General features: G+C 38.9%; 33 protein-coding genes and 1 long non-coding RNA gene across 62 annotated transcripts; 19 read left to right on the top strand and 15 right to left on the bottom strand.

Moving 5' to 3' along the window:
* The first annotated feature begins 22370 nt into the window (after positions 1–22370).
* LOC132783937 (glutamate-gated chloride channel) lies at positions 22371–72116 on the top strand. 15 transcript variants are annotated; one of them, XM_060789264.1, is made up of 13 exons: positions 22371–23016; positions 49674–49831; positions 50882–50994; positions 56100–56170; positions 59259–59328; positions 59412–59648; positions 60431–60565; positions 63764–63916; positions 64149–64313; positions 65693–65799; positions 66887–67011; positions 68067–68171; positions 68384–72116. In XM_060789264.1, the coding sequence occupies exons 2-13, from the start codon at positions 49770–49772 to the stop codon at positions 68391–68393; spliced, it is 1353 nt and encodes a 450-aa protein (XP_060645247.1). In that variant the 5' UTR covers positions 22371–23016; positions 49674–49769; the 3' UTR covers positions 68394–72116. The 15 variants fall into 15 exon arrangements, with proteins under 15 accessions (XP_060645247.1, XP_060645243.1, XP_060645241.1 ...); XM_060789260.1 differs by having other exon boundaries at positions 68055–68171; XM_060789258.1 differs by having other exon boundaries at positions 64149–64328.
* Positions 37332–41574, bottom strand: LOC132783936 (luciferin 4-monooxygenase-like). 3 transcript variants are annotated; one of them, XM_060789251.1, is made up of 3 exons: positions 40865–41568; positions 38371–38516; positions 37332–38313 (listed from the first exon to the last, which is right to left on the bottom strand). In XM_060789251.1, the coding sequence occupies exons 1-3, from the start codon at positions 41551–41553 to the stop codon at positions 37550–37552; spliced, it is 1599 nt and encodes a 532-aa protein (XP_060645234.1). In that variant the 5' UTR covers positions 41554–41568; the 3' UTR covers positions 37332–37549. The 3 variants fall into 3 exon arrangements, 2 of the variants coding, with proteins under 2 accessions (XP_060645234.1, XP_060645235.1); XR_009632222.1 differs by adding an exon at positions 38573–40808 and having other exon boundaries at positions 38221–38516; positions 40865–41574; XM_060789252.1 differs by lacking the exon at positions 40865–41568 and adding an exon at positions 38573–39572 and having other exon boundaries at positions 37347–38516.
* On the bottom strand, positions 43298–44069 carry LOC132785144 (8-demethylnovobiocic acid synthase-like). Its single transcript, XM_060791136.1, has 2 exons — positions 43678–44069; positions 43298–43616 (listed from the first exon to the last, which is right to left on the bottom strand). The coding sequence occupies exons 1-2, from the start codon at positions 43887–43889 to the stop codon at positions 43298–43300; spliced, it is 531 nt and encodes a 176-aa protein (XP_060647119.1). The 5' UTR covers positions 43890–44069.
* Positions 72117–72992: 876 nt separating the features above from the next.
* LOC132787127 (uncharacterized) lies at positions 72993–75424 on the top strand. The gene is made up of 2 exons (XM_060794028.1): positions 72993–73990; positions 74055–75424. The coding sequence occupies exons 1-2, from the start codon at positions 73323–73325 to the stop codon at positions 75013–75015; spliced, it is 1629 nt and encodes a 542-aa protein (XP_060650011.1). The 5' UTR covers positions 72993–73322; the 3' UTR covers positions 75016–75424.
* Positions 75425–75657: 233 nt separating this feature from the next.
* LOC132785849 (uncharacterized) lies at positions 75658–77501 on the top strand. The gene is made up of 3 exons (XM_060792139.1): positions 75658–75832; positions 75885–76396; positions 76448–77501. The coding sequence occupies exons 1-3, from the start codon at positions 75689–75691 to the stop codon at positions 77400–77402; spliced, it is 1611 nt and encodes a 536-aa protein (XP_060648122.1). The 5' UTR covers positions 75658–75688; the 3' UTR covers positions 77403–77501.
* Positions 77502–78066: 565 nt separating this feature from the next.
* LOC132786716 (uncharacterized) lies at positions 78067–80558 on the top strand. Its single transcript, XM_060793335.1, has 3 exons — positions 78067–78664; positions 78717–79228; positions 79285–80558. Exons 1-3 carry the CDS (start codon positions 78521–78523, stop codon positions 80237–80239), a joined length of 1611 nt encoding a protein of 536 aa, XP_060649318.1. The 5' UTR covers positions 78067–78520; the 3' UTR covers positions 80240–80558.
* Positions 80559–81589: 1031 nt separating this feature from the next.
* LOC132786214 (uncharacterized) lies at positions 81590–85947 on the bottom strand. 3 transcript variants are annotated; one of them, XM_060792678.1, is made up of 4 exons: positions 85669–85947; positions 84289–84574; positions 82488–82526; positions 81590–82160 (listed from the first exon to the last, which is right to left on the bottom strand). In XM_060792678.1, exons 3-4 carry the CDS (start codon positions 82498–82500, stop codon positions 81889–81891), a joined length of 285 nt encoding a protein of 94 aa, XP_060648661.1. In that variant the 5' UTR covers positions 82501–82526; positions 84289–84574; positions 85669–85947; the 3' UTR covers positions 81590–81888. The 3 variants fall into 3 exon arrangements, with proteins under 3 accessions (XP_060648661.1, XP_060648660.1, XP_060648662.1); XM_060792677.1 differs by lacking the exon at positions 84289–84574 and having other exon boundaries at positions 85669–85946; XM_060792679.1 differs by lacking the exons at positions 84289–84574; positions 85669–85947 and adding an exon at positions 85153–85175.
* A 1706-nt stretch (positions 85948–87653) lies between these two features.
* Positions 87654–89390, top strand: LOC132785560 (uncharacterized). Its single transcript, XM_060791710.1, has 3 exons — positions 87654–87863; positions 87930–88379; positions 88435–89390. The coding sequence occupies exons 1-3, from the start codon at positions 87814–87816 to the stop codon at positions 88868–88870; spliced, it is 936 nt and encodes a 311-aa protein (XP_060647693.1). The 5' UTR covers positions 87654–87813; the 3' UTR covers positions 88871–89390.
* A 242-nt stretch (positions 89391–89632) lies between these two features.
* LOC132785561 (ER membrane protein complex subunit 2) lies at positions 89633–91261 on the bottom strand. The gene is made up of 4 exons (XM_060791712.1): positions 91146–91261; positions 90557–90965; positions 90335–90491; positions 89633–90271 (listed from the first exon to the last, which is right to left on the bottom strand). The coding sequence occupies exons 1-4, from the start codon at positions 91177–91179 to the stop codon at positions 89990–89992; spliced, it is 882 nt and encodes a 293-aa protein (XP_060647695.1). The 5' UTR covers positions 91180–91261; the 3' UTR covers positions 89633–89989.
* A 558-nt stretch (positions 91262–91819) lies between these two features.
* LOC132784868 (xylulose kinase) lies at positions 91820–95251 on the top strand. 2 transcript variants are annotated; one of them, XM_060790751.1, is made up of 6 exons: positions 91820–92091; positions 93341–93462; positions 93520–94347; positions 94404–94625; positions 94690–94879; positions 94938–95251. In XM_060790751.1, the coding sequence occupies exons 1-6, from the start codon at positions 92029–92031 to the stop codon at positions 95160–95162; spliced, it is 1650 nt and encodes a 549-aa protein (XP_060646734.1). In that variant the 5' UTR covers positions 91820–92028; the 3' UTR covers positions 95163–95251. The 2 variants fall into 2 exon arrangements, with proteins under 2 accessions (XP_060646734.1, XP_060646733.1); XM_060790750.1 differs by lacking the exon at positions 91820–92091 and adding an exon at positions 92985–93272.
* An 87-nt stretch (positions 95252–95338) lies between these two features.
* On the bottom strand, positions 95339–98362 carry LOC132784866 (splicing factor 3A subunit 1). Of its 3 annotated transcripts, none has more exons than XM_060790748.1 (8): positions 98309–98362; positions 98114–98224; positions 97862–98026; positions 97621–97792; positions 96073–97565; positions 95837–96015; positions 95603–95773; positions 95339–95542 (listed from the first exon to the last, which is right to left on the bottom strand). In XM_060790748.1, exons 2-8 carry the CDS (start codon positions 98220–98222, stop codon positions 95441–95443), a joined length of 2391 nt encoding a protein of 796 aa, XP_060646731.1. In that variant the 5' UTR covers positions 98223–98224; positions 98309–98362; the 3' UTR covers positions 95339–95440. The 3 variants fall into 3 exon arrangements, with proteins under 3 accessions (XP_060646731.1, XP_060646732.1, XP_060646730.1); XM_060790749.1 differs by having other exon boundaries at positions 98114–98237; positions 98309–98331; XM_060790747.1 differs by lacking the exon at positions 98309–98362 and having other exon boundaries at positions 98114–98280.
* Positions 98363–99590: 1228 nt separating this feature from the next.
* On the top strand, positions 99591–103447 carry LOC132785289 (peroxidase). The gene is made up of 11 exons (XM_060791308.1): positions 99591–99872; positions 100354–100462; positions 100536–100866; positions 100930–101119; positions 101181–101359; positions 101414–101979; positions 102034–102181; positions 102253–102420; positions 102491–102608; positions 102678–102840; positions 103128–103447. Exons 1-11 carry the CDS (start codon positions 99779–99781, stop codon positions 103159–103161), a joined length of 2100 nt encoding a protein of 699 aa, XP_060647291.1. The 5' UTR covers positions 99591–99778; the 3' UTR covers positions 103162–103447.
* A 1245-nt stretch (positions 103448–104692) lies between these two features.
* Positions 104693–108980, top strand: LOC132785288 (epidermal growth factor receptor kinase substrate 8-like protein 2). 4 transcript variants are annotated; one of them, XM_060791307.1, is made up of 7 exons: positions 104693–104822; positions 106344–106722; positions 106780–107018; positions 107072–107759; positions 107830–108217; positions 108280–108620; positions 108698–108980. In XM_060791307.1, the coding sequence occupies exons 2-7, from the start codon at positions 106345–106347 to the stop codon at positions 108791–108793; spliced, it is 2130 nt and encodes a 709-aa protein (XP_060647290.1). In that variant the 5' UTR covers positions 104693–104822; position 106344; the 3' UTR covers positions 108794–108980. The 4 variants fall into 4 exon arrangements, with proteins under 4 accessions (XP_060647290.1, XP_060647289.1, XP_060647288.1 ...); XM_060791306.1 differs by having other exon boundaries at positions 104714–104822; positions 106341–106722; XM_060791305.1 differs by lacking the exon at positions 104693–104822 and adding an exon at positions 105549–105656.
* A 1997-nt stretch (positions 108981–110977) lies between these two features.
* On the top strand, positions 110978–122978 carry LOC132786299 (peroxidase). The gene is made up of 9 exons (XM_060792795.1): positions 110978–111360; positions 120302–120486; positions 120555–120755; positions 120813–121024; positions 121093–121837; positions 121899–122055; positions 122121–122490; positions 122554–122659; positions 122714–122978. Exons 1-9 carry the CDS (start codon positions 111358–111360, stop codon positions 122820–122822), a joined length of 2088 nt encoding a protein of 695 aa, XP_060648778.1. The 5' UTR covers positions 110978–111357; the 3' UTR covers positions 122823–122978.
* Positions 122979–125759: 2781 nt separating this feature from the next.
* On the bottom strand, positions 125760–128266 carry LOC132785799 (peroxidase). The gene is made up of 5 exons (XM_060792076.1): positions 126877–128266; positions 126479–126818; positions 126214–126412; positions 126048–126153; positions 125760–125986 (listed from the first exon to the last, which is right to left on the bottom strand). The coding sequence occupies exons 1-5, from the start codon at positions 128223–128225 to the stop codon at positions 125905–125907; spliced, it is 2076 nt and encodes a 691-aa protein (XP_060648059.1). The 5' UTR covers positions 128226–128266; the 3' UTR covers positions 125760–125904.
* Positions 128267–128812: 546 nt separating this feature from the next.
* LOC132785798 (uncharacterized) lies at positions 128813–132724 on the bottom strand. The gene is made up of 12 exons (XM_060792075.1): positions 132426–132724; positions 132119–132368; positions 131901–132060; positions 131801–131839; positions 131604–131739; positions 131206–131550; positions 130331–131143; positions 130080–130269; positions 129856–130027; positions 129456–129581; positions 129243–129393; positions 128813–129182 (listed from the first exon to the last, which is right to left on the bottom strand). The coding sequence occupies exons 1-12, from the start codon at positions 132512–132514 to the stop codon at positions 128960–128962; spliced, it is 2694 nt and encodes an 897-aa protein (XP_060648058.1). The 5' UTR covers positions 132515–132724; the 3' UTR covers positions 128813–128959.
* Positions 132725–132819: 95 nt separating this feature from the next.
* Positions 132820–134163, top strand: LOC132785801 (uncharacterized). Its single transcript, XM_060792077.1, is given in 4 exon segments — positions 132820–133280; positions 133282–133308; positions 133366–133437; positions 133439–134163. Coding segments are annotated over 4 exon segments (972 nt in total). The 5' UTR covers positions 132820–132914; the 3' UTR covers positions 133946–134163.
* A 510-nt stretch (positions 134164–134673) lies between these two features.
* On the top strand, positions 134674–140158 carry LOC132785005 (protein PAT1 homolog 1). Its single transcript, XM_060790956.1, has 5 exons — positions 134674–134820; positions 135033–135825; positions 136365–137944; positions 138009–138254; positions 138323–140158. Exons 1-5 carry the CDS (start codon positions 134776–134778, stop codon positions 138599–138601), a joined length of 2943 nt encoding a protein of 980 aa, XP_060646939.1. The 5' UTR covers positions 134674–134775; the 3' UTR covers positions 138602–140158.
* Positions 140159–140294: 136 nt separating this feature from the next.
* Positions 140295–142462, bottom strand: LOC132784848 (uncharacterized). The gene is made up of 3 exons (XR_009632287.1): positions 141566–142462; positions 141372–141434; positions 140295–141193 (listed from the first exon to the last, which is right to left on the bottom strand). It is a non-coding gene; the product is annotated as an uncharacterized LOC132784848 (long non-coding RNA).
* A 3290-nt stretch (positions 142463–145752) lies between these two features.
* Positions 145753–162884, top strand: LOC132784847 (mothers against decapentaplegic homolog 6). 2 transcript variants are annotated; one of them, XM_060790725.1, is made up of 8 exons: positions 145753–146071; positions 147327–147480; positions 150029–151533; positions 155713–155766; positions 155843–156016; positions 160761–160973; positions 161039–161192; positions 161280–162884. In XM_060790725.1, the coding sequence occupies exons 3-8, from the start codon at positions 150420–150422 to the stop codon at positions 161446–161448; spliced, it is 1878 nt and encodes a 625-aa protein (XP_060646708.1). In that variant the 5' UTR covers positions 145753–146071; positions 147327–147480; positions 150029–150419; the 3' UTR covers positions 161449–162884. The 2 variants fall into 2 exon arrangements, with proteins under 2 accessions (XP_060646708.1, XP_060646707.1); XM_060790724.1 differs by having other exon boundaries at positions 155822–156016.
* Positions 162885–162975: 91 nt separating this feature from the next.
* LOC132784787 (guanine nucleotide-binding protein-like 3 homolog) lies at positions 162976–165117 on the bottom strand. The gene is made up of 5 exons (XM_060790642.1): positions 165019–165117; positions 164076–164958; positions 163751–164013; positions 163284–163688; positions 162976–163226 (listed from the first exon to the last, which is right to left on the bottom strand). The coding sequence occupies exons 1-5, from the start codon at positions 165038–165040 to the stop codon at positions 163051–163053; spliced, it is 1749 nt and encodes a 582-aa protein (XP_060646625.1). The 5' UTR covers positions 165041–165117; the 3' UTR covers positions 162976–163050.
* A 60-nt stretch (positions 165118–165177) lies between these two features.
* Positions 165178–166373, top strand: LOC132784789 (small ribosomal subunit protein uS11m). The gene is made up of 5 exons (XM_060790643.1): positions 165178–165466; positions 165527–165657; positions 165711–165811; positions 165878–165943; positions 166007–166373. The coding sequence occupies exons 1-5, from the start codon at positions 165261–165263 to the stop codon at positions 166112–166114; spliced, it is 612 nt and encodes a 203-aa protein (XP_060646626.1). The 5' UTR covers positions 165178–165260; the 3' UTR covers positions 166115–166373.
* Positions 166324–172963, bottom strand: LOC132784786 (kelch-like ECH-associated protein 1B). Of its 4 annotated transcripts, none has more exons than XM_060790638.1 (6): positions 172875–172963; positions 169100–169416; positions 168756–169013; positions 168007–168689; positions 167737–167942; positions 166324–167672 (listed from the first exon to the last, which is right to left on the bottom strand). In XM_060790638.1, exons 2-6 carry the CDS (start codon positions 169406–169408, stop codon positions 166861–166863), a joined length of 2268 nt encoding a protein of 755 aa, XP_060646621.1. In that variant the 5' UTR covers positions 169409–169416; positions 172875–172963; the 3' UTR covers positions 166324–166860. The 4 variants fall into 4 exon arrangements, with proteins under 4 accessions (XP_060646621.1, XP_060646623.1, XP_060646622.1 ...); XM_060790640.1 differs by lacking the exon at positions 172875–172963 and adding an exon at positions 172612–172838; XM_060790639.1 differs by lacking the exon at positions 172875–172963 and adding an exon at positions 171235–171338.
* A 242-nt stretch (positions 172964–173205) lies between these two features.
* On the top strand, positions 173206–174019 carry LOC132786354 (lysophospholipase-like protein 1). The gene has a single exon (XM_060792865.1). It carries the CDS (start codon positions 173305–173307, stop codon positions 173995–173997), a length of 693 nt encoding a protein of 230 aa, XP_060648848.1. The 5' UTR covers positions 173206–173304; the 3' UTR covers positions 173998–174019.
* A 249-nt stretch (positions 174020–174268) lies between these two features.
* Positions 174269–174970, top strand: LOC132786355 (lysophospholipase-like protein 1). The gene has a single exon (XM_060792866.1). It carries the CDS (start codon positions 174269–174271, stop codon positions 174941–174943), a length of 675 nt encoding a protein of 224 aa, XP_060648849.1. The 3' UTR covers positions 174944–174970.
* LOC132786352 (probable histone-lysine N-methyltransferase set-23) lies at positions 174846–175967 on the bottom strand. Its single transcript, XM_060792864.1, has 3 exons — positions 175203–175967; positions 174993–175143; positions 174846–174935 (listed from the first exon to the last, which is right to left on the bottom strand). The coding sequence occupies exons 1-2, from the start codon at positions 175876–175878 to the stop codon at positions 174995–174997; spliced, it is 825 nt and encodes a 274-aa protein (XP_060648847.1). The 5' UTR covers positions 175879–175967; the 3' UTR covers positions 174846–174935; positions 174993–174994.
* Positions 175968–176281: 314 nt separating this feature from the next.
* On the top strand, positions 176282–178642 carry LOC132787732 (eukaryotic translation initiation factor 3 subunit D-1). The gene is made up of 4 exons (XM_060795015.1): positions 176282–176628; positions 176757–177392; positions 177519–177811; positions 177875–178642. Exons 1-4 carry the CDS (start codon positions 176430–176432, stop codon positions 178436–178438), a joined length of 1692 nt encoding a protein of 563 aa, XP_060650998.1. The 5' UTR covers positions 176282–176429; the 3' UTR covers positions 178439–178642.
* Positions 178643–178822: 180 nt separating this feature from the next.
* Positions 178823–180556, top strand: LOC132787733 (spaetzle-processing enzyme-like). The gene is made up of 3 exons (XM_060795016.1): positions 178823–178968; positions 179144–179557; positions 179616–180556. Exons 1-3 carry the CDS (start codon positions 178824–178826, stop codon positions 180347–180349), a joined length of 1293 nt encoding a protein of 430 aa, XP_060650999.1. The 5' UTR covers position 178823; the 3' UTR covers positions 180350–180556.
* Positions 180557–180839: 283 nt separating this feature from the next.
* LOC132785142 ((E3-independent) E2 ubiquitin-conjugating enzyme UBE2O) lies at positions 180840–186385 on the bottom strand. Its single transcript, XM_060791135.1, has 11 exons — positions 186139–186385; positions 185564–186013; positions 185027–185289; positions 184747–184951; positions 184430–184682; positions 184070–184371; positions 183597–183904; positions 182593–183535; positions 181601–182534; positions 181324–181542; positions 180840–181260 (listed from the first exon to the last, which is right to left on the bottom strand). The coding sequence occupies exons 1-11, from the start codon at positions 186139–186141 to the stop codon at positions 181061–181063; spliced, it is 4080 nt and encodes a 1359-aa protein (XP_060647118.1). The 5' UTR covers positions 186142–186385; the 3' UTR covers positions 180840–181060.
* Positions 186386–187365: 980 nt separating this feature from the next.
* Positions 187366–188351, bottom strand: LOC132786153 (ciliary microtubule associated protein 1B-like). Its single transcript, XM_060792597.1, has 3 exons — positions 188195–188351; positions 187741–188137; positions 187366–187677 (listed from the first exon to the last, which is right to left on the bottom strand). Exons 1-3 carry the CDS (start codon positions 188208–188210, stop codon positions 187413–187415), a joined length of 678 nt encoding a protein of 225 aa, XP_060648580.1. The 5' UTR covers positions 188211–188351; the 3' UTR covers positions 187366–187412.
* Positions 188352–188578: 227 nt separating this feature from the next.
* On the bottom strand, positions 188579–189646 carry LOC132786152 (ciliary microtubule associated protein 1B). Its single transcript, XM_060792595.1, has 4 exons — positions 189491–189646; positions 189212–189430; positions 188975–189161; positions 188579–188914 (listed from the first exon to the last, which is right to left on the bottom strand). Exons 1-4 carry the CDS (start codon positions 189507–189509, stop codon positions 188650–188652), a joined length of 690 nt encoding a protein of 229 aa, XP_060648578.1. The 5' UTR covers positions 189510–189646; the 3' UTR covers positions 188579–188649.
* A 98-nt stretch (positions 189647–189744) lies between these two features.
* On the bottom strand, positions 189745–192068 carry LOC132786151 (synaptic vesicular amine transporter). Its single transcript, XM_060792594.1, has 6 exons — positions 191688–192068; positions 191084–191632; positions 190403–191007; positions 190133–190349; positions 189949–190073; positions 189745–189889 (listed from the first exon to the last, which is right to left on the bottom strand). Exons 1-6 carry the CDS (start codon positions 191851–191853, stop codon positions 189797–189799), a joined length of 1755 nt encoding a protein of 584 aa, XP_060648577.1. The 5' UTR covers positions 191854–192068; the 3' UTR covers positions 189745–189796.
* Positions 192069–193319: 1251 nt separating this feature from the next.
* LOC132786886 (lysosomal acid glucosylceramidase) lies at positions 193320–195332 on the top strand. Its single transcript, XM_060793597.1, has 4 exons — positions 193320–193406; positions 193478–194508; positions 194565–194907; positions 194967–195332. The coding sequence occupies exons 1-4, from the start codon at positions 193349–193351 to the stop codon at positions 195230–195232; spliced, it is 1698 nt and encodes a 565-aa protein (XP_060649580.1). The 5' UTR covers positions 193320–193348; the 3' UTR covers positions 195233–195332.
* A 759-nt stretch (positions 195333–196091) lies between these two features.
* Positions 196092–198760, top strand: LOC132786941 (lysosomal acid glucosylceramidase). Its single transcript, XM_060793720.1, has 9 exons — positions 196092–196248; positions 196321–196463; positions 196526–196685; positions 196739–196886; positions 196945–197265; positions 197331–197460; positions 197526–197639; positions 197701–198221; positions 198351–198760. Exons 1-9 carry the CDS (start codon positions 196191–196193, stop codon positions 198448–198450), a joined length of 1695 nt encoding a protein of 564 aa, XP_060649703.1. The 5' UTR covers positions 196092–196190; the 3' UTR covers positions 198451–198760.
* Positions 198761–202297: the final 3537 nt, after the last annotated feature.

The following is a 202297-nucleotide window of genomic DNA, read 5'->3' as shown; positions in this document are numbered from 1 at the left end:
GTTTTTGTTGCCGTTGCTGCTGCTGCTGTTGATGTTGATGTTTGTCATAACCAATTTGGCAACAAATATGCAACGTTTGTGGTCGAAAACTTTTCCTAGAACGTTCCACGCGACGAATACGTACTCGGTATGTGTTTTTTTCTGTTTATGTTTCTATTTCTGTTTTATGCTGTTGTAGTTGCTGTAGTCTGTGTTTTGTATGTATTGGGGCTTGTTATGCGGCTGCTGCGGAAATGCAGCAGGAAGTTGTCATGCCCCTGCCACACAGACAATGCTTTGCTGTTGCTCCCGCTATGTACATACATATATTTCTATCTCTATCTCTATCTCATTTTGTCTTGTTCTGCCTGTTAATTTTAATGCAGTCAAATGAGTTTGTCCTGGCAGCACGCAAGATATGAAGTTTTTGGGCTTAACAACACACAGCCTACATCCCGTAACCTTCTTTCGTCTCCACTTTGCCTTTAGATATGAGCATTTGTGCAGCAAGTGATTATGAGGTTTTCATATTTCATATGTGTGTCATCTAGCTGCTCTTTGATATGAGTGCTTTCCTGTGTATGTGTGTGGCAATAAAATGCTTTACTGATTTGCAAAGTTTTGTCATTAAGCACACTTGCTGCTTATCCAAGCGTTGTGACGTGCCATCCCCAAAAACCGACCCAGCATCCTGTCTGTCTGTCTGGCTGTCCGTCTGTCTCCGATTTACTTAGATTATAGTTTAGAATTTCGTAAATATTTGCCAAAAGGTTTAATTTGCTGCTGCTGCTGTTGTTGTTAGTTTGGAAATGGATGCGTCAAATTTGTCGACCAATAACAGAAACCGATAATGCATTTAAAATTAAACTTGAAGCTACTTAAGCTATCTAAACAATTTATTACCAAAAATACATTTACAACACAACATTCTAAAGATTACTGCTCTAACAATTGTGTCGCAATGTTGGCTTAATAAAATTAATTATGTAAGAGCACTGATTTCGAGCGCCAAGTTTATAAGAATCTCAGGCAATAATGTGCGTGGTACTTTAATTCAAAACTCGACCATTGTTGGCTTAATGAAGCAACAGCAACAGCAACAAATAAGCTCAAGCCTCAGCTGCGCACCCGTAGGACATCATTATTCAATGTGGAGTTTCTTTTCCAGTTTTCTGCTGAAGCAGCAACAGCAGCAGGCGCCACGACCCGCCATGCCCCGCACCTTAGATCCACATCTTAGGCGTTATCCATGCTGCCATCATAAGCCATAAAATGGAGCATAAATAGCGTAAAGTGTGCGTGCTTGTGTTTCAATCGTCTAAATAAGTTTGGCCCGCACTCAAAAATTGCCCTCGATGGCGCCCATAAATAGGCAACAAATCGCACCCCGGGGCCACATGCGTCGTATACGTGATATTTTTTAATTACATTACACAGCTAACAAGAGCAACAAAAAACACTGTGTATGTGTGTGTGTGCTTAAAAAATTGTATTTTAATTGGCGCCTCCATAACCGCATTTCAAACGTTGAAACTAACACAAGAAAATATGAGCGAAATATGAGATTGAAACCGAAAATGAGAATTTAATTAAAGCTCTCACAGCAAAGGAGAAAGAAAATCGTATAAGCAAAACCAAAGCCGAAGCATTCGAAGTGAATCGCTTAGTGAACGAGTCGAAAAAGTAAAATATGGGAGAAAATTCCAAACGAATTTTGGCAAATATTTTGTAGTTGCAGCAAAAGTTTTCCCACTAAGGAGCAGGATGTCGTTGGGGTTGTTGACTGCATAGTCGAACAAGTATATATATGTATATGTATGTTTAAGTCGAGTTGAGTCGAGTCGAGTCGAGGAGTTGAACATGCCGCTTAAGTGTCGCAGTGGAATCATTAGCCAAAGCGGCAAAAGATGTTACCAAAAGACTTTTTTGAGGGGAAACTTTTTTGGTTTTGCCGCTAATCAAAAGCAAATATGCAAATGCTAAATGCTAAATGTTAAATGTTAAAATGTTAAACGCTAAATGTTAGATGTTAGATGCCAACAAATGGGAGGATGGCAAATGGGGTTCAAGGGTCAACCCACCACACACTATTCAATTTAATGTGTAGCAAAATTTTGTGGCATTTAAGCGTAAATGAAATGAAATTAGCGACGATGCTGCGGCAGCATCTGCTGTGCCTCGTTTCGGGAGACAAATGAAAAGGCATTTAAAATGTCAACACGACCACAAAACATCGTGTGCAAAATGGTCGAAAAAGGTGTACACACAGAGTGAGTATGTGTGTGAGTGTGAGTGTTGGCTGTACAGACGACGACTTTTGCGGTTACACAAAGTAGACCAAGCGAGAGGGTCGAGGTTGAGGTTGAGGTTACGGCCAGAGTTGAAGCTTAAATGCTTGACCACGAAAAGGCCATTAGAAAATGGCCAATGTATGAAAGTGTATTCTGTGTGTATGTGTGAGTGTGTGTGTGCAGGTAGGTTTGTTGGCTTCTACGTTAAGTTGCAAGGGCTGCTGTCCATAGTTGAAATTAAGCAAAACATCCACACACACACACACTTACACGGAAAAAAATCATTCTTGCGACATCCTTGACAAAATGTGACCACAAAACGTTTGCCGACACGTGTAAACTTTTTGAATTTTTGCATGTGTGAGTGACATTGTGAGTGTGCAAAAGTCTGTGTAACCGTGAGTATGTGCAAATGTGTGTGTATGTACATCACAATGTCGATCAGCTTCAGCAGCAGTAATTACTTCGCAGTCAAAACTGCAGTGAAAACCAAAAGCTACAGTCGAGTGTAATCGACTGTGTGATACCCGTTATCCAGTTTGAGTAAAAGTAAAACATTGCGGTATTATTCATTATATATACCAATTTAATATATCGCAATTATACTGAAATATACTAAAGGCTATATTCGGTATATTTATATAGGACCATATTAAAATAAACCAGATTGTCAGCCAACACAATTCAGTCCCGTAGTATGACGGACATAAGGCTATGGCTGTATTTTCTCGGCTGTTGATGCTGGTCAAGAATATTATGTTATAGGCTAGGAGATGTCTCCTTCTGCTTATTACATTCATTTCCTACAAACACAAAGTAATAATTCACTTCTACACTATGGATAACGGGTATTTAAATCGCATACAAATTATATCAAATAATAAGGTATAATATATGTTAAATGTTAAATTTTAATTAAGCTGTTAAGCTGTTTAAATACTAAAAGAGCTTATAAATATCAATATATAATTTTAATGATTTGATATCCTTTTATATCTTGCTATGTTCTATTAATGTGCTGATTAAATCTGATTAAGCTCTCATTACTAAAGAAAATGGTCAAAGGATAAAGCATGAAAAAATTCCATAAAAAAGTTGCAATACTTTCATTTGAATAAGTTAACTAGTTGTGCGTATATTAATAAATAGAGCTGGATATAGTGATTACATAAAATGCAAGCTTAATTATAAAATGAGCTGTGAAAAGATGCTTGCTATGCATGTATTTAAATTGAGTTTAAGACTGTGATTACGATCGTCCATGGCGGCGCAAGTCACGCATCGCTGCCCAGAGACAAAGCCATAAACACACACGCAGAGAGTACCGAAAGAGTAAATGAGAGAGATAATGTATGCCATACATAGATGTGTGTATGTTTGTGTGTGCGAGGTATTTGTGTAATCTTTGTCGCATTGCCGTGAAATGTGCAATAAAGCCTCATGACTTTGGCTTTGGGCTTTTACGTTTCGTGTTAAGAGTTGGCCGCACACACACACACACACACACACACAGTTGCACCTTAAACCAACAATGGCCGTGACCATCCGCAGAGCCAAACAAAACACTGACTCTACCATCACGATGATGAGGATGATGATGATGATGACGACAAGCAAGTAAGCAGCAGCGTGCTGCGACGAGGGCAACAATGTGCAGCAATTAAATGTCAAACAGGCGCTTTTGATGGACGCTTAAAATCACTGCAACTGTCAGCTGATGTTACCTCCGTGTTGTTGGCCAAGCGGCAAAGTACAGAACCAGGTAGCTGCTGTTGTTAGTAGTCACGGAACGGTCAAACTCAAATACACACACACACACACATGCTGACACACACATATAGCGTTTAAAATGTACACCCATAAACAAAAGTGCAAACAAAGCCATAAACAAGCTGAAAGAACCGAGAACCATCTGGTCTCGTCCCCCCCTCTCTCTTTCTCTTTTCTCATTCTTTGTCAGTTTGTTTGGTTTGGCTGGCAACCTGGTTGCAGGACACGCTGATGTCACCCCGCTGTCGCTGTCGTTGGCGTTGTCGTTGTCGTTGTCGTTGTTGCTGGCGTTTTCGTTGTCGTTGCCGTTGTTAGTTTTGCCTGCTGCATTGTGGCAACAAACATAAAGCGCTAGCAACGAGCAACTAGCAACGAACAGTGAACAGTGAACAGCGAGCAACAGCAACAGCAACAGCATTTCGCCATTCAATGGTCGGGTGAGGCTTCATTCCGGTCGCCGGCGTTCAGTTCAGTTCAGTTCAGTTTGTTAGCTTTGCTTTGTGTCCTGGCTTTTATGGGGAGTCGCAGCCAGCCTTTGCTGTCAGCGTTTTTCTGCGCTTTGTTTTTAATACATGTACGTGGCGCATCATTTATTATTTTTGCCACATTCCAGCAGCATCAGCAGCATCAGCAGTAGCAGCAGCAGCAGCAGCTGAAGCCAAAGCATTGACTACGTTGCGTATACGCAATGTGACGCATATTATGGCATTGGGATGAGCATTGGCCCAAGTGGGACCATGTCACGCACACATTAGAAGGTAAGCACGCGTCTGCCACACGTTGCATAAACATTTGGACATTCAACCGGATACAGTGGGCGTGGCCACCCACTGATGATGGTCCATGGTCATGCGTGTGTGCCTCGGATTAGGAACTAAATTAAATTTTTTACATCAACATTTGCGCTTCATTAGAGGTAAGGGCCAAAGCTTGTGTTGCCCACAAACAATGCTCCAAGTGTTGCTCCAATGTTGAGAGGCCACTCGAGTGGTCGCCTGTGGGACACACACACACTCACGCATACATCGACACACTTCTTCACACTCTCATACACACACATTGATAAAGCAGCAACGTCCCAGATAAATGAGTTGAGTGTTATGGTGGGAAATGGCAGGCGAGCCCAGTAAATTACCCAAGTCGAGGTGTTGTAAAGGGATGAGCTGCCCCATGCCCAGATGATGATAACCAGAAGCAGAAGCATACCACATATATACATATATATGTATATTACATTTATTTCCCCACAAAGAGCAACAAATAGGCGAAAAAAATGTAGTTGGAGAGCCGGTTAATTAGATATTGTTGAAAGTGATAAATAAACCAGGCAATAAGCCTTTAGCATGCTTAAAGAGGATGCCCATTAAAGCTAATCTTAAATGCAAATGAAAGGACAAACAAATAAGGTATGTGAAACAATGCTGGGGACTTGAAAAATGACAAGACATTAACTCTCTTTCTTATATGCAAGAAACTTACAAGAATTTCCCTAATACACTTCTTTAATATTCTTAAGAGCTTCAAACTGTAACTGTAAATTCTATTTCTATTAATTTTTAAATTCTTTTTCGTATAAACGACAAACAAAACTGAATATCTTATAAAAAAATTCTTAAAAATTCAGAAAAGCCTTAAACTTTGTCTAAAATTTTAAAATTTATTTATTTAGCATATGCAACAAACATATCTACAAATATTATTTATATTTACTAAATATTTTCTAGAGCATTCAGCTTTAACTTCAACTTTAAATTTATTTCTATTTCATACAAGCCACAAAATTTAATTTACATAGTAAATTTCTTAAAAATTCTCAAACAGAAACTCTAGATTTGTTTTTATTCGTTCTTATTTCTATTTTGTATAAGCCAGGAACTTATTGGGTTCTTAATAAATTTCTTAAATATTCTTAGGAACTTTAAACTGCAACTCTAAATTTATTCACCAATCGTTTTGTAATTTCTTCAATTTATTTCTAGCTTCTGTTGCAGTTACTCTGTTTTCTAAATTATGTATTTAGTTTACTAAGAAACTAAATTAATTTACAGTGATCGATCTCAATTGCTCAGGCTGTCCGTCAAATTTGCAATGAAATGTTACTTAAAACGAAGCACAAACTTGGCAGCCAAAGACAACGCCAACGCTTGAAATGAAGTTTTGGCTTTTATTGCACATGTACAACCAATAACTGATAGCTTCGCTTCCATTTGCAGCTGCAGCCAAACAATTTTCGCCCAAAAAAAAAGCAGAGGGAAAACCAACGATATATAAAAGAGAAGTAGATGAAACCGCTGCAACTTTCAAGCAACAGAGCATCTGACAGCTGGCACCAACTTATAACTCAGAGGGACGAAGAGACGGAAGAGAAGAAAGAGAAGGAACTGAGACTGTGCATATGACTCGGACTGGGACCATGGTGCGCTGTGTCTGTGCCCTAAGGGCAACTGCTTTACCAAGAAAACACACACACACACACATGCAAACACATACACAGAGCAGCGGCACAACCCAAAAGATACAAAACTTGCAAAGCTAGCAGCAGCAACAGCAGCAAAAAATAATAATAAAAAAAAAGAGAGAAAGAAAAGTTTCAGTTACGTGCTGTTGCTTTTAATTGAATTTTTTTCCAGTTGCTGCTGCTGTGGCTGTTGCTGCTAACTGGTCGCTGCGGTGAACCAATGCTCGGCCAGCACATCCGCATCCGTCTAGCGCTTCCGCCGCGTCTCATTCAGAGCAGCAGACACAAGCAACACCAACAACAGCACAACGATGACAACAACAAGAACAAACATTGGGTGGCAGCCTAGACTTGCGACTTGTGTCCGAGTGCTACACTAACTGGAGGCAGTTTTCTTGTTATTTTGAAAGCGCCAAGTCGCAAGTCCTTAAGCGGTTTATTTTGCTTCACACTGATTTGCAGCTTGCAAGGTGTCCACTGCCAGTCCTAATGTCCCTCTCTCTCTCTCTCTCTCTCTCCTTCTGCCCCTTTTTTACTTTTTATGCTGCAACTTTTTAATTAAGAAGTTTCAATTTAATACGCCCTGAGACTGCACTCTACGATCATATTATTATAATAATTTACTTACCTAATTAACTTGACTCAGTTCTTTTTATAAACTCCGCTTGCTTTCAGTTACCATTTGCCATTCAGAACTTCCGGTTTGATTGAAAAATTGAGTAAATTGAAGTAGAAATATGATTATTCAATGCTTAAATAATTTACAAATGCAATCCACATTTTATTGTTGTTTTCTTTAAGTCATGCAGAACTTCATACAAATTATTTAGTTAAATACTTAATGCAATGGAATTTTTTCGATAAATACATTTTTAAGAGAAATTTTATAAATATTCATAGCTATTCAGAATAAATAAAAAAAAAAACAAATAGTTGTCTAACATTTAATAATGTAAATGGTGTTATTAATGATTTCTGAAAATTTGTATGCGATTAGATAAAACTTTTAAATTTTATTTAAGAAATACTTTTATATGGGTAAAAATGCCTAAGTAACTAAGTACTTTGACTGATTTTCATTTATCTTTTGCACTATGTGGTATATTTTGAAAGTAGTACTATATAGCAATATAACAAATAAAGCAAATTTTTATTATTTTTGTGAAATATTTTAAAATGAATACCTCGCTGTTTTATTTTTACCATATACTCAATGGGTAGTGGGTAACTCACAGTCGAGCACACTCGACTGTAACTTTCATACTTCTTTATAATTTGTTTTATTTTACAGAGAAATACAAATAGTAGAATCAAAATTAAATAGTTAACTAATTGAATTATTTATATTTGCATTCACATACAATATTATGGAAATAATTTTCAAAACTAGATTTTCAATAGAAATTTGATGAAAATTAAAATACTTGAGCACACTTGGCAACAGTTAAGCAACAGCATGAGTCCTTCTGAGTACTTAGCATCGACCCCATTTGCCGCATTGCACTTTTCTGTACACACACAGAGCTGTGTGTGTGTGTGTACGCAAAAGGGAAGAGGTTTTTGGGGCAAATGACGTCACTGAAATCAGGTCAACACCAGGCAGAAGCTGAGCGCAAAGTTCATGAGTTTTGGGCGCAGTAAAAACAGCAACTCACCGGCTAATGCTTTCACATACATACGTAAAAGTATATAAATTTTTTGCTCTCTCTCTTATTTAGCTGCTATTTTTTTTTTCTTTGCTATTTTTTTTGATGAAGGCGCAGCCTCTTTTCTAGCTGGTAGGCTGTCTCACCTCGACTAGGGTCTTGGTCATTAATAGCTGAGTCTTGGCATTTTTTTGCAGCTCTATTTTTTTTTTGTTTATTTATTTATTTTTTGTGCTTCGTTTAGGTCTAAGGCCACCCGCTGGTCGGCAAGGTTCATTTTTGTTTTGCTTGCGTTTTTGACATTTTCAATTTTTGCTGCGTTGGGTAAATTACTTGTAAATTCGCATTAGAAGGCTGTCGGTGCAAAAAGAGAAGAGAGAGAGAGAGGCATATTTTCCTTGAAGAGGGTGAGAGAATAAGCGTAGCTCTTAACTAGATTGGGACTGGGACACAAGTGACTGGCATTTGTTTTCCATATATTGATTGCTTTTTAATGGATTTTTCGTGGACTCTGGCCATAAGGTGGCATTCCCTCTCCCTCTCACTCTTACACCCGCTCTTTCTTTCTCTCTTTTTGTACTTTCTCTAGTTGTGTGTGTGTGCCACGCCTCTGGTCGTCGTATTAATTTTATTTACATAGTTAAATGGTTCAATTGTTTGACTGTTGATTTAGTGCTGGAATTTCAGACAGCAAAATTAATTGTTTGATTTGTGGCGGCCATTTCAGCTCTCAGCTGAGTTCTGAGTTCTGAGTTGAGCTCAGGCAACTGCTGGCTGACTGGCTGGTTGTGTTGTGTTATGTAGGTCAACTGCGTGGGCTTTGCGATTCGCTTTGGTGATTTACAGTTTTATTTGCACAGTTTATAAATAAAACTGACATGCGATGTGATTGCTGCTGGCAGCTGCCATTCGATTGTTGGATTCTCAGGATCTCAGTTCCCAGTTCCCAGTTCTCTCACACTCTTTAAACCTATCAAGCGTTTGTGCATTTGTTTAGTCAGTTGAGTTCAGTTCAGTTCAGTCACTCAGCCAGTCAGCCAGTCAGTCAGTCAATCAGTTGTGCCTGTCAATCAGCAGGTAACTAACTGTAGTCTGTGGCATGTCGCACAACAAAACAATAACAATGCAATGCTCGTACATTCGCTCGTATCTCTACAACTAAAAATATTCACCACGCTTTGCTCAACTCTTTTTTGCTACAGCTGTCTGTTGATGCTGTTTATGTTGTATTCAGTCCTGTTCAGTTCTGTTGTGTTGTGCTGTGCTGTGCTGTGTTGTATTGCTTGCTGCCATTGCCACTGCCACTGCCACTGTCTCTCACTCACTCTCGCTCTTTCGCTGTCTCTTCCTCTCTCAGTTTTTTGGGCTAGAGAGCAGAGCAGAGACTCTCACGCATCGCAATAGACATGGCAACAGCCACAGCAACAGCAGCTTTCATCTTTCCTTCTTTTTTTTAGCACACGCGCCTGACTTGCTGCTGCTGCTGCTGCTGCTTTTGCTGCTACTGCTGTTGGCCTCCTCTCGTCTCCTCGTCTCGTTGTCAGTTGCCACCCGTCGTGTTGGTCGCCTGTCGACTGTCAAATCAATTTGTCAGAAATCACTGACAGCTGCTTACAGACAAAACACACAAACATGGCCAGGCCATGCCAAGCCAGAGCCCTCAGCTCTCGGCTCTCAGACCCGCAGCAGCCTCTGAAGAGTTGTCATGGCATACCCAAAAGAAAAAATTACAAAAAAACAACAACAACAACAACAGCAACAACGCACACAAAACAAAATACAGAAATAAAACTGAAAAAAGCAGTTGTAGAAGACGAAGACAACAACAACAAGCAAAGTGTAGCGGCAATGGGATCCAAAGTAAAAATTGCCCTGGAGTGTAAATTATTGCGCATATTTCCATTTCTTTTTTCAAATTGCTTTGCAGATTGCCGCCATTTGAAAATTGTCTACGGCATATCAAGCACTTTCGACATTTACAACTCATTTCTGTGAAATCTCTACGCCAAAGTTTTCAAGTTCGAACTGACAGACAAGCGTCTTTTGTTTGCATGCCACACTCACACACACACTCGCACACGCACATCCAGAGTAATACACACAGATCAACAAACAGGCACGATGCTGTGCGCTGCCAGGCGTATACGTAATTTCGCAGACAATGGCTGGCTAAAATAAAAAAAAAGGAAAAAAAAACCTAAACGAAGAAAAGGAGAAAAGAATATATATATGTATAAGAAAAGGTCTTTGACTGAGCATTTTTGATGCCCTAGCCGAACCGTGGAGCATGCTATTTTAGGCAATCTGCCGAGCGATGCCGCTTATAAGGGTAATTATAACCAGCACCAGCAGCAGCATATGAAATGCGATATTCCGGAAATACCATTTGTTTTTATAATTAAATAAATTGTTGTTTTTCGACTTTTCTTTACAGCTGGGAGATGTCTATGTTTAGCCAAATTTAAATATTTTCATTCAACATGTTTATTTAAGCCATGCTTCAGATATGCAGAAGAATATATTAATTTGAAAGTATAATTATATTTTGAATATTTATATTTTATTTGATATTTTATCTTATGTAATAAACATTGATTTCAAAGTACAATTATATTTGGAATATATTTATTTCTTTCAATAAACGTATACTTAATTATTATCTTTAATTTAATTTTTAATAATTTCATATACATTATTTTTAAAGTATAATTATCTTTTGAAAATTTATATTTTTCTCATTTAATGCTCATTCATGTACTATTTAATATTTAATTTTATTTAATATACTTTGTTTTCAAATGAATTGTTATTGTTTGACATTGAATCATTCAATACGTATACTTAATTATTCTTTTGCATTTTCATTTTTAATATTTAATTCGATTTATTCATAATGATGCAACGTTTTTCGAAAATAAATTGATTTGTAAATTAAAAGCTGTCATTCAGTCTCCGAAAAGTGATTTTCATCACTTTCAGTGGAGAGTATTAAATCTTCGAACAGCCTATAACCTGTTTGGCTGATGTTCCTTTACTCTTTTCTTTTTTTTTTTTTGGCCACACCAGAAGCAGCAGCAGAAAAACGACAACAACAACAAAAACAGTAACAATAGCACTAAATACAACAATAACGAAAGCAACAACGAAAATCAGTAGCATGTTTGCTGCTGTTGCTTTTTATTTATTTTTCGTTTGTAATCTCTACCCCTTTTCCTTTTGCTACTGCTGGTGTTGATGTTGATGTTGTTGTTGTTGTTCTTATTGCTGTCCTTGTTGTTGTTGTTGTTGCGGCCTCTACTTTTGCCGCTGCTGCTGTGGCGTTTTTTGTTTGACCAACTACAACATACAAGCTCATAAATAAGTAGGCAAAGGCCTGGTCCCCACAGCTCGTCCCCGGGTTCGCTTCAGTGTCTCAGCCAGCACGGCACAGTGCCACGCCCAGAGGCTGGCCATCTTTGCTTTTGGCTGAAAATGAAAAATGGATTTCTGTGTCAGTTGGTTTCCATAATTTCAGCTCGTTTCTGGCTTTGGCTTCAACGCAACGCAACTCAACTTAACTCGTCTCGACTCACTTTGCACTCGTTCGTTGCTTTCGTCCTTCCTCGAATCCTTCAGTCCTTCAGTCCGTTTCACACACAGCTCGCCGCCGCTTTGATGCGCATTCATCATTTGGCATTCAGTGTTTTGTTTTTTTTTGCGTTCATCTGTTTTTTGCTTTTGTTGGTTGACTCGGCTCATTCTTCGCTATTTGTTTGGCATGTCGCCCGTTTATTTAATTAATTATTTTAAAGATTTTCACCCTTTTTCGCTTTTAATTAATTTATCAAAAGTGCAAATAAAAATTGTGCTTTGTGAAGGGTCCTCGATGTCGTACCGCGTCCCTTGGCGAATATATATATATACAAACTTTTTTTTTTTTAAATATTTTATTTTAAATAAAACAAACTTTAAATTAGCCCGCCGACCCCTCTTATTCGGTCATCTGCAGCTAAGTGAGGTTAAGCTGCGCAAAGGGTTAAGCCAATGCCAAAGTTCTGACAGCAAAAACTTTTTTTCCTCGTTGCTTTTGACATTTATATATATATATATAAGTAGAGATATGTATATGTTGAATATATATATTCTATATATCTAGGGAAGGTGTATTTTGTTGCCGTTGTCCAACGCTGATAGGTCTAATAACTCCCTGGGATGCTGTAATCCTTTGGGCCACGTTGCCATCCTGTTTTACCGCCGTCGCTGTTGCCGCTCCTCCTGTTCCTGTTGCTGCGGCCTAATGGACATGGCAAGTCACGTAAATGACGCTGATGATAATGTTGATGCCGCTGATGATGATGTTTATGCCAGCTACGTGTTCATTGCTGTCACAGCGGGCTCAAACTTTTTCCTTTCGCTTTTCACTTGCTGCCTGCTTTTTTTTTGTGCTGTTGTGCTGTTGTCTCCTGCAGACTGGCCAGTGCTGCGTATGCGTAATATTCAATGAGTAGTTGGCAACAGCAGTTGAAACTCTGTGTCTGGTTGCATTAAATATTAATTTGTGCAACGTTTGTGCCAACACCAATCCCATGTGGCACCCCTCGACAAAACCCAGTCAGCCAGCCAGAGTCAGGCTGTCCGACACAGTCTCCCCTCCCCACCCGACGTTTTCCCTTCTCTTTCCCATCATTTGCTCTTTGCATACATATGCGCACACATCCGTTTGCCAAATTGCCAAAAACGGAAATTAGTTACAGAAGTTATAATTAAATTCCTTCGAGTAACGGACAGGACACAGGAGCTACATGTACCAAAGTATGCCTCTGTCTATGTCTGTGTGTGTGTGAGTGAGTGTTAAAGTGTGTATGAATGTGTGTGTGTGTGTGCAACAAACTGTGCATGTAACTGCGTCCGGACAGCAGCGTCGATGACGTCGTCGCCATAGACAACACTTCACTGCGCACAGGAGGCAAGAGGCTATTTTGAAGAGGCCGCCACCCAAAACAGTCAGACCCACAGTCTTAATTAGAAACAATTTGAGGCTGACTGATTGCCGGTGGTATGAATGTTCATATGTGTGTGTGACTATGTTCGACTGTGCGTGTGTGTGTGTGTGTTGGATAGAATTCTGCCAAAGCATAGAGTCATATGTCGGGGTTCAAATGAACGCTACGCGCTGCTGATTTTCAGTCATTAGGCGAAACATTTTATGCTCGTTGGTAAACTTTAAATTCCACCCCCTCCGCCACTAAGCAGTCAACATAAATATTTACTTATACTTGAAATTTTCTATAATTAGGATAATATATCAGTGTCTGCCATTGAATTATTTGCACAAACATCAGAGACAAATGCGTTGTGATGATTTGTGGTTGAAGTGAGAAATGCAATCATTACAGATGAGTAGATAATGACTGAACAGAAAAATGCTAGACATAACTCATTGATTTAGAAGAGTAAAATTTGCTTTAAAGCAGACTTCATTTACCTATATCAAGATATAACTTAATTCATTTATTTAAAGCAGACTTCAATTGCCTTTCTTCAATATAAAACTGAATTCACTTATTCGAAATATATCATTAATATCAATTTGAATGCTTTGAAAATGAATGCATACACATAATGATAAAAATAGAAACAATCAAATTAAAATATATATTAATAGCAACAGTTGTCTAATAATATAACAAATCGTATTAATAGACAAATGGGATAAATAAAATGTAGTGTTTATTTTAAAGCCTGTCTTCAAGATAAAACGAAATGTTTATATTCAAAATATATCATTAATTTCAGTATGATTGAATAAATAAATGTATGCATTCAATGATAATCAAATATTAAAATAATAATAGCAACAGCTGTCCGAAAATATAACAAATCGATTGCATACTCATCTATATGTATAAGTGCCACAAGTGTGGCGGGACGACACTACCTGCCACATGCTATTAAGGCCAATGGCAGAGGCGCAGCCCTCCACTTTTCACACTTGCTCAGCTCCAGGCTGAGATACAGACAACAACGACAACGACAACAACGACAACGACACACAGACAGACACAGATACAGATAGGCTGAACACACGCACACATATTTGATCTATTCGGTTCGACGCCCTCTTCAAGTTGCGTGCGTCGATTATTGTAATTGATTTGCACAATTGAATGGCAGGCGAGGACGCGCATAAATCACACACATCCAACACATGTGCATCAATTATTGAATCCTGTCAGCAATGCTGTGCATCCACCAAAAAGGAGAACAAAAAAAAACAATACAAAAAATAAGAGAAGAAATAATAGAAACCCCCCTCCAAAAAAATGAGGGACACATGAGAGACGAGAGTGACGAGAGAGACTTGTCAGTTAGGGGCCGTGTCACGCACTGAAGTTTTATTGTTTAGCAAATGCTGAAATCGAATGCCTCGCAGCCGATTACAATTCTCGTTTGCGATTCGCGCATCGTTGCCGATCAATTATGCAAATGGGCACGGCGACATATTCAATAATAAAGTGCCACCAACAACAACAACAACAACAACAGCAGCAGCAGAAACAGCAGCAGCAACGATAACTTCGCACGCATGCCACGGCATTTATTAAAAGCACTCACATTTTGCGTATTACGTATACGCAATGAACGCCAATCCGCAAAATATAAAAAAATAAAACTGCGAGCAAAGCGTATGTGCATCACGAATATATGTATGTGTGTGTGTGAACAGCTGTTGGAAACACGAGCTGCTGGCCATATGAAATTGTAAGTTGTGAGTAATGAAATTGGTTTGAAAATTGTCGCTCAAACTATGCGGATATGCTTGACAAAATGTCACGAGGCTGTTCAAGTGAAATGATTCTAGTCAATAAAATATGCTTTTAGAAATCTGTCGAAGAAATCACTTTGTGCTGACCAATCATGAATTAAGAGGCTTAAATATTCAGAGCATGACTACGGAATTTTATCAATTTATATGTATAATCTATATTGTATTAATTTTATGATTTAATTCAATTTTATTATTCCACATAAAGAATTATATAAATTTTAATTGTTATAAGCAAAACTTATAAATAACAAGTTCTAAAATTAAGATCATTGTCTTAGTATTACGAATTTGAATCAAAAAATTGTGTTAAGAAGACAAAAAAATAGGGAAACTCTTCTTCATTTGTAGAGCATTTCATAAGAGACAAAGTCCATATAAATAAGAGCAAAAGATCTTCCCTTTCTAAGGCCACATACCAGTTCAACTAAGTGAGTTAGAAAAAACAACTCTAATAACCAGATTAAAATTGTCAAGCAAGATTTGATAGTTTCAAGAATTTTAATTCTTATTGTAAGAACTTGGCTGATTAATATTCTTGTATCTAGTAATTTGTCCTAAACTGAACTCATTTCAAGATGAATATTCTCGATTGTAGAAACTGTTCTTTCCCTCGTCTTTTCAGAGTACCATTTACTATGCATCATATTGAACTGTGCGAAATCTAAATAAATTATTATGTTAGCTAGAATCTGTTGAACTCAAGCATTAACATTAGGTCAGTGCTCACAAATTGTATCGGTATCTATCATTTTGCTTAAATGATACACTGTGTTCTGTTCTGGTTTCACTTGCGTCTTTCTTCACTCCATTAAATTCAATCGCTCTATTTTCCAACTCATTATTGTGCATTTATCGATGGCCATAACCATTGGGGAGCACCGCAATTTTTTAGCCATTGTTGGTTTATCTTGGGTCCATTACCCACACTCTCTTCACGCCACTCTCCACTGCCGTATTTATACTATATTTATATATATATATTTATTTACCTAACTGGAAGTCATTTAGCCACAATTACGAACGCATCCAATTGTAATCAGTCGTCTCTTGACGCGCGGCGGCAGCATCGACATCGGCGTCGCTGGCTCCCCAGAGTAAAGAGCGTCAATTACTTGAAGTTTTTGTGTTTATTACCCATGGATAGATGCCTGCAGCTGCTACAAGTCAAATAAAACATATTACAAATGCCTCAACCACTCTCAGTCTCGGTCTCGGTCTCGTTCTCTCTCTATCTGTCTGTCTCTCTCTAACTAGGGCTTCCTTACGGCATCTTCGTCTGGCGCTATTATTCAGACTTAAGCGCCTCGAGATGTGCCAGCAATCTGACAAATTTCGCACAAATTATGCGGCGACCACAAATGATGACGATGACGACAACTAGGACGATGGCGATACCTTCTATCCGCACTCCCCCCGCTCCCCCGCACCACGTTTCGCTCTTCAACAGCTTGTCCTCTGCCAACAAAAGGCGACGAAATTATTATTGCATTAAGTGGAATTATTAAATTTCATCGGTAGCGACTGTGGCGATGGCCGCAAACGGAAACGAAACGACGCGACGGCTCAGCACAAATAAAAATAAATAAATCTAATCAAAAATAAGCACACAAATAAAATCCTCGAATGATAAAAAAAAAAAAACGACAACAATAAGAGCAGCAGCAGCAGAAAAATAAGGCAAAATAAATCAATAAAAAAAAGAGACAATGAGACAAAATACGATGCGCTGAGCTACCAATCCTAATACCAATACGAAATCTCCTGAATCCCAGTTCCAGTTTCAGTTCAGTTCAGTTCAGTTCAGTTTGAGAGTGGCCCGTTTCAGTTTCAGTTCTGCGGATCGAGGCAAACTTTTCGGCGCGCCACTCAAATCAACATAAAGTTTGATATATTGTGCCGCATTGGCATCGCCCTGTCCCTGTCCCTGTCCCTGACTCTGTTCTGTCCTGTCCTGCCATGTCCTGCGTTGATTTAATGGTCACCACCCCTAAGGCTATGTTGTGTAAGGCAAGGGAAGCGAGGGGGAAGGGAAGGGAAACAGCGACAGCAACACTACCACTACTTATTACGGCCGCTGCTTGTCGCCATTGTTGTCAATTTGGTCGTGTCTTTGACAGCGGACTCTCTCACTGTGTTGGCATGCCAGAGACCCAGAACAGAACAGAGAGGGGCGGGCGAGGGGTGTATACATATTGAGGGCAGAGGGCATTCAAATTGTAGTCGCATCATCATCTTTATGGCTATTGTGATTTCGGAATTAATTGCTGCCGCTGTGACACACAATCGGGGACGCGCCCGCTAGGTGGCGCCACAGTGCTTAAAAGGATTTGTACATATTTGGCCCCGCAACAGTTTTGACCGCTCGGGGTTGAGTGCACGATGTGCCAACGTGGAATGTAACATAGGATCGTGGACAGAGGGGGCGCATGTGTAGCATAAAGTGGTGAAGGAGGGGAGTATGGGAATGGGAATGGGAAGCGTGGGCGGCAGCGGCTGCTTCTTCGGTTACTTGATTGCCCTCAAAAGTATGCAATGCTAATAAATTCAGTTTTATGTGTGCGGGGGCCCCAAATAGCGCTCAATTTTCAGTTGCTGCCTTGGGGTTGTCTCTCTTTCACTCTCCCGGCCACTTTTATGACAGATCATTAAAATTTCTTCGGGTTTTTTTTTGTCGGCTCCTCGCTTGTTGTTTTGGTTTTTTTTTTAGGGGTTTAAGTTTAAGTAGCCTGTTTGTCTTATATTTATGGCGCCTGATTTGGGGTCTGGCTGTTGCTGTTGCTGCTGTGTCAAAGGGTGCATTAATATTGAACTTTATTGTCTCTCTGGTTCAGTTCCAGTTACGCAGGCTCAATTCGGTTGACTGCCGCAGCTAAAGTGTTAATAGCCAACTGCTTACAAAGGTCAACAGTATCTGCTTTTCTCTCCATTCTTTTTTTTTTTGTTGGGTAGCAACATTAATCTGATTATGATGCAAAAGGAAATGGAGATGGATTTTAGGTAAGAGTTACTCTTTTCTTTATTATAATGATTGCTTTTTATGGCACTTGTATCTTATTTTACTGGCTAATTTGTATGAATAGTTTTGCAGCCATTTACTAAAACTTGCCTGCAAAGCAAAAGTTGCACAAACAAAAGTTAAAGGGGCAAAGCCGAGAAGTTGCTGAATTTATCAGCTTCCTTTGGTGAACGCTTCATGAATTGCATGAAAATGAAATTGTAATTTTAAGTCTATCAATGTTATCGGTTAGTTACAGTTGTAAATGTCAGAAGTACTTGGCAAAGTAACTCAATTTGTTTCACTTGAAGTCAGACAGGACAAAGAGGAGCAGGAGGCGAGGGCAATGTAAGAATATTTTAGCTTTTTAGCATTCCAATGACAGCTTGGCCTATTTGCGGTGGCTGCTGAACTTTTTAGACATTCTTCTTAACGCACCTGACAAACTCGCTTTAATGTATGTCAAACCTCAGCACTTTGGAAACAAAAACAACGGCAACACGAACAAGAACAACAATAAACAGCGGCCTCTTTTTGACATTTGAGTGACATTATTTGTGTCAACAATAAAACACTCAAAATACATGTCACCCAGAGAGAGAGAGAGAGAGAGAGAGAGAGGAAGAGAATAAGAGAACTGCTGGAGAACTAGTCTAGCAGAGAAGCTGAGAGCGAGATAGTGTGTTTGGCAGCAGAGAAAAGTTTAGCAATAGAAACAGCAACTGAAATGGAAACTGAAACTGAAACGGAACCGGAGCCATGAACCAGAAACACACAAAAACGGAATCAGGCGGGGACAGTGTACAATTTAAAATTCAATAAAACTTCAATCAGCGTTCTTAAATGTGTGTGTATGTATATGTGCGTGTGTGTGGGTGGGTTGTACGTGTGTACACATTGGCACACCCAGCAACGACAGCGCCCAGCAATTTAAACAAATTGAAAGCAAGCGCAAATAAAAAACAGTTTGTTGCCACTTTTCACATCAATTACGCACTTCAGCCAAAATAGTCGACGACGACGACGCTGGTAACGATGACGATGACGACGACGACGACGAAGATGTTGAAAGCCGAAGCAGAAGCAACGGCATCAACGGCTGTTGTTGGCCCGTAAGGACGAGACGCCGAGAGATGTCCTCGTTGGTGGCTGCTTCTAGCACAAAAATAACACTTGAAACTAAACGCGCATTCAGGCGACGACGTCGCTGTCGGCATCGCTGTTGTCGTTGCGTTGCCATTGCCGTTGCCGTTGCTGGGCGTGCCACACCCCATACCGACAACAACAATTTTCGCCTGCGTACACGGCGTTTTTTATGCGCCAACTGGCAGCCCCTGGGTTCTACCTACAACTGCTGCTGCTGCCTTTGCCCTTTCTCCTTATCCATACACACAAAACCCAAACCTTAGCAATTTGAATACGTGTGCTTTGTGCGCCTATGTGTGCGTGTGTGTGTGTGTGTTTGCCTATGTTTTCGTTTGCGAAAAGCGAAAGTAAATGTTTGAAAATCGTAAGGAAGGAAAAATCAAGTAAGCATCAAAAAGAAAAAAAAAACACGAGCAGCAAAGCAAAGCAAAAAAAAAAGGATATTTATCTTTGACGAAGATTATATGCCCTCGAAGAAGGGAAGTCTATTAAAATGATTGAGCATTTGCCGAATGCCACGATGGATATTAATGACTTCACATTAAGCAAAGATAAGATTATGCATAATAAAAATATATATTTTATTTCTGTTTATGATTTTAAAATATTTCCCCATAATTCATTACATAAATAACACGGCGCAAACATCATTTGTATAAATTTATCTGTGATCTGGGCGCTGATTTCCACTTTCGCATTAATTTTATTTAAATTTGACTTTGCTGTGGCCGAAGAGTCATTTGTGTGCTCTAAGCTTTAAGTAAATGAATAATATTATTTTAATTAGAATTATATGTATAATATTTCTTCAAGTTTTTTACAATTCGAAAATGTTAATATTTGTATTCTTTTTATGTTTTGAATTTATAACTCGGCATAAACTATCACCTTTCATGTTTTCTAATATTTGAAGCGTAAAACTTCTACGCCAAAAATCTCTTGTAAAAAAACTAGTTGACACTCCTGAAAAAAGTCAAGAGTTGTACATCTGCTTCAGTGTCACTTACGTTGACATATTACCAGCTTCAAGTAAAATTCACAGTATCCTTTAGGAGAGTATAGACAAAAAAAAAAAAACGAAGAAAAATTCCAACTTGGTTTTTATTGCGCGTGATAACAAGCGGGGAGTTGTGGAATGGGAATGGGAAGTGGAAAGTGGGAATGGAAATGGGAGAAAGGAGGAGAGAACGGGAGCTGCTGAGACTAGAACTGAGACTCGATAGAACGTGGGCACTGTTTGCTATGGGCTGGTCTGGACAGCGCTGTTTGATGTTATTATAGATGACGATGATGGCGATGACGACAGCGTGTGGCATCTACACAGAATACGAGTGTAGTCAATGATGATTTTTGCCTTCTCGCTGTCGCTGTCGTTGCTGTCGCTGTTGCTGTTGCTGATGCTGAGGACTGCCAATCAGAGACGACAGCGGCAAATGTCTTGTTCTTTGGTATGTTTCAGGTTGTCAAGGCTGCCTCAAGTACAAGCACGAGTATATTGTGTATGTGTGTGTGTGTGTGTGTGTGTGTGTGTGCTTGTCTCTTTGTGTGCCGGTCATTACTTTGTTGCCTAGGCATTGCTATTGACAATAATTCTAGGTAACTTAACTTGACGCTGTCTATTTCAGCTCTTCAATCTCAACAACGTCTGTGCACAACGCACTCTGCATCATTTGCCATTAATATATATAAAAATCAAAGGAATCAGAACGTAAATGTACATAATATAATTAATAAGAAAAGATGGCATAAAACCAAAAACCATTTAATAAACATTCGTTTTAATGGCAAAGCAATCGTACTCTCGAGTCTGACTCGTGTTTTTGTTAAGTATACGACAGGTTGGAGTGCATTTTAACGACCTCAACTTATTTAGTTATATTTTAGTGATGTCTTCTTCTAGCGTTTTTGTTTTTTATACCTGTTCTTTTTCGCTTCTGTTTGGATGTTTGCCGCCTTTGTTTAGCCGCAGCCCAAAGCACAGAGAGAGAAAGCTGACAACGTTCTGGCTTTGACTAAGGTTGCGGCTGTTGCTGTCGCTGCTGCTTCTGCTTCTGCTGCTGGCACTGAACAATATGCAATAATAACAATTTACATATTCATGAGACGCTTACGCACACAAACACGCTGAAAAACAGGCAGCAGCCAAAACCAAAACAACGACAACAACTAGCAAACGGAGGCGGCAGTTTGCATAAAGAGCAGCCTCCGCTTAAAAAGTACAACAACAAGAGCGGAGAAAAAAAAAACAAACACACACACAAGCAGAGAGAACGAACTCCCTTTAGAGCACAATCGCTAACCTGGGCACAACCCCAAACCCAATCACAATCACAATGCCCCCAAACCCCAAATTGCCTTAAACCCAACACCAAATTTCTATCTATCCATGAGAGGCAGCCCTTTTGTTAAGACCTAAGAACGAGGTTGAGGGTAACAGTAGCTGACCAAATATTTATATATGGGCCAAGCTCATTTATTTATTTTCATATTTTTATGATATTTATTTTAGGCTTGTCTTTTGTTAACGCCATCTGACTTAAAAAAAAAAAACTGTGTTGTGTACAAATTGTTTATGCCTGTTTTCATATTTCTTTGATATTGATTGAGATTTAGATTGGCGAGTGAAGCTACAAGTAAGTATGAACGTAACGTGAACGTAAGAAAATCGTGGCGCTTGTTTTATTTATAGTTGTCAACATGAGTTACCAGCCAAGTTCCTTGGGGGAGTTTCTGGGTCAGCGCCGATGGCTATGAATTGCAAATGAAAGGCAATTCTCAAAATAGCCGTAGTTATGCGAATTTTGAGGCTGTGGCTCGGCTGCCTCGGCTGCTGCTGATGTTGTTGTTGCCAGCCATTGCCACTGTCACTGCTGCTGTCGATGGTTGCTATGGTTGCTCTTAGCTTTTGCTCTTTAGCAATCTCAGCAGAACCTACCACAAAAATAAATCAAAACAAAGCAGCGACAGCGACAACGACGATGATGAGGACAACGACGACGACGACGACGACAAAGCCGACAGCGACTGAGGCGTTATACCAGGCCAAAACGAAGAGCAAACCGAAGATGTTGTCTCTGCTTATGCTGCTGCTGCTAAGCTTTACTCTTTGCCAACGTTGTTGCTGCTGTTGTTGTTGCTGGCGCTTTACAGCATCCACATAACGACAGCGTCGGCGCTGGCATCGATTTTCGCTCTCTGTGGCAGCGACAGCGCGTCGCTCGCCTCGCGTTTTGGACTCTGGACTCTAGAGCGCCACTGCCTCAGTCAGTCAGGTGCAGACAGTTGACGTGTACGGTTTGTGAAGCGGAAATGCGCTAAACGTTTCGAATAACCCAATAGAGAAATTGAGTTGCCTGCAAAACAGAAAGAACCACAACAACAACGTCGACGACAACGACAACGACAACACACACATCAATGCAAACAAATACATAGAAAGCAAAAAGAAGAGAAAAGCATGTACGCCGCGTATTATTATTAAAATGTGAAATGCAAACAAAACAGCAGTAAAATATAAACACACACAAAACTACACACATCTAACAACAGAGGAAAAAGGAAAGCAGCAGCAACAGCAAACAATAATTGCAATAACAACACGTCGTTGACCACGTCAAAAGTCTCGCGCGCGTGGCTCAGTGTGAGTGTGTGCCCGAGAGTAGTGAGCGAGTGTGCGTGTGTGCGAGAGTGTGTGCGACAGTGTGAGAGTGTGTGTGTGCGTGTGTGTGAGTGCTGCGTGTCACATATCAGGAGAAGAAAAAAAATAAAGAAAAAGAAGAAGGTTCAGTGGAAAAAACAGCGCAGCGCAGCAGCAGCAGCAGAAGCAGGCAGCAACGGAGAAATTTTTGTTCAACAGCAGAAGGCAAAACCAACAGCGACAGCGACAGAGGCAGCGACAGCAGCAACAGCGACGCCAACAGAAGGTAGGGCAAAACCATTATATTTACAGTAAGAGCATAGAGCAACGCCAGCAGCATACTCACCACACCCTGATCCTGCAGGAGACGTAGCAGCAGCAGCAGCGACAGCAGCACTGAAAGCAGCAGCAGCAGCAGCAGCAACAGCAACAGCAGCAGCAACAACAACAGGCAGCAGCTGCGCAAAGAGCAACGCTCTGCTCTCTCGCATCTATGCTTTCACTCTACTCTCACTCTCTTGCGTGATTGCGCTCTCTCTCTCTTTTTGTCTCTCTCTCTCTCAGCTGCTTCACGTGGAGTCTGTGCAAAGCAATTGGCATCCATCTCGCATCAAAGTTATAAAAGTTTTGGTCCAGTTGTCTTTTGTAATTTTTCGTAGCATACTTTTATGCTGCCAGCACAGCGTTTTTTCTTCTTCATTTTTTCCACGTTTTTATTGCCTCAGCAATTTCTTGATTCCACTACTGCTGGTACTGCTGCTGCTCTTCTAGTTGTTGTTATTGCGACTATTGTCCCAGCATGCGTATGTGTGTGTGTGTGTGTGTGCTAATTGTGTTGGCCAATTTTTGAACGTTTGCCGCTGGGCGAAAGCGTGCACGAAAATTGATACAATGTGTAAACAAAACTAAACAATTACGTGAAATGAAATTGAATTTGGGATCAAGCTGCTTCTCGCTTGCTGGCTGGGTTTTTGCTGACCTTGTGCAGAGCCCGAGATAACGATAACAGCTGAATCCAAGCACAATTAGAGCAAATGCAAGCAATGGGCGTCTTGAATGCTTCTTCGCATCTCGCAATAGCAAAGCCAATAAAAATGTAGGATACTGTGTCAGTCTCTCACACACACACACATACAACGAACACGCAATCACACACACTCACAATACTTAGGCATTGGCATGCCATGTGCGGCTTGTGTACGTGTAAATGACCGGAAACTGTGCTCAAGTGCTCCACATTCCCCCCGAACAACAACAACAACAACAACAACAATAACAGCAACAATGAGCTAAACAACAACTGCCTCATAGACCTCATAGCCAAATGCGAGATGAGGCTACTTGCCATAAAGAAGTCCTCCTCGCTTCTCTGTGGTTCTTCTTTATATTTTCTTCTTTTTTTTGCCTTACTGGGAAGCACTTCAATTGTCAAATTGTTCTTGTTTATTGTTGCAATAGTTTTGTTGATGGACAGGTTTGCCTTTCAGTCTACGACTCAGTCTCAGTCTCAGTCGCAGTCTCAGTCGCCGCTCCTTGTTGGTCCTGGGTCTCCTTTCACTTGTTTTTAAAGTGATTTTCGCAGACGTAGTCGCTTTTTATGGCGTTTCTCGTTGTCGTTGTCGTTGCCGTTGTCGTTGACGTTGACGTCTCGCACAAGCAAAACAAAACAATCAACACGGAAGTCTTTTTTCGTTGTTTGCTTGTTGTTATTTTTTTCCTTCTTTATTGTTGTTCTCAGCGTGTGTGCTTCTGTTTCTCTCTGTATGTGTGACTCACTACATCTATAAGTTTCTCTGTGTGTGTAAATCAACGTGGCCTAGTGCGCTGCTTGAGGTTGACGTGCGCGGGCTTTTGTGTTTCCACAGTTGCGAGTTTTATGCACAAGTTGATTGTGAAGTGTTTTAGCTTTAGCGAGTTGACATTTAAGTTTTTTTGCTTGCTACCAGAGTTTTCACAAGGAGTCAGCAAGCAAACAGGCAAGCAACTGACATCACGGCAAGCCAGAAAACTATGTGGCAAAGTTTTATAGTGGGCGATCCAGCCAAGATTTTCCATAAAAACTGTTTTTTAAAATAAATTGACTCTATGAATTTATAAAAACAGCTGCAGGATACAACAATTTCAATTCATTATTAATATACAATATAGAATTCATTCGTGTACTATTTATTTTCAAGCCTTTTTAGACCACACACCAAGCGAATTCCATTAAAAGAGATTCGCTGCGTTAAATTTAATCCTTTGTACAAATTTTCGTTTCACAGAAAATACCTTTGTGAAATATTTGCGCAATCTGCACTGAAATTATTTTGATGTAATAACTAAAACAATTCAATGTTGAATGTTACTTTTTATTTTCACTGCCTTAATGCACATTACAATCATTTGATGATTACTTGATTAATTTAGCTGAGGTTTCCCTAATTGTTTTGCTATTCATGCCAACTCATATTATGCTCGTAATGATTTATTGTTAAATAATTAAATAATTCCATTGCTTTGAGCAATGTCTGCGAGAAAATCAAGTGCTGTCAAAATGATTTAAGAAATTCACTTTAAAATTGAAATGCACATGAAATTGACAAGTGGCATAAATTGCATTGCTGGCCAAAGTAAATTAAAAAAAAGCAGCAGAAGACTCTAGTTTTCTTCACTCTTGCGATGGGTGTGAATGTGGAGGGGGGAAAAGACTGGCAACACAACAAGTGAGGCCAATGGGAACAGCAATGATACTGCTGAAAATGTTGAGATACTTCAGGAGTGTCAGCATCAGCTACAGATACTCAGCCCAGAGATACATACAAACAAACATACGTACATAGAAACGAGATACTTAGCGTTGGACCAGACAAAGGCGAAAGGCAATTATAGAAATACAGACGAGCAGCAACAAATAATAAAAGCAAGTTGCCATGGACAATCACAACAACAATAAAGGCTACGACGACGACAAGTAGCTGCAAAAGTTCTGCAACGTTTTTCGCATATTAAACAAAGTTGAAGTTGCCGACGTCAACCGAGACTGAGACTGAAACAGAGACTGAGGCTGCGAGGCAGCAGCTTCGCGGCAGCCTCATTATTTATTTGATTGCCCGCACAGCCAATGCTCAAATTACCCCCAGGGAGAGCGGGCGAAATAACGACTGAATAGCTATGCCCAGTCTCCGTCTCCGTCTACGTCTCCATCTCGCAGTCGTAGTTGTAGTTGAGTTGAGTTTAGGGGATAGAACACAACATAGCACAAAAAAACAGAATCTGAATAGTCGGGGAGGCAATGGCATAAATGTAATTAATAAGGCAAATTAATGCAAACAATAATACAAATTCATTTTCATGCACAAATGAAACTAAATTACAACAACGTGAGCTAACAACAACCACAACAACAACAACAATGTGCCAGAGACAAAGAGTAAACCAACCGAATCTTAAATAGTCTTACAGATTACAGAGGGATTTATATTATGTGAATATTCAGTTTGTGGCTATAGCAAAACGATGCTAAAAAGAATTTCAAGAGAATATACAAAAGCGAGAATTTTATGATGCTTAGATTATTGTAGTTGAAAAATTGAATTTAACATTTGAAATTATATTTAGCTATGCATATAAAATACTTAGGAATTTCAAGAATTAAATAATATTTGAATGCTATTATTCGTGAAAAAAGCAAAAATAGAATTTATATTTAACATTTGAAATTATATTTAGCCATACACATAATGTACTTTAGAATGGCATAAATTCAATGGTATTTAAAAAAAAAAAATAAGAATATTTGTAATTATTAAAGGATTTACATTTTTCAAGTGCAACACAAACAAAAATATTTAATATCTATCTATTGCAAAACTCAAAAATATTTTATTTCTGCTTACGAATTTTTTGAATTGAAAAGAATTTCAAAGAATTACAAATATTGTGTTTATTAAAGCAAACTAAGCAAAAATATTTTATATGTGTCTACTGCAATAATGAAAAATATTTTAGTTGTACTTAGGAATTTTGTAGTATTTGAGAGAAATGCGATTGTGATTATTTTAGAAAAATATTTTAGTAGACATTAAACAAATATATTTTATATTTGTCTCAAAAATCATAAACATTTTATTTGCACTTGGGAATTTAATGAATAACGAAAAATATATTAGTATTCCTTAAAGAAATATCTTTTATTTTTTTCTATTGCCCAATTGAAAAGTATTTGATATTGAGTTGTGTATTGAAAATAATTTATATTTACTTAAATTCAATTTATTAACCGTGACATTTTTGTGTTACAAACTTGTTGAAGAATGTTGATAGGCCCCACCAGGTGAGAGGATAATAAATGTAGACTAATAAGCACAGGGCAAGCACACAAAAAAAGAAAAACACACACAAACACATCGACAACTAAACAGTTCGTTGAGCAGAAAAACGAGGAAATCTACTTAATCACGTTTAATTAAGGTGAGTTTATAAGTAGCCGTGTGTGTATTAGTGCTCTGTGCACTGTGTATGTTTCGATGTAGCTACAATTTTTTTGTGAATTGCTTTTATTGCTTGCCATAGTAGTGTAATAGAAGTATGATGCGAGGCAGAGCAGAGGCAAAGCAGAGGCAAAGACACAAAGAGCGAGCTCACCAGGTAATCGCAGCAGCATGGCCCCCCATAAACCAAACAGCTTCCATGTGCACATAAATGCAAATTAGGGTTAAATGTTGATGTTGACTGTGCGAGTGTGTGTCCGTGTGTGTGTGTGTGTGTGTGTGTGTGTGTGTGTGTGGGAGTGTATGGCTATGTATTAGTGTGCGCACCATAGCGGATTATAATAATAAGCAAGTGCTTAACATAAATGGATTTATTGGCTGCACATTCATCAAGAGTCAAATGTTGGCACTTAGTTTGCATTAGTCGGTTAGTTGAGCATTCCACGAGCTCCACGCTGCCCTTATACTCTTGATTACATGCATCAGATTATTGTTACTTGGGCACTGGCATTACAGCATTATTATATTCTCCACAGGATTGCTTGTTTTTTTCCGATCCGGTTCAGCTTTAACGTGTATCTCGCGCTGTGGACTCTTCATATATATCTTTCGCTTATCACTTTCAATTCTCCAATTGCTATGCAATATGAATTCCTGCAGAGCATTGCCCTCAATGCGATTAATGTCTGTTAGATCCGTCTCTGGAAAAATCTTGATTAATTCCGGTTCATCAGACATTTTTAGCTGTAATCTTTATTTCCTAAAAATGAATTCGAAAATTTAAATAATTTAACAATTTGACAGACCGATTTCTGTAGTCTCAAAAGAAAATGTCCGACACATAAAGACAAAAGCATCTGTTGTCGATTAATTATCTTTGCAGAGCATTTGACACTTGTCGATTGCCGCCTTTATTGGCAATTACCCGAATTTATAGTGTTGAAAAGTGTCGCAAAAAATGGAAAGGCTTAAAAAATTTTTGCGTTGTAAAAAATATGGTTGCGACAACCAATTTTTATGGCGCATTTTTATTAAACAGTCGTTAATCAAGAGAACTCCCCGCCAACTGCGAGAATACACATTTGTATTACTTTGTTGAAATATTAACGGAAGAATTAAATAGGAAATACGAAAAAGCGGATAATTTAAAAAGGCAATTTCATCGAATGAATTGAAATTGGAGACATAATTTATAGAGTTGTTCTGCTATTAACCTATTTAATACTACCAATGCAAAATGTCGAGAATAGAGTTGTTAACATTCCAATGCTCATTTGGAGTAGCTTAAGTACTAATTCACAATTGTAGCGTATTATATGCTTTTTCTTTTTTCCACCAAGTGAGACGTTTATCATTGCTGGAATTGTCACATGTGTTTGTCATCTCGCTTTGTCTCTCGTCACCGATAAGAAGAGCTTTGAAATACAGCATACAGAGAGAATCTTTCTACACATTTGGTTAATTGAAAAATCACGATGGTCCTCATCATTAGCAAAAGCTTCGAGACTTATGTCGTTCCACAGCTGTCACTCGCTCTTGCCCCTCCGGCACCCCCCGCTGGTTTTCCCATTTATGTAATCGATGCATGTCAAACAGCAAACAACAACTGAATGGCGTGTGTGTGACATGTGCTGCACAAAAAAACAAAAAAAAACACGAAACGAAAAGCACACAGAAATGAAACGAACCGAAAAGTGAGGAAAGCGAAGGGAGGAGGACGAGTGTAAGAGAAACTAAAGCGGGACACAAAAACCTATCAAGTTGTAAGCTCGTTGATTTCAATTTGTGAATGTGAAATGCAGTCGCATTTGCATATTGCACATACGCCATGTGGGCCAGCCAAGCCCTGGCCCCGGCACGTACTTACAACAAGAGCGAAATAGAAACGACACGAAAAACAAAAAAAAAACACAAAAAAAAATGTTTTCTAATTAAGCGCCAGCAGAAATTAAAAACATAAAATGCCAGACTACATGGAATCGCATATGTATGTGTGCACATATGTAAATGTATGGGATTCGGGCTTTGCTAGGGACTATCCTATTCTATAAATTTTGTGCTTTGCAGACGACGCTTTGCTTTTTATTGTATAAACAAAATGCTAGGGTTTTAGTTTTGCTTTTGCTTTTGCTTTAGCTGTTTCTGTTGCTGTGGCCGTTGTCGTTGGCTAAAAAGTACATAAATTTCAAATAAGTCACGTTTCCGGCATTGTCTCCTCCCTTTGCCAAAGTCACACACACACTCGAATATATTGCCTAAAAATGTGCTTTGTTGTGGCGTCTGCGGGCAGCGAAAAACACAAAAATAGTCAACGAAGCCACGGACTATAGAAAACAAAATGCCAAAATGAATGTTAAATAAATGCGAGCAAAACAGAATGCTTGATGTGAAAGTTACGCGACGGCCGACAGTTAGATGAGAGTTGGGGTTAGGGGCAGAGGGATGGACGGATGGAGGGGTGCATGGCGAAGAACAGCGGGGATGCTGCGGGGTATTCAGAAAGTTTTTGATTTGTAAAGTTGTACGGTTCAAGTTGTACGGTAGAACTTTGATATTTTCACCGTACCTTTTAAGCTGATTTGCAGATTATTATCAACAAGCAGCAGCAGCGGCAGCAACAACAATGCCTTGCCTCCCCTACGCCCCCCGCAAACCAAGCGCGAGACAACAGGAGTTCAAGTCTAGTCCAACAATAATATACTACTCAAAAATATGGTCTACTCCTGCCGCACAAAGAAACGAGAAATTGTTAAAGAGATGCCATTCATTGTGTATGTGTGGCTTTAAGATAAAACAAAAATGCTGCAAAGAAAATCTACAACAATGCCTTTTGGAATTTTATTTTCTTCACTAATGTTATTAAAGAATAGTCAGGCTTACCCCATATACCCTAGCAATTAACTTATTTATACATATGTACGTCTGTGCACCTGGCCATTCACCCACTAGCAACAACGATAGCAGACAACTGACAGCTTATTTTTATTCACCGCATTTTTACTCTCCCATTTCACAGACTTTATTATGCTGCATATACTGCTCCAGCTCCTGCTCCAACACTATTTCCCATCCCACCGTGGGGATTTATTATACACACTTTATGTGCATATTTTTATACCCTAACCGACAGCGCAAGAGAGTGAGCAGGAAGCCAGAGACATGCTGAGTTGTTATATAGCCATGTCCAACAATTCATCGCTGTAGCCAACCAGTTTTCTCAGCTCCTCAGATTTTAAGATGTCTTCATAAAACTTTCGGTACAGTTGCCTTCCGGCTATTGGAATATTTTCTATGGTTCAAAGTCGGTCAGTCAGAAAATAGAGTTTATCTATGCGAAGCATTTTTTTTTGTTGTTGTTATTTTTCTCGAAAGTTTTTAGGGTATTTGGTAAACGGCACTTGGAAGATAGTAAAAAATATCTCGTAGTTTATAGCATTTGCTGCTCGCCATTTGCTTTGCATTTTTACGACTCAAATTTGTCGTCTATTTGTTGCTGTTTGCCTGCCTGAAGTTTAATTGAATAAGTTTTAAGCGGATTTTACTGCAAGCCGTGCAGGCAGCCAGCATCAGGCTGCTGGCAGCTGAAGTTGGCATCTAGCAGCTGTTGCTCCTGCTGCTCCTGCCGCTGTGGCACATGGCGTATGTGTGATGTTTAATTGAAATATGCAAACGGCGGCTATGTCCAACGATTTTTGAATAACAAATGCGGCAGTATTTTGCGGGGCAAACACACACATAGGTGTTGCAATTTGATTGCATCTGTAAGCGAGATTTGCATTCATAATGCGAATCTCATAAAAGGGTTATGAGACTGAGAAGCGGGGAGCTTAGCATAATTTAAGCAGCAGCAATCGGATTACGGTATACACTAAATAAATATTTAACTTTGCCTTAAATTAGGTGGCATTGTGTTATCTCTACTATTTACATAAAGTGTCACCCAGCGTCACAGTGCGAAAAGCGCATATTATTTGATATCGTTTTAACATTCTCTTTTCTGTTTAATCTACTCTATAAATACACTCGCACACACATGGAAATTGAAATTTGGTATGCAAATGCCTATGGTTATAGCATAGTATGTGACATATGCAGATGAAGTTGGAGAAAGAGAGAGAGAGAAAACTTTTTCTTACATTTTAAGCATATTCATCGAGTAAATACTTTATGTTATATTAAATTGTTGAGGGGAAAAATGCTGAGAAAGTTTTTAATGAATTCCACACATTTGAGATTCTCTGTTTGAAATATTTTGCACTTTATTTGTATGTGAAGCTTCTCAATGGAGTGACCATTTCCTGTGCACTTTACTGTCGCATCGCATCAAGCAGATCCTGATAATTGCAGTGTGAGCAATGCCAATTGCAATGATGTTCACAGGAAGATGGCCATTTCCATTTCCTGCCAGTTTGTGGCAGCACTTGGATGGGTGCCTTCTTCTTTTTTTCGTCGTTTTTTTCGTTCATTTTTAGTGAACATAAAAAATCAAGCAACGTTTGCCTTTGTGCGTTGCCTACCTTTGGGCGTTGCACGTGCCGCTAGCGCCCTCAAGTACACCTACACATACACAAAGTGGAAGAGAGAGAGCGAGAGAGAGTGAGCGAGTGAGTTGTACGCACGTCGAAATGTAATTTCATGGCACACAAGTTTTTAATTAAATTTCATGGCAGACGATGCAGCCGAGGCAGAAGCAGCCTTTTAACATGCAATCAACAAACCACTCTGGCATGCATATAGGGCAGTTATACAAGTGCATATACACATAGCATATATATATACATATATATATAGTGACTACTATAAGTTTATGTATGTGTACATATAGAGTAGTATGACTACAACTATATATATACATACAAATGGCACACAAAACTGCAGCCTTAATGCGTTTTTCAAGTGGCAGCCAAGCATCAGGAGCAGCTACAAACACGAGCAGCAGCAACGGAAGCAGCTGGCAAGGCGGCCATTTTGCAGTCAGGCAACGATCCACATCCGCAACCGGACAAGCCAATGGCTTCAGCTACCTCGCTGTCTCCCTTTCTCCATCTCCCTCTCTCGCTCACTCTCTGCATCTCTCTTCAGTTTCTCTTAGCGCACTCCAACGGCAATCATCGTCACATAATTTTATTAAGCTCTTAGCCAGACAGCGTCCATAAACCGAACAGGTCCTCAGTTTGTTGCCAGCGTCTGTCTGTTTGCGGTTCGTTGCCTGTTGCAACATGTTGTTTAATAACATTGAAGTGGTCCGAACCACTTAGGCGCAATGCTTGTAACGTTACAAAATATTTTATAGATATTCTGCATACACGTAGCCTTAATGATCAAAGCATATGCTGACTTCATATTATTTTACCTTCAATGTAACATATGTTTGCCAAATTAAATCAAGAATATTCATGTCAATTACAATTTCTAGTTGTTATGCTGATTTCAATTTCTGCAGCACCTGCTTCAATACTTTTCGTATTTTTACTTAAAAGTATCAAATTATTTTACTTTTAATTTAATATTTGTTTGCCAAATTAAATCAAGCATATTGCAATTGCGATTTCTTGTTTTTATTGGAACGTTCAGTATTTCTTACGATTTATTATGATACATATTATTTTATTTTCAATTTCACATTTGTTTACCAAATTAAATCAAGAATATTCATTTCAATTACAAATTTCTAGTTGTTATCTCTATTAAATCTTAATGCCCATGAGATGTTGTGCGTATTCAATTATTTTACATATTTATTGTATTTTATTTTCGAAATATCATATATCATTGTTGTAAGAGTATTTGCTACGTCTGATTTTCTTGGTTTAATTATGCACTTGGGCGAATGGCAGTTGACTTTCAAGCTTACTACCGGTCAGCCAAATTGCATTTAAAGCAGTCACCAGATCATCTCATTGCCCTGGGGGTGTTAAACAACATAGCAGTAAATTTGGTGAGGGATGAAGGGAAAAGGAGAAGAAGAGAAGAAGAGAAGAGGAACAGAGGAGGTTCCATCTCTGATATTTATTTCATTAGCCAACGTTATTGTTGCTTGTGTATTTGCTGGCAAATCAAACAAAAATGCCTGTCAAGCTGCTTGCCAAAGACACTTTGACTTTGTTTATGGTAAACAGACAAGCGATGTGGCCTCGGGGTCTGCTATGTATTGGCGTGGGCGTGGCATGCATACACATACACACACAGGCATACACATGTACGCACACATATTGCTAATGCAATTCGCTGCTGGCCTTGTGTTTGCAGCGCTGTTGTTGTCGTTGCTCAACGTTGTTGGCTGTAGTTCTTAGACAGACGACAGCCACTGTCTATATCGTCTCTCTGTCCCGATGTCTGTCTGCGGCGAACTCACACACACACACTCAGACAGAGAGAGCAACACACATACGTGCATGGCATGGCATGGCGTAGCTGAATTTAGCGGGCGGTCGAAGTGCGGCTGCTGAGGCGCAACAAGTTATGCAGCCGCAATTAGTTGGCTCGTCCCTCCGCAAAATTTCTTGGCACTAATGCCAAAACCAAGCCACACACGCGACGACAACAACAACTACAACAATGACAAGAACAACAACAGGAGGAACGTCGTAGCAATGCTTGAAATCAGCGACGCTGTCGGCAGATTTGTGTGTACGCTGCGGCATACACGGCGTATGCGTTATGCAATTTCATGGAGGCCACAGGCAAACACATGCGAATTGAATACCTATAGATATGTAGATGTTGAGTGGCAATAGGCCACCTGCTTTCAGCTAATTTGGGGAATGTAGTTGAATTGAATGCTTCGCATATTTAATATAATTGCAGCTACATCCATGAACAGCAAATTAATTGAATATTGACTTGGCTTGCAATGATTTGAATAAAGTATTTTAAATGAAACCAAATTTTGGGCATACTAATAAATATATATTTTATATATATTTTATATATATATTTTATTATATCCCAAACATTTCAAATAAAATATGATACAAATCTCTGTCTACTCTCGTCGTCAAATATTTATAATCATTAGAGACGACCTTTAGAAGTGCCCACATTATTGTGTGTGGCTAAATTTGATTGCATTCATTATGCAAATGCGCAAATTTTAAGCAACTTGTGTGGATGTCACTTTATAAAAGTAATCATACATATGTATGTATATATGTAGTGAGGGAATTCTTCTCATTTTTTGTAGTTAAATTTTTGTTTATGTGTCCGGCAAATTTATGTGGCAATTAACAACACTCTCAGGGCACACACTCGACCCAAAATATTCATTAAAATTTTCCATTGTTTGCCAACAGATTTTTGTGGCTTATCGCAAGTGCAATGTGTCTTCAGTTTTCTGTGTAAAGTCTCTTGTGTAAATTTAGAAATTTATAGTTATTTAAAAATTCAAAGACAGACGGACGCATACGCATACGTACACATGCAAGTGACTGGGCAAGCGTGTGTGTGTGTGTGTGTGTGTGTGCATTGTGTGGCACTTTTGTAGCCAAATATGAATAAATTATCGAGCCATTGTTTGCTGCTTGAAACGTAACCAAATTGCCAGTGCCCAGCTAGTAGAGAGAAGTTTGTGCCAAGACTCCGGCCATAAGCAACACGGATATATGTATTCATATATGCACCAGTCGTCGAAGTGGTGGAACTGGGGAAGTGGAAGTGGAACTGGAACCAGGAATAGGGCATTGTCTTAACACCCCCTCGCAACTCAACAGCATCCACAACGCTAGTTGAATGTGCCAAATGTACCGCCGCCCAACCCTTACAGATGCTGTTGACATGGCTTTTGTCATTTTCTGGTTACGGGCAAGCGAACAAAGCCAAAACTCGAAAGGAAGCATTCGCCCAAGGGTGGAAGGGCGACACAGACAGAGACAGAAAGAGAGAGAGAGAGAGAGAGAGAGAGAGAGAGAGAGAGAGAGCGAGAGACAGCTACATGTGAACATGGGACGTGAGCAAACTTTGACTACTGTTGGCGCCGTGTTGTTTATGGTGTATCAAATTTAAAGCAAAGATAGTGATAAATAGAAACACATAGAAGGGAGAGAAAGATAGAAAGAGAGAGAGGATGAGAAGTGGTAGAAAGTCAAATGAAATATTTCCACTTTTGCTGTATAATTGAATTGTACATTTAATACAGCAAAAGCCGCACAAACATTTTTCCATCAATTATAATTTGTATTTATTCCACAAAAAATGACACAAAATCCCATTTAAGCAAAAGTGTTTCAATTGTTTGCAATTACAAAATAATCAAGAGCCTTTAATTATTTAGAAACTTATACGATTAAAGTTAGGTTTGCATATACGAGTATTTTGATTAATTACAGCAAAGCACTCAACTCTCAAATGTGCTTTGTAGTGCAAATTTATTTATTTATTATTATTTCAATTTATATTCTCTCTTTTATTAATCGTGCACACGTTTTGTGAATCAATTATGACGATGGCCAGTGAGAATTATGTGGAACAACTTGAAGTACAACTAAAGCCGAAACTTCGGCACTTGAATTGGGACCAACACTCGTGCCGTTTTGGCAGTAGCCGTAGTAGTAGCTCTACAAAAGTTGTCGAAAACAAATGCAGCATTTCAATTAAGTAACTTGGCAGGCAACTCGGAAGATTGAACGCTCCATCGGGATGCGGCAGGGAAAGTTTCGCTTCAGAAAAATGCTTCAAATGGATGAGTGTGCGGAGTACCGAGATCGACATCGACATCAACATTCGTTCTATGGCCCCAAGTTGCTCCAACAAAGTTGAGTAACAGCAACGGCAACAGCTCAGCAGCGACAGCTAACCAAATGGCCTGGCATTGCTCATACGCCCCCCGTGCCGAGGGCGAGCAAAGTACACAGTGCCCAGGGCCCGTGGCGAGGCCAAAAGGTGGCGCATGAAAGTGCTCAAGTAAAATGGGCAAATCGTTAACGTTGAGCCAACTTCCACTCACTGTACGGATTTTACGAGTACGACTATGTCTTGCTCTTCCTCTTGCCAAACCAAAGCTGACTGAAATGGTTGACTGACTGAAGACTTGACTGTTCCGGGTCGGGTCTAGTCAACAGTCGACAGCCGTCAGGGTGATCGCATCGTATGTCATTTCGCATTTCGGTTTCATTGTCAATTGACACTTTTCCAGCTGCACTCACACAATGGTCAAATCGGGCGGCTGCTGCCACACAATGGTAAGGGGCGCCCCTTAGTGAACGACTCGAGTCGAGACCGTGCCACGTTTGTTTTATGGCCCAGTGGCAGCTGCTTATTGCTTTCGTTTTGCTTCAATGTGGCAACGTGCACGGTTACCACTTTGTTTGCAACACCAACTTTTAGCGTTTCTCGCTTGTTGCAGGCACTGCAAATTGAAATTGTTGCAACTTTGCTGGATTTATGCTGTTGCCACTCCCATCAGAGCAGCACATAGCAACAACTCTCTACCTCCACAGTGAAAGAGCTAAAGGCGGTTGGGAGCTCTGCTGCTTGCACTTCCGCTAATTAATTGGCATAGGAAATTAATATCAACTTAAATGTATTTAGCCTTGATTAATGAATAATTGATGGACAGCTGCACTGAATGACGACCTGACGGACGGCCAGTTGACTGACTGACACACCGAAAGACCGAAAGACAGGCAGCCTCCCAGCCAGTTTGTGGCATGGTGGCAGCAAAACAAGGAGTGGCAGCTTATGGTGGCTCATAAGCAAACTTCAACTCACCTCGGCAAATGGGCAAAAAGTTGACATTTTTAGCTTCATTAATCATTTAAGCGGGTCGCACAGGTTGACACGACAAAAACACCGCATGGACCAGAGCATAAAGGCACAAGGGCGGGACGGGGCGGCGGGCAACGGATGGTGGTGCGAAAGGCCAAGAAGTGGCAGGCGGCACCAAACATCCGTGGGCAGGCTGTTATTAATTACACAAATGGAATGAAACTCCAACAAGCTGGGTAAATATGCAAGTCAATATCCAAGCAAAAATAAATACAAATAATCGTACAAAAAATGGATATTGCATTAATAACTCCATGGAATATAAAAGAAGAATACAATTCAACTCGTTCAAATTGCAATGTGAACAAACAGCTATTTAATTGATTTTTACACGTCATGCTTTTCATTTTCCAATCATTTTATTTTCTTGTGAAAGGTTCTCATTCTCATATGTCAATTCGGAATACATGAATTTAAAGAAAAACTGGTGTCATAGTGAATGACAAAACAGATCTGCATTTAAATGAAGTCAACTAATTTTAAAATGTATCATAGTTTTGCAAATTTAAGTAAAAAGAAAATATCAAATTTTTGACTATTTAAAATAAACCATTTACTGTGCAACTGCATCAAAGAAAATTTATATCATTTAGATTTATCCTGCGATGCCTTGAGAAATTCCTCTTTTACGGCCTGCCGTTTTACCTTCCCATTAGAATTCTTAGCCAGGTTTGGGACGATCTGAACTCCTGCATGCAGCTGCTTATAGTTCTCGCTGATGTTTTCCGCAACAAAGTCCAACACTTGATTGGCTGTTAATTGACAACCTGCTTTAGTTACCACCGAAGCAGCTGCTGCATCGCCGTCGATCTCATTCCAAATGCCAAAGACACAAACTTCAGCCACTTCCGGCATTTGAGCTATGACTTCCTCGATCTCACGTGGATAATACATTTTCGTTCTAAACTTAAGGAAATCCCTTTTACGACCCACAATATAAAGATAGTTATCATCATCAAAGTATCCCAGATCACCAGTGTGAATCCATCCTTCGGAGTCCTGTATCTCTCTCGTTGCTGGAATATTTTCATAGTATCCTCCCCAATGTTGTCCAAGATGACAGTGGATTTCTCCCCGTTCGTTGGGTCCTAAAGCTTCACCACTTTCGCTTACAATACGCATTTGAACCTTAGATTGAAGTGTTCCCACCGATGCCAGTTTTGATTGAGGTCCAAAATTCCAGGTAACCACGCTGCCCATTTCTGTCACACCATAGCCTTGATGAAGAATTCCCTCAAATTGCAAATATAATTGCATCTTTTTCAATGTCTCAGATAGGCATCGATCTCCCCCGAACAAGATATACCGTAGAGTACGTAGCTGCTTTGCATTGATCTCCGGACTATGTGCTAACGTAGAAATGTAAGAAGAAGGCACCAAAGTCCAAGTGATTTTATATTCCTCACATATTGTCAAGAAAGAAGCAACACTAAAAACTTCTTTGGAAATAACTCGTAGAGTTCCATACACTCCCGCTGACGTCAAAACCAACAAACCAGACACCCAGTCTAGTGAACTTGGCGAATATTGAATGTCACTTTCACTTAGATAGCTGCAAAATTAAATAACTTTAATGATTCAATTTGCTGTCATAAATTAAGCTTTTACCTATAAAATTCAAATATCTTTCGACTGTTCGAAAAGGTAACTGCCTTTGGGGTGCCAGTTGTTCCAGAGGAACAGAGTATAGCCAATGTTCGATCTATGCCATTTTTAAAGCTTTCGGGTTTGTAATCCAATTGCAATTGTATTTGAAATATATCAAGGATGTTTGTAACACCTTCAACAATTCCGTCGATGATTACAATCTTCGTTTCAAATTCCTTATTTTCACTATTCATCTTATCAGCCACATATTTCAATTTATTGAAGATTTCGGCACAACAAAAAATGATTCTCGGCTTTGTTATATTTAGCAAATGGCAAATTGTGTTGTCAATCGTGTCAGGATGAACTGTATGAAATGGAGTTCCATTGAACATGCAACCATAAGCCAACGAAGCAACATGAGTTGTATTCTTTGCGAGAATGGCCACAATATCGGTTTCTTCAATGAATCCTTCTTGACGCAAATATGCACCTACTTTAGACGCATTTTGCAATATTTGGGAGCGAGTAAGAGTCGTTTTCTCGCTATGAGAAATCTGAAAGATTCTTTCGGGATCCTTTTGCAATTGTTCAAAAATAATCTCACCAATTGTTAGATCATTGCTGTAGGAACTTGGTTCACTGGCTCCTGACCAGATTTTGAGCTCCGGATTGTAGCTGGTTGACTGGCGTCTAGTTAGGTCTAACATTATTTTGTTACTGATATCTCTTTTGGTGTTCGGAAAGTTTTTTGAGCTTTTTTCATATTCTTATCAAAAAAAATTTCCACAAACATACAACAAATTTGTTACAATTTCATAATAGCTTTGACCGATAAGTCTTTAAAAACGAAATTATTTCTTGAGCTGATAGAATAGAATTAAAGTTTATCAGCTGGCAGCACAACTGTGAGTACAAAGATTTTTATACGCGCTGGTCATAATCTAAAAGTGTACTATAAATTTATGCATACTGAAGATATATAAGAGATAGGGCTTCGACAACACTTGTTATTTTTCCACGATTCAAATTTTTGCAAGCCCGCTTTCGCCTCATTAATCAAACAAAATGGAATACCAAGAGAAATTTTGAAGCTGGTGCTTGTACATACATATATAACACACAACAACATTTTTTATGATTCCTAAAAATTTGCGTTGAAGCTTTATAAAATCGTCAATTCGTAATAATTACATATAGTGAAAAAACACAACAAAGGAAAATATTGAAACCGCAGGTATTCCAGTTAAGCTTCACCATCAACTGAGCATCAAAATTACGCGTGAATTATATCACTCAAATTTGTCCTGTTGCCTTGAGAAATTCCTCTTTTACGGCCTGCCGTTTTACCTTTCCGTTAGGGTTCTTAGCCAAATTTGCAACAATCTGAACTCCTGCATGCAGCTGCTTATAGTTCTCGCTGATATTTTCCGCAACAAAGTCCAGCACTTGGTTGGCTGTTAATTGACATCCTGGTTTAGCTACCACCGAAGCGGCTGCTGCATCGCCGTCGATCTCATTCCAAATGCCAAAGACACAAACTTCAGCCACTTCCGGCATTCGAGCTATGACTTCCTCGATCTCAAGTGGATAATACATTTTCATTGTAAACCTAAGGAAATCCTTTTTACGACCAGCAATATAGAGATAGTTATCATTATCAAAGTAGCCCAAATCACCCGTGTGAATCCATCCTTTGGAGTCGTGAATCTCTCTCGTTGCTGGAATATTGTCATAGTATCCTCCCCAATGTTGTCCAAGATGACAGTGGAGCTCTCCCCGTTCGTTGGGTCCTAAGGCTTCACCACTTTCGCTTACAATACGCATACGAATATTAGGTTGGATTAGACCCGCCGATGTCAATTTTGATTTAGGTCCTAAATTACAGGTGGCTCCGCAGCCCATCTCTGTCAGCCCATAGACTTGATGAAGAATTCCCTCAAATTGCAGATATGATTGCATCTTTTCCAATGTCTCAGATAATGATCGATCTCCCCCGAACAAGATGTACCGTATAGTACGTAATTGCTTGGCATTGATCTCAGGGCTACTTATTAGCTTTGAAATATAAGGGGAAGACATCAAAGTCCAAGTGATTTTATATTCCTCACATAATGCCAAAAAAGAAGTGACACTAAAAGCTTCTTTAGAAATAATTCGTAATGTTCTATACACTCCTGTCGTAATCAAAACCAATAAACCAGTTACCCAGTCTAGTGAGCTTGGTGAATATTGAATATCACTTTCACCGAGATATCTGCAAAATAAAATAATGCTAATGATTCAATTTGCTGTCATAAATTAAGCTTTTACCTGTAAAATTCAAATATCTTTCGACTGTTTGAAATGGTAACTGCCTTTGGGGTGCCAGTTGTGCCAGAGGAACAGAGTATAGCCAATGTTCGATCTATGCCATTTTTAAAGCTTTCGGGTTTGTAATCCGATTGCAATTGCATTTGAAATATATCAAGGATGTTTGTAACGCCTTCAACAACTCCGTCGATGATTACAATCTTCGTTTCCAATTGCTTATTTTCACTATTCATTTTATCAACCACATATTTCAATTTATTGAAGACTTCGGCACCACAAAAAATGATTCGTGGCTTTGTTATATTTAGCAAATGGCAAATTGTGGTCTCAATAGTGTCAGGATGCACTGTATGAAATGGAGTTCCATTGAACATGCAACCATAAGCCAACGAAGCAACATGAGTTGTATTCTTTGCGAGAATGGCCACAATATCGGTTTCTTCAATGAATCCTTCTTGGCGCAAATATGCACCTACTTTAGACGCATTTTCTAATAATTGGGAGCGAGTTAGACTCGTTTTCTCGCTATGAGAAATTTGACAGATTTTCTCGGGTTCCTTTTGCAATTGTTCAAATATAATCTCACCAATTGTTAGATCATTGCTGTAGGAACTTGGTTCACTGGCTCCTGACCAGATTTTTAGCTCCGGATTGTAGCTGGTTGTCAGGCGTCTAGTTAGGTCTAACATTATTTCGTTACTGATATCTCTTTTGATTAGTAGCACCGAATTATTTTTTGTGCTATCTATGTACTCTTGGTTATCAAACTGATATGGTACCATTTAAAGTTATATAACAACTTAGATTAGTTCTTAAATACAAATTTTATTGCTCGAGTTGATATCATATCATAGAAAAGAAATTAAGATATCTACTTTCGATTGTGCTCTTCTGAGAAATAACCACTACTATCTACAGTTAAATGCGCAATAGACAAGGACTGCGCTGGTATTACTGATAGCTTGCACCTACTTTAGACGCATTTTGCAATAATTGGGAGCGAGTAAGAGTCGTTTTCTCGCTATGCGATATTTGACAGATTCTCTAGGGTTCCTTTTGCAATTGTTTAAATATAATCTCACCAATTGTTAGATCATTGCTCTAGGTACTTGGTTCACTGGCTCCTGCCCAGATTTTGAGCTCCGCATTGTAGGATGTTGTCAGGTGTTTACTTAGGTCCAACATTATTTTGTTACTGATCTCTCTTTTAGTGTCTGGCTTGCATGAAAGTTTTTTGAGCTTTCTTCAGACTCTTATCAAATAAAAATTTGCAACAAACAAACAACAAATTTGCAACAATGTTATAATAGCTTTGACCGATAAGTGTCTGAAAAAGAAATTTGTATTGCTCGAGTTGATAGCATAGAAGCAAAGTTTATCAGCTGGCAGCTCAACTGTGAGTATAAAGATTTTTATATACGCTGTCCATAGTGCAAAAGTGTACTATAAATTTGTGCATACTGGAGGTACATAAGAGATAGGGCTTCGACAACACTTGTTATTTTTCCACCTTTCAATTTTTTTGCCAAACCCGCTTTCGCCTCATTAATCGAAAAAATATCAAATACCAAGAGAAAATTTGAAGCTGGTGCTAGTACACATAAAACACATAACATAATGACATTTTTTATGATTCCTGAAAATTTGCGTTGAAGCTTTATGAAATAGTTAATTCGTAATAATTACATATAGTGAAAAAAACACAACAAAGGAAAATATTGAAACCGCGGGTATTCCAAGTAAGCTTCACCATCAACTGAGCATCAAAATTAAACAAGAATTATATCATTCAAATTTGTCCTGTTGCCTTGAGAAATTCCTCTTTTACGGCCTGCCGATTTACCTTGCCGTTAAGATTCTTAGCCAAATTCGGGACGATCTGAACTCCTGCATGCAGCTGCTTATAGTCTTCGCTGATGTTTTCCGCAACAAAGTCCAGCACTTGGTTGGCTGTTAATTGACATCCTGGTTTAGCTACCACCGAAGCAGCTGCTGCATCGCCGTCGATCTCATTCCAAATGCCAAAAAACACAAACTTCAGAGACTTCTGACATTTGAGCTATGACTTCCTCGATCTCACGTGGATAATACATTTCCATCGCAAATCTAAGGAAATCGCTTTTTCGACCCACAATATAAAGGTAGTTATCATCATCAAAGTAACCCAAATCTCCCGTATGAATCCATCCATCCGAGTCCTGTACCTCCGACCTGGCTAGTGCATTTCCGAAGTATCCTCCCCAATGTTGTCCAAGATGACAGTGGATTTCTCCCCGTTCGTTCGGTCCTAAAGCTTGACCACTTTCGCTTACAATACGCATGCGAATATTAGGCTGGATTAGACCCACCGATGACAGTTTTGATTGAGGACCAAAGTTATAGGTTGCCCCGCAACCTAACTCTGTCATTCCATAGACTTGATGAAGAATTCCTTCACATTGCAAATACGATTGCATTTTTTTGCAATGTCCCAGTTAGAGATCGATCTCCTGCGTACAGTATATACTGTAGACTACTTAGTTGCTTGGCATTCACCTCCTTGCTATTCGCTATCATAGCAATGTAAGGGGTAGCCACCACAGTCCAAGTGATTTTATATTCTCCACACAAGGTCAAGAATGAAGTGGCACTAAAAGCTTCTTTGGAAATAATTCGTAACGTTCCGTACACTCCAGACGTAATCAAAGCCACCAAGCCAGACACCCAGTTTAGGGGAGTTGCCGCATATTGTACATCATTTTGACAGAGATATCTACAATATAAATACAAATTTAAATGATAGATCTGGCTGTCATTAAATAAATTCTTCTTACCTGTATGGATCAAATATCTTTCGACTGCTCGAAATGGTAACTGCCTTTGGTATGCCAGTTGTGCCGGAAGTATTCAATATGGCCAACATTCGATCTATGCCATTTTTAAAGCTTTCGGGCTTATAATCAGGTTGCAATTGTGTTTGAAATATATCAAGTATATTTGTAATACCTTCTACATTTCCATCAAAGATTATGAACTTGGTTACCATTTGATTATTTATCGTATCAGCCAATTTTTTTTAATTTAGCGTAGTCTTGGGCACAACAGAACATTATTCGGGGCTTGGTTGCAATAAGAGAATGGTAAATTATAGAATCACTCATGTCAGGATAAAGTGCATGAAATGGCGTTCCATTGAACATGCAGCCAAAGGCCAACGAAGCTTCATGCGTTGTATCCCTCCCAAATATGGCAACAATATCTTTTTTTCTTCAATGAATCCTTCTTGACGCAAATATGCACCTACTTTGGACGCATTTTCTAATAATTGGGAGCGAGTTAAACTTGTTTTCTCGTTATGAGAAATTTGACAGATTCTCTCGGGTTCCTTTTGCAATTGTTCAAATATAATCTCACCAATTGTTAAATCATTGCTGTAGGAACTTGGTTCACTGGCTCCTGACCAGATTTTTAGCTCTGGGTTGTAGCTGGACGTCTGGCGTGTACTTTTGTCCAACATTTTTTTGCAACTGCCGTGTTTTTTTGTGGTGTCATTTATATACAAGAATAAAAAAACATTCACCTGCATCTTCAAGAGCTTTAGTACCTTCATAAATTATAAACTACCGTCATATCGATTTAATCTTCAGGCAAAACCACCTTAAGATTTTAAAATTTATTCAACTCTTGCTTATCATGAGTTTAACAGGAGGTCCGGTTTCTCGATGAGTGAGTCTGAAACTAGGTCTTTCTGATAAGTAATGACGACTTACCATGAATGCGAGATATGTTTGAGACAAAATAATCTCGAAAAAACTTTCTACGCTATCTCATTGCATTATATGATAAGATTAACAATTTAAACTATGAGTTCTTAGAATTTTATTGCCCTAATTGCTTTGCATAGAAGTAATGTTGAATTGAATACAACACTTTAAATTTGAACATGTCATGCTGCGAGTTTATCGACGAGCAGCACAATTTTCAGCTATTACAACAATATCGATTATATTGTGTACAACAGAATGCACTTTTCCAGCTCCGTTAACAGAACGCCCAGCAAAGTAATGGCATTAGCCACCTCTATGTAAACCATGGCCACACAATTTTAGTCAATTATTTATTTTGCAGGCAGTGCGAGAAGGAGGAGATGAGAGGCAGGCGGGCAGGCGACCAGGACGAAGCTTATCTTGACAGCCATTAAATGGCCGCCAAGCGTTAGAATGTGTGATTTATCTACGGACAGTCCGCATATAAACACACACACTCACACACAGCATGTGAATATGGTATGTGAAAGTATATAGTACTTGTATACGTGTGTGTATGTAGGTGCGTGTGCATTTTTAGCACGCACTGTGGCAATTTCAGCCAATAAGAGAAGCGGGGCCAGGTCGGTGGGACGTATGTACACATAAGCGACTGACTGCTTATCGCGCTTATCACGCGACGCTTTCGCTTTGCTGGTGTCATGTTGTATAGAATGTGTATAATTTTTATCGCATGATACTAGCTAACTGGCATTGCTTGGTTTAGTTTATTGACCCACAACTAGGTAAAGTAACAGGCCGGCAATTTGTTAGCGGCTTCGATGGGTTCATCCGGCGTAACAGCCATAAATTTTCGCCAATCTACCCGGTATATTTTTTTGGGCTTCTTTTTTGGCTGGGGGGGAGAAAGCCAAAGGAAGGGACAACATTTTCATGCGAGCTAATTTTGAGTTAAGGTTGCGTTTGAGACTCGCTTGGGTTCGCTTGGCAGCCTCTAAAAATAGAAAGCACACGCCCTCCGCCTATGACATGCGCCATGATAGATGATTTTGCTCTTTGGGGCTAATAATAGCTCTGGGAGAGCCTATAGACATGCTCCATCTCTCCTGCTCCTGCTCTCCCCATGACTGGGGCCCGAAGCATCTCTGCTCCTTTTGCCCCTTTGTAGCATCACTTTCATTAAAAGTTGCGTCTGGGCGCGAACAATGTATTGACATTTCAATTAATTAACAGCCTGAAAGCGTTGGTCGATGCAAGCTTTGACCTTTGGCTGAATGATGTTTCAACGATGCCTGACAATTTACGAGAGGGGGCTGAAGTATTTCTGCTAAACACACTTAAAGTAAAATATATTCATTGATATTTAATGAAGCAATTGTAGTTAAGATTAATACTGATATCTCTGTAACTTAAACAAACAGGTATTAATATATTTTTATTCGATTGCTTTCGATGACTTCTCGAATACACCTCGCTTTTGGGCGCTGCACTTTAACCTTTGCCTTCAAACAAAATCTCTATTGCCCCCCTGCCCCCAACATCCCTGCAAGTTCACGGAACAGCCCGGAAAATGAGGCAATGTTTTCATTGTGGAGGCAAATTTGAAAATTTTATCAAATGGCTGCAAAAATAAATGTTAAAGTTAAGTCTCTGGCTGAGGTGGGCTTTATGCAAATCCTTACGCCACAAAATGTCAGACACACACACTCACATACGCAGATAGACACCAATACACACACACGAGTACTTGCACGAAACTCTCGCAAGAACGTCTAAACGGCGAAATGCTACTAAGCCCACTTACTTACAATTTAGCGAAAAACAAAAAAAAATATAACGAAACCGAGAGAATAATAATAAAAAAAAACAACAACAACATACTGCGAAAACGAGAGTGTAAAAAAATTTTGCATACATAAAACGAGAAGAGAAGCGTGCGAAGCAAAAAAAAAAAAAAATGAATCCAGCTTTATGGCACGCATACAAGTACAGTTGCATACGCACACACAGACACAGACACACATACACGGAATACTTGACTTTATTCCATTGCTTGCAGCGCAAGTGCCTTAATAGTGTGCGTAAGCGAGCGCCTGTGTGTGTGTGTGTAACTGTATGTGTACTACTTTCTCGCCGTTATACAAGCGGGCGGCACAAAATCCAATCAACATAACGAGCTACAAGCGCCGCTGAGCGGCATAAAATGCAAAAAAAAAAAATTATATATATGTACAGATATATGTTGTGGGTGTCTGTCTCTGTGTGTGAGTGTGTGTGTGTGTTGGTGTGGGTGTGTGTCGAGATTGCACACACAGCATGCTCAGCACGCTCAGCACGCTCAACACGCTATTTGGCAGAGAACACTGCGCGAAATCAAGTTGCCGGGGTGACTGACGCCTTAAGCCAAGTAGAGCGCCATAAGCCCAAGACACCGAACCGGAAAAGGGTTAGACCAAGCAGAATGGAATGGAATTCCGTATTTCAGAAATCATTGCTCGTCGTCTGTCTGAAAGCCCTAAGCCATCGCCTACTCGCATAAAGTCCATTGCTCTAGGAATCGTTGTCATCTCCCGCATAACAAGCGGAAATGCTTTATTTAAATAAAGTTTGGATGGTTCAAATAATTATTATTTTAAACAGATCCCACACTTGAATTTTTTACTGAGTTTTCAAGCAAATGTATGCTCTGAATTTCGTAGTTGAAAACTTCTTTTTGAACACAAATCGAGCTGATTTAACTTATTTTTAGTTTATTATTGCATTCGTATGCGATGTGAAACAAGAATAAACCGTAGCTTAAACTTTGCATACAACTTTCGTATTTTTATAATAAATGATAAATGCACTAAAATTGCAATTAAAATTATTCTAAATGTGGTGAAACAAATTAGAAATACAGTTGATCAAATTTCACATGCAAATCAATCATAATCCTTAAAAAAAAGTGAAGCATACTTTTAGGAATGTTTGAAATGCAAACGCAACAATTTTAATTATATTTAATGTTATGTAATTGCACACTGCTAAGCCAACCGCAGGCAAATCAAATTAAAATAAAAAATAAAACAATTTAATTTATAAATAATGTGGCAAATGGCAAACCAGCTGCGTGCCTCAAGCCCCCCAAAATAATCCTCTGCGAAACTCGAACTCTGCGTATATTTTCTCCCGGCTTCCCATTAATATTGTCCACAAGAGTCTTTTGTACGCGCGTTCATTCAACTTATAGCCAGCAAGTGCAACAACAACAACAAGCAGTGTGACAAGCGACATGCAAAATAAAAAAATACAGAAACGCACATACACAAACAAACAAATGGCCTGAAACTGAAACTGAGACTTGGAGCTCTGGCCAAAAGGCCGAGAGGTAGACAAAAGTGTAGTAAAAATTGTGCACAGCTCAAAAGTGTGTCGACTTGGCAGCAGTAGCAGCAACAGCAACAACAAACAAATGAAATAAAAGTAAACCCATTTACACCACACAGCCAGAAGAAAGATGCGCCAACAAACTTGTGGGTGGCGCTGGGCGGCGCTCGATGCGCAATGCTCGACGACTGCTTGGCAAGCTGCAAATGTGGGGCATTTGGCAGTCGCAGACGCAGTTGCAGTTGCAGTTGCTGTTGCTGTTGCAATTGCAGTCGCATTGTTAACTTTCTTTGACAGCGGGCCAAAAATGGAGACCGCCCGTGGTTGCTCTCGGCATCGCTCTCTCTCTCTCTCTCTCTCGCTCTCTCTTGCTTTCTGTGTGTGTGTGTGTGTGTGAATGTGAGTTGTCATTGTAGCTGCGGCTGTTTCAGTATCAGCTGCAAAACAGTCAACAATGCTGACGTGGCCTGAACAGGCCGTTGGGCGGAGAGGATAGCAACTACCAAGTAGACAATGCTCAACACCAACAGCGGCCACAACAACAACAACAACAACAATACCAAAAGCAGCAATAGCAACGAGAGCAACAGCAACTTTGTTTATTTATGGCACGAAATTGCGGGCACAGCAGCAAATTAACACAGCACGAATCCTGGGCAGCCTGTTGCCATTCTCATTCCCATTCCCATTCCCATATCGTTAAATTGATTATTTGGTTACACACACTCACACACTCACAGAGAATGAGAGAGAGAGAGACCCATATACACGGTTCCACACGACTCGGTCATGGCCATTAGCAACACCCAGAACACTCACGGACACAGGACACAATTGTTGTGTGTGCTTGGGCCACAGTGTCCAATGTCCTGTTGTCCTTCCAGCTGGCCGTTGCAACTGATATGCATAAAAGCCGCATTCAATGCTGGGCGTGGCAACCGCACGCACTTATCAGCATTCACAGCACGTTGCCGTCAACGACATCGACGTCAACAGCAACAGCGACAGCAACACCAATAGCAACAGCAACAGCAGCAGCAACGTCAGCGTTAGCGTTAACAGCAGCGTCGACGTCGCCCACTGAAGTGCACAAAAATGCTTATAAAGGATTAATTCGATTGCAATATTCACATTCGCATGGCCCTCGTTGTCGGCCTTTGCATCTGGCCAGTGTCATTTGCCGATATGTCGCTTCCCATTGCCAGTCATCAGCATTGTTTTAATTGTCCCAACCGTAATGATATTTTATGGCTTTTACGACCAATTCAGTATTTTAATCCACCTTGCTATATAGTAGCTTTACATTTACCAATAAGTTCTTGACTTCTTAAATTATCACTGAAATATTTATCTCTCCTTTAACAGAAATCTAACCCAGACATTTCCTCGAGTTTATTTGAAATCACACCTATCATTTCATATTAACAATTTCACACCACAAACGAGCACTTTAAATGGCTTGAGTATTGAGTATCGAAGTTTAGTTTAATTTATGACACGAAATTGAGACAAACATCTACACTGATTGCTGTGCATTGCTTTGCTGTGGCATCTTTGCCACTGACATGTTAATTGGACTAATTTAATAATTACGAACTTTGCACAACAGATTCTCACACAAGATTTGTGTGTCGAATGGTGCAATTAAAACATGCTAATAATTATGTGCTAAATCGTAATATATCGTTTCATTGCAGATACTTAACTCACACCTGGAGAGATACTGAGAGTCGAAGTGTTGGAACTTTAGTTCCATCAACTAATTGAATAATTGGAACAGTTTGCGCCTCGCCATGGGCACCGGACACTACTTCTGGGCGATCTTCTATTTTACCAGCCTGTGTAGCGCCTCACTGTAAGTTCAATTCGATATCTTCCATCCACCTCTGTAACATCCTACTACTAATAATACTACTACTACTTACAACAATAGTTGCAATAAAGTACTACTCGTATTGCCAGTTTTTGTATTATTTTGTCAACATACTTTAATTTACTTCACATGGCGCACTCGGTTGAATGCCGCTTCAAAAAGGCGATTTGCATACAATTGCCGTTCATTTTTGCTGGGGCGTTGAATGGTGTGCCACGCCCACCACATGAACATCCCCTCAAAAAAAAAAACAGGCACATACGAATTACGTACTCTCGTATATTGAGTGTCTGTCGTATACATAATATTTCAAGTAGTGCTGTAGTCAGCTGTAGTTTTGCTTTTGCGTTTGTTGTTTTTCCAGCCACGCCTTCGTCTCTCCGTCTCTCTTTTAGTTTTTGCTTTTCCCCGTTCCAAGAGCGCCTCAGTTGAACATACTCGTAATCATTTCCATAACATGTTTTTATGCATTTTAACAGTTTCACTTCACAACATCATTAAAATGTAATTAATTTTCATGTAATTTTTGTCGGAGCATAAATTTTGGAATTATTTACGCTCAAGCCGAGGACAGAGCCAACAGCAATTGTGGCTTTGCCTGGGCTTCTGATATGTGCGACAGTGTATAATGAAGATCTCTTCAGAGTCCACACACCCAATTACACTTCCACCCAATTTGTATATAAAGCATAATTTTACGAAAATAAAAAGACAACACAAATCCGTAAAAAAATTCAAAATTTTTTAAACTTTTTTGAAATTCACACATCTAAATCTCTTGCTGTAAATGTATGCAAAAACTTTTCTTTTCTTATTGCAATTCTCGCTAAAAAAAACCAAAAAAAAATAAAAAGAAACACAAAAAAATAAAAAAATAATAATTATATTAAATTTCAATCAGCAAAAAGCATTTTTTCCAAACTACTTCCAATATTATCTCGTACACAAAAACAAAAATACAAAACAAATAAAATAAAATGAAACTCCAAAATTAAAATTATACGTGCGTACCTATCCATATCCTGATTTCAGAGCAAATAATGCCAAAATAAATTTCCGAGAAAAGGAGAAAAAAGTCTTAGATCAAATTTTAGGTGCAGGCAAATACGATGCCAGAATTCGACCATCGGGAATAAATGGCACAGGTGAGCATGTCTTTTTGTTGTACATTTTATTAAAATACTATATTATAGTTAATTACAAAAATATATATCTATCTATTTAACTACTAATATCCAACTTAAACTTGTTAACTTTAAACATTTATGATTTATGTTTGTATTTTTGTTTGCTGTTTGTTTGATTATTGATTTCATTGGACAAAATTATCAAAAAACAAAAACGAAATAAATATGCTATAACAACAATTGGTGATACACTCGAATACTTAATACTTATCTATCTTTCTATGTCTTCATCTAAGTATAATATAAAATTAATTTAACAAACAAGCCCGTTTAATTAGTTTAGGCAAAGAAGCGTCTAAATTGATTGCGTTGCTTAGCTAGTTAGTTAGATCAGCAAATAAGTTACATACTTGCAAGACTATGTTAACTCACAATTTAAACCCAAACTCTATGCCAGATGGTCCCGCCATAGTCAGAATCAATCTATTCGTACGCAGTATTATGACGATTAGTGATATTAAAATGGTAAGTCCCCCACAACAGAGTGAGCCTCCTTCAAAATAAATAAAAAAAAAACTATACACTCAAAAACCTGTTCTAATTCAAATAAAATTTTCAATTGCTTGGCCTCAATTTACTCAAAATTCGATAGACCCAAAGACCCGCCCCAAAGCCTGCCACTCGCTCGCTCTTATCATCTGAACAGCACCCCATATATAAGACATGCATAAGATATACACGATATTAACTTTATACCCCGGTTTTCCTCAACATGTTCTTGGTAGTGCTCAGTTACTTACATGCAACTTAACTTAACTATCTACTCAATGCTACTTACTATACTCATACATATATACTACATAAGAGCAGTACGAATATGCACTGCTGCATAAACTAAACAGTAACTCGAAAAAAAGAAACTAAGAATTTTAAACTGTTTGTTTGTTTGTTTTATGTGTTGAAGTTGAGTTTCAATCTATTTTTTCCTTTTAGTACTCCACTCCTCAACACCTCTACACCTCTCACTCTCTCTCTCTCTATCTCTCTCTGGTTCTGTCTTTCCTTACGTTCTCTCTTTGAATCTATAACTATATTCCCCACATATCTAACTTTGTTGCTGTTGCGTTCCTTGCGTTTGTTTCGTGTTTCCTTTTTGCAAAGCAAAGCCACAATTGTGGCACATGTATTTGTATACTCTCGTGTATTATCTTTCAGTTTGGTTTTACGCAAATTTTAGAGACATTGTTCATTGCATTTGCCACAGTTTTTTTATTTTCGTTTTTTGCGTCTTCAGTTATCAGTTACTGAGAGAAAAAATGTTTCAACTTTCTCTATAGACAAAGCTTATACTCACATATATTCTGATATATATCAACTTTAGCGGTGTTCGTATTTTGAGTTTCATACATTTTATTTCGTTTTGGATTTGTAATAGATTATCTCTCTCACATACCATTTACAGACACTTGTGCAGCAGTAAGTGCAGAAAACCCTTAGAGGATTAAACAGATGTGCTAGCAAATCGATAAAACATCAATTTCAACCAAATTTCACGCATAAAACCTTCGTCTGCAGTTGAAGTAAAACTGTTGCCTAGTTTCAGGCGCAACTCACAAATCATTTCTGATTTGCTGGCAAAAAGAGCCTGTCACTTACAATACACACACACAGACACACACAGAGAGAGACAAAGACATATGTATTTGAGTATTAGTATATCGTAACAAAAATGATTGAATATGGATGGATACTCGAGCAGCAGCAGCCAATAAATCATTTGCTTTATTTAAAGAACACATTAACATGAGCGAACTGCAAAAAAAAAAACAGAATGTTCTACAATTGAGTCTTCCGTATTACATTAATTTACAACATGGATTTTCCATTTAACAACGGAAATCGCACATGTATTGAACAATAATATGGCATTTAATGTGATTTATACCACCATTTGGCTAAAACACTTTGTGTTTCTCAATAACTATTTAAATGTTATTCTGAGTATGTTTTACTATTTTCAATTCTCTGTGTATCTCAACACCCAAGTACAACTGTGTATGTGTCAGTCGCTATTAGTGCCCCTGTCTGCCACCTCTTAGTCATAATATGATTTCCACTTTGATTACAATCAAGCATTGATTTAATTTACAATTAACTTTTTTCCTGTATTTCTCTCTGTCTCTGTCTGTGTGTCTGTGTGCGTGTGTGTGTGGTTGGCTATGGTTGGTATACGTTATTTCTGCCATGTTGACTTTACCCACAGCACTGAACATCATTAAAAATTCAGAAGTATCATCAATATATGTATGTAAATCGACCCACACCTGAGCCATGTGCAACTGGCCACAAAGTATAGTCAACTGCAAACATCAATAATTATAAAAGCAAAAGGAAAAAAAAAACCAAAATAACAATAATGCCAAAAACAATAAAATGTCCATCAATTATCGCAAATAAACAGCATACTTGTATTATTTTCACACAACGTTTTTATATATTATGCCCTATAATTTACATTAATATATTAAACACATTATTAACTCATATAATACACAACTACTAACTACTACTTACTACTAGTAAATACTATCAAAATTTTAACCTTAGATTACGTATACGTGTGTACATATTTATATAGTTTATGCTTGTAAACAAACTGTCGACGAGAAATCTTAGCTTAGCTCTGTAAGTTCTTCGAAATGGATGCGCACTTATTCTAAGAGTAAGCAGGTCATAGAAATAAAATAAAACTTTATTACAGCCAAAAAAAAAAAGAGCATAAAACATAAGGCGAAATGGGAGGCCACGTTTTGCAGTGTGTTGTGTGTTGTGTCCACAAGTAGCCGGATACGACTATCTTCTGGGTAGCATTTGGTCATTTTAAGTATTTTATATGCTAAGTTTTAGTGTGAATTGGTATGAAGATGAAGATGAAGATGCTGACGCCGTAGCCAGTCCATTTGTTTGGCCAGTTGTTAAATTTGTTTATTACTATGCACATTGTACAAAACGGTCTATCTATATGTATTATCCTCCAGATGGTCCCGCCGTTGTGCGCGTCAACATATTCGTTAGAAGTATATCGAAAATCGATGATGTAACCATGGTAAGTGCGCGCAACAAAAACTTCAAAAAAAAAACCTTCTCCTCAACCACCCCATAACCTCTATAAAAAAAAAAATAGAAAAAACTATATAGATAAGAACAACACTCTCAGCCTCAACGTAGACCATGCGTGTAAGGATATTTGCTTGTGTGTGTGTGTGTGTGCAATTCAAACCATATGCGTGCCAATGAACTTCAAAATATTCACTCGCCTCTTGCCCCTCCGTCTCTTTCTCTCTGTCTGACTCTCCACTCATCTCGCAGTCAATGTTTTATGTCAGGGTGTTTCCATATAACGTTATGTATCTGCTGTTAGTTTTATGTCTAATCTATACCCAGGCGTTGACCATCAAAAATATATATAAAAAAAAAAATACCACACTATTTTTGCCTATACAAAAACCATATGAATTATAATGATAACTAACTATGCTATGTATACATACAAAATATATATACTATATCGGACATTGGTATTAACTACATGCGTTTAATTGTTTAACTATCGATGTGTTTTCTCTTTTATTTTTCAAACTATTCATTTCAAATTATAGTTTTCGAAATTATCTAATGAAAATGTCTGTCTTTTTGTTACACATAAGGAAATAATTGGCTAAGATTTATGATGCATTATATTATTAGTCTTTGTGATATGTTATTTAAGTTACACATCTGCATTCGATAACTGGTTATTATTTTTTATTATTGTCTGTCAAACAAAAATGTAAAATAACAACTCTGTTTTGTAGTAAAAATAAACAAAACATAAGGAAAATGTCTTTTTGGATCTCTTTCCTATGCAACACTCTTTCAATCTCTCATTCACTAACCCTCTACAACTCTATTACTCTTTCTCTACTAGATCTCTTAACTCTTAAGTTCGACCAATGATATATAGTTTCATTATCATCTCTCTGTAACTATATCTCTCTTTCTCTTGCCTCTATCGATCTATTATACTCTACCTATATCGCTCTCTCTCTCTCTCTCTCTTTCTCTAATCAATTACAAATCTCTATATCGCTCTGTCTCTCAATGTTAATTATGCCTACATACAATAATTAACTTATTATCTCATATCAAATTAATACTAATTGTGATGACGACTGCAATGGTCGACAAAAATATTTCAGTATGCCAGAAATTAATATTCCAAACCTGAAATTATTACATACTTTATATTATGTGGTATAATTATTGTATTGTTTTACATATATTTTCAATTTGTTCAACAATTTCCTTTTGATTAATACTAATCTATATACTTATTAACAACAACTACAATAATAATTATTGCCTATAATAATTGAAAATGTGACCAAAATGTGTTATTTAATTTTTGTGTGCTTTGTACGTGTGTTGATTGGTTGTCTATCCTCTTGTATCCACCTCAAATCACAGCTCGCCCCATTTAATTTGCCCCTCACTTCCAAAAACAGAAATCATTGAATTCGCCAAACTAAGTTTTGTTTTGTTTGTTTTCGTTTTACACCTCAAAGCAAGAGAAATTATATTTACATAAAGTGCAAACAGCAAACAGCAAAATATTAAAAGAGAAGCTTTCTAGCTGCTAACTAAATGAAAATGTGTGGCATGTGTTCTTCTTAAAGAAAGTGCAAAAGCTGCAATAAACATTTTCAAAATCGATTGATTAGATGATTGTGATAGTTAATTGTGTTTTTTATTGTTTAACTTAAATTGTATTCTTCAATGAGATCCATGCAGACATTTCTCTGTATGAATTTGAAATAACAAAATTAAATCAATTATAAATTTAATCCTTTTGTTCTTAATTAATTTCTTTTTGATTTCGAAACTGACATACATTTGAATCACACATAAAATTCATCAAATTCAAAAACTAAGTTAATGCTCTAAGTTAGTCTTAAGTTTAAAATAAGCGTTTATCTTATAAGGATGATATCAATGGTCGAAATCTACATATAAATTCTGATATAAAGAAGAAAAAAACAGTCTAAAATAAAATGCTCCTCGATTCTGATATGAACATTTTTTAGCGAATTTAGCAACAAGAGTCAAGGTCAACATGTTTCTACGCTCCATTTCGAAAATCGATGATTACAAAATGGTGAGTTTCTGCTCCAGTTTGGCAAAGAGCACCCAACACGAATATAGTATGAATATGAATATGAATATGAACATGAATATATGAATTTGAATACGAACAAGTACAATCCCAAGCGCTTTATAATATTTGCTCTAAATATTTCAAAACACACTCGTATGTCTAATTTAACTTTGTATATGGAATGTGTGTGTATATCCGTGTGTCTGTGATTTAACGTACGTGTGTGCGTGTGTGTGTGCGATTGTGAGTGTAAAATATCAATGAAAAGAAACACCAAAGCTTCGCTTTTTCCGTACTAAATAAAATGTACTCGTATGTATATTGTAAATGAAATATGTATATTTAGAAAAATAATCTATGTATAAACAAATGTTATAAATAAAATTGAAAAGTACAAAACCTAAAATATTAAACTCAATTGGCTGTATAAAAACAACAAAACATTTTAGTTCATTTTAAACAATCTGCAATTTCTCAATCTGTCTTGCAAAACGCTCAAAATTAATTGAATTTCACAAATTTCTTACTGAATGTACAAAAGTAAACTTCAAGAAATGCAACAACACAAAAACCTGTAAGAATTTTGTGCAATAATATACAATTTATACACTCATTTCTTTTCTTTTGCAACTCTGTGTACATTCAACAGTGTATGTGATATATGAATTCAATTATTATTCTTTCACATGACCTCTATTCTTCTGTGTAAAATAATCTTTCCGTTGCATTTCTGTTTATTTCAACTTTAACACAGACTCTTTACGAGCAATATTTTTTACCCACAATCCTTACTGAAACTAAATTTTGTTTAGAATTTAAGATACTTTTAAAAATACTAACTGATTATATCAGGTGTAAGTTCTCATAGTTTATACAACCATGTAACTAGCTAGACCTATGTTAATTTAAGTCAAATCAGTGGAAAAGCCAATAAGAACAAGACTATTATTCAAACTCACAATCAGCCACAAATGCATTGATCAGTTTCATTTACCTCATCTGTCCTCATTGTCAAATTACATCGATTCTAATGAATATTAATTTTATATGCTTTCAATTGCATATTCAAGCTCATAAGCTGCTGTGTTTATCCTTTTGATTTGTCATTCACAAACGTGAGAGGGACATTAAAACTAATAATTGAAAAAGTACAACTATAACAGCAACAGCGGCACCTACATACAACAACAAAATATCAACGAGTATCAAAACAAATATACATTAAATATTTATTAAAACAAATGTCAAGTCTAACTGTAAGTACGTACAAATAGTTAACAACCATTTCATTCAGAACATGTGTGAATGCTTGTGTTCACGGGTCACCCATTTGTCAGCCCACATTTCCGTTGGGATAACATCATAAAAAGCAAAAAACATATTACAAAAATGCCCCTGGACACATGACAACTACATAAAAAAAAAGAAATACTAAATAAAAACCCAGCTCTCTGACAGCTTTGTCCACATACAAAAAACTGGCATCAATTTATATACATTTAAACAAGCCATAAATAACAACCAATTATTTGTTATAATTTTTCAAATTTATTTCATTTCGCATTGCTTAAAAACGATAAAAGAAACAATGTCGTTTGTCATTTCTCTTTTGGAGAAAGAAAATTGCTGTCATAAATTCTACTCAGATAGTTTCCGACTTCATTACGAAAAGCTTGCCAGGTTAATAGGATTATTACTCGATTATAAATTTTCGTTCAAATCTAATTATTTCTTTCCGTTTAATGATTCAACACAGATCCCAGCTTTCATTTGAACTCTTCTTTAATGCATGATTCCAAAGATGATGTGGATGTTACACATTGTCATTCCAAACATTCATTTGTGGATTAATTTTATAATATATGACTTTATAAATAACTTCAACTCTTTCAGCTTTACATATGCATAACTTTTGTTATTCTTGTTATTACTAGAGTTTTATTCAAATGAAATAATGTATTATTAATAATAATATTCTAGGTTTTCGAACATTCTGCATGAGTTGTATGTTAAGGTATTTTAAGCTCATACATGTAGTTATATAATATCGAACTTTTCTTTAGATTCGAATGTCTAAGAGTGTGTTATAAATATATAGTTACAAAGTAAGATGGCCCATGCTCATTTTCTTTTTGCTTTGTGTTCTGTGCTTGCTTTGCTTGACACTCTGTTCAATAGCTGTTGCTCTGTCAATTTCCTTTTTTTGCATTTTTGGCACGTTGCGCGCATTCTTTTTTTGCTTTCTGCCTGATTTTGTATTTTGTATGCAACACGTTGCAATATTGCATTCGACAATGCATTCGATAATGATGCCCGATGCTGAATGCTGAATGCTGAATGCTGCTGTATTGCATGTGATGCTCAACAGCGAGAGAGCAAATTGCATTTTGCATTTCAAATTCGAATTCGAATATAATATACTTATGTTATATGCATGCCATGACATGAATACCTAACACCCAAGACAACTAAACTAAACAAAATACCAAAAATTAAAAAACCATGCCGAGAATTGGCAACTAGCAGAAACATATATTCGCCTCAAGGAAAATGCTTTAAGCTTTACGACAAAATACTCAACAAACCAACCAAATACATATAGCCACTATATACTAACCTCCAAACCAAACTATCAACTAACTTAAACTTACTCGAAAAAAGTTCGACACGCCTCGCCACGCCTTGCTCGCTCTCGTTCTCTCTCATATTACTTACTACAATTTACCTACTATCTTCTCCATACCACAAACAAATTGTCTACTATATATGTAAAGCTAAAGCTCTCCTACCCTTCACACCCGTTGCAAAAGCAATTTGCAAGCCACCCAATTGATAAGCCCCACCACGAAAAAAGAAATAAATAAATTATATATGTGAAAACACAGTCACCAAAGAAAAAAAAAATGCTCGTGAAATTCCCTTATAATTCGACAAAGCGAAATTTGCATTGTAGTTCATATTGAATTGCATTGAAGATGAAATTGAAAATTGAACAATGAAAGAACGCTTGACTTCCCACACTAACAAAGTTTTCCGTTTTTTTCGCGTTCGCTATTCTACCACCAACAATGATGATGACAAATCACAGGAGTACAGCGTCCAGCTGACATTCAGAGAACAGTGGACGGATGAGCGCCTCAAGTTCGATGACATACAGGGTGAGTGAAAGTCCCTCAATAACTACTATGTATATTCTATGGTATAGTTCACTTAATTGGCTCAAATCTCTGTATGCTTATAGGACGCTTGAAATATCTCACATTGACGGAGGCTAATCGCGTCTGGATGCCGGATTTGTTCTTCTCGAATGAGAAGGAGGGACATTTTCACAACATCATTATGCCGAACGTGTATATACGCATCTTTCCCAATGGCTCCGTGCTCTACAGTATACGAATCTCATTAACATTGGCATGTCCAATGAATCTCAAACTGTATCCATTGGATAGACAAATCTGCTCGCTTCGCATGGCAAGCTGTAAGTGGGATATGAGGCAATTGTAAATTGTTTTACCCGCTACCCATAGGGTAGAAGGGTATTATAACTTTGTGCCGGCAGGAAATGTTTGTAACAGGTAGAAGGAGGCATCTCCGACCCTATAAAGTATATATATTCTTGATCAGCGTCAACAGCCGAGACGATATAGCCATGTCCGTCTGTCCGTCTGTCCGTCTGTGTGTCTGTCCGTCCGTCCGTATAAACACCTAGATCTCAGAGACTATAAGAGATAGAGCTATAATTTTTTTTCGACAACATTTGTTATGTTTGCACGCAGATCAAGTTTGTTTCAAATTTTTGCCACGCCCACTTCCGCCCCCGCAAAACAAAAAAATCGAATAACAAGCGTAATTTTAAAGCTAGAGTTCCGAATTTTGGTATATATAATAACTACTATAGTATTTGGTTGCGATCAGATAAAAATTGTCGAAGTTATAAAAGAAATATTTTTGTATGGGCAAAAACGCCTACTTACTAGGGGTCTTAGTTGCTTTGGCTGACAATCTGGTATATTGTGCCGTCTATGGTATACTTTGAATGCGGTACTTTATCGATATACCAAATATACCATTTGGTATATTTTTAGTATTTTTGTAGTATAAACGGGTTATTTTGAGAAAAATACCGCAAAATATATTTCTTTTATTCAAAATGGGTAGCGGGTATCTCACAGTCGAGTACGCTCGACTGTAGCTTTCTTACTTGTTTTTTTTCAACATAACACATAACACATAATTTTTATTCTTTTCATGGCATGATAGATGGCTGGACGACCAATGATTTAGTGTTCCTTTGGAAGGAGGGTGATCCTGTGCAAGTGGTTAAGAACTTACACCTACCTCGCTTCACATTGGAGAAGTTTTTGACTGATTACTGTAACAGTAAAACCAACACGGGTACGTTTTGTGTGTGTGTTCACAAGTTGTGTTGATTGTGTTGAGCTCTCTCTCTCTCTCTCTATCTATCTATTCTCTATTATCTATCTCTATATATATATATATACTTTATTAATATATCTATATTTTGAACTTAAACTTTTGAAATGTTCAACAACTTGCTATACATAACATAATATATATAATATAAGCGTAGCAGACTTTAGTTGTTCATATATTTATCGTTTTGTGCTGCTTGTTTTTCATTTAGACCAACTTAGTTTTTGGCTTAAAGTTTTGTGACTTTATTAAATTTCCCTCTGGACAATTCGATAGGCGCTGCATGCGGCATTCAGGCAGATCCCACAACAACAAAAAAGTTTAAACACCTACAGACTATACTTTATATATACATAGTTTATTTTTTCAATATAGTTCTTGTGGCTCGAATATAATATAAACGGCATCATAAGCACTTCATAGCCAAAACCCAAACACAGGTACACAATATCATCATGTACACTCGCACACACACACACGCACACACACGTGTAATGATGCCGTTTACACATGAACATCGCGTTGGGCCGTTATCAATACCCGAATCGCATAAAAAGCAACTTTTTACGATGTAATTCACACACACTCACCGCACACTTCACCACACACACACACACACACATACACTCACTCATACACAGACGAATGCACACACCACCAACATCCACATCCAGCTCACCAGCAGAAGCATTTTAGTGCAGTTTGACATACCGTGTCGCTTGCCTTTGCCGCTCTGAGTTTTTATGAGCACTTTGAAATCAGTTCGCGCTTTAAGTAAATGTTTACCTTGGCTACCAAGAACTACTTATCTGAGAGCTGACGACGACTGCGACTGCGACTGCGACTGCGAAAGCGACTGCGACAGGCAAATGCGAAACGGAAAATGCTAAGAAAATGGCAAAGGCGCACGGAAAGTAAATTAATCGAGGAAATTGTTTGCGACGTAGTTGCTTAAACTTGCACAAAGGACATCGCCAATGTTCATGATGATGACGACGGTGATGATAATGATAAAGACGATGACGATATACTCGTATATATGCATGTGTATGTCAATAAGAATATACATATGTATGTGTGTGTATACTTGTAGCTGAAGGCGCCAAGATGAGGAGCAAACAAATACGCAAAAGTTTTTCACAAAACTTGGGCAAATTGTGTGTCAGCATCTTAGGTGGATAATTTACGAGTATATCCAGGAGATGCTACAGATTTGTGTGTTTGGCTTTAGATGTTGCAAACGTCACTTAGAAATTACTTATGCTGCAGTTTAGCGATTAACCCAATTAACTTTTCATACTAAAACCTGTTTAAGTTAGAGACACAAGAGTATCCATTCTGTGCACAAAGAAGAGCACAAAAAGTGCTCAGGTGGAGAGGACAATAATAAAGTTCTCTGTCGTCTCAATGAATATGAATATAATATCCTTTAATTTCCTTCTTTAACTTTATAGCCGTTACATATAGTTGTTACCTTGAAATCATACTAGACAAACCTAATAAGATTCATAACGCATTCAGTCAATCAAATATGTCAATATCATTCATTTCCACCCATTTTGCTTAGCTCATCCTGACATTAAAAACGTTGCATGAGCCTGATGTCATTCCCTTCAAAAACAAATATTCAAATCGGAAAATTCAAGTCATACTATATCGAGAATATCTAAGTATTTTTATACACATAATTTTGACCCTTTTAGTCGTTGCGTAGTTGTTGCATTTAGCTCGCCTTGAACTTAGTTGCTCACATAAAGTTTATTAATTTTATATCTTCTATGAGCGTTTAATGGATTAAACTGGGCGATACTTTAAAGTAAATACGATAAAAAAAAATACTAAACAAAATAAAACATTACTAAAGTCATTGCAAATGCGAATGCAGTGCGAGAATGCGAAATACATTTGCAAACAGAGTGCACGCGTTTTGATTGATGGCACCGAGCAAATAACGTCTAAGCCAATCCAAAAGCAAAGCATTTGCGCCAGATGTGAATACGAAATAGGATGAATACGCTGAAGTATCCAATATCCAGCACCCAGTAACAGGCGGCCCCAAAGAGCCAGGCAAATAAACCACACGCAGCAGCTAAATGCAAACATGAGAAGCAAAGAAAATTTAATGAGCAAACTGAATGAAAAAAAATATCAAATGAAAATGAATACGAAAACGAAAACGAATATGAAAATGAAAATATGAGAATGTAAAATAATAAACAACTTTGTCTTGAAGAGTATGGAACGCACTGCCAACAAATTAACGGAAATGAAGCACAAGCAGGGGGCGTGGGCAATCATGTGGGGGCGTTTACAGCGGAAGCTGATACAGCATCAGCAGCAACAGCAGCAGCAACAGGAGCGACAACAACAACAACAAGAACAAAAACAATAGCACACAAAGCCTACGAACTTCATTTCCGTTAAGAGTTTTGTTGCAAAAGTCAGAAAATTGAATTGATGTTGATACATTTTGCCTATGATGCCATTTTATAATTTTCAACTCTCATTCTAAGTGTCTCTCTGTCTCTGTCTATAACTCTCTCTCTCTCTCTATCTCACTCTCTGTCTGTCAGTCTCTTTAACTGTATCTCCTGGTTTACATTTTATTTGACTTATATTTTTCTTTTCGTTTTTTCGTTTTTTTGTGTAAATACATTACGTATACACCTAACCCAAAATGCCCCCCGTTCCCCTCGGTCTGTGCATAATATTATTTGAAGCCAAACCTATTTCCTGTACATAAAAATGCAAAACGCAAAAAAAAAAGAAAATGAAAATGTAAAAAATGTATAATTTTCTATCATTCTTTTATTCTGCCAAAATTTCGAAAAGCAAGTGAATTTATTTGTATCGTTTACTTTTATTTTTATTTTTGTGCGTTTATTGGATGACAATTTTTTTATGTACTTATTATAAATATTGGAAATGTGTGTATGTTCTTCAGTGTCTAACTCATTTTATTTTTACAACAAGCTCAATGTATATATATATATCTGAGTGTGTGCGTATGTGAGCTACTACTACTCTGCGTGTATCTGTGTGAATGGAGAAATTGAAAAATGAAAAATGAAAAGAAAAACAAAAAAACGCCTCTTTCGAGTACATATCCTCCCGTACATTTTGAGTTTGACACAATTTATATACCTTGTATACTCATAGGTGAATACAGTTGCCTCAAAGTCGATCTACTATTCAAGCGAGAATTCTCATATTACTTAATACAAATTTATATACCATGCTGTATGTTGGTCATTGTCTCATGGGTATCATTCTGGCTGGATCAAGGCGCAGTGCCAGCTCGAGTATCGTTAGGTAAGTGCTACAACTAAATATGGCTCCAACTTGCAGCTAACGAATAAAAATACTGTATGAACTTTGATGTCGTATGTCTGGTAACTTTCGTATATTCTAATATTTCACATATTTTGTATAACCGTATAATACTCAAATGTCATTCTCATAACGTTTTGTTTGTCAAATGAAATTGTATTGTTCATATTAATTAATATATTGATAATAATGTTATGAAATCGAACCATTTCAGGTGTTACCACATTGCTAACAATGGCCACACAAACATCGGGCATCAATGCCTCACTGCCTCCAGTTTCCTATACAAAGGCAATTGATGTATGGACCGGCGTCTGTTTGACGTTTGTCTTTGGGGCACTGCTCGAATTTGCCCTGGTGAACTATGCCTCCCGCTCAGGTTTGAATAAAGCTAGTAATTGAGATTTGATATGCTTCTTAACAAACTTATAAATGTTATTAATCGATGGTGTTTATCTATTTTTACTACTGTTCCTTTTTTTGTAATACTTATTTTTGTATCGATAACAACGATGCATACGTACAACATCCTTGTAACGTATGCTCTCGTCGTATATTGTGTACCTGTATATATTTCTATACAACGACTAACAACTGAATGTACTAAGTAACAGGACTGTTATACACACACACACACACTCGAATACATATACACACTCAGATACAGCTTGCTACGCCCACCGACAATGGCGAAAAGATACAGCTACAATTACAGATACAGATACACACTCACATAGCTAGGCGAGCTCAACTACTACTACTACAACTACAACTACTACTCTACACCTTCGGCGTGGCACACAATTTTTGGGCAATATACAAGCTGATTTTTGGTCTATAAATACTAACCAATTTTTTTAGTAATACGATTACGATAAAACCCAACGATTTTAGCTTTAGCCAGTAGCATTTATTTACCTATCATTTCTCGTATTTTGTGTTTTCATTCACATAAATATTGTATCTACCGAAATGATTTCTACGTATATATTTCTACTAATCCATGTTTTCTGTTTCGTTTTACTCTCTTATTTCATTGTGCCCTCACACTCATCGACGTCACACACACACACATACACTCACAACCACTCTAACGCATACTCAACCAAACCAACCACAAAACAACTAAACAACGCGTTTGAAAAAAAAAAACACAACTAAAACTAAAACAAATTGGACAAATGTTTCAACAAATTTTTCGACAAATTTCCCATTTTATGTTTGATTGTATTTACCATTTCCTTTTTTCTTTGCTGTTGTCTCTGCTTGTATCTAATCTGAACATTTCTTTTTTGTTTTTTGGTTATAATTCTATTTTCAAAACACACATAAACTTTTAATTTTATTATGATTTATCCCAAAACAATACTCAACGCAAACCGAACTTATACTCAAACAAAAAAAAATAAACTCTTGCAACCGATTAAATATTTTTGATTTCGAAAACACTTTAAACAATTTAATGTTTCTGTATGTGTGACTATCTATCTCTGTCTCTCTTTCTTTCTCTCACTCGCTGTCTCTGTCGCTATCTAACTGTATAACTGTATAAATATGTGCTATGCATCTTAACTAAACAAATCTGAACAAAAAAAAAACAATACAAATACAAATTTAATTAAAATTCAACTGTAAAAACCAAATCCAAACCAAACAAAAATATGCAATGTCTATCGAAAATATCAAAATTTTTGTGGAACAAATAAATTCTTGTCAAAAATCTTCTACCACATGCAACATATACGGATCGGGCCGCAGACATGCATAAGGAGAATATGAAAAAGAAACGTCGCGATTTGGAGCAGGCCAGTTTAGATGCCGCTTCAGATTTGCTCGATACAGATAGCAATGCAACATTCGCAATGGTACTTACCTTTCAATTATCAATATTCTTTAACTATAACCTTAAAACAGAGCCAATTATAATTGCGGGGGGATTAGAGCTTATATCGGGAATTCAAAACAGGAAGGGATTTGGAATTTTTGAGTTTGTAAAAGTATATAGAAGCAAGCAGAATATGAAATGAATATATCTCAATAGCCCTAATTGTCTTGACAAAACTTATATTTTTTCCTCATTATTTTTTACATAATTAAGATGTATAAGAAGTCAAAGAGTAAAGCTAAGGCAGTTAAGTATAAGTTACTTAGAATATATTTCTATTTTCAATATCAGTAACAATAATTAGGAAGAAAAAAATTAGAGATTAATCGGAGAATGAGGAAGTTTAATGTTTAATAGTTAAATAGATAAGTTTCCAGCATTTTAACATTCGTCTTTAGTCTGCCGTCGCTTAAATTAAAGTCATAAAAGAAACAAATGCAACTTTATCTATTTTCGTTTTAATATCGAATCAAATTGGCTACTGCAAAATGTTTATGATAAAACTATTAAAACAACTATTTCCTTTATATTTGCCTCTTTTTATTAACAACAAAAAATCACACAAACGCACAACCACACACACACACACACACAAACACACATCACGTTGAACAAAAATCGTGCAACTTTTTTTCAAACGTGTAAAACCACAAAAAACTAACCAAAATCAAACCACATATAAACCAACTCAATCTCAACCTGATACACATCCAACATTCAACTCGAACTCCAACTCGCAACTCGCAACTCTCGAAAACCATCAACGAAACATTTGCTGCTGGCACTCAACCTACCCAATCGATTCAACCAACCGGAATTAAATGAAAAATTGCAACGAAATTAAATGAAATTACGCACATGCCATTGCCATCGCCATCGACATCACCATCGCCATCGCCATTGCGAACGCTATCACCATTTTGCCCCTTTCACCATTCTGTAATCGTGCCATGGCGCTATTGTTGCCTACGCCAAAAACCCACCCCACCACCCCGTTCATTGCATCAACTACAATCAAAATTCCATGTCAAACGGCATCGCAATATTCGCGCGGTGGCGGTCTACAGAAACCGCTGGTGCGCCATCCCGGTGATCCGTTGGCGCTGGAGAAGCTGCGCCAATGCGAGGTGCATATGCAGCCACCGAAACGTCCAAGCTGCTGTAAGACTTGGCTCTCCAAGTTCCCCACCAGGTAACTGTGCCACACCATTTGGCTTTACTCTATCCAATCTAGTTGTTTATCGTAGTAGTTGATGGATTTCCTTTTTGATGTTGTGAATATGTATATCTCTCTATCTCTCTATTACTGTCTCTCTCTCTCTAAACATATCTAAACTCTTGTTGAATTTTTTGCCACTAACTAACTAACTAACAGTAAATGAAAATCCTCTAATTGAATCTCTCGTACTTGTTATTAAAGACAACCCGATTCAGTTGCCTCTGCTTTGCTGCTTGCCATCGTTTTTGCTCGCTGTCTTTTGTTTCAAATGCTTGCCAAATGATTTGCATCTGGCCCGAGAGTCCAGTCAAGTAAACGTGAAAATTTCATTTAATTAATGCTTTTTGCTAATTACACTGTGCAACTACTGACTCAAAACTCAAATATGCTTTACAAAAAATTTAAATGTAAAATGTTTAATTTCTTAATTGCGAAATTATTTACCAAGATCGCTTAAAAAATAAAGCATACTTTTGGGCGACATTTTAAAATTAAATTCACCTTAGTTCGGGAAGCTCGCTATATTCACCTTGTACCCAATTGATAATAATATCAAACTTATAGTTCAAATAATAAAAAAACATATTTGAGATTTTGTAGAACTGTGTTGCTACAGCTTAAAGTGAAAGGTTCTTTTAAGTGCTTTGCTTTCTGTTGATTTGTTTGTTTTAAAGAACTTTTGCGTTGTAGACTTTGAACAATGACAATAATCCTTATAGTTCCCACCGCATCCCGTGTCCATAATTCCCCATAGATTACCAATTTATCTTTGTTCTTAGTACAATTTTTGAATCCATAAATTTCACGTTTTTTAAGTTTCTCGCACGTAGCTGAAATCAGTTTAATTTAAAACAAACAAAAAGAAATGAAAACCAAAGTAAACAAAATATTAAAAGGCCACACACGAATAAAAAAAAAAAAATAAAATGAAAACAAACAAAACAAATCACAAATCAAAAAGCCAATCTCTAGATGATCAATTAATGTGTTTCGTACTTGTTGAATATTTATCCAAGACAATGTTCTAGATCGAAGAGAATCGATGTTATATCACGCATCACATTCCCGCTGGTCTTTGCGCTCTTCAATCTGGTCTACTGGAGCACATATCTCTTCAGGGAGGAGGATGATGAGTAAATGCCGTTACCTATTTACAAATTACTTTATATAGAAAATCGTTTGCACTACGATACCAAAGAATGTACTAACCTATTCTCTTTCATTTCTACTTTCATTTACAAACTTCGTTCTTACTTTCGAAATTGTGTTTGCATATCGATTTGGTTGGCTTGATTTTTGCGTATGATTTTTAATTCGATTCGTTTGACTACCTACCAATAAAAAGGACCTTCTAAAGCGCGTCTCTGATAACCAAAGGCTATGTAGAATCCAACATGAAAATAACAATATGCATTAGCGCACAAACACAGACACACACGCATATACATACACATACATACAATCGAGTATGTATTTATGTATATCGGTGCAGTATACGCTTTGCTTGATCAAATGGGGATACAGATTCAAGGCGTCAAGGCATTTCCACTATACGAAATTCGGTTTAAAAAGAAGACAAGAAAAAACCAAAAAACCAAAAAACAAAAACAAGACAAATGGAAAAGATATTAACTAACTGTAAGTTAAATTGATCGAGTATGACTGCATAGTAGATAACAACAATTTCAAAAACCAAAAGCAAAAAGTTAAATTCGAAAAACCCAAAACTAAAAAACCAAAAAAAAAAAACAAAAGCAAAAAAAATGCTGTATTTTAAAATGAAATTATTAAGGCGATTTGATAACGATTTAAAAACGCTTGCTCGTTCAATTTGTTCGATTTGTTTTTAATTCCCAATACTTGTTATAATATTAATAATAAAATTAAATGAATTATTTTAGAATTTAATCAAGACACGTTTTGTTCATATTAGTTTAGTTTTCAAAAAACAAATTAATATTAATTTGTACTTAAAAATTCGATAAGTTAGCTGTAAAAAAAAAGTCGCAGATACCACACGACGTTTGTAAATATGTCATACAATAAGTTTTAAGCCAAACTAGTTTATATACAATTGAAATTCTAAAATGACAAAGGAAAGGGTGTAGATAAATTTAAGTTTAGTCATACTAATTAAGCAACAAACAACAGCAACAACAACAACAACAACAACAACTACAAACTAACAAATCCTAGGCAAATTCAATTATGTTCACAATCGAATTAAAAAATAAAACTAAATGCAGAACATGTTTTGATGTTTTGTTAATTGAATTCACATTTCAAGCACACACATAAGCACACACACACACAGCACACGACAAAGTGAGTTTTCTACTTTTGATACCCCTGCAGTGACACTACACTAAATACTATTCACACGTCTGATTCGTCCGATTACGATTTGCAAAACTTATCAGAAACTATTCTGAATATAATTCATTTATTATCTTGCCACATTTCCCCCTAAAAACTAATATTAAGAAACAAACAATGTGTGAACATCTTCATGGGTATTCAGGCTTCGGTTCACTGAAGATAGCTCTTCCAGCTTCATATTTTTTTGATTTAAGATACTATTTTTAAAATCGTTATCGGCATAAGCAAAAAGATATGCACACTATAAATGAGATTTATTTAACTGGAACTGGTGGGTACTGCAAGTTTTTTCCTATTGACATGCCTAGTCTAATACTTTATGCTTGTTTTCAATTTTAGTATATTCAATTAGTGGCAAATTTAATTCATGTAGTTACTAGATACATTTTAATGAATATTGTGCGGTTGATAAAACCGATGCGACTATTCATTTTACTATTTTGCTTTAATTTTATTATATATACATACTTAGTATTATATGAATACATTTATATAGTATTAAATTTTATTTAATTATTTGCGGAAATGCAGCATAGGAGAAACACACAAGTCGAAACCAAAGATAAATTTTTTTATAAATTCACAATAGCTTGTGCAATCCTATGCTCTCATTTCCCAATTACCTAGTTAGATATTTTGTTTAAGAACTTGTAGTTTTATTATTAATGAACAAAACAAAAAAAAAAAACAAAAACGAAAAACGAAAAACCTAAAACCAATTAACAGACAATACAAATAGAATATCAATATCATCAAATAGTCCACAAGTGAATAATAATAAAAAGCAGTGAAGCACAGCCATCACAATTAGTCGAATCCTTATATGCTTTTGTTATTAAGTGCCTTTTTGTATGAGGAGTGAGTCCTGCAGTTAACAAGAGTTGTTTGTCTGCCCTTCCATCCCCCCACCCCCCTCGTGACTACAGCTCGTAATTCCCAATTTCAGCAAACAAATTTTCGACATCCTAATCGTAATAGAATATGCCAACTTCATATCTAAGCACAAATCGTACCCGGTTTCCGGTCTAGATCAACAATGAAATACTGAATTCTACATAGCAAAAAACCACAGTATATACAACTAACAAACGACAAAGACAAAATTTATAATAATATATAACTCATCATTTACAAAAAAAAAAAGAAACAAAACCAAAAAAAAAAAATACAGATAATATTTTGTAGTTCTACTATAATACTTAATTTTGTTATCTTCAGCTTGTTTCTGCCTCTTTTATTTGATCCAATTTATTAAATATTTTTCAATGATATGCTTTAAATCATATTTTCGCTTTTATTTCTAAAATATAATAAAGGTAAGCTAACAAAATGAATATAAAAGTAATGAAACAAACAAAACAAAACAAATCAAAATCAATGAAAACACGCACCCACATAATTATTGTCAGTAAGCAAACCTCAAGAGGAAATGAGATAAATGTTGTAAAATTCGTGCCAAGCAAGAAAATAAATTTCTAAATAAACAAAAAAATGAGATGAGAAAACTAAATAGCTAATAATAATTACGAGTGTATAAGTACGAGAATATAAAAAAAAAAGAAAAGAAAAACAAAATACAAAATTGGGCGCAAAACTAGTTGTATTGTATATGAAGCTATAGCTATTGAACATACAGGGTTTTAAATGTGAGCAAATAAGTAGCAGATGTCTGGGCGATCAATGAAGGCCTCGTAGCAACCAAAATGTTGGGTATGTTGTTTGATATGTGTTAATTAATGTTGATTGTAAACGTATCTACGTATCTACCAAACCAAAAAATGGATAAACCAAAAGAATACCAAACAAAAAAGAAACACACGTAGTATAGGACATCATCAACTAGCAAATGAGGATGAAAACAAAATGAATGGAAAACGATAACGATAACGATAACGAAAATGAGGAAGTAGAAGAATAACACGAGTTGCAACGATGTGCGATCTGAGTCTCTATAAGTTGACCCCAATCATTGTTCAGTTCGTTGCGAAATATCTTAGAACTAGATCAATACTTGGCATAGGTTGTGTGCTGCCTTCAGTTTGCCGTTCATCAATTTGGTCAATTATCATTTAGGCAAAAAGTTGTTTAGCAGCGTCAGTCCAAAAACAAACAAACGAACGTTTTCAATGTAAATAGTTTATATATATATATATATATATGGATATACGTATCTCATACGGTAATTAGGTATAACAAAGTGCACAACTTCTAGATGCGTTCCAAAAAGACTTACAAGTTTTGAGTAAACGAACTAACAGAAATTTAATATTTAAACTTTAACATTTAAACGTGAAAATGTAGCACATAAGTTAACATTATGTGTAGTTAAGTTAAGCCACAACAAACACAACAACAAAACCAACAACAACTAACAATAACAACATGAACAAAAGGGTGTTACATCACATTGCATTCAGATAGAATAGTCAAATACATTACTAATATTAAATACTATTTACTAAACGCCTCAAAAGAAAAACAAAAAAAACCAAAGTCACAATCCACATTTTACATTCACACAATCACAATCCGCTACTCACTTTACACAATCACAATCTAAGTCACCATTTAGTGTTTCAGTCACAATAAACTTATTCTAAAGACAAAAATTAACTTGCACAAATTTGAGAAGAACAAAATGAATGAAAGAAGAGCGAACGTATATGAGAGTAAATAAATTCAAATGGGAAAATGAAATTTATAAATCATAACACATATCTTCAAGCAAAAAAAAGTCGGGACGTTAACTCGGCCCATTTCTAACAATCAAAACTCCAATTATCATTTCTAGTAGAGAACACACATATTGAAATGTAAATAAAGATCAGCAAAACAAACACCGTGAATCCCCTTACTTTATAGAGCTAAGTGGACACACCGACATACACAATCACATCCGACAACAAACAAAATAAATACAAATTTAGAAGAGAATAAATTGAATCATCACACAAAATACAATAATAAGATCATGCGTTTAAACAAAACAAAAAGGTAACAATAATAATAAACAAGAGTAACCACACCAAAACAAACATATAGTATACAAAATGAACAATTTGCTGTAGAGCAACCCAAAAGAGAACGCCAACTAAGAACAACTCAAAAACAAAAATAAAAATAAAAATAAAACAACAACAAAAACATTTTAATGCATAAGTGAAAATTTAGTAAAATAAATATACAAAATAGTTGAGATAATTGTTGTATTGCCATCACCCGAAATATAATGAAAAATAAAAACTAAAATAAAACGAAACAAAAATCAAATGTGTAAAACCCCAGAATAAAAATGTTTGTGAAATGTTTATAAATGAAAATAATAAAAAAAAAAAACATAAAGAAAAGAAAAATGAGAAAATACACAACATGGCATGTTTAAATAAAAACCCAAAAATTTAAAATGTAATTTGTAATCAAACGAGTTTTTTTTCAACCTTAAACTCGGCAGGGGATCTCTCTATCTCTCTTTCTCTCTCTCTCTCTCTCTCTCTCTCTCTATCTCTCTGCTTTAGAAATCCATTTATAGTTAGTCAACAGTAGTGCGAGCAGTAGTATATGAGTATTCATATCAATTTGATAAACTTGTTTACCAAGATTCTCTTCACACTACAGTAAACAGCTTAAACTGCTGTATCATGCATGATAACAACTATAAATGGGGGAGGGGAGATTTGCTATACCGCAAACACTTTAACCTAACAAATTGCCGGCTAATTTTTGGTGTGCCGCTTGATCGTTCCGATAATCGGGGGGCTCGATCGCGTGTCTCATGCAGCGCTTTTATACCTATTTCGCTTCCATTGTCATTTATGAGTTGCAGTTACGTCAAGAACAACGGGAAGTAATTTCGCTGACCTTTAAATAGAGCTCGACCGGCAACGAGATGCAACAGTTGCAGCACAATGCTAGATCTAAATGGAAATCCCACCACGAGTTACGATGCCAGGCTTAAGATCTGGTCCGGTGCCAAGGAGCAAAGCTATTACAACGATGATCTGACTATTGGTCAGATTATATTCAGGCAGCTGCAAAGTGAGCCTCAGCGTATCTTTCAGATTTCTCACAGTGAAAATACGCGTTTGACCCGCTCCCAGATGCTCGTGAATGCGGCCAAGGTAAGCGTGTATCTGCGACAACAAGGATTCAGCAAGGAGACACATATTGTGGGTATCCTGGCAAGGAATACAACCCATCTGGCTGCTCTAGGATACGGTTGCATGTTCAACGGCACCACTTTTCATGCCGTCAATCCCAATTTGGACGAGCGGACCATCTGCATGCTTTTTGATATAACTAAGCCGCAACTCCTTTGCTGCGATGCCCAGGACTATGATAAGATGAGAAATGTGGCCAAGGTATTGGGCGCAAAGCTGTTGACAATTGATGGCAGTATTGCAGGAGTAAAAAGCATCTTGGAGGTGTTCAAAACAACATTGCCAGAGGACTACAAACCGGAGAGCTTTGAGCGAGGCATAGATCGCACTTTGGCTATACTCTGTTCTTCGGGCACAACGGGAACGCCAAAAGCTGTTACTCTTTCGAATAGTCGCAAGATATTTGAAGCTCACAGGTAGCGCAACATAGCACTAAATTCCGAAAGATAAACAAACTAAATCTCTTTTGTTTTTCTACAGCTATCTCAGCTTGAATGACGTGCAGTATGCACCAAGTACGTTGGATTGGTTGACGGGTCTCATCAGTCTCATTACGGCGGGTGTCTTCGGCACTTTGCGGCTGATTTCAAAGGAGCCATTCAGTCCAGCGCATTTCTTAACTATGTGTGAACAACACAGCATTAGCTGGGCTATAGTGGCTGCCTCACATATCGCCATGCTGGCGAATAATCCCGATGTGAATGCCAAGCAATTGCGCAGTCTACGACACCTGCTCTTTGCTGGCGGTCACACGCTTGTGGCGACTCTCGAGAAGATGCGCTCGTATCTGCGAGGCGACGGTATTCTACGGAATGCCTATGGCATGACGGAGCTGGGCACATGTGTGTCCTGCAATTACAGCACTCACACAAAGCCATCGTCGGTAGGTCGCCTTATGCCAAACGTTCGCATGCGTGTGGTAAGCGAGACGGGGGAATCGATGGGTCCCAATGCGGTAGGCGAACTCTACTGCGAGCATGGACAACACTGGAGTGGCTACTTTGGGAATGCAGTGGCAACTAGCGAAATGAGGGACACTGAGGGTTGGTTCCACACTGGTGATTTGGGCTACTTCGATGAGGATAACTATCTGCATATTGTAGAGCGCAAAAAGGATATGCTCAAGTTTGTGGGCATGATGTACTATCCACATGAGATCGAGGAAGTGATTGCCCAGATGCCACAAGTGGCGGAAGTTTGTGTTTTTGGTATTTGGAATGAGATCGAAGGCGATGCTGCTGCTGCTTCAGTGGTCGCTAAAGCAGGATGTCAAGTGAATGCGCGCAACGTGCAAGACTTTGTGGCCCAAAAGATCAGTGTCAACTATAAGCACCTGCATGGCGGCGTCCAGATCGTGCCTGTTTTGGCCAAAAGTGCCAACGGCAAAGTTAATCGACATGCCGTAAAAGCAGCCTATCTAAAGTCAGTTGAACACAACTGATTCAGAGGGCTTCCCTACAATTTTTATTGATTAAAATATTTAACTGTTTATTAGTAGTAGATAGATAACCTGTTGTTAATGTGTTTAGCTAGTGTTTAGTAATCTATTCGAATACATTACTTCATATCACTTAAGCTCTTACTTTATTGCTATGCAACTGAAAGTTCGTTGAACTAACATATCTCTATCGCTAAAGTGAGATATGATAATAGCATTACAACTTTTAATGACCAGAATTTCAACTCAGCAATTATTCTGCAAGATAACCATGGAAATTTTGCACAGTTTGTAATGATCATAAGTCAAGGTAAATTACTCTACATGATAAGCATGGAACTTTTGCACAGTTTGTAACGATTATAAGTCAAGGCAAGATATAATAAAAATGACTTAGACATTTAACCATCTTCTACATCATGAGACAAGAAATCATGTGATCTTCAAAGCCTACGGGAAATTTCATTATGCCACCTGCAGATTAAAGAATATAATAATCATAAGTGATGCTATTCTTAATTTTGCAACTGTATGTACCTCAACAAAATTTTTGGAAGTCAAGACGTTTATCGTTATCTAAGATGCTTAACTACATAACGCGGGGGATATAAAAGACCTGTTGCACCGATTACGTACTAGCATTTGATGAAATAACTCGCAACTTGTCGCATTCAGAATGGGCTTCAAGCAAGAAAATTACTACAACTCAGAGGAAAGGATTTGGTATGGCAAGCCTGAACGTACATATTTCTCAAAGGACCAATCTATCGGCGAAATTATTTTTCGCGAAATGAAACGTCATCCCAAACTTATAGCTCAAGTAAGTGATTAAACAGTATGGAGATTGAATTTAACAATTAATTCCCCAAAAGATTTCAGATACCGAAAATACAATTTTAACGCGTCAGGAACTTTTGTTGAACTCAATGCGAGTGGGCAGTTTTATGAGGAAAATGGGTATGGTTCAGACGGATATTGTGGGAATAATAGCGAGAAATACAACGCATATATTTGCCGTAGCTTACGGTTGCTTCTTCAATGGAATTGCCTTTCATTCGCTTAACATTAACTACGATGAGTCGACGATTAAGAAACTCTATGATATTACGAAACCACGTGTGATATTCTGCGATGGCGATGATTATGAGAAAGTTAAAGCAGCTACGGTACATCAAAATGTGATAATTGTAACAATGAGAAATCATCACAAAGACTCTATAAGCATCGACGAAGTGCTGGCCACAACTATCGAAGATGAATTCAAGCCAGCTCGCTTGGAACAAGGCATTAATCAGACCCTAGCCATACTCTGTTCTTCAGGTACGACGGGAACACCAAAAGCAGTGACAATTAACAATAGTCACAAGATTTTCAGCTACTGCCCGTAAGTTAAGTTTCATAAATCCCAAAAAAAATCTAATTTTTTGATCTACAGTTTGACCATTGATGATGTTCAGTACACCCCCAGTAGCCTGGACTGGGTCACTGGACTCTTGACAACTGTCACCTCAGGAGTTTACAGCACATTGAGAGTTATTACCGATAATCTGTTTGATCCTGCACGTATGTTGCGTATGATTGAAAAATATAAGATCACCTGGTTACTTCAGCCGCCCCCTCATTTGGCAATGATAGCCAATTGTAAGGAATTTGATGATGCCAATTTGCAGAGTATCCGATGCTATATGTACGGAGGTAGTCGGACTTCCATTGAAGCACAAAATTCTATTAGAAGTCGCTTACAAACCGACTGCATGACAATGGTATATGGTATGACGGAAGTGGGAATTATGGCTGCCATAAATCAGAATTTCGATAAGAAACCCAACTCGGCAGGTCGCGTAGTAGATGGCATGAAGATAAAGATTCTCAATGAACAGAACGAGACACTTGGTCCGAATGAAGTGGGAGAGATTTGTGTAAACAATGGTCAACATTGGTCAGGATATTATGGCAATCCAGAGGAGTCAATAAAAATTAAAGATTCTGAGGGATGGTTTCACAGTGGCGATTTAGGCTATATGGACGACGATGGTTACCTTTATATTATTGAACGCAAGAAGGATATGCTCAAGTACCACAACATTATGTATTACCCCACCGAGATCGAACAAATTATTTCCCAAATGCCCGATGTGGCCGAAGTTTGTGTCTTTGGTATCTGGAATCAATTCAACGGGGATGAGGCGGCAGCTGCTGTGGTAAAGAAACCTGGCTCACAAATACAGGCTCAGGATGTGGTGGACTTTGTGCAAAGTCACACCGATGTGATATATAAGCAATTAAATGGCGGCGCTATCATTATGGATGAGTTGGTGCACAGTGCCAATGGTAAAACAAATCGTGTAGGCACAAAGGCCTATTTTCTCGATATTAAAGATAGAAACTAAGAAGATAAGAAGCCGATTTTGATGACAGTTGACACTGATTATTTAGTTAATTTCTTTCTTTTTTTGTTGTGGCTTTTTCTTATATGTACTATATTGAAATAAATGTACAATATGTAAATAAATAGAAAAATATCATCAGTCAAGATCACATACTGATCTTAGCTTCTTGATTTAATAGAATTTTAAAAATAATTTTTTCTATTTTTAAAATCATCTTCAATCAAAATATAAATTTTACAAATTGAATTATTTGCGGTTTTTATTATTTAAATTTAATAAGGGGGTAGAAGGTGCCTGCCGTAAAAATTTATGTAAAGGCCAGAAAAAGGTATTCCCCACCACAAAAAGTATATTTTGATTAACTGTTTCATCTTTTGGGTACTTTTTACTGGTATACATCAATATGAAATTATATTTAAAAAAAAAAAATTGAAAATATATTTAATTTATTGTTTTGGTCAGTTTTGGCTATACACGCCTACTTCTGTATTTATTAGATTTTTTGTTTTGCTTTTAATAATACAAATCTAATCATGACAATTATTTTCATTATATAAACAAATTAATAATTGATAAAAGCTGTTGTTAGCGCAGAATGTCATACTTCATTATCATGCTGAAAAGAGAGAGGAACTTGGGTGGTTGCTGATAACAATTACTGAATAGTTTAGTTTGAAACACACAGAATTGTTGATGCAGGTCTGGTGGGTACAACTAAACCAACCAGCAGTACTGAATGACCAGTTAATAAAGTCAATTATATTATAGCTTTCCATCCATTCAATATGCATTTATAATGATATATAAGCATATTATGCAATCAACTCAATTGCCATTCACGTGTGTCTCTATTGACCCCTCCAAACACTTTTAAATAATGGCGACTCACAATGTACTCAGCTAGAATTGGAAGCTAGTAGATAGCGCTCTCTGCTCCCAATTAGTTGAATGTATATATTACATATGCGAGTATAAACAAGTTTTTTTTTGCAAGTCAAGACGGAGAGTTTTTCGTTATCTCAGATGTTTAACTTTGTTACGCTGCGGGTATAAAAGACGCCTTGAATCGATTGCGTGTAATCATTTGATGAAATAACTCGCAACTTGTCGCATTCAGAATGGGCTTCAAGCAAGAAAATTACTACAATTCAGAGGAAAGGATTTGGTATGGCAAGCCTGAACGTACATATTTCTCAAAGGACCAATCTATCGGCGAAATTATTTTTCGCGAGATGAAACGTCATCCCAAACTCATAGCTCAGGTAAGTGATTAACAAGTATGGAGATTGAATTTAACAATTAATTCCCCAACAGATTTCAGATACCGAAAATACAATTTTAACGCGTCAGGAACTTTTGTTGAACTCAATGCGAGTGGCCAGTTTTATGAGGAAAATGGGCATGGTTCAGACGGATATTGTGGGAGTTATAGCGAGAAATACAACGCATATGTTTGCCGTAGCTTACGGTTGCTTTTTCAATGGTATTGCCTTCCATTCGCTTAACATAAGTTACGAGGAATCAACAATTGGGAAACTTTTTGATATCACAAAACCACGTCTGATATTCTGTGATGGTGATGATTACCAAAAAGTAAAGGCAGCTACGGCACATCAGAATGTGATGATTGTAACAATGAGAAATCATCACAAAGACTCTATAAGCATCGACGAAGTTCTGGCCACAACAGTCGAAGATGACTTCAAGCCAGCTCGCTTGGAACAAGGCATTAATCAGACCCTAGCCATACTTTGTTCTTCGGGTACGACGGGAACACCAAAAGCAGTGACTATTAACAACAGTCACAAGATTTTTAACTATAACCCGTAAGTTGAATCAATCTCGTAATTTTCCAAAGTGGTACTAACTTTATGCTCTACAGTTTGACCACTGATGATGTTCAGTACACTCACAGTACCTTGGACTGGGTCACTGGACTCTTGACAACAGTTACTTCAGGAGTATACAGCACAACGAGAGTTATTGCTGACAATCCCTTTGATCCTGCACGTCTGTTGCGGGCCATTGAAAAATATCAGATCACCTGGTTACTTCAGCCGCCCTCTCAGATTGCAATGATAGCCAATTGTAAGGAATTTGATGAAGCCAATTTGCAGAGTATTCGATGCTATATGTATGGAGGTGGTCGGACTTCTATTGAATCACAAAATTCTATTAGAAGTCGCCTACAAACTGACTGCATGAACATGGCATATGGTTTTACGGAATTAGGAACTATGGTTTGCATGAATAACAATTTCGATCAGAAACCTAACTCAGCAGGTCACGTAGTGGAAGGCTTTAAGCTAAAGATTCTCAACGAGCAGAACGAGACACTCGGTCCGAATGAGGTGGGAGAGATTTGTGTAAACAATGGTCAACATTGGTCAGGATATTATGGCAATCCAGAGGAGTCAATGAAAATTAAAGATTCTGAGGGATGGTTTCACAGTGGCGACTTGGGATATGTGGACGACGATGGTTACCTCTATGTTATTGAACGCAAGAAGGATATGCTCAAGTACCAGAACATCATGTATTACCCCAACGAGATCGAACAAATTATTTCCCAAATGCCCGACGTAGCCGATGTTTGTGTGTTTGGTGTCTGGAATCAATTCAACGGAGACGAGGCGGCAGCTGCTGTGGTAAAGAAGCCTGGCTCCCAAATACACGCTCAGGATGTGGTGGATTTTGTACAACGCCACACAGATGCCAAGTACAAGCAATTGAACGGTGGTGCTGTCATTGTGGATGAGTTGGTGCGCAGTGCCAATGGCAAAACAAATCGACTAGGCACAAAGGCCTATTTCCTTGATATTAAGGATAGAAACTAAGATGTTAAGTAACACACATAACAAATTGCCACAGAAACTAATAGTACACCAAACGAGGGGCAATATTTACAATATAAACTCACCTTAATAGTGTACATGCTAAGTTACGCCGCTTACTTGCAGCGGCCATTAGTAGAACTAACGCGTCAAAGAACTTCTTGCCAACTGCTTGATTGCACTACTTGCAAAAATCTTCAATATTCATTCTCCTCACATATGAATATTTTTTAATTTCTCATTTAACAAGAAGCAGTTTTCGAATTAAAATTGTTATTTAGTTAATTACTGTAAGAATATAAAATAATAAATAAAGCTAAATATTGATCATCTTAATAATGCCTATTTCAAACTGCTTGCACCTACTGAACTGCTTGATTTTACTATATCATCCAGCAATTGGTCACTGGCACCAAACAATTAGCTTTCTGTTGTGTTCAAAATGCTATTGACTCTTTTATTGATAAAAAACGGTAAGTTGAAAAAAATACACGTCAAAATCAAAATACAGATTACTATATCAACAAAATATATGATGATATCATCAATAAATCAAGATAAGCTGATAATTCCACCTCCAATACCTGTCCGTTAAAATACTATTGACATTTCACATTGTTTAATTTAATACAGCATTTCATAACTCATTCAGGAGTAAGTAAGCAACATAATATTAATTGGTGTTTGTCACTTACAGCTTTATTACTCTTTGATTATCTTTGTCTCTTTCCCTCGCACCGTTGAATCTGCGCTAGCGAAATGAAGAGAGATTGAAGAAGCATTGAAAATAACGGCACTTGCGAAAAATAGCGCTACACGCGGGTTTTTTAACTTTTTTCATAAATAAGACAATTATTTAACCGTAAATTAGCAAGAACAATAATAAATCACACTTTTCAATAGAACTGGCCATTTAACTCGAACGATCAAAGGCAAATACATGCGCATGCGAGCTGGGGTTTGGAAATGCACTCACTTGAGGTTATGTATCACACAATGCACACAGGACAAAAAAAACCAAAGAAAACATTGATTTATCGAACGAGCGATCGAAGGAATTAATATTTAGCTCATTAATTGTAATTCGCACTACAATTAACATGTTTTTACACCGAAATTTCGTATAAAAGCGCAGATTTGACGCACGACTTCTGCACTGCTCCTTCGATGGAAACAAACTGACCGTTTTGTGTCCTGTAAGCTTTTGCAGTCACACTCTTTAATCATTTGAATCTTATACGCCGTATAAGATAGACTAATGCAAGTCTGCTTAGTCTTATATTCCTCTTGTGAAGGGTTTAATTACTTGCTAAATAAAGGCTGCAAAGTCAAGAAGAATAAATCTAAATCAAATTAGGCAAGTTGTCTGTTTATTCACTTAAATATCTTTGTGATCATCGATTAAATCATTTGCTTACAAACAGTCAGTATGCATCTGCATTAAAAAGCCTTAGACTTACATAGGTCTATCACAAAATATGGTATATGTTATAATATGCACTACTCGTATTTACATTAAAATTTACACATCGTATTTAGTACTTACATATAACTATCGCATGCTTGTCTCTATATACATAAGCCTACTTAATACCTTCAATTGACGTAAGTTCTACTACTATGTACTATGCACAATCTGCATGATATTGCTTTCACAGCGAACCGACCTTCTCCATAAGGTACCAGGGCAGGAATACGGATGCTGCCACAACGGCTACGCATGTGGCACAGAGAGCAACTGTGGTTGATAGGTTTGTAATCGAGAAGTGATCGTCTGTGTGATCAAGCTCTTCGTTGGGATGCTTTTCGAATTCCAGCACTTCAACGTCAAATCGAAAACGAACCTTTGACGATGGCGACTCCTTGCGCCAGACCAAATGTCCAGAAGATTCTCGCCTCTCCAAGCTCCATTTCGGATCGTGAACTGCAAACAAACAAAAAAATACATATATTAAAAATCATATTTATTACAAAATTTAAAAATACATTTACTTCATAGAATCAAGCAAGAAAATTATAGGCAAATTTGTGTTGCATACTTTTTGGCTGTACCTTAAAATTCTAAAATGTTTCTTCCAAGCAAATGAAGTTCTTATAAATAGAAAAGGTGGAGAAGTACATCCTTCTCCAATAAAAATAAATACATATATACATTTAAATAATTTAAATACATATAAGCTACCACTTTCCATAGAATTCAAATCAAATAAATAAGTAGAACACATTATTATATTCTATACTGTATATTTACCTGATCCAGTCATTGCGCTACTATTGAATTGACAACAATCTGAAACGAAAATAAATGCAATCGATTAATATAATCAGTAGGCATGTAAACAAACAACTTGTAATTGTAATTCAACAAGTGTTCGGTGCGTTGACCTTCATTGCATTTGTGCCCATGGAAATTAAAGCTGACGCCTCAACTTCTCACACGTTCTACTCGAGCTTCGACTATCTAATTAACATTCTCGACCAGTAGTTAATTAGACACAAAAATACATGACAAACGTGTTAATGATCAATGTATATACGAAATCGAATCTCCAATCGAAGGCGATAACTTGCCCCATTTTGCAATATTCCAGTTGGTGTCGCGTAATACCTATTTTTATTTAATTGCTGATATACTACAAAGAAAGTCTCTACATATTCATATTGTATGTAAAGAGGCCAGAACAGACCGAGTATTCAATCAATTGTCGGCATTGACAACATCACCTGACTCTTTGTTTAACCTATCAATCGTCGTGTCTGCTTTCCACTGCAACCACAATGAATTTCATTTCACGTGACCAGACAACCTTTTCTCCCTACATTTTCCTATTTCTATATTTCAGCATTGATTTTTGGTCGAACATTAGGAATGGTGGATGTTTCAGTCAAGGTCTAAGCAACCGTGGAATATCGACAGGTGTGTAGCAAATTTCTTTGCGACGTGCTGTAAAACCTCGCTTTGAACTATTCAGCAATATTATATTCTAATATTCAATGCACAATTTGACGTATGAGTAATTTTATATAACTCATACGCAGTCATCAATCAGATTAATCTACACTTTGAGTGGTTAACGAACAACAATTTTCGCATACTATATCGTAAAATGGAGTCTAATTATAGAATACCATAATGCCGTAAAAGAAACACTTAGCAACTCTATATAATAAATTATAATTCACACTGACTTGTGACATTGTATACACAAATATTATATATTATTCATTGTTCCTTGAGTACCATAAATATTCATTTAAATTTAAACTAATGTATTTTCCATTTCAAGATAAGCAGAATTGTAAAAGGCAATAAATAATGAAAGTAATTTGCATTTGATTTTGTTTTTGTTTAAGGAATCTAAAGGCACGCGTATTCAGCAAATCGCTTCACTCACAGATGTTCTTGAATTGATTTTTAGTCCATAAAAATGGTTAATGGTAATATTATAGTATACACATATGGATATTTGTGTGCATAAAAAGTTAGAGAACAACTCATTGAAACAGATGCGGATGCTGCATTAGCCAAAAAAGACTCAATGAATGTGAATGACGTAAGACGAGCACACAATTGTGGAAGCGAAACCTCTTTGCATATTTCACTGTAATGTGTGTGCACACACACTATCAAGTGGATGGGTCACAGTGTCACAGAATATATTTAAAAAGGGTATACTTAATTATAGTACGATATGTTTAGCGAACACACTCCGTTCGAGGAATGTTAAATAAACTAAACGTGGCGTTAATCTTTAGTCGAAAGTACGAGTATATTTGTTTATTTTGCTTTGTTTAGTTGATGTCAGCATATGTATATATGTATGTACGTATAAAGTCGAAATGTATACCTGCGGCTCATCAAGTAGCCTGAAAATAAAAGCACTCGTATCTAAGTCAATAAAAATGACCACATTTTCCCTAATTGTGAAATGGAGATAACCCATGACTAAGACAAGCAATTGTTTATTAAAGACGTGCGTAGGTCTAAAATAGATTTAGTGCTTTGCATATAAAGTATTTTTTATTAAAACTGAAGATTGCATTTTTTTTACCTGTTTTCAAATACTTAAGCAATTAACAGGCCTTCAGCTCTAAATTTTTGTTGCGAGTTTTTGGTTTTTTTGTTGTGTTGTTTTTTAGCACTGCGCAATGCCGGTTTTTGCAAAGTGTTATTGTTGTTGCTGTTTGGAGCACAACTCGGCACGAGAAACTTTGGCCGATGAGTAGCCAACGAATCACACTCGTATCATATGAGTGAGTGTCTCACTCAGCTAACGAATTTTGTCCACGAGCCCAGCGAAATGTCTTCGGACTTTGAGCCAACTGTCGTCCACAGCTCTTAAACAATTGCATTTAAAATGTACATATGAGAATACGAACATATGATCATAAATACATATGTATGTATGTGTGTAAATTTTGTTCATATAACAAATATATGCGAGTAAATCAATCATATCATATTGAAGCCGAGCTATCGCCATTGTTTTTGTTCATTCCATTTAAAATATACTATAACATTTCACACACATGTGTGTGTGTGTGCGTGTGTAATCTTATTTTAAATTGGCTCTTTCCTATTGTTGTTGCCTGCTTGCCACTGTCGCTGCCGTTTGTGTGTGATAAGATTCACAAAGAAAGAAAACGGCAACGTCAGCTGGACTTTTATTTTAATCAATGAACTCGCTCAGTCCACCCTCTTCGTTTTTTTATCAGCTGATTTCGCGTCATTCGCCAAGTTCCCACAACACAACGTACCACTACAGTGAAGCCACGCAAAGACAGTTAAACTCTCTCAAAAACATAAAAGAGTTTTATATACATTTTTCATAAGATGTTCACTAACCAAGTTAAGAATATAACATACATTTTTGCAAACGTTCAAATTTAAATATTTTTAGTTAGCGAGCACTCACTGTATCAATTAAGTGGAACATTCCAAGCTTTAACTCTTAAGCACACACAGACACGCGAATATCTTTGCATATTGTACGTACGTGGGCGCATATTCGTTGTACGCTTGCTTCACTGTAGACGAAATGCCAAGGTGGAATAGTTCAAAAAAGCGCAAAAAATAAAAGCTGACAAATCAACAGTAAAAACTCACTGGAACTAAACACGCGCCATACCCAGCAAGTAATGATAAGCGTGTAAATCACTCTTTAAGCTAATTGATGTACATACATATAACATACATCAGTACATACGTGGCACATATAAATGTACATACAAACATACATACAAATGTGCGTAGAAAAGTGGCGCGACCATCAAATTATGTTAATCACTGTCACTCACAATATTATTTGTTATTGTTTTTCTGTTTTCGTTATTGTTACAAAATGCATATTTCTGATTATTTATACATACAAACACACACACATGTAACATGCACAATGAATGTAAAGTACGTGTGACTTGACGTGTTTTACCGTTTAGAATTGCAAGACGACGACAGCGACGGCGACGGAGGCCAAAGCTGCGCTCATTAATTTGTCAACAGCTGATGCACACACACACGCACACAGTCGCGCACACCAGAAATGCAACTGAACTGTTTAAGTCGATCTTGGGTTTCGTAAATATGTGTGTGTGTCTCAGTGTGAATGAGTGAGCGAGATTGAGCGAGCGTTGATGTTAGCTCGAACTACACGACGACGCGCCCAACTATCGAGGTCTAAGCATAGACACAGACTGGCGCTGGTTCGCTCGATAGTATCTATAGGAACCCCCATAGGCTAGAGCAGCCGCACCGCTGCTGTAGCCTCTGCTGCTGCCCCAGCGCTAACCGTTTGCGTTGCGTTGCGTTGTTTTGAGTTTGCGAGCGTGCGAGCGAGCGAAAAGAGCGAGAGACCCAAAAAACTGGCTGTGTGCTTGGAGGCTCGGCTCCATGGTATAGTATACAGTAGTAGACGGAGTAACAGAGGCAGAAATGTAGTACTTTTTCGATATCTAGCAGAACACACACATACATACATACATCCACTTAATATTTAGGTATGTGCTGGTATGTCTTAGAACAGTGGTCGCTTTGGTAGCGTCGTCAATGTCAACACAAATTTGGAAAAGTGTAGATTTTGTTGTTTATTAATTATTTCCCAATATGCGCTGCTTTTAATACGATCATAAGAGAGTAACAAATATTGCGCTGATAACGAATTTATTTATTAACAGAAATGAATCATTAAAAAAATGGAAAATCTATATTTATTATATATAAATAAATAATAAACACAATGAGTATGCACGCTTCCTAATAATATTTTATTATTGGTCAGTAAATAAATACTAACTATCCTCAATAACTTTTGCAGCTCACGATTTCTTCAAGAATCATTTAATACTCTAATTAATTCGAAAACTAATTTAAATACGAATTCCTAATCACATAAAATATGTTTATTTATGTACCTTTAATAAATAATACTTCACTCTGTAGAAGATATGTACGTAATACCCAAAATTATACCTTCTTTCTAGTCGATGGCCTTAGTTGCTAGCACTCCCTTCTTTTAGTTATTATATTATTTTGTATAATAATTAACATGTAAATAATAATAATGATATATGTACCTTCTTACTATTATGTTTTCGCTACTCCAAATTTGTACATACACTTGAAATTATAGCGCTTCTAAAGATTATTGGTAACATGTCATAGGTCAAGCACTCTCTTCAGATAGTCGGTTTTAAAAAAGAGGAAAGTCACGTACAATGTATGTGAAGGCAGAAAATATAAAAAAGATAAAATTTAAATTTAAAATTTGCTACTTATGCACAAATTTAGTTTTTCTACTATTCTTAAAATACAATATTTATTTATGTACCTCCATTTTAAGTATAATTAGTGAAATTTTTCATAACACTTCGACTCTGCTTTTTGTTTGATGTAAAAAATTAATCGATTATGCTAATAACATCTGTAGTTGCAAAATTAAAGTTTATATTACTAACTATTTTCTATTCTTTGTTTAAAGCTATATGTTTTTCTTGGGAGAAAATGATGTTTTGTGAGTACAGGGTATTCGCGATGCTAGGTTGATATACTTCCCTTTATAACGATGTTTCCACGACATCTAAAAATAGCCAAGCTCGGTTGGTTGCCCTTTTCGTTTGAAATTAAGCGAGACTCTGGGCATCCAGTTTAGTCAAATAGTATTATAGCACTGTGACAGATAGTAGTATAAGTAGAGTATAAACAAAGACAAAACACTGGCATCCAGGCGGTACGGTCTTCCTATTGTTGTTCTTGTTTTTTGTTTGTATTCAGTATGTAATATAGATATGTATTTGTGTGCACGCCTTGCGACGACTACTGCGATTGCACACACACACACACACATACACATACACATACACAGATAAGTACATAGTACAAATACATTTGTCCGAGTGTTAAAGACTCAAAATCTTGACTGTTGTCACTTGCTCTGTTCTTCTCGTTGGGTGAGGAGTGACTTCGGATTGTGTTCTCCGTGTGGACCTAAACTCAGGCAGCTTGCAGTGAATTTGGGAGCACACCACAGTCATCAGCGTAATAAGCAATTCATTCTTTGGAATAATGACTTGCAACCGTTATGTCTGAAGCATCAACATCTGGACGATCACACTCGGAAGACCTTTCTAGGTATCTAATCTCACTTATTTGGCGCGTTAACGTTGACTCTTCATTAAAAGATCGTTGTATTCACAGCAACAACTGTCGTCTGCAAGAGGTGCTGAAAACGTGTGCCAACATTCAGTCACTGGAATCGCTTTATCCGTGTCCGCAACCCGATAGCGACTTTAACGACGTGTACTTCACTACGCCGACTGTGGAGGACAAGATGATCTCACCCAATCCGTATTCACTGAGTGGATTCATATCCAACAGCAGCTGTGCGACCAGCGAAGATGCCTTCACCGACATTGTGCTGGAGGATGACAATCGCATCTCGTTGGCCTATGAGAATCTATGTACAATTCCAAGACGATTGGCGGACAAGTTTGCAGCACAGACCAAGTTCCTTGACTTGAGTCACAACAATTTTCAGAACCTCAAGTTTCTTTCTTTCTTTGAGGATCTGCATACGCTCATCTTGGATCGCAATGGTAATTTAGATGTGAACACACTTCCCTACCTGCCCAACCTCAAAATATTGTGGTAAGTTATCATTGAAGTGGTGTCTGAATTGGTTTTCAATAAACTTCAACTGTAGGATAAACAATTGTGATATTTGCAACATCACCGATTGGATACATCGCATAGAGCGACGCTGTCCGGCACTGGAGCAGCTTTCCTGCATGGGCAATCCGGGTATTCAAACCGTATTCAAAAATCACGGACCCGCCACAGCTGAAACCTATGCTCGCGACTATATACTCCAAGTGCTGCCAAATCTCAAGTATCTGGACGGTGTACCGCGTTATGGTTACGGCGAGCAAGATCACACCATGGAAAATGGACGTCGAACTGCCGCCTCATCCTCATGTGCGTCCATGGCTGGACACGGACAAGAGTCCACGAGCACCTCGGAGAAGCCACACAGAGGCAGCAAAGGTGCATCGCCCACGCTCAGCTTTAAGGAATTCTTTCGAGTGAAGCCGGCAAAGAAGTTGCACACTCGCAATGGCAATGGTTCGTCCACCAACTAAAGATTCGAGCGTATCTCAAACTCAAGAACTTTCCATTGAGTTGAAACACACCACACAACACAAAGATTGTTGCATTGGGCTGCTGATGTTTTATTTTTAGTCCAAGCAATGATGAGGCCTTATCACTTCAGGCCTTTGCGATGCCCTAGCTGTTGTCCAGTCCATTGCACTCGATTACACCTACAGAGAGACTCTCATATGTTCATTGTAAATATGTACAATCTGTATGTGTACATGTGTGTATGCGAACAAAACAATGATGATTACAAATTCAATTCAATGTGGACTGCGAGAAGATTCCACTAACCCCATTTACAATAATAATACACAATAGCAAACAGTACGGTATCTATTAGAGCTTAAAAAATAAGTAACATATGACAGTAAGCAAACACCTGGAGTTTTCTTGACTATCTATATTATACTCCTTAAATTTGCCAATAAGTAAAATTGATTTAAGTTCTTATACGCTAACTATTCAAAATACCCAATCAATTGTGTTCTAAATCCAAAAATCGAACTTGTTTGTTTTATTTCAAATATTAGCTATAAATCTCGTACAAAGTTTGTTTGTTCAATTCTGGTTGATATAATCAACACATGTGCCAGATCTATAATTAATTTTGCCATATTTAAACAGCTTATATTTGACCAGAAATATGCGAAATGCTACGTCAAATGCCAAAGATTAAAGATTAAACACAATATGAAATAAATTTCAATTAAGCAAAAATCCACAAAAAGTAATTAATAATCGATATATTGAATTCAGCTCTTTATTAATGCTAATACACAAAATTGGCCAATTGTTTGATACATCATTTATAAGATCGGGCGCAAAGTGCATTAAATGAGTTGTATATATTGTATTTAGGATTTTAGCTAGACTTATTAATGCACTCTTGCTTTGTAAGATTGATCGAGGCTGGGGACAAACACCATAACAAAACTATAAGATGAATATAATATACACGAATTTGGCTGATCAGCTCACGTTGCATTCGTGTTCTTGAAACATATAGTAAGACTATTTGTAGATGGTATTTTAAGCATATTTGGAATTGTTTACGTTTTGTCGGGTATTGCACCTATGCTAACAACATCATCGTTAGTTATGGGTCAATTCGACTTGATCTCCAAACCACCGAAAGCAGAATCCAGCGATGCTATTAATTTCTCATTGTTCTTGATCGTTGTGTGGTTGGCAGTATGAATCGAAGCCTGCTCCAAGGCCCATTGAGCGAGCTTCTGAGACTCCTTGCGCTTCGAACTCACTGCCTTTGAGTTGGCCAAATAACTGCAGCACAAAAAGAGACCATAGAGTGCACGTAAATTGTGTGGATTGAGTTTGATGGCCTGCGAGTAATAAGTGCGAGCGATTTCAATGTTTTCCAAGCCACCCTGCAAAAGCAACGGAAATGATTTAAATTACTTTTAATTGACAAAATATAAATGCCACTTTACCATAGTGTAACGGATCTCGGCCAGACGTTGATGTATCAGATGACTGTGGGGATTGTGTAGCAGCACTTCCTCCATGCAGAATGCTGCCTTGCCATATTCACCCTCGCCCATGTACAAGTTGCACAGTTCCTGCCACGCCTCCTGGTCCGACATAAATCTGTAAAGGAATGTTTACAATTAGTACAGATCTCAACCAGCAAAATGAAGGGGCGATGACATTACTTTTTCAAATAGGCATTCAGTTCTTTGATGGCATCCAAGCGCAATCCTCGCGCCTTCATTATAGCAATCTTTCGTTTGCGTGGCGCTGCATTTGTCTCATCCTTCTCAATGATGGCATCCAGCACTTCGATGGCTGAATCGTACTGTTCGAGTGCCTCCAATCGCATTGCCTTGAACTTCATCACACGTAGGCTGCCGGGAAACTCTTCGTTCAGTTGCTTTGTGCACTTTGTGGCAATGTCGAAGCGTGCAGTGTCCAAGGCAGCCACAATGACTTGCTCTAGTATCAAATGCCGTTCATTACCGGTCTTTTGGACTTTGTCCTCCAGTACTGCCACCCACAACTGAACCACCTCATCGCTGTGTCGTCCAGACTCCTCGCGCCATTTCCTGAACTGATCCCGCACATCTGGAAAACAAATTAAATGTAAATCTCATCATTAAACTCTATTGGTTAACTAGCTGCATATGTGTGCATGTGTGTCTGTGTAAGTACACATCAGTTTGCCGCAACTAAGTGGGGCATTTATTATTATTCAATTAAAACAACTGTTCAATGGAAGTGTCAATGCTCTATTTTGATATTTACCTGACCAACTCATTTCTTCGTAGTTTAACGACATTCTTATTTAAAGTATTTAAAAAAAAATATGAATTTGCAATTTGAAGTCTTATTTTCCTTCACACACACACTAGTAAACTGAATGAACTGTCAGAGAGCAATAGCTGTTTAGCTGCCCTGGGAAACAGCTGTTGTGCAGTACAACCCTGGTTCTGTGCGTGCTTTTAATCATTTTTAGCATAAAGTTGAAAAAAAGCTGTTAAGCAAAATGCTGCAGAAAATTAAATTTTTTTAAGAAAACCAATAAAAAAATATAATAAATTTTTCCCTCATTATGCAATTATAATAATTAAAAAAATGCGATATTAACAGACTATTTAAAATTACGCGCCATTTTAAAGGAACTGCTGTAGTTTGTATGTTATCTCTAAACAAGTGAAACCAGCTGTGGTTGCTAGGGGTTTCTTTATTTTGGTATATTTATTCAAATGCAGTTAAATAAGCGTGTTTTATAAATAAAAAAAAAGTTTAAGGAAGACTGAATTCATGTACAAAGGATAATTATAATAATAATTCAAAAATAAATGTTTATTATGTGCCTACAAAAAAAATAATTTACCATAAAAAATCGATGCTATAAATAAATCGATAACGTCATCGATATTTATGAATATCGCATACTTGATGAATGAATGCCTACGCTTTCGACGCCAACAGAGATTACACTGACTGGGGCGGTTGTCGCTCTGAAAGCATCGTTGGTAGTTTATTATCAAAACCAACGGGCTCGAAAGTGGATGCTACGCTTGGGATTATTACAAAGAAGCTATTTCTTGCATAGAAGACGCCAATTGGTCAAGACTTTCCAACACGGAGCAGAAACAAAACAAAGAGCACAACGTAAACAAACATGCCTCAACAGGAGCAGGGCTCACAACAAACATTCCTCGGCTTTGACTTGAGCACGCAAAAGGTAACTAAACTACTACGAGTAAATATGCATATAATTATTAATTAAACTAGAAGTAGCTATAGTGATTTGCCATGAGCGCCTCCAGTTCCGCTTTAGTTGCTTACGCGGCACATATCTATGCAGATGAGTCGTTCTCATTGAAAAGTTCGCAATGTTATTGGAAAAGGTTAAATGCGAAATTCTAATCTCAAAGGCAACACTTTGCTTATCAATTTCGGGCCATAGCCTCGAACCTAATTATTTTCATGTATTTGTTCATTAATATGTATGTGTTTACTCATGGTGCTACAATTCAATTTTAGCCAAGTCGTGCCATAACTTTATAGCCAGTTTGTTTGATCGGTTTTATTCGACACCCACTTGTAGCTGTAGCAAACTCAAGAATCATAAACACATGTCAATAATGAAGTACACACATCTGCAAATCTTCGTGTATGTATGTGTATCCGTGTTTGTGTGTGTATAGAGTAAGCCGTGACGTAAACATTGACTCTCAATCGCCCTTTAGGCGGTTGTCCGTTTAACTGTGGTTGCTGATGTTTGATCGTTACTTTTAAGGTGTGTCTGTCTCTTAAGGACTGCCGCACTGACAACGTCCCATGACACGCCCAAGGACATTTTGCCCGTTTGTCAAATTAAAATGACATTTTCCGCAAATTCTCCTGGCAATTAAAATGAACTCAGCTTTTGACTTCGGAATACTTTTCCCCTTTATTTCTCCCATTTCGTGAGCATTAAAAGAGTCAGTCAATTAACTTTTACGATTTTCATTGCTTCAGTTGTTCTAAGATTTAAAATGTTCTCATAACAAATGCTTGAAGCTAGCTTTGCCTTTGACTTTACGTTTAAAGTTTGGGAAAACTGTAGCTCTTAGTTTCCTCAATTTCGTTAGGATTCTTTACATAAATTTTAAACAAGCAATTATCATTAAGTTGATTGACTCTAAAGTATGTTTTGCATGGCTTAATTTCTTTTTAAATTTATAATTTCCTCGAAATTAATGTTTGTCAGAATTTCGATTTAAATTCATAATGATACCTTTTAGTCGAAAAGTACTTAATAAGGTGCTTTTCAAAGCCAACTTAACTACAGAACGGCAATATTGTATGTGCAATAGTAAGTTTGTGCCAGAAACTAACGTAGAACAGAACTATTTAGGCTTTGACTTGAGTACTCAAAAGGTAAGGCCAGCGAGGTTATCTTAAAGAATGAAATATTCTATTCCCCATATAATCAACAATCTTTTCAGCTTAAAGCTATTCTATTGGGCTCGGATCTAAGTGTGGTTGCTTCGGCAGAAGTAAAGTTCGACAGTGATTTGCCCGAGTTCCGTACCACAGGAGGCGCCAATGCAGGTCCCAATAAATTCGAGTAAGTTTTCCACATAATTATACACTCATTGTATCCTAATTTCTGAATGCTCTCCAGGTTCTTTGTGCAGCCCGTCATGTGGGTCAAGGCAATGGACATCGTCTTGGATCGCTTGGTAATGCAGGAAGTTGATTTGGGCACAGTGGTTGCCATCTCTGGCTCTGCACAACAACACGGTTCTGTTTACTGGTCAAAACACGGCATTGCGGCTCTACAAAATCTCGATTCCAATAAGTTTCTGCATGCACAAGTTGATGATTCGGCTTTTGTGGTGAATCGCACTCCCATCTGGATGGATGCATCCACATCCAAGCAGTGTTTGGAAATGGAAACGGCCATTGGTGGCATGTCCAAAATGGTTGAGCTGACAGGCTCGAAATGCTATGAACGCTTCACGGGACCACAAATACGAAAGATCTATCAACAACGCACGCATGCTTATGAGGATGCCAAACGAATCTCTTTGGTTAGCAGTTTCTTAGCTTCGCTATTTCTGGGCAAAGTGGCGCCAATTGATTATGCCGATGGATCAGGCATGAATCTGTTGGATATACGCAAAAAGACCTGGTCCAAGGCTTGCCTCAATGCCTGTGCTCCTGACCTAGAGGAACGCCTGTGCGAACCAGTCAGTGGCTTCACAATTCTTGGCAAGGTGTCCGACTATTTTGTGCAACGTTTTTGCTTCTCTGAAAATTGTCAAGTTGTCGCCTGTACTGGAGATAATCCATCGGCGCTGGCCGGTATGATTGTCGATCAGAATTGGCTCAGTGTCTCCCTCGGCACCAGCGATACACTAATGATGAGTCTGATAGAGCCACCAAATTTGGAGCAGGGCCATGTGCTGTGTCATCCAACCGAAATACAGCAATATATGGGTCTGTTATGGTAGGTGTTAAATAATCCTATTAATTGTGGCAATAACTGATAAATTTGCCATTTAGTTTTAGAAATGGTTCTTTGGTGCGCGAAGCGATGAACAAATCGGAGACTAACGGCAATTGGGAGAAGTTTAATGAGTTGCTGGAGTCGACACCTCGTGGCAATTTTGGCAACATGGCAATTCACTTCGATGAAATGGAAATTATACCGAAGGCAAAAGGAACGCTGCGCTGGAACAAAGACATTGACATCAATTCCGCAGATGCCAAAAAGGGTGTACTCAAGTAAGTGCATATAAATAATCAAAATGTAATGTTTACTAATTTTGTGCATATTTGAATTTTATAGATTCAGCTCGCCTCAAATCGAAATACGTGCGCTAATTGAGGGACAGATGCTGCATCATCGCGCCATTGCCGAGGATATGGGCTTTCTTTTTGGCAGCGAATCCAAAATTCTTGCCACAGGCGGTGCGTCGGTCAACAAATCTATACTGCAAGTCATTGCTGACGTCTTCAATGCACCCGTTTATCAACAGGTGAATTGTTTGGTTTTTCTGTGTCTCGCTATAATTAGTAAATGTGTATTTCTTTCAGACTGAGAGTGAGGCTGCACTCGTGGGAGCTGCTTATCGCGCTGCGTATGCCTGCTATATTAATGCTAATGACACGAAAGATATTAAAAGCTATCGCGACTATATTCTAAGTCTTACGCCAAACCTCCTAAAACTTGTCTGCGAACCAAACAAGGACAGTGAGTCCATATATGTGCCTATGCTGCAGCGATATCGGGACATGGCTTCAATCTTAGAGAGCCAATAATATCGTAACAACCCTCCGTAATATTTAAACGAAAATTTAGCATTCCACACTACTACTAACTAGTATCGACTATCATGCGATTCCAGACACCACAAACACATACATTCCACACTCATATATTTTTATACACTGATTATTAATGTATAACTCTGAAAGTGCAATTAACAAACAAAAAATTATGCTGTGATTGACAATTTTTTTATTACGATTGCAAAAGCATTCACAAAAAAATAAACATTTACAAATGAAATGCTAATGTTACGTTATTGATACTACTTTTACTTCTTGCGACCACCACGCTCCTTGACTTGGAGATGGACGGTGGTGCCGCTGAGCAAATTATAGAATGCCATGGTATTGTTGTCTTTAAAGAACATGCCCTGAAAAAATAAATTAAAATTCTGCATTAAAACGTTTAAGGCATTAACGAACTGATTTACCTCGTAGAATATCTTTTGCTTGGCGGGTGGCATGCCCGTTTCGTCCTGTAGCTTTGCCTTGAGGTTGGCAATGGGATCAGTTAGCGCCAACGTGACGGCAATCATTTGACCATTCAGCTTCCATTCCGATTTGTCCGTGTTCGGCACTTGCACTTGAATAGTTACAGGACTCTGTAAATAGTTTAAAGCGTTATTTAAAGCACTTTCATGGTGTATTCTATTAATAAACCTGACCTTGTGCAAGGAAATAAATTCTGCCTCGGGTATGAGATTATCTTCGGAACGTATCTTCTTAGTGGGCGGCTCATCTTCCATGGGCATAATCTCGACTGGCGGCGCCGGTGAAATCTGCGGTGGACCACCACCAGATGGCATATTCATGTAGCCACCAGGACCTCCACCATAAGGTGTAGCTAAATAAAAAACAAAATCAATAATGCATTGAAATAATTAAAGAATGCTCAACTTACGCATCATGGGAGGTCGCTGCATCATCATCACCGGATTGCCAGCAGGTGGCATGTTGTGTGGCGGCGGCTGCTGCTGATGCTGTTGATGTTGATGCATCGATGATGGCGGTGGATGCGACTGATGATGATGATGGGGTGGCGGATGGTGATGACCGCCACCTCCACCACCACCTTGGTGATGCTGTGGCTGGCTGTGCGGATGATTGCTGTGCTGATTCTTCGAAGAGGATGGCTGCGGTGGCGCCGATAGAGTTGCCTTGTTACCCACTGGCTTGGGTCCAATTTTCTCTTTCTCCTCGTCGTGAAGCAGACCCTTGACCTTGTGTATTTGATGGATTTGATCTTCGAGCGTAATATTGGCACGAGCTGCACGCGTTGCTGCCTCCACACTGGATGTATGACCATCCCAGGTGACACGATCATCCTTTTTGGTCTCTTCCTCGCCCAGTTTCTTGCCAATAACAGTTTCTTCATCGCCCACACCAAAGATATCTGTACGTCGCTCGGCCAACTGCTTCAAACTTGCCTCGATAGCAGTGCCAGCAGCAAATACATTGTCCTGATTGATCTTTTCAACCGTGTGCTTGTCACGCTGCTCCACCCAGCGTGGATCGAGCAAACCAATGCGCATATGCTCCGATACCTTGGAAGCTGGAATCTTCTCTCCAGTAATTGGCGATATAAGATATTCGTCAGTTGCCACTGGCGCTGGCTTGGGCTGCGTTGCCTTGGGATCGTATTTCTTGACCACGACCTTATCATGCGTTGGCGGCAACATGGGTGCCACAGATGGCTGCATCTTTGTGGTTGGTGTATCCTCATCACTGGATGCTTCGTCCATATCTTGTACCTGTGTGTTGTCACGCTTGGCATTCGCCGGTTGTCCATAAGCGGTGGCATTCTTCATCTGGATGCCCACACGATTCTCCATTTGTGACAACTTGACGCCACTGTCCAGGTGACTGGCCAATGGCGTGTCATCCTCATCGTCGGATTCAATTTGCATTTCAATGTCACCTTCCTCCTCCAATAGACGCTCCTCCATGAGCACACGAGCGCCAACTTCATCAGGATTGGTTGGTGGCGGAAAGTTGCCGCTCTCAAACGGTTGATAATCCACCGTTTCCACAACGACAAAGTCATGCCAATCAATCTGTGCATAGGCAACACGTTCACGTTCTATTTTCTCCTCTTCCCGGCGGCGTTGGGCCTCCTGATGCCGTTGCCAATTGGCGCGGTATTTGACCTGTTCAAGCACTTTAACCTGACTGGCACGGCCCGGAGAGCTTTCGAAACGTAGCTTGGTCAGCAAATCCTTTGGCGGTATCAGCACTTTGGTGTACTGTTCCAGCAGTTTCGTAAAGTATTGAAACAGCGAATGCTGCGGCCTCAGAAAATCAAATTGGAAATTCCTTTGTTCGCGACTCATCAAATTGGTAAGAAATTGTCGACCATTTCGGGCCACAAATTGAGCGGTTAACTTTACAATATCCCTGCAAAAAGCAAAATCGAAGTAACTATTGCAATAAAGCTAAGAGATTCACTTACAAATCCATAGCTGCAATTGAGGGCGGATCGGCAATGAATTCAAACTCCGCTGGAGGCTCTTTGGGCACAAACTGCTGCTCGACCACCTGCTTTAATATCTCCTGCTGCCGCTGCTGAGCTGCACTGCTCACAGCCAGTTGCTTAAGACCCGCGACTGCCGTTAAGCCAGCATCTATGTGGAATACAAAGTTAATCAACTGTAGTTGAATTTGTTAATGCTTCACACAAATTAAATACTTGCCATTGCCTTCCCGAAACTCATTGACCTTGTGTCTATAGTATGCGTGATAGGGATCACCTCCATTTAAAAAGTTAAACTTTGGGTTTCCTAATTCGTTTTGCCGGATGCGAGCTTCAAACTCGGGTCCATTACGGGCCACAAAACTAGCGGTTTTGTCGACAATATCTAGTTAGTTATAAAATTGAGTAATATGGCAAACCTTACGCTGTGTATAAATATATATTATGATTTTTTTCTTTTAAAAAAGGATACTTCTAACTTCCGGGGGCGGGTAAATAATGCCCACGATTGGACCAGACATTGGTTTGGATTGCTCATTATTGAATTGCTCGTTGGAGACATCTGCATCTAGTGAGGGCATTGCTATTGGGAATTTCTTTACGATTATATTCAACTTTTAACACGTATTAATTGTATTTTATTAATATTAAAAGTTGCTGTACACACCAAAAACACGATAATTCGGCAAAACGCAGACACAGTGTGACCGCTCTGCTACATTTGCAAAACACCCCGTTTTAGTACTTTTCTGCACAGCCCCTTAACATTGGCATTATCATTAACATTAGTCGATAACAGAAAATTTGAAAATAGTGTTAAAGGAGCTGTAAATGTTACCAATTAGGATAAACTTATGAATTAATATTATAAATAATAACGACCTTTCAGCTTAAGACCTTTGTTTATTGTTGTATAAAAATACAAAAACATTCCAAGTTTTCATTAAAATTAAATAATTCAAATAATTTCAAACAGAGCTCATCAAGCTCTTAAAAATACACATATAAACAATCAAAAAATATTGATTTTTTGATAAAATAAATGTTATAAGACCAAAATACAAAAACGAGTACCTTTTTCAGTTAAAATATAAACTTTTATTTAACATATAAACCCAATTTTATAGTCCAGAATAAAGCCTTTTTGGATTGATTTAATTTACAGGTATGCGTCAATATTGCCTTGTATATGAAATGTTTTAAAAGAATCGTACTTGTTTGTAAAAATTCGTATTTTTGGAGTCAGTGATGTCAGCCTAAGTTTGGAACAGAATATATATTTCCCACCTATGGAGTATCCCTGTTCTGCTTACAAAGAGCAGCTTGTGATGCTAATTTGGCTCGTATATGTATGTATGTACGTTTGCCTTTGTCCAAGCACGTAATACACACACGTATGTATGTACATACGAAAGTAGATGACGAACTGTTTATATACAAACGCTTATGGACATAAATACTTTTATACTCCCACAACAAAGAAAAACATCATGTGCGTATTAAGACCAGATTCCCTTTTTCCGCTTTGACATTTAAATACTCTTTAAAATATATGTTGTATTACAAATTTCATAGTGGGACAAAATAAGGAATATATATGTATTGTGGCATTATAATCATATGAATATTGATTTTTCTGAATTTAAGCTGATTATAATTTTTTCCCATCTTTTGGGATTTTTTCAAGACAAAAACGCAAATTTCAAAAGATGATTCTGATTTCCATAGAACACTATCAGTTGCAAATATTAAAATAATAATATATGTATGTAGGCATATTGTAAGAGTATTTATAAGCCTCACAACTCGATTGATCGCTCTCTAGCGCTCTCTGGAGAACAAACGCCTCTGCCCGGCTTTAAGAGCGCTCATGCCTCTGATAATAGCAGAGCCGAAGCTCAGCCGTGCATTTTGATGAGATTTACATAGAATTCAGTTGTATTTGAACCGCCCGATCGGAGGCATCGAGCGGCTTTGGCTTACGATAACAAGATTTAACAACAAGTACCAGTCAATCTCTTATCAATTGTGAACGGTCAAAGAATTGACACCGAGTCCCTATACAACATTTATGTTTGTGCTAATAGATTGATTATTGATTTAGAATATTCTTTGTGAATCACATCAAACACTCATAATGTGGCAAAGTGTTTACCTTTTGCTGACCGCTGTCGTAATAGTGGCGTCAGCACCTGATCGTAATAATGCGCTAAAGTTCGACATTTCGCAATGTAAGTAGTATTATTTTTGTTTGTTAAATGATTTGTTGTGATGCAATTAGATAAAGTAAGCTTGTTATTATTGGGTAACTATGCAAATTGTGAACTCTATGCACTTATTGATTAAACGTGCAGTTCAAATTTGGTTAATTTACTTTATAAAGTTTTCCACTGCAATAAGCGAATATACATATTAACTATTCGTGCTCATCAGAGAATTAAGAGTAATCTTCCTTAAACTACGGGTGAGCAAATTTTATTAGGTTAATTCAAGTGTTGACAGCTATTCATTAGCGGAATATTCCCAAACTATGCAGTTGCATATGAGTAAGTAGAAGAAGAATCAATTGTGATGTGTAAACGACAAAATTCTTAAGATTGATTAATGATCTGACCCTGCACTCACCTCTCTTGTTTCTTAGAAAATAGTAACAATTTTCTAGACGATCTTAAATAAAATACCTAAATCTAAAGATTCCTCTTCCTATTATAGCACATATAACAGTTATCAATGATGTCAAATCAAGCCTGAATGACATTACACCTGCTCAATGGAAGGGCTTTGTGACATCTGGAGTCGATTCAATTAATAGACAAAAAAGGTAATTCTAAAACATTGCAATCTAAATGTTTATTCATAATGCTTGTTTACTAATTATCTGTGGTGCGCTTTAGGCTGGAAGATAATCTTTTAAGCTCTGCCATTACGGTGCAGAATGGCAGCTTGTCACATGCTCAACTACTCGACACGTTGCCCAATGAAAAGTCCAAGCTGGACAGCGATATTGCGCTAAAAATGCTCAAGGCAAGTCTCTACATCTACAACAGCAAGTGTGATCCCGAGGCTATCAGTGGCGATCAATGTCGCACCTATTTGGAGTCGAAGCCGCTGCCAGAGGGCAGCACTCTAAGGTCGGAGTGCGAGAGGTTGTTGAACACCCAACGAGATGGACATCACGCTTTCAGGCGCCTGTTGCCGCAGGACTATAAGGATGGTTTCCTTCAGGCAAGTAATGAAGATCTTTTTATAGTATATTTTAAACAATTAATAAACTAAACCATTTTAAAGCTGTACAATGAGCGTGATCAGCCCAACGCTTGGGACATTAGCATGGCGCTCTACGATCGTGAAAATGAGGCCGCCGAGAAGACGCGCTCAAGAAGCCGCAGCGATGACAGTCGCAACTTGAACTTGGTGTTGGTGCAGTTTGCACAGTTCGTTGAACACGATCTCAGCAAAACAGTTTCACAGTCGATGAGTAAGTGAAGTTTATAAAAGACTTAAAATTTCATAACTAATTGATACTTCTCAATTAACAGGCAGTGGTTCGCCTATTGAGTGCTGCAATCGCGATCAGCACAAGTTGCAGCCACGCTTCCATCATCCGTTCTGTGCTCCAATCACGTCACAGGATAAATACGGTTTCCACAACTGCTTGAACTATGTGCGCAGCGCACTTGCTGTAGGCGAAAGCTGCAACTTTGGCGGTGCCGAGCAGGTAAATTAGTTCCCAATTCAGATTTAAACTATAACTTTAATACTTTATTTACAGCTTAATCAAGCCACTGGCGTCCTGGATCTCTCTCAGCTTTATGGCTTTACCGATGCTGCTCAAAGCAAAATGCGTACGCTGTCAAAGGGCACTTTAAAGTCCAGTTCCAATGGCAATCTGTTGCCTCGCACCTCGGACAATGATGAGCACACCTTCTGTGCTTGGGGCGACAATGCAAATGCCACCAATTGTTTTGTTGCCGGCGACTCACGAGTCAATAGCAATCCTCTCTCCATTCTTGTCTACACCATCTTTTTGCGCAATCACAATCGCATTGCCGCTGAGCTTTTGTCGCGCCACAAGAATTGGAACGATGAACAATTGTTCCAGGCTGCGAAGACCATCAATGTGGATATCTATCGTCGTGTGATCATGAATGAATGGCTGCCCGAGGTGCTGGGTGCCAACAATGCAGCTCAGGTGCTAAACACGCCAGCAGCAACAGCGGGACAACCTTTGCCTGAGGTCTCGAATGAATTTGGAGTTGCTGCCATTCGATTCTACTTCTCAATGCTGCCCAATGTGCTGCACAATTTGGCCAATACTAATGATGTTGCCTCAAATAAGTGAGTAAATGCAATACATTGTTAAAACCAAAACTAATCAGTTGTTTTCTAAAGTAATGTCCTGCCACTGACCAATCTGTTTGAGCTCAAAAATGAAATTTACACACCCCAAATTCAATACACACCCCAGAAACTGAATGAGATCCTGCAGAGTTTACTTCATGAGCGTGCCATGAAGATGGATGCTTCCTATGTTGGTGCCGTAAGTAGCAGAAAGGCCTTCACCTTAGCCATTTAAATGTCAACTCTTTCGCTTTTATTGATTCGTGGCAGATTGTGTGGCATGAACGCACGAAGCCAACTCATGCCGATGTCTTGGCATTTGACATACAAAGAGGACGCGACCATGGACTTCAGCCATACTACAAATACTTGGAGGCTTGCAGCAATACGAAGAAGGTTACTGGTTGGGCCGACTTTGAGCCCTATATCCCCAGGGAGGTAAGTAAAAGGAATAATCATAAATTGACTTCAGCTTGAACTTATATGTATGTATATCTCTGCTTTACAGATCTTGGATAAGCTGAAGAACCTCTACAGAGAATGCAAGGATGTGGATCTTATAATTGGAGGCATTTCCGAGCGCATTGTCAATGGCACTGTGGGACCCACCTTTAGCTGCATTTTGTGTAAGATTGGGTGTATTATATGGTATATAAAATCTTATCGCTAATTAAATACTATAAAATGTTGTTTAGCCGAGCAATTCTCCAGAATCCATCAGCGTCATCAGCTGCAACAGACGTCAACCCACAGCACTTTATTGGATGCCTATAGAAGCATGAACGGAAGCAAGCTTTTATGTCTGAACTCGAATGTGCGCGCTGTGCCCGAGAATATATTCAGATTGCAGTCGAACAGGTGAGTGAGTGGCAAGGTGGTTGAGGTGCTTGGAACGTGCCTGCTGCACAATTATTATGAATTTTATTGGAAACTCCTGTGCTCACATGTCCAACGCCGTTCGGTTGGTTGATATCTCAAAAGCAATGTCGGCACACTGAGTCACAATGCAGTATGAAAGTTTGATTTAATTTTGATATAAACTTATGGTTCCATGTGATAAGCAAGTTCAGTAATAACAACAAAAAAAAAACTAATTATACATTGAACTTATACAACAATGATTGATTTGCCATTTTCATTTGCAGCAATCGACTGGTTGATTGTAACAATGTGGCATAATTCGGCAATGGAAGATTGTGGACAGTGCAACTTGGAGCGTAACGAAAAACCCCCAATTAATGGCAAGACGAATTTATAGTAGACGATGTTCCTAATCTCCATTTACTCAGCCACCTGTGGAATGCAGGTTGCACATCCAATGAAAGAAAAAGTGAACAAACTTCAACCTTAAGTAACATTTACTATACTCTATAAGCACATATTTGTATCTATACTTGCGAATCCAAATACAGAGTTGCAAATATATGTAAAATGTATATAAATCCATTAAGTACAACTTGCTTAAGTCATTGTCAGTCTGTTTATTTGGCTTGGGCGTCTTTTTTTAATGACCCTGTTTTAAAGCTGCGTATTTAAGTGTGGGCGTTTAAGGCCATCGAACTTAGCACGCTGATGACCCACTTTGTGAGAAGCAGAGCAACAAATGCAATATAAATTATTTAGCATCGAATCTTTAGTAAAATGTAATCCAACATAAAGCGGATGACGAAGTAAAGTTTACTTCTTTACCTAATAAAGAACTACATGAACATGAAACATGAAGTGAATTCATTTGCTTCATCTAACATATTCTTTTCAGCTGTCATGTTGATCAGGAAGTTGTCATGTTTTCACAGACGTGCTGCGAATCAATTATTTTCTTTCCCAGTTGCAGTGTCACTTTAATACTCATAATCATAAACAGAAACAAGTTTCACTTGCAACGGTTTTTACAACAAATCCATACAAGTCTAAAACATTTGTAATCCCTTTTATGTTTGTAAATCTTTTTTTCTATACATTAAAAATAAACTAAAGTAAAGAAAATTGGATAATTATTTACTCGTTTTGCAAAGAATAACAAAGCGTAATAGTTGATTGACGGATTGCAAATTAAGATTGATTTCTTTGTCTAAATTAAGATTGTTTATAAATTATATGTGTATGATAGCCACAAATTATATGTGTGTGTGTGTGTGACAACCCGTTTAAAAATTAGATGTGAACGATAGTTAATTTATAATAATAGCTATAACATTACTGAGGCTGGTTTTGCAGACCAATTTCCGACAGATAATTTGACATACTTATTTATGCGGCGTTTTTGATGAATTAAAGAAAATTGTATATGTTCAGTTTTAAGTAGATATGTTTTTTTTTACAGTGACATATTTTTATTTATTTTTATTAATTTAATATCCAAATTGAGCTCCGGATGCGTCGCTGTCGGCGGTTGGAATGTTTTACGAATGAAATTTAGTAGTGCGTTTTAAGAATGTGGTAATAAAATGTGGCACAAGTTCATTCTTTAATACTTATTACACAGGTGTTTGTGTACTTTTGATAACAGTATACGAAAAAAAGGAAGCAGTTCAAACAGAAACAGAAATAATACTCGAAATGAAAACAAACGCAAAACGTAGATAAAACAACAAAAAACGAAACCTTTTGCGTACGAAGCTCCCGCCGATAAGATTCAAAGCGAAACAATTTCGAGCAATCAATTAATAGTCGGTTGTTGTTGGAGAACCAAGCTGATAGCTGATAGCTGATATCTGATACCGCTCCGCTGAAGCCCATTGCCATTGGCAGTTAGTTCAAATCTGATTCGCGGCGGGTCGAGAGTGGAAGTTTTCGCTAGAGCAAGCAGCCTAGAGCAGTGGGTGAATATCTCGTCTAAGGTAACAACAGCAGCAGCAGATTGCTCATCATTTTCGTGTGTTCGTGTATTTTAGAATTAGCCACCATAAGCCTTTCGTTTGATATAAGAAATAAATCAAGATCAGTGAAAAGATAGCGACCGCGACTATACATGGAGCATATAAGGAGTATATATCACATACTATAATATTATCGCTCGCATATGTATTCTAGTGATAATGGCAATGATAACTGATTATGATGTCATGCTATCAATAAGAATCTATGAACAAGAAAACGCAAGCAAAAGCAAAAGCAAAAACACCAACTCAACTCGTCTGCAATCACGGACTAAAAATATGCTGATTGACCTTTAATTGGAGTTTATGTAACAGCGCTTTAAAAGTGATTGCTTCATTTGCAAAGAATTTCCTACCAACAACTGCTGTGTGTGGCATTGACAGTGTAGTGTAAGGTGCAAACCCAAAGGCAGGCGCTATATTTGGGCCTTATCTAATCAGCGCCACTCTTACACTCGCACACACACACACGCACACACAATTCTAATTGCACAGGTGTATTGAGTAAACTTTACTCTTCCGTTGTGTACATAATGAAGAGAATATATATTTATCGATATACTATATAGTATTTACTTAGTAATACATCATCATCTTCATTCATATTTCTAAGCTGACAATACATTTTCGCAATTTGAAATTACTTTCATTTATAATTTCGTCGCGCAAACATTCAGTCCAAACACTCTAAATATAGTTAGTTTGTTAGTTGCACTGCAATTGTAAACGCGTTAACATGGTCAAGCCAGGCAACAGGACTATCAAATACTTTCGACCCGTTTTGGTTACGCGTAGGTGAATATTTTTCAAAATGCCATTTGGCTTCTATGGATATCTAAGATCGTGACCGCATATGGAGCTATAATTAATTAACAATTTTGTCGAATACTCTATTGGATATTGAGAGTGTGTGTTTTCATTTTTTTGGAAGTCGCATGAAATACATAGAATTCTTGAAGTACTATCTAAGTGATTAACAATAGTTTGATTTCCGATTAAAAATATACACGTGTAATGATGAACAAAGTTCTTGGTGCACTATCTAAGTGATTTACAATAGCTTTGATTTAAGTTTAAAAATTAATAATTGTTAAGATGATTTAACGAACTATTTTAGATATTGAGAATGTGAAAAATATTTGATTTTAATTATACTATAACATCAGTGAGAATTATATGAGAAAAGGACACTTGAAATTCTATAAATATACTATATAAATTAACTAAAACCATCCATGACAATTATCATAAAACAGAAAAGAATAATTTACTACAATTTTCAAAGTGGTACAGTGTTTAGTGAACTTCGAAAATTCTTTACTTCGGTGCCCTTAAGTTTTGTGTGAATATCGTTTTTCAGCCAACTATCATCAGATTATTTGAATGTCATTCTTAATTTCCAATTGTTTGCATACACACTCACATACAAAACAGAGATACTCGAATACTTTATCTATAAACTTTGTTCAATTCTTACAGTAGTATGCTACGAAACGGGTATGAGAATGGAGCTCACTCCAGTGATAATGATGATAATAAGCCAACATATGCGTTGGATCACCTGGCCACGTTCAAATTGAAAAATGAGGTCGAATCGAAACAGCCAAAGGAAAAAATGAAATTGCTCATCGAGCTTGATAAGACGGGGGGCATTTGGCCACATAAGATGTATATGTGCTTCAATGGCCAATGGCTTGTCATGCTTGATAAGGATATGAAGGAAATTGAAAACTTTCCGGGCAGCTTGATAACAGAGCCAACGGCTTTTATCAGCGATGATCCACTGGAGACCTACAACAATATCTTGATATTCACGGTGCCAGGCATCTCTCTAGGCAACACAGAAATGCACATCTTTCAAGTTAGTAAATCGTTTATCCTAAATTCAAATAGATAGATAATTTGCATACTTCATTAGGTTACGGATGTGAATGCAGTGCATTTGGTTGAGGATCTGCGACAACTGGCCAGTGGCACTCCAGTGACTGTGGATCGTAATAAGACGCCCATCAAGCTGCCAAAGCCCGAGCGTCCTGGCAATCAACAGGCCAAGGATCAATTTGGCATTGCAGCAGCTGTGGCTGGGATCGCTGCCGAGAAGAATGCTCAGGATCGCGAGCAAACCGATAAAGATGTGCAGGTGATAAATCACTGCTTGTAAGTATGCATCCCGTATGTAGTTCGTCACCTCACTAATCTCTACATTTTAGCGAGGATATTGAACGCTTTATTGCCCGTCTGCACTATGCTTCCGAGGCTTTGTTGGAGTTGCAATCCCGCAAGAATGAACACAATCCCCATGGCGAAGGTTTGCTGGTGTTGCGCTCACGTCCACCTATTGAAAGCGAATTCGCTGACATTCTGTCCAAAATCAAATTGGCACTCAACTTCTCGGTGAAACTGCAGAATCACTTCAGCAAGGGCATTAATCCCGCGCACAATGTGTTCGTCTCGCTGCAGTCGATTGTCAATGTCTGCAATGACATCTACGATGGCGCCCATTTGCCCGAGAGCATTGTGCATCCGTTGCTGCGCAGAGAAACAGTTACATTTCTGAATGGCACACTCGACTCCAATGAGAAGGACCTCTGGTTGAGCTTGGGACCGAACTGGACTGTGCCCAAGGATCAGTTTCAAGATCAAAAGGAATCCTACCATCCCATATTCTATGACGAATGGTCGCCCGATTGGTGTGTCGATGAGCCGGTGCCTTATTTAGCTCCCGCCATCAAGAAGCCACAAACTCCGTTGGCCAGCCCAGTACCCTTGAGTCCGGGCACCAATCGCACTTGGCTGGGTCGCTTGCAGACCCGCAATGTGGATATTGCCGAGGTGGCCTACAACAAGCAGGCGACAAATGATAAGGAACTGAATGTGACAAAGGGCGAATACTTAGAGGTAAGCTGACATCATCGATCGAGTGTCTGATTTATGGCCTTAGCATATCGACAATTTGACTTGAGCACAGATAATTGATGACTCCCGCAACTGGTGGAAGGCACGCAATTCCGTTGGCAACGTTGGCTACGTGCCACACACTGTGCTCATACCCTACAACTTTGATCCCGCCAGCAATCGCAAGGCACGCGACACGGACTCATTGGCTTCGGAGAATGGCGATGCTAATGGCGAAGCCAACAATCCACTCTATCGCAACACAATGGCCATGTATGTGCCGCCAGCAGATCGAGAGTCCCAACAGCCGGTGGGTGCGAACAAGATGATGCCGCGCTCCTACTCTATGCCTGCCTCCGTGCCGGTGCCACCGCCAATGCCGCCAAGCGAGAGCGGAACCCCAACTGAAACGCCCAGTGGCACACTCAAACGCAACATGGCCAACGTTGGTGCCATGGCAGGTGAGTTACGATTAACTACAAATTTTAAGAGAAAATAGATCTATAACATATTTGTTCATTAGCTATGCGTGCCCGCAACGATTGCGATGCCGATGATGTGACATATTTGATGCAGGATGGTGTCAACGATGAGCTGCGCGTCATGCTGCAGCAGAGGCAGCATCGCAAGGATCTGGAGATCCTCAAGACGCCTGAGATATACATCAATCAAAACTCGAAGCCCAAAGAGGTGGAGGAATGGCTGCGTGGCAAGGGCTTCTCCGATACCATTATCAAGCGTCTGCACACGCTCAGCGGAGAGGAGATGTTTGCCTTGTCGCCACACACCATCGAAAGCTATTTTGGCCAGCGCGAGAGTCGTCGGCTCATTTCACAGATTGTGCTGCAGAAGAACTTCTGTGAGGTATTATATTGTATTACACACAGTTGTGATAACGAATATTATATATGTACGTATGTGTTATCTCAAATCTTTTGCAGTACAAAACCATTCGTTCGTCGGAGCTGTCGGCGAAGTTGGCTCGTGCCAGGCAAAAGGCCGATCAATCAAATGGCGATCCGAACGAGGTCTTCTAAGAGATACTATTTCAATGCTCCCTGTATTCGTTTTGGTTTAAGCATTGCTTTGAATATTAACAGCACATGTAAATCATGTAAAGCAACACAATTTTTTAAGTTTTTGGCATTTACCTATTTATATTGCTTCCTTCATTTAACTCTTAAACATATTTGTATATGTGTAAATAAACATTTAAAAAAAAGACAAAAACAAACTGTGAATTTATTTGCTACTTCTAATCTAAAGACTAGACTATACTTTTAAATTTAATACTGCTTTCAAAATGAGGCTCAATAGTTCCATAATACATGCTTTAACTATGCTGCAGTTACACAGTTAATGTGTTCCATGACAAAAAACATTAGAATTCCAAATACGATGGCATTGTTTCGATAAAATGTAATCTGTTTTCGAATTACTTGTTTTTTTTTCGTTTTTCGTTTTGCTTTATCTTTTGTGCACAAGTTGCTACTGTTAAGGCAACTGAGAAAATCAAATAATTTATTAAGTTAACGCACAAAAAAATACTTGTAATGTGAAAAACTTGTTACGTGTCGATTAAAATGCTATGAACTATTTTCTTTTGGTAATTTACAGCGGACCAGTTAAGAGAGATTTTCGATTAGAGTAAATTGCGTTAAACAAAAAATTGCTAAATTCTCTAAACAAGCTGTTGGCGAAATGCGTATTCTATGTTTGGCAAAAGATGAGTTAAATAGTTAGCTAAATACTTGGTTTAAATAAATTAAGTATGCAGTCAATTGGAACAGGGTTTATTACAATGCATTTAGCTGCCATTAAGCTTGCCATTTAGTAATAATGTGTTAAAATATTATTACGAATGCGAAATGGGCGTAATATTAACACCCCAAAGTCATGTTTTAATGAAGACTTCAACAGGCAATGAGGTGTAGTCATATCATTAGGTAAATATATGTAGCTTGAGCTAATTATAGTAAGCAAATTTCGCAGACAACATTAATTTCATGTCTAAGAACAACTACAGTTTTTAAGTAATAATAAAAGTAAACATTTAATTGGGGGTAAAGGAAAAAAAGGGTATTAAGCATAACCGAGCGGAACGAATAGTTTTTTTTTTGTTGATTAATATCTTTCTTTGAGGAAGCTTTGATATATAAGTACATATGTAGAGTATCTTGTTGTTTTTAGAAATGATCAAAGTTAATTGAAATTGCAATTAAGTGCACACAACACTGTGGTTCCAAATGAATTCTAATGATGCAAATGGTCGAAACTTGAAAACATTTCGCGGACATTCAAGGCTAGATCACAAAACTTTTCAAAAAGCATGTGACAAGACAGTTTCAAGTCGAGTCTGCCTTTCTGTACGAACGTGCATGGAATTCTTCAGAGTGGATAGTTAGTGGTCATTATTTGATATTTTTATGTGTTACACACACACACAATCTGGTTAATAGTGATCCAAACAAGCACACGCATAACTCGTATATTATGTATGCTCATACATATGTATGTATACAGATTTACTTTGTATGTCCAACTCTTTAATTAATGAAAACGAAAACAACAATTACTCAGTACAACAACGTCACGCAGGGGCAGCTACAGACAGACAGACATATAGATAGATACGAATATGTTGTAAGATTTTCGAAAGAAAAGCTTTCTAGGTCACAGATGTCGCATTACAAAAGCTGCACTCAACAATAGGTCAACTGAGGTCGCCGCATGTGTCGTCTATAAGTTTACCTTAATGTTAAGCAGATAGCAAAGCCATTTGGCATAGTTTTACTTTACGGGTCCTAGCCAAAAATGACAATCGACCAACTGCAGCACTGTGTGTGAGCATAAAAAGCAGCGACTAAGCGTATTCAATAGCTCCAGTTAACTACTTATGTGTATCCCCCCGCTCAGATGTTGCATCGCCACCACATAAATTAGAGCAGAGCGTAAAAAAATAAGCAAACTTCTTTGATTTACACGCTTGCAGTCGGCGCTAGCTAGCGCCTGTACTTCGTCTCCATTTGCGTCCCGTCTTCGTCTTCGTCTACGTTTACGTCCTCGTCTTTGCCTGCACTCGCGTTGGAGCTCGCACTGAACTGGCTTTTGGACAGACGCAAGCGCAAAGCCGAATCGCTGCCGTTGCTGTTGCCGTTTGCTGTTGTCGATTCGTTATAAAAGCACCAAATTCAGCGGCAGGCAAGTTAGTTTGCCGCCGTCAGTACCTTGGGGGCCTTAGCTCAAAGAGGTTTACCAAACAAATCCGCTACGCTTCGATCCGAGCCGATTCGATCCGATCAGATACGATCGGTGATCAGCGAACCATCAACATTCGCAGGTGTCGAGTTGTGAATGAGTGTGGCTCATAAAGCGCAGCAGCAAATTAATAAGCCTACAATTTATTAATATAATTTGCTCAACTTTGCATGGAATTCGCGATTTCGCGATTGGCTAATTCTCGCATTGTTGTTCGGATGGGCAGTGTGCCAATTGCCAATTGCAAATAAATAAGTGAAAGATTTACAAATACCAAACTATAATAATAATAAAAAAGTATTCGAAAGTGCCAGATTCCCCAGCGAAAGGACAATTCAACAAAATGGTAAGCAAACATTTGCACACATATTTGACAAGCTGCTATTTTAATGTCATATGGTAATGTGAGAATTTGAAATACGATCTGACATGTTATTAAATTCTGCTAAAAAGTGAAAGGAATTCGAATCGTTTCTGGATATCAAGAATTTATGCGAAATATCATTAAACTACTTTATAAATATTTGCAAGCCAATTAAGCAAGATATTTTAAATGCTCGCTTAAGCTCGCAATTAAAGTTGATTTGTTCCATGCTCATTAAAAAGCTAACGAATTTAGCTAATCAGACGTGAAAGAACTTAAATGTGTCTTTAATCTGATCTAAGCAAAATTAAAGTGATTAGCAAACAGGATAATGCATTTAACATTCATAGTGTGCACATTTCTGAAGACCATAAAAATTGCAATTTAAAACTCTTGAAAGTGCTTTTAATTTCGCTTCGCATTTACATAATTAAACGTTTATTGTTAATTTGTGTCCTCAGCCCCAGTAATCTAACTAATTTACCTATTTAAACCAGTTTCTGTTGACTACTGTTAATTGCATATTTAACAACAAATTACAGACCCATTGTAATACTTGAGACCTACTCTAAACTAACTGTAAAGCCACACAACACACAGACATGTGTGTGTGTGTGCGAAAGTGTGTGTGTGTGTGGCACAATAATTGTGTTGAAAATTACATTTGTGTTTTTGTTTTCATTAAAAGTAAGGTAATTATTTTAAGATACCAAGCAAATGACCTTCATAGTTGAATTCGTTTTTATTATTTATTTCGGTTTCTGTTTCTGTTTTGTTTTTAGTCTCTATCACGACTTCGACCAAAAAACTGTAAAACCCTTCGAATTAGCCTCAGCGCATGATCAACAGTTTAAGACAAACTAATTTGACACGCCCCCACGTCCAAAATCAGTTCACTTCAGTTCAGTACAGTTCACTTCAGTCCAGCCTCTAAGCAAACATTGTTGGCTGAAATTAATCAGCGAGCCGCCAGTCAATAAAGCTCTCGAAAATGCAAACATAATTTATAGATGTTTGTACTCCGATCTGTCTATACAACAATCCATATCCATATATGCATTGTGTGAGCTTGTCGATTGTGTTACATTGTAGGCGATTTTGTTGGTAATGTTTTTCGAGTTGGTCCATTTGCGTGGCATTCAATAGAACACAACGATTTAAAACCGGACTTTGAAAGTTCAAGCTTACTATGTATGCACACTTTTTATAATCACATGCAGAGTGTGTTGCATGTTTTAATGGGATTATGTATACTATAATACATGTATTGCAGTTGAAAAGTCAAGACTTTTTGGGTTTTTATGCCCATGCCTACTTTCTCTCTCTCTCTCGCCTTTATGTTTGGCCGTCTCTGTCTCTCTGAACTGGGCTGGCATCTTAAGACTATTACGCAATTTACTTAATCATGAGGTATTTATGTACCAACTGGATTATGCCCCAGAGTACAAGAGAGTGAGAGTGAGAGTGAGAGTGTGAGTAAGAGTGAGACTATAAGCAACCACAATTTGACGACTTGTTCGCCATTCACTCCATCCATCCAGTCAGTCAGTGATTACATTCATTTCAGTTATGGCCGTTTTCAAAACCCAAACCCAGAAGTCAAATATGCAAATAGCTGTTATACTCGAACTACATAGATTATTAACAGGTACAACACCAGGAACTAGGAATTCATTATTGAGCTACAGCATTATGTACAAATCTCTGTGGAACTCGTTCAATGCAAGTTGTCTCTGCAAAATATGTAATATTAATACAATTATGTCTTAATTTTCAAGTCACGTCAACGTCAGCTTCAGACAATGGCATACCTTTTGTTTTACAATTCCATCCGAAAGATCACAATGATCTCAAATAACCAATTTTTTTTTGTTTTCTTAGAGCAGCGAGATTTGAATATTTATACATTGTACTTGGTATATTGTATTTCTGGTTTTCAATCATTTCGAAATCTCATTATGCTCAGTAATAAGTATAGTATGTAATTATGGGAACTGTTATATAATGGCATATTTGACAGCCAAATTGAGCGTTAAAGTTAATAACTAACAATATTCTGCTTGGCACCCGCTACTTAGCTTCCAACTAATACCATATTGTTAAACCGATTTGGCTCACTTCTTGTGTTTCTGTCTTGCTTGCTCCAGGCCAATTATAACTTTAAATGCTCTATATACGAACCACGATCAACGGCAAGAGCCCAAGTACGCGATGTAGTATGGTAGTAATAATAACGTTGTTAACATTTCTCATTTTTATACACACAGTGGCCGAATTGGGAAAACTTGTGGTTATCGTACATGGCTCTCGTGTTGGCCAAATCCAAATACGAACCAAATAAAAAAAAAACATCTAAGCCAAAAGGCGTTTCGACAAATTGCAATCGTATGCTCTGGGGAGCTTTGGGAGTTCGAGAACCCAACGCGATGCACCGAACGCAGAGGTAGCTAATTAATGTAAAAGCTTAAACAAATACAACTAATTACGCCATTAATTAGCTAAGCGTTACGTGGAATGCGGTCTTGACGGCTGCAACCACCGCTCCAAAAATTCCAATCAATGTAACAAGAATTTAAATCGGTAGGGGAATACTTGAAATAGCCAAGAATTAACGCAAATCAATTAAATACTGGCTATATATAGGGCGGGACCTAATACATATTTGCCAATACATTGAAATTTAATTCGATTGTGGAACTCAATCGCAAAGTCTTTATAACGCCTTTTTCATAACATCATTACCAACCTCAATTATCAACCAATAAATGCAATAAGAATTTATTATCAATAAAGAAATATCTATAAAAAAAAAGAATTTATTTCATTTATAATCTATTTCGTGCCACCTTCCGAAATTATATAAATCTTATCTATTTAATGATAGCAATTTTATCAAATTGCCATTTATATTGACAACTTAAATAGATATAAAAATTTTAATTTGACTTTCTTTTGTCTTCCCAGCTGAGCAAATTAAAGCAAACAAAAGGTGCCTCCAATAAAAAATTAATTAGCAAACACAGATCGTAAAGATTCAAGCATTTTGCATAAAATAGTAGACATCCAAAGCGATAATTGAATTTCACGTTCAATCTCAATTGCAGTGAGTGACCCCTAAAAAACAATAACATAAACAAAAACAAGTCGAAGTGGCAACCAAAGAAAGCAGCCGACTCGTCTAGAGATCAACTGGTTTCATTTTTTGGGGTCTGGGTACGCTTTCAGTTTCAGTTTCCATTGATGCAACTGCTGCGCCAACAACTGGTACACGAATTCAAAGTCAAGGTCTCCCGCCACAATTGCAGCAGCAGCAGCAGACAGACAGACAAGAGTTTGTTGTCTGCGGCAGACGGCAACGCAACGGGGCTAGCCCCAAGCAGCAGCAGCATCTGGCCATAATTTGAGTCGATTACAACTTCATCTGGCCAAAGAGATGGCGGCGGAGGAGACGAAGTCGCAGCTCGGCTTGTTAACGGTAGATGAATGGGGCGACTTTGTAACAAGCAGCAAGCACACGAATCGCACATTTGAATGGAGCTCTGAAGAAATTCGCATGAAGTTGAATGAATGGTGAATACAATTGTCGCACAAGAGTGCAATAACTGTTTATGATCTCGCCGTTACAAAAAAAAGCCAACTGACTTTGCAATACATAAAAAAAAGCAATAGAAATAAAATTGGTCACAACAGCTAATAAAAAAAATAACATCTGTCATAGATAAAAAGAGTATCCGTAAATTAAAAAAATTACACTTACCATTAATTAGTCAACTTTATATAGAGTGCCATATTATGTAGTAACTTCCGAAATAACTGCGATACGCACTTATCCATGGATTTGTAATCATCGCATCGCAAGTCTAATTGTTTTTCTCGCGTGTTTCTCTGTCGTCGTCTTGTCTGCATTGTCAGACAATGTTTTTTTTTTTTTGTCTTTGGACGCTTCCGTTATTCGCGTCTTAAAAGACAATGCCATTTTGGATCTGCTCTGGTTGGCATTGTCAGTGCCGATGACGATGTAGTTGTGGGGCCGGAACCGAAACAGAAAACCGCAAACGAAACCGAAACGAAACGGGCCGGACGCGGCAATTGCGCTAAGAGCATCGTAATTACTTTAATTTTAATTGCGCGATGAAACATGTCAACATATGACGTTCACACTCCACAAAAAAACGACCCTTTGAGAAAATCAGACATTGAATAGGTGCATTATTTATAACGACCCAGACACCCACACAAGCTTCATCACTTTATCATATCTCTTTTAAGCAATGACATATCTTTGCATCGCCTTCATTATTTATATTTTCACTAATTTCGCATAGAGACAAACACAAACACACGCACATGTGTAATTGTAATTCGCACTGGGATTACTCGCAAAAAAAAAAATGCGACGCCATTTTAAACATGTTGCACGAATCTCACGATCAACAGGAAAATAAAACACTTTTTTATGCAGACACTCAACACATTCAATATGCTTTCAACTGTTGAAGGTTGTAAATAATTTCCAAATCACTATTGCGCAAGAAAAAACACACAAAAAAAGATTATCACACGTAATTTCCAATTGCAACGGAAAGCAATCCCAATCAATGACTGACTGTCTATGTGTCGATCCGGCAACACTAGATAAAGTAGATTTTAGTGCAATTATGCTGCTGGTGTGTACACACTTTATTTTTGAAGTTCACTAAAAGTAACAGTTGTTTGGCAGCCCTGGTGTCGGTCAGGATATTTGTTTTCTTACTGCGTAATTCCAATTAAAATTAATTATGGTCAAGTGTTTCAAATATGTATATAAAGCACAAAATAATATACGCAATTATTATAAAGTGCATAAATAATTATTCTCATACACCTGTGAATGCAAAAGTAATTCGATCTCTAACAAGTCATACGTTGCCTGCATCATAAAAGATTTATGTTGGCTTATACAAATGTCTATAAAAACAGGTACGCACAAAATCAAAGCAAATAAATAGTGAATAGTGCACACTCGTATTGTGCTCGTAAGCACCCTGGAGTTTTATAGCTGCAGGTCGTCCGCTGGCAGCCTGCAATTTGTTGTTGTGATTGTTGTTGTTAAGCACCGAGCTTGCTATGACGTAGTGTTGTGTAATTAAAAGTAATGCAACGACAACAAACAAAAACTCCACGGAGTTAGTTGCATTTTGGAGTCGTGATATGTCAGATTTGTGTCGGAAAATGGCGAAAGGCAGTTAGTTGCAATTACCTTGGACTCGGACTAAGAACGACGTCGTCAATTCCAAAACTACAAAACTCCTGTGTCAGTTGTTGCCGCTGGCTTTAAGGTCTCCCCAAAAAGGTGTTGGATAAGACAAAATAAAGACAATAAACAAACTGGGTGTAACATTCTCTTCTGCACAAATTGGCAAGAAACTGACCTTTGTCTTTTCTTGACTTCCAACACAATAACATTTATTATTGACTTGAATTGTCACCAATTTCAGTTACAGACAAAAAGTAAAGGGAAATAATAGTTTAAAACGAATTAAGTATGACGAAATTGTCAAATGCTGAGCTTGCGCAATCGCACGCATTAAACAACAACACGAAAAATAATCAAAACAAACTCATTGGCTTGACAACTTGTTAAGTTGTGGATAATTTTGGTATTTCATTCATTAATCCATGACTAGGTTAATTTGTCTACAAAGTGCTAAAGCGTATTTTGCACTTCCCCTGAAACCAGTTCCATTGCGTTTATTTTGGTTCAACTTTAAATTCGGTTCGAAACAGTTAAGAATCAATTAGTATGGATCATCTAAATTTACGACCGTAAAAAGGCGACTGCAAATTGCATTCGCAATTAGAAAATACCAGTCACAAGTCTCCGTCTCTGTCTCTGTCTCTCAACTCTGTTTTTTGTTTGCAATAAATTCGCTTCACCCAATTGCCGACCAGTCCTGCCCAACAAGTTCATAAAGCAAGCAAAATCACATTTGATCATTCAACTGCGTGAATGAGTATTTTTCGAGTGCTGTTCGGTCATGTGACTTTTGACTAGTAGGTGCATTTGATGCTGGAGCTAAAGCTGTGCTACATTTGATCACCTGACTTTTTGGGCACGAGTGTTGTAGCCTCTCATGTGTGTGAGTGTGTGGGAGGGGGACAAGACAGCCTACTTATTGGCATCAATTATGCTCCGTAGTGTACAAAGCTGTCAACTTTTTGATTATATTTCTATTGCTCTTGCGGTGATGTTTGTCAAGAGTTGCTTACATGTTACATATTTTGTATAATTATCGCACTAATCTCAGCACGATCTTGCACAACACGATTAAGACCACGTTCAAATACCAGAGCAATAAAAAAAACTAAAGCTAGTCCAGCTGCATCCCAATTTGCACTTTAAGGTGCTGAGCACCTCTCTATATTTGGTAGTCGCGACTTGGGACACTTTCATTTTAAATGGCAATTTCAATTAGTGCCTGTTCCCCAATCTGAAATGTCTTTTGATTTCTGTGCACACCACGTCGACATCGTCGCAATTTTAACATGCCTTCTACAGCTCCATATTCCTGTCACAAGTCCCGGATTGCAACAAAGATCTAGACAGATATGTACATCTGTATCTGTGTACTTTATATACGCTGCTGCTCTGCTCCATATAAGGCACGCTGGCAATCCATCAATAAATCAATCATTTTCTGTGTGCTCAATTTCTTTGGTGCACGTAGCTATTTTACACTTTAATGATCAGCAAATGTCTTTGGCGATATGAATTCGATTTTAATTAGAAGCCGTTAAAGTCGTAAAAAATTTGCTCGCTTTTTCTCAATTTGGCCATGATTGGCTGCAGATTGCTGTGCCCCAAAAATATTGCACCACTTTGGTGGAGTGGCTGTTCAGCTTGATCTGCTTCAACTATATCAGATTTGTGCTTTTGTTGACAACATTATAACTGAACCTATATATAATACTTACCAAGAACTCAATTGTATGATATTATAGTAATACTTGAATTATGTAAATCTTTTATTATAATATCTTTAACTGGCATTAATCATATGTAATTCCTTGACTGTCAACAGCTTTGTCTTTACTTGGTTCCCAGGCGAGGATAACTCCGGAATCTTGTCACTGTTGCATTGTTGCGGTCACGAACTAGAACAAAACTAGATTTCATTGTAGATACTGTTTAATCGGCACGCTAAACGTTCTTAATTATTGAAAAAGTACAATGCAGATGTCGACCCTGAACGTTGGCAGTTGGCCTTGTCCAAAGTCAGATTTGTTTATTCTTTCGAGACAATAATCGCGCAGTCGCAACTACATCAAAATAAACAAATATGTCTTGATCTATGGTCAAGATGAATACAAAAGTCCGTCAAGATCAATAGATCATAAATTAAAATTGAAAGTAAAATTTAATACTAAACTTGTATTGACATGTTATCCATTCTAATTGTACCCTATAAAACTACAATTGTCGACTTTAAGCTAAATTGTGGAAAGGGAGTTTAGTAAACTAGGAAGCCCAAAACGAATAGATCGAACTGATCCGACAGCATTGTCTCTTGGGGCCAACTGTGGGGGCCATTGTTCTTTGGTCTCTCATGCAATTAAAACAGACACAATTTGTGTTCGTTTCTGTCACGGCAGCTGCTGCTGTTGCTGCATCGGATTGGCCGCCAATGGCCAATGAGCATTTGAAATTTGCATTTTGCAAATTTTTATTTTTCTATTTTGCGTTTTTTTGCATGCAGCTGGCATTTTGCACAAAGGTCTGACTTCATTTGGGAGTCGTGGCGGTTGCGATGCTGAATCTGGTCTAGGTCTAAGCCCGAGGCCAATGCTCGCGAGACAAATTCATTATGTAAAACCTCAGACAGACACTTTATAGTAACGTTTTTCTGTTTTTTTTTTCCTTTGACTGTTGTCGATTCAGTCTGTTTACATAAGTAGTCTGCAAATTGATCAAATTGAATGCGAATACTCAGTGTTATTAACAATTATGAGACTTTTCACGCTTGCCCAGTTCCCATTGGCATGGCCAGAGAGTACATAAATAAAAATCCATTGCACGGATGTAGCTTAGTTTTTGGGCTTTAAAACACCGGCAGCAAATTGTTTGCCTGCGCACATGAACATGTTTCTCGTCGCAATGTCGCAATGCAAATGAATAATAATGAATACATTCCAAATACAAAAACAGAGGTGATGAAACCAGTTGTGTCCATAACTTCAGAGGAGCCTGTGTCTCGCTGGCTGTCTACAACTCCGGCTTAGACTCTGACTCTGACTCAGATCGATTGTTGATTGTTGCAACTAACTGTTCCCTAACTGGTCCAATGTGCGATTCATGCAAAAATGGCCCACTTGCAGCTTTCGTGTTCGCTGTCAGTTAACATGAAACGTGTCCACAAATTTCACGTTAACTGCCAGCCGGCAACATTTTTGTACTGTAGCTCAAATCTTAAGCGCTTTTAATATTGCCATCAATTTCAGATTTTGTGGGTCTGTAGGGGATGTCATTGAAATAACGCTGCAAAGATATTACGGCTTTATAAAAATGTGATATTTCCACAGAGATATTCACCTAAGGCAATTCATTTTGCGCTGATTATATTTATTTATTTATATATTACGGTCGTATTAAGTTTTTATTTGTAGGATTTTATATTTATCATTTCTTAAGTCATTAAACAAAAGTCTAAAAAAGTTTGATTGAGCTATATAAATGTGTTGCAAAACCAACTGAGAAAACCATAAAATTGCAAATTGAATTTTTGTCCAGATAATTTTCAATATTAGCAGTTAAAATATCAGCATATCGTAATAAAATCTCTAGTCAATTATTGTTGCTTCAGTTTCCTTTACAACGTCCCACACTAAAATTTGTATCTACCTTAAAAGTTATGTCTATTAAAATTAATACCAATTTTCATTGCAGATGTCAAATCGTCGAGACATGCTGCTCCTCAGCATGCTGGGTCTTGTTTCGTGTGCCTTAGGGCTGAAAGTATCGACTGGCTACCACATTGTGCATAATGAGCAGCCGCAATCCCACGCTCAACTGGGATCAAGCTATCATGGCTTCAGGTATCTGCAAGGCGCAGCAGCTCCATATTTAGTCGGGTAAGTCAACATTAGATAGCTGCGATTGCCTTGCCACTTATGCACTGTTTACTTTATGATTACTTTAGAAACGCTTTGCCTTTGACGGTGGACACATCGCCGGCGCCACAAAATCCCTTCCTATCGTCTATATCGAGTCCACGCGCTCCGATGCCGGGACGAGTTCCCTGTGCAAGTCCTCCAGCTATTTGCGAAAAGACAGCCTATCGCAGCATGGATGGTTCCTGTAATCATCTTGAGCAACCTGGACTAGGAGTGCCCAATACCAAGTAATAAATTTGTGGGCAGTTGTTTTCAGTTCAATATTAACAACAACTTCTTCGTAGATATGGACGTCTTTTATCACCCAAGTATGCTGATGGCATCTCAGCTCCTACTCGCTCTGTGACTGGTGATGAGCTGCCCAGCGCTCGTCTGGTATCCCTGGTGGTATTCGGTGAACAGGATGTGCCTGATCCAGAGTATACGCTGCACAACATGCAGTGGGGACAGATAATGACGCACGATATGAGCATGCAGGCGGGAGGCACTCAATCGAGTATGAATTACTTACCTAACAACCTTGTTACCTAACTGTTGACTAATCACTTTCCAATCCTCGTTTAGAGAAACATCCAACACGTTGTTGCACCGACGACGGACGTTTAATTGGTTTAGATACCGCCCATCGAACCTGTTTCGCCATCATTGTGCCACCCCATGATCCAGCTTACTCTCAAGTCGGTACCGAGTGCCTTAACTTTGTGCGCACGCTGACGGATCGCGACTCCAATTGCCAGTATACGGGTGGACCAGCAGAACAGCTGACTGTAGTCACATCTTACTTGGATCTTTCTCTAGTTTACGGCAACTCAATGCAACAGAATAGCGAAATTCGTGAATTCCAGGGAGGACGCATGATTGTTGAGGAGCGCAACGGTGCCAAGTGGTTGCCATTGTCGCGCAACGTGACCGGCGATTGTGATGCTGTCGATCCCAACGAGGTCTGCTACAGAGCCGGCGATGTGCGTGTTAATCAGAACCCTGGATTGGCCATCTTGCAGACGATATTGCTGCGCGAACACAATCGCATTGCCGATGCTCTTTCCGCACTCAATCCTCACTTTGATGATCGTACGCTCTTCCAGGAGGCACGCAAGATTAACATTGCACAGTATCAGCACATCAGCTACTACGAGTGGTTGCCAATTTTCTTGGGTGGCGAGAATATGTTGAAGAATCGTTTGATCTACAAGACTCATGGTGATAGCTATGTGAATGATTATGATCCTAAAATCGATCCAAGTGTACTGAACGAACACGCAACTGCTGCATTCAGATATTTCCATTCCCAAATCGAGGGTAGACTAGAGTAAGTTTGGCAGTCTATAATATATGTGATTTATTTTTTAATTATACTTTGCCTTTTTTAGTTTGCTGTCCGAACTGCGCGCTGTGCTTGGCTCTCTGACCCTTAGCGACTGGTTCAATCGTCCTGGCATTATTGAGGTCGGCGATAACTTTGATTCCCTTACCAGAGGTCACGCCACTCAACCGGAAGAGTTGACGGACATTAACTTTGACAAGCAGGTTTGCACGAGATTGGACAATTACAGCAAGCAGTTTTGCATTAATTTGCATTTGATATTCTGCAGATCAAACATTTCCTGTTTAGACGTAATATGCCATTCGGTTCGGATCTGCGCTCATTGGATATTCAGCGTAATCGTGATCATGGTCTTGCCACCTATAATGACATGCGAGAATTCTGCAGTCTCAGTCGCGCTCATTCGTGGGAAGGCTATGGCGATTTAATTAGTCCACAAACTCTTGCCAAGCTCAAGTCACTTTACGATAGCCACGAGGATGTGGATCTAACTGTGGGTGCTTCATTGGAGGATCATGTTGCTGGCGCCTTGGCTGGTCCCACATTCCTGTGCATTCTTACGGAACAGTTTTATAGGACTCGTGTCGGTGATCGTTTCTTCTTTGAGAATGGCGATAAGCTTACTGGTTTTACACCAGGTAACTCACCTGATCTTGCAAAGTATTCATATTGATAGTAATAACTCTTTTATTTCAAATCAGATCAATTGGCGGAGCTGCGTAAAGCAAGCATGGCTCGTCTTCTTTGCGATAATGGCAACAATATTGCTTCCATGCAACCTGCTGCTTTCAGAGTGGTCTCGGGATCGTAAGTTCCTTTAGATGACATACTTTTTACAATTTAATAATGTGTAATTCTTAGGAATCCTGTTGTGCCATGCTCCCACATTCCGCAAGTTGACCTCACCAAGTGGATTGATCAAGTTCATCAAGCTCCTGCTGATCATTCCATTCTTTTTGGCAAGAAATGATCAATTTTAATATAAGTGTACACATGCGGATTTGTCATTAACTAGTTCAAAATATAATAACATTTAGTTTAATCAGCTTAACAAATGTCAAATAGAATTCCATGTATTATACTGCCCATTTTGATGTACATAAAATCACAATCAGTTTATAAGAAAGCGACAATGTGTATTATTTGGGATTTTATTGGCGAGTCGTGTGGCACGATCTTCGATGATTTCTAATAATTCCTTTCAGTTTTTAATTCGGTCGATTACTGCATATTTTCCTTTCAGCTTTCAGTTTGTCTCTTTGTATAATAAACTTTTATGTTCACAAACATAAATGAAAGCCGCCAATAAAAGAGAGTGAACACAGAAAAAACAAACAGAATAAAACTATTGAAATGTGCCCATTTGCATATGCATAGAATGAATAGATGAATTGATTTGCTTTTTATATTAAATTGTTAAAAAACTGAAATGAGAAAAAACAATATGACAGAATTAAGAGGCAGCTCAACATCAAATATTCGTCCATTCATGTCCAATTCTTTGTAAATCTTGTCATTTTTTAACACCTTTACACCTAATCAAACGTTTGATAAAGTGAGAGTATTATATTTGTTTGCATATTCATGACACAAACAGTAGGAGGCATCTTTGATATTTTCTTACTAACAGTCTCAACAAAAAATAAACATTAATAGTGAAACAAGTATTAATCTTCATTTTGTTGGATATCTCAAAGTCTTTGTCTAGACAACCTATCAATGCGTCAGATCTATTTAAACTGTTCGGAAAATATAAAAAATTTCCGAAAATTAAAATTATTTTTATAAACACATTTGTAAATTTGTTTTTTTTTTCTTTTTTAATCACATCAGCTCTTTTATTTTTGGTTCTTCTTTAAGGAATATATATGAAATGGATGATGTTGAGTGCTTATTGCCAATATAATAGGCTTTTTTGCTGCTACGTCCCTCAACAATATTATCTTCATACATGTTGTCTTCATTTGTTTCCGACATGGATGTTTGATCCTCAACACTGTTATCGCTGTCAACTGCATTGCTTGTCTCCGAGTTATCTTCGTTACTTGAGTTCTCATTTTCGGACAAATTGTCTCCCAACTCATTCTCGTCAAATACAGTTTCAGTTATATAAGACATCATGGGACCAGTTACTTCATTATGGTCGAGCATATTTTGTTCACTGTAAGCATTATTGTCAAGTTCATCGGAGTGTCCCATCTCATCCCGTTTATGGTCTTGCTGAGCATAATATTCACTATAATGGTCAGCTCTATATGGAACATCGTGTTGTCCTGGAGAGTTATTGTTTCCTGGAGGGTTATGATGTCCTGGTGGGTGATGATATCCTGGTGGGTGATGATGTCCTGGATGGTGGTGGCCGGGATGGTGATGTCCTGGATGGTGATGATGGTCTGGATGATGTGGATAATGAGGATGATGTGGATAATGGGGATGATGTGGGGGACCTGGTTGCGGAGGATATCCTGGATTGTTATTTCCTGGGTAGCCAGGATATCCTGGATAGCCCGGATAACCTGGTTGTCCTGGGTATCCTGGATATCCAGGACTTCCAGAACCTCCCTTATGACCCTTATGATGATGGCCCTTCTTTGTTGATGGCACAGGAACTGGTATTATTATTGGCGGTGGCTGTGGATAAATAGGTGGTGGAGGCATAGGCCAAGGTCCTTTGTGTCCATGATGTCCAGGAGGTCCAGGTGGCCCTACTGGACCCCCATGACCAGGCAATCCTGGTGGTCCAAAGTGGCCTCTATCTCCCTTGTCGCCCTTATCACCTTTGTGCCCGGGATGTCCCGGCTTGCCCGAAGGTCCTGAAATAATTTGTAATCATTAAAGGCTGTCAAACATCACTTTAGAAAGATAACTCACCAGCTGGACCTGGCGGACCTGGAGGTCCTGGTGGACCTGGCGGAGCCGGCGGGCAAAAGCATTGTTGGGGTGGCGGTGGAGGCGGCGGGTGATGAGGATATGGATATGGCGATGGCAATTTGTAAACTACACTTGGTGGAGCTGGAGCTGGTGCTGGAATTGGCGATTGTATAGTTGCCACAAATCTTCCAGTTTCCTCGCCCTTCTTTCCGCTCCCGCAGTCCACATGGCTAACAATGGTTAAACCTAAAGAAAAAAAGCAAATTAAAGCAACTAATCTATGTTAACATAGGATGATAGTATTACTTACCAAAGCAAATGATCGCTATGATCGGTTTCATGGTGAAAGAGCATATGGCATCTTTTGCCAATGAATCCATCGCTTTTATAGCAAATGCATTTTTTACATATGAAAACCAAATTTTTCGCTCACTTAATGTATTCAAAATATTTACTTTCATTAATCTAGATTCTACAGAACCGTTATGAAGCACATTCATTCATATGATCAATCCATCTTTTATCTTGGGTCTTTATATCTTTATATATTTTATTGAAATTATTGAATGTTTGCATAAAATTCTCATTGGTTTTGCATAATAAAAGTAGTGACAATATACGTCGCATTCGATTTCGCTCTTTCGTCACGTTCTCTTACATCTCTGTTGGGAGTAAAACTGTTTAAACAATCAAATTGACGCGCGTCAGAATTTCATTAGCCCAAAAGGCCGAAAGAGGTTTTAAGAATACAACTTAGAAATCGCAAGGTCAGAGCGAAAGTGTAAAGGTTAATTGTTTTCGTTAGTGGTCAATCGCGTGTTGCGTCATAAGATAATTTAATTCTAAGTAGATTCCAGAATAATATTTACATATGCATGTTGTAGTATTTTGAGAACCAGTTTAAACAGAGAGTTCTACGCGGGTCACGTGACGATGTGGCAACATCGACTGTACGAAAAGGATACACACTTTTTTTCATTTGAACTTCCCCACGAGTAAGAGTTAAATGGTTTAATGTGTTTTTGTGTTACAAAAATTATTATTTATTTGCTAATATTTATACAAAAATGAAAACTTTTGGATTACTTAAAACTATAGTTTTTTTGTTAAACCATTTAAATTGTCGCTTGGACGTTTAACAAAATAAAATGTAACTGTTTGGCAGCTGCTGTGGTGGCAAATTAATTGACCAGTTGGGGAGTTAGATCCTGCCACTTGCTGATATCAACTTGGGGAATATCGTTACAGCTCAGCAGAACGTTGCTATTTAAATTGAAAATATTTAGTAAATTGCAAATGAAATGAGTAGTGTGTAATTACTTACCGAGAATTGGGGAAGACGAAAACATTTGGCTGAAGTTCGTACAAACCCTGCACATTCAAGCAGAAGAGAGAAGCGGCGCTCACCTTTCGAATCTCAGCCAATTGGGCTAAAGAGAAGATGCGAAGTTATAAAATAAAGAGTTGAAATAATTATAATTTATACATACAGCGTGAGAAACCACTGAGATGATTCTCGTGCTCAAAGAAGAAGCGATCGCCACGTCGTGTGTTGAGGAACTGCTTGGCAATGATGCATTGCATGGTGGGGCCAAAAATCGACTCGGGCAGATGGAATTCCACAGTACCACCCACATTCAACTCCACATCATCAGGTGAGGCGTACAGCTTGCGCAACAAGGCAATTTTCTATATAAGACAAGCCAAATATTAACTTAGAACTGTCTCGCGGGTCAAACATAAAGATTGTCATACCTCGTTGGGAATTTCGCTGGACAACTCATCCCAATAGTTGGCGCGACGCAGTCCACAAAGTTCGCGAGCATCATTGTATGAAGGTAGACCAAAGTCGCGACCACGCTGAATATCGAAAGCCTTAAGATCTGAACCGAAATCCTCAAACTCCTTGCGATCAAAGAAATGCTTAATCTCTGGATCAATATTGGCGTCCGATTGTTTCTGCAACTGAGTAATCATGCCGCGCACAAGATCGGCTAGATTGTCATTTGAGGAAAGCAGACGCATATTTTCCGGACGATCAAAGAAATTGCTAAGCCTCAACGTTTGATTGGAGTAACGATTGGGAGCCACCATGCTGTAAGAAGCAATATGTTAAGCACTCTTAACTCTAGATTTATAAGAGGATTACTTACGAGAACCAGCCGGGAACCTGTGTGTGTGAGTAACGGAAAGCAGCCTGTGAGAACTCAGCATATGGTCCTGGATTCACGCTCTCATCGTAATCATTCACATAATCATTGCCATAATCCGTATACGGAAAAGTGAGACCATTATGGTGGGTGTAAGAACTGCCCAAAGCAGTCACCAGCCACTCGTAGTACGAGATCTTCTGGTACTGTGCAATGTTGATCTTGCGAGCCTCCTGATACAAACGCTCGTCGTTGTAGTGAGGATTGAGCAGCGCCAACTGCTCGGCCAGACGATTGTGTTCACGCAACAACACAGTCTGCATCACAATGATGGTGGGCTGGAAGCTATTACGCTGATCAGGCACCACATAACACTCTTGGTGATTGCCGCACTCGCCCTCCTCATTCTGGCTCACTGGCAGCCAATGCTGGCCATGGGCGGTGCTGGTGCGCAGCAGGCCACCCTTGAAGAGACGCACCTTTCGGTTCTGCTCAATGGAATTGCCGTAGAGCGATGACAGATCCAAATACGACGTGACCACACTCAATTTCTCCGGATATGGGCCGCTCTTGGGGCAAATGGCTTGTGCCTCGGAAACACTGCGTGCAAAGCTCTGGCAGGATTTGCCGGTATTGTGAGCGATTGGTCCGCCTGGAGCCAATTTGATGTTCATGCACTGAGGATTTTGTGGCTCAGCGCAGCAATCCTTGGGCGCACCCTTCGTTGTCATCTGACTGATGTCGTGTGCAACAAATTGACCCCATTGCATGGCAGCAACTGTGCGGAATTTGTCCATACGGGTCTCTTCGCCATACAATGACAACGAGAGCAGACGGGCGTTGGGCACTATTTTTCCGTACTCATTAAAGGTGGGACGCAAGAGACGTCGGTATTTGGAGACAGCAATGCCAAAGTCCGGATACAGTAGATTATTGCAAGCACCATCAATGGTGCGATAGTGCAAGTTCTGAGTGTTATTCAAACAGTTGGCCGGTGGAATGCCGCACTTGACTGGCTCCGTGTCGCGTTTCTCTTCGCCCAACCAGCCGCTGCTGCTACTGATGCCTTCCGGGTTGTTGCCCGAGTATTTAGGCAAAAAGTTCTTGATGAGAGCGTCCAGATTCTGATCACTTACAACGGATGCGCCGACGCCAGGTCGAACATCATAGGGATGGCTATGTCTCTTCTGTCTAACATTCGATTCCAGGTGCGCATGAGCATTGTCCAACTCGAAACTGGAGTGGCCATAAGGGCAACCGGATGGCAGGGATAACGAGGCATGCTTATCCGCAGACGTTGCACTGTTCGCCAGCAGAAAAAATCCAAGAAATGCAGTAGTAAATGCTCTCATAGTTCCACACACTGAGACTGAGATACGATTATGATGCTCACTCTGGTTGCACGCTGTGCATAAATACCATTTCTTGGGGTATGTTTGGAGTTTTTGCACGAACTGCGGGCGCTATCATTCGTGACTTCAGTCAATGAGACCTTCCGTATTGTGGGTCACGCATTTGTATTGCTAAATTCTTAGTAAGATTGCAAAGATTAAGAACGTATTATCAAAATGAAACACAAACGCGTGAATTAAACTATCATAAGCACTTTCACTTCGTGTCGTTGTCATTGCAACTTGCAACCGCATTCACGTGCTTGCATAGCACATCATCTAGAAATAAGCTAGCTTTTGTTTATACTCATTTACACACGTTTACTAAGCTTCGTAAGCTATTTTATTTATCGTTACCATTTCTGAGCTTAACCTAGTCCATTAAGGAATTTACAGAATTTATAGAGTAATTTATATGTATGTATATGGTTTGTTGAACTTTCCAACAAGAAATTTGATTAGTTTTTGATTTGTAACTTAAATACTTGAAAATACTTTCATTATTGTATACATAAGCATTCAGTTGCTGTTTAAATTTAGTTCACTTTTAAATGATAATAAAGTTAACTTTAATTAAGGAAACTATTAATAAACAAAAACAAAACTAAATAATATTTCTCTGGTTATTCAATTAACGCATTTCTCAAATTCATTTTATTGATATTCCTAAGCATTCAATATTCAGCGGAATTTCATTAGGATAGATTCAAATAATCTTTCAATGCCTTAGGCATAAGAGTAAGATAACTAACAATCCTCTTCCAATTGTAATAGAGTGCATAGTTATCTAAAATCATGTTATAATTCTCTGCATCATCAATGGATGGATCCAAATGCTTCTCCTGATTCTTCAGTGTATGCAAAATGATGACCAATAATTGGTTAAGCGGCTCTTTATTAATAACTGAGGAAGGAGATCTGCAGATAACAAATTTAAAATGAATTCCGAATAGTTTATTATTTTGAATTTGAACTTACAGATTCGCAAAATAGCTTTTAAGAATATTTTTCACCATTTTAAATATTAATGCAGCGAAGTCCTTTTTGAAGCAATCTGTATTATCGCCGTAATACGAGTAGTAAGAGCAATGCAATGCGATAATAACATCAGTAGCTTGTTTCAAAAACCCTACAAATTTGTAAAATAATAAAGTTAAAACTAAAATACCAAGCAATTAATAAATGACTAACCATTCTTTGTTAGAAATTCAACAAAACTGAGTATGCCAATTAAACGCAACTCATGATACTCTGAAAAGTGCATTGTAATATAGTTGTTGTATGTTCCATATAAGATAGCCAGATCCCGTTGAGTAACTATAAGACAGAGAATAAAATATTAAAAAAAAAAAATAATAATAATAAAATTTGTGGCTAACTCAGACATAAACGCTGGTGCAATTAAGTTCAACAACATTTCACAATTTCTTGGCCAGTTTATAATAAAACAACACTCCATATTTGTTGCTTTAATAATTAATTCTGGGTTATTAAAGCTGTTGGATTTTTGAGGTATTATTATTTAAATTGTTATTCTTTTTAGTATAGTCATTCGAATTCAGGTTTTTTAATTTACAAAATAAATACATACTGTTTGGATCTAATTCCTTAACTTCCATCTGCCTTAGAACGTGTGATATAAATATTTTCATCTGTTGCAATTGTTCATTATAATCGGCATGACACTGAATACATTTGCCTGGCAATTGCGTGATTATATTGTCCTGATCACAGAACGTACACAAAATGCCACTACGCATATTCTAGAAATAAATTAAATTAATAGCAAATAATGTTTATAATGGAATATATTACAACTGGTTCGATGTACGCTGGCAGAGAGCAAAGGTCACAGCTGCAAATGATTCCACTCTTCTGAAGAATATCGTGACGTTCCTTGCGATTTTGCTTCAATATCTCAACAGAATTAAAGCAAACAGTCAGCTCTGTACCAGATTTCAAATCCATGGCTGCTTTGGCCAAATATTTACCGTCACTTAGAGATCTAGAAACACGTCAATAAATTTTCAAAGTTGTGTATAAAGTATAGAAGAACTGGATAATACCTAAGTTCGACATTTGGAACACAAGAATGTTGCAAATGTCTTAGTTTTGGACAAAGCGACCATTTTTCTTGACGTGTAGCTCCACACAAAGAAAAGTAATCAAAGACAAACTTGTGGTAGTTATTGAATATGTCTGACAATAGACGACAACGCTTTGAGGAACTCAATGGCATTAAATGTTCCTCAATAAGCTCAGATGTGGTGGGTTTAACATGCATCAGATCCTCAAGTTTGTTTATCTCTATATTGTTAATGAGCGAACCAAAGAGTTTACATATAAACTTTGACATAGGGTTACAGTGTGGAGTGTTCGGCATTGGATCCTTAGCGACATGCTTAATTGAGTTCTGCGTCAACTCTTGAAGGTTCTGAAAGCAATCAACAAAGTCTGAATGCGCATTGATATCATAGTACTCAAAGACATTCGCATCCATGCGAGACAAATTCTCCGGTTTATATGCTGGATAAGCCGAGCTGTTAAATTTACGTGATATAAATTGCAGCTCATCTCGTTGTGAATTCAGCATAATGTGCACGCTTAAACGCATTAATATTGCTCCAATCAGTTTAATACTCTCGTCTTTGCACAATTCAAGTTGATCAAAAAATATCGCTTGAATTATGGTATCGTTGTGCACAAAAACGGCCAGACAAAAAGAGTTGGTTATCAACTGTCGCCACTTGTCGGTCGACAACAACTTGCAGTTCGGCTGTCTAGACAAGAATTCAACTACAATCGTTTTTTGATGTCTGTCAGACAGTGAACAGTGCTTTACTATAAAGTGCCAAGCGGTTGTTGCATCACGTATTGGTCTGCGAATAGTAAACATATCAATTATTTTTAAAAATTCTTTTAAAATTCTTGAAAAACGCACCCATTCTTACGCCTAAATTTGTTGAATGCTGGCGATAAAAATTGAGCAGCTTGCACAAAGCATCGAAATAGAATTGTCGTCTCCAACATTGGTATTAGACCAATTTTATAACCATAGCATTCATATATATGGGCCGCCCCATCCGATTTCATGCACGTCATTGAACAGTAGCTTCTATAGCGACAATCACGGCAAGTATAAAGATGTTCTTGATAAACCCCGCAAACTTCGCAATTCGTAAACGATGCAAGAAATTGAAAGAAATGCGGCTGCTCCACAATAACAACTTGACCCTTGGCTATATCATTGCATGCCAACGCTCCAGCATTATTTAGTTGTGTGGATCTAATAAATAGATTAGGTAGATTAGTAATTACAGCAAAATAAAATTAACTTACCTAAATTCGCAATCACTATTGATATAAGATTCTATTGATGGTTTCTTTTTGATTTGAAACTGTATGCGAGCATTGGTTGTAAATTCTCTGATTTCCGCTTTAAATTTACTCAAATCTCCCAAAATGGTTTGCACTCCTAAAAGGGAATCAATTTTATTTATATTATAGAAGATCATTGTATGTATGTTATGCCTTACTACTGCTTTCAGGCAACAGTTTTTTTGCCGTGAATTGATCTGTAAAATAAATGTATACAGTTATTTATAAAATATAGACAGACAAAGATATTAAATAAACCTAAAAGTTCTTCCGTTTGATCTAAATAAATGCGAGCCTCTCGCATTTCTCTCATGAAGTAATTACTCATATACATAAATGTTTCCACATCTACTAATTGCTGGGCCGTCATATGATTGGATTCAAAACTCTTTAGGTATAGAATATCTCTTTTTGCCATCTGAAACCAATACAAAGTATTTAATGTTGCACAACGAAATTAACTTCAAAATACTAACGGAAAATTTTTCATTACGAAAAAAGTAAGCAATGCGAAAGAAAAGTGCCTCCATAAATACAACACTGTTTGTTGGCGTCCGGTATATGATTTGGTTCAAAAAAGATATTTCTTGTTTTAATGACTTATTTTTATCCCGTTTCCTTATGAGTCGGTTTGTGTCATTTAATACGTTTTCAGAATACTCAACGATGGAATTGAAAAACTCATTTGCACTTCTCTTCAGAAAGTGCAGCAATAATTCTGTTTCACTGTAGGAGAAAGTCTCATTCTTAATATATATATTTATATGATTACTTAATACATACATTACATTACGTGGAGTCATTGCAGCACATATGGCTGCAAAGTCGTCGTCTAGCTGCTCCGGCAAGAAGCTTAAATGTATTCCATTCATCGTCGTGTATGTAAAACGCGCTCTTAACGTGTTACAAATTCAAGAATTTAGCGGGACAGATTGATTTAACAGTGTGACCGAAAGGCGCTTTGCAAATATTACCATGTTGAATGCATGAAACTAACGGCTTTCGATTACATATTGAGAATGTCTCCCATACGTAAAATAATTTCTTAAAACTCCAAATAATTAATACAAACTATGTTCATTGGAAATTATAATATGGTTGTATGTAAACTGTCTACAATAAATTGAACGCGCACCGGTCAAGTTTCCATTAGAGCTCTGGTCACACAATATTGCGAATTTACCAACACTGCAGATATTATTAACATAAAAAAAAGGAAAACACATATTCCGCACGGTGTTGAATTCCATCAATAATTAAACAACAAACAAAATGAAGAGAAAAACAAGCGAAATCTGGTATTTCTTTCGAGCCGTCGACGACACATTTGCGCTATGCAATATCTGCAAGGCGAAACTGTCGTACAAAACGACGACAACAAATCTAAGTAAACATATGAACCGAATGCATCCCAATGCAAATGTCTCAGTGGCGTCGCCACAAACTGCCAAATACAAAATTGAGCATCAAGTTGATCGTCATCGAGGTAAACCACGGAATCCAGCACAAGAAATCTTACTGCTCAACTTTATCAAGAAGCACCCAGGATTACTGAAAAATCCATCGTGGGAGAATCGCAATGCATTTGAGGCACTTTGGGATCAACTTGTGTCCGAATTAAACGAAAATGGACCACCACAAAAAAGATGTAGCGACGTGGAAGAAGGTAAGTCATTTATTGTTTAGTAATATTATACAGCATTAATATACAATGTGCTTTCAGGCTTTGAAAGACTGGAAACGATTCATAATCAAGAAAGTGGAGAAAAATGAAATGCACAATATCCCCCTTGGCAACGGGATTAAGTTCGGCTGAGGAAACGATTGCCAGCTTATGCCGTTTAAACGATGATGATGTCAATCAAATCATAATAAACCAATCGGACGATGACCTACAAGACACATCAAATGCAACCTTCGATATGGACGATGTGGAAGATGTTGTGCCCGAGGAAGAGGATCACAGTGCCCTACAAGATGCTTCAGGCTTTGCATATGAAGCGGACGATTGCAAAGAAGATCTGGACATTGATCCATTGTTTCTGCAAAGTGGCAAAAGATCCTCAACAGGCAAAGAGAGAGGCATTGAAAAGGAATTCGAAACGATAAGTAAAACAATCAGTTCGGTCAACGATACAACAAGTAACACGCAATTGGCGCTTAAAGAATTTTGTGCGCTTTATAAACAGAAATTGAGTGAGGATCGAAGGCACCATTTGGCCGTGGAACAGTTGATGGCCGAGAAGATTGAGTTGAAGAAGAAACTATTAGAAATTGAACAAAGAAAACTTTTGATGAAATGACGAGATATAGCAATTTTCTTTATTTAACTTAATTTTGTTAGCATGTAATTAGCAAAAACTAAGCTATTTGTATTATGGCGCCTTTTCGTGTCTAGCTGATTATTTAATATGTTATGTCTCCGAAATAAGTCAATTTAGTAAAGTTAAAAGTTAAATCAAATGTAAGCTTCTGAATTCTTAATATTTACTTCAGATTGTAATAAAAAAAACTACATGTAGATGGCTCCACTGTATCAATCAGCTGTTCCTTCTGTTGTGTTATTGCTATGCGTGGTAGAATTTTAACAGTTGTATCGATATGTGTGATAGCTTTTTTTTTACCCAAATAAATAAATAAGAAATATTATTGTTGTAATAATTATTTTTTGTAATATCCTTTTTTTTAATATATTAAAAACAAAAGAGGCAAGACAAATTCTTATTTGAAAAGTATCACGTTGTTGTGCACTAGCAAAATGCAATGAAACGAGCATTTTGGTGGATGTAGTATTTTTTCTCAAAATCAAACAGTATGTTTTGGAACTTTATCGTCCAATAAGAAATATTGTTTATAATTTTATTGTATAAAACTTCACGTTTTTTTAATTGGCAACGTCGAGGATTATTTTATTTTGGTTTCACAATAATTTTTAAAATGAAAAGGTTCGTTATTGACAACAATAATCGAATTTGTCGTAAATCAAGCAAACTATCGATTAATATCGATTTGAAATCGAGTCGGTTCCAGCTCTACTGTGGATGATGTGGAGGCCAATTGACTTCTTCTTCTCAACCATTCATGGTGACTGACAAGTCATGATAATTTTTTATAAAACAAATAGTTTTTCGCAATGGACGATTCATTTTTCGGATTCGATACAACAACAGGCATACCGGTAAGCAATTAAACCCATTATCCGTGACCCAAACTGCATAAACAAACGACAGCAAGAAAAACAAATGCGTACTCGCAACAATGGAAAAAAAAGAAAGCATTTTACCTAAAAGTTTTTGCCACCATGCTTTTTGCACCGCACCAAAAATTGAATGTTGTTGTGTTGTTGCTGCGATTGATTTGACTAATTCCAAACTGTGTGACATTTTCTAGGATGACGATGGGCAAATCGCAGAGCCGCCGGAAGAAGAGTATGACGCCCTGAACGATGAAACATTCGGCTCGGCGATAAACGGCGACTGGGAGGAAGCCCACGAAACGCTAGTGCGTCTCGGCGGCAATGGCGAAAAAGTACTACGCAAAGCTGGCGATTATACCGACAATGGCGGATTCTTTCACGACCATCACCAGCAACACCACCACCAACAACAACAGCAGCAACAACTTCATCATCACCATCAACACCTTCAGTCGTTGCATCAACGTGGCATCGATGATTCGGACTTGGAGTTGAATTTGTCGTCGATGAAATTGGACGATGTGGACTTGAGTTCGTTTGGCGATGCCAGCAGCGATGCCAGCAATCGCATCAATTTGGATTCAGCTGTTTGGGCTTCACAGCCGCCGCCCCCATCGATGCCAATGCTAAATAATCAGCAGCTTTTTCGAGATAACTTTCGCAGCGCATTCAAACCGCAGCCACCAAGTGGTACCGCCATCGTTGGTCCACCCCTAAGACCATTACAGGAGTCGAATGCCAATTTTGGTTTGCCGCCAATGCCACCGGCAGCGTCGGCCAAGATCTCGACGCTCGAGGACATTGAACGCAATTTAATAATTCAGCAGGCAATACCCAAACAGCAGCAACAACAACTACAGCAGGGACAATCTCTGCATCAACAGGATTTTAATTTGGCTAATCGGCAGCATTCTGTAACAACACCAATACCCCAACAACAACACCAGCAGCAGCTGCTGCAAAAGCAGCAACCGCAACAGCATAAAGGTAAGATTGGGGTTATCTGATGCCTAAGTTAGTTAATCATAGCAGGAGAGCAAAGTCCATTTATGGACACTATAATTTAATGCTTGCATTCCAATCAATAAATTAACTAGGAATCAGTTGACAATTAGCTGGAATATTGCCTAGAAGATACTTGAGTGGCAACAATAAGCAAACAATTGCAAGCTTTTTTCATTAGAAATTGTTTGTTTTTATTAATAACAAGCCAGCTTGATTCGCAGCTATGCTCTATGCGTTGAATTTTGAAATTGTGGTTCGTATCTTCGTTAAGCACTGGTTGCATCTTAACTTAATTTAACGAGAATTTGATACACTGAATGCTTTGTTAACAGACTAATTTGATTTTATAATTTTAAACTGATTTGGAATTTTAAGAAATGCTTCTAATTTACTATAAAACTATGATAGGGTTCAGTGTCCTAGCTTTTACCGGTTAGATTGCAGGTGTATAGTTTAGGTGTATAGTTATAGTATCGAATTATATTTGTAGACAACAATGTTAAATCAAGTTACAATTGCAGCTCCGCCTGGATTTATGGGTACACCGCAAACACCGCCCCCCAGGCCTAATCTACCATTTCATGGGCCACATCCGATGGCCGGAGCTGGCGGGCCCTTACCAGGATTGATGCCAACACCGCAGCCACAGCCACCCCAGCAGCAGCAGCAAGCACAACAACAACATCAACAGCAATTAAACGGATTGAGTGGGAATCGTGTGCCGCCTGGTTTCATCTATCCAACCGGCATGGGACCCAATTTGCCGCCGCAACATCCTTTGATGCAGCAGCACGGCGGCTTGCTGCCCAATTTTCCTCGACCACTGCCAAATCCACATTTGCCCACGGCGCTGAACAACTTTGCCATGCATCCAAGCTTTAATGCGATGCGCGTTGGCATGCATCCGGCGGCGTTTATGCAACCAGTGCCGCCGCCACGCCTGCCGCCACACAACCTGCTCAATCCGCAACCCAATTCCATGTACAACATGTTCAATATGCGTCTGGTGCAGGAAATACAACAGAATCATCCGTTGCTTCAAAACGCAGCTGTGGTGCGTCAACAACAACAACAGCAGCAGCAACAAGGTCGCATTGCTGGCGATCGCCAGAAGCAACAGCAGCAACAACAACTACAGCAGTCGCAACAACAACAACAACAGCTTAATCGTCACGGCGGCAATTTGCCGCACGAAGAGTTCGACGAGTATGCGAATTTGATGAGCACACGTGACAAGCACTGGCTGATTGGTATCCAGCTGTCGCAGCTGAACACGGATACGCCGTACATCGATGACTACTACTATACGGTGCACAAGGAGCGTAAGAATGGTCAGGTGCGTCACAGTCAGGCGCACAAGGACAACCAGTTGAATCATCCCTTGACGCAGCCGCGTGGCCATGCTCAGCTCATTCTGGTGCAGTTGGGCAACAAGAATGGCACACGCAACGGAGGGCAGCAGCATCGCGAGCGTCGCAATTCGGAGAACACGAACAACAGCAACAATACTGGCAGCGGTTCCACAAATAGTGGCAACAACACCAACCAATTGCCCGGATACATTTTCTCGCCGTTGAAATTTGAGAACTCGCTGGGCAAACTGCAGTATGGTAGCGTAACTGCGCCGCGCAAAATTATCGATGCCGATATCATGGGCAGTGATGCGAGTCCAGCTGATAATGTCACATCGACCTCGGCGAGCGGAGCACAAGCAGCTGATAAGAGCAATGAGGGGGCAAATGAAGTGGTGGTGCTTGCACCGAGCAATATGCGTAAATCACGACACATTCTGCTGCATATCGAGACGCTATATCGTTATCTGCTCAAACTGGAGGATCTGGAGAGTCCAGAGGTGATGTCAACCATCCTCTTGAAGAAGAAAAAGGAGAGCGAACGCATTGCCGCCGTCGAGCAGTTGGAGATGGCCAACAAAACGCCGGAAGAACGTGCAGCTGAGGCAAATAATCCGCAAACTATGAATCCAGCGCTCAAGAACAAATTCAACTATGAGATTGAGTCGCGTCCAGCATTGGTGGCCAAGCTGAAGTCGGGACTCACATTCAACAAGGTCGTCTCCATGATGAGTGTGCGCAAGGGCAAGGTATAAACTTGAAATTATTTCCTTATTTTATCGCTAATCTCATATGTGTGCCCTTTCACTTTAGATACTTTTACGCCGGATTATGCCCTTCATTGCGGATCAGAACGTGCGCTGGATCGTTTGGAGTGGCGTCTTTAGTTCCCTGCAGACTGTCGTTAAAAAGGATCGTGACGATGTGGAGGGCGTGCTGTACGCTCTTTATCCAGAATTCAAGAAGCACATTCACGAGGCAAACTTTGAGACAATTATTAACATTTCAGCGGCATTCTCGCTGACGGACAAAAAGATGACGGGCATCTTCTGCAGTCGTGTAAGTAACACGCAATAGAATTGTACTTTGATAAACTTTAAGACTCATTTTATTTTGTACTCTTGCAGTTTGGTATTCTATCGCTTGTCGGTTTGATATTGCGTTCAGAAGCAATTTACATGTCGAACAATGATGCGACGCTAAGCGAGGATAACCGCGAGAAATGGCGTGAGTTTTTAGCACAGGTCGCCTCCTGCCTTAATCGCACCATACAGAATCAAACCATCTCGGCGGCAATTGAGTCAGATGCTATACAGCCGATGATGAATCATTTTGCCCGTTTCAAAGACCTCAAACTGGATGCACTTTTGGCTTTGATCACACAGGCCAAACATCAAATCAATTAAAACTAAACTAAACGGAGGCGTCACTATTATTCATCAGTTCAATTATGTTTTGTAATTGGAACGCCACATAGCCCATTGTGTATTTGATTTACTGACGATTGTCATTGTCATGTTGGGGCTCCATCAGCGCAGTAAATATTATGTATGTTCTGTATATTTACGTACATCTGTGTTGTAGTTGTGTTTAAACATATATTTACATATTACATATTTAACACGCGCACAATTTGTAAAAGATATCCATGCATACAGACAACACACACACACATATACATACATATACAATATATATAAACTTACGCGAAACAAATATATAAAGTACTCATAAGCAGATTAAAACATAAACAGATGCAGGAAACCTTTCATTTTAACCATAGTAATGTGCACTTGCGAAAAATGTTAACTCCTTTTTTTAATTATATCAATTTGTTATGGCATTGGAATATTTGCTCATTGTATATATGCCATAATGTATTTGATAAGGCAGTCTATATATATATATATATATATTGTCAAACAACAAAATAACTAACTTCTAGAATTGTGCTGTTTTCACTTGATTTTAATATGTTCTATTGCTTCATCAGCCTTTTAAACCGGGCGTTATTAAGTATGCTTGTCAGTCAATAAACAATTAATTAGAATTGATCGCAAATCTCTATTATATATTTTGCGTCAATAATATAGGAACTTACCTATAATATAATTTCGATAGTTTGTAAATAGATCTGGCCTATGTAATTGCTAGGGCTATGTGGGATTATTGTTTTATAAAAATCTATGTAAAAGCCGATAAAAACAATGAATAATGTTAACATGTAAGCAAAAACCCGTAAGCAAGACATTTGATAAATATGAACATCTGCATTGACGTCTATAATACAAAGAAAATATTCAAAATTGTGATACATTTTGTGTATTTTAAACAAAAACCGAATAGTAACAAAAAAAAGTGCACATGAAATGGCAACAAAAAAAAGAAAAAATAAGACCTATAAACTCATTTCGGTTTTAAATAGATTAAAAACAAAAAAAAAACTAAAAGCAACGGATAAATATTTGTTTTCAATATCCGTGGTCTTTGTAATTGGGAATTTTTTTTAAGAATCGATATCTGTTTTGTATCTATTTAATCGTGAATATTCTTAATTTGTCTGTTGTTTTTTTAATCGTGTTAAGCTTCACATTTATTTTATGCTATATTCGCAACCTCACAACCAACATAGATAACATATATTTTGCAAACAAAAAAATGAAAAACAAAACAAAAAAAACATGAAAAGTCAAGTTTTATACACAATCAAATAATAGTTAAAATAGGGATAGTCTTTTAAGCGAAGAGATTGCATATACTACAACAAAACAATTATGGTATATGTTGTGTATATGTACTTATATTTATAGCACTTCAATTTTTTTCTATAATGCAACATTTTTGTTTAGTGTTTATAGAAGCAAAAAACAAACCAAGCAAAACTTGGCAGCATAATAATAATAATAATAATAATAAAAAGCAACCATTTCACAGGCGACACATAATAAAATCTTATTTCTATCAAACCTAAATGACTTTTCTTTTTTATTTTGATTTTTGTTCAGAGATGAAATAAGATATTAAAATTCAATAGATCTGTTAACTCTTTTTTTATTTAATAGGACTTTTATGTTTTATTAAACTTTAAATAGAGGGTATTTACTTTGGGTTTTTTTTTTTTTTTAAATTTTGCTCAATCTACGCTATGTGCGATAATTTGAAATAGTGAAAAATCCCTGTTTATTAACCCATTGACAAGTTTATACTACCATGAATTCTTTAGATCCTTTAGCACATCATTGTATGCTTTGACTGCTTCTAATTAGCATAGATTTCAACTAATGTTAAAAGGACGGACCCGCATAAAAATGTTGGCACTTGCCGTCTGTATCATCATCAAAATGCCAGCGGAAGTTTAAACATAACTCGTCACCATCATCGACGCGACGACTATTTCAGCTTCTAATTGGGAGAACAGCGGCATTTGGTCGCGACAATGGCAGCAATAATGGCGCCCAATTCGCGAGAGCACGTTGCCCGACTGTCTCTGTGTTTCTCAGTTTGCAAATCAAAGTTGTGCGTCGTATTCAACGTTTTAAACGAGTGTCCGCATCCGTTTTGTCCTGCATGCTTACAAGTTAGATTATGTGTGTGTGTGTGTGTGTGTGTGTGTGTGTGTGAGTGTGCGTGTGTTTACTGGCTGGCTGTAGGTCGTGCCATTTTCACACTCACTGTCGCGACGTGAGGGCAATGCGACGGGGGGATTCGTCGCCACAATTGCTAGCCGCCTCATCCAGCTGTGGCTGCTGCATACTGGGTGTCGTCGCTTCAATGTTTGCGTGTATTGTGTGAGTTTCGGGGGACGTTCACTTCATTGAGAAGTAAAATGATGCCGACAAGTTGTCGTCGTGCTGGTCGTCGCCGACGATGCTTGGCGTCCTCTGTCTGTTGTGTTTTCGTCGTGGTCGCCGCCGTCGTCGCCGTCGTTGATACTGAATAAACCGAAACAACTTCCGATGCTGCCGCCACTTGTTACGCATTTTGGCGCCTTCTTCTATCTGCGTGTAAGCGTTATGTTGATTAGCGAACAATTGACGAATATACAACTTTTACATACATATGTACATATGTATGTCCGTCAATTTTTTACAGGTTTATATTGTGTGAAATGGTCGTTACATACTAGTGTTGGTTAATGTCAGGAGTAATTACATATGTATACACTGATCCACCCACCTTCCAATTTACGTGAGTACACACTGTCTAAGATCAACCGCCAATTCTTACATTCGGGTTGTGCTGCATAAAAAATGTAATATTCAATTAATAATACGTTTTTAATTCACGCCTGTCTGCCTGGCCTGTTTATGTGATCGGTTATTGTTTTCAAATTGGCCAGCAAAAAAATGAAATAAAAAAACGAATCATACCATGATTAAGTCTTTGACGCGGCGACATTTTTCTTTGTGGTGTCTCGCCAAAATGCTCCGACGGCGGCACAGTGACATCAATCGCATTGGTATGGTATGTATTTCTTAAAAAATTATTTTTTACTTGATTCTTGATTATAAGAAAATAATTTGACACCTGCTTGGCATATACTGCAACGTCCGCTTTGTTAATCTAAACAGAATCTTTTGTCTTTGGGGTAATGCATCTTTGATGTAATACGTACAGTGGCTCACACCTTATTTGTTTAATAGATAAACTTGAGTTTGTATCTAATATAATTGTACATACATATATATGTGTATGTAATTACTGTACATGAAGTAATTTATATGTTAATAGGTATTTTGTTATTTCCAAATTCCTTAATATTCCTTGTGCATTTTATATTGCATTTGTCTCACTGTATTGGGACCAGAGAAGGCTGCTCGAAGGGCTCCTTTGGCAGTGCGTCGTCGCCAAGGATGGACGCGGTTATTTCGCCGGTGGGGGCTGTGTCGTTATGACTGTTATTGTTGCTGTTGCTGCTGGTGTTATTGCTTTTGTTGTTGTTATGGCTGCTGTTGGTTGTTTAGTTGACTTCGGCCGCCAGTCGCCGTCGCCGTCTGCGTTACCGTCGCCATCGCGGTTGCCGCCAGTGTTGCTGGAGCCGCTGCCGCCGGCTGGAGCTCTGTTGCCCGGCAGACCGGCAGCCAACAAATTCGACAAACGAAACGAGAACTGCGCGCAAATAGAAAGATATGTGCGACGAATTGGTTTTAAGATTCAAACACCCATGGGGGACTGACTAGAGAACTAGCGTAGCTAGAGAAGCCAAGTGTCGCCAACTACAAATTTATTTACTATGTATTACTTTCAGTTCGGTTCAGTTTTTTACGTTCGTTCATTTTTATAGTATTCTCGTAGTGTTTTGTCTTCCAATTCCAATTCTCGCCACTGTCGCCGCCCTGACTACTTTACTTTTTATGGCTGTTAATTGGGTGAATTTCAAAATACATTAACATGTCAAACTACATATGTATATTATAGTATACTTTATAGTGTGCTCGAACATTGGGTTGATGCACAAATTAACTGCTCTATTTAGTAATCCTTTCATGCAATGCAAGCACGTGCTACTCACAAATATACAGACACTGAGCTTATTGTTTTGTTACTCGCATGTTGTCTTGTAGTATGTTGTGATGACAAGTGACAATGAGTCAGAAATCAGGACATTTGGCGACGGCGGCGGCGGCGACGCTGTGATGCCGCCGTCTGCTGCTGCTTTAGAATGCTTTGCGCAGTGGACAGTGGTGCGCAATGCGCGCTGATGCTTACAAAGCCATATAAAAGGATAGTCGCGTACTTGGCTGGCCTTTAGTTGATATGAAATCATGCCGCAGGACACAGCAGTCCTCCGTACAAACAGATAACGGATAGCAACGAAATCGAATTTGAAATTCACGTCAAAGTTGAGACGGAAACAAAGCGCGAAAACTTGAACAATATTTTTTGAAACTGGTGGTACAAAGACAAATGAACAAAGATTCAGATTAGTGTCGAAATTGTTTCACAACAGTGATAATCAACGACAAAATAAAAAGTCTTTGGAATTCGATTAACTCGGTAAGTGTAGAAAGTTAAAACGAGGATCAAAATATTTTCTCAATACCATTCAATCATTTGACTGATAATATTTGAACATTTTCTTGTATACCTGTGGATTGCCACCCATAATTCTTTAATATAATCTATTTATATTGTTGCTGAAATCTAAAGATTAATAACGAATTTTAATAATAATTCAATTCAAATTTAATGATATTTACTCGGAATCGTTTTGATTTATTTAAACTCATTTCTAATCTCTATTTATGGCGTCAATTGTAATCCTACAATTATAATCCTACCTACCTATTTTGTATAAATTCTGAAGAAGAGTTACAAAAAATTATACAGAGCTGACAATATCTAAGTAAATTTCTCCGCCATAGAATTTCATCCTCAATAAATAATCATCAGAATCCAATAAACAAAATCTCAATGCGCAATAAATTCGCGTTAAGTTCATTATTTTAACCTTTTCAAGTCAGTAAATTTTCTTTTAGACAACAGAATTTTGCATGTCACATATGAATATGATCTTGTCTGATGAATATTACCAATTGCCCAAACGTTTCGTTTTCATTGTACTTGGGTAATTAGCCTTATATTGAGTTACAGTCAGCAGTAAAGTCACTGACTAGTGCCGAAAAGAACATGAGCATTATCATCCGCCGACATGCGGGTCTCGCATGCAACCGCAAATGCTCGAGAAACGAGGATGATGATGATGAAGTTCGTGCGACGGAGGAATATAACTGGTTTCTGGTTTCCGACTGCGCCACTTTGTAGCTCTGCCCTGGCACTTTAATGGATTTTTAACAAGTTGGCTTTAGCTGAAAATGCTGCGATGATATCTTATTAGTTTTTAGTCTCCTAATTGCGCTCATCGCAACGTCTCCTTCTTCCGCGACAGTGAGAGAGAAGCGGTGAATTGTGCATCATGCATTCGTCACCGACCACCCAAGATATAATTCACTCGTTGCATTCACTTCGCATCTGGGGTTGTCCATGTCAAACAGAAGCAGCCATCACTCGACATGCTCTAGGGACAAAGCCAGCGTCCAGTCTATTAACATCCGTTGCGAATGCTTCGCTTTAGCTCCACGTGTCTCGCAATAAAAGGATCACCGTCTTCATTTCTGAGAACTTATCGAAAAACAAATAACAAGCCCCAAGACCCATAATCTGAGAGGAATTCGACTGTGTGTGCCGGTAAATTAACTGGTCCAGCCAAAAACAAAAAAATATATGAGGAAACCTGATACGCTGGCATTTGTATACTCTGTCTCGCTTCCAAGAGACGACGGGATGAAGATGCTCGTTTGTGGGGATGCTACCTGCCTACAAGCATACTAACTAAATCTCCTTGCTGTATGTTTGTATATTCTTGGGTCATCTGTCAAACATAAGGTTTAGATTCCCATGCATTCGCCCGGCAACAATAAATATTGTATAATTTTTTCTTACATTTAGACATCATAAGATCAACATCATAGTTAATTACACAAAGTTACATGAGCATTTACATTCACAAAGAAGAAACTTTATAGTTTATTGTGTCATCTTGATTTACATTGAAACATCGTAAGATCAAAATCATTGTATATTACACAAAGTTACAAATGCATTCTGAAAAAAAACTTTCATAATTTATGCAAACTTCAGCGGCAATTTCCTGTCGTGAGGTGAGTCAGTCCTTAGTCTTTAGTTTTTTTCGTCTTTCGTCTTCAGACTTCATTCAGTCTGCAGTCTCCGGTGTTCGGTCCCCAGTCAGCAGGCAGCCCACAGTCGAGGCGACTCGACGTCATCATCGCAACGGCCTGCGGTCCCGACCTGTTATTATCGTAATGACAGCAGCCTATTTGCTTTTATGTTTTCAAGTCGTCCAAACCAGAGACAATTATCTCTGCTGGAGCTGGACACCAGACTGCCCGATGAGTCTTTGATCTCTCTTGTCCGCCAAGCAAGTATGTGTGTCTTTATGTGTGTGAATGCGAAAGTGTGTGTGTAAGGGGCGCCACTGGTTCTTGAGGCCTGAGTAAAGAAACTGCAACTGATATGCCCTTGATCGCAGCTATTTATCATGTGCCAATGTTGAACGTTTCAAATGGGTTTGCTTCACGTACAAATTTTCTGCATTTCTATATTTTCCTGGTCATACTTATGTGTACCACAATTTTAGTATATTCATAGGTTTGAGTCTATTAAATTGATTTTTTAAGTATCTTTGCTAAGGTTTACTAGTCAACATTTAAATTGTAGTTAAAACTGAATTATCGGTTACCTACGTGAGCTCGCAGCAAACTTCACGTGAGTTCAACAATTGCGCGCAGCCAACTTCACGCGAGTTAAAAATTGCGCAGCGGGTCGTCTCATTGCTTGAGAGAGCCACAGGTCTTTTGCCTCTCACTGCGCACATTTTCTCACTGTGCGCTTGCCTTTGTATGCGTGCGGCGCGTTTCGATGTGTACGTGCGCCAGAGAGAGAGCGATAAAGAGAGGGCGCCAGCAAAAATTCACCACACGTCACATCCGACAGATACAAAAACACACATATTGTAGCTCTCACAAAACGTACGAAACTGTCGTGGTGAACGGACGTGGATTTTTCGGTTGCCCATATATAATACACGAACAATTTTTTGTTGCAAACGCGGGCGTAACCAACAAAATAAATGAATGCAACAACGACAAACGGAGACGACGAGCCATGTACAACGTCCGCGTTTCTATACTGATTTTTAACATTTTGTTTTTCCCGACAAAATAATTCCTCTTAGTTTGTTTGTTGCTTTCATCGAGTGTTGTGCAAGTGAAAAAAGGTGAAGTGAGCGTTAAATGACGAGCAAATGACCAATTTCTTCGGCCCCCGTCGCTGCCGTCAACGATCATATTATTGATGTAAGCCCAATTGTGAATTATAAATTGAAGTATAATAACCGACCGCACAATCAACGGTTCCAATAAACAAAAAGCGAAGTGTACGCAACTTAAAATGAACACACATATACAGGCATTTATATATAGTACATATATACTGAGATGTATAAATAAGCGTGTGTGTTCTCTTACATTTTCGATAAAGCGCGACCAAGCAAACGACTCCCTCGCGACGTCAACTAACATACAAACATAGTTCGATTGATCAATGATATATACACACACAAACATACGAACATACATGCTGAACGCTCATACATATGCATAGAATACAATAGCAGGCAACATCAAACATTTATTCATTAGTTTCATTCAATATTCGCCAAGAGGAATCGCGCAACTTTTGCTGTTGTATCTATTGCAATTCCTTTAGTCTGTTATAGCTAAATAATAATTATGTTGTAGCTTTTTAAAGTAGTCATTATCGTAATATATTCGAAATCCATCTATCTAATCGTATCCCATCAGAAAATCCGTATTCAGAATTAATTTTCGAAAACCACAACGCGACTAGATAGTAAATAAACATATTAAAAACAGCAAAAAAAAAACTGACTACAACGGAAATTAGCATAAAAACAATATGAAATGCGTGCAATCTTTAAATATCGTGAGATATCGTTAAGATAAACAAATGGTCGATAAATTCTATTATGTCCATTTATCGAACCACACCACACGAATGCCCGACACCTGACAACGTTGCCCCCACACACACTCACTCACTCACACAGTCGCAATCCCACTCACACCGATGCGCGCACACACGCAAACACACACGCGCTCGCACTCACACAGTCATGTGGCTGAACTTCTTCTTTAGCATTAAAATTCTTATTATTTTTTTTTGTTTTTCTGTTTAGCAGCGACAACTAACTCGGTCGCAATTTGCCAAATGCGGATTATAATTCTACAGTTACCCACACAATTTTATTTTTTTCGTTCACGCACACACACACACACTTATTTATAAGCGTATGCATGTACTGTATATGTATGTATGTGTTCATAAGTCAAGTACTTAGTTGACCAGAAAATAGTGCTGACTAGTGAATTAATTAATACAAAATTGACGATCTGTCAGCGCCCACTAAAATAATAAATCAATCTCGACGACGCGTGCAAATTAATTCGAATCGAAGTGAAAAATTTCTGTGCACTAAATAAAAAAGAAAAATATTTTATTTTTAATCGCCAAAATCTATTCTATCCATAGCAATGTGAATTTCAAAACAAAATTGTGAACTTAAAAGCAACATATACATATCAACAAAATTGCAATACAATAACATAATCAACCCAAGATTTTTATGTATTTTTGTATACAAAACGGATAACAAGGATACTATGGATAAATCCGCTTAAAAACAGTAAGTATTTGTACCAATCATTTTCTAGTTTATGATAGATAAAAGTAAAGAGAATAAGTTTCCTTAAAACAGTCGATTAATCCTTATATACACCTAATTAATATTAGTTCCATTATGTTTATTCATTCATTCAATAATTATTGAATTTGGAATGAATACATATTTGATATGTAACACCTTCGATTGCATAGAATGTTTATACGTCATACGAATTATATACATACATACATATGCTTCGTGTGCGCCGATGCATGTGTATGTGTGCGCCAGTTTATGCCGGCGCCATTACACCGTTAAGCTGTGGGTGTGAGTGGCGCCTGCAAAAGAACACATATACACATGCACATCCGCATACACAAACACATGCACACGCTTTGTGTACGCGTGCAAGTAAAAATAAACATGTGCAATTTTAACTTTGTGTGTACATTTGTTTTGTACTTGGATTAGTTGCGATGTTTTTTTTTCTTTCTGTTGTTTCTTTTCATTTTTATTAGTTTCGCTTGATCCTCGTTGTTGCTTTGTGCCGCATACATGCATACATAGTGCTGCATGCCATCGCAAGCACAGGTCTTGCATTCTTATACTTGTTGAATTTTCAGAAGAATTCGGAAATGTGTTGCTTTTCAGACATCAGTCAGCACACACACACAGATACGTACACAAATACATTAACACAGCAACTTTGCTCTCTCTTGTGCACTTGCTCCGGCGCTCTCTATCACGCTCCCACTCTTGCGCTCGCGCTCTCTCTTTTATTAATTCACCTCAAATTGTTGATTCTTCAACTTGTCAAACCGGCTGACAAAACGACTGAACGAACGAACGACCCACCGACCGACGCGTCGGTCTATCGTATCGTGTTGTTGCTGTTGTTATTGTTGTTGTTGTATTGCTATTGCTGGCGCTGTCGTTGTTCGTGTCTGTCTGATATAAGTTTATATTGGTGGCGCCATTGCGACGACGACGGCGACGCTGCCGCCGCCGCCGACATCGTTACTATTATTTCTTTTATTACGTTTACGTCAGTGGCGCCCACTGTGGCGCCTGTGCCGCGTCTCGTCTCGTCTTGCGTCTCTCTCTCTCTCTCATTCTCCGTTGCTTCTCTCGTCTCGTCTCGCCTCGTCGCTTTGCTGCCCTGCCTTCTGCTTTTGCCTTTGCCTCTGGCTGGCACGCAAGCAAGCAAGCGAGCGAGCAAGTAAATTCAGAATGTTGAGTGTATGTTTTTGTGTCTGTGTGAATGTATGTATGAATGTACATGCAAAGATATGTATGCATATGTATGTACGTGGCGTGTATGTGTATTTCTGCTCAACGAGCGTGTGTGTGAAGTAAAACTGAGCGTGTAGTTGTGCCGTCATGTCGGCGGCGCCACTGTTGTCGTCGGCGATAAGGAGCGCAAGAAATGCCAGCGAGCCAGTCAGCCAAGCAACAAAATGGTCGTAGTGTGAGTAGAAGAAGAGACCCCACAGTTTTGTATTTGGGTTGTTAACTTGTAGCCGCTCTCCCTCCCTTTCTCTATCTCTCTCTTTCTTTCTTGCTTTCTTGGTGCTGTCAGCGCCAGTTGCTGATGCTGCGCAGTCGGCATTCGGCAGTCCGGCAGTCGGACTCCAGTTTTCCGATCGCCAGGCAAGCACACATTACTCATGCGCTCCGTTCCTCAACTTATGCGGCGTTTTTGAGCTTTCCAAAGCTCCGATAAGAACTCTTGCCTGTGTTTGTGTGTGAGTGAATGAGTGTGTGTGTGTGTGCGGCGACAGGGCAAAAAGCAATATTATCCAATACGTCGTTGGTAACTTGCAAATTGGAACTGCAAATTCGTATTTCTCATGCAATATCATTTCCGCCATTTTTCTTTAAGCATTCTATTTTCTTTGGACATTAAATAAACCAATAGCACATTCATTGATATTTATTAATCCAAGAATAAACACACTTCCAAGCAAAGGGAATTTATTCCGAATTGATTTGTGAATTATGAGCAAACAGTCGATTGCTGTATACAAAACATCAGAGCGCAATCAACGATCAGCTCTACATCAAATCAATTTGTGCTGACGATAATAAAAGCTTGCAAGTTATAGGATCTCTCAAAACATGTGTAGGAACATTGCAGAATTGTTTATATAGCGGCTGATATTCTTGAAATCAATTTGTTGTTTCGATTTGCGCGTACTCCCATTATATAACCGATGGTTTAATGAGACCATGGGACTTTATTTATAAATAGCTATCAAAAATTTTAATTTTAATATGACTACTATTATTAAATACTAAGTCTCAAAGGAACTACAGACAAAATAACAATATTTATAAAAGAAAGATTATTTCTATATATTAGTTAACCAAAAATCAAAATTAATGGAAAAAGAGCTTTACTTTATTACTATTTTTTTCAAATTTTAAATTAAAATTGCTTAAAATAATATACAAAATATAATAATATTTCAATATGTATTTCTATTAGGAATTTTAAATAATGTATTTGTTAGTTTTAATTGCTAATTATCTTAAACTAATCAATATATTTCATTTATTATCTTTGCAGAATTCATATCAAATTCAAATACCACCAAAAACATATCAAGGCTGAAAAGGAAGCCTTAAAACCAAAAAACAAAGCGATTGAAAGGATATTGACAATTGAGAAAAATCGCCGACAAACGAAACGTTCTGGTCAAAGTCTAATAGATACCATATAGTCTATGTTAGCATTAAATTAAATAAAAAATCAAGTCACAGACAACACTCCCAAAATAAATCCCGAAACCCACCGCACATATCACACAACTACAACAAGAAAACAAAAGAGCAAAAACTAAATCCAATTCAAATTGCGACTTGCGGGGCATTTTGAGTGTGCGTCTGCATAAAGTTGATCAAATCAAATAATGCGCATACGATAAGATCGATGTTACCAACAGAATTGATGTCCCTCCATGATATTCCCAAGCGAAAAGAAAAAAGAACTATTGCGTTATGCGTCCAGAAACAATCCGGCTACGTGCGATGCGGTTGGCGGCATGCGAATGCCCATGCAGCAACCACAGCCGCAGCTCCATCCACATCCACGCCTCCCTCACACCTCCGTCTGCTGCTGTCCGCCGATGACGCCACCGCCGCCATACTGCTTAATAGCCTGCTCCGTCGACTATTCCTCGTATCAGCGTCTTCAACAGCGGCAGGATCAACAGCAGCTGATAACAGCTGTAGATGTCGCGGACGATGCAGTGGATGCGGAAATGTCCGCTTCGGCGATGGAGAACTCGGATTCCTATATGAAAAGCGACTGCAGTTACGGAAGCTCTGCCGCCGACTTGCTGAGCGACGAAAACGGACCATGTCCATTGCCCGCGTATCATCCAACACAACATCCGCCTCATCCGCATCCGCATCCACATACGGAACAGCCGACACGACTGCTGCTGCCATCGACATTTGCGGCGACGGCGGCGAACATGTTTCGGAATTGTTGCGGTGGCGGCGACTCCTCCAGCAGCAGCAACGGATCCATAACGAGAACGCGACCCAGCCCGCCCGTAACCAGACGACACCAGCTGAATCGTCAGCGCACACAACACTCCACACCACCCACCTGCCCCATACATGCGTCCCGTGCATCAGCTGGAGGAGCAGTAGCAGCAGCAACAGCAACAGCAGTGCCTGCCACACCGATGATGCGCCAACGCACACTCAACCAACACCTCAATGCGCTGCTGAAACCGTTCAAGAACAAGCAGATTGCCGAGCTGCTGCAAGCTGTGAAGAGTCGCGTGGATCCGCCACCCAAGTGCAACACGCTGGCTGCCAACAACAACAACAACAACAGTGTAATCAACAGTTCACCGAGCTATCTGCAATGCATACTGATCAAGTGCACCTCGCCGTTGGACGAGGAGCAACACGTTACCACATGCCAGCTGTTTTTTTGGTCCGACCTCAGGGATGCCAGCGAACTGAGGCGCCTGCCCATTTGTCCAAGTGCCAGGGATTACGTGTACACCTGCTGCAATCCGCTGCACTGGTATCGCATAATACACCCCATCGATACAGGTAGATAAATGACATGCATAAACAAACGATAAAAAAACTAGTGGTAAATAAAAAGTAAAAACTGTAGTAAACGTTATGACGAGCAGCACAAGTTGTCCTTTGAAGTCGATTAATTTGACTTGCAATATCGAATGACATGCATTGCAAGCTGGTCGTTTTTAATCGATACATTTCTATTCAATTTATCGATATAAAAACTAAACTTTTCGTAGCAATCGAAAATGGCGTGTAAAATATTTGTTTGCATGCATGTCTGTTTGTGCGTATGTATGTACATACATATATGAATACGATATGAATGCAACTTTTGGAAGCCATTACGCTTGGCGCCTAAGCTGCCGCAGTTGTGCATCATTAAGTTTTATTACAAGCTAAATGGCAAGTGTAAACATATTAATGGCATGTGTATAGGAATGTATGTACATATGTATGTATATGCAGTGTACAGTGTATGTACATTTATATTATATATTTATGTACGTACTTCTATGACAATCAAATGTACTTACGAATGCCCTATTCAATTCATTTCATTTCGTTGTACTTATAGTGTGCATAAACACACACCGTACACACACACACACACGCACACATAGAAGCATGGCTAGTCTGTGCGAATGTGCGTGCGAACTGTAAAAGCTTCGACCGACATGACGGCGACTAAATTCTTTTTAAAATAATTTGCGTAAATTTAGAACCTGGCGCCAGGAAATAATCAGGCGTCGTCGCCAACGCAAATGGCGCTCGCGTTGCGATTGCGGCCGTCGTTCTGCTTCTTCTTCACCTCTTCTTGTCGTCGTAGTCGTCAGCGTTGTTGTTGTTCTTCTTACTTTGCCGGTGCGTTTGAGATGAATGCGTTGAGGTTGAAGACAGTGTTGCCAACTTGCGAGCAGAAAATTCAGCAAGCGCAGCATGTGTTGTCGACAGTCGACCACTCAATACTCTGTAGGCAATTCTTTTGTTTGTATTGCAACTTCTCGACTTTCATACGCAGATTGAATTTTATCTGAGGATGTTTTAATTCCGATATGCATGTGTATCTGTGCACTCTATATTGTATACATGAGTTGTGCGAGTGTATTGCCCAATTACTGAGCATACCAATGTGTACATAAATACTGCTTGTTTCTGCTAACAACAACAACAACAACCGTTGTGCTCTTACTACCAGTTGCACTTAATGTGCATGTTAAAAAAAAAGCGTGTACCTCCCAGATACACGATGCTTGGTTCGTTGCTTGCTTGCTTGCTTGCTTACAAAGGTACTGTAAACATGGTCTTAGAGGTATGGAAACGTGGTTCGTGCCGCGTTTACCTGTTCAACCTGGCGACAGACGCAGCCAGAAGAGCCACAGCATCAAGAGTCGAGAGTCAGCGCAGCGCAGCGTCTGTCTGACGGTCAGTTGGTTGTTGTCTGCTGGCGAACAGCGAATTGACTTCCCGATACCGACTGGGACTGGGACCGGGACGGGTTTTTAATGATGGCGCCGAGCACATTAAACAAGTCGATAATGTTATTCCATCCACATTGGCCAAGGGAACACAATTCCTGGAATTGTAGCGAAGACGATGCCAGTCGGTCGGTTGGGATGTATCAGCGATGTTTCTACACACACACACACACACGTAGATACTTTGTCCATTCGATCGAGAATTCTCATAAAAAGTAAAATTATGCCGGCAAGCTTCAGCTTCAACGTTGTGAATGTCCAGCCAACTTTCTTAAAAAAACTTCTGACGGCGAAAGCTCGATTCAAAAATACCCTGTAGCTATTTATGGGAGAGCCTACTGGAAATAAAAAATGTCAGCTTTTGATATAATATTCAAATTCTTTTTAGGGAAGTACATACAAAAATTTAAATCAATTATGTATATACAACAGAAATAGGAACATATTTTTTCATTTTGTTTAAAAAAAATTCTTCATTAAATATGAAAATGTCAATAGCGACTGAAATATTTTAAGTAATGAACTTAGGATATTTATTCTCTTACTGTATTAAAAAAAAAATGTAATATTTTATGAAGCTGTTTTGGATAGTGGTATTTGCTTCCCAGTAATCAGAGATTCTCTTCATTCAAATTATGTATAGACAATTTTGTTGACGATCTAGTAATTTAATACTTCTGCGCAGTATTATTATTTTATTAAAGAACTTTTTGGTCATGGCTACAGGTCGACTCATCCCTTATGCCCTTCCTTATATTCAGAGATGTTTGTTGTTGTGGTTGGATACGATCCCATCAATCATACAAAATGTCGAATACAGCGAAGTGAGCGAAAATCAGTTAAATTTTGCGGTGGAGTCTCGAGAGTCGGACAGTCAGTTGCTTGGTTGCTTGGTTGGTTGGACGCCACTTCATGCCGCGTCGTTGTGGTGATTAAGGCAATGTTGGAATTTCGCTACTCCCTTCGTTTTTTTCTTTTTCTTTTTTTTGTTATATGTTGTTTTTTTTTTTTTGGCTTGGCTCTGTGTTTTTTTCATTAGGTCTTCAAGAATTGTTAGATTCACGCAGGCAGTCACGAAGGCAAGGCAGAAGAGGGGCCAATCGTAATCAGGTTTAACTGGTACCGGGGCCACAGCGAGAGCCGACAGCGCCATCCGTCGTCGTTGACGCTACCAACAATGCTGACGTCTGCAGCGCCAGCTTCCTCCGCTCCCAGCTCTCGGAGCAGCGGCAAGCGCAGCACATCAAACGATTTGTGCGCCAATAAAATGTCCCCCAGTGCTGCTGGCTGATATGCAAACATTATTTATTTTATTTATTTATTTTTATTTCGCCGCGCTGATGTTTGGCCTGCCTGCCTGCGCTTAAGTTTGTTGCTATTGCTATTGCTGTGTCTGTGTCTGTTTTTGTTTTTGTTATTTTTTTTTCTTCTTTTCTTTTTTTCTGTTTTTGTTTCTGTTTCTGTTTCGGTTTCGCTTTGCTTCGGTTTCTGTAGTATGTTTTGTATGTATGTATTTTTTCGAATACTAATATTGTACTATTTTTGTGAGACATGATCTCATCGCACAGCTCGTCTTAAACACGCGCATTTCTACCCGTAACCCGTAGCCCGTAATCCGTAGTCTTGGCTAACTCTACCGAAACTGCTTCTTACAATTAATACTCGACAAATCGCAATTTACTGCGCATCAATGTTCCAATCAGGACATGTGGACACAAGATTCTCACTGCATTGAAATTCATTTGAAAGATGAATGGGAATGCTTGGGTAACACCGACTCTGAGGTACTCTTCCTATGACTAGTATCTTTAATTCTTTAGCATTTCGTATTTCTCTTTCCTCTTGAAGATCTGAATATTTGAACTTGATTTGATCGTTAATTTTTTAGCCAGCTGATCTCATGATGTGTTCTATTTAAGACTATCAAATTTCATATTAAATTTTGATGTCTTCCTCACATTTTAGATCTTTACTATGTAGCACCCATTTAGTAGATATTATTATTACTCTTCTTTTTTTTGTGGAGGAAACCCGTTTGCATGTCTACGATATAAAAAACAGCCTCTTTTGCCTGTCCACCGGTTGACATTTTCGGTTGAATTGTTGCGTTGATGCAATCAAAAATATTTTATTGTGGCGCACCTTTCTAATTGATTAATTAATGAATTGAAAACCACATTAATGCAAATAGATTGCCATAAAATTAATGTCTCTAATAAGTCAACCGTAATCCTCAATATCAAAAATTATATGGGCTTTATTGATATCTATATTTCTTTAGCAAGAAAGTCTTGGGAATTGACGGCGATAATCTAGTTGCGGCTTAAACATGTGTATGGATTTATTTCTTTTCTAAATAATCACATTGTGTATTTGTGTAGTTCCACTATGATTCTATTGTGGCGTTAATTGAATTGTTCACGAGTTTACTGCTTTTTGATTTCTCCTGGTAAACACCTGCGTTTCTATTTGGCAACCATACACAAACATATTCCATAACAATGTTTGTCTAAAAACAATAATAATGTTGATACAATTAAACGGATAAGATTGGCGTCTACTACAACATGAAAAAAGTGGCAGTCATACAATTTTTTTTCTTTTTATTTATTTTTGGCATTTCAAGTTGATTTCGCAAAAACACTTACATATTTAACAAGCTATGGGGGGATTTTCATTGATTGAGAATTAAAATGTGTTTTCGTTTTTCTGTTCTGTGCACTTGCAGAGTCTGCGCCTCCGCCATATCAGCGCTCAAAAATGCTGAGACTAAGAGATACAGGTATGTATTGTATTTAAGTTGAGAGAGAGACCCAGGCGCACTTAACTGATCGCAGCATTCTATCATCATCCGCTAGATTCCGAGGGAAACACTCAAAACATCGAAAGGTCGTCGGGAGGAAACAGCAGCAGTCACCACAACAATCACAGCAACAGCAACAACCACAGCCAAAGCATTTCGAGCATCTTCAAGCAAGCGGAGTCACAGTTGTATGTGCCAAGTCTCGAGTCTTTCACCACTGATGGCAAAGGTGAGTTTCTGGCCCTATTCTTGCTCTCCTACTCGTGTTCGCTCTCTCGTTCACTCTCTTTCGCTCTCGCGTCTGCTTATCTCCGGAGTCCGGAGTGGCTTTATTAAGCATTGAGCGATACAGCAAGCACCTTTCTGCCTGCAACTCACACACTCACAAGCATTCACATACATATTTATGTTCGCACTCCCTGTAGGAAATTGGACTGGTTGCGAATAAAATACATCATGAATTGGTTGCATTTCAACCAATTTTTAAATAGATTTTTTTGTTTAAACTTTTCTTTTTTTCCACCATACTATATGCTTTTATTTTAAGCATAATATGAAATTTAATTTTGAACTTCGATTTTATAAAAGAAAAATGAGTTTTAGAAAGAAAAAATATGTTTTTATATATGTTTTTTTCTTATTATTTGCAATTAAAAAGAAAATAAAAAACACGTAATAAATTATTGCCTTTCAAGGAAGTCAATGCTCAAAGTTCTGAAAATACACATTCTTTTTAAATTTAAAAAACTTAAGAAAATATCATTGGTACAAAATAAGATATATATAAGAGTTTAGTATTTAGTAGTATAGTAGTAGTATATTAATTATATTAATAATTATTAAAAATTTATTGAAAATATCTTTAGTTACTAGTTTGAAATGATCCAAAAATATTATATTAAGAGAAAACCAAATTCTACCCAACTAATCCTCAACTACTCCATTTGGAACCAGTTATTTTATAGATACTTTGGATCAATGGTTGCTTATATTTTATATTTCGGATTTATTCAACACACCCAATTCTAACCTATTTGCAAGCAGATAAATACTAGTTGCTTTTATGCCAGAGGTAGAAGTGAACTTTTCGCTGCAGGGTTCTTGCTTTTCGTATCGTGTCTGAGTGTGTGTGAGAGTTATGAGGCTACGGTCGCGTGCGTGTGTTTGAGCACGCCGGCACGGGCCAAGTCAGGCAGGCAGGCAGGCAGTCAAGTTATTCGTTGCTCGTGGCGCCAGCTTGCCGCGTCAGGTCGTCACTTTCTATATTGATATTAACTTTTAAGCGAAAACAGCAAAAACGACACGAAAATAAATAATGAGCGAAAAACAAATACAAACAGTGCCTGGCGAATGCGAATAAGAGAGGTGACGACGAAGACGGCGACGGAGACGAAGACGACGATGGCAGCAGCAAAAGCAACAACAAAAACAACAATATTTGCGCTTGCTTACGAAAGTTTTTGTAGAGCGGCCGTCGCGTCGGACGCGGGAGTGGCTGTGACTCTTGCTGTGGCTGTGGCTGGTTATCGGCACCACCACTACTGTGGGGAGCTGTGTAGCTGGACAGAGGCAGGGAGGGGGAAACGGTCGGCGGTAGTGGCGTTATGACTATGATATCATTCATGGCTCTGCCGCCAACGCTGGACAATGTGCTTTTTGGTTGCCGTTGTTGTTGTTATTGTTGTTGCTGTTTCTCTCTCTCTTTATTTTTTATGGCATTCGTCGAGGCGACAAAATGACGGAAAAGCTTTTTTGCATTTGAATGGACCGTTAAAAATAGATCTACTACGACTACTAGCTTCTTGCATCCCACGACTTAAAGAATTCCAAAATTGAAACAGTTCAATCTAATCTATGTATAAGCTTCGAATCGCCGTCTCTCTCTCTCTCTCGCTCTCTGCATGTCAACAGCTAATTAAATCCGTTTTTAATGTATCGACACTATATTGTGGCGAGACGTAGTGCTTTTTGCATCGTGGGTTCAGTTCTAGAAGTGTTACTTAAAAATATTACTGTGATAGTTTGAGAATGCAAACTGCAAGGCAATAAAACCTGGCGCCTATATTATGTAGATAAAATAAACGTGTAAAACAATTGCAATTCTTTTTGAAATATTACACTGGGAATACTATAATTTTGAAGTTTACAGGATTATATTAAGGGATTGTAATCATTTTTTTAGGTAGTTCAATTTTTTGAATTAAAAATTGCGAAATATTTGTAGCTTTGATTTTTAAAGTACAAAATAGAGCTATAATATATATTGTTGGTATTTTAATAATTTCTAACATTTAAAAAAAAGTTAAGAATTTCATAAAGAACGAGAATTAAAAAAAAATTAATCCTTTTCCAGGTTTAATTGCCAATATGTGAATTGTTTTCTTTTGTATCTTAGATTTTCTTTATAACATTTGCAAAATTGATTTATAATCTCTGATAATAATGTTGATATAGAACAGAATAGATCGTTTATTAAATTATTATGCAGATGTTACTCGTAGTTAAAGGGAGAATGAATTTTATGCAGCTCAGTGATTGTTGCCCCCTTTGTCCTTGTCAGATAAACATGCCCGATTCGTGTAACTCGATGAAGTTTCAAATGTAAATACGTGCACGCTTTTAATGTATGTATGCAACGACATGTGTGGCCACCAAAGAAGCAACTTACACTGCTAGCAGCAACAACACACATGCACACACTCACACACACACACGCACAGGTAGAATATAAAATATTCTAAATTTAAAGATGATGTGGCAGCCCGTGGATGCGCACTTCTGTATGTACTTTTGTATGACTCTGTGTGTGTGTTTGTTTGTGTGAATGTGCATGTGTGTGTGTGTATGCACATTGACCGAAAAACAAAACAACGAAGCGAGCGGCGGCGACGGCGGCGCTAAGAATCCCAAAGAGTCGATGCCGAGCAAATGCCGTTCATCGTCGATGGCGTGTGCCAGAGTCAGAGACAACACAGAGCCCCAAAGCAGGCGGCGACTGCGACGACGACGTCGGCGACGGCATTGGCGCCACACAGAAGTGTGGTAGAACTCAGTTGTGCGCCAACCGCTGCCCCTTCACTCTCATGCTCTCTCTTTCTCTCTCTTAAGCACTCTCCCGTTATGAGGGGAGAATGGCAAGGCAAAGACAGTGAAAGAGGAGCAGACAATGTGTGTGAATGCGATTGTGTGCTTATTCAGTATTCAGTATCCCAGCAGACCAAACATCGTGTGCGTAACTTAAGCGATAGTTTAGCGGGATCAGAAGAGGGTTTTACGAAAATGAATCAGCAATCTTAAGAGGAAGCTAGAGGATAAAGAATTACACGGAAATATATGTACATATGTAGACATACTAAGCCTTTCCCAATAATAGTCAATAATGAATTCCAGAAATTGGCAAAATTTCTTGAGCCGATAATTCGGTTATTACACTGAAATGGCTTATGAAATTTTTAGGGTAAATGCATTTGGCAATTGTCAGTATAATTGTAGGGCTCAATATGACGTTATAATGAAACGAAATTGAATTCACAAATTTGAAAAAAGATATTATAAAAGACGGAGCAATAATAATTTTCTTATGTTTACTATTACGTATGTAATTGGAATGTATGTATGTAAATTGATGATAATTATGTGAGTAAGTGTATTTCAAATTTTGGTGGGGAAAACACTTTCGTGGCCATGACGCGTCGACGGAAAGCGACGCGACGCGACGCAAAGACGACTACGATGAAGGCGACGACGGCGCCGTTGCCGGCGTCGACCCAATTAGGTAAACAGCAGCTAGGCGCCATTTGCCTTGGTTTTGCCGGACGGCACCCCTTCACTGACCATGGCCAGCTGTTGCCCCCACCCCCACCACTCACCACCTCATCAACAAGTGCATGCAAAAACAAAAAGAAAAAAAAAATAAAAGCGTTGCACAGATTTATGGTCGAATCTCGGCAAAGACAGACATTGTCTGTATTTACATTCAGTCATGTGTTGAACACTAAGCAGATGCACGACCTAAAGATACCCTGCCCCTGTGCATATTTATTTATATTTGTTTGCTAGCAGCTGGAAATACATTTTATGCGCTCACTGTGCCACAGTCGACATGGGGTCGCATTTTGGCATTATGGGGTCGTTTTGCCCATATTTACCTTGAACATCTCGCACATTATAATATTTGCAATAAATAAATAATGTGCCTCGCTCGTTTTGCATTAATCGAGCCGGAATCTAGGCAAATAAGTCAAAAGGCGCCGGCCCCATTTACGTAACGCTCTGGCGCCAAAATTATTACCATTAACGTACAGTCTATATATGTATGTATGTACCTATATATGAATATATTCCGATGAATTTGTATGTGTTTATAGAGTGTATGAGTTAGCTGTGGAGAGAATCCGTTGCTTGATTAGATCAGGCGACTTTTTTCTTTCTGTTTTACCATCTAGAAGTCTTGCAGTTCCGCACAGTAATAAATGTTACCTACTATATTTCCTACATGCTTTCTTATCTCGCCAAAAGCCTCATTTTTAACTTTGTCCCATTTGTCGAGTAGCAAAAAATGACGAGATATGGGACAAAGCTGTGGGAGGTGGGCACGAGATAAAGCTCGTTAAGCAAAAAGTTGGGAAAATACTTTTCGACGTTGTTTAATAGCTTCAACTATCAGTGTAGTGAGTGTAAAGTCATCGCGCGATTTGATCAGCTGAATAATATAACTATACGATCTTTAAATTAGTTTTGAAATGTCTTCAGAAGAGTTGATATTTCTCATAATGTTTCGAAAACATAATTTTTCACAGTGTTTCTGATGGATAATTTAAGAAGAATAAAAACTTAAAGAACTTTGGATAATTACTAGAATCGGTTGAAAAATAACATTTAATATTGCTTAAAATAAATCAAAATATTATAAATTGAAAATAGAAAAAAATGAAATCAATATTCATATAAAATATATTGTTTATCCTTTCCAGATCGCAGTGCGTGCTCTAAAGTATGGTGTCAGATTGCCTATTGGGAGCTATCTCAACGGGTTGGCGAACTCTTTCAGGCCAAGAAGCCGGCAGTCAACATCTATGCAGAGGGGCCAGCAGATGGCAGCGGGGAGAGCATGTGCTTGCGTGAATTGGGTGGCAAGCGACCATCAACGGATGCGGTGCAGAACACGCGACTAAAGGTCGGCCTAGGTAAGTGTTTAACCCGACTGCTAAATTGAGTGTTTTAAATGCAATGTGTTGCCCCCTTAAAACAGGTGTAACGTTAAGCATGGAGTCGGGTGGCGACGTGTGGATTTATAATCGCAGCAATGTGCCGATATTCGTGGACTCGCCCACGTTGGCCGAGAGCTTGGATCGAGTCTGTAAGGTGATGCCTGGCTACTGTCTGAAGGCCTTCGATACACACAGGTAGGCACAACCGTAAATGTTGATTAACGAGTGCACATTATTAACTCTCTCGCTCTCTGTCTCTCTCTTCACTTTACTTTACTGCAGGGCTCAATGGCTGGCCTGCAAGCAGTCGCAGCATAACCAGCAGCTGGGACCAATCGACCGGTTTAGCATGAAGATCAGCTTTGCCAAGGGCTGGGGCAACACATACAAGCGACAGGATGTGATGGGCTGCCCCTGTTGGCTGGAAGTGCACTTCACCCATCTGCGGTGACAGTGCCAGCAGCCTGCGGGCAATAATAACAATAGCAAACATTGCTCTTCATCCGCATTGAGAGCCGCGCTTGTTGACTGCAGCAATCCAAGATCAAGTGCGCTGCAACGTTCGGGCCAGCTGCTGCGCATCATACAGAGACTGCTGGCGAGGATGGGCAGTAAAGCGTGCACATTGAGACTGCAAGCAATTGGTACGAGGAGCTTTAAATTACAACAACCAGACTAGTAGCAAAGTGGGGCAAGTGAGCAAGAGGAGAAGGAGAAGGAGACCGAGAAGGGAAGAGGGAGGAGAACTAATAAATAGGGGCAACAATGGACTGCTAATGAAATACTTTTAAAAGTTTAACTTAATTATGAAACATGTTTCAATTAATTGCTAAAATGCCACATCGAAATTAACTTATATATATATGTATAAAGCATGTGCGGCAAAGGAGACGGAGACGGAGACAGAGACGAAGACGGAGAGTTTTGGGGAGTGTTAAATTCAAATAGTAATTGATTGTTAAACATAGCTAAAATTTAAATCCTGTGATTCACTCTATATGTACATATGTATGCATATGTATGTGCACACTAACAATACCACACACACAACAACAAACACAGACTAACTAGTATGTATGGGCGCAAGGAATTGTTTATAATAGTTGTATGTATACGAAGGATAAATATTAGAGAGCAGCATATACACAAGTCGGAATGTCTAAGCTTTCCCCTTAATATTATATTGTTTTATAAATATTCTGAAACATTTGAGACTTCTATAGAAACCAAATCGTTACCTATTTAAATAATGTGAAGTGATTAACAAAAGCTTTGGCATTATTGGGCCATAAACCTTTCAATTAAATGCTAACGGGTTACTAAGTATTTTGTTTATTTTTACTGATTGATCGATTTAAGAACTTTCGTTGAATTTATTTGCATTTTGTAATTCGCGTTTTAGTTTTCATCGACTTTGTAGCCCAAGAACTCAGTTACATTTCTTTTAAATGGAAATGTAAATTTGAGCTAGTGAAGGATAAGATTTTACTGCACTAGAATTTGTTAGGTGCGTCTCATTGTAGATAATATTGCCACCCCACTGTATTGCTGCCCAATTCTATATACATACACTACAATACAAACGTACATACATACATAGAACTATATGCAGACATACATATGTACACATGTACATTTTAATTCCAAAAATTTATTATTACATTAACCATACGCCCTTTTATGAAAGCATAAGTACATACGGAGAGTACATAGTTAAAACATAAACAAAAAAAGCTGATTTTAAAAATTGCTTGGACTTGCATCATTTTGAATATATTGAAGACATACATACGAATACTATACAAGATGTACATTACTTGCAATATCTTCAAAATGATCAAAAATATTTAATCAGCGTTAATAGTTGTAGCTTTACTGTTAAGTTTTAAGAAATATTTTGTAATAAAATTTCAATATATTTACAACACTTGGATTTTTACTGTAACCATGGAAGAAGACAAGCACAAATTCTTGGAAATTCATTTTTATATACATATGTATATATATATTGATTTATTGTACTGAGTTATATAAAAATCTTTATAATATTAGTTCATTCAATAACATAGTCTTGGTCAAAATCATATTTATCAGCTTTCGTTGATGCTGCACCTAGGGTAAAACTGTCCAGAACATCAGTTATTTTCGAAATCTTTTTCTCATTCCGAACATTCTGCTTTTTCTTCTTTTTCTGGAGCTCTTTAATGTTCTTATTCAGGGATTGATTTTCTGAAAAATTAATATTATAAATCTTTCTCAAGTGTTGCTGGTCATGTATTGGCTTACCTTCCAGAAGCAGGGCAGGATCTGTTTTCTCCTTCTTCTCCTCGTCTAATTTTCGCTTCCGACCCTTTGTTGGCACCTCTTCCTGGTCGGCTATGATTTCAGCAGATGCCTGCACTTCTTCACGGGGCAAACGCACTTCTAGTGGACCAGTGGATGTAATCTGCATAACATCGTCGGCTTTCTCAGTGCACTGATTCAATATATCTGTTTCCATTGACTCGAAGTTATTCACGTCGAATTCGCGCGCCTCGGCATGCACAATTGATGCGCTTATGTGTACATTTTGTTTGTCCTCTACAACTTCTGGTGGTTGCGTGCAATATTTGATTTTGCCTGTATTCCAATCGTTGAGAACGCTACGCGCTGCGGCCACAACATCAGGTACTCCCTTCTTCAAGAATTTACCTAATTTAGTCGAAATTTGCATTAATATTTAAGGTAATACAATGGGAAAGTGCTTAACTTACCCATGCGGGCTGCTTTCTTGGCAAAGAATTCCTCAAATGTGTCATAGTTCGTAATGTCGTACATTTTGCAGAAGTATTCTTTACTGGCTCGCTTCAACACGCTTTCTGCTATGCTAAATGGATCCTTGACATCCCCAACACGCTGTGCGTTCTTTAGAACAGCGTGCGCATTCTCGTTGCCGGCACCGGAACCGCTGGTAAACACAATGCCAGGACAATCAATAAGCTTAATCTTCGAGTCAAGCTCAACCTCTTGCATAGCTCTGTAAAAAGGCAAATATCATTTTACAGCCTCTGCTGTTTCTAACATTTAAGTGCCACTTACTTGGTCACTCCAGGTGTGCTGCCCACCATGCAAGTGCGTCCGCGGGTAAGTGAGTTGATGATAGAACTCTTGCCCACATTGGGTATGCCAACGACACCGACGCGAATCGATGTTTTGATGCCCTTGTTGCGACAGTAATTAGCCAACATTGACATTAGCAACTCGGCACCAATGCAAACCGATCCCTGCATAGCCTTTTCTGTTTTCATTTCGTGCAGCTTGCGACGTCCCAGCCTCGATGCTTGATCCTGTGTTGATGCCTTAAACGCTGTCACTGGTCCATTCTTGCGGAAGTACTTGATCCAGTTATTGAGATTTTCTCGAGGCACAAGATCGGCTTTATTCAAGATGAGCACCAACCGCTTATTACCAGGGGCAGAGCGCACTGCTCGCTCCACTTCGTTGCAACGTGTGCCGAGTGGGTCACGAGCATCGACAACTTCGAGCACTACGTCGGCGTTTTCAATAACTTTGCGAAATTCTTTAAAGTATTGCTTCAGCGATTGCTCCTTGGTGGCAGCATCCTTGTATTTCTTTCCCGTCTCCACATCATCGTTCTCATGCATTATGCCATGCACAGCGCCTCGCATGTCGGCACTTTCCACCATCGCCTCCAGCGATTTGAATTTGTTCTGTTCGCGCTCAGCTTTGAATTGTTCTCGACGCGCTTGACGCTCCACTTCCTGGCGCGCCTTGGCCTCCTCCACCTCCTTCAGTATGTCATCTTTGAAGGGACAGATGTTGGGAATCTGTATAAGCTTCTGTTTCTTGCTGCCTTTCTTGGTATTCTTTTTGGCTTCACGCCGCTCCTTGCGATTGTGTTCGCGTACCTTTTTGTCGATTTTGTGCTTCAGCTTGCCCGTCAAACGCTTTGATTTTTTTGCTGTAAAGAAAATACATTACTTAATTGCCGTTATATAGTATTTAATCCACCTTTACTAACTTTTTAAACGTTTAAGAGCCATTTCAAAGTTTAATACCGAACTACGCTAGCAACAAAACACGTGAAAATAAATGTGCTTCTTCTACATGCATAAAGTGACCATATTACAGAAATGTGGTCACCTGTTTGAACGTATGAGACTATTCAACACTACTCAGCAGCGTTGCCAGATAGTTGAAATTCGCGTGATGTAATTTAGAAGAAATAATACACGATTGTTTTGATTATTTACTGGCTCAATTATGTCAATGAAACTAACAGTTTTAGCAGGCATCAATTGCCTGAAACAATGCGCTTTGAATGCTGCAACCCCGAGGAACTCGTTGATGCACACAAGCGCTTGCTTGCGCAAAGTTGAGGACCGCAAAGAAATGCTGGCTTCCATGCCGGCGAAGGATGAGGGAACTCTTGGCGAGAAATCAGTCGACATAGATACTCTCATTGACAGGTTCGTATTAGTACTTTCAATATGTTGTTAAATGATATTCTTAATTTACTACATTAACAGAAAGGCAAAGTTTTTCCCGGATGCTAGCACAGCCACTCAGCTGTTCAACGGCATTCCTTTCAATGAGCTGCCCATAGTCAACATTCGTGTCTCGCCTAACAACACAATCATTTCAGTGACCGACTATAAAGGTAGTATAATAAATAATTGACGTCCTAATCTTTATTGCGTTTGCTATTTGAAGGTGTACCCAGACTGATCCGCTCCTGCGGTATTGAAGGCTTCAAGAATACCAGGAAAGGCACCAACATTGCTGCCCAGGCAACCGCTGTGACTATTAGCGCTGTAAGATTAGCAGATTTCAATGATTTAAGTTTATAAGTTGCAGTATATAATGTTTATAATTTACAGAAAGCCGTTGAGCTTGGTTGGAAAACTATTCGGGTGAAAGTGCGTGGCTTGGGACCCGGACGCATGGTAAGATTTCAAATATTTATTCATCTAATTCTAAAAAACTCACTGTACATTCTTTGTTTTCAGTCGGCTATCAAAGGACTGCAAATGGGTGGTCTGAATATAGTTTCGGTTACGGATAATACACCTGTTTCATGGAATCCCCCGCGACCCAGAAAACAGAGGAGTCTGTAAATCAATATTTTATATTCGCAGTGTAGAAATAAATGTTAAAAATTGTTTAAATTTCTATAACTCGTATTCCTCGAGAGTACATCCACTTTATTTGTTTCCGTTAATCTTATGCTTACAAAAAAAGATAAATGAGAGAACCAATTCCGACATAGAATCTATATACAAATGTATTTGATAAGAGCATTTAGATAAACGTTCTAACTCATTTAATATTTGACGGCAGCGAGAATTCGCATCAAATGTATTTTTAAATAGCAAATTCTTTAAAATTAATTGCTTAATTTTACAAATCTTAACTAATATGTACAATAATTGAAGTACAATATCCAACTTTATGATACTATTCTTTCCATATATTCTTACACAATAATCTTATAGTTAGGCTTTATTAACATGGCACACTTGTAAAGTGTGCCACGTCTTACAAGTTAATCTAAATGAAAATCGTAGAAATTAATTTTCACATCCGTATGATAATATACGTACCTAATCACCTAAGCAAATACCAAGCGTAAAGTTAAGTTTCCTAATCGCAGGCTATAATTATGAAATGCAGCAGATTGCACATAGATTTTGGCTGGAATGGTTGTCTATATAATATGGAATTGTAGGTATGCGTGAGTTCAGGTGTATTTTGTAGTTTTGTTTCGTTGTGTTTTGTTTTTGTTTTATAAATAACGAACTTAGAAGATGGATAATATTTTTGGTTTCAAGACGACGCTTGCTGGTGGCATACATAATGATTGTCATGAGTTGCCCTTTTTATTATGCCATTCTATGCCTCTGTGAAACATGTTTTGCATCGCGCGGACTGGCGTCGACAATATGCAACGTCGCGTCGTGTCAATTGCTAGTTTGCTGCGCAAGGATTCGGAGCTCGGGGGGTCCTCTAAATGTGAGGGGGAGTACATAGGAAGTATCGTTTGGCTACTGCTGGGATCCGGATCGCCGACATCATAGTCATCTCTTGGTATTTTCCTAAATCGTCCAGAGTGACTTGTTTGTTCCCATACAACTTGTTTGCCTCGCAGTTCTGTAGTCGGCTCCTGTTTAACTGCAGTCATCGAATCGCAGTTGTTGCAACCACCAGCGCCGTAAGATGCATGAAACTGCATGTTAGGTGAACCACCGCCAAAGCCCTTGTTTAAGCTGCCGGACGGATCGCGTGATGAATCGCTTTGCATGTCGCCATTGCTACCATCGCTCCTGCTCATTTCACAATCCTCATAATCCATGAATGTGGTGGCACATGATGGCTGATATATGACAGCGGACGCATGGCCAGAGCGTCCAGAATTCAAAGGTGTTCCCTGTTCCCATGTGTTTGTGCGTGGATCGTAGACCTCAACGATGGACAGAAAATTGTTGCCATCAAAGCCACCAATAGCATATAGCTTGCCATCTAATGGCGTCAATGATAGCGCACTTCTAGCGATCTGAATTGGCGCAACCATGTCCCATGTTTCATTGTCCGTATTATACCTCTCCACTGTGGCCAGTTGTCGTGTGCCATCGAATCCGCCAACAACGTAAATGTACTGATCAATGGCAGCCACTCCTGCAAGTGAAAATGATGGATGCTTAGCAACAGCTACAATTTAGAGAGCAGCTCTTAATCTTACCTGCTCCACTGCGTCCTGTCTTCAAGGGAGGCAAGTAACTCCACTCATTGTTCTCTGGATGATAGCATTCAACGCTGGCCAATCGCTCGTTGCCATCGAATCCACCGATGGCGTAAAGCAGACGATTGACAACAACAACGCCAACGCCCAAACGTTTGGAATGCATGGACTGCACAAGTGTCCAACGATCCTGATCTGGATCATAGCTACACAATGAAAAAATCGTTTATAAAAGTAATTCATTGAATACTAAAGCAAGTTAATACTTACTATTCTACTGTGTTGTGGTATTCCATGCCTGCGGATCCACCCACAGCGTACATTAACTCATCCATGACGGCAACACCGACACGATGGCGGGGCACTGACATTGGGGAGCACGGTCTCCACGTCTCTGTTATGGCACTGTAACGATCCACCCAGTCCGAATCGTAAGATGATCCAATGTTATTGTTACGTCCACCAACCGCATAGAATTTCCCTTTCAGAAACGCTGCTCCGAGACCGGAACGTGGAATGCGCAGATTTGGCAAGGTTGTCCACGTTTTATCATCGACATTGTAGGCCTCTAGTATGTCCAGTGAGTGTCGGAAGAAGCCGCCAGCAACGAATATCATTCGTGTGGTGTTTGGTGTGCGCTCCTTGACACCTGGACATTTGTGCAGCGTTAAATCCTTAAAGATCTTTGCCAGATATTCTCGGCATGCCGGCACCTTGCGCAGTACATCGCAGTTTTTCATCTGTTCCTTGAGGAAATTGGGCGTCAGAAACTGGCAGCGAACGGCGACAAGAATATGCTCCATTTTGCTATGCCGATTATCCTCATCGTATTTGACCCATTTAAGAACAGCATTGTACACTTCACGCTCCTCCTGCACGTTCAGTTCGTCGCGTCTAATCAGGGCAATCAGTTGATAGGCGGATAGTTGCAGGAATTCCTCCTCTTGACATACCTGCAAGCATAATAATGTGAAGGTTATAATATATTTAATTTGATTAATGGGCAACTTGCAACTTACTTGTGTAAAATGGCGTTCAATAAAGAAATTGGCTTTCTTCTGTAGCTCAATGCAGCCGTGCTGTTCGGCGAAATTGGCAATGCCGATGGCATTTGTGGGATCCAATTGACGCTCTAGGAAGGCACAGCAGGCATCAATGACATTCTGCACTTGGAACATGGTCGCCGCAGGCAACAGCTGGCAGACTGTGACCTCGGTTACCCTGATTTGGCCAGTGTACATGAAGTAAAGGATTCGCGCCATTGCCGTGGGACACACCTATGTAGAATGGATGGGATAATGCAAAACTGTTCATCTATTATAGCGCAACGAAAGATAGCAGACATCGCTGGGTCTTCACTTACCCCCTGCAATTGTACGCGTGACATTTCCGACTCTTTGAGGCCACCCGTGAACATGGCCTTGAAATATGGCGATGCCGCTGACAGTATCACCTTGTGGGCGTGGAACAGTTCCTTCTTCACCTCGAGCACAACGTCTGTGAGCATGCCATGTGATCGCATCATGAACATCATCTTGAGTGCCTCCTTGGCATAGTTTGACATGCAGAAAGTCATGTCATCATCTGTGGCATCATGTTCATCTATGGATCGCGCCGTGTCGAAACGTCCGCACCCAGATGAGAGGGAACCCCTATCACAGTGTTCATTCATCTCAAAGTCTGTAAGAAGACCAATTATTTAAATTGTTATACAATAGAAATATAATGGGGATATATTTCAGTTGAAACGCAACAAAAAATTAAGAGCTGTAGCAAAAGCAATTATATCCAAAGAGCGACCTGTTTCTATGCGAACTTTTTATACCGGGTGGTCGGATGATTATAAAGGTATAATGGCTTAGTGATAATTGAAAGCATATATATTTACACTATCTTCGATCTATTTATGAATGAATGTAAATTTATACTCGATTAGCATCGACGAGACATAAAAAGGCTGTCATTTGTTAAACATATTTCTTGGAACTACAAATTCAAAACATTAAAATTTGTCACCTTGAGGTCTAAGTTTGGATTGCAAAGGGTGGAAAATAACTACGTTTAGTTGATTTGATACTACAGGCGAATGTGACAATTCTTTGACACACCTATCCTAATAGCCAAAACTCTATTTTTAACTAATCGTTTTAAATTTGTGAAGTTTGTAAATTAACAAGCGTGATCAACATTAGCAACATTCTCACATTCTGAGAAAAAACAGTTTGGGTGAATTTTAGCAATCATCATGAAGAAATGATATTACTGGAATTAATTTTGAGTACGTACTTAGCTGGAGACCAAAAATATTTTACAAAGAAAGTGGCACTTCATTGCATGAAAAGCATGTTTAGCCAGTTATCTTTAATGTGCAGTTAAGTATTGACGCAGTTAAGCACAAAATACGCAAATGGACAAATCGATACCCAATTAAAATTTCAATTGAAGATTATTCTAGAGTTACTCACTCAACACTTAATAAAATAATATATCTATAAAGATATTATACTAGTTAATACTAGTTGAATATTGTTGTCCACATGAAACTTGATGGTAATATACCAAAAAAAAAAACAATTGTAATCCTATAATAGTGTATTATTGTAAGATACGATAATTTGACAAAGAGGTAAAGATACTATTGTAGTTCTCAGTTTTAATTACCGGGTGTCTCTGAGTGAACTGTCGTATTCTCATATTTTTGATTTGCAACTCATTTAAAATGGCTTTTAAAAGCTAAACAATGTCTTTATCGCATTTATTTTCACACACTTGCACGCACACACACACACACATAGCACTCCGCACAGCAAAGAGTCGACAAATTAGAAAAGTTTATTATGAAATGAATGAATTTGCAATATTTTTGTTTTAGCCCTCGTGCGATTCTTTCTAATAAGCAAACTCGATTTATTACATCCACACATACAAATGCTCACACATGCTCGGTTGGGAGATACATGTGGATGTGTGTAGTATGTGCAGAGTCATGCTCATTGGCTATATTCCCCAAAAGCAACAGTCAGCAGCAGCAGCAGAAACGGCAGAAACAGCAACAGAAAAAGCAAAAGCAAATGCTAGAACGGTCGGTCGGACGCTTGGTGATTTTTTTTTTCCACATTTGATTCACAATAAAATCGGCTAATTTGTTGTAGGACTTGTGCGATAAGGCAGCTGCTAGAAGCTACTACCATGTTCGCTCAAAGTCCAATCATTACAAACACAAAAACACGAGGAGCAAACACCCAAAAAAAACTTGAGTTTTTGTGAGAATTTCTATTCACTTTCAAATGTTGAATTTGAAATTTTTTTGTTTTTGTTTTTTTTATTTGTGTGTTTTTATCAACAAAACAATGGCAGATAACAGGTTTTCTCAATGTACTTATGTACATTGCTCTTTGTATCATACATTAGATTAAGTCTTTTGTACATAAGCTCAATATAGTCAATGGACTAAGAATAAGATCATACATAAGTAGGTATGTATGTATATGAACGTACATAAAATAAAAAGATCAGCGGACTAAAAGCTCGCGTACCACCGACATCAACCGATCGTGCGTACGCCGGAATCGAACTGAACCAATTTCTGCGATTCGCCGATTCCCACCACAAAAAGCAGGTAGACGAACGCTGGTTTCCACCTCACGGTGATGTGATGAATGCGTAGTTGACAAATATGCCATCTCATGCTGGGTGTCAAAGTCACAAAATTATATAATATGTATTCTCTCCTGGAGAATTCCTACGTTGTCATTGTGATTTGAAAATAATAATACAATGTTTCTGTTGAAACTAATTATGACCGGAAATAGGTGTAAAAAGTTATCACCAGAGAAATGTCCTGTCATTGCTAAAGACTACAGGGTATTTACGATTTGAGCATTCTTTATATAAAGATCGATTTGTATGTATGTACGTGCGATTAAATACTTATTGAAACACATCATTGATATTTCCGTTGTAATCTAATTTGATTTAGTGGGCAAAGAGATATCTCAACTTTTTCAAATTATCTTGCTCCGAGTACACTAGAGATAGCGCGATAAAAAGAAAGAAAGAGCTTATCGAGATAGAAATAAAGATAGTAGGCTGGTCAAATTTAATTAAGATGATTATGATTATTATGTTATGGCCAAGACTAATTATGCTCGAGATTTCTTTACGTTGCGATCAATTTAATTAGGTCTCAGCATTAGGTCTCGTCTTTGCCTAGACCCAGAGATAACAGTATTTCATTTGTTTAATATTTATTATATTAATAGTACAACACATACATTCCGTACATACATACATGCAAACACATGTATGTACAATACACGGTGTGTACGTGGGTAGCGTGACGTGCTTTTGGGATGATGACACAGCATTAACAGAGTATCTTGAGCGCAAGGAGTTCCCTTCGAGATATTTTATCAACTATGCGATAAATGCAAAAGCAAAGTGAGAAATACTGTCAAATCACGATGAGAGGGCATAAATGCACACATGCTCACATCCATATATACACACAATATGCATGTATATGTACACATATATGTGCATGAATACATACAATGAAAATTCATACGAGTGCGAAAGACACGAAACGTAATCCGCGGGTCGACTGAGAGAGATAAAGAGGGAGAGAGAGTAGTTTTGTTTTTGTTAAATCGAAGATACATGTGTGACAGCTCGAACTATGTTTGAATACATACACACATACATAGACACAAATCGAGAGATATGTTTGCACGTACAATCGATTGTATACGTGTTTTATCAACAACTTGTTGATTTTGCAGTGTTTAATTGATGAGAGTTGCGACGAGTTTTAATTATAACTCAACATATACAAATACACTGGCCTTTGTGAACTTTTGTACCTTATGCACTTACATATATGTGTAAATAAATATTTGGATCAAGTCGACCAAAATACTATCACGTGTATACACAAAAGTGAAATTCTCAATGTGTGTGCCTGTGTCAGTGTGTGTATCAAACAGCTGATAAATTGGGCAATGCGTCGTTTTCCTTTTTTGTGAGATCTTTTTGTTTTACATATTTTGCTGGTTCATTAAGTTTTGCAATCGCTTTCAATTTTGTGCACTCTAGATTAATTACAGCACTTTTTTCGTATTATTGTATTAGAAATTTACCATTCACTAGTTAAAAAACTACAATCTTTGTGTTATTCTTTTTAGCACTCACAACAGCCACCGTGCACAACTCTTAACTAAACTAACGTGCTGCGGCGTTGCCACACTCGGTAAAGCCAATGTCCGTATTTTGGAATTCTAGTACTTAAAAAAAGTTGTATAAACTACACAATTAGTTTTTATAAAAGAAAATTTTAAATTTTTATTTCTGAATAAAATCAATGACATTTTGGGTTTAAAATATCATTATAAACACTTACTAAATCATAACTACAGCTTAAAGTTAAATCAAATGTTTGGCAATTTGTATACGTTTCGAATGAAATAAGTTTGGTCACACATACCGCATGCTCTATTGTTCCGATTATCATCATCAATTTGCATAATATTTCTTGCATTTCTTGTAAATATAATTGTGATATTCTTCCTAATGGCAACGTCAACGGTTAGAAAATATAGTGCGTCTGTGATATTCTTTCATGGATCCGGCGATACAGGCCCGAATCTGCAGGAGTGGGTTCGCTTTTTACTAGGTCGCGATTTGGACTTTGCGCACATAAAAATTATTTACCCAACAGCTCCGCTACAAAAGTACACTCCTCTAAATGGACAGTTGTCAACCGTTTGGTTTGATCGACGATCTGTAAACATAGCTGCCCAAGAAAGCCGAAAGAGTATGGCAGAGAGCTATAATATTGTGCAGAAACTAATCCAAAATGAAGTGGACAATGGCATTCCGTTGAATCGAATAATTGTTGGCGGCTTCTCAATGGGCGGAGCCTTAGCTCTTCACACTGGCTACCACTTGAATACTGATTTAGCCGGCGTCTTTGCCCATTCATCATTCCTCAATCGACAATCGGTGGTCTATGAATCACTGGCCAATCGAGTGAACGATAAGCTACCGGATCTGTTTATGTTTCATGGTGAGCGTGACACTCTCGTTCCCTTGGATTGGGGACAGGAGACGTGGGAATCATTAAATAAATTGGGCGTCTCTGGTACATTCGTTCCATTGAAGAACACACTGCATGAATTGAAGAATAAATCAGTTCTTAGTTTGGAGGAATGGATTCTGAAAAAACTCCCACCAACGCTAAACGATCAGCAAAATAAACTTTAATTTCGTGTTTCGAAAATCAAAATTCTATCAAATCTTTATTCTATTTCTTAATTTAGGATTTGTTTCTGCAAGTTTTTTTTATTTATATTTGAAGGAGAAATTACTTTCACTTCGCAGTCCATTTAGATAAAGGGGATTCCTCATAATTTCCAGCATGATAAAGTAGTATTTTTCCATATTTTTATGAAATAAGGGCTTTGTTCATCTGGTAACACTTTGTTTTGTTTGTTTTTGCTGAAAGTTCCCTTGCATTATTGTTTAAGCTGAAGAAATGGCATCGTCTGCAATACGTAAACACAGTGCTTCTCTCATATTTTTCCATGGTTCTGGAGAAACTGGTCAAATTTTAATAGACAGAGTGCGTTATTTGCTTGGACGTGATTTTAATTTTGCGCACATCAATGTTGTTTATCCAACGGCTCCATTACAAGAATATACCCCATTGAAGGGACAACTATCGAAAGTGTGGTTTGATCGCAATGCAGTCGATATAGCGGATCCCATAGGTAAACAGAACATGACGAAGGGATACGAAGTTGCGCAGCAACTTATCCAACATGAAGTGACCCATGGCATACCCTTGAATCGTATAATTGTTGGTGGTTTCTCAATGGGAGGAGCGTTGGCTTTGCATACCGGCTATCACTTGACTGAGGGTCTGGCAGGTGTTTTTACGCATTCCTCATTTCTGTATCGCAATTCTGTTGTCTTTCAATCATTGAGAAATCGTAAATTTACTAAGGAAACACTGCCTGAGCTGCGAATGTTTCATGGCCAGAATGACACTTTAGTCCCGCCTGAATGGGGAAGAGAGACGTCAGAATCTTTAGCCAAATTGGGCGTATCAGGCACTTTTACTCCCTTAGAGGATACATTGCATGTGCTTAGAAGAAAGTCACTTCTTGACATCGAGCAATGGATATTAACCAAATTGCCACCTTTGTAAAACGTGATAATAAAATAATTATGTAATATTTTGTCTATGAAACACTTACATTTAAATTCTAGTATTTGGTAAAACACCGACACAATTCGGTGCAGAGCAGAGACAGGGTTTCCCATTAGTTAAATCAGGACTAAGGATTTCTCCTCCATAGTGGAAACATAGCTCTTCGTTCGCAGAAATATTTCTTTTGGCAAATATGCCTGCAACGCAAGGAGAAAATTATTTAAAATCTTGTTTTTTTTTTCAATTAGCTACTTACCTATTTTAGGTATTGGGCAATTTATTCGCACAGCGAAGATTTCACAATTTGGTTGGCAGCTGTGGTTAAGATATCGACCAATATTTCCCCGACAAGTGGGGTCCACGATAGTCACCTGAGATGCCTGATAATCTGTGTTATCTTTTGATTTTGTGAACTCATGCAGACATAATATAAAATTCATCTTATCATAGTTATCTACAAAATCAAGACGGCGTTTAGCCTCTGCTAGAGTTAATAATTCACCAGCATATTCGCAAATGAAAGCACCGCATGGAATATCAATCAAGGTGCGGACTCCCATTGATTTATATTGAGGTGAATGAAATATTTCCAATTTCTTTCGTGGTCCAAACTGCACAAGTCGATTATTGCAAAGTTGCAAATCACATTTACAAAAATCGTTGCATTCTGTTACGGAGGGTAAACTTTTATCTTCGTTGTTGACTAAAACTAATTCCTTATTCACTGGATGGTACTTAAAATATCCTCCATGGCAGCAATCAATGTTGTTATTGCAATTGTTAATGACACAAGTGCAAGTCGATGTTATTTGAGAATTGTAATCGTCTTTCAAGCGCTTGAACTCCTCGCTGCCGTCGTCAGGCATAAGGACATTTTCTAAAATATATTCCACCAAGTCCTTGTGGTCATAGTCATCACAAATTTCTATCATTATCAAGTAATTTAAATCAAGCTCTGCAGATAAATTAATTTAATGCTCTGTTGTTTACATTTGCAATTATGCTTCTTGATTTTACCGCTAACAGCTGATTGATAAGTAGCCCTGGTTTCCTATAAAAAGATTCTGCACATCGATATTTATATCGTTTGTAATTCTTTGTTTATATTTTCGATACTTTAAATACTGTTGTCGCATTTGTTTCCATATAATTGTAATAATTCAATTTAAAAACCATTCCTCAAAAATTCTTATATGGCCTTAATAAAACATAAATTGGAATTAATTAACATTACATTAACATTTAAAATTGCGCCAAAAAATATCGTAAGGTGGCAACACTATTCAAAATAGTTATCAGTGATGCTTGCACGAAATCGGACATCTCTAAGAGTTATCGCGCCACCTCTCTCCTTTGCACGACGTATTCGCAAGTTGATCAGACAATTTTTTTTTCAAAGCTGGCATAATAAAAATACATTGAATAGTGGCATTTCTTGTTGCAATTATCAATTAAATCAAGTACAACTACTTACAAGTGTGAGATGAGCGAAACTATTAATACCGCGGCGCAGTTTCCGACGTTCGAGAAACCGACCGTGCAGTTCAACGAAAAGGGCTGGGGACCATGCGAGTTGCCGGACACGTTTAAGGATGTGCCATACCAGCCGTTTAGCAAGAACGATCGCCTTGGCAAGATCTGTGACTGGACTAGCACCTCCAACAATGATAAGAAGTATCAAAGTAAGTTATACACACTAATTTATTTGTCACATATGCCCAAAGTGAGGTTATGTTGTATATGTGCAATTTGTTTGTGTGTTTCGTGGCAGTCATAATGGAAACTAAATATTGTGTATTTTGTATTGCAGACAAGTATGCTTCTACCTTTGGTACTGGAAATCAATATGCCTACTACCACGAAGAAGACGAGACTACGTTCCATCTTGTGGACACGGCTCGCGTCCAGAAGCCGCCTCATCAACGCGGACGCTTCCGCAACATGCGCAACTCGCGTTCGGGACGTGGTCGCAATGCCCGCGGTGGCCTCAATACCCATGGCCATGGCATGACTACGCTGAGCAGCAAGAATGTAAAGGCACGCGATCCACGTCGTGGTGTTGGCAAGCGTTTTGGCAACCGTGGACCACCGCCAAAGATGCGCGAGTCCTCGGTCGCTGTGCGTGCCGACTGGGCTTCCATTGAGGAGATGGACTTTCCCCGTCTTATCAAGCTGTCGCTGCCGAATATCAAGGAAGGCGAAGATATTACCACTTGCGGCACCTTGGAGTACTATGACAAGACATACGATCGCATTAACGTGAAGAACGAGAAGCCGCTGCAGAAGATTGACCGCATTGTGCATACCGTAACCACCACCGATGATCCCGTCATTCGTCGTCTGTCCAAGACGGTGGGTAATGTGTTTGCCACTGACGCTATTTTGGCTACGATTATGTGCTCGACACGTTCGAACTACTCCTGGGACATTGTTATCGAGAAAGTTGGTAAGGCATTCAATTCAAAACAACTTGGGTAATTACTTTTCAAATATTATTTATTTGTAAAGAGTTACTAATAGTTCAATTATAAAATGACTATGAATTTGTATTAATTACTAATTTAATTTGCAGGCGATAAGATTTTCATGGACAAGCGCGATCATACTGAATTCGATTTGTTGACTGTGAACGAAACAAGCGTTGAGCCACCCACTGACGATGACAGCTCGTGCAATTCGCCCCGTAATCTGGCCATTGAAGCCACCTTCATCAACCACAACTTCAGTCAACAAGTGCTGAAGACTGGTGAGCAGGAGGCCAAGTATAAGTTTGAGGAAACCAACCCGTTCATCAGCGAGGATGAGGACATACAGGTGGCTAGCGTTGGATATCGTTACAAGAAATGGGAGCTGGGCAGCGATATTGTAAGTATAGGATTATAATACTTTATACATTTTTGTTAACCGGTCAAAATGAATTTATTGTAGGTTCTGGTGGCGAGGTGTGAACACGACGGTGTTCTGCAGACACCCAGTGGTGAGCCTCAATTCCTGTCCATCAAGGCATTGAACGAATGGGATTCAAAGCTGGCGAATGGTGTTGAATGGCGTCAAAAGCTGGACACTCAACGCGGTGCTGTGTTGGCCAACGAATTGAGAAACAACGCATGCAAGCTGGCCAAGTGGACGGTGCAAGCTGTGCTGGCTGGATCCGACCAGCTGAAACTAGGCTATGTATCGCGTATTAATCCCCGTGATCATTCACGTCACGTCATCTTGGGCACACAGCAGTTCAAGCCGCACGAGTTTGCCACACAGATCAATTTGAGCATGGACAACGCCTGGGGTATTCTGCGCTGCATCATTGATCTGGTAATGAAGCAGAAGGATGGCAAATACTTGATCATGAAGGATCCCAACAAGCCAATTATTCGCTTGTACGATATTCCCGACAATACGTTCGATTCGGATGATTCCGACGATGGCGAGGGTGATGATGGTGAAGGTTTCCAGCAAGTCTACAACTATGCAAACAACAGCAACAAGATTTAGATTATACTTTTAGATCTGTGCACTTTATAACGTTATACACACATACACGAAACACTCGTATAATCATAAAGAAAAAAGTAAAACCGGTTAAGCAATGCCAAAACACAGTTATACTATTAATTGTGACGCTTTTTATAATCAGTTGATTGTAAGTTGGCTTATTTTGCAAGTGCAACCTATTCCGAGTAAAGCACAGAATGGAAATAGATTTGTATATTTATTAACTTTTTGGAATCGTTAGGGAGTACATACAATCTAGGAAATATGTGCAGTTGATCAATATCACCTCTGGCATCGAACAACGACCGATTCATTTGCGGCGATAACATTCAGATCAGCATCCGGCAGCGCAAGCGATTAATACAGCTTCGACTAGCAGTAAAGTATGAGAGCGAGTTTAGTCTCTACGCAAACCTCACGGCGATCAATTCACGCAGTTTTCCAGACGATTATCAACTTTATTGCTATGCTGGCGGCATCGAGGCTGCAGCTACTCTCCATTGGATTGCTTGCAGCTATTAATATTGCGGGTAAACTTAGTTTGCGATTAGTTGCCGCTACAATTTAACAAGGGCTGCGATGCCTTATTACTCTCGATGTGCATTCTTTGCCCTCTAACCGGTTTAACCGGTTGCAGTAATTATGTAAAGTATTCATCCGCATTGATTGAACTACTGAATCTTTCTTATCTGGCCACTTGATCAGCTGCTGCGCAATTCAGCTATGGAAACTGCGAGGCAAAGGACACCAAGGAAAAAGGTCTCTGCATTCACATACGCGACTGTCCGTTCCTCGATGAGATTCTCAATATAACAAAGCCAACGGCTGCCCAGCGTCAGCTGTTGGGCGACAGTCAATGTGGCCTGGACAACACACGCCATAGCGGTCTAGTGCAGCGGATTCTAGTCTGTTGCCCTGACAGTAAACGTGGCACTGCGAACGCAGGTGCTGGCAGTGGTACCTCTGGGGATAGTCTATCTGGCGATGAGCCAGAGCCCGGCAACGTTCTGCCCAGCATTGGTAAATGCGGCATATTGTTTGCCAATCGCATCCTTGGAGGCACTAAGGCAAAGCTTTATGAATTTCCGTGGATGGCCTTGTTGAAATATAAAACGAAACGTAAGCTTGTGCAAGAGATATCCGTGATAATATAGCTAACCCTATTTCAATACCATAGAGAAAGATGAGTACACTTTTAATTGCGGTGGAGCATTGATCAACTCCCGCTATGTCTTAACAGCTGGCCACTGCTTGGCCAGCAACAAATTGGTTCAATATGGATTCGAGTTACACAGTGTCCGTTTGGGTGAGTGGGACACTAGCACAGCTCCCGACTGTGAAACCGAACTGAACAAGAAACAAACCTGTGCACCCTTGCACATCGACGTCCTAATTGAGAAGAAGATCCTGCATGATTTGTACATTCCTGATGCCATCGATCAAATGCATGACATTGCTCTGTTGCGGCTGAAGGATCTGGTAAGATTTACGGATTATGTGAAGCCCATTTGTCTACCGGTTGGAGATGATATTCGTAACAACAATTTCGTCGACTACGCAATGGACGTGGCTGGCTGGGGTGCCACTGAAGATGATAAGCCCAGCAACATAAAGCTGAAAATTACCGTGGATGTGTGGAATCTTAAACCTTGCCAGGACAAATATCGTACATATCAAATGCATATAAATGGCTCGCAATTATGCGCTGGGGGTAAGAACAATGTTGACACCTGTCGCGGTGATTCCGGTGGCCCACTCATGGTTCTCACCAATGTGGCCTCAGAGGAAGTTTTCTTTGTGGCCGGCATCACTTCATATGGACCTATACCCTGCGGTCTACCAGGTTGGCCGGGTGTCTATACGCGGGTTGGACATTATGTTGACTGGGTAATACACAATTTGGAGGCATAATCCAATTAACGATTTAATAAATAAAATTTGAGAATTTATTATTCATATATTGGTATTGGTATTAATTAGTTTCGTAGAGGGAAAGTGATCTGTGGCCAGATGGCTGATTTTGCTTTACTATTTTTAAAGAGTGGAATGCAAGGCTCCTAGATGAAAGTGGCTCGCGATGGGGCCATTCGCAATTATACTAGCGAATAAATTACAACATAAATAATAAATTAAAATTAGTATACATGAGTAACAGAAAATTGCGCAAATTTTTTGACATCTCTCGCCAACATAAACAATATATATATAATAGATATAAACAAAATTCACATACACTATTTTTGGCGGAAAGGTGATTATTTACACAAAAAAATGTTAAATATGTCATTTCTAAAGTACGGACATTCAACATTTGATAGGTAATGCGCACGAGCTTGGCTAATATATAAATATAATAAATAAATATGGTTATAAAGAACAATCGAATAATTTAAGCAAATGATCGTTTTTGATTCGATATATGTAGCTGATATAGCTGACTATTTTCGTAATTATATGATACTATTCGAGCTGAGAGCACTTCTTAAATATATTATAATGAAGTATGTTGGCCCTGCTTAAGGCTCAGTTTCGAGAGTTAGGCGGCGATAGTCTTGTGTTTTTCATAGGCACCACAACAAAGGCAAAGCTGATACAAAGCGTTGCTAATATTCACAGCATCAATCATACATCCTCGAGTTCAGCACGTGGGGCTGTGGCAACCGCCGCAACAGCTGGCTCAATATCCTTCGATCTTTGGAGTGCAGTCAACTCTTTCTGCAGTGTCTCCAAAACACCTTTGACTGCAATGCAGAAACCGCGACTGCATGGCAGTAGTGGAAATTCCGGCAATTCGTATAGCGTTTTATAATCCGCGGGCATATCTACAAAAATATAATTATTTGAATTAAAAGGTACAGCACAATATGCAAGCTCGTCCAACTAACTTTTTATGGATGTTATCTTCAATCGCTGCGCTTCAGCCGAGTACTCGGACCAAGATCGCATACGTCCATGCAAGTCTGCGCCAAACTTTTTGTAGTGCTCAATCAATTCCTTGCGAAATATGAATGGAGGATTCTGCAGTTGTTTGATCGTTGAATGGACAATTTTAATAATAGCCATTTCATTGTAGACACGCGAGTTCTCATTTCCCAATTGAGTGCCTGTATGTAATACCGTTTAATTTTGTGTTTTTTGAAATCATTTTATTTCAGCACTTACCACGTTGCTTCTCGTAGCCGGCTTCATTATAGTAGGGCTCATCTACCAGTATGAGTCCCTGTATGGAGACCAACACTTGGAGCATTGTGCTTTGTGGCGTCCATACCTCAGTATCGCGTCCTGACCATGTGCCTAGCAATGAGACGCAAACCTTGCCTTCCTCGTACAAATTCGGATTCAAACGTTCAGTGCAATAGCTTATGTAATGACAGGTGGGAGGACTTTTCGGATAATCGCTTCCCAATTGAAAGTCGAAGAAAAACAGAGCATTCTCATATGGAGTGCGCTTGGGTCCAACCATCATTACGGATATGAGATCCATACGATCCTCATAAGCACGCACAACCACACCTGGAGGTAGGGATGCGTGTAACATAGCATACTCCCGCTGAACGGCGCGCTGATACTGCGCCTTATTATTGGGCATTATCAAATTTCCAATGAAATGATGAGCTATCGGTGCATTGGGTACCACCTCGAAACAGTTATTGCTTGTTGAAAGCATGGCCTGCACTTGAGAAGGCGATGAGCAGGCCGACGGGCATTCCAACGGTGGCAGCGATTCAGAGAGAGCATTCAGATTCAATGACTGCTCCATAACCTGATCATCATCGTTGTTATCTGCTTGTGAATCCCGCTCCAAATACTCCTCAGCATCATCTACATCTGTAATCTGCTGTTCTTCAAGGTGTATGTAGTCTCGTTTCATGAATTTCTCGGCCATCGCATCTTGGCATTTGATCATTTGCTCTTTTATTAGGAAACAAAATACCTCACAGACGTCGGCATCGCGATTCGCAATCAACTCAATACTCGTTTCGGAAGACGATGTTAAACTTTGGTTATTACCATTATCTTCCGTGCAATCCTTGCAATCAGCCGAAGTTACATCACTTGAGCTGTTCTCGCCACGTGAATGAACACCCGAATCATCCTGAATAAAAGAGTCAGCTTAATAAGATATTTGTAAAAATATACAAAATTATGCTTACTGTTACGCAAAGGCACTTTTTGAGTGCTTTGCGTATGTTGGTGCGTGCAGTGCCCATCATCTCATTGTATTCGGCGCGGTACTTGGAAATCACCTCGGAGTAGGTCAATTGTGCCTCACTTTCGGTCAGATCGACGTTGGCGAGCAACATCGCCTGCTCTGCCGTATCCTCAACATTGATCCTCTCGCTACTGCTGTTTTTCTTGCATTGAACTTCATCGATTAGAGTCGAAGACTTTCGTTTATTAGGCGTAGATGTTGTCGTTGCTTGCCCAGACAGTGGGGGCTCTATTTGCACTGTCGTGTTTACGTCCATGGCGCACTCGTTGGTTTGAGCAATTTCCGGAAGAGCAGATGGAACAGTTTGGGGCGAAGTCTCTGTTGAAGATTCATAATCACGCTTTGGCTTATGCGCTAGAATTCCACAAAAGTAATCTTCGTGAAAGAAATCCGATTTAAGGTACTGGTCCAACTGCCGACAGTTTTTATACACGGCCAACAGATCATTGAGTATAACCGGCTTACGTGCAGCTGGTAGCACTTGAAATATCTTCTCCAGACGCTCGATAGCCTCTTTTGCGCGATCCATTCCCTTTATAATATACTCCTCCGCTTTAATCGTGTGACTGGGGTCGTTTGTGTGGCTATTTTCCGACTGTGTTTCCCAGGAATTATCAGAGTCATCTGAGTCATATGCATCCTGCGTATCGCTTTGGTGAATCTCGAAAAGATCTTGCGGATAACACATGGTTATATGACCTTTGGCCCACCAAACACGTACACGACCATCTGGAAAGTTATCAATCACTTGGCCAGCAGTCGAATTAAGATCTTCGCCAGTAAAATTTGACACTCTTATGACCATGGTGCCCGGTCGATACTGATAGTCGGCATGATCTTTTAAATCATATACGCTAAGCTCTTCCACCTCCTTGCATGATGGTCTACAAAAGTGGAACTTTCGATAATTTCACACAGAAGTATTTAGAAATTTTGGCAACTTACACGGGATTATCCAGGTTGCCATATATATTAAACCATTTAACTTTGGCAATACGCTCATCATGATCCACGGACTGTATAACACCATAATCAATCTGGGAGGGGCTGTAGTCATTCGCTTTGCTGACAAAGTCACCAGGAAAGAACTCATGATTGTCCAAGTGGTGTATGGGATACAGCTCGGTCGATGGTATACCCGTCTCAACCGATCCATCCTGCCACACAACCGTCAGTGAGCTGTACACAACCAAAGTTTCCACTACGATCTCATCGCCATCCTTGGGATCCGTTTCTTTTCTATGCAACGTAATTTTTTTTTACTTGGTCGCGATTTTTTTTTGCTAGGTCGACGCTTAAAAGTTCGTGTCACGATACGGGCTTGAAGAGGAGCGACTTCGGAATCCGAAATGGCATCCGCGACATCAGTTGAATCTGTTGTTGCTTGTGGTTGCTCCTCGTCGGTCTCCCAAATCTCATCCGTATTCGTTTTTTGTCTTCTTTCCAGCGGTGTTAGTTATTGTACTGAGCTTAGGCGGCGTATTACTAATTTCGTTATCGCCCAGTGATCGATTGAGTCGTTGGTTACTTGGTTTACCACTCAGCCGCCGGGCTTTATTCATGTGAGAAGTGCGAGAGCTGGATGCAGCAGAGGGCGAAGGCAATACCTCATGACCAACACCAGGAACAGAAGCAGAATCACGCTTTACCTGGTCACTTTGCTCGTATTGCTTATTTTCCTCAGCCTTTTGACGCTGATAGATGGACTGAAACAATTTAGCTAAGATACCAAACACATATTTAAAAATGTTACAATTGTAAGGTTTTGTAAATCATACCTTGCTCTTGCTCCCAAAGAGTGCATTTAACGAGCTTATCACATTGTGAATATTTGAGGTAGAATCGATCGTGAATTTGCAGGAGATAGGATTCATAGATGTTAAGACGTTTCACTTTGGCCAAGTCTGCACCAGTAATGCAGCTTTTCGGCTGCTTCATGGGATCCAAATCTTGCCCGTTCTCACAGTGTGGTGTAGCCTTAAAAGTCCAGGCTACATTAATACCCGTCGTCTTCACAGACTCCACAGTGTACTGCAATATAAATGGAATGATTTCAAGGCTAGATCCTAAAACGAATTGGAAACTATCTACAAACCAATGAGCGCCGTTTATAGTTGGTAGGCAAAGGCAAATCGGGCGTTAAATTGGTCACACGATCCAAAGGGGGCAGTCGTCCAATCACCACATTATTGGGATAATACACGCTGGGACTGAACACTTCACGCTCACACGTTCCATACGCATCCTTGAATTTGTGGAAGTCCGTTGAGGTGATTTCAAGCAGTGCCCCATAACTGGACCTATGATGAATATTAACGAGAATTGGAAATTAGTACAAGAGTTGGGTCATCGTTTGTTGCGGTTTGCTTACTCACCTCAGTACGACAGACTCATCCACGCCGACAGTGTAGCCAATCCAATTGCCCAGACAAACGGATACATCGCGCGACCATTCAGAAATGGGACGCAGTCGCTCCGAGGGCACGTTGCGGATGATATACTTGGTGCCCAGTACCTTGACATCTGCATGGACGTTCACGTCACGCACATAACCCGCCTGGCCAGACAAATGTTTCTCGCCAGGCAAACGGCGTCGCACGACGTCACCAGGCATTAGGGTGCGGTCGGCGAGGCCAATCTGGGGAAATTTAGTTGTTGAGCTGTTAGAATTCAAGTTGGAGTAGAACACGCATACGCACAAACACATATACACATAGTTAAGAAGACAACGAAAGCAAATAACACGTGTCAAGGCAAACTGCCGAAAACGCAAAACAGTTGTCAAAACATAAATAACAGTTTCTTACTGTTATTTACACACACACATACCCACATAAGTATGTGTCAATGTATAAGAATGTATGCATGTAAAGCTAAGCAGTGAGAGCATTACATAACCTCAACCCACTCACCGATTTTTCCGTTCGCACAGTCTCCTTGCCCTCCGGATAAAAGGCAACTCGAACCTCACCCTTGCCTAGCACATCGTTCACCTCCTCCTCTTCATCATCGGACGAATAGGATTCGGCAGTTCCAGTGACAATACCAAAACAAACCCGGCCTTTACGATCGATATGAAACACTTCATCCTCGAAGAAGAATTGAAACTCCCGATTTGTCGAGTTCTTCGCGGACGTTGTTCCACTGGTCGCCTTGCGATTACTGTGTTGCCGCACTTCAGCGGTTGATGGCGGTGGAGGTTGTGGTGACGTTGCTGCAGCGGCCTCTGCCAACTCTGTTGGTGGCGGTGGAGCCGGAGGAGAAGAGGGCGGAGGTGGCGGTGGAGAAGCCACAGCCTCCGATGGGGTGCCGCCGTTCTTGGCAGCACCCGCGACTTGACTCAGCATATTACCAATTGTGAACTGCATGTGGACAAATACAAAATTGCAGAATCCGAATTAATTATGTGCTTTTCAACTTAGTGTGTTATGTTTAGACACTATTCATTTTTGATTTTTTGTTTTGCAAGCTGCCTTTCTTTATTTACCATGTGCCGCTTGTCGGTAACAAATTGCTCTGCCTATTTATTTATATAGCTCTTACTTACTCCAAAGAATTAATAATATTTATTTACATTCGGCGCTATTCTCAGGGACTTTACACACTTATTTGTTATTCTACATTGACGTTATTCTCAACAAACTAAACTGTTTTACTTAAACTTTATTACAATTTTGCCAGCCTATTCTAAAAACTAAAAACAACAGAGCTGATTTCAGACTTTTTCTTAAATAAAGCTTTCTTAAAGCTGTTTTAGCTAACACCTGTGTCGGAGTGTGACCACAAGAACCAATTAATAAAAATATATCAAAGATACAAAATACCAAAATTCATAAAGCCCGTTTATTGGCACTTGGTAACACTTTATGAATGGCGCGTAATTTTAAGCAGCATGTTAAGTGCGAAGTAATTTTGATAAGCACTTTTGGTTTCTCTTCTACATTGTTAAAAGTATACTTTAATGATTATTTTAAAAAGAATATATCTTTTATATTTAGAAATTATTAAAAACTTGTATTGTATTGTATAAAATTGTTAATTTGTATCCATATTGTCGAAAAGAAAAAAAAAACACATAATTGGAAGGAACATTGCTAGTTATTAAAATTTTTTATAATACAAATTGTTATTTACCCACTTTATTTTTTTCTTTTTCCGCTGAGGCCAAATGAATTATCAAGTATTAAGATAACAAGAAACACTAAGCTGATGCACATCAGCAACAATATGAGTACTGTTGCAATTTTGCAAAATATGTTCATATTGGCGCAAAAAGTTAACCGTAAACTCTAGAATTTTAAAATAACTTATAAATGATTTTGTACTTACTGTTTTTGTTTTAAACACGTGCACTTGTGCAAATATAAGTATTTAAAATGAGATGTTTTCAAAAATTTCGCTTGCGTTCACAAAAATTTTTCATACAGTGTATACGTAAAGTAAAATAAAAGTATTATGATTATTATATTAAATGCAAATGATTTTTTATGGGGGGCTTGCTTTGTTTTAATAAAGGAATAATAAGAACGTATGTATATGATGTTTGATATTCTTCTTTCTTTTTGTTAACTGTATGTAGTTTTTACAAGCCATCTACGAAATCCAAAAATTCGGATTTTTGTAATATATACAAAATATAGAGATGATTTAAAAGTAGCAAAGTTATCTAACCCTTTTCCAATCTTGTTTATGTAAGAAGTACTAGATTGCTGGGTACTGATTTTAATTACAAAATATATTTCTAATATTGCAAATGATAGGTTACATATTGTCACATTTAACAACCATTGGTGGCGCATAGGGCGAATGACGCACTCCGAAGGAATAGGCATTTCCAGATCGACCAGGACGATGATACATCAAATTGTAATAATTGGGACCGGGGCCTACGCTATCTTTACGGATATTATGCAATGGACTCATGGAGTACTCAGGCGCTCGAACCAATCTGATATTCAGATCGCCCGCTCCATAAGCCGCCGGACCAGGTGAATCGGCCTTCTTACTCGTTTTTGTTTGAATACCCCTTAAAATAATTTCGTAGCAATTAAGAGCTTCAATTAGGTCGTATAACTCTGATAGTACTTACATGCTATACGCTGGGGCGGCGGTCTTTATGGACTTCACCTCATACTTATAAGCACTTGGACCGGGACCATATTTTTCGAAAGCATATTTATTCCGGGGTGCCATTGAGTATGCTGGCGCAGTGACTCCAGTGAAGATGTGCACATCATGTGCGCCAGGGCCAGGACCAACCCTTTTATCTAATATTTTGGTGAGGGGGGCAATTGTGTACTGCAAGCCACCTCCTTTTCCATAGCGGGTTAGTTTATCCACCAGATAGGCGCCTGGTCCTGGTCCAGCACCGGAACCCCTAACGTTTGTGCGAGTCCCAAACGAATACTGCGGCATTCGTTGTTTACGGGTGTCGTGTTTCTCGTACCCGACGGTTGTCGGCAACGCGTAAGCTCCAGGACCAGGACCTACTCAAAAATCAGATTATCAGCTACAGTTCGTAGGGACTAGCTAAAACCACATACCTAAAGGACGCGCCATGGCTTCAATATAATGTCTTGCAATACTAGAAAATATAAATTTTGAAACTCGTGCGAGTTGTTTTCCGAAAGATTTTGTCAACTACAATAAAAACCTTATATTACCCCTCATATTTTAAGGTATTTAATGACACAAAAATCTTGGCATATAATTTTAAAACAGCTCTGGGCTAGATATTGCACTGTAGAATTAATTCTAATCTAAACTTAAATAATACTTGTCGCAAATGCCACAACTAATATATAAATTAAACACGGTTTCGAGGATGTCACATAATCCAACAAACAAAGAAAATTCGAAAATGCGTTCCGCCAAACCAATGTAAAAGGAATCCATGAGCCAAGCTAGCAGCAATAATCGAATACCAATTATTATAACACCAGATAAAATTTTTATTACTACCTAACATCTCTTGACATAATCTTCTAATATTGCAAAACTACATATTATCACATCTAACAATCATGGGAGGGGCATAGGGTGAATGCCTGACACCAAACGAATAAGCACCGCCAGATCTTCCGGGGCGATAATACGACAAATCATAATAGTTAGAACCTGGACCCACGTTCTCCCCTCGCATATCACAGCGGGGTCTCATTGAATATTGCGGCGCACGGTTTAGCTTGATATTAATGTCGCCAGCGCCATACGCCGCTGGTCCAGGTGAATCGGCCTTCTTTAGCATCTTAGCTGAAATTCCCCTGTTAAAGTAACAAATTGTATTAGGACAACTTTTCTTCTATTGCAATCTTAAGACTCACATGCTGTAAGCTGGGGCTGCAGGTCTTATTGGATTGATCTCAAATTTGTAAGCACTTGGTCCGGGTCCATACTTCTTGAAACTGTAGTCGTTGCGTGGTGCCATGGAGTATTCCGGTGCCCTAACCCCCTTGAAGAACGGCTTTATGTGCACATCATGCGCTCCAGGTCCGGGACCAACTCTTTTGTCTGCATATCAAAGTGATTAGAAATGCACTTTGCTATAACTGGCAGCTTACCAATTATTTTTGTCATGGGAGCTATTGAGTATATTGGGGCGCCTCCTTTTCCATGGCGGGTGAGCTTGTCAACCTGATAGGCGCCTGGTCCTGGTCCGGGATCTGGGCCAAACAATGCGGTGCGTGCCCCAAAGGAATATTGAGGCAAACGCTGCTTACGGTTATCGTGTTTTTCATATCCGACAGTTGGCGGTAACGCGTAAGCGCCGGGACCAGGACCTATTAATAAGAAAATGAAAATTATTCATTAAGATTATTATATATGTATATATAACTTACCTAAAGGCATCCGCGCCATGTTTATTTTTCGGCTATTGCAATATTAGAAAACTGTAGAAATTTAGAAACTCTTTCGAGTTTTGGTCCGGATGGTTTAAAATGAATGAGGCATTATTATTTCCCAGGTCCCCTTAGATGTGTAGAGCTCGGGTGAAACTTAAGCCAAGGCCAAGTAAATTGTGGAAAATCACACACATAATAATATAATAGGCAAAAGAGATGTGTAGGTGGCAGATGGTGCTTGCTTTGGAGATGATTAGGTTACTATGCGAAGAATATTGCTTAAAATTATCCATGGTACTGTGATTACTCCAAGTCCATGGAGTTGTAGAGCTGTTTATAACGCGATCCACGACCACTGGACTGCATCAGCAGATCATTTTGATGCTCCCTTAAGCTCTGTACAGACAAATAAGAGTTAGTATTGAATGAGAATAATATAGTTGAGCTAAGCTCACTTTGGGATCGTATTTTTGATATAAGTAGACCAAAATTGGGCCATAGATAATGTTTAGAATGCCCACAATGCGCATGAGCCAGGCAAAGCCAAATGATTGCGCCAATTCGCCGCCAATCAAGGGAGCTAAGAGAGTTATACATTAATCACAGCTGTCGAGAACAGTGCAGAGTAGGATATCTTACCTAGACAGTAAGCAAGGCTAACTGATGTCTGTTGGATGGCATAGACTGTGCCGTAGCTGGACATAGAATTGTTGGTCTCTCCGCCTTCCTCTTGCGCTAATGTGGCATCCACAAATGTAGCCAGTAGTGGAACAAGTGCAGCATCAATGACACCAATGCCCAGGCCCAAAGCAAAGTGGGGCAATAGCAGCTGGGCAACTGTTGTGGCGCTGGGAATCTAGACACGAAGAATGACCCTAAGCACAGACAGAGACTAGATTTTGTACTTACCAGAATAGAGGCAATGCCCACTAGTAGCAGACTGATGCAGGAGATCTTCACTTGGCCATAGCGATAGGCGATGCTGCCAAAGAAATTGGTGCCCACAAAATAGCCCACAGAGTCTGGTATGAAGACCGTGCCCAGTTGCCACTTGTTCGGCTGCAGATACTGTATCAGCCAGATGGGCAAGCAGGGCTCCAGTATGGCCATTGTAGAGGTGGACATCCAGATGGCAATGACAATGGCCAAGATCATTTTGCATTCGAGCAGCGGTCGCCATTTGGTCTCCTGCTTGACAACAACGACCTCCGACTGCACAGAAAGATCCATGGTGAGCAGCTGCAGGCCAAGATTCAGAAAGATAACGGTCGACAATATGATGAAGGGCGCCGATTTTCCCACCAGATCATAAAGGATGCCACCAAAGGGATAGCCAAGAAGAACGCCCAGCGCAATACTGCCCAGTATGATGCCCATGACCTTGGAGCGACGTGCCTCCTCCGGATAGTGCTGGGCCACAAGACTCATGCCACAGACACCGATGCAGGCGGAGCCAACACCCTGGATGGCACGGGCCAGCAACAGGGTCCAATAAGACTCAGCGACGGCAAAAACTGCAGAGCAAGTGAAGCAATCATTAACGAAAAGGGATGTGCTAAAATTAACTGAGTTGAGAGTTGCGACATTTACCCAGCGAGGAGAGCAAGAGGAAGCAGGTGCCCACCATGATGGGCAAGCGGTAACCACACTTGCTTGACATATTGCCAACAATGGGATTGAAAATCAATTGAACCAACGCTTTCATGGCCAACAGCAGACCAATCGAGCCATTCTCGCTGGCCAAGCCAATATTGCTGTTGTTTTTGCTGTTGTGGCCATTGAAATTGCTGTTGACACTGCTGTGGTTAACTGCCTTTATGCTGTCGCTGACACCGAAGCTGTTGCTGTTGCTGGTGTTTGCGGCTGCGGCCGCTGTCGCTGTCGTATTAGTGCCAGTCGGTTGATTGCTGGGCATCGTTGTGGTCGTCGTCTGCAGCTGCAAGAGCGTGAAATTCACCATCGATTTGCCGGGTATGGGATGCTTGGTCATGTAGAATTGCTGCTGCTGCTGTGGCTCATCATTGCGATAAGTCATCTGATGCGACAGCGATGCGGACGGCGGCAATGTGCCTTCCTCGAGCCTAAACGGCTCATCCGAAAACCGATCCAAGCTGGCCAAATAATCAGGCAATATGGGGACTAAAACAACACATATTTAGGACACTGCTAACAACATCACATTAACGAGAATTACCTATCACGGTCAACAGCACATTGTCGAGCAGCAACGCGATGTAGACAATTAACGCAATGAGGCAACGATTCTCAACGCCTTGCGATGGCGGCGATGAGCTACGTCTGCCGGCGGCATTTAGTTGAGCACCAGCCACTTGACCACTTGTTACCTTCGTGTCCGACATGTCTGGACCAAACTAGGCTTATTAAGACGAAGTCGAACAACAACGCACACGCAACGCACCGAGGCTCTTGATTTCTACTCTGCCATATGGACGTAAAGAGGCGCGCCGCAAAATATGCTACACAAATCGACAAGTGCACACACACACGCACAGTCGAATGCAGCTATCGAACGAGGAGTTTTACGCCGCCGACCAACAGGTGGTGCTCCGTCAACGTGTTGGTGGCTATTGAAAGGCTGCCACCAGCCGCCGCGTCATTTTACTGACAGCGTGTGAAGCAAACGCACGAACCCGAACCCGAAGCCGAGCACAAAACCCGAATACGAACACAAGACGAAGTCCGTGTCAGTGTCCGAGTCCACAGTTGGATTCAACATGTGGCCGTTAAGCTGAGAGTTTGCAGTTCTTAACTCAGTATGGTTAACAATAAAAGTGAATTAGGTTGAATGCTAGCTATTATTGATGTCCTTAAGAATTTAACTCTTACTTAATTAGCTGCCTTAACATTACAGTTATTAAGCAACAATTGCTAGTCGTGCATACCCTGTTTGCTGATGTTGCTGTTGCGATGTCATGTTGCTACTTACCAGACTATTGTTACGCCTCTTCATTGTCTCCACACTCCTTCAGTCTCTCCTCGCTTGCTTCAGCCCTTGGGGCGCTTAAAGTTCATATGAGTCGAAGGCCTGCGTCCATGCCTGGTCCCTGATAAGCATGCTATAGATTTTTCAGACGCTCAAATCATTTTCCATTTCATTGCACTTTGCACCGTTTAACCGTTTAAATTTAGTCTCGAGAAAGCCGCCACCCAACGTCAATTTTGTATGATAGATTGCATCAATTGTTGCGCCGCAATTTGCAGAAAGTGGAGCAAAATTTTGAAGCGAAAATATGACCCACTTTTTTTTTTGTTTCTTTGCATTTCAATTTCATAATTGTTAAATAATTTTTGTATATAATTAAAAGCTGCATTTGATAATCTATTTGGCTAGCCAGCTGTTGGAGTGCGAACTTTTTTTATTCGTGCTTGGATTAGTCGTGGTTATTAAGATAATGTTCGATTGTACTAAGTGTACTATGATTATTGATAAGATAGGCGATGTGCGGGAAATAAATATTTAATCAGCGCCCATCTAGCCCAATTTGTTATTTTCGTCATCAAAGGGCCGGGTTTGGTTAATCAATTTAATCGATAATCAAGGCAAAGGGAATTTTACGTGCGAACGTGATTTGCATTATATTGAAGAACTTTCCAAAAGTGATAGCACATACTCGTATTGTTTTGGGGGCAAGTTTCAATGGGATTATAAATTCCCAGCTGGATAGTGTATTAATAGTTCGTAATCTTTAAGCCACTTAATTGCAGACTGGTTATCCCCTCATTAACTTCCGTAGAACACGCTGTTCAGATTACGTGCGAAATAAACACTTGGCTGGTGGTTTCAAAGTGTCGTTCGTCAGTTTAACAACTGCTCTCTAGGGGATCGGTCAAGCCATGTTCAGTTGCCGCAGCTATTTGCTGCTCCTCAGCTCGCTGCTGATAGCCACAATCGGTAAGTGGTTGCCAATTGTAGCTGTCATAAAGCACACCTGTTGATTGATAGTATATTATATATTTGACCAGGTGGCCAGGCTGAGAATATACCCTGTAACTTGCAGGATGCCGAGTATGGCAAGGTGTGTGTTTGCACAGCGGATTACTGCGACTATTTGGAGAATCCCACGCTGAGCGAGGACAGCGAATTCGCTTTGATCTCCAGCACACAGGAAGGATTGCGTTTTGAGCTGAGCAAAGGCAACTTTGGTGCTAGCGAGAAGCATGTCGTCGACGACTACGAAGAGCCAGTTGTCGAAGTGCCAAATGAAGCCAGCAATGCCACCATTTTCTCCCGCCTTTACGATGCAGCTTTGGCTGCCATGCGCCCACAATCCGAGCGAGCCACGCCGAGCACAACGCGCTCGGTGACTCTTCGCCTGAATCGCACCACGACATTCCAGAGGATTGAGGGTTTCGGTGGCAGCTTCACTGGTGCTGTGTCCTATTTGCTGGAGAACTATGAGGCACAGGAAATACAGGATCATCTCTACAAGTCCTATTACGGTGCTGATGGCCTGGGATTCAATTTGATGCGCGTCGCCATGGGCGGTTGTGATTTTGATTTGGAGGCTTGGTCTTACAATGAGTATCCCGAGAACGATACCAGCTTGACCAACATGACTAAGCTAGACGATCGCGATGTGATTCGTGTGGAGCAGATTAAACGCCTGCGAGACATTTCCGGTGTGGAGAACCTGAAGATCAAAGGAGCCGCCTGGAGTTCGCCACCATGGATGAAGACGAACAACAAGTGGACGGGCTTTGGTCGCCTCAAGCGTGAGTACTATCAGACCTGGGCAGATTTTCATCTGAAGTGGGTGGACTTGATGGAGGAAAATGGGCTACCCATTTGGGCCATTTCCACGGGCAACGAGCCCTTGAACGGTATCTTCTTTATGCCATTCGTGAAGTTCATGAGTCTGGGCTGGACACCGCCGACACAGGCAATCTGGCTGGCTGATCATCTGGGACCCACGATGCGTAACTCCAAGTACAAGGATATTGTGCTGTTCAGCAACGATGATCAGCGCTACACTAGTCCATACTGGTTCAAATGGGTAAGCGAGTGTTGATTGATTAGTCCGATGACATCACTAATTCAATTAAATTGCAGATGAATCGCACACGCCCAAATAGTTTGGATTATCTGGATGGCGTATCGCTGCATTGGTATTGGGATGAGATATTCGGCAGCACTTTCGCCGATAAGACCAATGAGTATTTTCCCAATAAGCTACACATAATCTCGGAATCGTGCATTGGCGATAAGCCCTGGCAGCAGGCTAGACCTCTCCTTGGCAGCTGGGCGCGTGCCGAGAAGTATGCGCGCTCTTACTTATCGCATCTGAAGGATGGTTTCCATGCCTGGATCGACTGGAACATCATCTTGGATGAGGAGGGCGGTCCCAACTATGTGAACAACACAGTCGATGCTCCTGTGGTTGCCAACACAACAAGTATGCAAACCTTTTATTTATTTTTAATTGATTTAATACATGTTATTATTTTACTGCAGCCTACACTGAGTTCTACAAGCAACCCATGTTCTACATCATTGGCCACTTCTCCAAGCTGGTGCCCGAGGGCTCTTTGCGCATCGAGGCAATTGCCAGCAATGTTAACCTCGATACAGTTGCCTTCTTGCGTCCTGACAATAAAATTGCTGCCGTGCTCTTTAATAGTGGACGGGCTGCTCTCGATATTGTTGTCGTGGATACAATTCGTGGCAATGTCACGCTCAATGTGCCAGCCAAGTCCATACACACAATACTCTACAACTGAAAGTCCAGTCACATTTTGTTTGTATTACTTTATTATAGATATTGTACCAAGATAATTTGAAGTATAAAGCGATTTTTCAAGGAAAGATAATAGAAAAGAATTTCTTTTATTGAATACACACAAATAATTTTAATCATAACTGAACAAAAATGAATGGAAATATTGTGTACTCACAGATAAAGTCACTTGAGTGCTTGTACTACGCTTTACTTATTTAGTGATGATTGATTTTAGTATACTTTTGATTAATACCAGTAGAAATGTGGTTAAACATATTAGTCAATTTTGCATTTAAAAATAAATATAGTAAAATAAAAAAAAATAATAAAAATATGATTGTTTAATAACTAAATATTTCAATACAAGTTATCAACGCGTATGAGCAATTTTTGCAACTGTGAAGAAAAACCGCGTAAAGCTTTTTATGCTTGCATCGTACGATTCGAAAAAAGTACTAAAACAGCTTTTAAGCTTACTCTTTACTTTCGAAGAGAGTCTTGTCCTATGCACATAATGAATGTATTGTTTACCTAAAGAGAGTACTTTCGCCAAAGAGAGAGAGAGAGAGAGCGAGTGTTTACGCTAATGCAAGCAACTCTCATGCATTGAAGATGGTTTCATGAGTTAAAAGAGGATCGACTATCGACTCTTATAAAAGTTGCTGACGCTGCCGTTTGCATAATGTTTACTTAAGATTGCCAAATTCGTCAGCGGCGTCGCAGTCGGCGTCGTCGAACGTTTAGTTGTGGCTGCTTTATCAAATCAACAGCTGGCCTGGGTCAAGTGGCAAAACAAATACTCAAAAACAAATAAACAAACTTGAGCGAAATTCGTTTAAGGTTCATTAGAGCGGCGTTTACGACTTGTCTCTCAGTTGCTCATCCGCATTCGAAGCGTGCGTTTCGCATTGCACTTGTGATTTTATGAAATAGAGAGTGAGAGTGAAAGAGAGAGTGAAATGAAAGTGTTTTCATTTTGCCTGTACTTGGTGTACGCACTGTGGGCATCGCATGACGGTAAGTGGATTATGGTTATCGGTTTTGTTCAGCTTGTTGCGTCTTATCTATTAATCTACCTGCTTTTTGCAGCTGTTACCGCCTTGTCGACGGATTGCCAGCTGCGTGAAACGAAACATGGCAGCGTTTGTGTCTGTAACAGCAGCCACTGTGACTACCTCGAGCAACCTGCACTAAATGACAGCAATCAATTGGTGGTGATTAGCTCCAGCAAGGTGAGCTACACTAGATCATACTCTGTTATACGAATATAGAATGTAAACAATTTATTTTGCAGAATGGACTACGTTTCAAGCGAACTGATGGCAGTTTTTTGCAGCGAAGCATACTGGAAGTTCAGGATCGTCAATTCATCGATGAGAACTTTGTGGCCGATGCGATTGTCGTCGAAGATAATCGCGCTTGGTTGCAGTTTTCGAAAATCCCGCAACAGTTCGGTAAATTAAACTTTTCATCACTTTGCGCCATTTTATAACACTGGTCTTTACAGTTTTAAATGCACGCATTAAGACTGTGCAGCTAACGGTCAAACGTGAGCAGCGTTATCAGAAGATCACCAATTTTGGAGGCGCTTTCACAGGCAGCGTCTCCCACATTCTGCAGCAGCTGCCAACAGAGCTGCAAGATCACATCTACAGGTAATAAACAGAGCATACTTTAGTATACTATAATATTATTACTAAATATATCCGACAGATCATATTTCCATGAGGAGGGCATTGCCTACAATTCGATACGCATGTCAATTGGTGGCTCTGACTTTGACCTTCAACCTTGGGCGTACAACGAGCAGCCGCGCAATGATCCTCAGTTGAGCAACTTTACAACATTGGACCCCAGGGATCTGCAGAAAATCGAGCAACTTCAGCGTCTGAAGAGTGTCGCTGAGTTGAAGGAGCTACAAATAATGGCAGCCGCTTGGAGTGCGCCCACTTGGATGAAGAGCAACAAACGCTGGACGGGATTTGGCCAACTGAAGCCAGAATACTATCAAGCTTGGGCGCAATATCACTTGAGGCAAGTGATGGCTATTTTTGTGTGTTGTACTGCAAATTAATATAAGCACTCTTTCGTTTTGGCAGATTCCTCGAGCTAATGCAGTCTAAAAATATGCCCGTCTGGGCCATATCCACTGGCAATGAGCCGTTAAACGGCGTCATTGGTTTCTTTTTCGTGCATTTCATGAGCATGGGTTGGACGCCGTGGCAGCAGGTGAACACCACTCGATCATTACATCATCTCACTCTTAATACGTTACCAACTATAATATCTTCTAGGCCATTTGGTTGAGCGATCATCTGGGACCCACTATTAGAAACTCCTCGCAGCGACATGTGCTCATCTTTGGCAACGACGATCAGCGCTACACTTATCCCTCGTGGTTCCGCAAGGTGAGCAAAGAGATTCCCCTTTCTGTAGTACATTCTAAATCTCTTTTTCTCTCTTTTATAGATGCGTGCCTCGCGTAGCAATGCTCTGGATTATCTCGATGGCCTCGCTGTGCATTGGTATTGGGATGAGATCTTTGGTCCCCAGCTCATTGATGAGGCGCATGCAGAAATGCCAAATAAATTGATGTTGAACACAGAGTCCTGCATCGGCGACAAACCCTGGCAGACCCATGGCCCCGAGCTAGGCAGCTGGGGGCGTGGCGAGAGCTATATGCGCGCCTATATGCAGGATCTGCAGCACAACATCAATGGTTGGCTGGACTGGAATCTGGTGCTCGACGAAAAGGGAGGACCCAATTATATACACAACTATGTAGACTCACCGGTGATTGTGAATACAACGAATCGCGCAGAGTTCTATAAGCAACCCATTTACTATGCCATCGGACACTTTAGCAAGTTTGTGCCGGCGCAATCGGTGCGCATTGAGACGAAGACCAATGAGACCGATGCGTTTGCGCAGCTGAATGTTGTGGGCTTCCAGCGACCGGATAACAGCATCGCCTTGATCCTGTACAACGGGTAAGTGGCACGCGTGCTGCACTCGTCTCAAGTGGCTGCGCATCCTGCAGCTGTAGCTGAAGGTGCAACATTCGCGCTAAGTGGTCTCTCCTCTTAAGTTGTGTTAATGCCTTCTTGTTCCTTTTACAGGGAGAACTTGCCTGTGGATGTGGCTCTGGATGACAGCCAACGTGGCAAATTTAAATTGCGTTTGCCAGCGCGATCCTGGCACACAGTTATCTATAAATGAAGAAAGTAGAGAATAGCTATTTTAGGCATACTTATGAATAGTATAAACGGGATTTCTACAGCTCTAATAGAAAGCCGACACTCAATATGTAAAGAGACATCTTAGTCTATTGGGATATTTCGTGTGCATATACGAAATAGTTGAAGTGGAATAGATTTATTCAGAATGTATCTGACAACAGTACTCAGGCTGCAAGTTTCATTTCTTCACTTATAATCTTATTGATAGAGATGAAATTAAAATTAAAGAAATACATTTATTGCTAAGTTGATTGCTCGAATATAATACAAATTCTTTTAGTTTGAATATTTGACTGCTTTGCTACATAAAATAATATTTCAATTCAATATATTACTTTTATGAAATTTGTATATTAAGATTTCTGCCATTATGATGTTGTATCAAATCTCTTTGCTACTTTAAAATTGTTAAAATAAGCAAGGTTTTCATGCACTCCAATAAATATTGCCTATATAATCTATGCATTGAAAGTAAAAGATCTAAAAAGATGATTCTTTTTTTGTGTGTTGAAGAAAACTATTATAATTTATAAGTATTTCTGATAGACAAAAAGGAAATACACTAATATTCGATATTCTCTGATAGGATACAATAGGCACTCTGCTAAAGTCCAGCTGCTGCTCCAAGGATAAATTAGACAAGACAAGAGACAACAAGATTTTATCTCTTTACCGACAAAAACCCCAATTGTGTTTCGTGTCATGCCAAGACCGAGACTGCAAGAATTTTCTGTAGATCGTTAGATGAATCGTCTTGTAGAATGCTTCTTGCATTGAGTCTGGTGTACGCGCCCTCTTAGCGCAACGCGTAATTTCCCTAACGCCTACTTTTCTCGAACATGTGCAATTTTGTGTATCAATTGTCATTTGTTTTGTGAGTGTTGTACAAGAAAGTTGATTTTTTCCTGCGCGTCTTTTATAAAACAATAAGAGGTAAGTTGTTAATATTATTAAACTACTATTCTAATCTGATTTAAATTAAAAAATATATTTGTATTTGTTTTTATATTTACAGTTTTGAGGACCACGAAAGAGCTACGTTGGATGATAAAAATAGAAACTACAAGGCATTGTTCAGGGCGAAGAATATTGAAAACGGCGAAATAAATTAATTTTTTCTTTTAGCTATTATATTATTTAGTTATAAGTAAAACTGTTTAGATAATATTATATATAAATTTAAGTACTCATTGTATTAGTTTTAATAAATTTAATTTCAAGTATAATAAACATTTTATTTACTGCATATATTTTTGAGCGTATTTTTATTTTGCATATTCCGAACTACGCACTAGAATCTAAGCACAGATTTTCGGCAAGAGCTGCACCGCATATTTTCTACAAGAAACGTCGAGTACAAATTCTGCCAGCGCAACCGAGGGAAATTTAAATTTCCCTTTGGCAAGAATTTATACTCGACGAGTCTTGTAGATAATCAGTTCCGCATATACGGCAAAACGAAGTAGGTAAGTCTTTTCGCATCTTGTGTCTACACATGACGGGACTGGAAGAAAACTTGTATATTGTCTACGAATAAAACACAATCGGGACATAACGAAAGGCAATTAATGTCCCCGCGCGTTTCCGCTCTCGCCGCAGTCCGCACAGGATGCGGATAACTCATAGAATACAACGGACTCTGGAGATTTGTCCATGCGCAACGACTAAGCAAAGACAACGGAAATTTGTTGAAGCTGCTCAATTTGCCGTAACACGTCTGTTTACAATGAAATTTCATTTGGCGTGGAGTGTCTGCCACGCCTCCACCACCGCCTCCGCCCCCGCTCGCATCTCAGTTCTTGTAGCGTTCCGGAATTTGTGGATCAAGTTGAGTGACAACTGGCAGTGAAGCGGCGACAACGAGCAACCAAAAAAGAGATCTTTGTATTTCAAATAGTTTTCGTAGTTTTTCATAAGTTTTAGTTTTTCTCTGCTTTGCTCTATAAATATGATTGTCAATTGAGCGCACAGTGAATGCATTTGATGCAACTGCAACTGCCACAGGCTGTGGCGCGTTTTATGTGCAACTATAAATTTCAAAAAAACATGAAACGTTTGAACGTTTCTTCTGCTGTTTGGATATTAGATGTTTAGCAATAGTTTTAAACAAATAAAGTGTCTCTCAAATATGATGGAAATAAAGATGGAGAGGCGACTGTGTGGCATGCCACAAATATATTCCACATTTATATTCACATCCATATGCATTATGGGAATGCATTTAGATGTTGCAGTGGCAAGTGGCAACTGTTCTCAAGTGCTTACAACAAAATACACTTATCAGCCTTGAGCGTGTCAATTACTTGCGGCACCCACGCCCCCTCCTCCAGTTCCTCCCCTTCTCCTTCTCCTTCGAGTTGCTTCTCCTGCTGTGCTGCCCTATTCATTCTTTTTGTGTGTGGATGCTGCGGGAAAGTGTTGAGTGCTTGTTGTTGTAGTTGGGCATGTTTGTAGTGCATAAAGTTAATGAGGCTCATTATGAATATAGCCAGCGATATGTTGCTGTCAGTGGCAGTAAGGGATTCTTCTCTCTCACACACACACACACACAGCTATTCTGTCAGCAGAAGATCAAAGCAGCAGCAGTGCAGAGACATGCCCATAATGTGTTATGAGTTATTTGGAGGCTGGCAGAAACCCCAACCACATATCCAACATACAAGTATTCAACATATCCACATCCAGCTAGTTGATCCGCTTCCTGGCAACAACGCGTCACGTGCTTGTCAACAGCTGACAGCGCCATGTCAGAGCAATTTGCTTGCCTCAAAGAAGGTGCCTTCAACTACCCGTCCTCCTCTTTCCACTCCTCCTTCTGCAGCGTCTCCTACAAATGACATCTCCCCTGACGACCACTCAAATTGAATTCTCAAAACAGACGCTGACTGGATACTATTTAGTGTCGGATTTATTTCAAGCATAAAACGGCGATCACATTTCAGACTTGCCGCTGCCACTCTCCCTCCCTCTCCCTTCTTATTCATCTCTTAACAAATGAACAAATGGGGGTTGCACTTGAGTGGCCCTCGGGAGCAAGGCGCCGGATGTAATGTTGCCAACTCTGAGCCTCCCTCCGTTAACTATAAGTAGGATATAAATAATCAACAGTAGCAACTTTTCATAAATGCAAATTCAAATATTTTGTATACTTTATTAAATTTGAATTTTAATATAGAAAATATTGTATTCAATACTAAACTCAATCAGTATTCTTCTAATGTTCGCTCGCTGTATAAAACTGGTTTCATATGAGTTTCTTCTAATACAAGTACTTCTACTATATATCGAAAGTAAGAACTTACTTAGCATTCAAAATTCTTGATAAAACTGGTAAAAACAAAGGCTAACTAAAATAAAATTATAATTAATTTAACGATCTCTTGGCTTCGAAAGAGAATCTGAGTTATTTGAGCTACTTCTAAGCAACAATAACAAAATAAACATCTTAGTATATAATTATAAAGTTCGTAAAAGTATCTTCAATCTTAACGATATTCAGATTTGAGAAACTAACAAGCGCCAAAGAGGGAAAAATTATTAAAGACTTTAGATGTCCCTTTTTTGAAAAATATTTCAGTATAGCTGATAATTAAACTAAATGAATATAATTGAAATGTAAATTGACTGTTGTATCGAAAAATTCTTAAATGTACATATTAGATATATAGTTATTTAATCACTATAGTTAAATACCTTTTGTGAATAATTGTAATTATACTTATTCCTAGCCAAAGGCCAAAGCTGCCAGCGTTAGTAAATTTAACCTATGCCTTTAATAAATAAATAAATATTTTAAAATAATGTCGCTTGCGTTTTTTTTATAGCGC

This window comes from Drosophila nasuta, chromosome 2R, assembly GCF_023558535.2.
Source record: "Drosophila nasuta strain 15112-1781.00 chromosome 2R, ASM2355853v1, whole genome shotgun sequence".
Taxonomy (NCBI): Eukaryota; Metazoa; Arthropoda; class Insecta; order Diptera; family Drosophilidae; genus Drosophila; species Drosophila nasuta.
The sequence above is the reverse complement of the archived record's forward strand: the minus strand, read 5'-3'. Positions and strand labels throughout refer to the sequence as shown.

What these genes read in the sequence shown, in the direction of transcription:
- LOC132785849 (XM_060792139.1), top strand. Translation starts at nt 75,689, where the DNA reads ATGGGCTTCAAGCAAGAAAATTACTACAACTCAGAGGAAAGGATTTGG. An exon ending in ATCCCAAACTTATAGCTCAA is followed by an intron (nt 75,833 to 75,884) that starts GTAAGTGATTAA and finishes ATTCCCCAAAAG; the next exon opens with ATTTCAGATACCGAAAATAC. An exon ending in AAGATTTTCAGCTACTGCCC is followed by an intron (nt 76,397 to 76,447) that starts GTAAGTTAAGTT and finishes TTTGATCTACAG; the next exon opens with TTTGACCATTGATGATGTTC.
- LOC132785560 (XM_060791710.1), top strand. Translation starts at nt 87,814, where the DNA reads ATGTCTGAAGCATCAACATCTGGACGATCACACTCGGAAGACCTTTCT. An exon ending in CACTCGGAAGACCTTTCTAG is followed by an intron (nt 87,864 to 87,929) that starts GTATCTAATCTC and finishes TTGTATTCACAG; the next exon opens with CAACAACTGTCGTCTGCAAG. An exon ending in CCCAACCTCAAAATATTGTG is followed by an intron (nt 88,380 to 88,434) that starts GTAAGTTATCAT and finishes CTTCAACTGTAG; the next exon opens with GATAAACAATTGTGATATTT.
- LOC132786153 (XM_060792597.1), bottom strand. An exon ending in GCCGCCCCAGCGTATAGCAT is followed by an intron (nt 187,678 to 187,740) that starts GTAAGTACTATC and finishes AATTATTTTAAG; the next exon opens with GGGTATTCAAACAAAAACGA.
- LOC132785799 (XM_060792076.1), bottom strand. Translation starts at nt 128,225, where the DNA reads ATGAGAGCATTTACTACTGCATTTCTTGGATTTTTTCTGCTGGCGAAC. An exon ending in TCTCAGTGGTTTCTCACGCT is followed by an intron (nt 126,154 to 126,213) that starts GTATGTATAAAT and finishes TCTTCTCTTTAG; the next exon opens with CCCAATTGGCTGAGATTCGA. An exon ending in TTCGTCTTCCCCAATTCTCG is followed by an intron (nt 125,987 to 126,047) that starts GTAAGTAATTAC and finishes CAATTTAAATAG; the next exon opens with CAACGTTCTGCTGAGCTGTA.
- LOC132783937 (XM_060789253.1), top strand. Translation starts at nt 49,770, where the DNA reads ATGGGCACCGGACACTACTTCTGGGCGATCTTCTATTTTACCAGCCTG. An exon ending in TAACAGTAAAACCAACACGG is followed by an intron (nt 60,566 to 63,763) that starts GTACGTTTTGTG and finishes GTATACTCATAG; the next exon opens with GTGAATACAGTTGCCTCAAA. An exon ending in CTCTCCAAGTTCCCCACCAG is followed by an intron (nt 67,012 to 68,054) that starts GTAACTGTGCCA and finishes TATTTATCCAAG; the next exon opens with ACAATGTTCTAGATCGAAGA.
- LOC132786151 (XM_060792594.1), bottom strand. Translation starts at nt 191,853, where the DNA reads ATGTCGGACACGAAGGTAACAAGTGGTCAAGTGGCTGGTGCTCAACTA. An exon ending in CCTCTTGCTCTCCTCGCTGG is followed by an intron (nt 191,008 to 191,083) that starts GTAAATGTCGCA and finishes CTTGCTCTGCAG; the next exon opens with TTTTTGCCGTCGCTGAGTCT. An exon ending in TGGGCATTGCCTCTATTCTG is followed by an intron (nt 190,350 to 190,402) that starts GTAAGTACAAAA and finishes CTTCGTGTCTAG; the next exon opens with ATTCCCAGCGCCACAACAGT.
- LOC132786716 (XM_060793335.1), top strand. Translation starts at nt 78,521, where the DNA reads ATGGGCTTCAAGCAAGAAAATTACTACAATTCAGAGGAAAGGATTTGG. An exon ending in ATCCCAAACTCATAGCTCAG is followed by an intron (nt 78,665 to 78,716) that starts GTAAGTGATTAA and finishes ATTCCCCAACAG; the next exon opens with ATTTCAGATACCGAAAATAC. An exon ending in AAGATTTTTAACTATAACCC is followed by an intron (nt 79,229 to 79,284) that starts GTAAGTTGAATC and finishes TATGCTCTACAG; the next exon opens with TTTGACCACTGATGATGTTC.
- LOC132785288 (XM_060791304.1), top strand. Translation starts at nt 105,598, where the DNA reads ATGGTCAAGCCAGGCAACAGGACTATCAAATACTTTCGACCCGTTTTG. An exon ending in CAGAAATGCACATCTTTCAA is followed by an intron (nt 106,723 to 106,779) that starts GTTAGTAAATCG and finishes ATACTTCATTAG; the next exon opens with GTTACGGATGTGAATGCAGT. An exon ending in CAACGTTGGTGCCATGGCAG is followed by an intron (nt 108,218 to 108,279) that starts GTGAGTTACGAT and finishes TTTGTTCATTAG; the next exon opens with CTATGCGTGCCCGCAACGAT.
- LOC132784787 (XM_060790642.1), bottom strand. Translation starts at nt 165,040, where the DNA reads ATGGCTCTTAAACGTTTAAAAA. An exon ending in GGCTCTTAAACGTTTAAAAA is followed by an intron (nt 164,959 to 165,018) that starts GTTAGTAAAGGT and finishes TTTTCTTTACAG; the next exon opens with CAAAAAAATCAAAGCGTTTG. An exon ending in AGCACACCTGGAGTGACCAA is followed by an intron (nt 164,014 to 164,075) that starts GTAAGTGGCACT and finishes GCCTTTTTACAG; the next exon opens with AGCTATGCAAGAGGTTGAGC.
- LOC132784847 (XM_060790724.1), top strand. Translation starts at nt 150,420, where the DNA reads ATGATATTCCCAAGCGAAAAGAAAAAAGAACTATTGCGTTATGCGTCC. An exon ending in GCTGAGACTAAGAGATACAG is followed by an intron (nt 155,767 to 155,821) that starts GTATGTATTGTA and finishes AACTGATCGCAG; the next exon opens with CATTCTATCATCATCCGCTA. An exon ending in TTTCACCACTGATGGCAAAG is followed by an intron (nt 156,017 to 160,760) that starts GTGAGTTTCTGG and finishes TATCCTTTCCAG; the next exon opens with ATCGCAGTGCGTGCTCTAAA.
- LOC132785561 (XM_060791712.1), bottom strand. Translation starts at nt 91,179, where the DNA reads ATGTCGTTAAACTACGAAGAAATGAGTTGGTCAG. An exon ending in CGAAGAAATGAGTTGGTCAG is followed by an intron (nt 90,966 to 91,145) that starts GTAAATATCAAA and finishes TTTGTTTTCCAG; the next exon opens with ATGTGCGGGATCAGTTCAGG. An exon ending in CCGAGATCCGTTACACTATG is followed by an intron (nt 90,272 to 90,334) that starts GTAAAGTGGCAT and finishes TTGCTTTTGCAG; the next exon opens with GGTGGCTTGGAAAACATTGA.
- LOC132784868 (XM_060790750.1), top strand. Translation starts at nt 93,123, where the DNA reads ATGATACCTTTTAGTCGAAAAGTACTTAATAAGGTGCTTTTCAAAGCC. An exon ending in CAATATATGGGTCTGTTATG is followed by an intron (nt 94,348 to 94,403) that starts GTAGGTGTTAAA and finishes TTTGCCATTTAG; the next exon opens with TTTTAGAAATGGTTCTTTGG. An exon ending in ATGCACCCGTTTATCAACAG is followed by an intron (nt 94,880 to 94,937) that starts GTGAATTGTTTG and finishes TATTTCTTTCAG; the next exon opens with ACTGAGAGTGAGGCTGCACT.
- LOC132785005 (XM_060790956.1), top strand. Translation starts at nt 134,776, where the DNA reads ATGGACGATTCATTTTTCGGATTCGATACAACAACAGGCATACCG. An exon ending in GCAACCGCAACAGCATAAAG is followed by an intron (nt 135,826 to 136,364) that starts GTAAGATTGGGG and finishes TTACAATTGCAG; the next exon opens with CTCCGCCTGGATTTATGGGT. An exon ending in CGGGCATCTTCTGCAGTCGT is followed by an intron (nt 138,255 to 138,322) that starts GTAAGTAACACG and finishes GTACTCTTGCAG; the next exon opens with TTTGGTATTCTATCGCTTGT.
- LOC132783936 (XM_060789252.1), bottom strand. Translation starts at nt 39,261, where the DNA reads ATGTTAGACCTAACTAGACGCCAGTCAACCAGCTACAATCCGGAGCTC. An exon ending in AAGATATTTGAATTTTATAG is followed by an intron (nt 38,517 to 38,572) that starts GTAAAAGCTTAA and finishes TTAATTTTGCAG; the next exon opens with CTATCTAAGTGAAAGTGACA.
- LOC132785142 (XM_060791135.1), bottom strand. An exon ending in CTGTGCGAACGGAAAAATCG is followed by an intron (nt 185,290 to 185,563) that starts GTGAGTGGGTTG and finishes AAATTTCCCCAG; the next exon opens with ATTGGCCTCGCCGACCGCAC. An exon ending in ACTATAAACGGCGCTCATTG is followed by an intron (nt 184,683 to 184,746) that starts GTTTGTAGATAG and finishes TTTATATTGCAG; the next exon opens with TACACTGTGGAGTCTGTGAA.
- LOC132786941 (XM_060793720.1), top strand. Translation starts at nt 196,191, where the DNA reads ATGAAAGTGTTTTCATTTTGCCTGTACTTGGTGTACGCACTGTGGGCA. An exon ending in ACTGTGGGCATCGCATGACG is followed by an intron (nt 196,249 to 196,320) that starts GTAAGTGGATTA and finishes TGCTTTTTGCAG; the next exon opens with CTGTTACCGCCTTGTCGACG. An exon ending in GTTGGACGCCGTGGCAGCAG is followed by an intron (nt 197,461 to 197,525) that starts GTGAACACCACT and finishes AATATCTTCTAG; the next exon opens with GCCATTTGGTTGAGCGATCA.
- LOC132786886 (XM_060793597.1), top strand. Translation starts at nt 193,349, where the DNA reads ATGTTCAGTTGCCGCAGCTATTTGCTGCTCCTCAGCTCGCTGCTGATA. An exon ending in GCTGCTGATAGCCACAATCG is followed by an intron (nt 193,407 to 193,477) that starts GTAAGTGGTTGC and finishes ATATTTGACCAG; the next exon opens with GTGGCCAGGCTGAGAATATA. An exon ending in GTCCATACTGGTTCAAATGG is followed by an intron (nt 194,509 to 194,564) that starts GTAAGCGAGTGT and finishes ATTAAATTGCAG; the next exon opens with ATGAATCGCACACGCCCAAA.
- LOC132785289 (XM_060791308.1), top strand. Translation starts at nt 99,779, where the DNA reads ATGTGGCAAAGTGTTTACCTTTTGCTGACCGCTGTCGTAATAGTGGCG. An exon ending in TCAATTAATAGACAAAAAAG is followed by an intron (nt 100,463 to 100,535) that starts GTAATTCTAAAA and finishes GGTGCGCTTTAG; the next exon opens with GCTGGAAGATAATCTTTTAA. An exon ending in TTCAGATTGCAGTCGAACAG is followed by an intron (nt 102,841 to 103,127) that starts GTGAGTGAGTGG and finishes TTTCATTTGCAG; the next exon opens with CAATCGACTGGTTGATTGTA.
- LOC132784786 (XM_060790638.1), bottom strand. Translation starts at nt 169,408, where the DNA reads ATGAATGAACACTGTGATAGGGGTTCCCTCTCATCTGGGTGCGGACGT. An exon ending in TTGAACGCCATTTTACACAA is followed by an intron (nt 168,690 to 168,755) that starts GTAAGTTGCAAG and finishes TTATGCTTGCAG; the next exon opens with GTATGTCAAGAGGAGGAATT. An exon ending in GACAGGACGCAGTGGAGCAG is followed by an intron (nt 167,673 to 167,736) that starts GTAAGATTAAGA and finishes TTTCACTTGCAG; the next exon opens with GAGTGGCTGCCATTGATCAG.
- LOC132786299 (XM_060792795.1), top strand. An exon ending in CTAGGAGTGCCCAATACCAA is followed by an intron (nt 120,756 to 120,812) that starts GTAATAAATTTG and finishes ACTTCTTCGTAG; the next exon opens with ATATGGACGTCTTTTATCAC. An exon ending in ACATTAACTTTGACAAGCAG is followed by an intron (nt 122,056 to 122,120) that starts GTTTGCACGAGA and finishes GATATTCTGCAG; the next exon opens with ATCAAACATTTCCTGTTTAG.
- LOC132786152 (XM_060792595.1), bottom strand. An exon ending in TCCCATGACAAAAATAATTG is followed by an intron (nt 189,162 to 189,211) that starts GTAAGCTGCCAG and finishes TTTGATATGCAG; the next exon opens with ACAAAAGAGTTGGTCCCGGA. An exon ending in GCAGCCCCAGCTTACAGCAT is followed by an intron (nt 188,915 to 188,974) that starts GTGAGTCTTAAG and finishes TTACTTTAACAG; the next exon opens with GGGAATTTCAGCTAAGATGC.
- LOC132786354 (XM_060792865.1), top strand. Translation starts at nt 173,305, where the DNA reads ATGGCAACGTCAACGGTTAGAAAATATAGTGCGTCTGTGATATTCTTT.
- LOC132787732 (XM_060795015.1), top strand. Translation starts at nt 176,430, where the DNA reads ATGAGCGAAACTATTAATACCGCGGCGCAGTTTCCGACGTTCGAGAAA. An exon ending in CAATGATAAGAAGTATCAAA is followed by an intron (nt 176,629 to 176,756) that starts GTAAGTTATACA and finishes TTTGTATTGCAG; the next exon opens with ACAAGTATGCTTCTACCTTT. An exon ending in GGGAGCTGGGCAGCGATATT is followed by an intron (nt 177,812 to 177,874) that starts GTAAGTATAGGA and finishes AATTTATTGTAG; the next exon opens with GTTCTGGTGGCGAGGTGTGA.
- LOC132787127 (XM_060794028.1), top strand. Translation starts at nt 73,323, where the DNA reads ATGCTAGATCTAAATGGAAATCCCACCACGAGTTACGATGCCAGGCTT. An exon ending in AAGATATTTGAAGCTCACAG is followed by an intron (nt 73,991 to 74,054) that starts GTAGCGCAACAT and finishes GTTTTTCTACAG; the next exon opens with CTATCTCAGCTTGAATGACG.
- LOC132786355 (XM_060792866.1), top strand. Translation starts at nt 174,269, where the DNA reads ATGGCATCGTCTGCAATACGTAAACACAGTGCTTCTCTCATATTTTTC.
- LOC132784789 (XM_060790643.1), top strand. Translation starts at nt 165,261, where the DNA reads ATGTCAATGAAACTAACAGTTTTAGCAGGCATCAATTGCCTGAAACAA. An exon ending in ATAGATACTCTCATTGACAG is followed by an intron (nt 165,467 to 165,526) that starts GTTCGTATTAGT and finishes CTACATTAACAG; the next exon opens with AAAGGCAAAGTTTTTCCCGG. An exon ending in CCGCTGTGACTATTAGCGCT is followed by an intron (nt 165,812 to 165,877) that starts GTAAGATTAGCA and finishes TATAATTTACAG; the next exon opens with AAAGCCGTTGAGCTTGGTTG.
- LOC132784866 (XM_060790748.1), bottom strand. Translation starts at nt 98,222, where the DNA reads ATGCCCTCACTAGATGCAGATGTCTCCAACGAGCAATTCAATAATGAG. An exon ending in CCCGCCCCCGGAAGTTAGAA is followed by an intron (nt 98,027 to 98,113) that starts GTATCCTTTTTT and finishes ATAACTAACTAG; the next exon opens with ATATTGTCGACAAAACCGCT. An exon ending in AATTTATTTCCTTGCACAAG is followed by an intron (nt 95,774 to 95,836) that starts GTCAGGTTTATT and finishes AACTATTTACAG; the next exon opens with AGTCCTGTAACTATTCAAGT.
- LOC132786352 (XM_060792864.1), bottom strand. Translation starts at nt 175,878, where the DNA reads ATGATAGAAATTTGTGATGACTATGACCACAAGGACTTGGTGGAATAT. An exon ending in TTGCCCAATACCTAAAATAG is followed by an intron (nt 175,144 to 175,202) that starts GTAAGTAGCTAA and finishes CTTGCGTTGCAG; the next exon opens with GCATATTTGCCAAAAGAAAT.
- LOC132785144 (XM_060791136.1), bottom strand. Translation starts at nt 43,889, where the DNA reads ATGGTAACCAAGTTCATAATCTTTGATGGAAATGTAGAAGGTATTACA. An exon ending in AAGATATTTGATCCATACAG is followed by an intron (nt 43,617 to 43,677) that starts GTAAGAAGAATT and finishes TTTATATTGTAG; the next exon opens with ATATCTCTGTCAAAATGATG.
- LOC132787733 (XM_060795016.1), top strand. Translation starts at nt 178,824, where the DNA reads ATGAGAGCGAGTTTAGTCTCTACGCAAACCTCACGGCGATCAATTCAC. An exon ending in TGCAGCTATTAATATTGCGG is followed by an intron (nt 178,969 to 179,143) that starts GTAAACTTAGTT and finishes CCACTTGATCAG; the next exon opens with CTGCTGCGCAATTCAGCTAT. An exon ending in GTTGAAATATAAAACGAAAC is followed by an intron (nt 179,558 to 179,615) that starts GTAAGCTTGTGC and finishes TCAATACCATAG; the next exon opens with AGAAAGATGAGTACACTTTT.
- LOC132785798 (XM_060792075.1), bottom strand. Translation starts at nt 132,514, where the DNA reads ATGAATGGAATACATTTAAGCTTCTTGCCGGAGCAGCTAGACGACGAC. An exon ending in TCAAACGGAAGAACTTTTAG is followed by an intron (nt 131,840 to 131,900) that starts GTTTATTTAATA and finishes TTTATTTTACAG; the next exon opens with ATCAATTCACGGCAAAAAAA. An exon ending in TGAATTTCTAACAAAGAATG is followed by an intron (nt 129,394 to 129,455) that starts GTTAGTCATTTA and finishes ACAAATTTGTAG; the next exon opens with GGTTTTTGAAACAAGCTACT.